The sequence below is a fragment of the Callospermophilus lateralis genome, chromosome 14 (assembly GCF_048772815.1).
Source record: "Callospermophilus lateralis isolate mCalLat2 chromosome 14, mCalLat2.hap1, whole genome shotgun sequence".
In the NCBI taxonomy this organism is placed as follows: domain Eukaryota; kingdom Metazoa; phylum Chordata; class Mammalia; order Rodentia; family Sciuridae; genus Callospermophilus; species Callospermophilus lateralis.
In genome coordinates this window covers 61,891,562-62,134,724 of record NC_135318.1, presented here as the reverse complement: position 1 = coordinate 62,134,724, position 243,163 = coordinate 61,891,562, and the positions used below count along the sequence as shown (strand labels likewise).

Sequence of the window (243,163 nt, the reverse complement as noted above, 5' to 3'; positions counted from 1 at the left end):
GAAGTAGTTGAACACAATACTTTGTTTATTTTTATGTGGTGCTGAGGATCGAACCCAGGGCCTCGCATGTGTTAGACGAGTGCTCTACTGCTGAGCCACAACCCCAGCCCATGACCTGTCCTTTAGATTCAGTGGGTCCTCCCTTTCATGCTGCTGAACAGCATTTGAATTTTTCCTGCATTCCACCTCCATCCAAGGCCTGGTAGCTTCACATCCCAAACTCAGCACATCTGTTAAAGGTTGTTCCAGTCATAAACATATATATATATATATATATATATATATATATGTGTGTGTGTGTGTGTGTGTGTGTGTGTGTGTGTATCCATATATATATATATACACATACATATACATGCTGAGATATAAATATATATCCCCATATAAATCAAGGCATGCTAATCTCAATGTAGTAATAGGATGACCTTTAAACCTCCAAGACATATTATCCAGATTGTTCAGTAGGGATAAAAGCAAGGTTCAGTACAGTGTTCACAGGGAGCTGTTATTTGCATTTAAAATGCATAAGTTTCCAAAGTCTTACTCTGGGACAACACACACAACAACAACAACAACAACATCCAAGCATTAATAGTTGCTTTGAGAAGGAATTTGGGGAATGGGGTGAGTGGGATATGTATGTTTGTTTTTAAAATGTGCATATTTATAATAGCCAAAAGGTGGAAACAACCCAAATACCTCTAGAGGGAAAAATGGATAAAAAATTGGTATATTTATATGTTGGAATATTAATCCATCCTTAAAAAGGAATGAGATTCTGACACATGTTACAATAGGGATTAGCTTTGATGACATTTGCTAAGTGAAATATACCAGGCATCAAAGAAAAAATATTGTATGATTCTACTACTTATATGAGGTGCTTAGAATAATCAAATTCATCAAGACAAAGAATGATAATTATTGGAGGTTGGGAAAGGGAAGAATGGGGAGTTAGTGTTTGTTTGGTACATTATTTATTTATTTTAATTTTGACACAGAGTCTCGCTAAGTTGCTTAGGGTCTTGCTAAATTGCCAAGACTGGCTTTGAACTTGCCTCTTCCTCCTGAGCCTCTGGGATTACAGGGGTACACCACTGTGTCTGGCCTTATTTGGTACAGTTTTAGTGTGGAAAGATGAAAATGTTCTGCAGAAGAATGGAAGTGATAATTGTACAAAAATGTTAATGCTACTGAACTGTATACTTTATAAAATAGTTAAATTAGCAAAGTGTATGTATATTTTACCAAAATAACAAATATGTATATGTAGTGGTCTCCCCTTTTAAAACTTATTTATTTATTTTGGTATTGGAGATTGAACCCAGGAGCACTTAACCACTGAGCTATATCTCTAGCCCTTTTACATTTTTTGAGACAGGGTCTGGTCAATTTGCTGAGCCTGGTCTTTTTTTTTTTTTTTTTAAAGAGAGAGTGAGAGAGAGAGAGAATATCTTTAATATTTATTTTTTTAGTTCTCGGCGGACACAACATCCTTGTTTGTATGTGGTGCTGAGGATGGAACCCGGGCCGCACACATGCCAGGCAAGCACGCTACCGCTTGAGCCACATCCCCAGCCCCTGCTGAGCCTGGTCTTAAGCTTGCAATCCTTCTGCCTCAGACTCCAGATTGCTGCATTTTACAAGCATGCATCACTACACCTGGTTGTAGTGCCTTTAAAAATTTTTTCAATTTATATTTTATACTATTTCTTTCTCTCCTTTCCCTTGCCTCCCCGACCCCAGACCCCCAGGGGAGCTTCACCACTGATCTACATTCCCTGTCCCAGTATTTTTTTTTTTTTTTTTTTTTTTTTTTTTTTTTTTTGAGACAGGGTCTCAATAAATTGCTGAGGTTGGCTTCTAACTTCTAATTTGCAATCCTGGGTCTCCATCTCCAGAGTCACTGGGATTACAGGGATGTACCTCTGGGCACTGAGTTTATATCACTTCTCTTTCATTGAAGGAGATGGAGGCCATTTCTTCTAAAATTATAAATGCATTTATTATTTGACCAAGATGTATCTTACAGGTAAGCTTGCTTACACATGCAATGTGTATGGACACAGAGTTTCATTACAACTTTGTTTATAACAGCAAAAGACTAGAAACAAAGTATCCAACTAGAGGAAGCTGGTTAATAAATTAAGTATGTCCATACAATAGAGCTGGGAAAATGAATGAGGAGGACCTCTAATGTACTGATTTAGCTTCAGGATATATTGTTAAGTGAAGAAAACAAAGTACAAGTAAACATAGTGTATTACCTTTTGCACACACAAAAAAGAAGGAAGCCTGGTGGGGTTGGAGCATGTCTGTAATCTTGGCAACTGGGGAGGCTGAGGCAGGAGGATTGCAAATTTGAAGCCAGCCTCATCAACTTAGTGAAACCCTTTCTCAAAATTAAAACAACAAGGTTTGGGGATAGAGGATATAGCTCTGTGGTAAAGTACCCCTGGGATCAATCCCCAGAACCAAGAAAAAAAAAGGAAGAAAGGAGGAGACAATATATTTGTGCTCATATTTAAATAAACTACTGAGGATATGAATAAGACACTACCAATAAGAGTTACCTACCAAGAATGATGGAGCAGGTTTGAAGAAAGGTTGAAGGTTGTTTTCTAAGTACATACTTTTGAATCTTACTATTTTTAATATTATTTTTTAATTTTTTAATTCTAATTTGTTATATATGACAGCAGAATGCATTACAGTTCATATTACACATATAGAGCACGCTTTTCATATCTCTGGTTGTATACAAAGTATATTCACACCATTTGTGTCTTCATACATGTACTTAGGGAAATTATGTCTATCTCATTCCACCATCTTTTTTACACCCCTTGCCCCCTCCCTTCCCTTTGCCCTATCTAGGGTTCATCTAATCTTCACATGCTTCCCCTCCCAACCCCAATATAAATCAGATAAAATATCCAGCATTTGTTTTTTTTGGGATTGGCTAACTCCACTTAGCATTATATTCTCCAACTCCATCCATTTACCTGCAAATGCTATGATTTTATTCTCTTTTAATGCTGAAAAAATGTTCCATTGTGTATTGAATTTTATTTTGATGATGATAGGATGATGATGATTTTTTGGTACCAGGGATTGAATCCAGACCCACATTCCCAGACCTTTTAATGTTTTATTTTGAGTCAAGGTCTCTCTGAGTTGCTTAAGGCCTCTCTAAATTGCTGAGGCTCGTTTTGAATTTGGAATCTTCCTGCCTCAGCCTCCCAAGTAACTGGGATTACAGGCATAGGCCACCAGGCCCATTTACTTTGATTTTTGAACCATATGAAAATACTATTCATTCAGAATAATTTTAAAAATGTAGAAAGTGAAATGGGGGGGGGGGAAGGATGAGTAGTAGAGGGGTGAACAATTCATCCCTTCTATCATTACCTCTCACTCCCACCCACCATCAATTTATGTATATTTTGGGTTGTTTTGAACCTGAGATTACTGAGACAAACATATCTTTGTAATAGTTATATTTCAAACTCAGATTCACTCCATTTTCCTAACAATCAGGTGAAATAGATACTATCATCACATCCTCAAACGAGGATCATTAACATCCTCCTTTACAAATTGAGGAAACAGAGGCACGGAGAAGTTAGGTAATTGGCCCAAGATCTCACCTAGCTAGTAAATTGCAGTTAGAATTCGAGCCCATGTCCGTGAAATCCTGGCTCTCCCAACATCTTTATACAAACATTTTTGCAAACTTATTTGGTTATTTATTTAGGTTACATTATTAGAAACGGGCACACTGAGTCAAGAAGTTTAATTTTTTAGAACATAAAAGTTCCAAATGCCATTATGAAAATTTTAATTATTTTACATTACCATCAAAAAGGCATGAGAATGTTTCCATCCACACATGATGGCTGACACTGAGTAGCAGCAAAATTTATGTTTTTCTCCAACCTAGCCAACAAAATATGGTTTATTGCTACTGTTTTATCTGGCAGTTTAGCACTCAAAAGCTTGTAAAAGGTTCTCCAAATCTTCTACACAGTCTTCCCTTCGCCGACGGAGGGCGCTGGTCACCACGCACCTCTCAACGAAGGTCCTTATCAGCTTCCCAGGCTCACTGCGCATGCGCTCATCACGCCCTAGTTGTCTAGCTGTGTGCCTGATCGATGTTTTCTCCGCCGAGCTTGGCGACCACTTCTAAGCCAGGCGGGTACTGCGGAAAAGAGTAGTGTTTTCTGTAAATTCAGAGCGCCCCTGGGTTTCTGGGACGAGGGGTTCTGAAGTGAGTCTGGAGGGTCGGGCGGCGCGTCGGGCAGCCCACGAGGGCGGGGCGGCGGGGCGGGGCTCGCCGGGTCTTGGGCGTCGGTCGCCGGTGGGGCCCGAAGAGGGCGCGGAGCCCCTGACAGGACAGGTACGAAGGCGGTAATTCTGCCTGCTGTCTGCTGTCGGCCCTCCACATGTTCGTGAGGTTCTCGCATTGGGCTGTGGGTTCGGCGCTGGCCTAGGGCGCTGCACAGAGCCGGGTGTGTGACGGGGGCAGGCAGGGTTGGGCCGCGGCAGGGGTGGGTGCCCGCTGTGGTCTGGATGTTTGAACCCAGGCTCGACCTACCCCCCTGAGCTCTTCAGTCTGGTGTTCGACCTGGGTCAAAGTGCCTGTGCCTCAGAGTTCCTCCAGAACTGCAAGAGTCCTCCTCTTTTCTCGGGAGCGTCTGAGGCATCCCTGAACCTATACCAAGCCACAGGTTTCCTGTGGGCACATGGTTGAGAAATTTGTCTCAAACGGGGGCGGGGGGGGGGAATTAGAGGACTCAAGCATCAGGGTCTACATATGGGTTTGGTGTGTGTGTACCCCCTCTACGGGGGTCCGCCTTATCTGTTGGCGTGATGACTCTTGAAAAGTCATCTTGCACATCTCTCGATTTCAGGCAGAACCACAGGTAAATCACACAGACAGGAACTGCTGTTTTTAAAGACACAGAGATTTAGAAACTTACCCCCATTTATTGCAGTGAAGACAGCATCAAGCCTTTACTGACCGTTTGCTACTCTGGTATACTTAAAGTACTGAGAGTCCAAGAGCTATGAGGTAGAGGTTGACATTCTTTGCCTGGTATATTGCCAGAGCCTGAGCTGCGGGATGTTAAAAGAGAAAATAACTTCATTACTACTATTATTTTTTAAACCCATTTTTGCTCAAATGTGTTAAAAAAAATTCCTGGTTAAAGTTTTCTCTACTTCAAACTATTTCAGAACCTTCAGTATGCTTTACTGTGAATTTCCATCTGGGGGTATGTATGGAGAGTTTCCCAGAGTTTACTGGGAAATACTATTTTTCTTGGGTTTTACCTCTGTTTAACGTTTGGTACAGTTTGGGAAATGCAGTTTCTGAATTAGAAATTCACTGGAAGGGGCAGTGCAGGCCAGTGCTTTTCTAACTTTTATGATACAGACATTTAATGGGGTCTTGTTAAAATACAGATTCCTATGGGTTCTGCATTTATAAAAAGTTTCCAGGTAATGCTAATGCTACTATTTTGTGGACCACACTCTGAGAAGCAAGGGTGTAAATTACTGGATTAAAAGTTAGAGATCATTTTCTGCTTCCTGTCCTTAAGAACAAACTGCTGCCTTGGGTGAGTCGCTTCATCAGTCCAGGTCTTAAAATAGGAGTCTGAACCGGGAGATCTCTAGGGCTCCTCTCAGATCTAACATGCTATTACTCCAGTTCTACTTGTGATAGTGAATTCCGTATAAAGTATTGTCAGTTTACCAAATTTTGTAATTTGGCTTAAACATTTCTAATAGGAATTAACTAGATAGAAACCTTCCAATTTTATTATTGGGATAGCACAATAAAAATGTTCTTCAGGTTACTAAAACACATCTCTGCAACTTCCATCCTATTGATTTTAGGTTATCTCTTAGAATAATAAAAAAAAAAAGTAATCCTCTAAAAAGCTGACTCAAAAAATATCAGTGACAGCTATTTCTATCTCTTTTTCTTGGGAAGGAGTTACAGGGGATTGAATTCAGGGGCACCTGGCCACTGAGCCATATCCCTAGCCTTATTTTGTATTTTATTTAGAGACAGGGTCTCACTGAATTGCTTAGTGCCTCGCTTTTGCTGAGGCTGGCTTTGAACTCGGGATCCTCCTGCCTCAGCCTCCTGAGCTGCTGCAATTACAGGCGGCGCCCTGTGCCCAGCAATTTCTACCTTTTTTTTTTAATTCAAAATGAACTGTCTTTAATTTTTCCATCATGTTTAAGAACTTTCTTTTGTATTTCTCCTTATTCTGCATGTATTGGGGCTTTAGCCTGACTTTGAAGGATGGGTGTGGCTTGCAAGACCAGAGGAATCATTCTAAACTGACAGTGGTGCAGAGATGAGACTGCATACGTCAAATTCAGGATTGTTTGATTAATGGGAAAGAAATGCGATGGCAGGATATATTTGTCTTACTGTTGTATATAAAGTAGTTGGAAATGAGAAAGGAAAGAAGAGGAGTCAGGCTTCACATTATCAATAATAGGGGACTTAGATTGATGATTACAATGATGCCTTTTTATGTATAACAGATTACAGAATTTTTTATGGGCATGATCTCATTTGATTGAATAATCCTTTGAATTAGGCAGAGCAACAGATGAGGCACCAAAAAGAATAAATTATTTGCCTTAATTTTCAAAACTACTAAATAGAGGACCAAAGTTATCACAGTAATAATGAAGGAGAAAGGAAGGATGCAGGAGGTAATACTAAGGAAGAATTGATAAGTTAGGCTTGACTGGATGTAGGGTACAAAGAAGTTCCTAGGGAGGAATCAAAATAGTTGGGAGAATCATAATAACATTGATGGCTGCCACTTTAGGTTTTTCTCTGCCAGCTCTGTCATTGCTAGTGGCTTTCTGGAGTTACAAGTTGGGTGAGATTATAGTAGATAATTCCAGGTTGCTTGCCCTATCTGTAGTTACTAGGTGTTTCTGGGGGTAACTTGGGATATTTGTCCCATATAAAGGAAAATGGAAACTGGGTCCTCATTGTCCCTGAAGAGGTAAGACTGAGAGATTGCCTGATTCAAATGTATCTTCATGTCTTTGCCATCTTAGAGATTCTTAGAGATTCTGACTTAATATCATTTTCCTTTCAAAGTTTAGGCTGGTACTGGTTGAGCGTGGATGGTGGACAGTTTAGGTGTACAGTGTGACCTCCCCAAGCTCCTTTATATCTTCTAGGGACTTCATTGCAGAAGAGCAAAGGCCCTTGCTGCCCTTAGAGCCTAATTTCCCAGAATCTGTACATCACCTAGATCCCTCTTTATGGTTCTTTTACCTTGGAAGCATATAAGATTGAGATTTAGTGTCATGATCAAATTCCATAGGACCTGGGGCTATCAGTGCAGTTTTAGCTTATTAGGCTCCTATCTGGAGAGAAAGAGCTGTACCTACTGTGGTGGTGGTGATGGTGTGTGTATATGTGTATGTTAGAGACAGAGACACAGATATCTCCCCTTCCCTCCATGGTTGTCTTTTAGGGTAGTGTTACTCTCTGGGAAAACTAGAGCCAATTTATTTATCTAGAGCCTGGTGTTGGTATGAGCTTCTATTCTACAGTGAGTGTCTTCTCTGTGCAAAGCACTGTGTTCAGTGCTTAGATCCTGGGATGGGTAAAATTCTGTGTCTTGAAGGAATTCATAATAGGATAAAGCATATAATATTTTAAATAAAATTTGGTATAGTCCAAAGTGCTACGTAAGGTATGTCCAAGGTGCTGTTGTGAGTGCAGAGGAGGAAATGACTAACTACATGGAGAAGGTAGGAGAGTCTTCAGGAATGAGATGATTACCAAGTTGAGTCTTGAAGGATAAGGAGGGAGAATGGTTCTGGTAATATTTTTAATTTTGCAGAGGTGTAAGGGAAAAGTTAAGTAGATTCAAGTGACTGGAACTTAAGAGCATTTGGGGTTCAAAGGAGAGGTGATTGGTTTGACTGGATTCATGATGAAGCCAGATTTTTATTAGTCTATAGTGCTGTGCTAAGAAGATTCAATTTTGTGGGCAGGGAAGCCACTGAAGGTTTTTAGACAGGGAGTGACATGTTTGCATTTTGGGAAGCCATCTGTGGAAATCGAATGAAGGGTGGAAATCAGGATCAGGGATATTGGGAGGCTCTTGTAATAACATGGATGTGATATAGGACTAAACTCAGGATTAAGTCAGTGGAACTGGAGAGAACGGGGACAAATCTGAGGGAAACAGTAGAGACATAATTAACTGAGTTAACTGAGTAATGAATGACTAATTGGTTGTTGAGAACAAGAAAGAGTTGTTGAGGATGACGCAGTTTTCTATTTTTGGTGGATAGTGGTGCCAGTAGCGAAGAGGGAATATAGAAGAGGAACCTTCTTTGAGGTGGAAGATATCAAGCCTGTTTTGGGTCATGTTGAACTTGAATGGTGTTTGGTATTTAGCTGACAGGTAGTGATATGGGTCTGAGGTTCAGCAGAAAATTTCTGCCTCGGAGTGGTGGTGGGTGTAGGTGGAAGTTGAAGTTGTGGGGATGGGTGAACTCTCCCAGCCACATTTATGGAAGGATGGAAAGGACAAAGATGAGAGGGATTGGTATTCAAGATAAGAAAGAATATTGCCCAGGAAGCTAGGAAAGGAGAAAATTCCAGAGAAGTGATTAGCAGTTTTGGCTGCTTCAGAGAGGTCAAGTAGGATTTGCTTAGGAAATTAACTTTGAGTTTAAGTAGTTAGGAGATTGTAGTCACTAGAACTCTTTTAAGTGTGAACAACATCAATAGAGTGGTAGGGTTGGAGCCAGATTGCAGTGGATTGCGGTGTAGATGAGAACTGAGAATAGGGAGTACATACATACTCATTTTCAGTAGTCCTTCAGGCAGGGAAGGGAAGAATAGAGATGGTGGTGGTTTGCATAGGAGGTGACAAGGATTAGATTCAGTTTTTCCTAGAATAGTATTGCCTAAACTAGAAGAACATGGTCTTCTGATGATGTGATAGAGCTAGCAGAAGGAGTGTTACTGAAGGCACTAGAGGAGATGATTGTTAAATCATGTCCTTAGAGTAGAGGGGTTGGCTGGAAAAGAGAGGTACATGATTTCCATTGAAGAGAAATGATGGAAGAAAAGATAGACTTTACATTGAAAGAGGCAATGATGAATGCAGATATGTCTAATTTGCAAAGGAATTCTTACCTAGTAGGCTCAGTTTTCTTTCTCAACAAATTTATTTGCTAAGGGATAAGGGCACTTGTATGAGGTCCATCAGGAATAGGGACTTGAAAGTGGAAGAAGTAGCTTGAAAGAACTGTTCAGAGGAAAGAGAAAGAAAATAGAATTGAGATAAGCTCCAATAGTGCAGAATACCCTTTGGACTGAAATTCCACATTTATAGGCCTCTCCTCCTCTTTCCTCATAATAAAGGCTATCATATATTGAGTGTATTATATATCAGGCACTTTTTTAAGTGCTTCTCAGGCACTCTCATTTGCTTTTTACAATGATACCCTAGAAAAAGGTATTGTTTGTTATAACCCTATATTACAGAAGGGAAATTGAGGCATGGAAGATTACTTAGACTTGGCAGTACTTATGATTGTCAGACCTTTCTCTGCAGAAATGAAATTTCTTCTTTGAGGCATCCAAGGCAGAAATTTAATTCCAATTCCTGATTTCTGGACCTTAAGGTTGCTAAGAGCCAGTCTCTGAGCATGATAGAGGCATGAATGGGCAGGGCATTGGGGTCAGTGTTGCTGCCAGCTTTCTGTAAGTATGTAGAGGAACTCTGAAATCCCCGAGTTATTTCAACAGCATTCCGATTAGAAAGACAAGTGACTGACAGTGATTTGTCAAGTATTGCAGACTGATACTGACACCTGAGACAGCAAATAAGAGGAGAGAACTTATTCCCATCCCGTCACCCAGAAAAAAATTTTTTTCCTACCATTCAGTTATGGAACTAGGCAGACCTATAACATTATATAATAACATAATGATTATTAACTCACCTTATGTGTTTTCCTAGTTAGTGTGATAGATAGGATTTGCAAGTAACATACACACCTAACTTGAGTGAAAGGGGAGAATGGTGGACTAGCATGGATAGAACAGAAATGGACTTACCTTTTTCTGCTGCAGCCACTGGAGCATCATCTCTGTGTCCTTCCTCTGGAGGTTGCCATGGATACGCCTTTGCATGGTGATTTGAGATTGATTTCTATTACGATCAGATGATGACGTGGGTTTAAAAAGGGAAAGACTGAGTGATCTGCTTCTGGGGAGTGGCCGAAGAGCTGCTCAAACAGTAGAGCCCAGCACATCCAGTAGAGCCCAGCACAGCTGAGGTGGCTGTGGCTTTGTTGGCTGCTTTGGCTTTTGCTGAAGTTGTGAAATGGTGCATCTCTCTCTTTAGAGCGCAGGCTCAGGGTTCCCTGTCTGCAGGGTCCTAGTGCCAGGAAACTGCTACTTGATTCAGGGGGAGGAACCATCAGGAACTTCAAAACTGGCTAAGTTCTGCTCTCACTGGGTGTGGGGGGGTGTTACTGTTTTTGAGCATAGGGCTGAAAATCTCTTGCTTTTCTGCAGAGCTTCTATATTGAAGTTTAATGAGGTGTACTGTGTAGCTTTCCTTCCTGACTCTTGGAGGTAAGCCTGAAAATCCTTGGGCCTTTCCCAGGGAAAGGAATACTTTGGGAATGGGATAGCTACATTCAGATTAGGAGTGGGCTTCAGGCATTTCCGGGGATAATAAAGAACTGAAAAGGCAGGGAAGTCCATTTAGGGAAGTCCTCTATTGTATGAGATCTATAAGGTAGATAAAGGAGTGGGACTGAGTAACAAAAGGCTCTGAAAGCTTATTGTCCTGGGTTCTTGTGGGTTTCTAGAATCCAGTTTTAGTCCCCCACCCTCTATTCTCCTCACAGTAAGCAGACCCTTTCCCATCCTGACTTCTGAGGGGCTAACATCCACACTTATTTTTTTTTGTTACTAGTGCTTTTAGATATATACAGTTTTGCCCTGCTATCAGACTGCCTGGGTTTCAAGCCAGCTCCTCCAGGATTGGGATCAAAGAAAGTAGATAGTGAATTAGTCCAGGATCAAGTGAGACAAGAGTAGATCAAGGTAACAAGGGATGCTGGGGTGCCAGTAAAAGCAAGGTAGAAATTATTCAGGCCAGTTAGAAATGGGCAAGTTGTTCACTTCAGAGCTTCAGTTCTATCACCTATAGAGTGGAGATAATGGAGTCTGTTTGGGCTTTTGGTTTGATTGTTTTGAGATAATGAATACATTGACATGTAGTTGTAAGAAACTACAGAGAGATTGCACATACCCTTGTTAGTTTCTCCTGATGGTTAACATCTTGCAAAACTGTAGTATAGCATCACAGCCAGGCCATTGACATTAACACCAAATTCTGAAGTGTCATCATTACAAGGGTCCCTCAGGCTACCTTTTTATAATCTCACCCTACCCTGCATTCTACTAACCTTAGTCTGTAACTACTAGTAATCTCACAGTTCATATTTGAAGGAGGTAGTGAAATATAAGTATGTTAGTGTACTTATATCCTGCATAAGCCATTTAAATTTGCCTAGAGAAAGCCTGAGAACAAGACTTATTTTCTCTCATCTAATATACTCAGTTTCCTTTCCCATTTCCCCAGTTCTGTTAATATTGTGGTCTTAATTGCTACGTTTTTACGCAAGCTTGAAAACTCCCAATTTCTTTATTCATTTACTAGTTTTTACATTCATCCATCTATCCATTTTTTCCTTGCAACATCTGAGTTTCTATCATTTGTAAGTCATCATTATTGCAACACATACAGTTGCAATAATGAAGATAATATCTACAATTTATTGAACACATGTTTTGTGCTAAATTCTTTAATTAAGTCTTATTCCATACAACATTGCTATGAGGTAGCATTATTTCCTCCTTTTTGCAAGTCAGATAACTGGGACTCAGAAAATTAAATAGCTTGCCCAGGTAAGGAAATAGGGGAATCAAAGCTGTATCCAGGTCTGTCTCCAGAGCTCAGGCCTGTTTCTCTTTCCTTGTGTCTGATCCATCACAGAGCCTTTTCAGGGTTCTTTTGGTACTATATTTCAATTGGCCCCTTCTCTCTCTTATGATATTTATTCAGATCCCACCAACAAGGTTCATTATTGCAACAGCCTCCTTACTGTAATCCTCTCTTTGCCAAGTTGCTCCTGCCTCCACTATATCCTGCATAAGCCATCAGTTTGATTTTTCCTTAAATAGTTTCACTATGCCACTCTACTGCTCAGGAGTAAGACCAGCTTCCTGTTGTTATTGGATCCAATCCATCCATTTCTGCCTGATGTTAAACTCCGGGCCTATCTATACTTACCTCCTGATACATCTGTGTTTATGTATTCAATAAAAATTTGACTCTAGGAGCTAAGGATGATCGAATCATAAAAAAGAGAAGTTGTAGGATCTGCTTCAGAAGGCTTATTGTTTGATAGACTCATCTAGAATTCTTCAGCTAAGCTAGTCTTCTTTTAATATTTCAAGCAGAATTATTTCAGTCTCTACTCATGCTTTGTTCACAGCTTACAGTGCTTTGTAGGCCTTTCCTTTCCACATAGCCAGCCCCTTTTCCACACATACACACACACACACACACACACACACACATACACACACACAGTACTCCATACCTCTTTTCTTTCTAGTTCACTTTTATCTGCAGTTTCTTATAATATTTATTATTTGTGCATTTAATTTTAAGGTTTATATACCATCTAGTATCCTGCCAGGTAATAATTCTTCATACTTCTACAGTTTTGGTACTTTTTACAAAATACTTTTGTGTACTTAATCTTTTTTTTTAATATTTATTTTTTACTTATAGGTGGACAAAGTGTCTTTATTTTACTTTATGTGGTGCTAAGAACCGAACCCAATGCCTCACACATGCTAGACGAGTGCTCCACCTCTAAGCCACAACCCCAACCCATGGCACTTAATTTCAAACCATATAACACTAATGTAGGTATGGCAGATATTTCCATTTTATAATAGAATAAAAGCTCCCAATAAGTTAGTGACTATATATAGATGTGTTATGAGGCTGTTCTTAGATCTGGGTGCTTCCAACTTTAAAAAAAAATATATTTTATTTAGTTGTCAGTGGACCTTTATTTATTTATATGTGATGCTGAGAATTGAACCCAGTTCCTCACACATGCTAGGCAAGCAGTCTACCACTGAGCTACAACTCCAGCCCCTGCTTCCAACTTTTTGAAGGCAGCATGGTCTGAAGAATGTACATGGACTTGGAAGCCTAGATATGTATATGGGAAGAGTGAAAGGCAGTAGAAAGCACAGAGGGCTCTGGGTCAGATTTTGGTTCCACTCCTGATCTTCTGTTTAACTTCAGGGAATTTGCTTAATTCTCTAAATCTGTTTCCTTATCAGTATCATCCCTGGTCTACCTATCTGTGGGGTCATTGCCATGTCCAACTATGATGATGATAATGTTCTTAACTAACTTTATTATTATTTTTGGGGGGGGTACCAGGGATTGAACTCGGGGCACTGGACCACTGAACCACATCCCAACCCTATTTTGTATTTTATTAGAGATAGGGTCTCACTAAGTTGCTTAGCATCTCAGTTTTGCTGAGGCTGGTTTTGAACTGGTGATCCTCCTGCCTCAGCTTTCCGAGCTGCTGGGATTTCAGGTGTGAGCCACTGCCCCCAGCCCTTAACTAACTTTTATTGACCACTTATTAAATACCAGCCACTGTCCTAAAAATTTTATGTGGATTTTCTCAGCTAATCCTCACAATACCTCTCTGAAATATATTCTTTGATTGTTTCCACTTGACAGATGCAGAAATCGAGGCACAAAGATGCTAAATAACTAGACCAAACTTGTATGGTGCATACCTGTAATCCCAGTAACTTTGGAGCTCGAGGCAGGACAATTCTGGAGGCCAGCCTGGGTAACTGTCTCAAAATAAAAAGAAAAGGGCTGTGGATGTAACTCAGTGGTAGAGTGCTCCTGGGTTCAATCCCCAGTACTATTAAAAAAAATTAAAGTAACTACACCAAGTTTATGATATAACCAGGAAAGCAACCTGAGTCCAGTATACTTAATCATGTATCTATAAAATGTTTGAAGGTGCTCTGTAGACATAAGTACTGTAAACATGTGTGGTCCACGCTGTTGGGGCCTGCCTGGCTTTCCCCACCTGTGTAATAGTGACTGAAGGAAGGTGGTAACATGGAGATTTTTCAAGGAAGGAGAGAGATGGTTTCCTAGGGGTTTGGTCAGGATTGAAGATATGGAGAGGTGTTTGAGGGACCTGTTTCTTTCTCTTAGCTATCATTCTGTTGTTGAGCTATCTGGTCTATCTTTGAGAGTGGCGTAGGGGAAGTTACTGTTCTGCCAGTGAAGGAAGATAAGTACCCCTAAGCCCAGGGTATCTAGGTCCATATTGCAGCCAGGGAAGCCATAGATTAGATGAGAGACTCTTATTTTGTCTGTGTGGAGGCTTTAGGTAGCTGACCATTTTAAAATGTTACTTGATGCTTGTGAGCCTGCTAAGGTCTCATAGCCCAGGGACAGGAGGGAAAGTGACAGTGAGGGGATACAGGCTAGGAGGAATTGTCAAGACTGCTTCCAACTCTAAGACAGTATATTCTAGAGGTGAATGCTGAGAGTCTGTGGGTGACCCTGTCTTTGGTTCCTTGCCCCTCTTGTCTGGCCTAGGTGAAGCAGGGGAGCACTAGGACCCAGAGGCTTGCACTGTTCCTGACAAGTCTAGAGCAGCACTAGCGCAGAGTGAGACTCATCAGCTGGCAAGCAGGATTCGGTATCTCTGGGTTCAGGAATCCTCAGGCAGCAGAGGGGACTTGTTCCTCAGCCCCCATCACTGCCCCCACCCCTACCCCGGTAGGTGGTAGGCAGCTGAGTGAGGCCCATGGACTGGGGAGAGCTGTGCTTGACGGTTCCTGTGTCGGTCCATGAGGGCCCAGCGCCCTGACCCTCCTGCCTAGGTTTCTGCTTTTTTTCTCTGTCTTTGGCCAGCTGGGGGAGGGAGTAGAGGCCTGTGAGCAGCATGGCCCAGAGCAAGAGGCACGTGTATAACCGGGTAAGTGGCCCTAATCTGGGATGGGCCCGGGAGGGCTGCTGGAAAAGGCCTGGGTGTCTGTGGACATCATTGCTGTGGGGGCTGGGAGATAGGCTGGAACTCAGCTGGAGGCACCCACAGACTGTTTCTAAGGAGCCCTTGAAGCCTGATGGTGGCAGACTGCACAGGCTTACCTAGAGTGGGGCCCTAATGGTTACTGGCAAGGCCTAACCTCTGACTCTACCTGGTACCCAGGTTAGGGGTTCCTGAGGGGGACCAGACTATCTTGGAGACTCAGAATGTGGTTGATGGGTCAGAAAGGCCTTAAAGTGAGGCCCTTCTTTAGAACTGCTTTGTTGTTTGTCACTTGCTTTCTCTTTCTTCTGTCTCAGATTGAATCTGTACTCACTGTTGTGTCCTCCTGGTTCTGAGAGGCTTGTTGGGAGGTGCGGGGAGTCTCTGAGTTTGAGTCTGCCTTGATGTCACTGACAGTTTCCTTTGTTATGAGATACACCTTGTTGTCCTAGGTGTAAGTTGGGGTCCTGAATCCCTTGGGAGCTCTGTCCCTGTCTTCCTGGATAAGCTCTCTGGGGAAGGGAGTTAGAGAGTGACAGGCTGGGAAGTATCCTGATTCTTCTTGGATTCTGGCAGGGCTGTGTTCTGAAGCCAAGTGGTGGGTATCAGAAGAGAGCCCCGTGGAATCTTCAGGACTATGGTGTAATTTCTTGCCTCATGATATCTTTTGTTACAAGGCACCTGGTTCATGGAGCTGCTGTTGCTAAAAATGGCTTAGGTGTGATTTTCTTCTAAATCATAGGCCAATTTGGGACCTAATTTAATGTTGTGTCTTGTCATCACGGGTATGTCAGAAGCTGAGAGCTTCCCAAGGACAGTATCTTAGTCTATTTCTTTGCTTTGCCCATCTGTGCCCATAAATCCATTTGAACCACTAGGCAGAATCTGAACACAGAATGAGGGACAAATTTGAGGTACGTTATTTACTTGGCCTATATTTTTCTTTTCATAACAAGATAGCATGGGGAAAGGATCTCCAGAACTTGGGGTAGAGAGTAGACAACAGAATGCAGGCCATGAAGAAGGAAGTTGGATGGTTGAATGGGTTGCAGGTGAGGCATCAGAAGTTTCCTAGTGGGTATGTGGATGGGAGTGAGAGGAATCAGATCAGGAAGAAGTGGTGATGACCTGGGGTCCTGAAAAGAGACACAGTTATGTGCCTCTGATGGGGAGAGACCTGAGAGAGCCATTTGAATTCCAGAAGTGATGGAAGTGGAGAGGGAAGCAGGCTTCTATAGGGTCACCCACTCAACTTGGGCTCCTGAGTCAGGGCATTGGTTATAGGGAGCCTGGTCTAAACTGAGTGATTTGCTTGAGCTTAATTCCTCTGTGCAGGGGCAGTGCTCTTGAGAAGGTAATCATGTGGTGACATTCACAGATCTATCAATGAATTCTGATTTTATAAATTTTAAATATAAACTAAAAATTCTAGCAGATTCCAGAAGAATTTGGCTAACTCTTAGACATATCACTCACATTTTCAGAAGGGAAGTTTGGGGGCTAATCTCACCCCGAGAATGGAGCTCAAGAAAAAATTGTTTGTTGTTGTTTTTGTTTGTTTGTTTTTAGTCCAGGATCTTGGCTGGGGCATTTCTTATGCATTAGGATGCCACCTTGGTCTGAGGCCTCTAACTCTGTGTGTGCCTTTTTTTTCAGACGCCCAGTGGCAGCAGGATGAGTGCAGAGGCAAGTGCCCGGCCTCTGCGGGTAGGATCCCGTGTGGAGGTGATTGGAAAAGGCCACCGAGGCACTGTGGCCTATGTTGGAGCCACACTCTTTGCCACTGGCAAATGGGTAGGCGTTATCCTGGATGAAGCAAAGGGCAAAAATGATGGAACTGTCCAAGGAAGGAAGTATTTCACTTGTGATGAAGGACATGGCATTTTTGTGCGGCAATCCCAGGTACTCCATCTTTGTGTGTGTGTGTGTGTGTGTGTGTGTGTGTGTGCACGCGCATGCACACATGCACATATATCTGTTGCATGTGCACTTGGTGTGGGCATAAGCCTCTGTTGGGAGGGAGGGAAGATTGGTGATCCGTCTTTAGGAAACTTGCCCTATACTGTGGCTTGTTTGGGGACTGGAGAGGGGCCCATATTACAGTCATTCTTGGTCTGACTGTATTGAGTCTTCTGTGGTTTCAGATCCAGGTATTTGAAGATGGAGCAGATACTACTTCCCCAGAGACTCCTGATTCTTCTGCATCAAAAGTCCTCAAAAGAGGTAACAACAACCCCCTTAAGTTGCCTCCTCATATCCAGAAGTCCCAGCTCTTTTCCTCTTTAACAAGGGGCCATAGTTAATACTGAAATTTTTCCATCACTACCATATTTCCTTGTTATATCTCCCCCTACCCCACCTTGATATTCTCTGACCTAGCTCTATATACAAACACATGCTTTGTTTCTGTTTGCTTTCTACAGAGGGAGCTGAGACAGCTGCAAAGACTAGCAAACTGGTGAGTGGTTTGGGGGTGTGAGTAGAGAGTAGTATAGAGAAAGAGGGAGGGAGGGAGACCCAATCCTAGGCAGGTAGAAGCAATAGGTGAATTAGAACTGCAGCTTTCTAGTCTCTTCAACCTCCCTGGGAAGGAAGCTTTGTGGGTATGGGTTGCTACATTTGAGCTAGAGTAAAAGTGATAGCAGGGGAAAACTATTAGGTTCCAGAAGTACAGAGTCAAATGGAATTGAGCTAGTGGTGATAGAAAGGACAGATCTGACCTGTAGCGTAGCTAATTTCCTACCTTTTGGTACACAGAGATGCAAGATCTAAAGCATTTAAGAGTAGGATAAGGTAGAAGATAGAGGGAAAAGGAGTTGTCCTATTTATAAGAGGTAGTAAAGTGCCAGGTCCTCTGCCATTTACTTTCAGCTATGGACAGAAGGGTCCTTCCTAGCTCCCCTCTGCCATTCTGCAGAGTGTTGTGGGTCCACCCACCTCTCTATGGAGTGGAACTCTAGCTTCTCTAGGACAGGGTGTGCATATCCTGGAAGCTGATCCTTGAGGGAACCCCTCTTCTCACCTAAGGCTTGATGTTGATCTGAGTCCACCTACCCCTTGCCTGTGTGTGCCTGATTGGTATTAATGCCTATACCCAGAATGTCTGGCCAGCTAGCACAATGTGATGTCTATTCTCTAACTTTGCCCTTTCCTACTCCTCATGCAGCGGGGACTGAAGCCTAAGAAGGTGGTGTGTTTACTGTTTGTGCCTGAGTGGGTGGGGGCCATGAGCCCACTCTCCTGCTGTCCTGCATGTCCTTGGGCTGCTGCATGCATGTGTGTGTAACCTTGAGGCTGTGATGGCCAGAGGAAATGGCAGCCTTGGCTTCCAGAGTTCCTTTGAGGGGTGCAAGGACATCAGGCTCAGTATCTGGGCCCAAGCAAACATTCATTAGGGATGATTTCTCACTGCCCCAGAGTCCTAGTTAGAAATTCTGAGCATTTGACTTTAAATAATAGCAGCATGAAATAGTTTATTGGCTTACAGTAGGTTCTTAGCCAAATTCAGGGGTAGTAGGAGGATAGATTGGAAGCATAGGGCTGGGAAAAGTACCAGATAAATAGTTGTGCAAGGGAATGGGATTGTAGAGAATAGAGCACAGGAAGAGCAGTTGGAAAGCCTAGTCTTTATGGACCTTCCCTCTGATGTGTTGTGCCATGAATACCGACCCCAATCTGCCCCATCAATCTTTCTCTGTCTCTTCCTTCCTCTGGGGTGTGCCTAAAGCCCCACCCCTTGCAGGAGCTGAACTGTGTAACTTCTTTCCCCTCCACCAATTTTTAAACACTTAAATTGATGCCATGACCTCTTCCTCACACCAGCTCCTGCCTTGGGCCTTTGCCCAAGCTATGACCTGCACGTGCCTGAGCTGTATATACTGTGCTGGATATAAAATGCTGTGATTTCCTTGTCACCTAACTGCCTCAGGCCTTTCTGATATTGCATGGAGCACTACTGGATCAAGGCAGTGGGAAAGGAAAGGAAAACATCTCCTTTCTGACTCCTGGTGGGTGATGGGTCTTCGCTTTGGAGTCTTGCTATGGTGGAGACCACATACTGATACTTGTTTTGGGTCCTGGGTCCTGACTTCAGGTGGAAATGGGGATATAAGGAAAATAATGTTTTAAAGGATGCTGGACCCATACTAGGATCAGAGAGACTTGGCTTTGTCCCTTGGTTATTGTCTCCTGATTGGGGGACCATTTTACCTCAGACCCCTAAATAGAGAAGGGCATGAAACTGAAATCTAAGGAAGATTCTGGCTGTAACCTAACATGACCCTGGCAAGGGGCTAAGCATTGGCAAATCCTGGGAAGATGTGGCAAAGCCTTACCTAGACAGCCTGTACTAGGCTATAGTACCTTCTTTCCTCATAGTGGAAGGTATCAATCAAATAGTTGTGTGCCTCTTCTGTCTCCCACCCTACTCCCAGTCATTAGCCTCAGTGGTTCTCTCAAGGCAGGTTACTTAGTCAGGGTCCTTGCTTTCACTGCATGTGAAAGAACTAGAGATAGAACAAAAAAGTGCTTTAAGTGGGAGGAGAGAGGAGAACACAAGATGCTTTCACAAAATAACTAACCTTTCTTGAAAGCCCTTCAGAGAAAGGCTTTAACCTGACTACAACCAAGGGACCATTGGAAAGGAGCCCAACACTGTCATTAGAGCTGCTGCTGCCCACATGGAATGTCACCTAGAGTTCTTTAATCATTCTATGTGCTCCTCAGAGCTTAAGACCAGTTCTGGAGGAGTGCTCTAGGTGTGTGTTCCTGGGAAACAAGGGTGTTGCCAGTGTGTATAAGAGAAGTAGACTCAATGGAGTAGTCAGGGGAGCAGAGTGCAATTTTGAGAGACTCATGGAGAAGGGAGGCCCTCTGTCCCTGCCCACTGATGCCCTGGCTCCATAAAGTGCCATTTCTGGTATGGCCTCTGGGTTAGCGTTTTGGAGTAAGCCCTCTGGGGTGGAAGAGGGAGGGAAGGGCGGAGCCAGAACCTGTTTTTTGGGAGAAGCAGCAAGGCAGGCTCTGCGCAGGACTGTGTCCAGTCATGAGGAGAAGGCGGAGCCTGCAGGGCCCGGGTGGTTGCTAGGTGACGGTGAAAAAGTGGCTCCACCCCCATGGAGCAGAGGAGGGTGGGTGCATGACGTCAGGTGGAGCTGGTGCTGCGGCCACTGAGGCTGCCATCAGCCTAAGCTGGCGAACTGGGCCAGGCGCTGCTCTGGTGCCTGCTGGAGCCTGGTTGTCCTACTGCGCACCTTCAGGGGCCTCTGTGTCTCAGCAGCAGCCATTTGGAAGCTAGGAAGCTGCCGCCTGGGGAAGCTAAGGCTGCATTGTTGGGATTTGATGCACTAATCTCCTGTCTCCGCCGCCTTTCCCTCTGTTCGGTCTCTTTCCCTCCCTCCCTCCCTCCCTTCGTCTGTCCTTCCTCCCTGTGTTTGTCTATCCTCCTCTGTCCCTCCTTCTCTTTCCTCTCCTTGCTTTCTTTGGTTTTCTGCAATGATGAGACAGGCACCGACAGCCCGAAAGGTACTCTTGCTTGCTCTGGTCCTGCTACCGGGTTGCCAGGGTGATGATGGCAGCAGGCAGCTGGGGTGGGGGTGGCGGCTGATTGACTTCATCTGTCTACCTGGTTGGGGGAGGAGGGTGAAGAAGAGGGAGGCAGAGGTGAGGTGTGTGTCACAACCGGGCCCCACCCCTGGGCATTTGCTTCTTACCCTGCCTGCTTTTGGCACTGACAGTCTGTGTTCCAGGCCTTGTACCCAGTGGCCTCACAGGCTTGGGCTTCATGTAGCCTCTACTACAAACAAGCTTTGGGAGAGTTTCCTGTGGTAGAAGCTAGAGAAGCAGAGCCAGGTGTCTTGGTGCCTACTTACGTTCTTAGCCTTTGCTAGAATGACTCTTGGTTATTCTCCCAGTATCTCCTCTCCCGCGGGGTTTGTTTCAGGGGGCTTTAACAGGGCACAATGGGGGCCTAGAATAGTTTTTGACCCACAGCTTTGGAAGCTTAGTCCAGGGTAAGAGGGGTAGGGATAGGCTCCTTGGGCTCAGAGTCTCTTGGAAACAGGGCCCAAGCCAAATATTACCTTCTTTGCCACAGCAATGAGACGCTGAGCAGCAAGAATACCCATTGGTGTTAATCACCCATTTACAACTTTGCAATAGCCCAAAGGGTTTCTGGATTTGGTTTAGGACAGTAGTTTTCCTGTGCTGCTGCCTACCCCCACCTTTCGTGCAGCTGGGTGGGGTTACTTTGCTGAGCTCTGGGCTTCGGCTAATGCAGTATTCATAGTCCTGACACCTGAGCCCTCTGCCTTAGAGACATGGACTGCTGCAGGGTCTGGTCCTAGGGAGAGGGGGAGGGAAGACAGCAATGTTGTTCTGCCTTAGAGATCTGATCTCTTACTTTTGAGCTTATATCACTCTTGTCATAGTGTGTGTATGGCGGGAGGGTGGCAGGGTTGGGTTCCTAGGGAGTCCTCTATAGAGTCTAGCAGTTGAAGAAAGAGCCTGACCTGGGAAAGTCCTTGCAGTGATATTTGGGCGGGGCTTCTGACTCTGGGCTGGAGTGGGAGAAATTGTGCACAGAAGGACTAGTCTCTGGAGACCTTCTCACCAGCTACTGCCTTTGGTCTCCTGTGGCTCAGCCTAGGACACAGGGACCTCTGGGATTTCCAGGGTGTCTGAAGGGGTGAGGCCTGCAAGGGTTGGGCAAAACTGGGAGCAGGAACCAAGAGGAATAGGAATTTTGGGTTTCTGGAATTTCTATGATTCACTGGAGGGAGAAGGGGATGGGATGGGGGTGGTGGCTAACTGTAGCCCCATTCCTGTTACTTTTCTGCTCTCATTGCTGTCACTTTGCTGTCTGTCTTTCTGCCATTATCCTTTCTTTCCTGACCACTTCTCTGGCTCCTGTTGCCTGTCCAGACCACAACTCGGCGGCCCAAGGTGAGAACAAATAGGCCTCCATGCAAGCCAATGCTGAGGGTGCACAAATGTTTCAGGCATGTGCATGTTTGTGGGCATGTGTACTAGCAAGTGAATTTTGATCACAATGTATCATGGGTTCTCTTTGAGGGGGCAAAAGGGCCTGGGGTTGGTGACAGGTCTCCCCTGGGAAAATGACTTCCAGCTCTTAGAAGGTCCTCTGAGCCAGAAAATTGAGTACAAAGGAGAAGTGAAGGGGTTGTGGTTAATCAGGACAGGCTTTCTTTAATAAGGTAACTTTGGCCAGTTTTGAGGGGAGGGATCCGAAGAGAAGTGAAGAACTTGACAGTATAAAATGTCGGAGAAGGAGATGTGTCTCTGAAAGCCTTTGATCGGGAGTGTTCGTGGTAGCATGTGGTTTCTGAGTGTCATCCCACTAAGGGAAGTTTGGGGAGAGTACTGGGAAGGCTTGTCTGTTGCTGGGCTTGGGGCTTCAGGATGGCTCCTGAGTTTTCTGCCCTTACAGGGACCTGGGTAATGTTACCTGATCAGAACCCATTTGTCTTAGGGGATTACAGAGGGTTAGCTTATGTACTTTGTTTCATGGAGGAATCTAGGGCTATAATTTTCACCTTGGTTCTTTTACTTGTAGGCTATCCTGGCATAGACCAAGGGAGTACAATTTAGCTTGACTTCTAAAGAGTTGGGAGGTCCTAAGAAGGGTAGAGAGCCTGAAACCCCCACTTTTAGCCCAGCCCTCTCTGGGAACATGAATATCAGAACAAATTCTAATCTGTTCTTTCTCTCTGGGAATGACATTGAGGCACCCCCACCTTGGGGAAATTGGGCACAGACCCAGAGCAAGAATGGGACTGGGAGTATTCAGAAATTGCTAGAACGATCCCAAGCGGGTCACAGAGGAGAGTTCTAGGGAGTAAGAGCTACTGCTATAAAGGATAGTGCCAGAGCTGGGAGGAATGTGGGGTTAGTGCCAAAGGAGGAACCTTATAATCTCATGTTTTCCCCCATCCTTTCTCCCTCCTTCCTCCCTCTGTCCATTGTCAATGTTGCTTTCTGACTGTGTCGTTTTCCCTCTCCCCTTCACTGTGTCTCTGTTCTCATTGTGCTTTCATACTCTGTCTTTTCCCTTCTTTGTCTCCAAACCTTGCCATATTCTCACATGCTGTCTCTCTCCCTTTCACTGCCCCCATCCTCTGTTCTCTTTCTGGCCTGCCACTGCTCTTTCTGAATAGCCCACTCGCCCAGCCAGTACTGGGGTGGCTGGGGCCAGTAGCTCTTTGGGCCCCTCTGGCTCAGCATCAGCAGGTGAGCTGAGCAGCAGTGAGCCCAGCACCCCGGCTCAGACTCCACTGGCAGCACCCATCATCCCCACACCAGCCCTCACCTCTCCTGGAGCAGCTCCCCCACTTCCTTCCCCATCCAAGGTAAGGACTAGCATTGAGGTAAAGGAGAATCAAGATACCAAGGGGTCTGTGATTCCTGGCTGGGTCTTAGAAATTTCCTGGGGTTGGGGAAGACCTAGCTTGGATCAGAAAGAGTGGGAACATAGTGTATGAGGTATCTTATTATTGCCAAGAAGCTTTTCCTTTCTTTTCGATTTTCTTTCTTTCCTTTTTTTTTTGGGGTGGGGGGAGGCAGGAATTGAAATTGAACACAGGTCCTTGTACATATAAGGCAAGCACTCTATCACAGAAGTATATCCCATCCTCCTGCCCTTTCTTCACACTTTTCTGGTATGTATAGTACCATGGTTTTCTCTCCAATGCTTGTATGCCACTTGCTTTTGACTCTGGGATTAGGGTTATGTTTGCACACATTTTCATCTTCTCTGTTCCAGCTCAGTCTCAGGGGAGGCAGGGTGGGCTGTGTATAGATAGCAGTACCTTTTCTTGGCAGGAGGAAGAGGGATTGAGGGCCCAGGTACGGGACCTGGAGGAGAAACTGGAGACCCTGCGGCTAAAGCGGGCAGAAGACAAGGCAAAGCTGAAAGAACTGGAGAAACATAAGATCCAGCTGGAGCAGGTGCAGGAATGGAAGAGCAAAATGCAGGAGCAGCAGGCAGACTTGCAGCGGCGCCTCAAGGAGGCACGGAAGGTGGGAATCAGGATGGAGGGGATGGCTGGGGAGGCTGAGGGACCCAAGGAGGTGAATTAGAAACAGGACTGGAACTACAACCTGGAGTACCTTGTGAGAAAGAACAACATAGGGCATTTGTTTCCTCCTGCCCCCACCTCCCTTTCCCCCTCCTTAGGAAGCCAAGGAGGCACTAGAGGCAAAGGAACGCTATATGGAGGAAATGGCCGACACTGCTGATGCCATTGAGATGGCCACTCTGGACAAAGAAATGGCTGAAGAACGGGCTGAGTCCCTGCAGCAGGAGGTTGAAGCGCTGAAGGAGCGTGTGGATGAGCTCACCACGGACTTGGAGATACTAAAGGCTGAGATTGAAGAAAAGGGTAAGGAGATACTAAAGGCTGAGATTGAAGAAATAGGGTAAGGTGCCAGGAGCTGCGGGGCCCAAGTAGTGGGGTGAGACCAGGCCTGAACATATTAATGATCTTCCCCAGGCTCAGATGGGGCTGCATCCAGTTACCAGCTCAAACAGCTTGAGGAACAAAATGCCCGCCTAAAGGATGCCCTGGTGAGGTAGGCTTCTCAATTCTTGGCTCTGGCCTTCACTCACCTGCCTCTGACTGTGTTAAAGCACCTCTTGCAGGTCACTCTGACACATGTTCTCCTCTCTCTTTCCTACAGGATGCGGGATCTTTCTTCCTCAGAGAAGCAGGAACATGTGAAGCTCCAGAAGCTCATGGAAAAGAAAAACCAAGAGCTGGAGATTGTGCGGCAACAGCGAGAGCGCCTACAGGAGGAGCTGAGCCAGGCAGAGAGCACCATTGATGAGCTCAAGGAGCAGGTCTGTGAAACCCAGCCCTTGCCCAGAATCCCTTTACCTTATTCTTCTGTTGCCACTTCCCCTTTCTAGTCACCTTAAAATAGTGATTTTCCCGGCCCCTTCCCCATAACACAGGTGGATGCTGCTCTGGGTGCTGAGGAGATGGTGGAGATGCTGACTGATCGGAACCTGAATCTGGAAGAGAAAGTGCGGGAGTTGAGGGAGACTGTAGGGGACTTGGTAAGAGAAGAGCAGATTCCTGACTCTGATGGAGGGTATTTGTAAGGGACTTGCTGAGAGAGAGATTGACACATGACCCCTGACCTTTGAACAGGGTGTGTGGTAAGATGACCTGTCCTGGACCTTCTACTCTAACCCTGTTTTTGCTTTCCCCCAACTACTTATTGTATTCCAGGAAGCAATGAATGAGATGAATGATGAGCTCCAGGAGAATGCACGAGAGACAGAACTAGAGCTGCGGGAGCAGCTGGACATGGCAGGTGCCCGGGTTCGTGAGGCCCAGAAGCGTGTAGAGGCAGCCCAGGAAACAGTTGCAGACTATCAACAAACCATCAAAAAATATCGCCAACTGACTGCTCACCTACAGGTGCCTGCCTAAGTCTTGTTCTCCTACCATCACTCTAGGTTACCTTGACCCCACTGTCCCTCACTCTTTCTGCTCCTAGGATGTGAATCGGGAACTGACAAACCAGCAGGAAGCATCTGTAGAGAGACAGCAGCAGCCACCTCCTGAGACTTTTGACTTCAAAATCAAGTTTGCTGAGACCAAAGCCCATGCCAAGGTCAGGGAAGTGGGTGGCTTGAAAGCCAGGTGTTAGGGAGCCCAGCCTAGGCATGACTGTGGGCTAGCCTGGTTTGGGCTTTGTGCTTCAGAATCCTGGGGGAGCTGGGTTTCTTGTGTGGTTGTTTAGAAGACTACTGGCTTGGGCTTAACTTAAAAGCAAGGGACCTGGTAAAGCAAGGTTTAATGATTTTTAGACTCTAGCTGAGAGTCCAACTCCCTGTCTATTTCACAGGCAATTGAAATGGAGTTGCGACAGATGGAGGTCGCCCAGGCCAATCGGCACATGTCTCTGCTGACAGCCTTCATGCCTGACAGCTTCCTTCGGCCAGGTGGGGACCATGACTGCGTTCTGGTGCTGCTGCTCATGCCTCGTCTCATTTGTAAGGTATGGCCAGTTAGTCATATGTACAATAAAAATCTTTTGGACTTGCTAAGAGCCAAGCATTGAGGATGCCAAGTTCAGATAGCAAAAATGTAGTAGAGGAACACAGACAACAAAGTTACAGGTGAACATATACAGTTGATCTCCTTATCTTTAGATTCCACATCTGTGAACTCAAACAACTGCAGATAAAAAAATATTTGGGAAAGAAATTGCATCTGTACTGTACATGTACAAACTTTTTTTTCTTCTCATTATTCCCTGAAAAATACAATATAAAAACTATTTACATAGAATTGACATTGCATTAGGTATTGTAAATAATCTAGAGATGATTTGAAGTATAGAGGAGGATGCACATAGATTAGATGCAAATACTGTCCCATTTAATGAGAGAGATTTAAGCATCTGTGGATTATTGTATTTGTGGGAAGTTTTAAAGCCAATCCCCTATAGATACAAAGGATGGATATATTAAAGATTCTGTGTTTTGAAGGAGAGGTAGGGTATTTGAGAAAGCACAGTTGAGGATCTGATTTAGATGAGGCAGGTTGTGACTGAGGGAATAACATTTAAGCTGAGAGCCAGAGGTGGCTAGGAGCTAAAGAGGGGGATAATTGGCAGGATAGCATTTTAGGTGGAAAGAGATCAGGAGCAGCAGCTTTAAGTCAGCTTGGTCCCACTGCCCTTTAATTCTTATATCCTAAAATCCTCACAAGCACCAATATTCACATCATTACCCTCTTCCCAGTGAGACTTCCAGCCTATTTAAGAACTAGTTCTGTTTTCCTATGTGTGTCCATGCTCCCCACATAGTTCTTAAGCTGTATCCTGTATTCCTGAGTGTGTGTTCTCCATCCCCTGCTCTGAGTTCCAGGTCCCTGGTCTTCTTCCCATAGGCAGAGCTGATCCGGAAGCAGGCCCAGGAGAAGTTTGAACTAAGTGAGAATTGTTCAGAGCGGCCTGGGCTTCGAGGAGCTGCAGGTGAACAGCTCAGCTTTGCTGCTGGACTGGTATATTCGCTGAGTCTGCTGCAGGCTACACTACACCGATATGAACAGTAAGTGGCTCCTGATTCCTGCTCCAGGACCATGGGTCCAGGAATGACAGGAACTGAGATGGCTTGGAAGACTTTGGCCTCACAGAGCCCTTCTCTGGTCTCTAGTGCCCTCTCTCAGTGCAATGTGGATGTGTATAAGAAGGTGGGCAGCCTCTATCCTGAGATGAGTGCCCATGAGCGCTCCTTAGATTTCCTCATTGAACTGCTGCACAAGGATCAGCTGGATGAGACTGTCAATGTGGAGCCTCTCACAAAGGCCATCAAGTACTACCAGGTCTGTAGAAAATATGCAGGCTTGGGGCAGGAGGGAGGGAAGCTTTCTCCGGATGGGAACCCTTGCCAGTGTATTCAGGGTTATATGTCCCAGGCTGGCTGCTTAGGACTCAATTTGCTCTTAGTTGAACTTGTTTTATGATGCAGCTGCCTGAGGGTTTTGAATTCTCCTACCTCTTGAGACTTCTATAATGACCAGGGCTCAAATAATAGTTTGGGAAGAACTTCCCCCACTTTCACTTGTTAAAGGCTATCTCTGTCATCTTTCCCTAGCACCTGTACAGCATCCATCTTGCCGAACAGCCCGAGGAAAGTACCATGCAGCTGGCCGACCACATTAAGGTGAAATGTGTGGGTCAGTGGTTGAGCCTCCTATAGAGCTCAGAAGTGGAGGATCAGATCAAGAGATCAGGCCCCAGTGGGTGTCAAATAAGATTGGGGTAAGGTCACCAAAGCCAGATCAGGGAAGACAGAGGATTCACTTATGTATGGGGGTCATTAGAGGATGGGGGCTTCCTAGAGATGATGATGGGGCAAAGAACTCCTGTTAAAGCTGATAACCACCTGTTTCTCTCCTCACAGTTTACGCAGAGTGCCCTGGACTGCATGAGCGTGGAGGTGGGGAGGCTGCGTGCCTTCTTGCAGGTGAGGACACATCTAGATCTGTGTGAGCTCTTGTTAGTCCCTACTGCTTCACCTCTAGTTCTAAGGCTTACCTGGTTTTCCATCCGTTTCCTATTTACCATGTAGGGTGGACAGGAGGCTACAGATATTGCCCTTTTGCTCCGGGACCTGGAAACATCATGCAGTGATATCCGCCAATTCTGCAAGAAGATCCGAAGGCGTATGCCAGGGACGGATGCTCCTGGGATCCCCGCAGCACTGGCCTTTGGACCACAGGTTTAGGGCTGCAAGTGGGGAAGGGAAAGAAACTGAATAAAATCAGGAGGGTACAAACATGTTAAGATTGACCTGGTCAGGGCACAGAACTGAGGTAGCTAGAAACTGATGCTGGACTTAGGATGGGCTCTTGACTCTAGCTTTTCACACAGGTATCTGACACACTCCTAGACTGCAGAAAACACTTGACATGGGTGGTGGCAGTACTGCAGGAGGTGGCAGCTGCTGCCGCCCAGCTCATTGCCCCACTGGCAGAAAATGAGGGGCTGCCCGTGGCTGCACTGGAGGAGTTGGCTTTCAAAGCAAGCGAGCAGGTTGGCCTGGATGGCGGGGCAGAAGGGGATGGGGAGTTAGTGGCCAGTGTGGGGCTTTCACTCCTGCCCTTGGCTCCTGCAGATCTATGGGAGCCCCTCCAGCAGCCCCTATGAGTGTCTGCGCCAGTCGTGTAACATCCTCATCAGCACCATGAACAAGCTGGCCACAGCCATGCAGGAGGGGGAGTATGATGCAGAGCGGCCCCCTAGCAAGGTGAGTGGAGGTTTCTTTGGAGGAGCTGCAGTGCAGAGGAGCACAGCTTGCAGAGCTGCCGCTGGTTGTGGGAGGGCAGGGAGGTAGGAGAAAGGCATCTGAAGAACAATATCCTGCCTAGAAGGCAAGAAGATTTCCCCTGTGACTGGATCACTCTGAAAGAAGCATACTGGTGGCCTCCTCTCAGTGCTCTACCCTCTGACCCACCCAATCCTTTAGCCTCCTCCAGTTGAACTGCGGGCTGCAGCTCTTCGTGCTGAGATCACAGATGCTGAAGGCCTGGGTTTGAAGCTTGAAGATCGAGAGACAGTTATCAAGGAATTGAAGAAATCACTCAAGATTAAGGTGAGGGTAGAGTATGCTCAGAGTTTTGGGGCTAGAAAGTATAATGGCACTCAAGGCAACTGCAAATATTGAGACTGAGATCAGACTGAGAAGGCTTAGAGGTTATGGGGGAGAAATGGGGGCTTGCGGTCAGGTAGCCATCAGGGAGCTTTCTGTCTCATGGTCTAATCTGGGTGCCAGGGCCTGGGGAGGATGTTAGGGAACTTGAACGTCTCTGATTTTCCAGGGAGAGGAGCTGAGTGAAGCCAATGTGCGGCTGAGCCTCCTGGAGAAGAAGCTGGACAGTGCTGCCAAGGATGCAGACGAGCGCATTGAAAAAGTTCAGACTCGGCTGGAGGAGACTCAGGCACTCCTGCGGAAGAAGGAGAAGTCAGGCACCTTCCCTGGGGTCCTGTTTCCTCCAACCTTTCCTTCTGTTTAGACTCTGTCCCTAACCCTTTCCCCTTTCCCTCCTAATGAGACTTTACCCATTTCCCTTCTCCATTCCATCTCCATCATATCACTCCAACCTAAACCTGTGCTTGCCTGTGCTTCCTTTTCCCTGGCTCCTCACTAGCAGGGCTACCCCAAGGACTTTTCAGGACTGAAAAATCATGTGGGGACATGGGGAAGGGACACTACCCAAACCCAGATTCTCTTTCACAGAGAGTTTGAGGAAACGATGGATGCACTCCAGGCTGACATCGACCAGCTGGAGGCAGAGAAGGCAGAGCTAAAGCAACGGCTGAATAGCCAGTCTAAGCGCACAATTGAGGGGCTCCGGGGGCCCCCTCCCTCAGGCATTGCTACCCTGGTCTCTGGCATTGCTGGCGGTAAGTACAGTGGGATAGGCAGAAATCACACAGAGGAAACTGACTATCCTTTCTCTTATCTTTGGCCTCCATATGACACCTGTCCCCTTTCTCCTGAATGTTCATCCAGGAATGTGCTTGCCTAGTTAGAAACTAAGTTTTTTTTCTTTTCTTAAAGATACCTGCAAGGTGTCTGTGATCAAAGTAGGACATTAGCAAGTGACATTCAGAATAATAAAAATAGTTGGACTCTAGTATCTGTCCCTTTTGGATATACTGTTTGGTATTTCTGTCCCAGCCCTATATTCCAGAAGCTGCACTCTTCCCTCCTAGGGCGTCTGCCCTTCCCTGATGCTTGCTTTTTATTCTCTCTGTTTGGGTGCTGTTTCCCCACTGAGATCATATGGTTTCATTTTATGTTGGTTATCTCTTCCATTGTGTATTTCTCCAAAGTTTGCTTGTACTTTTGTTCTGACTTTTGTCTACCCACTCAGTAATGTCAGGGGTCCCTACCTGGAGGTTTTTCTGGCTTCTAGGCCTAGTCTTCTCAGTTTCCTAGGTAGGGAAGTGACTGCTGCCATCTTGGTTCTCACCTAACCTATTGTTATTTTCATTCCCCCTTCAGTTTCTTTCTTTTCTTTTCTTTTTTTTTAATTTTCTGTTTTATTTATTTATTTATAGTGCTGGCAGTCTAACCCAGGTCCTCATGCATGCTAGGCAACGGCAATTTAGGAATAATTTTAACAAAGGAGTATAAAGCATTGTTAAAAGATATTAGAGAAGATATAAATAACAACCCAAGTTCGTGGATCAAAAGACTTAATATTGTTAAGGTGGAAATGCCCTCCAAATTGGTTAATAGACTGAATATAATCTATATCAAAAATATAGGTGTATTGACAAAATTATCTTGAAATTTAAATGGAACATGTATTCATATGACAATACACAGGGCCTTTATAATATTTTATTTCTTCAACTGGATAGCAGGTATATAGGTGTTTGTATTTGCAGTTTCTTACTTACCTTTTCACCTAGAGAGGGCAATCTTCTTGTTTTGGAATTAAACCATCAGGTGTTCTAAACTTTTCCTGTTCTCCTATCTTGTCAGCTGACCTCACCTAGGGTCTTGATCTTATCAAAGTCCTTGTCACTGATGCCTCATGATTTTGGGAGATGACCAAGTACTTTTGTGACATTAGACTCCTGTGATACAGATAGTTCCATGTTCTTTGTGGGGAGTCTTCAGAATTACCACCTTGTATTATTTTGGCATAGGCTCTTTAAGCAAACACTAGTTCAGAATTAGTGAAATTTACCAACAAAAAAATGAAATTTTTGCCTCAGAGCAATAGGGAAACCTGAGGTGCAAGAGAATGTACTCACAATCTTAATCTAAGCTTTGCGGCTGGAGATCACTAAGGATGCAGAGCTTTGGGGTCTCTGGAGCATTTCCCATGCTGTTTTTGGAGATGGATTATGGAGCAGGGAGGCAAGAACAGTTTCATGCCCCATGTGTTTCCTCCTGGACATTCACTTTTCCATTCTTCTCACACATTGCACCCTCACTGATGGCCTCCTGCCCCTGAGCTTTCTTTTACACATATCTACTCTTACTCCAAGAAGAGGGGCAGGGTCTTATATGGAAAGTAAGGTCATCAGGAAAAGGGTTTTCCTGAAGGTCATGTCCAGGATTCCTCTGGTATGTCCTCTAAGCCCCCAAATTACCTAATTCTTCTCTCCTCTTTTCCTGCTCTCCCATGGGCTATCCTGAACACAGAAGAACAGCAGCGAGGTAGAAACCTACTGTGGCTGGGGCTTATCAGGGCTGGTGGGAATTGGGGCTGGTGGGAACTGGGGCTGGTGGAGCAGGGTAAGGCTTCCCCTTGTAGACAGCCAGGACTGGAGGTGGGAAGGAATGAGGAAAGGGGAAGAGCAGGGATGGGGCCCAGTTTTTAGCCCTTTCTACTTGGGGCTGAGAACATTTGTTATGGTATCCACAGGGGTCGTTCCTGGACAGGCTCCAGGGTCCTTGCCAGGCCCGGGGCTGGTGAAGGACTCACCCCTACTACTTCAGCAGATCTCTGCCATGAGGCTGCACATCTCTCAGCTCCAGCATGAGAACAGTATCCTCAAGGTGAGAAACACAGGGAGGACTATGGTAGAGAGTGGACCATATCCTCCCATTGTTGATGGATGGCAGAGGCTTTTCTGGCACCTCTCAACACTGCCACTGTTTTTGTCCCCACAGGGAGCCCAGATGAAGGCATCCTTGGCAGCCTTACCCCCTCTGCATGTTGCAAAGCTTTCCCTTCCACCCCATGAGGGCCCTGGCGGTGAGATAGCAGCTGGTGCATTGTACCGTAAGACCAGCCAGCTGCTGGAGACCTTAAATCAGCTGAGCACGCGCACTCATGTAGTAGATATCACTCGCACCAGCCCTGGTATGTACTACTGACCCCTCAGATGAATAACATGCCTGTCTCCTTATCCCTAGGGATTTAGCCCTAGCCGAGGCAGTCCCTGAACAGTAGAGGCTCTTCCATCTGTGACCTTTGGCTTTAGTGTTCAGTTTTCCTGATTCACCCATTTTAAGTGCCTGTTCCATGAAAGGGTCCAGTACCTACACTCCTGACCCTTAATCCAGACCACTTGCCTGTCTGGTTCTAGGTGGGCTTAACTAGCTTTCCCTTCCTATAGCTGCCAAGAGCCCATCAGCCCAGCTTATGGAACAAGTGGCTCAGCTCAAGTCCTTGAGTGACACCATTGAAAAACTCAAGGTCAGTTCATACCCTGCCCTTCTCTACCCTATGGCACTCATTCAGAGCTTTCTTTGGTGGAGCCAGGTGCTTCTGGAGTTCCTCTTGGCCCAGCCTTGCATTAGATGTCACATTGGGAAGAACGTAGAAGGGAATACAGTTTCTTGCCTTGGAAACTGTCAGAAGATAAATATTTTTTTCTTTTCTTTTCTTTTCTTTCTTTCTTTCTTTCTTTCTTTCTTTCTTTCTTTCTTCCTTTCTTCCTTTCTTCCTTTCTTCCTTTCTTCCTTTCTTCCTTTCTTTTTTTTTGTGGTGCTGGAGATTGAACCCAGGGCCTTGTGTATGCAAGGCAAGCACTGTACCAACTGAGCTATATCCCCAGCCCCAGAAGATTTATCAACAGAATGCACGAGTTAGGATCATTTTTAGGGTGTGTGACTCTGTCTGCAGTTTCAGTCAGAACTGAGATCGTTGTAGGGTAGATTGGTTGGGCATGGCTTCTCAGAGGCAGTGGGAACTGAATTGGGTCTTAAAAGATGAGGATCTATAAAGGAAGGAGAGATGCTGGAGTGGGGATGGGGTTGGAGGTGAAAGCCAAAGTATTGTGATAGAGAGGACTGGACTTCTGCTCCCCTGGTATTGGTGTCTCAGAAATCAGGAAGTCTTAAGTAAGCCTGTGGAGGGTCCCCTAAATAAACCCTTGTTTTCCCTCCCCCAGGATGAGGTCCTCAAGGAAACAGTATCTCAGCGTCCTGGAGCCACAGTCCCCACTGACTTTGCCACCTTCCCTTCAACAGCTTTCCTCAGGGTAAGCGGGGAGCATGGGATGGAGGGTGGCATAGTGTGGAGGGCTCAAGAATCTGAAGAGACCTAGAGTCTCAGGTCCAACACCTTGTTTTATCTGACAAGTCCAAATCTTACTTGTAAGAGACAAAAATGCTTGCAGTACTTCCAAAAATTCTAATGTTTTAGCATGCAGATATCACCTCCCTTGATTTTTTTGTGGAGGGGAATTGGGTATTGATCCCAGGGGCACTCAACAACTGAGCCACATCCCCAGCCCTATTTTGTATTATATTTAGAGACAGGGTCTCGCTAAATTGCTGAGACTGGCTTTGAATTTGTGATCCTCCTGCCTCAGCCTCTTGAGCCACTGGGATTATATAGGCATGCACCACCAGCCTTCCCTTGACTTTTTTTTTTTAAAATCTTTTTTATAGTAGTAGATGGATAGCATGCTTTTATTTAATTTTAATTTTTTTAAATGTGGTGCTGAGGATCGAATCCAGTGCCTCACACATGCTAGGCAAGTGCTCTGCCACTGAGCTACAGCCCCAGCCCTCTCCCTTCACTTTTGATAACAGTAGGAACTCAAAACACCCTTGTCAGACTATGTACCCCCATTCTAATTTGAAAAATTTGGTCACCATGGCCTAAAAGCTCAAGGCTTCAGTCTCCCAAGGGTTGTATTCGTGTCAATACTCAGGGACCCCTTCAGGGACCCACAGTTGAAGTGAACCCCTGACCTTGGGTCCTATTCCTCTCACCAAGGCCAAGGAAGAACAGCAAGATGACACAGTCTACATGGGCAAAGTGACCTTCTCGTGTGCAGCTGGCCTCGGACAGCGACACCGGCTGGTGCTGACCCAGGAGCAGCTGCACCAGCTTCACAGTCGCCTCATCTCCTAAGCACTTCTTCCCCTGCCCCCCTCAATCTTCAACCCTCCTGGTGCCGCTCTGCCCAATGCACAGCCACCTCAGCCAACCCCCAGGTAGAACCATGTGGGTTAAGCTCTTCCTGCCCCCTTCAGCTTTGCTCCCATCCTGTCAGCGCCCTGCTCTTGCTCCTTAACCTGGGTTTCCCCATTCCCATCCCTGGTCTTTTCCATAATTTGCTGTTCAGCTGCTCCCTCTTTCCTGAGGGGCCTCAGGGCATGTGGGGGGTAGGCTAAGACCCCACCACCAAAGGTTGAGTGAGGTCCCCCTGATTGAGGACTTCACCCCTTGATTAAAGCAACTTGTGCTTCATTGCTTTCTGTGTGGTGTTGAGAGTGGGACTTGGGCTATTTGGCTCAAAGTAGGAATGAAGGAGAGGAATGCTGAAGAAGCTTCAACTGTGTCACATTTGAGGGCCTCTTTCTGTGGTGATCAGTAGAATGCTGTGTCCCTCAAATGCATGTGCAGTAAATTATTTTGAGCAAGATGAAAGAGTTAAATTTAGGGCTAGGCACTTAAGTTCATTTAGAGTTTTTTAAATTGTGGGTATGTAACTCTGCTAGCTCTGCTCTGTTTCTTAGAGCGTCTGCTGCTATTCAGTCCAATTTCTGGACTGGAATATGATGTGATCACCACCCTAGCCAACTTTCTCATAGGGAACATTTATATACTAAATAAGGGGCAACTAAAGCAACAGACCAGTAAGAAAGGATGGACATTCAAAAGGTACTGCCAAACCCTATTACAAATTAGTATCAGTTAGGAAGCTGCTTTAAAATTTTTACCAGATTTTTGGGTCTTGACTCAGACTTGCTAAAATACCTCAACGGTTGGGACCCATTGGGCCTGTGAGTAGCACTCTAGTGTTTTAGAGCTTAATCTCAGTGTAGTTTAGCTGGCTGATTGCTTGATACTCTTTTTTTTTTTTTAATATTTATTTTTAGTTGTCAATACCTTTATTTTATTTATTTATTTATTTTTATGTGGTGCTGAGGATCAAACCCAGGGCCTTGCACGTGCTAGGTGAGTGCTCTACTGCTGAGCCACAACCCCAGCCCTGCTTGATACTCTTTTGATTGCCCATGTAGAAAAAAGGAATCTAACCCAAGCACCCAAAGGAAGATGGAGAAAGAGACCTTTGTTTCATTGGAGCAGTCCAGCTGGGCCAGGCTCTCCACTGTGCTGCTCCTCTTGAGGGCACCAGGCATACTGGAGGAGGGGCCCTTCATGGTGAGAGCCCAGGAGCTCATTCTCAAATACAGCATATGGGAAAGTCAGTGGTTGTGGCATTTGAATACCTGCTCTGTGCCTCTAGCCTTTCCAAATTGGGGTTCTGAGAGAAAATTATTTTCGTAATTATTTTCCTCAGTACTCAAGTATGATTCATCATTAGTGCCATTCTAGATGCATAAGATTTAATGTGGTGCATACAAGGGATGCCTTAAAATGTTGGGGCTTAATTCCCACATAACTGGTTGACAAGGGTTGCTGTGTCTTGGTACCAGATAGTCTCCACTCGTGTTTCCAAATTTGGCTTCTCTGGTGCTAAGGAAATTGCAGATCACACTGTCTTTTTCCTGAGATTGGATTGTATTCCTGTCCTTTCTACCCAAAGTGGTGGCCTGGCTTCTGGTTGGTGGTTAAGACACCAAGGGCCAAAGGACAACTTCTGGTGGCACCTTCAGAACAGGACTTTTTTCTTCATCCTTTTCCGTTGGTGGTAGTTTCTCACCATCATACTACTTTCCTGAGGCCAAAACTCATGTTCTGAGTTGTCTGAATGCTGGCTACCTCCCTTGGAGCAACCCACAAGTATCTGTCTCAAAGGCAACATGCCCAAACTGAAATCCTCTGTGTCCTGGATGTGGCAAGCCACAAACCTATTTGTTTACTTTCTTCAGTTAATTTCATTATCAGCCCTGTTCAGTTTTTCCTTCATTACTGTCTCTCAAGTCTGTCTACCTTTTCCCATTGCTTCTAACTCTGTATATAATATATTGCTTTGGGTAACCTAATTTCCATTGCCTCTTTTGAGCCAGTGCCAGTAGGGTCTTTCCAAAATGCAAACTGGTTTGTGTGATTCCCTGTTTTAAATCTTGAAATGAACCCTCCAACTACATTTTAAAGCTTATATAAAATCCTGATATTCTTTCTCTAAGCATCTATAACTTAAAATTTAACTTAACTATAATGGCACACAAGGCTATCAGGGATTTGGGTCCTGCCCACCTCTCGAGCCTTTCATGGGGCTACTTCTCCAAATATGCCTGATGGTTCAGTTTTAGTGAACCCCTACAGTTTCCATGCCAGTCTATGCCCTCTCAGGCCTATTCTTATGAAATGAGAGGAGAATGCCACATACTTCCCTCCTCTCCTCTGTACCTCTACCTTCCAGGCCCCATTCTTCAGCTGAAGACTCATTCATTTTTTGAGATAGCTCTAGTGTGGCAACCTCAGGAAATCTCCAATCCCTGTGGCTTGTTAGGTATCCTCTTCTAAGGTAGTAAATAAACTAAACCTTTATTCCAGTATGCTTGGGCTCAGTTGCTTTATGACCTGGTAGGGTTTCTAATCTAATCCCACAGAGTTGTTGTGATGGCTAAATGAGTAATACATGCAAACCTCAAGCACTGTGCCTGGCACACAGTAGGATTGCTTCCCTTCAGTACCTACTCCTGTAAGCATCTTTTTCTATTGTTATTGTTAGGTAACTCCTCTAAATCCCTCTTCAGACTGCTTGAAAATTGCAATAGAGTGTCTTCCTTCTTTGCATCCCCCCAAATACAAGAGAAGGTCACATGTTTGAGGAGTAGGTGAGTTTTATTTTGGTCGTGAGTTTGAGGTGCCTGTAAGAATGTTCAAGTGGAGATATCCATTTGGCAGTTGAATCCAATTAGACTACTCAGCTGAGAAGTCCAAATTGGAGATAAAGATTGGAGAGCCAGTTGGGAGCATGTCAGTGGTTGAAGGAATAGTTTGGAAGTGGTCACTGCTATAATTCAGGTTACTTAGAAAACTGAACTGGAGTCAGGCATGATGGCACATGCCTGTAATCCCAGCAGCTTGGGAGGCTGAGGCAAGAGGATTGCAAGTTGAAAGCCAGCCTCAGCAACTTAGCAAGGCCCTATCTCAAAATAAAGAGGACTGGGGATGTGACTCAAGAGAGTAAGCACCCCTGGTTTCAAACCTGGTATTAGAAAAAGAAAAAGAAAACTGAACCAGAGGTAAAGTTTAAATGCCAGTACTTTATTGGAAGGTGCAATCAAAGAGTGAGAGTGAAAGGAAAGGAGGAGGAAAAAAAATCAGTTTGTAGTGAGTTGACCGCTGCTTCACAAAGACACAGCTGGCCACTTGCCCATGTGAGATGTCTCTGTGTAGACCATATACAAATCCTGTGCTTGGGGTTGATGGAGGATAGAGAAGTTGCCTGCTCTCCTTGCCCGTCCTTCAGTACTTAAAGATTGCCCTGAGGGGTGTCAGCTCCTTCTCACTTCCCAGGATTGTGTGCAACATGGCATTTCACCCAAGACCTGAATGGCTGAGGGGAACAGAATGTGAGCAGGAGCCTGCAGGAGTTAATGAGGGCAGAGCACACAGCTGGAGCCTGGGATTCAGATAAGTCTGAGAGAAGCCAAAGTGACAGATCAGCTGAGGAAAGTGAAAAGAGGAAGGTGGAATCCTTGGCAACCTTGAGAAGTAAGGAGCCCACAGCACAGCCTGAAGGAGGACCCCTGGAGAAAATGCGAGAAGGCCAAAGGGGATGAGAGATTTAGGAGCTCAGAGAGCAAATGAGCCCTGGGAAGTGGCCACTGTCATTCACAGATGTCTGGTAAACTGACAGAGCAGTCTCCCTGAGATAGAGGGAGCAGAAGCGGTGATGATGATGAGAAAGGGAAGAGGAGCTTACCTGTACTGCTGTGTCCCAGGTGGCATTGAGTAAGTGGGAGTTGGTAACTAGAATGTGATGGAGGAGAGGACTGGCAAAGAGCTCTTTGTACCAAGGATGGAACATAGCATGGTAGTAGCCACTTTTGATCTATCCAAACCCAGAACTGCTTTGTCACAGAACCAAAGATTGACTGGAAGTTGGCAGGATGAGGTATGGTTATTCTCAACTCTATCCTGGGAGCCCCTCTCTTTTGGGGGATCTATGGCCTATTGCCAGGGCCAACATCACCTACACCAACTTGGAGGCAGCTTTGTGAAGTAAGAATAGGGCTAATATCCCAACTCTTCATTTGGGGAAGTTGCTTACTCTCAGACTCAGTTTCTCTATCTGTAATACAAGATCAGTAGAACCTTCCTTAGTTGTTATTAACTTCTCAGGTAATCTTTAGGGGGAAGATTAAATCAGAGTATGCTTGATACAGGTGCTCAATAAAAAAAGGATACCTGGGAGATATTAAATTAGAGGAAAGAAATACAAGCAGCCACAATCCCAAGATGTACATGTGACATAGATAAATCATATTTTGAACCTGAAAGCATAGGTAGTCCTGTTACCCCAACTTTCAGATGTTTCTATCGGTGGTTACTATTTTATTTTCTACCATGTTGGCACTGTTTTATCTTACTCTAAGAAAGTCAAGGCCCTATCTCAAGAAATGAAACTTGGAAATACTCCCCTTACCCTCCCACAATTTGAATTCACCTGCTCGGTTTACATTTTTTTGTGCTGTCCTACAATGGGGAGCAAGGTAGGGGCAATACAGAGATCCAAATCTGGCTAATTCTAGGAAAGGTGAAGGGATCTTGAGCTTAAGATACCTCCCTGACCTTAAGCTGAATCTGAAGGTGTGTTCTACAGCTCAGATGCCAAACTGGGCAAGTATCATAGTACTGATAACCTTGGCCCCTGAGAAGTGGGCCCAACACACCTGAAGAACACAGGGTCTGAGGGTGATTGGCATCTCTGCTTCTCTGTGGGTATTATATTCCATGTAACTGGCTCCTCCTACATGAATATAGAGAAGTGTGTCCATTCATCCAGCCTTCCTTCATCTGTATTATGTATGCCAACCAAAACAGGCATTATTGCTTCCAGGGACAGACCTCAGCCCTGCTGAGATCCTCAGAGCAGCAGCCTGGGACATTCCTCTTCAGAAGCTGGGGATTTGGGGGTGTGGGAACTACTCTTGCTCAAATAACCAGTATCAGAGTGAATATTTGTCTTTCACCTGTGTTTTATTACTTTTTATTGTGGGAAAATTTAAATACAAACAAGGATAATAGAGTGTTATGAATCTCTGTGTACTGTATTTATCATTTCATGGCAGTTTCTTATTTCATCTGTATCCCCTCTCTGTTCTTTCCCTACAGATTATTTTGAAGCAAATTCCAGACATTTTATCATTTAATTATTTTATTTGAATTTATTCTAGTATTTCTAAAAGATAGAAAGGTAAAATACCATTATCACACCTGAAATAATTCATCAAATGTCCAATATTCAAATTTCCCTGGTGCCATTCAGAGTTTACATATTAAATAGCTGCAGTATAGCCTATAATGGCACACAGGCACCCAATGCAAATACTATTTCATTTAGATGGTCAAAAGTCAGAAGGAATTGCATGATCTGCAAGGTTCTTTTAACTTATATGTAGTCATTAAAACTTAAATAATTCAAGTATGGTAATATAAAGGCAGGCAGTTAAAGTCTCAAATATCATTCTAAAATTTTAAACACAAAAACTGTTTTTCCACTCATCATTTGCATGGTTAGATATCAGAACCTTATTGTAGAAAACATTCAGCTACTATATATGGTTACCCAAGAAGATAACCTTCAGAAGTCACAAAAGGTGTCCAGATCCTGATCAGCTTCATGCTTTCCGAGTTCATTTCACTACTGTATTCATAATAACCAAGTCTAGCAAACCTCATTGGGTCTTTTCAAGTCAAGATGATATCTTCAACTTGTATGCAATCTTTTTATCCTATTGGCATTGGAAATTCAACATTTTGTTAATGAACTTCACGGCAAGGTTTTTGAGAATATCCACTGGCTCAGAGAATATCCACTGGCTCTCATCATCCCCTAAACCTATATATCATATACCATAATTCTATAGAAAAAAGTCTTGACTAACATACAAACAAATGTATTTAATACACTTTGTAGTGGTAGAGCTTGATTGTAGTGTTTCTTGTACTCAACTTTATGGTCTGTCCTTGAAGTCCAGATGCAAATTGGGATGAGTGTCAATTTCTGAGATCTTTGGAACATCTCAGATGCCTCTCATCTCACTTGCCTTATCCACTTGAAATTATTTTGTAAGGAGATGCTAAAAGACATCATTCTGATCTATGAAGCCAATGTAGGCACTATGAAAAGCAGAATGAAAGCACTATGCCTGCCCACTGTCATCCTGGAACCACATTACAAAGTAGAAGTTGAAATATCTGTTTCCTCAGCAATGCCAGGATATTATTCTACTGGTGCTCAAGGAAGTTTTATACCCAAAATACGGACTTTGAAAAATAGTTCTTTCAACAAATAAATTAAATCTTGATCAGGATTTGGACACCTTTTGTGATTTCTGAAGGTTATCTTCTTGGGTAACCATATATAGTAGCTGAATGTTTTCTACAATAAGGTTCTGATATCTAACCATGCAAATGATGATGTTTTATACCCAAATTGGCTTAGGTAATTTTCCCTTTTGAAATAATTTTAAGGTGACCAATCTAAGTATCTGGTCCTGATTTCAACATGTAGCACTTACTGGGGCAGAATCTGGTAGCTCTAGTTCATGTACAGGACAGATTTGTTTTCTGACTGGGTCACCATCTTGGCTCTTTCCTCTGTGCCTATTAAGTCTCCTTTAGTGTCTAGCTTCTTTCTTGCATGCTTATATTTTCCTTTATTTTATTTGTTGAAAGAACTATTTTTTCAAAGATTGGATTTAAAAAATCTGCATCTTTATGATATCAGTTTCCTCTGTCTTATGCATTTCTTAATTGTTAAATTGTTAGTTGGATTTAGAGCAATGATTCTCAAAGTGTAGTTGGCCAACAGCATCAGTATCACCTGGGGATCCTACCTATGTCAGAGAGGCTGGCCATACAGGTCAGCTTCTTGATGAAGTCTAGCATCCCATTTCTGTGAAGTTACTCATGGAAACAGAAAGATCAAAACAGGATGAGGAGGGATGATATATTGGGTGAGGTCTGAGTAATTGGTCTCTTGATCAGGTAGCATGCTCATTATTGCTAAGTTTTTATTTTCTTTCTTTTTTTTTTTATTGGTTGTTCAAAATATTACAAAGCTCTTGACATCTCATATTACATATATTAGATTCAAGTGGATTATGAACTCCCATTTTTACCCCAAATACAGATTGCAGAATCACATCGGTTACACATCCACATTTTTACATAATATTTTATTTTCTATCAATGAAAAATTTGGATTTCTTTCTGCATAACCTCAGAACAAATGGAGAGTTGAACATATTATGGTTAAATACTTAGCTGATACACTTTGAAAACTATATCATTACTCATGATTCAGTGTTTCCTGCCCTTCACCAAGTGAGGGGATAAGGGTTTTCACTACCCCAAAGGTTAGGCCATCAAATCTTGACACTTTCTGGAAGATAAGATAGCTCAGATAGGCAGACCCTTCTCTCTGAGATTGGAGTTTTAGGCCCTCTACATACTCCACAGACAAAAGTACCTGGTTTAGAAAGGTCCTTGGCTTGGGCCCTGTAGCTCTAGGGAGACTATAAGCCAGGCTTGTTTTTCCTTTTCAGAAGGGAACTTTCTGATCCTGGTAAAAAGGGTCAGTCCAGGACCGGCCATCCACAGATAATCAGAGCCTACTCAAGCAATTGAGCAAGAACCAACAGGTGAAACTGAACTTTTGTGAACTTGAGAGTAAACACAACTTGCCTACCATGTTGTGAAATCAAATTGTTTTCCAAAGTCTCAGTGAACAAATCTGAGGTAAACCACTTTTAATCCGACTTGGTACTCTTTTGTAAAAAATAAAAAGTAAAGGATAGGCTCTATGTATTTTTAAATACTCACAGAACTGAAAACTAAAGAATGGATTTTATTGTATATAAATTTTAAGAAGTGAAATTTATACTTTTTATTTTTTAATACTGGGTACTGGGGATTGAACCCATGGGTGGTTTACCACTGAGCTATATTCCCTGTTCCAGTCCTTTATTTATTTATTTTTCTTAAAATTTGAGACTGGGTCTTGCTAAGTTGCTGAGGGCTTCACTAAATTGTTGAGGCTGGCTTCAAACTTGCTACCCTCCTACCTTAACCTCCTGAGTCTCTGGGATTATAGGCATGCACCACCATACTTAAGGAGTGAGTTTTTAAAAAGGAGCACTTAAATTTACAATAAGACATGAGAACACTTTCTTAAAGTTTTTATACATTTTAATGGTGATATTGGAAATTCATTTTTCACTGTGGGAAAAAAAATCCTAAAATATATTTTAGAAGTAGGTAGTTAGGCTCCTGTTTTAAATGAAGATATGTTGTCTGAAAAAGTAACATGCAGAGTGAAAAGCGGTAAAGAGACTGCAATTTATCCATTCTGTTTTTTGGTTTTTTTTTTTTTTAACAGGGATTGAACCTGGGGGCACTTTACCACTGAGTCACATTCCCAGCCCTTTTTATATTTTATTTAGAGACAGGACTTGCCCAGTTGCTTAGGGCCTCGTTAAATTGTGGAGGCTGGCTTTGAACTTACAATGCTCCTATGCCTTAGCCTTCCAAGCCTCTCAGATTAAAGTCATGTGCCCACACCCAGGGCCATTCTACTTTTTTGTGGGGGAGGGTGTAAACTGGGAATTGAACTCAGGGGCACTCCACCACTAAGCCACATTCCCAGCCCCTATTTTTTTTTTTTTAATTTTATTTTATTTAGAGACGGGGTCTCACTGAGTTGCTTAGCACCTTACTTTTGCTAAGGCTGGCTTTGAACTCAAGATCCTCCTGCCTTAGCCTCCTGAGCAGCTGGGATTACAGGCGTGTGCCATTTGCTCCTGGCCTCATTGTACTCTTTTTTTTTTTGGTACTGGGGATTGAATTCAGGGGCACTTAACCACTCAGCCACATCCCCAGTCCTGTTTTGTATTTTATTTAGAGACAGGAGCTCACTGAGTTGCTAAGTGCTTTGCTGTTGCTACAGCTGGTCTTGAACTTGTGATCCTCCTGCCTCAGCCTCTTAAGCAGCTGGGATTATAGGCATGTGCCACTGTGCCTGGCTTCATTTTACTCTTGATGGACCTTTGGCTTGCTTCCAAGTTTGAATAGCTACAAACCATGCTATATAAACATCCTTCCTTGTTAATGTGCCTTGGTACACATGCAAAAGTTTCTCTAAGGAGTGAAATTAGTCATTTGGTATGTGTATTTTCACATTTATTAAATATTGCCACGTTGCTTTTGCAGAGTGGCTGTTCCGGTTTACACTTTCACCAGTAGAATGGATCCCCTTGGCTGGATTCGAGTCTGTCCCTTTGGGGGAGGGGTGGGGTGGGAAGATAAACCTGGGAAGGAATGAGGAAGCCAGGCAAGGGAGGCCCTCAGTGCCAATTCAAGGAGTTCCAACTGAATTTGACTGCACTGGCAAGCCACTGGTGATTTTGGAACAGGGAACAAAGTACAAAAATGGGTTTTTAGAAAGGTGAGTCTTTAAAACTCTCTTTTGGTTTGGGTTGGGAGAAGGGTGGTAATGATGGTAGGATTTGGCTTAGGCCAGTGGCAGGACTCAGGCTCACAGGAGAGGAGATTTGTGGAGAGAGGGCACAAAGGGGAAACTAAGCAAATGCCTGGGTGCAGAGAACTGGAGCATCTCAGATCTACCAACTGGTTGTCCTTACATAATCTAGTTAGGTTCTCCCATACTGTTTGTGGGAGTGTAAGCTGTTACAACCACTCTGAAAAACAGTGTGGCATTATTTAGCAAAGATAAAGATGCATATACCCAAATGGCCGAGAAGTCCCAAAATATATCAAAGCAAAATAAATAAACAAACAAAAACACCCCTAACAAAAGAAGGAAAGAATCGTCAACAATGTGAGATATAATAGAAGAGTCTATGAAGAAAAGACCTGAAAAGCGTCCACTGACTTTGGTAGTTAGGAGTCCGATGATATACTTTACCACAGAAATGCTTGTGATTCTGTAGGGAGTGTGGTGTCGGAGAGGGGAGGGGGTAGGAAAGGGAATCAGTACAGGGCCTACTGTCAGGTTGGTTGGCTTAGAGCAGACTCGAAAATATGGAAACATTTAGTTTGTGATCAAGGTAGCATTTCAAACCAGTGGGCACAGGATATATAATTTGACAATTGGTGATAAAACACCTGGGAAAAACAAAGTTAAATCCTTGCCTGACACCATATACCAAGTCCAGATGGATTGAATATTTAAATATAATAAAACACAACAACTAAACTAGGAAAAAATATAGATGTATGTAAGCTTAGAGATGGCTAAAGCTTTTCTCAAACTGACAAAACTAGAAATCTTAAAGCTTTAAAAATATGGATAAATTTTCTTCATTAAACTTCACACACACACACACACACACACACACACACATAAAGAAGAAAAACAAATGACCATAAAATTGAATGAAAAATGACAAACAGAAAAATATTTACAAGACAATCAGTCCCCTGTGTGTGTTTTATTTCCACGGAATCAACCAAATTCACACAATATATTCAGGGAAAAAAGCTGCATCTATACAGAACATGAATAGACTTTTTTCCATGTCATTATTCCCCAAACAATAGAACATAACTATTTATATAGCATTTACATTGTATTAGGTATGACTAATATAAAGATGATTTAAAGTACATGGATGTGTGCTTAGGTTCTGTGCAAATACTACACCATCTTATATAAGGACTTGAGCATCTTAGGATTTTTGTATGAGATGGGGAGGGTGGAATCAATTTCCCATGGATACCAAGGGACAAAAGGAATTCATAAACAAATAGGAAAAAAAACACATCAATGTCAATATGAATATGAATATGCCCCAGGTCACAATTGCTCAGTACCAAATGAAAAAAAACAAAGAAATTGGAAACTCTTAGTCAAGATGATGAGTTGAATTCTTGTATTCTCTTTCTTTCCTAAATCCAACTGGAGCTGTATTTTATAAAAAAGGAAAGAAAGAAAAGGGGAAAAAATTCCCAAAGCAGTGCTGGAAAACAGAAAGGTTTACAGTAGATATCTATCTCTCCCTTCTGCAGAAAAGTCCTATGTCCCTGCTTCTGTCATGGGTTCCATATGGGATTGCCATGTTCTTACATAGAGTTGGCATCCCAGGCATGGGCACTGTTAGGGGTAGGGATGCCTCTCCCCACTTTAGGTTCTGTTTCACAGAACAAACATGAGAGTCAATCAGAAAGCCAAATATATTTTTACTAAGTTGGTAAAGAGAAACCCTGTGATAAATTCTTGGATTGGCTCTTAACTTCTTTTTCATCCTCCTAATTGAAGAGATTAGAAAGCTGAAACTTTTATTTCCCAGAACCTCTTACTACTAGAGTTTTGGATGTGAATTAGATACAACTATATCACATTTGCTGAGAAACTTGCCTCCTGGTAGAGGAAAGAGGAAGTCACCTAAATGAGTAGAATGGGAAATTCAGGCTCAGAGACAGTAGAACCAGGGAGCCGCTTCAGGGCATTGTGGCAGTTGTGGGGGCTTTAGGTTGTGTTCCTCACCCCTCCACTTTGCCTCTCTCTTTGCTCACACAGAAAAGTCAAGTGACTGTCCTTGTGTAACAAGACAGAAAGACACTGTAAGTAAGTAAATATGGAACATGTTTTGGTTAACAGCTAACGAGGCATTAGGGCTGAGCATTAGGGAAACAGGCGGTGTACCAGCCAACTCCCTGGACACTGGACACAAAAACAATGTTTCCAGGGTAATTCCTTCCATATTTCCTCTCTCAGGAAGAATCCTCAGCCTGTTCTCTTTTTGTATCCTGGAAGGAAATCTCTCCACTTTATATCTTTCTTTCCCTTCACTTTCCCAAGTGAAGCTCACCCTCAAATCCTTGTATCATGAGGAAAAAAGAAAAAACAACTAAAATATTTGAAATAATTGTCCAAATGATTTGAACAAAATCTGAGTAGGTAGAAATCAAAGGGTTTCACTTGAATGCTTTGGAGTAATGTCCCAACTGGTCTTTCCACCTATGTTACAATCCATTCTTAAGGCAATGTTTCTGTTGTTGTACAAAGTCCCATTCCACATTTCTCAGAATTCAGACACTTTTGGATGTTTAGGTTTCTCCATAGAATGGCCCAGCCTGTCATTACAGGCTTCAGTCTTTATCTCCCCAACCTGCCCTGTGCCCAGGGAAGATGTTCCCCAGTTCACAGGTATTTAGACTGTGTTCTTCTACCTATCAGATCTTTTTTTTTTTTTAATTTTTTTTTAGTTGTAGATGGACAAATGTAGATGTATATTTCTAAGGCCATTTCCTCCGTAGAGTATTTCTTTGTTACAGAGAGTCCAGGCTAGGTTTAGGTCTTTAGGAGGTAACCAGTGAACATTCGTGGAATGAATTAACACACACACACACACACACACACACACACACAAATGATTTGAACAAAATCATTTGAACAAAATCGTGTGTGTGTGTGTGTGTGTGTGTGTGTGCGTGTGTGTGTATGTGTATGTGTTTTTTCTTGCTGCACCTCTCTCTCTGCTGCTTTTTGGGGATTCATATTCTGCTTGTGAATTTGTCTAATTCCCAACTAGCTGGAAACTCCCTAACAACTGAGACCATGCTTTGACCTGATCTGCCTTGGACTAAAGGGGTTTCCTGGGTCACAGACCTTTAATTCTTAAACCAGGAAAGTCTCAGTCACCCCACAATGTGTTGAACTCCCTAATCTTGCTTTTCTTTGTTTCCATGGATTATTAAGAGAAACTAGGATGTAGGGTTTATGTGTTGGCTCAGCCTTGGCCTCCAAAATGTGCCTTTCTATGTGCCTGTTGCAGGCAGACCATAGAAGTGAAAACCATGTGATGTAGGAATAAAGAGGTCTTTAAATTGGAAGGTAAATTTCCTACATGAAAGAGAAATATGAAAAAGAAATATAAAGACTGAAGACACTTAGGCCACAAAAGGGACTGTAGAAGAAGAGGGGCAGAGTTCATTTTTTATTAGGGCTTTCAACTCTGCTTTTCCTCCTGTCTATGAGTCCATGGGCAAGTATTATTTTCTGAGCATGTTTTCAAATCCATAAGGTTAGGGATGAGGATATTCTCCTTGCAGGACTGGGGAGAAACCTCCACAGAGGAACATGTATGTATGTTCAAGCACAGCACCTGATCCCTAGAGAGGCTGTGACTTCCTGGCATGTCCTCTCCCTGTCCCTAACACTGTGTCTCTATCCTCTCTACTTGACCTTCTGTCATTTTCCCTCATGTCCACTCACTGACTTTCTCTTCTTCCTTCCCACTTTCTATCCCCTACTTATTTCTCTCTTATATCTTTCCTACTTACAGAAAAAAAGAATCAATTTTTTTTTTAAAAAAGAAGCCCCCAAATCAGTATAAAACCTAGAAAACCCACAAAGCATACAACATTTTTCTTACAGACGTGGCATGTTCAAATGCCTTCTTGTTTTCCTTGTCCACATCCTCTGAAGTCAAGATTTAGGATTTGCTGAGTAAGGGTTATAAGTGGGATATAGAATGTTCTTGATGTCAGAGCCATGAAGAAAAAAACGTGAAAGTTCTAACATCTTTTCTGAGGATTTTCTATTCAAAAGGATCTGACTCTCTTCTGGGAAATGCCTTGGTTTTGTTGTGCTTGGACAAGCTGAACAGGCAAGTAACGAATCTACCTAGGACACACTGATTAGATAAGCAATGAGAACCATTGAAGACACAGACATGAGATTAAAAAACATAAATGTTACTTTTATAGTGTCTAAATAGACAAAGACTTTTTGATTCAAAAATAGTTGGTTGGTGAGGCAATAGAGGAGGTGTTATGTTAATAGCAGAGGTGGTTGGGTTCCATCTGAAAGGCCCACCCTTAAGGGATTGAATTCAAGGGCCCAGGACTCACGGGCCACTACATTGGGGGTGAGTAGAGTGGATTTTAAATATATGGAGTTATAGTTTAATTGTAGATTCTGGTTTGGGAATGTGAGTGAAAAGAAACTGGGCAGTACAGGCAGTAATCCCCAGCCCACTGAAGGTCCGGTGAGAATTTTATTGCTTTTTGTTAAAGGGTGGTGCAAGACCTAGAAAGCAAAAACATGGGACAATCTGATTGTTTAAATTAATCTGTAACTATTCCTACATAGTAAAGTGCGAAAACAGAATGTTGGTGTTGTTCTGTAGTGTTGGGCTCCCCTGCTTCCCTCGGTTTCTCTCCTTTAGAAAGGGGATCATGTATTTGTATGCACATCTGTGCAGTGTCAGATGTCTACACTAAGGGGCTGAGACCTATATCTAGTTATATTTTCTGCACAAATGTCTAACTACCCCTTTTGAATCCCATGCTCTTGAGCCATAGAAGGCACAGTGTTTTGTAGTGTGCCTACTTCACACTTCCAATTCAATAAGGGTTATTTACAGCATCTTCTCTGAGTATACTTGGACTACAGAAAAGATAGACTTATATAAAAATCCCTACTTCAGCTAAGCTTTCTGGCCTGCAGAAGGCATCCTTCTTATCAAGGATTTGCTTCTTGAAGTTTTTAGAGAATGAGTTAGAGGGAATACAGATAGAGTGTCCAGGGAGCTTATTCCCATCTCCTTAGAAGGGAGGGGCATATCATTCTTGGGCAGCAGAACTACTGGAGATGGGCTGGCTTTCCAGAGAAAGAGTCACTCAGCCATTGATGCAATTCTGACTTAGAGACTCAGTGCCCTTAGCTTTGTGGGCTTCTGTCCTGAGAGAGCATCTTACCCTTTATCCAAGCAGTCATCCTGGGATTTGGAATTCATCTGTGAGCTGATGAGTATGTGATGTTCCTAGGAGTACCCTGGAGACAACCCAGCCATGTTATTACCTACCCCTCACTCACTTATTTTGGGTGGACCAGTCTAAAGAGAGTTCTCTTTCCCTATCCACTGACTGTACCCAGTAGGTAGCTCTTCACCCTATCACCAGTCAAGTTTATCTTCTCAGAGATTCACTAACCAAACAATTAGTAATGAAGACACTCAACATCTCTTCCCTCCACTGCCCTATGAGCAGGGATGGTGGCCATGTCAACAACAGAGGCATTCAAGCACCAATGATAGCATCATGAGAAATGGATGGTAGGGTATATTTTACAGTGTTCTCATTCCCCAAACCAGAATCAGTTGGTTTCAAATTTCCTTTTCTCAGCCTCATCTATAGAAGAGTTTCTTTCTTGAGTGACTTAAGATCTACTTCCTTATCTTAAGAGTTGGGCTCTGTGCAGTTTCTGTTAATTTGTTCTCTCAAAAGTGTATAATTTGGATTTTGAGAACTGGGCCCTCTAAGATTCTCTTACTCAAAAGAATGGGTTCAGCTCTGTTTGAGGCCTACCAGGTAACTGTAGTATCCACTTCTGGTACCACAGGGTTTAAGCTGGGTTGGGCTGAGACCTTCTCTAATGTTTAAGCCTTCTTATTACAGAATAGGAGCAGCCTTAACAGAAACAGAAAGTTTCCACATCATCTTTGTTTCTGCCATCTTACCCTGTCTGGGACACCTGCAACACCATTATCAGACTTACTAGAAAACTGGCTCACTTTTTAGGAAGAGTCAATTCAATTTAACCAGGATTTATATCCATCTGTACTGTGCTAGGCACCATGTAAGCTTTGCAATGTCATGGTGCTGCCTAAGGTAGAGTAATCCCTCTTGATCAGCAGTTTAGTCCACAGCCTATCAGTGTCTCCTGGGTTTGTGCAAGGCACTTTTCTAGGCTTTGGGAGACTAGCAAAAGATATGGGGATAAAGAGCATATGGGCTGGGCTGGGGTTGTGGCTCAGTGGCAGAGCGCTTGCCTAGTACACGTGAGGCAGTGGGTTTGATCCTTAGTACCACATAAAAATAAATAAGTAATTAAAGGTATTGTGTCTATCTACAACTAAAACAATTTTAAAAAAATGCACATGGGTTGTCATGTATAACTAATTAGAACAAATTTTAGAAAATAATTTTAAAAAGAGCACATGGGCCTCTTTGGAGAGCTTATAGTCCAGTGGGAAAGACAAGTTATAAGCATATTAATCAACAATCAAGATAATATTATGCATCTATTCCATTGGATGATCATGATTCATGGGGTAAGATTAGAAAGCAACTTGATTTTTGCCTCTCACTACTCTTTTAAATTTATTCTGAGACTCCTGATCTTGCTCTGTCCCTGAATGATTATTCTGATCACATGATTGTTCTGGTCATCCTTAATCTTAGTTTCATTTCAAGAATTATAATGTCTACTCCTTTCAAGTTTCCATCCTGATGAGGCCTCTTCTGCCCATCCTTAGGTGCTGCAAAAGGGAAGCCTGAGGGCGATGGTGGGTGAGGAGTCCCTGGTTTCCACTCTTCTTCACTCATTTAGCTATAGGGTTCTCCAACTCCTTCAGGGTTGTTGCCTGGAGATGCAAAGAGGTGAAAGATACAGGAAAAATTTCTCTACATATTTTTAGTCTTAAACCTCACCAGGGTCCTTGGTGAAATGTGGTGATTATTTTATGAGTTCCTTCTCTTACTCCTCTGTTTTTCCCCTCAAAAACCAAACTTAGAATTCCCCATCTGCTTATCTCCCTCCTCAAGGAGAAAGCCTATGTGGCCAGGTGGAAATTTCTCTATTTCTACCTGCAACAGTCATCTTTTCCTTTCCTTTCTTTCCCCTGACTTGGGCAAGCTGCTATCCTTCCCTGGTTTAATATCACAGATCCCCAAAAGTCATCCAGCAGAGTCAAGCAGATCTGTTTGGCATAGAAAATGAGACCAACATTCCTTTTGTGTATAGGACCATTCTTCACCAGGACTCATAATACATCTTGTAATTTATCTCTACATTTAACATAACCCAATCAAAGTAATAAAGGTATGTTTTATTGTTCTTTTTGTAGTAAAATAAACACAACACAAAACATACCAGTCTAATCATTTTTAAGTGTGTAATTCATTGGCATTAAGTACATTCACAAACAACCATTGTCACCATCCACTTCCAAAACTTTCTCTTCATCCCCAACTGAAACTCTGCACCCACTAAACATTAACTCCTACTCCCTGCTTCTCTAGCCCCTACTTTCTGTCTCTGTGAATCTGACTAGCTACCTCTTATAAGTAAATTATACAATATTTGTCCTTTTGCTTACTTCATGTAGCATAATGTCCTCAAGGTTCATCAACATTTCATTACTTTTTAAAACTGAATAACATTCCATTATACATACATATCACATTTTGCTTATCCATTCTGATGAACATTTGGATTGTTTCTACCTTTTTGCTATTTTAGCTATTGTGCAGAACACTGTTGTGCATATTACCATATGAGTAACTCTTTGAGTTTTGGCTTTTTAGTTCTCTTGCTAGATATGACTAGAAGTGAATTTACTTAGTTGTTTTTGATTAGGAAATACACATATAGTAGAAAATGTAAAAGGCACAAGAGATCATACAGTGAATGACCTGTGAGGCCCTGCCTCCCAGTTCCTCTCCCAGGAAGCATCACTGGAACCAGTTTCTATGACTTCTTCCCTGGAGAGACTATGTACTCCTAAGCAACCCACATACAAATGGTGACCATAAACACTCTTGTACACCTTGATTCTTCCACTTTCAGTATTTAAAATTTTCTTTTTCTCTTTTATTTCCTTCCCTCTCTTCCTTTCTCCATGGAAAATGAACCCAGGGACTCACATATCCTAAGCAAGTGCTCCACTGCTAAGCTAAACCCCTGGCCTTTTTTTTTTTTTTTGAAACAGGGTCTCACTAAGTTGCCCAGGTTGACCTCAACCCTGTGATCCCCTTGCCTCAGCCTCCTGAGTAATTGAGAACTGAGATTACAGGTGTGTACCACCATGCCCTACCACTTACCAATATTTCCTTCTTCTTTCTCCTCGTTCTCTTCCTCTTCCTCCCTCCTCTTCCTCATTCTACTATTCTTCTTCATTTTTTTAAAAAAGAAATTCTAACCTTATTTTTTTTCAATACTGGGAATTGAACCTAGTGTCTTGTGCATGCTAGGCAAGCCCTCTACCACTGAGCTACAGCCTAGCTCTTTTTATAAATATTTCTTTTTTTTTACTAATAAAAATTGTATTTAATTAGAATCATTCAGAATGTCAGCAAAACACTGCAACTTTTTTTTTTTTTTGCAATTACAGAGTGGTATTCAGTTAACAGAACAACAATTATTTTGTATATGCTGTATCAGAGACAACTGAAGATGAAAAACTACCATCCCTATATATAAATAATTTGTGCTGTGCACCAACAAGAACCTGCTTTAAATTTCCATGCCAACTTATAACCCCCACACTGCACCAGGCAAGGTTAGTGGCTATTGAAAATACCATCAGGACAAGGCTATCGAAAGACATATTTGGTAGTGTGTTAACTATACCAAAAAAAGACACTGTATAGTTGAAAAACAAATCTTAGCCTTACATTCCAATTTTTTTTCTTAAAGGGAGTGAGTTTTTAAAAGGGGGGGGGGGCTAAATACTTCATAGTAAAGAAAAAAACTGTGCTAGAACCAACTTATTTAAACATCATCATTTTCTTCATCATCTTCTTCATCCTCTTCATCTTTGTTATCTCCTTTCTCTTCCTTCTTTTTGTTGCTTTTTTCATTCTTGACAACTCCCTTTTCTTAAAATATTTTATTAGTTGTTGTTGGAGCTTTATTTTTATGTGGTGCTGAGAATCAAACCCAGTGCCTCACGCTGGGCACACACTCTCTCTCTCTCTCTCTCTCTCTTTTTTTAAGAGAGAGAGAGAGAGAAGAGAGAATTTTAATATTTATTTTTTAGTTTTCAGCAGACACAACATCTTTGTATGTGGTGCTGAGGATCGAACCCAGGCCCACACATGCCAGGCGAGCGCACTACTGCTTGAGCCTCATCCCCAGCCCATTTTTTTTTTAAATGAATCAAATAAGTGCCTTTTATTTTTATTTATTTATTTTTAGAGAGAGAGAGAGAGAGAGAGAGAAGGAGAGAGAGAGAGAGAGAGAGAGAGAGAGAGAAGGAGAGAGAGAGAATTATTTATTTATTTTAGTTTTCAGTGGACACAACATCTTTGTTTGTATATGGTGCTGAGGATCGAACTCCGGGCCTCAGGCATGCCAGGCGAGCGCACTACCGCTTGAGCCACATCCCCAGCCCCGCTGGGCACACTCTCTACCACTGAGCCACAACCCCAGCCCGACAACTCTCTTTTTTGCTGTATCAGGTTTGCCTTTAGCTCAGTAGGCAGCAGTATCCTTTCATATTTTTCCTTCAGCTTAGCAGCTTTCTTTTCATAAGGCTGCTTGTCATCCGCAGCAGTGTTACTCCACATCTCTTCCAATATCACCAATGGATAGTCCAGGATGTTCTCCTTTGATTTTGGGGCAATAATCAGAACAGAACAAGAAGAAGGCCGTTGGAGGCCTCTTCGGTGCATTGGGATCCTTGAACTTATTTTTTGTTTCCTTTTTCTTTGGAAGGAATATAGGTTTTCATTTCTTTTTCATAACGGACCTTGTCCACCTTTGCCGTGTCTTCATATTTTCCTATCTCTTTAGCAAACATGGTCTTCCACCTCTCTGAGCACTTCTTAGAAAACTCTGAGAAGTTGACTAAGAATCTGGATGCTTCTTCTTGTGCTCCTCCCGGCAAGTTTGCACCAAGAACATTTTGCCTCTCGGCTTCTTAGGATCTCCTTTGCCCATGTTTAGTTGCTTTTCCTCAGTGGGCACAGTCACCCAGTGCCCATCTGGCTCTCACTTGCCCCAGCGCTGTCTCCATGGAGCTCAATATACTACAATGGCTGTGAAAGCAGGAGCCGCTGCCACCTCCTCACTCTCTCTGCTCCGTACATTACTCTCTAGCCAGTGCGACTCCTATTGGCTCTCTTACCAATATTTCTAAAAGACCATGTCATAGCACTATCCTCATTCTATCTAAATGCTTCATGGTTTTCCAAAGTACAGAAAAAAATTTTTTTAGATCAATTCTCTATTGATGGATATTCAAGTTTTTTCCAATGTTTTGTTGTCACCAACCATGCTGTAATAATAATAGTCAGAATTTACTCCATGCCAATAATGTCCTAGACCTGAGTTAAAATCCTTTCCATGTACTTATCATGTGATTTCCATGACAACCCACAAACACGTACACAGAGAGGTAAGTAATTGCACCAAACCATTTATCTGTCTTTGTCCACAGATGGGAGTGTGTCTGTAAGATAACTTTCTAGATGAAGAATTGAGGTTACCAAAAAGTATGTGCATTTTGAAGTTCTGTAAATACTGCCTAAGTGGTCATGTTGAGGCTGTGCCTATTTACAGTCTCCCTGGCAAGTGTGTATATGAGAGCCCATTGCCCTCTACACTTGCTGTTGTGAAACTTCTTGATTTGCTAATTTGAAAGATGAATAGTGGTATTTTATCATGGTTCTAATTTGCTCTTTTTTTTCTTTTCAAATATTTAAGGGCTGTTTGATTTACAATTACTGTTTTTTTTTAATTCATAAAGTGTTTCCATATTTGATCTAGAGGAATCTATGGGCAAAGTGGCCTGGTTTCCTCTAAATTTTAGTTTTGTTTATAAATTTTCTTTTTGTGGCACAGGGGCAGAAGCCCAGGGCCTCCTGCATTCTAGGCAAGCACTCTATCACCACTGAGCCATATCGGTAGCTACATCCCCAGTCCTTTTTGTTTCATTTTGATACAAAGTCTCACTAAGTTGCCCAGGCTGGCCTTGAACTTGATGTTCCTCTTGCCTCTACCTTCTAAATAGCAGGGAATAAAGGTTAGTACCACCATGCCCAGCTTATTTATAGGTTGATGTTTGTTTGGGTTTTTAAAATAAACAATAAAGGCACAAGATAGAAAATTCAAAAGGAGCGAGGGTAGAGATAAGGGCCCTTCTGTGTCTTTTCTCAATTCTTGTTTAAGACAGGAATCAGGCCTCCTCTTCTCCAGTGTGTTCTAATGGTTGTAAACTGGGCTGTGCTGTTACCCTGAGTTGCTCTATTTCTGAAATGTTAAATTCTAACATCCCACTCTGACCCTACCACTGTCCTCTTAACTCCACCCAGCACCTGACCTTCAACTTCAATGTGACTCCTCTTGGGTCCTTTAGAGAATGAAAGGAGCACACTAATAATGAAACCAAAACAACAGGGGCAGATTGTGACTGCCCAAGGCAAATAAGGATGTAGTTGTCTTAAGGAGCAGTCACATTTAATGTCAGGGTAGAGATAAGTAACCTGAGCTGAACTCAACCAGGGGGTAGTTTCTTGCATCCACAGCCTAAGCATCTCTTCTAGCTTGATTTTTAAAAATAGTTCATTTCTCCAATACTATCCTTAAAATATCCTTTAGAATACCAGTTTCAGATTCCCTAAACTCAAGTGTATAGAAACATGTTTATTTGTAAAACTTTTTGTAAAATTTTGAGTCCTCATTTTTAAAATGTCACTGACATTTAATCCCAGTTGGTTCTGAGTTTCCTTTGTAATTTCCATTTTGAAGCCAGTTAGAATGGAGTGGAGGATTCTAGACCCTTAGGGGCCTTTGTCCTTATCTTATTTGGTCTTGGTTATTGGTACCTGCAGGCCATGGTAGGAATTAGTCTTTCTCCCTCTTCATGCTGCCTACTGAATTTGCCTGGGTTCCTCTTGGCTCAGATACAACCAGCAGCCTTTCTCTTTATACCTCGGAAGCAAGACACAGTTTTTCTCTGCTCTCAAACCTACAGAGCTATAAGGTATGCTACCTTCATTTTGGGGCTCAGCCCAGGAAGAGGGATCAAAACCTTGGTCTTCAGGACCCACCAGCATCAGTGTCTCTCAGTGTCTCTTGTCTTTGTCCTAGGGAACCCTTCTTGGATGAGAAACTGGGGATGGTCTTGAACTTTCTTGTGATCATTTTCTCCCATACTTTACTTTAGGTCTAGGCCAGGAGTCTCTCCTATTCCTAAGTGAAGAGGCTCTTTTACCTATTTTTATTTTCACACATCCTCTCTGAGGCACTGAGCTTGGAATGGCCAAGCTATTAGAATGGGGGAAAGGAGGGAGGTAAAGGAAATATCAGGCTGGAAGAGGCAATTGATAATATTGCAGAATGTAATTTTGCAAGGCATAAATAAATGTCTTATTCTAAGATGTGCTTCTTATATTAACTATTGTGATTTTATTATTTTGTAGATCTTGTTATCCTTCCTACCCTCTTCCTCCAGGACAGTTTAGCTGTTCGCCAGCCGTGTGAATTTGGGCAAATTACGTTATCCTCTTTAAGTTTTAGTTTCACATCTATAAATGAGAAAAATAATAGTTCCTATCAATTAAGTACTTATACTTGCCAAGCACTATTCTAAATAATTTGTTTATTGGTTCATTTAATCCTGGCCATAAACCTCTGTGATAGCTACTATTATTTCCATTTTATGGGTAAGAAATCACCTCTCACAATTGTAAGCAACTTGGTAAAAGTCATGCGATCTAGCCAGGCGTGGTGGTGCCTGCCTGTAATCCCATTAGCTTGGAAGGCTGAGGCAGGAGGATCTCCAGTTCAAAGTCAGCCTCAGCAATGGCAAGGGACTAAGCAACTCAGTGAGACCCTGTCTCTAAATAAAATATGAAAGCGATCTGGGGATGTGCCTCAGTGGTTGAGTGCCCCTGAGTTCAATCTTTGATACTTAAAAAAAAAAGTCCTGTCATCTATGTTTGACCTCTGTTTCAACCTGTCCTTCAAGAATATTAATAATGACTTCACAGGGTTACTATGAGAGTTAACCAAGGTAAATTATGTAAAGCTCAGTCCAGCATCTGGCAGAGTTCTGAACTAAAACTTTAGTGATGCTTTTTTATTTTTGTTTTATTTTATTTTATTTGGTCATTCTCATTTAAAATGCCACTGGAATTGTATTTGACATGTATATAAATTTCTGAATATTTAACACATTTGCCCTATTCAGGTTTCCCATCCAGGAATATGATGCCTCATACATGTTCCTTAGCAAAGTTTTTTTTTTTTTTTTTTGTATTTGAAACATGCATTTCTAGACAAGTATACTTCTAGATGTTTTTACGGTTCTGTCACTATTAAAAATGACCCTACCTCCCAAAAAAAGTCATTTCCTTCATGGTATCTTTTAATCAGACAGTGTTGGTATCCCCAGTTTCTTTTAAATTGATCATACCTCCCCACAAATGCCTCCAGAGAGGTGGTTTAAATAATTTGAGCCCTCTCATTTTGAACTGATGACAAAAAAATCTCTTTTCCCATAAGGCAACATGCTGTGACATGATGTGAGGCACAGGGTGAGAAGCAGCTTTCCAGGGTGGCTCAAATTGGCCAAGGTGACCAGAGCCTGTCCCCTAGCTGAGGAAGTACAGTCTGGGGGACAGGGGGAAGTGGCCAGCCCTTCTTGCTGCCTGCCTGCTCTGGGTTCATATGGGGGACATGTCTGAGAGGGGTTCCCAGGTACCTGCAGTAACTCTGTGGTCTTAATGTATTCCATTTGTGTTTGCCAAATGATGGCTTCAGTGGCAGCTTTGCCAAGGACCGAGCTTGCCACCTTGAGGATCTGTTTACTTAATAGAGGGATGTCAACCAGCAAGCTTCAGTTTTCTCTGTGGAAAATAGGTAGTCTTCCGTGTCTCTGAACACAGTTGACTGCCTCTGTTTCAGACCTCAAGTGGGCAGCAGAGAACAGGCAAGAGGAGAGAACAGGACCTTGGTTCAGGGTTTGTTGGGGATATTGGTCCTCAGAGAAGCAAAAAGTCTGCTCTTCTCCTACAAACTGCCAAAATAGCACTCATGCCCACACCCCACCTCCTAAGATATTGCCAGCTTCCTCAGGGTATGATCATTGTAATAATGTTACCAGTTAATAGTAATTATTCCCTGTGGGCGGGATACAAAGATTTCACATACATTGATTTACTCAGATAGCGGTAGATGTGATTATTCATCTTAGTTTTTTCAGTTGAGGAAATTGAAAAAAAAAACAAACAAAAACCTTAAAATGACTTGCCTGAGGTCCAACAGATTGTAGAGCTGGAGTTTGAATCCAACAAATTGAGCCAGGCTTTATTCTAGGTGTCAGAGATACATCTGTGAACAAAATAATTCCTTGCCATATTAGAGGGAAGAGGCAAAAAATAAATAAAAAAATTAAACAAAGCCAGGTGGTTCACACCTGTAATCCCAATAATTCAGGAGATTAAAGCAGGAGGATCTCAAGTTTGAGGCCAGCCTCAGCAACTTAACAAGACCTGTCTCAAAAGTAAAATGGGCTATGGATATAGCTCAGTGGTAGAGCACCCTGGGTTCAGTCCTCAGAACCACAAAAACCAACCAACCAAACAAAACACCCAAACAAGTTAAGATAAAACAAAATAAACAAACACAGATGTGGTTTTGGATAGAAGTGATATATGTGCAAATAAAGTAGAGTTAAGGACAGAGAGGGGCATTTTAGATATGCTGTCAGGAAAGGTATTCTTGGTAGATGGCATTTGACCAGATAGTTGAATACATGAGGGAACAAGTCATGCTGAAAGTTGGAGAAGCAGTAAGTGCAAAAGTCCTGAGGTGAGAATGAGTTTGGGGTGATGGAGGAGCAGGAAGGCATACATAGTGGTTGATGCAGTGTGAGCTGAAGCTGTAGTTCACAGCAGCAGTCTGAGAGGAGGGGAGAGCACCATCCACAGCATAACCTGGGCGCGGCCTCTAAAATTTTCCCAGCTTCTCTTTAAAATATCTCTCACCTTTTTTTGCCTTCCGGTGGTGTTCTGATACCATCACAGTATGTCCCCTGCTCAACCCTGGATACTGTTCAAAAGCAGCTAAAGCCGACAAAAATCTGGGGCAGCCAGTTATTGTATCACCTGCCAAAGCTTGGCACTAACAATCTGGAAGCCAAAGAACGTACACACTGGAGTGAGTCTTGCCCAGATTAGGGGGAACTTCTTGTAGTTAAAGTTCTAGGAAAGTCTACCAGGGCCTCCGAAATGACTCCTTAGTCACACTAACAAGGATAGAAAGCTTCTTCTATCTTTGTGGAAATTTGCCCCATGTTAGAGTTCTTACCAAACCTGCCCAAACCCTGTTGAATGTTAAACCCAGGTAGGATACAGATGGATGTGGCCAGGAGATGGAAAGGAATCTGTCCCTATGAACAAGTTAACCCCCTCTACTAAGGAAATGGAGGTAACAGAGGTCAAACACTACAAATTACTAAGAATCTTTGGCTCCCCCTTCTGGTAGAGTCCTGAAGAGTGAAGTGGCCCCATATTGAATTTTCCATTGCCTGGGTTAGAGCCTAGAACTAAAGGAGCCGGAATGGTCTAATCCAGAATTTTTTTTGACCACTGGGGCTAACTCTCTTTTGTGGAGGCTGGCCTGTATATTATAGGATGTTAGCAGCAATCTTGGCCTATCTGCACTGTGGGCCAGTAGTACCCTCCCTTTGGTAGGGATCTTCTCTCCAGTGTCTTCAGATGTAGCCAACTGTCTCTAGGAGAGGAAAACACCTCTGGTGGAGAACCACTGGGGCCAACAATCTTCCCCTTTCCCCAACCAACGCACAAGTCTCAGTTATTACCATTTTGTTGGTGAGAAGGATTGAAAACACCCCCAAACATTTACTGTACTACAAATACCAACTGGTAAACTAGCCTTCTTGGCAGAAGGCCAGAGGACAGGGAGAGGAGAGAAAAGGGGTGGTTGGATCTTCTCTCAATATTTTTTTTCTCACAAAACTAAACCATGGGGAGGAGCAGGGATGGAGTTGGGCATACACATCATGGAACTAGATCTCTCTCGTACCACCTCACCCTTTCTCCAACACACACACACACACACACACACACACACACACACTTCTGCCACTGTGTATTGGCTGTGTTGCTGTGTTCTCTCACACTAAAGGCTGGGTTTCTCCAGAAATGAAAGAGAGCTTAGCACAGGAAGAGAAGGTTAATGGATGGGCTGATTTAGACCAAGAGTTGGCAAGGCAGGAATAAGAGGCTAAGATTATCATTGAGGGAGTCCAGAAAGGGATCTGTCATGAAGTCCAGGTCTAAAGGCAAGTATATGAAGTCATGAGGAGCTGGCATAGAGGGAGAAGAGGAAGATGTTTGAAGATTAGAATATTTTTTGAAGGGGGGTTGAAAAGCAAGAAAGAAGGGAGTCAGAGATTAAAAAGTTGTTCTTCTGGGTCTCAACATCTGACCTATCTCCATGAATATATGGTTGTTCTGCTCCAAAGACAAATCCACTTAGACTTATAGAATCATAGGATATTAGAGCTTGAAGAACGTAGAGATCACTGAGTCCAGTCTACTCCATGAAGGCTCTTTCACTAATTCCACAATATGGGACTTGTCTATGTCCTCTCTGTGCTTATGAACAAATGAGAAATAAGACACAGAAGCCAAGCAGCTAAAACTTGAAACAGATTTATGAGAGAGCTGATTGGAGAAGGTTGTTTAGATGTACAATCAGGCCTCCTAATTCTTTTTTTTTTCTTTTTAAAAATATTTTTAGTTGTAGATGCACACAATACCTTTATTTTGTTTTTGTTTTTTTTTTTTCATGTATGCTGGGATCGAACCCAGTTCCTCATGCATGAGGCAAGTGCTCTACCACTGAGCCACAACCCCAGCCCAGGCCTTTTAATTCTTTCTCACAGAATTAAACTTATCTACCCAGAACTGGAAGACTTCTCTGTCCCTCGAGGTAAGAACTCTGGGAAGTTTAATGTGAAAAGAAGAGGAGAGGAAGAAAGTACAAGCCTTCTCTGGGGCATGCAGTTCCCAGGAGAAGGAAACCCAGAGGAATCTGGGTCATGGCCCCGGCCTGCTGTATTTTACCAATCTCCCCAAGCACATGAGCTACTCATCCCCAACTAGAGGGGGATGAGTGAGTCTAGATTTTCTTAAGACTTCAGAAAAGACAGAAGCTCCTAGCTTACAGGGCAAGGTAAAAAGGCTTGGAGGGAGAGTGATAGGTTGCCCTCTAAAAACCACCAATTAATAAGTGCAATGTCTGAGATAAGGACATTGAGGCCCAGAGAGGTGAAGCGATTTCACAAAGATCACACAGTTGGAGGACAAAATCAAGTTCTCCAGACAATGGCAAAGTTTGATCATTTCATTTGTGTAATTGCAGAAGGTCTTTTCTCCAGGGTAATCAGCATAATAATAAGAGTTTCCTATCATTTAGAAGGATTTCTAACTCTTCCTCCATCACCGTACTGTTCCCACTTCCTCCATCTACATCTCCACCTCTGTCTATACCACACACCTCCATTCTACCACTTATTACCTCCATCTACACCTCCACTACCATTCCGTTACTTCCATCATTGACATCACCTCTGTCATGTCCTGCATCATTGCTCCCACCTCCCCATTTGTCAGTAAGCAGCTAGCAGCCACCCTCTGTGGGTAGAGAGGCAGGTGTGAACTAAAAAGCTACTTACATGGTTCAATCTAGAGAAATCTCCAGTGCCTTACTGACCAAAGGTATCTCCAGTTTTTGGTGTCATTTGATTCCGCCAAAAAGATCATCTTACAGAACTTTATGAAGATTGAGATAGTAATACCTAAATGTAAGTATATGTGTTTATACAAACTCATAGTATTGAGCGCCTAAATCCTAAGTCATGCCCTAAGCTGACATCTACATCTATAGGTACCTACAGTGTGATAGGATCCAGCACGAGCATTTCAGCTATCTTAAAGCTCTAACCACCTAAAACTTGAAGATGTTCAAATGAGCTGTAACTTTGAATCCACTGGGGTCATCCCAATATGCAGCAACAGGCTCAGTCCTCTGTAGGATCCTAGAAATGCTGTCGTGCCTCTCTGGGCCTCAGTTTTCCCCAGTATAAAATGGGCAACTTGGAGTAGGGCTAGATCATCTCTAAGTTTTCTTGTAGCTTTAACATCCCTCTAAGTCAGAATCCAAAAAAGACCTGGGATAAAAACCATGGAGATCGATAAACTGGCATTTGAAAAATAAGGCTGGAATATACCACAGCCATAAAAAGATCTTCAAGTTAAAATCCAAGAAGAAATTTGGAGCAAAGTCATCAACCTATGACTCTATTCAGACCCTGCCCTACCCTGGTCAGTCAGCCAACCAGGCATTTGTCCCTGACCCTGCAGGAGTGTCCCTTCCCCCACTCTGGTCACATGGCATGCCGCCACTGAGCCCCAGAAGTCAATCTCCAATGCCCCAAATACAATTCAGCCTGGAAACCACAGAGAGCCCTTCGTGCTACCCAACAGGAACAGAGCAAGTGGCTCTGGCCTCCCTGGGACTTGGATCCTGGTTTCCAGCACTAAGAACAGGAAGGTAAGTTTGGAGCTTGAAGCTTCAGAGAGTAGATGAAGTCATTCAGGTGAGGCAAATGTGCTTCCTAGTATGAACAGAGCATTTAAAAGTGAGTTTCCCACACACTGAGAAGGAGAAATACCAGGAAAGCTGGGTAAATCCTTCAATGAGCATTGGATGCTTGCCTTTTCTTTAAAACTTATACTGTATTTGTTACTGTATTTGTTCACAGTTTTGGATGCAATTTTCATTTCAAATTAACAGAAAAGTCTGGAGACTCATACTCTCTGAGAGCCTGGTGGATTAGTTCTATATTGTTCTCATCTGATAGAACTGAGAATCTTTCTCTTCTGGGCATATAAATTTCTGTTATGTTTGCCAGATGTGTGAGATTGGTTGAAATATTTTCAAAGTAGGTGAAAAGCCTGAGACTCTCTTCTTTCCCAGAGAAGTCTGGGGAAATAGATTACAACTGTTAAAATAAATAAAGTAAATAGATAACACCTCTGAATAGAAACAGAATAGGGACTAGCCTTATTTCATTAGACATTTTAGTTTCTGGGTTTTGAATATGGTACCTGGTGTTATTATTGCTAGGTTGCTTATGGATATTTGCTTGTTTTGTCCTTCCTCTCCAGGGGCATGCGTGGGTGTTTGCTCTGCAGGCCCTGAGGCAATGGACAAGCCACAGTTGGAAGGTGGTGTTTACCTGGCTTCTAACTTAGCTTCCTAAAGCCCAGCAAGATTCTGTGTCATTCTTGTTGATTCAGTTCACAAAAATAATTTCAGGTCGACCCTTGGGGGAGTCCTTTTCTGAAATACTCTGGGCCATCAAAAGGGCTCACCAGATGTCATGTGGACTGGTCTACTTCTTAGATTTTAAGGTCAAATGCCTTTAAAATACAGGGTGGAAGGAAAAAGCTCTCAAAGGGCTGATTAATGAGTGTAGTGCAAACATTTTTTTCTAGTTATTTTTCTTCCAGAGACATGGATGTCTAATCTTGCAGATTTATTACCATACTTTACCTTTCCTCCCTATAATTAAGCTGTTTTGTTCTGTTTGTTTCCAGCATCTAGAACAAATATCTGGAATAAAATTGGATACTCAATAAGGATTTGTTGAATTGAACTGATGTATCCTTGTGGATAGGGAGGGAGTGGGTACTTAACTGGCAGATAATTCCATCACCATGGTTTTGATGACTAAAACATGCTGGGCATCTTTGGGATGGTTGTTATCATTACCCTTTTTCTGTGCTGCATGTGACAGCTATTTGGGGAGGGTACCTTGAGCTTCATTTTCAAGGGTAGCATTCTGGTTCTTAGCCTTCTAGACTTAGAGTATTGATTTTGTCAGTAGCATTTTAGATTCTTAGGTATTGAATATGGTATCCCAGATGTAATTCCGGGATAGTGGTAGGGGAAGTGAAATGGAAAGGAGCCTCTGAATGACCAGGAAAGTAAAAGATTTAGTCTGATCTCATTGTAGAGTCATGCTTAAGACCAAGGTAATTTATAATATGAAGATAGATGGGAGAATAATGGTGACCGTGGCAGTGGAGGGCCTGGTGGTAGGAAAAGCTGCCTTTACAAATTCTTCCACTTGCTTATGAGTTCTTCCACATGCTGGGACCATCGACACAATTCCTGTGGCAACATATTATAGTGGATGGTTTTACTGGTTAGAATTTTTGGGCAAAAGTAACTCAAATCAACTAAAGCTAGCTGAAAAGAAAAGAGGGTCTTATTATGAGGCCATTGTGGGGAGTGTTTTGTGTACAGGAATTTAGGCAGACTTCAGTATAAGCCTGGGACTCAGAAGTGGAAGGCTTTCAGAAACCTATACCAGACACCCTCTACCTCTCACATCTTCACTTCTCTTTCCCCTCTTCCCTTCTTTTCTTTTCTTTCCCTTCCCATCCCTCCCTCCATTTCTCCCTTACTTCCTTGGGTTTGTGAATCAGAAAGAATCTATTTGAATCCTGGCTCCACCATGACTGGCTCTATGACCAAGAACAAATTACTTACTTCTTTTTGTTTAATTTCCTCATCTGTAAATGGAGTTGAAAATTATGTGTTTCACTGAATTATAGTGAAGATCAAATGAGATTATAAAAGCAAAATATCCAATATTTGATTAATATACATTATATGAAATGTTAGAGATAGAAATTGTTTCATAAGTTAGGACAGGGCTTTTTTGGTGGGCAGTGCAGCTGCTGATCAGAGCAGTAACTAACCCAAACACTTCCCACATGGCCAACACTCAGTTTAAGATGAATGGCTTCCTTTGATTATCAGGGGTAGCCTGGGTTTTCCTGATTCTGCACATTTCTGGAAGGGAACTTTTTTCAAGCTGTGAGAAAGTAGGAACCAGCATAGAGGAGGTGATGGGTCAATGGTGTCATCTGGTCCAGAACTGGGAGGTATGCATCTACCTGAACATTAGCTACATCATATCTCCTTATGTTATGGTTTGGCTATAAGGTGTTAATGCAGGAATATTCAGAGTTGCAATGATTAGATTATGAGAGCTGTAACCTACCCAGTTCACTCTAGTTTGAATGGATTAACCGGGTGGTAACTATAAGCATGTGGGGTATGGCTGGAGGAGATGCATCACTGGGGGTATGCCCTGGAAAGGCTCATCTTTCCCGCAGCACCTTTGTATTCTCTCTGCTTCCTGGCTGCCAGGAGTGGAGCAGTGCTTTTCCACCACGCCTTTCTGCCATATATTCTGCCTCACTTTGGACCAGAGCAATAGAATCAGCCTATCATGCACTGAACTTCTGAAACTTTATGACAAAGAAAACTTTTCCTGCTCTGAGTTGTTCTTGTCAGGTATTTTGGTTATAGAGATGAGAAGCTAACTGACACAGCACACGTCTAGTTTTATGGAGTTCTCATCTCTATTTGTGTCTGTATCATCATTTTGTATTTAATTTTCTCCCAATCTGAGAGCCCACAGTACTTCAAATATGAAACAACACATTTTTCAGGGGATGGGGTTGTGGCTCAATGGTAGAGTGCTTCCTAGCAGATGTGAGGCATTGGGTGTGATCCCTGGCACCACATAAAAATAAACAAGTAAACTAAAGGTATTGTGTCCATCTACAACATATATATATATATATATATATATATATATATATATATATATATATATAATTTTTAAAGCATGCTGAAAAACTATTTCATTTGTGTTAATCAGGAACTCTCAGTTTAAAACATCAGAAACCCAATTCAAAGATGAGAAAAAAATAATGTAAATTTAACAGCTCAACACAACTGAGGAGGTCAGTTCAGGATTAACAAACTCTGGGAATCATCAAGTGAGCACTTCTCTGATTTTCTTCTCTTGAATACCTCCCTCTATATGACAGGCACAATAGTAGCCCCCAGGTTTATCAGTTTAGCAGTGCCAGAGTGAGCAGTGTTTGGGGATGGATCAAGCAGAAATGTCCTGGAAATTCTGATGGGCCCACAATCTCTGTGGCTGGGAATAGGGAGTGTTTGATTGGCCAGGCTGATACATGTGGCTTTTCCTGATTGGGGTTGGAGAAAGGTGGAATTAGCCCCCACTAAACCACTTATAAGAGCTTTTATGTGGAAAAAGAGAGTCTGTTACTCAGCTTTTCTGTACTCTTCACATTATGGTGGATACCTTGACCAATTTTTTAAAAAATGGGCCCAATTTAATGGAAAATACAAATTAGACTCTGAAGGTCAAGGGTAGTTGGTATGTTTTCTTTCATGTGGAAGCTAGAAAGGACAAAGGAAAAGAAAAGAAAGGTGGTGAGGAGAAGATCTCATGAAAATCAAAGGGACATCAATAGAGTAGAGGAAAGGGAACGGGGGTGGGGCAGGAAGAAGGGTAGAGAAAGAAGAAATAATGGGAATAATGCTGACCAAATTATATTGTTGTGTATATGTGTAAATATGTAATAATAAGTCCTATCATTATGTACAACTATAATGCACCAATAAAAATATGGAAAAAAATTACACATAAGGAGTTATTGCCCTTAAAATGGTGATTTTAAAAGTGCCCCTAGATCAGCAGTTGTAGCTATAGCTGCTTGTTGAAAATGCAAATTCCCAGTCTCTATCCCAGATCTACTGAATTCAAAATTCTGCGGTGGGATTGACATGCTGCATTTTAACAAGCCCTAAAGTGACTCTGAGGCACCCTTGAGTTTGAGAACTACTGCTTCAAATTGCTGGTCTGGGGAAGTAGCTCAGGGGTAGAGCATTTAGTGCAAGACGGTGGGTTCAGGGGGCTGGAGGTGTTGCTCAGTGGTAGAGCTCTTGCCTAGCATGTGTGAAGCACTGGATTCGATCCTCAACATCACATCAAATAAAACAAAATAAACTTATTGTGTCCATTTACAACTAAAAATATTTAAGAAAAATAAAAAGGCCCTGTGTTCAATCCCCAGGGCAACACAAAACAACAACAAAAATATAATTCATGGCCTGGGATTGTGGCTCAGTGGCAGAGTGCTTGCCTCTCAAGTATGAGGCACTGGGTTCGATCCTCAGCACCACATGGAAATAAATAAATAAAATAAAGACATTGTGTTCATATACAACTAAAAAAATTTTTAAATACAATTTACTATGATATATCAAAGTGCATAAATATATTCTACAATCATCTATGACTGATTAAAATTAAAAAAAAGTTTAAAAAAGAAACATGATTCACTTTGAACAAGTAGATTTAATCATGAATTTTCAAGGATATAATTATCACATAAAGTGGGAACACATGTATCATATTAAACTATTTGCCTTAAATTTTAAGATAAAAATAATATAAAGCCATAATTTAAAAACCAATTAAAACATGTAAGAGCTTATGATAAAAAGCAATGGAACTCCATCCTGGCTTTTCTCATACTCCAAAGTGACACTTCCAAAATCCAACCAAAAAGGCTTCTTTTTAGCTTTTCTATTGATTATATATAGAACAACAACAATAATAATTTATTTATGTAAAACATGGAAGATATAAGTAAAATAACACCATTAAATCTTACCTCTCCTGGAGGTAAACTGAAACTAGTGTGTGTTGCTTCTCTGCATGATTTCATACTTATAAATATAACAATAAGCAAGATTGGTGGTATTTTACATGCTTTAAAATTTTATATAAATAGTACTTTGTAACTTTTTATAACTTGCTTTTTAAAATCATTTTTTTTTTGAGATTTATGCTTGTTATGGAATTCATGCCTAGGGTTGGGGAAAGTGACTATTGGCAATCAAGGGCCTGTGTCACTACCTGAACAAAATGAAGTTCTATAAACAGGGAAGAAGAGAAGGGAATGAATGTTGGACAGTGTAGGAGACACTTCTAGATGATCACCCCCAATGCCATTTCTCCTTTCTTTCCTTACTAAAAGAATGCCCTAATATAGCATATTATTTGCCTACTTAAAACTTGATTACCCAAGTCCTTTGTGACATTGTTCCAGAGCTAAAGCCTTTTGAGAAACTGAGGCAGTTTGAAGATCTCCCTATTTAAACCCCAATTCTTGCAACCAAGTCAGAAAGATTTCAGACATATTGCTTGGAGTAATAAGCATGCTTTGTTGAAGGGCTAGGAAAAGGGAAAAGGAAATTCTCAAGGGGGAAAGTGTGTCCTCTCAGAGAGGAGAGAAATGATGTGTCTCTCCTATATTCGAGTTTTATGAAGATCCTAGAGAATCTTCCAGAGAGTCCTGCCCAGGTCCACCTCTTGACTTTTGACTGTCAGCAAGGTGACATCAGACTTTCAAGTCCCCAATGTCATGGCAACTCTAGGTCCCCTTTGCCCATGTGGAACCATCTAATTGGCTTCTTAATCATACATTCTTATAGATTTTATGGTTAGGAGGAACTATCCTTATCTTCCAGAATCTGGTCTGTGCAAAGGGTCACAAAAGTCTCTCCATTCAACTAACTTCCTCTTATCAATGTTATTTCATGTCCGCATTTCCTTGCAGATAACAGGTAGTTTGCTGAGGAATATGACATATCCTGTCCACTTAGGCCAGGCAGGGTTGCAGGCAAATTGCTTTTTGGCAAAGAAAGCATGTGGGGGTCAGCACAGTGGGTCCATTTTATAGAATTTTTCTCTTAACCTAGTGTTCCCACCATCCTCATCTTTCTGTCCCCTAACAATATGACTCATATGTGGTTGAATGACAAAAGATAGTTAGTAGTTTAAACAGGTAAAAGGTTTCATTGTTCTCCATAACAAGATGTTGAAGTACAGGATATCCAGCACTGGTAGTATGAAGACATTAAGAACCTGACTTCTTCCTCCCTGTGAATTTGTAGTTAGCTTATGACCTTCATTCTCTACACTCCAGGAATAGTTTGCCAGATAAAACAGTTTGCCTAGTTATAATTAAATTTCAGCTGTCAATGAATTTTTTTTTAGTACAAATAGAGCCTAAAAATTGCATGGGATATAACTTACATGAAAAATTGTCATTTATCTGAAATTCAAATTCAACTGGGCGAACTATTTTGATTTGCTGAATCTATAAATGCTATCTGGAAAGAAAGAAGGAAAAGCAAAGGGACTTTCTTTTGTAGAGACTTTATCTAGGAAGGGACTCTTCCCAGATCTTTCTGATATTTCTGTAGCCAGAAACAGCTAAAGGGCATCTTGGGGAAGTGATTATTTTTAGTTGGCCACAGGGCTGCCTTGAATCCAATCAGAGCAGAAAGTGAGATGGATATCAGGCAGGTAGTTTATAGCATCCACCACAGATGTCCTATGCCATCTTTCATTTCTCTATCCTCTGGTGGTGATATTCAAAGTATTTAACAATCAATATGACATTGACACTGACCAATTAGAGTGTAGCTGACCATGAAGAATAAGTACCTGCCAAGATCAGCAGCCAATGATAGTCATATTGGTGGGTACCTGCTAATATCACAGTTTTTGGTAAAATTAATATTTACTTTTATTTACTAGGACTGTAAAAATATTGATAACAGTTGAGTAGAGGGTGCCATCTTTACTTTCCATTTTTCTAACTCTTTATTCTTGACAGATTTTTGATATCCTCTCAAATATGTCCGTCAAATATATCAAGATAATTTTTTCTTGAATACATCATGTCCAGAGCCTGCTCTAAGACATCCTCATTGTTTTCTGAGCCTCTGTGTAGCTCCTCTGCTAGAACTTCACTTTGCCAGTCTCTCTCTCTCTCTCTCTCTCTCTCTCTCTCTCTCTCTCTCTCTCTCTTGGTACCAGGAATTGAACCCAGAATGCTTAATCACTGAGCCACATCCCTAGCATTTTAATGTTTTATTTTGACACAGGGACTCACTAAGTTGCTTAGGGTCTTGCAAAGTTGCTGAGGATCTTGCTAGGTTGCTGAGGCTGGCTTTGAACATGTAATCCTCCTGCCTCAGCCCCCAAGGTTGCTGGGATTACAGGTTTGCTCCACTGCACCCAGCTGCCTTGCCAGTCTTATTTTTTTTTTATTTTTTAATTTTTTTTTTTGGTGCTAGGGATTGAACCCAGGACCTTGTGCATGTGAGGCAAGTATTCTACCAACTGAGCTATAGCCCCAGTCCCTTGCCAGTCTTTTGTGGTAAATTTCATTTCAAATCCTGGCTGTATTCCTTTCTTAATACTCCTTCATCTTGCTGAAGTTCTTCCTTCAATCATTTCCTGAGGGAAAAAAATCATAATAAGTAAATTTTTGAGGCATTTTTATGTCTTAAAGTGCCCTTAATCTACTTTTACATTTGATCGATAGCTTGATTGGGACTAGAGTTCTAGATTGGTAATATTTTTTTTTCCTCACATTTGGAGGTACTCTCTTGTAGCTTCCACTGTAGTGATCGAGATAATGACAATTCTCATGTCTTATTTTTTGTAGGTGACTTATTTTCTTCTGGAAGCTTCTAAGATTTTTTTAAAATTTTTGTTTTTTAGGGGTATATTTTTTGGTAAGTACTCTTAACCCATGATGTTCTAACACTTCATGATGATGTGACTTGCAGTCTTACCTGAATATAAATATGTGTGTGCGTGTGTGTGTGTATGTATGTATGTGTGTGTGTGAGTATGTATATGTATATATCTTTGTATTTGTGTTCTGTTACCTGACATATTGACATATTCCTTCAGCTTTATGTTATCTTTTATTAAAAGTTTTTCTTCTAGAATTTTAATTGCCAAGTATTCTTTCCTATTTGAAAGTTCCAGGTTTATAGCATTCTACTTTTATTTTTGTTATAGATACAATGCTTTTTCTTGTCTTCTTAGAAATGTTAATTATGTAGGTTGTTTTTAATGTTTTCCTTCTCTGCTTTCTATGGTTCCTTGGCTCCTTTCTCCTAGGACTTCCCCTTCTTGTCGATTTTGGTCTCTGTCATTCTGGTGATTCCTGTCTGCCTGCTCATATTTGGAGTGGAGCTGTCAAGTCTGTGTGGACAGGCTGAACTTATTGAATGATGGGCTCACAGTGGGCAGTTGGATGGAACCTTCACCATTTTGTTAGAGGTCCCCAAAATATAGAATCTGTAAGTCTTCCAGTCTCTTACCTGGAGGATCTAAGCTTCATTTATTTTCTAGGGACCAGATAAGCAGAGAACTGTGGAGTAACAGTCTTTATTTCACTCCCTTTCCTTCTTAGCTATCTAGGGGCCTTCAGATTTAGCCTCTCCTTCTTCCAGGAGTTTGAAGCCTAGAAGAAATCTGAGGTTTTTTTCCCCTCTGTAACACTAGTGATTGAACACAGGGGCGTTTTACCACTCAGCTACATCTCCAGCTCCCCCGCCTCTCTCTCTAAATATATATATATATATATATATATATATATATATATATATATATATATATATATATATTTTTTTTTTTTTTTAATTTTAATTTTAATTTTTTTTTGCTAAATTGCTAAGGCTGGCCTAAAACTTGGGATCCTCCTGCCTCAGCCTCCTGAGTTTTTGGGATTTTAGGTGGGCTCACCACACTTGGCTGAGATCTGAAGATTTAACTGACTTTTTAGGAAGATTCTCAAAGAAATTCCCCTGTCTTCAGCACCACTGTACATCCTGGTCTTCAGTTGTAACTACTGCCTCTGATTTCCTCTTTTTCTATTTTTAAGAAACATTTTGCATAAGTAGAAGCTATCTAATCCCTGAAAGTTCAGATAAAGCTTTTTTTTTTTTTAAATGTGTTCCTGGTATTTATTTATTTTTCTACAAAAGTAGAAAAACCAATGATGACCCTTTTGAATCTATTATTAATAGTTATTGTTGATTCAGGTTTTCTAATTCTTTTTAAGTAAATTTTGAAATTTTGGTTATTTTTATAGTAAAGTATCTTTTATTAACCTTATGACTAAAAGATAGAGTTCCAGAAATAGACTATATGGGTTTGAACCTATTTCTCTATCTGGACATTAATTTAAGCTCTGTTTTCCTCAGTTTGCTCATCAATAAAATAGAAATAATCAGAATAGGGTTGTAATTCAATGGTAGAGTACTTGCTTAGCGTGTGTGAGGCCCCAGATTTGATTTCTAAGACCATAAAAAGAGAGCAAAGTGGTAATAATAATGTTTCTTATCTCTTAGATGTTGTTGAGAAAATTCAGTTAAGTAGTACACACAAAGCATTTAAAATAGAGCCTGGCACAGTAATGGCAGCTATTTTATCTAAGTTTTAAAGTCCATTTGCATGAATTTTTTTCATGGAATTCTCTTATAATCCTTGAATTCTCTACTCTATTTTTAGTTATGTCCTTTTTTTTATTCCTTATGTTGTTACCTTGTGAATATTCTCTTTTATTCTGGAGTCATCTTGTGTAGCGTGCCTTGTAAATAATCTTTCCAAATAATTGCCCTTGGATTTGTTAATCATCTTTATACTTGTTTTCTATTTTCTGCTTTTATCTTTTATATTTACATTCTTCTACTTTTTTTCTTTGGGTTTTAGTTCTTGTTCTTTTGGCTTCTTTAGTTGAATGCTTATCACATTTATTTACTTCCCTTCTTTCCTTCTCCCTCCCTCCCCCTTTTCTCCTTCTCTCTAATTCCTTCTAAGTGTGCTGCATCCCATACATTTAAATATATAGTAGTTGAAAATGTTGAGTTCCAAATATTTAATAGTTTCCATTGTTATATTCTATCAAATCATGACTAGAAATTATTTTTAGTAACACACAATAGAAATACTGAGGCTTTTTGTGGCCTGCTATGTGTGCTCTCTTTGTAAATGCTCCATTTTTACTTGAAAAAAAGATAGGTTCTATTTGTTGGAAATGCACACATATATACATATATATGTATATTTATACACATACCTATATATGTAAATTTGAGAATCTTCTTTTGCTTTAGTTTTTTTCACATGCATTAAGGTCTCCCACTCTGAGTACAGGATTTGACAACTTGTCCTTGACCTTGAAATCCTGGCCTTTTTTGTTGCATACATTTTTGAGGCTTTGTTCATCTTTTACTTTATAGTCATGAAGGTGGAAGAAGAGAAGGCTGGGGCAGGAAAACTGGACCCCATGTACTACAGGAGATGTCCGGATCAAGGTAAAGATACTTTGAAAACATGATGCAAATCCTAGGAAGCTCTGAGAATTTCTTCGTGTCAGGCTCGGGATAGAGCTCAGAGATAGAGTGTGGGCTTAACATATGCCAGTAATTCTCCTGAGAATTCCTGGTCATAACAGCATTTCCAGTTAGACACTCTGGAGAGCTGGTCTTTTTCCTTGACTCACCAGTGTCTCCTTGAAGCAGGTAGGACCAACCTTCACCATGTGTTAAAGTGACCATGTGATTGGGCAGGAGATAGGAAACTGGCACTCTGCCTGCATGAATTAGGTCACAGCTTCATCAGCATAAATTTACCTAATTTTACCAGATATACAAACTATGATTAGTGTTAAATAGCAACATTTAGTAGATTCTGAAAATGGCAGCTTAATTAAAAGCATTGCAAGAGGTATTAAAGGGTGTTTTTGTTGTTGCAGAATTGCCAACTCAGTGGCCCTAAGCCTTCAGAACAGTCAGATGGTTGCTGATTTAACAACATTCTGATGTGATTTTTTTTTTATTTTACTATTGTGCAAAAGCAGATACATTCAGTAGAAACTGTGCTTTAAATTTTAAATTTTGATCTTTTCCTTGGGCTAGTAATATGCTGAACAATATTCTCTCATGTTGCTGGGCAGTGGCAGTGAGCTGCACTGCCAGTCAACTAGGAGATCTTGATGGGAAACCATTGATACTTCCTCACTCAGCTAGGATGCTAAATGCTCAGAAGGTTCAATGTATTAAGTGCATTTTCAGCTTATGATATTTTCACTTTATAATGGGTTTATCTAGATGTAACTCACTGTAAGTTGAGGAGCACCTGTATTCTATAAAGTACAGATCTTAGGAAGGGGCAACCTGGTAGACCTGGTGCTCCTACTATTATCCCAGCCCTACTTGGAAGGAGGCATTAACCTTGCTTTCAGCTGGACGCTTGCTGAGCTGCAGAATATGTAGGACCTCTCTGGGGCTGTTGATGGATCAAGAGGAATGCAGTGTAGAGTTCCTAGGAAAGCTTGGCATGCAAGATATTCACCATGGGAAAAGAGGTCCTGCAGAGCCAGGAAGTAGAATTTGGGGTTAAGGGAGGAGTAGCCTCTCCACACAGTTCACCAACTAAACAGTCATGCTCTGATGATTATGACAGGAGTCAGGAAAAAGTGGGACAAGTTAGATGTGGGGCAGAGAGTAAAACATTCCCTCAATAGCCATGTCCTCTGTGTTCTTTAGTATGCATATTCTTCATGTGTATAGTCCCATGATTACAATTTTCATAAGCATGTTCCCATTCATGATCCCATCCTATCCTCTCAAATACCTTGCCAAACCAGTAGAGAAAAGATTTTCATTTCCATATTACAGATGAGGACAGTAAGTCCAGAGAGGTGGGAGGCCTATGGCCACAGAGTAGATAAAAACAAGCCAGAGATTACCAAGGGTAGCAGACTCTTGGGTAGAGGCTTTTCTGATGCACATATTGCTTCTCATTTCTGTTCCTGGCCTCAGTGGTAGAGAACAGGAACTTGAAACTCCCAAGCATACTAAGCTATTAGACTGGAACTATTTACCTCAAAATACTGGTGTTCTAGAATTACAGCTTCCTTAAGAAAATGTAGTGCAGCTTAAGAAAATGTAGTGTAGGGTATAGACCAGTGGTTTAGCACCTGCTTATCAGGCACAGGACCCTGGGTTCAATCCCTGGCGATATACACATATGAAGTCACACTGTACTGGGGAGGTAAGAGGATGGAAGAGAGTTTGTCATTTTTATACTATTGTAGAATTAAGCAACCAATCTATGACAAATAAAAAAAGCTTTAGGTCTATCCTGAAGCTAAACTATGAGAAATTTCTAAAATATAGTAGTAACAAACAAAAATGACCACAGAGATTTCCAGTTTTCACTTTGACATGTAAAGAGCTTCAAAGTTGTCACTCCCACTCACACAAAATAGCTGAACAAGCTGAACAATCAATCATTTTTCTTTGATGCAAAAAAGAACTGAGGCCACAGGAGCAAAATACCATCCCAGTAATTGGAAAGCAAATATAGAGAATACAGGTCAGCTTATCTAAATCCAAACCTGATGAAGCGAGTAACTGGTACCAACACTGAAATGATAATTTCAACAAATCAATGAGGGCTGAATGTGGACTAATTTGAGAGTTAGAGATTCCCAGGGCCTAGTCTAAGAAGCCCTCACAATTTCATGACTCTTACCTCCACAAGTCCTACCACCATCTTTCAGTGAAGATCAGCAAAAAATTCTCTCATGTTTGTTCAGGAGGGGAAATGTTTTGAAATATGCCCAGAGTATTATCCACAATAAAGATCTACCCATAGAGGTGTGTGTGGGGGAAGACTTTGCCAGAGCCTAATCCAACTTTGTGGAAGAGAAAGTACCCAACTCAGTTTCCTGCCTTAACAGGAAAGTTGGGAAAAAACACACTTGAAAGACACAGCACATGGATACTGGCTTGCTAAAAGGGTGGGACCTAATCATAGGATTATACAATTCTTTGCTTCCTCCCATAAGTCGCCACCACTTCAGCAGGGCTTCTGTATAATAGCAGTGGCTCCTAACTGAAAGAATTGCAAAGCCCAGACCCTAAGAAGGAGTTTCTAGGGAAACCTAAAAACAACAGAGGTACAATAACAAGGACACAAGAGGAAACGGAAAATCTCTGACACTACTATAGCAAATAGTAAACATTGCCTAATCACTTACTAGAGAAACATAAAACCTCACACCAAAGGCTTACTTACCTCATAGTAATTCATATTGGGACAAACAATATCTTTGACTTTTAATTTTTTGGTATTAAGGTTCTAACTTGAATCACTTTCATTCTGAATACTGATACTACTTTCTTCTTTTGGACCTTACACTTCATTTGTTTTCCTTTATTCTTCTCCCTCCTCCTCCTCCCCTCTTCATATTCCTCCTCCTCCTCTTCTTCTTCAATTATCAGAACTTTACACTTTGTTTTGTTTTCTTTTTTTTTGAATTATCAGACCAGAAATTTAAAAATAACTGATGAATATGCTTGAAGTTCTAATGGGAACAGTGGAAAATATGCAAAAGCAGGTGTATAATCTAAGCCGATAACACTCTAAGAAAGAATACAAAATAAGTGCTCAAAAATACTATAACAGAAATGACTGATGCCTTCAATAGATTTATTAGCAGACTTGGTATGGCCAAGAAAAGAATCAGTGATCTTGAAGCTATGTCCATAGAAATTTCCCAAACCCAAAAAGAAAGAGGGAAAAGATGGGGAAAAAAATGAAACAAAATATACAAAGACTGTATAGAACAACTACAAAGGCAAAACATACACATAATGGGAATATCAGAGGGAGAAGAAAAAGAGAAAGGAACAGAAGAAATATTTGAAGTAATACTGGCTTAAGATTTTCCAAAATTAGGACTGAGGCTATAACTCAGTGTCAGAGTGCTTGCCTAGCACACATGAGGCACTGGGTTTGATGCTTAGTACTTCATAAAAATAAATAAATAAATAAATAAGGGCATGCTGTCCATCTATAACTACAAAAAATTTTTAAAAGATTTTCCAAAATTAAAGAAAGAAACTAAGCCGCAAATCTCTAAGGAAGATCAGAGAACATCATGCAGGATAAATATCAACAAGCTAGGCATATCATATTCAAGTAGAAAAAAAAACAAGAAGAAAGAGAAAGACTGTAAAAGTTAGAGGGGAAAAACTCTGCCTCTATGGAGGAACCATGTGAGCAAAAAGATAGTGGAATAAAATATTTACAGAATTAAAAGGGGGAAAATACCACTACCTAGATTTTTTTTTTTTTTTTATCCAGTGAAATTGTCCTTCTAAAGCAAAGGAGAGAAAATGACTTTCTAAAAAAGAAAAAAAAAAACTGAATTTGTTGTCAGTAGACCTCCTTTGCAAGAAATATTAAAAGAGCTTCTTCAAAGAGAAGGAAAATTATATAGACCAGATACTCAACTTTATACAAATAAAGAAATAGTATCATAGAAGGAATAACAGAAAAACATTTGTTCAAAATAATAATAGTAACAACATATTAGAGATTATAGCACATGGAGAAATAGGTAATCTGAATAGGTTATTCCTATTAAAGAAACAATAATAATAACAACAACAATAATAATAAACAACTTTCTAAAAATAAAGCACCAGGCCCAAATGGTGTTAGTAGTGAATTCTACCAAACTTTAAAGGAAGAAATGATACAACCTTCTATAACCTCCTTCAGAAAATATAAGCAGAGAGAATATTTCCTGACTTATTCTGTGAAGACAGTGTTACCCCAATTCTAAAACCAAATAATGACACTATAAAGATTTCATGTTCCAGGGATAAGAAGATTCAATATTGTTAAGGTGTCAGTTTTCCTAACATGATTCAATAAAGGTCCCAGCATGTTACTATTTGGGATACTGGTAAATTTGATTCTAAAGTTTATAGGGTAAGACAAAAAGCCCAGAATATCCAACACAATATTGCAGAAGAATAAAATGACACTATCCAACTTTAAGACCTTCTATAAAGCTCTGATGGTCAAGACAGTGTAGTACTGGCAAAAGAATGGACAACTTGGTCAATGGAACAGAAGAGACAGCCCAGAAATGGACCCAGAAAAATATAGTCAATTGATCTTTGACAAAGAAGCAAAGAGAATTTATGGAGAAAGGATAGTCTTTTCAACAAATGTGCTGGAATTAGACCTCCATATTTTAAAAAATGAATCTAGACATAGTCCTTACACCTAAATTAATTTGCCAAATTAATTCATAGTGGATCTTAAACCTGAAATTCAAAACCATAAAACTTATAGAATGATAGCATAGGAAAAAAATCTAGGCGACTTTACAATTGGCAATCAGTTTTTAAGATACAATACCAATGTACAATGTGTGAAAGAAAAAAATGAAAAGGTAGACTTTATTAAAATTAAATTTTCTTCTTTGTGAAAGACATTGTTAAGAAAATGAAAGGAAAAAATCATAGATGAGGAAAATATATTTGCAAAATACATTTCTGGTAAAAGACTTGAATCCCAAAATATACAGAGAACTCTTAAAACTGAACAATAAGCAAACAAAAAACCCTTTGTGTGTGTGTATATGTGTATGTGTGTGTGTGTGTGTGTGTGTGTGTGTGTGTGTGGTGTTAGAGATCAAATCCAGGGCCTTGTGCCTTCAAGGCAAGCACTCTACCAACTGAGCTATAGCCCCAGCCCAAAGAACCCAATTTTTAAATGGGCAAAACAAACAGACATCTCACCAAAGAAGATACCCAGATGGCAACTAAATGTACAAAAAGAAGCTCAAGGTTGTATGTCATTAGGGAATTGAAAATTAAAGCAAAAACACTACGCTCTTGTTAGAATGGCTAAAATCCAAAACAAATAACCTTGACAATGTCAAATGCTGATGAGGCTGCAGAGCAACAAGAATGTTCTTCCATTGCTGGTGGAAATGCAAACGATACAATCACTTTGGAAGATAGTATGGCAATTGTTACAAAGCTAAACATAGTCTTATTGTATAAACTAGCACTCGTGGTCGAGATATTTACTCAATTTTATTAGAACAAGCAGAAATCCCATCTCCTCATTCTTGCTTGTCTATAACATTGATGACCAGATATGGCTTTGACAGGTAATCCAGGAGCAAGTTTCTCAGTCCAAAATGCCAACTACCCTCTTTGGTTGTTACTGGAAATCATGCATTCCACTGAGTGCCATTTTTTCTTTTTTAACTAACAACCAAGAACTACACAGACTACTTACCTAAAAACGTTTTACCAGAAAAGGGTGTATTTAGGTTTCTCAAAGTCAACAAGAACCTTAAGTCAGAATTCCACCAAGAAGCCCTATTGCCATGTAACCCTGGATAATACACATTGCCCCCAGTAAGTCTGTGAACAGAGGCAGCTGGAATTCCTCAGTTCTCAGAAAGCATATTCTGTTACTAGTTTAACATCAGAGTTGTCTTGAATTAGTCAACAAATTTAAAAATAATTAATAAAGTTAGTACAGTTTTAGATTTACAGAGTAATGAATTCCTCCTACTCCCACCTTTACCCGAGCTCTACTCCCACATGGTTTCCCCTATTGTTAACATCTTGCATTAGTGTGGTACATTTGTTACAATTAATAAATAAATATTGATACATTATTATCAACTATAGTCCAAAGTTCACGCTTCCTGTTGTACATAGATACTTCTGTGGCTTTTGACAAATGCATAATGACATGCACTTATAAACCATTACTGAATCATATGGAATAGCTTCACTACCATAAAAAATCCCATTTCATCTACTAATTCTGCTCCTCCCTTCCCCTAAGTCTCTTTTCTACTATCTCTATTATTTTGCCTTTTTGAAAATGTCAAATAATTGGAGTCATACATCATGTGGCCTTTCATACTGGCTCTTTCAGTTAGCAATATACATTTAAATTTCATGCATGTGTTTTCATGGTTTGGTAGCTCATTTATGTTTATCTCTGAATAATATCCTATTGTAAGGAAGTATCATTCTTTTTTATTAATTTAATTTTATTTTTTTACACAAATGGAGTACAACTTTTCATTTCTCTGATTGTACCTGACGTAGAGTCACACCATTCGTGCAATCATACCCATACATAGGGGTAATAAAGTCTATCTCATTCCACCATCTTCCCCCTTCACATACCCCCTCCCCTCCCCACCCCTGCTCAATCCAAAGTTCCTCCATTCTTCCCTTGCCCTGCCCTCCACCGTTATGGATCAGCATCCACTAATTAGAGAAAACATTTAGCCTTTGTTTTTTTGGGATTGGCTTACTCTGCTTAGCATGATATCCTCCAATTCTGTCCATTTTTTACCTGTAAATGCCATGATTTCATTTTTCCTTAAAGCTGAGTAATATTCCATCGTGTAAAAATGTATCACGGTTTCTTTATCCATTCATCTATTGAAGGGCATCGAGGCTGTTTCCACAGTTTAGCTATTGAGAATTGAGCTGCTACAAACATTGAGGTGGCTGCATTGCTGTGGTGTGCTGATTTTAAGTCCTTTGATTATAGACAGGAGTGGGATAACTGGGTCAAATAGTGGTTCCATTCCAAGTTGTCTAAGGAATCTCCATACCGCTTTCCAAAGTGGTTTTACCATTTTGCAATCCCATCAGTAATGAATCAATATACTTTTTCCCCCACACCCTCGCCAGCACTCACTGTTGCTTAAATTCTTGATAATTGCCATTCTGACTGGAGTGAGATGATATCTTAGATTGGTTTTGATTTGCATTTCTCTAATGCAATTTTTTAATAAATTTGTTGATCAATTGTATTTCTTCTTTTGTGAAGTGTCTGCTCATTTCATTAGCCCATTTATTGATTGGGTTATTTGTTTTTTGGTGTTAAGTTTTTTGAGTTTTTTATATACCCTAGAGATTAGTGTTCTGTCTGATGTGTGTGTGGTAAAAATTTGCTTCCATTCTGTAGGCTCTCTATTCACTCACTGATTGTTTCTTTTGCTGAAGTAGCTTTTTAGTTTGAATCCAATGATATAATGCCAATGTATAGTGTGTGAAAGAAAAAAAGACTTGTTACATACTAGTGTACAAGGTACTCCTTCTAGCAACTACTAAGGTGGTTCAGAAATGGAATTCTGTCAAACCTAAGTCTTGGGACTTTGGCCCCCATCCAGGCACCCCTTTGGCTTTCATTTTGCTTTTGTGACCCCATCTCTTTGTAACTAGTGGATATTATGGAGAAATGCCAATGTTTAGTAATTCTGCATCCCCTTCTCTTTTGTGCTGTGTTCATAGACTGCCCTTCCATCCACATTGGGCTTCCAGTCCCACGTTACTCTCAAAGAAAAAGTGATCAGAAGGGACATCTTTCAGGCCTACAAAAAGTTCGTTGGGGACTGCGGCCAGACAAGCCACAGCAGGAACAACTGAACAACCCAGGGAGAGGAACAAGCAGTCAGCACGGCAGCGTGGATTTTATCGGCAGGACTCGTGAGTTCTTTGACAGCACTTATTTATATTATGGGGATTCATCCTGCTAGTGGGTCCAGAGGGGCACAGCAGGGCAGAGGAGATTCTCTGGAGAATGTGGGTAATGCCTTTGTGACTCAACTTTGCTGTCAGGGCCCTACTGCTCTGCTTCCCTTCCTGATCAGCCTCCATGCCCATGAATGCTTACAATCAGCCTGAAGCCCTATGTCTCCCTATGTGGATTTTGAAACCGCCACATAGGTGTGTATGTGTATGTCAAGGTTTAATTTTTGGAATTATTTCTCTCTAAATTTCTAAATACTACATGGTTGTCTTAAGAACCAATAACAAACATGAGAATTTTGCCTGGGATGTTGCACTCAATCAACTTAACTCCTTGATATATACCTTGAACGTAAAGGGTTGGGACAGAATTGTCCAGTCATCTTGCATCATAGGGACCCTCAGAAGCATTCTTCCAGGCCCCTCAGTCCTTTCTCTATTCCTGTAGAAATCAGTTATGGGCTAATTAAAAGTCAGTATCTTGCTCCTTCCTGTGGAAAGAAAATTGTTAATCTTTAAAGGAGTAAAAAAGGATTGGAATCCTAGAGAACAGCTGTGACATTTGATTCTTTCTAGGCTTTAAAATGTTTCTGGGTACATGATTTCATCCTCAGCATATCTTAAATCTACCTAACAATGGTATTTAATTGGTTTCTACTATATACTTGTACCATCTTAAGCATGGCAAAATGAGATTATTTTATCATCTACACTTTCAAAAGAGTGTCAGATCAGTGACTGTGTCTTAGTGTCCCGGTAGGAAACCTATGCACCTCCTAAAGGTCACTGGAGCCACACTATCATGCAGATTCCTATACCAAATAAGACTCCTCATTGGCACCAAATCTACCAGGGGCCTGTGGCTTTTCCAGAGTAAATATGTCTGTGTTAAAGATGAAGCAGTGAGGAGTCCTTTGAAAGAGACCAGAATAAGAGATGTACTCTGATTAAAATATACATGCACACATAAAAACGCACATGCATAAGTACACACACACGCACACACACATACTCAAGAGTAGGAACATTAGAGGCTAAGAAGAAACCAAACCTGGTGGGCAGACCTCCGGCTCCCCATGTGAGTTCTGGATGCCAAAAGCATACTGATATGGTCTCATCCCCCAGACCCCCCCCCCAACCTACATTCAGGGGTGAGGTTGCCCTTTGAAAATTGAATTTGCTGAGTCCCTTCTGAATTAGAGAAGAGGAAAGAAGTTTAGAATTGATGTTCTGTGCTCAAAGGGTTTGGAGGAGGTAACACACCATATCACAAAAGTGGCTATGAACAGTGGGATTTTGGTTGCTTTGGTGGTTTCTGATCCAGTTAAGGGAACATTGGTTTAAACTGGAAACCAAAGGAGAGAGAACCAAAGGAATCCTTTGGTATATTTGTTCATTAGATACATTTCCTTTGTGGCCAATATACATACTGTGTGCATTATTGACTTGTCTCTGGCATGACTATGGAACAGGGGAGAGAATGGGAAAGCCTAGTAGGTCAGGACACTTCAGGTCATTTCTCCCAAGCTGGAATAAAGTAAGGATCCCTTTTGAAGAGAAAATAACTTCTTATGATTTCATGAAAATGCATTTGTATTTATTCTTCATCCCTTTTGTCATTTGACGCCTTAAACCTGAATCTCTAGTAATCACCACTGTAAACAGCATTCCCTCCTCAAGCTCAAGAGTTATTCTCCTAAAAGCAAAACAAAAAACTCTATTAGAAGAAAACTCTGAGTTAGTAACCCCTTAAGGAGAACTCATGTGGAGCACCCTAGTTTGCAAATGAACAAATGAAAACCCTGATAAGTATAAAGTTTTAATAATCTTACTCTTTGAGAGTTACCTAAAATGGACTCCAGCCTCCTCACCCACATCCTGGGGAGGTCTATGCCTTTGCTTAAATGTCTATGGGTTTCCAGAGGCTTCTAGTCTCAGTATCACCCTGGTTCTGAGTTCATGCCTGTGTATCTGCTATGTTTTCCTCCTGTATCTGCTCACTGCTTTCACTTCAGCGACAGTTCAGTTGTGGAGTTTTGTTCTTTGGTTTCCATTAAATTGGTGATTTAAGGCCTATGTGTGAGCAGCAGGTTTTGTGGAAGTTTTGGATTCGTGAACCTTGCAGAGATGGACAATCTTGAAAATGAGACACTAGGTATCCCTATTGTTAAAAATTCTCTGTCCACCAAAAATTTGTTCTTGGACACCATGCTCTGTAGTATCTCAGTCTTCTACCATATTTTTGGTGCTTCCTAGCCCACCATCACCACCCTTTTGGGTTTTCTCACAGTACCGTGTTGCTTGGTTTCAGAGTTCCCTTTTGGCTTAGAAAGGAGAAGAAGCAACTGTGTTAGGTTTTAAATGATAATATCTTTACTTTATTGCATTCATATTCACAAAAACAAAATAATAAAAACAACATGCAAGTGGAAGACTGAGACATTTTATACTTCCTAAATTATGAATTATGTGGAACATTCAACTGCCTTCTACCATTTTGGTTCTCTCAGAGTGGGTGAACGCCAGCAAGATGGGTGTCATTTTTCTCTTTTCCCCGTGGGGTCTCCTACAAATGCTCAGGGTCTTTCTAATTTCACACTGAAGTTGATACCCTTTCTAAAACTGGAGGAGCACAGTGACCTGGGGGACTCAGAAGAAAAAGGCTGAGAGATCCTTTGTTTAAATTTCTCAGCGAGCTTTGGCAGAGGTCCCCCTGCTCTGATACACTTGAGATCTTTCTGATCGTACATGAGCATTTTTGGGGAACTAGCCATGCACAAGCCAGCGTTTCCCAGTCCCCCTGACCCAGCTGAGCTTTCTTCCTTCCTCAGAGCCAGGGCCAAGGTGACTTTCCTTGAGCTTAATCTGCCTCTGCTTTGCTCAACTTTCTTTGACCGATTCCCCACACCTTCTTGTTCTATTTCATCACAGTGACTCAGTATTCCTTTATAACTCTTAGACTTACAATTTTCAAGAAGGTTCTCCATACCCTAGAATTTTACATGTGGAGACTCATGATTAAGAAGGTAATTTTATCACAGTATCAGAAACCTAATTGAGCTGGATTGGGCAAGGAAGAAGAGACAGAAAGAGAGAGGGGAGGGAGGAGAGAGAAATCACTTATATTGTAAAAGCAAAGGAGTTTCTTACAGTCTCAAGACAGATGGAACAGTCAGGCTCCAGTCGGAGGATATGACATCTTCTCAGTCCCCTCTCTGGGGCTGCATGGTCTCCTCTGCTTCAGCTCCAGGTCTGCTTCACTCCTGTTTCCCTGCAGCTCAGCCCTTTCTGCCTGTCTGTGCCCTAGGCTAACTACAGTTTATATGTTCTCTCTCCTAGAAACCATTAGGAAAGGCCCAGCTAACTCAGAGACCTGGGTTCAAAATTTCCAGACTTAGGTCAGGTGTCCAATTAATTAACTGCTCCTGATCCAATTAATTGTGGCCAAGGGCATAGGTCATGTGTTACCCAACAACTGCTCCCAGCAACTCATCCTTATGAAGCTGGAAGACACGGGCTGGACAGATAGACCCATATGCACAAGTGGGAGGAATCTCTCCTCTTTCTCTCTCAGAAAGTATATTTGAAGTTTATGTACAGTTTCAGAGAAAAGAATTTGCCCATGAAACTAGTACTGGGAGCCTCCAAGTTCCCTCTCAAAGGCTTTCATGCCAGGTGTAGTGGTGCTTAACATGCTTGTAATCCTAGCTACTCGGGAGGCTGAGGCAAGAGGATGGCAAATTCGAGGCCAACCTGGGACAACCTAGTGAGACCCAGTCTCAAAGTAAAACATAAAAAGGGCTGGGATGTAGGTCAGTGGTAAAGTGCCCCTGGATCCAATCCTCAGTCCTAGGGCATGGGGAGAGGCCTGCTTAATACAATGGGCAAGAATGACTTTAGCACTCTCAGGTTTTGTCTCCCACTCCCCAATACTCAGTGGCCTCAAGCCACTCAAAGCAACTCCTGCTACCCCCCTGCTCAACCCCCAGCTCCATTTCCTTGTTCTTGGCTCCTTTCTTGCTGCAGCTAATCCCAGCTGATGTGCTCATGAGTGTTAATCAGTCAAATTCACTCACCCAGCAAATATTTATTGAGTGCCCTTGCTGTGTGAGCCTCGTGTCAGGGGCCAGCAGCGAGATGTGAATAAGACAAACCCTGACCTCCAGAGCTGAGTGTCATTTAATGTGGAGCCTAAGAGAGATGGAATCTCTGAAATCCTGATGCTGACTTCCTGGAGGTCAAAAATACCTCCTGAGTCTTTACTAGGAGTTGAAGTCTCCACTCTGCTTCCTGAAACTCATCTCCACTGAGCTTGTGTTTCTCCCAGTAACTGCTTGTTGAATTCATTCCTCCATTTGTGCCCATGCGATGTGACTCTTAGAGTTGGCTAGGTGGCATTTCTCATTATGCAGATGAACTTGTAAGTTACTGTTTGCATGTGGGACCTGGAGTGCATTAGAGAAACCCTGATGAGGTAGGCCAGCTTGTGGTGAGCTAAACTTTCTGTGGGTAGGAGGGAGGGGCATCAAGGCAGGGGAAGGACAGGGGTGTTTAGAAACTGGAAAAGATTGAGCCCTTGGAATGCTCAGAGAGGACAGGCTGGTGACTGGTAATAAGGGAGGAAGGGTCACACCTCCTGGATACAGCAATAATAGCAACATCATGTATTGAGTGTTGTATTCCAAGCACTATGCTAGCTACATTATATATATATAATCTCCTTTACTCTCCAACAATCCAGGATAGTAGGCATAATTATTCCCATTTTATGAATGGGAAAACTAAGGCTCAGAGAGTTGAGTGCCTTACCAAGATCCTACCACTAGTAATTAGTGTAAAGTGTTGAACCCAGGTCTTGGCTGACGTTAACAGAGAGGATCATTCTGGCATCCTTGGTAATCTCATTTTTCAGGTTTTGAGACCACCTGATTTGATGTGACCTGCAGTGGCTGCTCTGCAGCACTTAGGAGGGACTGGGCCAACCTCAGCCACAGTGCAGTGCAAGCTGTGGGGCCCAGGACCCTCAAGGGAGCCCAGCCACTCACTTCCCACGAGGGCAGAAACTCCTGGGAGGCTTGCTACAGAGGTCTATGTGATGGACGCTTTGCTTGGAGCCCAGCATTCAACACATGGCCCTCACTCTCTGCCTTTGTTTTTTCACCTTTATAATGGGCATGTCAGATTTTCAAGACTTAGGTATGAACATGTAGTCAATAGTACCAGTCAATGGGGCAATGTGGAGTGGAAGATGTCAGAAAGTGTGGGCTCCCTCTCCCCCAGACCCTGCACTGAAGCCTGGGGGGCCTTCTGTGGTGTAAAGTGAGTGTCAGTTTTCTAATCTGTGAAATGAAGTGTTTGGACACAGCCATCCTTCAGCTCCCTCTCAGCTCTAAGACTTAGTGAAATTCAATGTTTGTAGCTTCTTGGAGCTGCCACCACTCAGTGACCTCTAATCAACCTTGGCTTATTCTAAGTACTCAGTAAGCACTTGCTGAACTAAACCCAGGAGATTAGGAGTTTCTCAGAGGAGCAAAATAATTCCCCAGTGGGGTTCACCATACACCCTGAAGTGACCCGTTCCCACCAACCATGGGCTTTCAGAAAACACCCACATAATAAGAACTTTTGGAATTTTGTCTCACATGGTCAAACAGGAAGAAGACCCAGAGTTTGCATTTAAAGTTGGGAAAGGAGAGAAAGCAGTTATATGAAATGCTATTGAAGAAACATTGCTTGCTGTGAAAGGTTGAGCCCCCATAGCAAACACCTTCTTCCAGCACCCTACCTCCACCCCAAGGCCCTGCCATGTCACTTAAGACAACTTACCCTAGGCAGGGGCTCTTAAGGAGGCCCCAGGAATCTCAAGGCAAATCCTACCAGGGCCTTTATAAAGGAGTCTGTCTGAGGAGAGGGGCCTGGGCTGTCCTGGAGCTTCCAGGAAAGGAGGAAGGGCACGCTGGGAGAGGGAGGGGCAGCTCTGCCAGTCCTCTCCCAGGTCCTTAGCCGCCGCCCAACCCTGCTACTGTAGGGAACAGCTTCTTGCTAGTTTCCACTGCAGCCACTCAGCCCTTTTTTCTGGTGCACCTGATTTCTCCCTCTCTCTTCTTCTCTTCTCTCTCTCACATACTGTATCTTTAATTCACTTTCAATGTAGTGTTTCTCTCTCACATAATTTCTCATAATCTCTTTCACACTTACCACATCTCTGTTCTCTCTACATATAGCCCTCTCTCTCCATCACCCCAGTCTTCTTTCAACATTCTTTCTCCTCCTTTGCTGTCTCCTCCTCCTCCTCCTCCTCCTCCTCCTCCTCCTCCTCCTCCTCCTCCTCCTCCTCCTCCTCCTCTTCCTTCTCCACCTCCCACTACATCTCTCCAGCTGCTTAACTGGAAACAAAAGTGAGTTTGTTGTGTGAAGAACAGGACCTGTGGAGGCAGTGGCCAGAGTGACAGCAGGAAAAACAGGCTGGGGTCAGAGGCAGCACCAACAGCCGGAGACTCCAGCACTCAGCTATTCCAGGGAGCAGGTAATGCCCCATTCAGGGTTGGCTCAGGCCTCCTGCCCTCTGCCCCACCTCATCTCTCCATGGTCATTCCATTTATTTGCTTTCTTCATGGCTTTGAAGGGGGAAGGGGACTCCAGAGTTACGGAGTAGTAGGCACAGAGTCTCAAGGGGTGGCTTGCCCTCCTCTTCATAGAACCATGTGTGCTGTGGTGTGGCTGGGATCAGCAAGAGCTGGGGTCAGGGCAGCTGGTATCCAGGGTTGCTGGGATCCAGAATGGCTTGGTAAGAACCTAGAAAGACAGACAGGTCAGGGCCAGATCACAAGAAATGTTTTGAGTCTTATCACGAAACTTAGGCTTTAGGCAGTGGAGAGCTGGTGAAAGTTTTTCCCCTGGATGGTAACATAATCAAATCTACATTTTAAGAGTAATTATTGAGGGCTGGGGATGTGGCTCAGTGATAGAGTGTTAGTGTGAGGCTCTGGATTCCAACCCCAGCATTGCCAAAAAAAGAGTAATTACTAAACTCTGATCCCATGGAGAATTGGTGTGTGGTCCCTAGAAGCAAACAGTTATAGTCTTCTCCCAATTTGAAGAAAAAATAGAGTTTTCTCAATTGTTGGTTTTCTTCTATAAAATTTCCTTAATCTTGTGACTGCCAGCAAGTGTCAGCAATCAATAAGCCAATGAAAAGGAAATAAATTAAAAACAATAATAGAAACTTTTAGAAATAAAATCAACATAAATAAATGAGGTACTTTGATCTACATACAGATAAATAGTATTTTCTGCTAGTAAAATTATTTTGAACTCATGCATGATATTCTAAGGTACTACCCAAAGAGCACTGTGACTCCCAGGAATCCACTACATGAACATGTTTGAAATGTGTTAAAAACAAACTCTGTTGCTACTTGGGCCATGGTGACACCTTGCAACCAGAGGCAGTGGGACAGAGGGTGGCTACTGTAGTAATAGGAGCAGGAGATGATGGAAGGCAGAGAGAGTCAGATTAGTCAAGAGGAAGGATTCCTTTTGTTCAAAGATGGATGGCAGTAGGAGTGAGGACACAGAAGAACTAAAGAGAAGACTCTTGATGGATTTCATGCCTGATAGCCTTTATTTTCTTGGTGAAGTGGGGTAGAAGGTGAATCAAGAAGCTTAAAGAGAGGAGCAAAGGTTAGGAATGGCATCGAGGGTAAGAAGGGTACAGGGAGGGGAACTGATGGGGATGAGTGGGAGGTGGCTGCACTTGAGACCTGCTAAGGGTAGACCTCTCCATTTGCACTGTTGAGTGGTTTCTACAGCAGGGCTCATGTACCTGAGGTTTGGAGTTGGCAGTGAGGGGAGGTAAGCACCTGTGAAAGTGGCTCACTTTCATCTTTTTCATCTTAAGCCCTGTGTCAGGTATTTTATTCTCCTTAAATGATTTCCTCCTCCCCACAACCCTGTTCACTTAGACTGAATTTACCCATAAATAAGTGACAACTCTGAGATTCGTGCCCAGGTCTCCATAGATTAGAAGTCCATTGTGCACTTTGCCTCCCCCTGGAAACCTCAGACACCTTTGTAGAGAAGAACAGGTCAATGAATTCTTGTTTGGGCCTTGACTGGCTGGTTTTATCAGCAAGTCAAGAGGGAATCAAGTGAAAGATATGATGAGAGAATAATTGAAATTACTGACCATGGGGGGCCTGCTGAGAAATGAGTGAGGGCAGAATGAAATGCTAGACTGAGGGTATGAAAGACTGGAAGGAAGGAGAGGGTGATGAGGTTGGGAGACAGTTGATGGGAGATTGGATCAGGACAGGTCAAGGGGGCTGAGGAGGAGTGGATGTATCTTGAAAATTCTAATGTGGAAGTAGAGATAAGGGAAAGACAGGTGAGATGATGAGAACCCTAGGGTATCTAGCCTGTGCATTGGAGGGGACAGAGATGCCTTTAGCCAAGGCATTGCTCACCACTTCCACATCATGCTATTCTTCTCTCCCACTTGCTCACCGTGTTCCAACCACACAGACTGGCACATTCCTATATCTCAGGTTGTCTGGAACATCCAGAATGCTCTTCTTCCAGATGTGTGGAAGTGGCTCACTTTCATCTTTTAAATCACAATTCAAATGCCTTTCATGATCTTTCTATCTCCTGTAGCTTCCCTGGTCATGTTTTGTTTTTCAGAACACATATTATTATCTGAAAAGGTCATTTATGGGTTTGTTTACTTATTTATTATCTGTTTCTGCCACTAGAACAGAAGCATAAGAGAGCAAGGACAGTTGGGTCTTTTCACAGCAATATAGTCCAATATCTAGAACAATGCCTAGCACATAATAGGCTTCCTAAATATAGGAAGGAAGGAAGAAAGGAAGGAAGGAAGGAAGGAGGAAGGAAGGAAGGAAGGAAGGAAGGAAGGAAGGAATGTTTGGGAAGGGTGCATGTTCAGTATAGGGTCACTGAGATTTGAGGAGACACTCAGATGGCAATTTCTAGTGATCCATTGGGGATCAGGCTGGGCACTCAAGAAACCCGCCCACCTTGCCAATGAAGAAAGTGGCCCACGTGGCACACTGGTGCAAACATGTTCTTTTGCATAGCTAACTACCTCTTAATGATCAGCTTCCAGGAGGTAGTCAGCTCCTGAAAGAGTTAGTCAAACCAGTCAGTTTGGGAAAAAAAAGGACCCTCCTAGGTTTGTTAGGATCAAGTTGGGTTACAGCATATTTCACTTTTCTATTCTGTTCTTGGTTCTTGCTGCTGTCCTGACTTTGGCTATTTTCCATCCTTCTCCACTGTTCAACCATCAGACTCTTCAGTCTAAATACAGACCAAATCCTTATCTCACCCACATCCAACCAAAGTAATGTGAATTCAGCTTCATCCAGAAGCTAGACTTAGTTTTACTAAATCAGGACATACTTTTCCTTTTCCTTTGACTCCTGCCCCATTTCTTTTTTTTTTATCATTTTTTTAGTTGTAGATGAATATAATATCTTTATTTTATTTGTTAGTTTTTATGTGGTGCTGAGGATTGAACCCAGTGCCTCACACATGTTAGGCAAGTGTCTACCGCTGAGCCTTGACCCAGCCCTCTTGCCCCATTTCTGTTCGTCTTGTAGCCCTCCTGCCTTCCACAGGGTACTCAGCACACCCTCCCATGCTTCCTTTTCAGGGTCTCCAGCTGCTGAGCAGCTCCAGGACATCCTGGGGGAGGAAGATGAGGCTCCCAACCCCACTCTCTTCACAGAGATGGACACTCTGCAACATGACGGGGACCAGATGGAGTGGAAGGAGTCAGCCAGGTGAGGTGGAGCCCCAGGAGGGAAATAGAGGGTGGCTTCCCACTGCAGTATTCCCCAGGGACCCAGTTGGGCTGACCCTCCCAGTGGGAGTGACACCTTGCATCTTGAGTCTGCCAGGGAACTTTCTGGACCACACATACTCTCTTGCCTTTCATCCTTTGGGCCCACAATTGTATTGGATATTAAAGAGCAAACAGAAACTTGTTTTTATCCTTAAAGAAATAAAAAGCGGGAAGATAGGACAGTCACCCATGAGACCTTGAAAGAATAATAAAAGAACATATATTCTTTAATGGTAATATCAAATGGCTGAAAGTATATGCTGCAGAAGGGAAACTACCAAGAAGCTGTGGTGGGGGTGGGGCGGGGGCTTCCTGGAGGAAGGAGAATGTGTGATATGCACAGAATGATTGTAAAATTCATTTTGTAAAAGTAGGAGCTGGGGATGTGGTGGGTACTGGCTGCAAAAATTCTGACCTTTCTTTCCCCCAGCAATAAACTGTTTCTATAGGCCAGAGCCTCTAGAGATTCTTGTGGGAATGGGACCCATACTGGAGTAGGGGCACCAAGGTACCCAAAACCTCACAGGTACTGTGAAGAGTTCATTTATTGGGATGATGGAATCGCTGTGAGTGGCAGGGAAAATCCAGATGGAAAGGTCTAGTGGGCTGCTGGGGAAAATAAAAAAAAGATGTGGTATAGCATTTTGGGCTGAACAAGTAGAATGAGCTACAGAGGTGGAGCCATGAGGAAAGAGGGGTTGCAAAAAGAGCTTTAGATACAGGGGAAGGAGAGAGAATAAGAGACCTGGAAGGCTGGAGGGGAAGTGCTTGGTGGAGTCACAGGAGCCAAGGGAGAGTCAGAGTAAGGAGTGGTTAGTGCTGCCCATGTCTCCGGTGCCTGCCACTGAGTGGCCCCTGAATTGAACTGGCCTGGTCAACAGTGTCACATACTCCAAAAAGCCCAAGAAAAAGGAAGGAAATGATAAGAGCAGCAGGAGGGACAATGGGAGGAATGTGAAGAGGGTCTGAAAGATAGTCTGTCTTGATGTTTTTCAATCGTGTGTTGTGTGTGTGTGTGTGTGTGTGTGTGTGTGTGTGTGTGTCTGAATATGCCCCTCCTCCTCCAGGAGGGAAAATAATTTTAATTAACTTTATGAATTAAACTTTAGTTTATTCTAATGAGAGACATTAAATATTAAGGAATAATGTTGGTCATATTTGAGCTCTGGAGTACTGCAAATCACTAATGGTTAGTGTCAGCTACCATTTTTTTTTTTTTTTCAAAAAACCGGTTTTTCCCTCCTGGAAGGCAATAGTGCCCTGTTGAGAATGCATGAACTAGCTCCCAGCTGTGCCCAGGACTGGCTTTGTATGGCGGCCACCGTGATACCCAGGGCCTGACAGCTCTCTCCAACTGTAGCCTGGGCTCCTCCCTCACCCACCTTCCTCAGTGGCCTAGGCAGTTGCTGTGCAGTGAGAAGCAGCAGATTTCAACATCCTTGGGATTCCCTGCTCAACTTCTTCTGCAGGGGCAATTGGAAAAAGGCCACACTGGACTAGCAAGTCCCCACAGGCCTCGGGAGGAATGAATCCCTGCTCCACAGCTGGGCCCAGCCCTGTGTGCAGTACCAGGAGCCTATTCATTGAACTCTTACCTGCTGAATGATTCACAGTCTCATCTCATTCAAGCTACACAGTGACCTGGATGAAATGGAAACTATTTCCTGTTTTATTGATAGGATGGGGGGGGGGTGGTGAAGGAGGACAAGCAGCTTGCCAAGGGTCAGAGCACACAGGTGACTGAGTCTGGATTCTAGCTCAGGCCTGTCTGACACCCTGGCTTGAGGGCTTAGACACTTTGTTGGGTTTTCCTTATTTTCTCAGCCACTTTCCTGCCCCTCTCCAACTTCTAGGGATTCTATTTTGACTTCAGATGAGGACTAAAGGCAGGTCTAAAGGCAATTTAATATTAGAGTTAGAGATAAATGGGAACAGCTGCTGAGCCCAGCAACTCTAGAACTCCATCTATCCAGAGTTGACAAGAGGGGGCAGGATATTTCAAATGACCAGTGCTCAACCTAGATTATTGTGGCTTTGAGGACCTGGGGCCAAAGCCTGAAGCCCTGTGCATGTGTCTCTTCTGCTCAAAGTGTGTACAGAGTGAGAAAAGTGTCTTTCAGAGGTCTAGAAAATAGAGGGTGCATTCTCCCCACCCTGGGCAAGCTCTGCACTCAGAACATCCCCCACCCCCGGAATAATTGCCCGAAAGGATCACACCCACTATGTGGGACTATCACATACCCATGAGCCCTTGCTGAGAAGGCTTCAGGGCCCTCAGAGACCCTATTGTTGCCTGTTTCTATTCTTCCTGTTTGGATGCATAGTGCCCCCAGCACCACAGACCAAGCATTGAAACTTATATAAACTGTAGAAGAAAATGTTCTAAGAGGCTCCTCTTAAACTATAAAGTGTTCTGGCAGGTACCATCTGCAAGGTGGTGGGTTTTTCTGCAAGGCAAGCTTTCTGAGGACAGCATCTGAGGAGACCCTGGAAGGGCCTCAATATAGCTGGCTCAAACCCATGCTGAAAAGAGAGTGGTGACCAGAAGTACAAATGGCTGAAAATAATTCCAGGCAGATCCCAGAGGGGACTGGCTGAGGGCCAACTTGGAGGCAGTGGAGGAGAACATCTGAGGGCCTCCCAACCTGACTCCCTTTCTCTACTTCTGCCCCATCCTCCTGTAATCATTCTCTACTTCTGCCCCATCCTCCTGTAATCATTTCAATGTATGACCAGCAAACCCCCAGTGAAGTCAGAAGGGTTTGACCATTGGCTAAAAGGCCCACTGTGGTCTGGACCATTTGTCTGGGTCCTCCTCCCGAAAAACTGTGAGAGAAGAGGGGCTTGAGTCAGACCTATTTGGAGCCTATCACACTATCAAAAGAATGGGAAGCATTTCCCTGAGCTAGCAGACTCTGGGACCCACCTCTGGGAAACCAGAGTTCTCAGAAGTTTGCAGAATCCAAGAATTAGAAAATTCTAGTCAATTCTGGGCCTCCTTGGAGTAACAGAGGACAATGATGGAGAGTGGGAGACATCCCCCCACGAAGACTATCAGGGTCCTACAATATCCACATCAAAGAGAGTGGGGGAGGGAACCCTTTAATAAAAGTATTTAATTTGTTGCAGGGAGTGTTTGCTTTATTGAGTTAGGAGATTAAAAGAGTGAAAATCTCAAATCCGCAAGGAATTTTCCCTGGCGGTGCTTTGTCGGGGTTATTAGTTTGGGGGATGTTTCAGGCCCTTGAAGGAGTCACTCCTGCATGGGTTTAAGTGGCTTTTTGAGCTCGGCTGAGCCTTGCCCCGTGCACATAATGGGGACTGTGTGTGCCGCGTCATTTCTAATGTGATCAATGCTGGTAGGTCAGGCTGTTAATAAGATAGATTTTTATTAACTCTCTCTTTAGCATTCCCATGAGAGAAATGCAGCTTGCCTTTTGCTGATAATGACCTTGCCTAAAGGGAGGGCTGGATCAGGTGGGGTGGGGGTGAAGTCCTCACCCTGAGTAAACAATTTGCCCAGATTTCCTTCCTCTATCAAGCCCACCACTGCCTGATTGTAAGGGGAGGGATGGGGAGGGGTTGGAACCCACCCAAGTATGGAGGGCCCTTTGGGGTTACTCAGAAATAACCAGAGCTTAACGCCTTCTAAGAGCTCTGAAAGTAAATTCCAAATCCAAGCTGTTCTGGCCTTAGCTCTGAGCAGACCAAGAGCGTGAACTTGCCAGAAGGCTCTCATGAGATACATAAGTACTGAGAACATTCTACAATGACAACAAAAGAGCAGAAAGAAGTGCATGAGAAGTGGGTCAGCTTAGTTGGGCCAAACCAGAGCAGTACATTTTCAAAAGCCTTGTATGGTTCTCCACACGTAGGCAGAGATGCTTTTTCACTCCATGCAGGATAGAGGAGAAAGCCTGTACTTCCTCTCTCAACTCTGAATTTGTTCCCATTCAAGATCTTGTGTAATGTCCTCTTAGGATCATTTTTGCCTCTCAGTGTGGGGCAGAATGCATCTCCTGCCTTCCAGTGTCTCACCCCACCACCTGCTCCATAATCAACCTTATAGGGCCCTACATTAAAGCAGAGCAGACAGCTGAGAGTTCCCAGTGCAGAAGTCAACAAACTTTGTTCATTCATTTGGGTAATGTTTACTAAGTGCTTACTAACTGCAAGCCCTGGGCCAGATGCTAGAGAAAGAAAAATGGCCAGGGCAATGCCAGCCTTGCTCTTTTGGACTCTTTTGGATACCCAGGGAAATAAGTAGGTTCTGGTAAGTAGGGGGTGATGTGAATGCACAGCATAGGTACATCTAACTCAAGCAGGAAGGGCTGAGGAAGGCTTCTGGGAGGAAGAGGTGTTCCCACTGAGAACTTAAGGATGGATCAGAGTTAGGTAAGAGAGGTCAGCAAAGGGGGAAGAGGCTCCTAGGCCAGGATAAGCAGACACATAGAGGAACAGACAGAAGTTCCCTGTGGCTGGACTAGAAAACAAGGGGCAGAGACTGATCATGCAAGTCCTATGCACACCATGCTGTGGAGTTTGAACTTGAAGCTGAGAGACTTAGAGGGCCACTGATGGGTTTTAGTTAGGAAAGGGGCAGAATTGCGTATGTATGTGAGAGAGATTATCTGACTTTAGTGTGGAGAATGGTAAAAGGAAGCAAGACTTGGCCAGGAGGCTGATCCAGGGAAGAGATAATGAAACCCTGGACCCTATGTTGGAAATGGGGATAGAGAGAAGGGATGTACTTGAGATAGAACTTGAAACATAGTGTTGGAAGGACTTGGTGACATGTGGCATATGAGGGAGAAGGATAGTCAAGGGAAATGCCCAGATTTTCAGTCTGAGCAAATGGATACCTCCTGGTAGTAGTTTAGGAAACATAAAGAGTAGTAAGGTTTTAATGTATTGGGCAGTTTTGTTTGTTTGGGGACCTGGTTGATGATGAGTTCTATCTTGTAAAAGTTATGTTTGAGGAAACTCTAAATGGAGTTGTCTAGCAGGTCATCATATGGACATCGAGGTCTGGAGTTCAGTACAGAGGCAGAGAACTGGGAAGCATCAGATCTAGATGGAAATCAAATCATAGAAAAGTCTAGGGCTACCCCCAGGGTCTGTGAAGTGACAAGAGAACCCAGGACAGAGCCCCAGACTTTAAGGATGGGTAGAGAAAGAGAATGAAGCCTGAGAGGGAGAAAACTGAGAGCTAGAATGGGAAAGAGTAGGGGCTTTCTCTTAAAAACCAAGGGCAGTGAGATATTCAAAATGGAAACAGGGGCCCACAAGGAGGGGAGGAACTGTAGAGTATACAGAGGGTAGAGCATGGAGAGCAGTCTCAGGTGGCAAAAGCCAGACAGCAGTGAGTTGAGAAGAGAGACAGAAGGAGAAGGTGGTTCAGCTAGACAGTTCTGCCAAGATGGCTGTCTGTGAAGGGCAGGAACAAAAGAAGTCTCTGGAGACATAAGCATGAGCTCAAGAGAGGTTTGTTTGTTTGTTTGTTTGTTTGTTTAGAGGATGCTAGATTTGAACATACTTAATGCTGATGGGAAGAGACCAGAAGAGAGTTGTTTAAAAGGGCTACTGGATGGAGTCAGGTCCTGGGAGCAGGTGGAGGGGCTCCTTGCAGTGAGTTGAGAGAACTGTGGGTTAGACACTTTGCTTTGAGGAGAGAGAAGTAGAAGAGCAGATGGATTGCTGGTATACCTGAGCCAGGGAAGCAGGTCCAGCCCCATGGCCATGCTGTCCGGTTTCATTGTAATGGAGTCACGCATGAAGATTTGCAGTCAGATGAAAGCCTTTTGAAGGCTACTTGATTTCCATCTTCGGCTGACCTACTGGTCTGAATTACTATGCTATTTGCCATAACCAAGCTGCTTTTATATCCAATATCTAACTTGGTTCCTTCCCTCTTTCTTCACTAAACACTAACACCTGAGGCTTATGCTAGGCTAGCAGGGATTTTTAAAAATAAATCTGAGCCGAGCACAGTGGTGCATGCCTGTTAATCCCAGCGGCTCATGAGGCTGAGGCAGGAGGATTGAAAGTTAAAAGCAAGTCACAGCAATTTAGTGAGGCCCTGTCTCAAAATAAAAAATAAAAAAGGGCTAGGATGTGGCTCAGTGGTTAAGTGCCCCTGGGTTCAATCCCTGGTGAGAAAGAAAAGAGGATGAAGGGAAGAAGAAAAAAAAAATCTGAACTTGGATCAAATCCTAGGTAAAAGAATGCCTGTGGCCTGAGAGGCCCTGGGTTCCAGCCAGGGCCCTCACCTGCTAGCTGTGTGCACACAGAATTGCGGTTATCAAGGCACTCTTGTTCCTCCAGGGACTTAGTGATCACATACAGTTAGCAGAGCTTAAGACAGGGCCACACAAGAGGAATCCAAAGTCCTGCAGACAGGCTGGGGAAGCACCAGTCTATGCCTAAGGTCACAGCCAAGCAGTGACACAGGCCACACATGGTTGCTCAGTATGGTAAGATTGAATTAGTTGGCAAGTAAGTGTTATAGGAAGTCTAATTAAGTGAAGAGAGACTAGACCATTCACATTTTCATCCTAGATGAAGTGTGACTGACTGGCAGCTCCTCAGAAACCCTGGAGGGTGGCTAGCAGGAGGATGACACAACCAGAGGCATACTTGGACAGTTCCTTCAGTGGCAGTTGTCATGAGGGGAGGAACCTTACCATCAGACCACTTGCATGCCAAAACCTCCATTTAATTTTCCTGCCTATTTTTTTTAATCTATCTATCTATCTATCTATCATCTATCTATCTATCCATCCATCCATCCATCCAAAGCCATATCTACATATCTCTTTTTATGGAATATCTCAAACACAAAAAGTAGAGAGAATAATATAATAAATCCTCATGTATTTATCACTCAGCTTTATCAGTGATTAATATTTATTCATCTCCACTACCTTTTTTGTTTGCTCTTAGGAATTTAGTTTTGTTGCTTTATTTTGTAGAGCATTTTAAAGATAATCCCAGGTGTTGTGAACATTTCAGTATGTATCTCTACAAAAATCAGACTTCTGATATAAATATAACCACAATGCCATTATCTCTCCTAACAAAATTGAGAATAATTCCTTAATGTGTGTGGATATCTAGACCAGAACCAAATTTCTCTTGCTGTCTCAAAAATATCTTTGTGCTGTTGGTTCGTACAACTTAGGATCAAAACAACGCTACACACTGATTTGGGTGCCTGTGTCTCCCACCTTATCAGAGTTAGAATTGTCACATAGCAGAGGCCAGAGAAAGAGTCCCCTGAAAATCCTTCAGCAACAGTATTTTATACTCAAGTCAAATGTTCCTGTCTTGATGCCCATGACTTAGTTCCTGTAGTTAAACTGAAGTGATCTCAGAGAAACCGTGAGTGATACTCAAGGAGGAAAGCAATGTCACTGTCATTGTTAGGACATTTTAGGCTGCAAGTAACTGACTCCCACACAGCTAACTTATGCTGGAGTAACCTCATGGCACACAGGGTCAGTGATCTCTCCAGTGCCTGCCCTCTTTCTCTACTTCTCTCAGGACTTTTTGTTTATCCTCTGCAGCTGGTTTCTTCTGTCTTTGGCCAACCTCAGCCTCCATGTTTACATCTACTCAAGGGATCCTCCCACAGTGGATGCCTGTTCCTTATTCCCAATTCCAAATTCTTCAGAGATTGATCTGCCCAACTTTGACTGTCCCATCACTGTGGCCCAGATTAAAATTATGGGAGATTATGGGGAGGACTATCTATGTCCTGGGAAAAACATCTCCATGGATGATTGGCAGAGAAGATACCTCAAATAGACCTTTAAAACTTAGTAGTAAAGATATGCACTTAATATGACCAATTTTTTGGCCACAGTGAATGCATCGAATGTCAACCAGGACTTTCAGGATGCTTCAAGTTGCTCTTGAGAGTTCAGGTGGTGGAATTTTGCAAATTCATCCAGCTCTTGGAGGAATCACACCCTGTATTTGTCTATGGAGGTCTGATGTTGTAGCAGTACTCCATTAATCCCAGAGCAGTGGAAAGGTAGAAGCTCTACCTGTGGGTCTGGTAGAACTTTGGAAAGTTTGTCTTATCTATACTGCTCTTCTTTCATTTTGAAAACAAATGAGGGAATGTTGTATTAGGTCCTATAGAAGAATTAAAATCAGTAAGGTAGGAATTTGTTCTCAAAGTGTTCCTGGCATCCCTGGCCAGAGGCCCTACTAGGGTTCCTTCCCATGAACTGATTTGTCCACATCAGAATAAAAAATTACATAAGAAGGAGAAAATGAATTTCATCACAGTTTGGTTCAAACTGGGAAGGCAGTTAATCTGCCTTCACCATCCTGTGGGAATGTTACAATTTATAGGATTAAAAGTCAGGAAATATGTATGTATAGATTTATCCAGGCAATGCTAGCCAGAGGGATGGCATAATTTCAGTTTTTCAACCCTTGCTGGCACCTGCCCAGACATTGGGGCCAGTTGCTCAGTTTCCACTCTCAGCATGAGGAAATTCAGTTGCAGAAAATAACTTATCAGAAAATCAGGGACATTGGGGCTTTTAATTGTTTTTAATTGTTTTCTTTTTTTATTTGTTCTGTATATATATATATATATATATATATATATATATATATATATATATATATAAACAGTAGAATATATTTTGACATATACATGGAGTATAACTTCCCATTTTTGTGGTTGTACACGATGTAGAGTTACACTGGTTGTGTATTATATATGAACATAGGAAAGTTGTTTCTGATTCATTCTACTATCTTTCCTATTTCCATTCCCTTTTCCTTCCCTTCATTCCCCTTTGTCTAATCCAATGAACTTCTACCTTCCCTCCCCTCCCTCTTATTGTGTGTTAGCATCCATATATCAGAGAGAACATTTGGTCTTTGTTTTTTGGGGATTGGCTTATTTCACTTGGCATGATAGTCTCCAGTTCCATCCATTTATTGGCAAATGTCATAATTTCATGATTCATTATGGCTGATTAATAGTCCATTGTGTATATATATCACATTTGCTTTATTCATTCTTCTGTTGAAGGGCACCTAGGTTAGTTCCATAGTCTAGCTGTTGTGACTTGAACTGCTATAAACATTGATGTGCTGTGTCACTGTAGTATGCTGATTTTAAGTCTTTTGGGTATAAACTGAGTCAAATGGTGGTTCCATTCCAAGTTTTCTGAGCAATCTCTATACTTTCCAGAGTGGTTGTACCAATTTGCAGTCCCACCATCAATGTGTGAGTATACCTTTTAAAGGGACTCTGTTTAAAAAGTACTAATGATTTAGTACAGATATTTTTTTATTGAGGGCCAGGTAGATTTTTTTTTTTTTTTTTTTTTTTTTTGCTCACAAATGATCTCCTCCTGTACCTCTTCTCCCTTCCATTTTCCTCTTTTTAACAACCAGTAAGTATGTCAAAGAGTTCCCTAGCCATCTAGACATACAAAAACAGGCTGTGGGTGCTTGTAGTCAAGTAGGCATGGTTTCCAACCCCTGAGATATTTTAAAAGGCAGGTGTGTACTCAGATGCAGTAAAACTTGGGCCAATACTGGCTCAAAGGCCTTTGAGAACACAGGCTCAAAGGTCTTGCCCTCAAACCCTGTCTCTCATAAATTTCATAACCTTAGGCAGGCTTCTCATCTCTTAGAGTCTCAGTCTCCTCATCTGTACAATGAGAACATGGGATAGATTTGAGGATTTCCTGAAATAATACATGTAAAGCACTTAGCATACACCTAGAACCTAGAAAGTGCTCAGTAAGTTTTAGCCATTAGTCTAAAATAGAGAGCCCACCCTCTGTCATTTTCATTATTAGTAATGCTATGTGATAAATGACACATAGAGCAATGGCAGACAGAGGAAGAAGCAAGCTCTGAAACCTGGGCCCCTGGGGAGGCCTCATCATGAAAGAAGTAGCCTTGGACTAGGACCTAAATAGCAGAGGTGGAAGAGAGAAGACCTAGTGGAAGAGCAGGCCTTTCCTGACAGCAGTGAAGAGAAGGTTCCAGCAGACACTGAGGGAGACTGATGAGCCTGTGAACACTGTTTCCATGGGGTAACTAGAGCTACCTCCTAGACACAGACAAGGGGCCCTTAGAGAGGTTTGGTTCCAGAAGACTTTCCCTGAAGGAGCCAGTTCAGGATTTGCCAGGAGCTTTGTCTGATGGCACTCATTTAGCTGTGGGATCCCCTCCCCTCTGAATGAAGGCATCATGGACTTTTCACCTGATGGTGGGCTTTGGAGCAGAGGCCAACCCTCTCCACTCACCACAGTTCCTGGAATGTATACCTCTGCCCCACGTTGCCAGATGCATGGTGGCAGTTACTCCCTCTCTGGGATGGGGTGGTTCTCCAGGAAGTCCTGAACTCCCTGCTTCACCAAGGCCCTTAGCCAAAGCTCTTGGGCAGCAAAAGGAGAGGATTTCAATCACAGGGAGTTGTTCAGCCATGGGAGAGAGTGGGTTCTTTCCAGAACAGTCAAAGATAGAGGGCCCCATCTTTCTGGTCCAGGTCTCAGATATATCTCATCTTCAGAGATGGAGGCTTCCAGACATCTTATTCTAAGTCTTACACATTTGACTCACTTAGTTAATGTGCCTCATTCTGATACTAAGGGACTTACTGATGATAATTTAGCTTTCCCTGTGCATCCGAGAATGCAAGGGCTAGAGGAGTAGCTGGCCTCTAAAATTGTTATAAATCTCATTTTAAATAAAATAAGTTGGCCTTTAGGTTTATCTAGCAGGCCTCGTGAATTTGGTTATCATTAGTCATCCTGTCTGGACCTCATCATCTCTGGGAAACTAAAAAGACAAATTTCTTTCTTTCTTTTTTTGGCAGGGAAGTGGGGGTACCAGGATTGAACTCAGGCGTACTCAATCACTGAGCCACATCCCCAGCCCTATTTTGTATTTTATTTAGAGACAGGGTCTCACTGAGTTGCTTAGCGCCTCACTGTTGCTGAGGCTGGCTTTGAACTCATGATCCTCCTGTCTCAGCCTTCCAAGCCTCTGGGATTAAGGCGTGTGCCACTGCACCTGGCTAAAAAGACAAATTTCTGAGTCTAGACTGGGGTGAATACCTCAGTAGGCCTGTGAGGTCTTGCTGGTGCTCATCAGCCCCTTCTTGGTATTTTCTAAATTTCTTATGTGTGTTGACCACCAGATCTATGGATACCTGGTCTTTTAAATGTTATAATTTTCAGATTCACTACTAAGTTTGGCTCGTGAATATATACACCATATTTGTAGCTTAACACTTAACACTTGTAGAAACAACTTGTTACATTATCTCACATGCATATTTTCACGCATGTGATTTTATCCAGTATGGATTTACCAAGTAAATTGTAAAAATGGGCCAAAAGGTGTTCCTCTTTTGAATATAAAAATTTCTTCCATAGATCATTTCTTGGTAACTATTTCAAAGACAGACACTAGAGAGTACCTGATGTTTCCTCAGACATCCCTAGAAAAAAATTTAATTGGATCATAAGTGAATTAACATGAGTTTTCATTTTCTGCTTAGTAATTCAGAGTCCTGATATGACTTACTTGTGAAGTAAAATAGCTTTGCTGGATAATGGAGAAAAACTCACATTCATATTACTTATAAAAATGGATCTGTTAACGTCACAACGTTTTTACAACAGGCCTTAGGCAGAAAGCAAAAACATGTCTTGATGGTTTGTAACCACACATGGGAGTCAGGCTTTTGGGTGATGGTGATGGGTGATGGGATGGAGTGGGAGAGCTACAGAATGGTCTGTACAGAATCAAGTCTAAGGCCACATTGGTAATGGCTACAGTGTGGGTGTGCACTTTGCAAATTTGGGGTGAATAAACTTAACTTCATGAAAGAAACAAAGTCACACAAATATAATTCTTCAAACAAATGTTTGAGACAACACGGCCTTAACATTAAAAGTTGCATTTTTGTTTATTTTGACAAACTAACCAGGACACAATTTAATAATATATAAAAATAGGTACAGAAAGAAAGTACCTTATCTCTGATCACAATATGTATCTATTGTCTGCAGATTTACTCAAATCCACCTAATGCCAGATCGTTTTATTTCCTTCTCAAAGAACCACTGATGTCTGATTCTCTGCTCCCTGAGATTCTAATGTAATTAGACTGAGTTTCAGTCTGGATTTGGAAATCTGTAAAAAGCTGTCAGATGCTCCTAATATAACCAAGGTTGAGAACCGCTGATACTTACTCTAGCCAGGCAGGTCTCCACCTGAGGTGGTGGGTGGGGGGGACTAGAATTCAGGTCGCCTGGTGTTTAGCCCTTTTCATATCTTCCTTGAAGCAGATAGCCTCCTGTTCTCACAGTCTGTGTTTTGAGTGTTGGAAGCTCTGGCTGTCCTGGGTGGCTCACCCCATGATGTTTTCTTCTGCTCTTTTTATTAACAGAACAGCAGTGACCTCTAATTGTCTCTATGACCAAGTTACTAGGTATAGAAAAGGCCTCAGTTCTGGACCCCCTCTGTGTGACAGAGAACAGCCTTCTGTGACATGTGACTTTTCAAGGTCTGTTCGGCTCCATCTAAGACGAGAAAGGGGCACCTGGTGCCGCCCCTGGCAAATGCACAGGCGGAGTCTACCCGGCTGCCCAGGCCTGAGTGAAGTCCCTAAATGTCTTTTTCCAACCCAGAGACTTTTCTTTCCACTTGACCTGCTTTTCTAACTCTAATTCCCCACATATTGAAGCCAACTATGGTATAAAGGTCACTTTGCAATCCCAATTGTTTGGGATTACATTAACCATTTTATCAGCCTTCCGTGAGTTTCTAAGCCTGTCTTTGATCAGAGACTTTTTAAAGAACCCATTTCTTTATTCAGTTTAGAATGGTTTAAACATTTTATTATGGAAAATTCAAATTTCTACAAAAGCAAAATGCAGTAGAAAGTTCATCACCCAGCTTCAACAGTTACCAGCTGACTCAGGGTGAATCTTATCCCTCTATTCCCTCCCCAACTAGTTTTCAGACACCATATCAATCTATGTGTAGTTACTTCAGTGTGTGTCTCTAAAAGATAAGGCCTATTTCTTTTTATTTTTTTTAATATTTATTTTTAGGTGTAGATGGATACAACACAATGCCTTTATTTTTATGTGGTGCTGAGGATCGAACCCAGGTCCCGCCCGTGCTAGGCGAGCGCTCTACCACTGAGCCACAATCCCAGCCTCCTATTTCTTTTTATAATAACACTGCCATATATAAAAAGAAATGATAGGAATTCTTAATTTCACCAAATTCATATTTCCTAGATCATTTCATATTTTTTCATAAACGCAATCAGTCTACCCACTGCATTGGGGGATATATCTCTTAAATCATTTTCAGTCCACAGTTTCCCCTTCCTTTTTTCTCCACTTGCACTTGTTATTAAAGGAACTGCATCATTTGTCCGGTCTGGTTTTCCACATTTTGTTCATTGCATACCTGTGAGGTTGTTTAACATGCTCCTCTGCCCCCTGTGTTTCCTATAAATTCATGGTTGGGTCCAAGCTTGTCTGACCAGTCTGACTTGATTTTTCTTTTGGTACTGGGGATTGAACCAGTACTAAATTGAATAAAGAAATAGGATGAGCACGTTACCACTGAGCTATATCCCTACCCCTTTTTATTTTGAGACAGGGTTAGACTAAGTTGATAAGGTTCTCATTAAGTTGCCCAAACTGGCCGCAAACTTGCAATCCTCCTGCCTCAGGCTCCCTGGTTGCTAGGATTAGAGGCATGCACCACCACACAACACACCCAGCCAGCCTGGCTTTTCTACAAGACCATTTCATAGATGGAGGTGTACACGTCCACCAGAAGACCGCTCATGTCCCACTCATCTTTGTGCATACGTGCTTGATGTTGCTAGCTATGATGATTCTTGCTTATGCCATTCTGAGTATTTTAGGACTTTTTTTGCAATGCTGGGGATCCAACCAAGAGCCTCATGCATATTAGGCAAGCATTCTACCACTGAGTACATCCCTAACCCAACCATTCTGAGTATTTTAAAGTATACTAAACAGACTGAGTTTCAAGCGGTTTTGTTTTTCCCAGTCATTTTGTCATGGCCAAACTTTACCCAAAGTGATCACAGAGATCTCACTACCCTTAGGCAGTATGGGGAAGTATTTAAGGAGAAATGATTTGGGGACACCAGAGAGGAAAAGAGTGGCCCCTGTCCTCAAGAGGCTTCATATCTATTTGGTATTTGTTAAATACCAAAACAGAAAGCAGTATTGACTACAATTAATTGTTATTTTAGGGTCTGAGATGTTGTCCTGGTGAAGTTCTCTAGTATCCTGGAATTTTTAAAAATCCAGTTTTTAGGATTCTGGTAGTAGGATTCTGGTGATACCTTACCTTGACCATGGAGACAGGAAACTTTGTTTTTCAGCAGATTGTGCTCAGGTGGGTTGGTGCCCTTGTCTCTGTGTGCATAGAGTTAATGTATGGTAACAATACAAATAGTTGAAATTCTGGGAAACAGAGAAGATACCTCATCTTTGCTATCTGGAGTTAATAGAAGGGGTCTCAAAGAGATGGTGTGCTCTTACCCACTCCTTACAGGTGAAGTTGAGTTTGCACAGGCAGAAAGTCGAGGCATGGGATGTTAGGGGAGAGATGCTGAGGATGTCCAGCATAGGAAATTTGTGAGACAGTGTAGACAGCAACAAATCCAAGTTGCCCCACTGAGCCACATAACACCCTGGAGCTGGTAGATGGAGTAAGGTTGTGGAGTAGTAGCAGAAGCATCTTTAGCAACAAGCTGACAGTAAAATTTGTCTTGTGTATTATTATTATTATTATTATTTTTTGTACCAGGGATCAAACCAAGGGACCCTTAACCACTGAGCCAAGTCTCCAGCCTTTTTTAATATTTTATTTAGAAGCAGAGTCTCACTGAGTTGCTAAGTTCCTTGCTAATCTGCTGAGGCTGGCTTTGAACTCACAATCCTTCTGTGCCTCAGCCTCCAAGTTGCTGGGGTTACAGCCGTGCCCCACCACACCGCTATCTTGTATATTTTTTAACAGCACAAAGAACATACAAAATTTATTACATACCTAAGGCCTAGGAGTATTATCAAATGTTTGTGTATTTTTGAGCAAATTTGGGGGCAATCTGAATAGGAAAAAGGTTGAGCATCCCCTCAACTGAAACATTTGGATTTGTCCACTGATCTCTTCCTTGAAAACTCTAAACACAAAATAAAACTTTTTGATGTTATACAAACTTGGATCTAACATAATTTAAGTGATGTTCTCCAAAATGGATTTTCCAATGAAAAAACTCAGCTGCAAATTGGAAGTCTCCAAGGAACTCTGTCTCCAGTCCCTGTTTTAGATATTAACATTTCAGGCCTCCCCTATCAAATCTTACCATCTTGTGTCTGTCTAATTCTCCCAAGGCTTGCCAGCTTCCTGGCTCACTTGTCTCAAATAATTTGTATTCAATTAAGAATTAAATACTGGGGCTGGGGATGTGGCTCAAGCGGTAGCGCGCTGGTCTGGCATGCGTGCGGCCCGAATTCGATTCTCAGCACCACATACAAAGAAAGATGTTGTGTCGGCCAAAAACTGAAAAATAAATATCAAAAATTCTCTCTCTCTCTCTCTCTCTCTCTCTCTCTCTCTCTCACACACACACACACACACACACACACACACCTCTCTCTTAAAAAAAGAATTAAATACTGATAATGCGGGCTGGGGATGTGGCTCAAACGGTAGCGCGCTCGCCTGGCATGTGTGCGGCCTGGGTTCGATCCTCAGCACCACATACAAACAAAGATGTTGTGTCTGCCAATAACTAAAAAATAAATATTAAACTTCTCTCTCTCTCTCTCTCTCTCTCTCTCTCTCTCCCCCTCTCTCCCCCCCCACACTCTCTTTAAAAATAAATAAATAAATAAATAAATACTGATAATGCAAAGGATTCATACAATTATGTGAAGAGGAAATCTAAGGAAAAGATGTTCAACTGTAAATGCCCCCTCAAAGGCCTATTCCCTTGCTCAAAAGTAACTATGGATAATAGATCCTTCAAAAACTTTTGCTAGGCATTTTCAGACGTGTGTGTGTGTGTGTGTGTGTGTGTGTGTGTGTATGCATACACACACATGTGTATGTTTTTCTTTTTCATAAAATGGGGTGGATATGTCCCATCTATCAGTATGTATAATTCACCCTCATGATTTTTATTTACCTCTGGAGGGCATTCTGCAGTATGGAAGTGTGGAATTGATGGAACCATGCTTCTGCTGAAAAACTGGTGTGTGTGTGTGTGTGTGTGTGTAACTAATGTTTGGTATATGCCTAACACAATGCAAATAGTTGAAGTTCTGGGGGGGCAGAGAGATTTTTTTCTTCCTAACAGATAAAGTTACAGTGAACACTTTGTATGCATATTACTGGATATAGATGTGCAATTGATGTCCTGTGATAATCTCCTGGAAACAGAACTGATGAGTCAAAAGGCATGCACACAAAGTGGAAAGAAGCTTCCCACATCAAGACCGTGCCAGGGGCTGGGGATGTTCCCCGGTTAGTGTGAGGTGCTGAACACGATCCCCAGCACAACAAAATAAAATAAAAAGGCTGTGCCATTACCCCTGCAGCACATGAGTGGCCCTGTCCTCATATGTTCACCAACATAAGAAGTTGTCCATGTTTTACTTCTTAGGAGAAATGAAAGAATGTTACTTCATTTGTAATAATTTAGAAGCTCTTGATTAATAGTGAAGTTGAGCATCTTTTCATTTGTTTCTTGGTCACCTTCTTTTTATTGGATAATTTGTGTTTTTCTTATTAATTTGTTTCTATTATAGATATTGTCTTTTTTTTTTTTTTTTTTTTTTGATACTGGGGATTGAACTCAGGGGCGCTCAACCACTGAGCCACATCCCAGGCCTATTTTGTATTTTTATGAGAGACAGGGTTGCTTAGTATGCCTCACAGTTGCTGAGGCTTGGCTTTGAACTCACAAGTCTTCTGTCTCAGCCTCCTGAGCCGCTGGGATTATAGGCATGTGCCACCATGCCCTACTAGATATTGTCTTTTTTTAAATATTTATTTTTTAGTTTTAAGTGGACATTATATCTTTATTTTATTTTTATGTGGTGCTGAGGATCGAATCCAGTGCCTTAGGCATGCTAGGCAAGTGCGCTACCACTGAGCCACAACCCCAGCCCCTAGATGTGTAATTTTGATGTTCTGTTTGACGCAAATGTTTTCCCCAGTGCATTACTTTTCTTCAAACTTGGTTATTTTTTTATACTGAAGTTTGGTTGTATTTATTTTATTTTTATGTAATCAAATCTTTCAATATTTTTCCTTTTTGGTTTTATATCTTGTTTAGAATGTCTTTTCCACGATATCTACCAAGAATATAATGCTCTCCTAACACTCTCTTCTTGTACATCTACATTTTTGTTTATACATTTATTTCTATATTTTATTATTTTTAAAAATATTTAATTTTTTTTAGTTGGACACAATACTTTTATTTTATTTATTTATTTCTATGTGGTGCTGAGGATCGAACCCAGGGCCTCACTTGTGCTAGGGGAGTGCTCTATCGCTGAACCACAACCCCAGCCCTGATTTTATTATTTTTTAAATATTTATTTAGTTGTAGATGAACACACAGTATCTTTATTTATTTTTATGTGGTGCTGAGGATTGAACCCAGTGCCTCACACATGAGAGGCAAGCACTTTACCCAGCCTCAGCTCCTTATTTCTATATTTTTTTAAACATATTTATTTTTTAGTTGTAGTTGGACACAATATCTTTATTTATTTTTATGTGGTGCTGAGGATTGAACCAGGTCTCGCACGTGCTAGGCAAGCGCTCTACCACTGAGCCACAACCCCAGCCCCTATTTCTATATTTTAATTTTAATCAATGAAGAACTCGATATTGTTCCATGAAAAGGAGGGATTTATTATTTTTTTTATAATAAATAGGCTGGTCAACTTTTAAACAACTCCTTCATCTAAACCCAAGTTCTGTTTCTAGACTATTCCATTCATCCCTTTTTCTATATTTGACCTGGGATCACATTGTTTAGTTTCTTATGCTTTTCACCAGCAAGTTTTTATGTCTGATAAGGTATGTCCCATCCCCATTTCTTGTCTTTTTAAAACTTTCCCCAACTTTCTCCAGGCATTTATTTTTTCTGAGTAACTTTAGAACTAGATAGTTATAGTCCAAAAATACTCCTTTGAGATTTCAGTTGGGACAAATAGGAGCTTCCTGCTAATTTGAGGTTGACATCTTTCCTAGGTGGGCTAGGAGTCTGTAGCCTGGACACTTGGATCCCTTGGCAGTTCTCTAGGCTGTCCAGAGCTGCCCTCTGATGGGGAAGGACAGCAGGTGCTGCCTCTACCTGCTGTCCAGGGCTTTCCCACTCCACCATCTCCATGCAGCCTGTGATTTCCAGTCTTCATGGAAGCACGCTTTCCTGATTAAAGTTTTTTCCTTCTCCAAATAATATTTGGACTTTAATCTGAACTTTCAGAGCCAAAATTCAGAATGAAAAAGTCTGAAAACCTCAGACCCTGCAACAGAACCCAGAAAGAAATACTTTTGTCATGGAACAATTTCCTTCTCCCAGAACCACACTGACCTGCCTAGGGTAAAACAGGTTCCAGTTGAGACTTAAAAAACAAGCAAAATGAACAATATTGTTGTAGAATAACCTAAATGTATCAAATTTTACATGTATAGGTAAATAAGTTTTAGTAAATGTAGAGCTGTGCAGTCATCACCATATTCCAATTTTTAAAACATTTTCATTACCCCAAAATATCCCTCAAGTTTATTCAAGGTCATTCTCTGGGTGCAACCTTGTCCTTAGCATGATAGCATCAGGAGGTGTGAGGACAGTGAAGGGATCCCCAAGAGAGCCTCCGTTCATGAGTTTACAGCCAGTGCTCCCATAGGCTCACAGACCTACATACTCCTGGGGATACCCAGGTGGGGCCTCCTCCTTGGGGACTGACCATGCTGAGCCCCATCCTTACCCCTTCCAGGTGGATAAAGTTTGAAGAAAAGGTCGAGGAAGGAGGTGAACGCTGGAGCAAGCCCCATGTGTCCACGCTGTCCCTGCACAGCCTCTTTGAGCTCCGTACCTGCCTGCAGACGGGGACAGTGCTGCTGGATCTGGACAGCGGCTCCTTACCACAGATCATAGGTGAGGTGGCGGCCACCACAACATCTCTCCTGGGGTCCCTACAAACCAGGGCAGCTCTCCCTGCCTTGTTCCCATCTGCAAGTCTTGTGACTGGCTCATCCCTGACACCTGCCTGATTCTGCAGAGACCAGCTTTGGTTGTGATGTTCCCCAATCAGCATCCCAGTCCTCCAAGTTTCAGCTCCATGTATAGCTCTCTCAGGGAGGAAAAGACCATCCTCTGAAATGCTATCCAGCGATGCAGCAATAAGAGAGAGTATTTGGACCATGGTCACACTTGTATGGCCATGACAACCTGTTTCTTTTCAGGGTAAAATGGATCATTGTTCATCTGTAGGAAATTAGCTGCCACTTAGCGGAGTGTCAGAAGGAAGAAGTGGCTTGCCTTATCCTAAATGTCTATGTGTTTTGCTCTAGCACATTTGATTTTTCCAGAAGTATTTTGCCCAAAATGCTTTTCTTAAAAAATTCATTTTAGGACTGAAAATATTTAATAACAGTACTTTATGTTTCCTGGGACACTTCCATATGTCCTATTTCATGGTATTTTCATAACACTGACAGAAAGACAGACGCTTCTATATACACATGCACAAACACAGAGATAGGCACACGCTCTTGTACAAGAAGAGACTGTTTGTGATGTGCCCAGGTTTCCACAGTTAGTGGCAAGGCTGGGACAATTTCTACATCCCCTGTCACCTTTAGCTCACTTTCAGTCCCACTAATAACAGGTGAAATTGAAGAGCCCCACCTTGGGTCCATTCTGTCCCATATGGACCAGGCATGTTCGTTTCCCACTCAGATGATGTCATTGAGAAGCAGATTGAGGATGGGCTCCTGCGACCAGAGCTTCGGGAAAGGGTCAGTTATGTCCTCCTGAGGAAGCATCGTCACCAAACCAAGAAGCCCATCCACCGTTCCTTAGTGGACATTGGAAAGTCAGTCTCCTCCACCTCAAGTAAGTTGGGCTCTCTGCTGCTAGCAATTGGGTATATGAGGACAGTATCAGGCCCCAATGCCCAGGTGAGCCCACCTTGGTGACTGGGAATATCTGCCTTCATGATCTGGAGAAATTCTGCTGTTGGGGATCCCTCATCTTCCTTCTCTGGTAAGCTTCTGAGGACTCCAGTTGCACCCTAATGTGTCTTTATCACCAGAGCAGAGCAATTCCTAGGAAGAGAGTTGGTTCTCGGCCTATTTTGCATATTACAATCACTTGAGATGTTGGATCTTGTCCTAATGCCTGGTCCCTGGCCTGGAGAGTGGGATTCAGTTGGTCTGGAGCATGGCCTAGGAGAGAGAAGAATGTTAGAAAAGTTCCCAGGAGATCCTCCCATGTACACAGTACTGAGGAATGCTGGTAGGATGGCTTGTTTAGGAAAGGACCTGAGAGTTTCCCACTGAGCTCCCAAGAGGAGCTAAGAGCCTTAGCAGAAATGTCACACATGGGGGTTTGTTAGAAGTGGCTGGGTTTGCCTCAAAAGTTCCAGGATTTATATGCCTGGCAGCTGGTATCATTCTGATTAGCAGAGCCTCAGGCCTAGGAAAGAGGATTGTCTATCTCCAGCCCTCTGTTCAGTATCTCAGTAGAGATGCCCAGAGACACTGACCCTGCTGAACCTGTCAGATAAATGCAGGAACCAGAACAAAGTTGATAAAGTTGCTAATAAAAACCCTTCAGGACTGGGTGATGTGGTGCACACCTGTAATCCCAGCAACTCAGGAGACTGAAGCAGGAGGACTGCAACTTTGAGGCCAGCCTCAACAATTTGCTGAGACCCTCAGCAATCTAGCAAGACCCTGTCCCAAAATAAATGAGAGCAGGGGAAGTGGCTCAATGATAAAAGACTCCTGGGTTCGACTCCCAGCACCAAAAAAAAAAAAAAAAAAGGAAAAGAAAATGACAGCAAATCCTTAAAGAATCTCTTAAATGAATTATGTAAAATCAGGAAAGTGTTTAGCGTATCAGTATAACAGCAGCTACATACTCAACACTTTCCATGTTCCAGGCAGTGTTGGGAGTGCTTCCTCCTCTGTGAACTCATTCCATTCTCACCATGACCTGTAGCATAGGTGCTGTTCTCATCCCCAGATGAACTGCCTGAGGCAGAGAGTTTAGATAACTTGCCATAGGTCACACAGCCAGTAAGCGATGAACTCAGGCATGAGTCCAGGTAGTCTACTATACCTGGCACCAGTTTAATCAAGTGTCTATCACTTTCAACAGTGCAAATATTTCCTCTGTAATCTTGTTCAGACCATTAACTGACTTCTGGAAAGGAAAAGGACACACTTGTGCAGCAAGCTTTATTTAGTTGAAGTAACTGTACAGGAATAGCCTGCTAATCGGAAAGACTGCACTGTGCAAGCCTTCCAGAACCAAGTGTCTTCTTCTTGCCCCAGATCGCAGTCCTGCCCGGAGCCCTGCAGCTGGCTCAAGTCTACACCGCTCCACTGAGGACCTGAGGATGAGGCAGAGCGCAAATTATGGACATCTGCGTGAGTGTGTCCTCTACCACTCAGTGACAGCTTCGTTCTGATCATGACAGCTATGGAATGTCCATGTTTTCATAGATGGAGGAGGTGGAGGACAGGATCTATCTAGAATTCTCAGAACATGTACCAGGAGAAATTGAACTTTTACTCTAATTTGGGTTGTTCTGATGGTCTGATTGACTCCTATACTATTCCAAATAATTCCTCTGAACAATGGAGCTCAAAGTCAATCCCTGGCATAATTGATAACCCTGTGTTCTAGGCATATTTTTCTTAGTCTAAACCTTGTTTTCATCAAAACAATGACTTGCCCTGTTTTCTGGTGAAAAGTCTTCCTAGAAATGGAATTAAAAACAGGTGAGATCCTTTCCCCGCAGGTCAATTAGACAGCATTTCCATCCCTGATGACAATCTTTCCAACAGGAAAAAGAAATGTGGGCAGAGTTGTTGCCTTTTATTTGCTAGGAATGGATTAGGGGGCTTGTGAGGTGAAAGGTCACTGACAGGTGATGATCAGTTGAGCTATGAGGAAAAAGAGAACTTAGAAAATGAAGAGAAAAACAAAAAGCAATGTGGAATATTTTTCTTCAACTACTTTTACTAAAATTCTAACATTTGAACAGGTGCAGCCCAAGACTGTGCCACTGACCAGGTTAGAGGAATGACTTGGGGACCATATGCCTCTGCCCATGGCCTCTGCTACTGAAAGCTCATTTTTTCTTTGTACCAATGCCTGAGTCCCAAGTCTCTCACCCTGTTATTCCACATAGGGCTGCTAGGGGACAGTGGGTCAGTACACAGAATGGGGATTTGGCAGACCTTCCCTTCATTATCATGGGAATGCCATGCCTCCCTGCTTCCTGGTGGGAACTCCAACAAGAGGCATGAGTAAGTGACTACAGGTTTGTGTGAACTGTGTCATAGTCAAGGTGTGCACCCCACCCCATGATCACCCACTGAATGGGCCACAATGGAGAAACCTCAGTGAGGAGGGAACACACAGCTGAGTCTTGGAGATAAGCAGGTTTCCAGAAACAAGGGGGAGGAAGAGGCTGTTCTAAAACAAAGACACAAACAGCAGGCAAAGGGAAGGAGCTATCAAGGGAAAGAACACTGGTTCAGTTCACCAGGTGCATAAGGGTTAGGGGAAGAGAGTGTCAAATCAAACAGGGCCTTGTATGCCCAGAAAAAGTACCCAGACATCATTCTGAGGGTAATGGGGACCACTACAAAGCTCAAAGCAGGAGTAGGCCATAATCAGATTTTTATCTGAGAAGAATAAACAAGAAATGGGCAAGACTGAAAGCAAGAGACTGAGTCGGCATTCAGGAATACAGAGGAACGGACCAAGGTGGCATATAACCACCTGTGGGAATCGGCGAGAAAGAAGAGGGAATAGCCACAGCTGGCTCCTAGGTTCCTCTCTGAGTGACTGGTAGGCGAGAGGGAGGAGGCATTGAGTGGAATTGAGCCTGTGGGGAGAATAGTTTGGTGGGAGATAATGAGTTGAGTTTGAGGTGCCAGATGAGGCTGTTCTAGTGAGTCTGGAGTTCAGAAAAGAAATGGGACTGGAGATCCATCCTCAGTGTCATCAGGCCAGATTTGCAGTAGGAACACCAGCAGTGAATATGATTGGCCAGGGAGGGAGAGGTGAGGCCTCTGAGGGCCTCTTGACAAGACAAGACCCCTAGGCAAGTCAAGAAGGAGAGGATCCTGAGATGGAAACAAGAGAACAATGTTCTGGAAGCAGGAAATGATCATAGGCCAAAATCAAGAAATTCTAGATCTGAGAGGGTCCACTGGATTGGCTGCTTGTGGGAAATGAAAACTGATTCCCAGAGGAAGGAACTCTTGGCAGTTCAGATGATACTTTGACTGTTGGAAGCCCATCTCCCTTCCCTCTTTCAGCCCCTCTCCAAACACTGTCATGGGTCATGGAGGATGGAGGTGAAACGAGTCTCTCTGGCTGACATATTTTAAGCTTAGTGACATCTGGCTCCTCACCTAAAACTGCATCTCTGTACCTTCTCACATCTGGAACAGACATCTTAGTTAAGTCCAAGAAGTTGAAGCCAAGAGGTGGAGACCAGAGTGAAGTAGATTCAGAAGTGAGAAGGAAGAAGAGGAACCAGGAGTCTAGTTATTCTTTCAAGAAAGTCACCATTGAAGGGAAATAGAGTGAGAGGATGTTAGCTTAAGGGGGCTTCAGGATTAAGGGGAGGAGTTCTTATTTCTCTTATGAACATGGGAAAGGAAGGAGTAAGATCCAAGGGAAAAGGACCTGCAAGATCCTAGCTTCCTCTAATGACTTTCTTTTCCTTTTCTCCTAGGTCACGCCCAGAGCAGAAGTATGAATGACATCTCTCACACCCCAAACACAGACCAGGTAGAAAAGACCCTCAGCTTGGCTGCAGTGGAGGGCTGGGCAGGCAGAGCCTTTGGGTTTCTTTCAGGGGCAGAGAGCTCCTAGGGGAACAACAAAGGAGTGGCAGTCCCCAGGAAGTAACCTTGAGGAGGACTCTGGGCTGCCTTGGTGACTGCCTAGCCCATGAGTCAGGTACTGACTGAATTTGCAGTGCTGGCTCTGTTCTAGGCCGGGTGGCCAGGAGTGGGGGACAGATGAGGTACCAGCTGTCCCTGAACTCAGGATTTGCTGGAGAGAGAGGACACAGCAAGAACATATAGCTTTACCTTCACCTCATGTCCCAATTGTACCTTTAAAGATGGGATAGGAATTGAGAATGGCAGAGAGGAGGAAGAGGGGGCCTCCCCATGGAGGAAATGATGATAGCTAATTAATTGGACTGTCCAGTGGTGCATCTTCTTTCTTAGCGAGGGCAGGAGAACATTGACCTAGTCTCCCACAAGCTGGGCTGCTTGATGAGATCAGAATACCACAGAAGGTTGAGTCTAAGTCCTAAGGCCCACAGCCAGGAACTCAGGGGCCTTACCACCTGGGGAAACTCACAGGAGGACCCCTCAATCCTGACCTCCGTGTATCTCAAGGGCAGGATATCCTGTGCCCCAGAATAAGTAAGGAAGGTGACAAAGAAACCTGAAACAAACTCCCTGAGGAAGGGGATTCTGGACTGCCTTGGTGACTCTGCCTACTCCATAGCCAGGTACTGACTGAGTTTGGCTAGGGTGCTGCCCCTTCAAGGTACCCCCAAGTCTGGTGGAAATCAAAACAAAAGCAGTCATCATATCCAAAATACTAAAATAATAACAATAACATGAACCAACATTGAGGGTCCATATACAGCATGTATTACACTGAGCCCAGCATTTTCTGTGCATCATGAAGGCAACACCATCATCCCCATTTGACCTATGAGAGAACATTGAAGCTGGACATGATTAAATAACATGTCCAGGGCCATATTGCCAAGAGGTGGCAGAACCATGACCTGACCCAGGCAGTCTGACTTTAGAGTGCTTACTTAGGAACAATTTAGCAAGCAGTCAGTCTCCTGAATTATTTGAAGAGGAACACCACTTAATTATAGTCATGCACACTGACAATGGAGTCAGGATAAGAAAGCATTACCTAGAAAAATCTTTCATAACTTATTTTAGTAAAAGTCTCAGTGGAATTAATAATACTGGCTGTCACTTTACCAGGCAATGCTTTGATTTAAGGATTGGAACTTAGCACCTGGTACCAGCATGTTTCTCCTGACTGGCACCTGATGCTGCTTCTTAATATTTGTGACGTCAGTGCTTGGTACCCCTTTATCTACTCTTTAGGTGTGAACCCAGAGGCATTGGCCCTGCACTCTTTCTCCATCATTGGTTTTGCAGGGTTAAGCTCCACGCTCACCTCTAGCTGGTGGGTTCCCAGTGAACAGAGTGGATTCACACAGCTCCCCCTGCTGCCGACCTTGTACTGTAGGACTAGGCCAGAGCCTTCTGGTTCAGGAAGTAGGGTCCCATGGATCCCTGGTTGGACAAGCTTGTACCAGGCTATAGCCAAGTCAGTGTGACCAGAAAACCAGTATGACTCCATTTCTGTGTTGCCACTACCCCGATTTCCTGATCAAATGTGTCACAACCTGCAAGAAAAGACCAAGGCCCTATTTTCAATTCCTCTTCTTTTCTGGATTACAAGTGGGTGTGTTGGGCCACTCTGTTGTGGTGTTGCTCTCAAAGCCTCATTCTCCAGGGTGCTCCTACCCACCCCAACTCTTCTTTTCTCCCCTGGACTCCTTCTCCTCCCCCACCTCCCTCTCTTCTACCAGTCTGATGCTTGGGGGTGTGGGTGCTGGCATGGGGACAATGGCTTTCCTGGCACACCCAGCCCTCCATCCTAAAGAGCACTACTTATTAATCAGCTGACTGTGCCTGAGACAAAGAGACTTTTTGAGTATTAGGGACTCTGGCCTTCCCATCAACTCCTGCCCTTGCTTATTCTCACCATGTTAGGATCCTCAGGACTGTTGCTGATTGCCTGGGAGGTTGTAGATGTTTGTTTTCTTTCCCATTGAACTTAAAAGATTATAAGGGTGCAGGCCTTGTTCACATGTTCTTCATTGTGCTGGTGGACCACCCTATCCAGTGTGTATCATACCCTCCAAGAAGTAAATCAGGAAACAATTGGCACAGAGGGAAAGGACTTGTTGGCCATGTCCATGCCCACCACTGACCCCTCTACTGGTACAAAAAGAGACACAGGGGACCTGTGTCTTCACTGAATCTACCAGAAACAGATATTACTGTGCCCACTGGAGATATTCCAGCAGAGAGTAGACTGGAGGGCAATCATGATGTCCACAGAAGCTCCCTTCAACCCTGGCCTCCACCTGAAGGTGCTGGCCTCCACTCTGTGTCTGCCACTGTAGACTGAAACCAGCCTTGCCCTCCCTCTCCTTCCTCCTACAATATCACCTCTGCCTCTTATCCATCCCCTTACTGCCCAATGAGTAGGCAATCTGAAAAAGTAATTTATTTTAGGATAAGGACTAAGAAGAGCTTTATGTGACCGTCCCTGGGGCATTTTTATCATAAAAGGACTCAGGGGAAATAAAGTCATAAACAGAGAGAGTGGGAACAATACCTGGCATATCCGACCCTATCACTCTATTTTATCTTCTTGCTCTGGACAGACACTGGTCAGAGAGACTCCCCAGTCCCAGGCCACCTTGAGAATCTCACCTGGAAAGTTGCAGAAGTTATGAGTTTCCTAGGAGGTCCTGTGGTGGTCAACCTGGGACAACTGCAGACTTAGAGAATGGTTACCAGTCTTCCTGTGACCAGGAAGCATGTGATGAGGGGAAAATTAAGCCATTCCATGCTGGCCATCAAAACGGGCCTCACCCACCCTCTGCCACCAAAGGTGAAGCAGAGAGGAGAGGTCTGATCAGCTGGACTGTAAATGCTGAGATTCCCATCTGCTTGGACAAAGGAGGCTGTCCAACAGATCTCGGAGCTCTCTTCTCAATCCCTTGACCCACACTGCAGTTAATCAGTCTTCTCCCATCAAAGAATACTTCAAGGGTCAAGTCACTATCTGTATTTTTCCATCTGCAAAGACTTAATTGGTCTCTGGGGTTAACCACCATTCAGTCCCTCATCTGCAGAATCAAGGAAAGTGTTTGATTATTTCTTTTAGTCTTTTGAGAAGTACTGGGAAATTTTTTTAAGTTAGGCCCCCCAGTGAGGGAGGAAGAGCATGTGGAATATTCTTGGGTATCTCATTTCCCCCTCCCTGAGCAGCGGAAAAACAAATTCATGAAGAAGATTCCCAAGGACTCAGAAGCCTCCAATGTACTTGTGGGTGAGGTGGACTTCCTGGATCAGCCATTCATTGCATTTGTGCGTCTCATCCAGTCTGCCATGCTAGGTGGAGTGACTGAGGTGCCCGTCCCTACCAGGTGAGAGAGAGCCTCAGGGAAACCTGCCACCATGCCAGTCCTGAGAGTGCCAGCTGTCTGTGTGTTCAGCAATCTGTGCTCATAGGGACACCCCTTAATGTAGATATTTGCTGGACAAGAATTTGATAGTTTATTCAAAAGAATCATAGAAGAGAAGGCGGCAAGAGCAGAGGGAGAAGCATTTGGGTGGGCTCGGGCAGCAAGACAAAGGTGAGGATGCTCCAGGGGGAGCTTAGTGCAAGCGAAAGAGGAATGTTTCTCCAACAAAAAGATTCAAAGGAGGGAAGCTAGGGGCTGGGGTGTAGCTCAGCAGCAGAGCACTAGCACAGCCTAGCATGCATGAGGCCCTGAGTTCAATCCCCAGTACTGCAACATACACAAAAAAGGAGAGAATTTAAAAATTTAGCAATGGATACTATTGAGGACCAAAAAATCCTTCTCTTCAACTTGATCCTTTTTTTCTTTCTCATTTTTTTTCCTCCTTCTTATACTTCATCTTCTTTGCAGATTTCTGTTCATACTGCTGGGACCTTCTGGGAGAGCAAAATCCTACAATGAAATTGGTCGTGCCATTGCAACCCTGATGGTAGATGATGTAAGTGGTGACTCCTGAATGTCATAGCTCCTGCACCAGCACTGTTCCTTCATTCACTGAGTCATCTAACAGGCACATTTGAGTACCTACTGTATACCAGACCCTGTGCAGGGTACTGAAGATTATGAGATTCGGGGAATAGTCAATGGGTCCTTTAGAAGCACCTATCAAGTGGGAAGGACACAGCTATAATAATAAAATTAACCATGTGCTAGCTGCCTAGGCAGTCAAGGAGGGCTTCACAGATGAAGAAGCTGTACAACTCAGATGAGCAGGAAGTAGGTGGGCCCAGTACCAGTCTAGGAGACAAACCCTCCCAACGAAAGGAACAGGGATCAAGGCTCAAAGAAGCTGGATGGAAGTGATCCAATACAGACTCAGTGTAAGAACTTTGAGGACAGGAAGTGATACCAGAGAGGTGAGTCAGAGATTATGCAGAAATTGTGAGCAGATTCTAGAGTTCATGAACTCTGTCCCCAGAGTGATAGGATGCCCAGAGGACTTTCCACATTGGCATAATCTGTAAGTCAGACAGCATGCTCTGGCGACAGCAGGCAACCTGACCCTCTAAGAGTGAAGGGCTAGAAAGTAATACATGCATTTGAAATATGAGCATCTTGGACTGGACTCTAGGTTTTCTAATGTGCTCCTCTGTGGAAAACTGAAACCAGAAGTGTTCAGCAATTCAACCAAAGCCCTATAGAAGGAATATGGAAACCTGGGCTTCGGATAGCAAATAGGCTGTCTTGCCTTGGTGCTGGCTCTAATTGAGTCCTATTTTCCCCTGGTACTGTGTTCTCACCCACCACAAACTAAGTAAGTTGGCAGTGGGAGCAACAATTGAAAGTGATTCCATTGCAGCTAGCTGTGATGTGCTCAAGAAGGTGGATAAGAAGGGAATGTCAAAAAGAGAGCTGACCCCTTTTTTGTCCCTTGATCCTTGCCAGCTCTTCAGTGATGTGGCCTATAAAGCCCGCAATCGTGAGGATCTGATTGCAGGAATTGATGAGTTTTTGGATGAGGTCATTGTTCTTCCCCCTGGAGAATGGGACCCAAATATCCGAATTGAGCCACCCAAGAAAGTGACCTCTGCTGACAAAAGGTGTGTATATGAGTGGAAGGGATGGGGATGGGGAGATGAGGGAAAGCAATTTTGTTGGTATCATTTTGTTTCTCTTTGTAAAAAATCAGAAATAAATATGGCTAAATATGAACATTTGTAAAATTGGGGTGACCTCTGTGTGGGTATTGTTAGAGCACTTTCTGCATTTTCCCATCTTTTGAGATATTTATTGAAGACGTGAAGATGTTCCAGGGACAGTCCTGAAGGGCTGGGACTCTCCTAGCATTGGAAACCCCACTCGTTCCCATCCCTCTTCTCTTCCAGGAAATCTGTGTTTTCCCTGGCTGACGTAGGTCAAATGAATGGCTCCGTGGGAGGAGGTGGCGGCTCAGCTGGAGGAGGAGGTGCTGGTGGCGGTGCTGGTGGCGGTGGCAGTGGCGCAGCAGGCGGCGGGGATGATGGAGAGATGCCAGCTGTGCACGAAATTGGGGAGGAGCTTATCTGGACAGGAAGGTGCCCACCCCAGGCCTGAGAGAAACCCTGCTGTGCTTTCAACTTCTCTCCTTCCCACCACTTTTCCTTTTCCACCACTGGGTACAGCACCAACATGGAGTCTTAGAACAGACCAGTCTTTTTTCTTTTTCTTTTTCTTAGTCTTTTTCTTTCTGAGCCCTCCAAGCCCCTCTTGGATCCTGAGGAGGGTTGCCAGAGCGGGGAATAGGCAATCTGACCCAGGAGTGGAGGAACCCAAACTTTTCACTAGATATCCTTTGGTACCTGTATTTATTTCCTAGAGCTGCCAAAACAGTGCAACACAAACTAGGTGATACAAAACAACAGGTTATTTGCCCATAGTTCTGGAGGTCAGAGGTTCAAAATCAAGATGTAGGCAGGGCCATGTTCCATTTGAGACTCTGGGTAGAATCCTTCCTTGCCTGCTCCTAGTTTCTAGTGGTAGCCTACAGTCTTCATCATTCCTTAGCCTGCAGCTGTGTCTCTCCAGATTTTGTCTGTGTCATCATGGGCCTTCTTCTCTGGGTAGGTCTGTCTTCATGTAGCAATGCTCCTTTCTTTTTTATAAGGACACCCATTTTATTGGATCATAGCACACCCTAATGACTTCATTATAAACTTGATCAAATCTGCAAAGACCCTGTGTCCAAATAAAGTCATGTTCATAAGCCCTGGGGGTCAGGGCTTTAATATATCTTTTTAAATATATTTTTGGTATATTTTTTTACAAATTCTCCTACCCTGGGTTCTTTGCCAGCTCTTAGTGTCTCTCAGGTTAATCTAGGCTTAAGAAAGGACTTTGAGAACAAAGTCATGCTTTATATACCCTTGGCTCTATACCAGTGATTTTCAACTGAAAACAACTTTTCCCTTCTTTAATCTTCACCCCACCCTCACTGGCTCCTGCTACTCTGTCTACCTTTTGGCTCAGGGAATTTGGCTGCAGACCAAATGTCTTTTCATTTGTCATAACTGGAGAGGAAACGCTACTGGCATCTAATGTGTAGAGGCCAGGGATACTGTTAAATACCCTACAACACAAAGAAGAGAATCATTCCAATAAAGGATTATTCAGTCCAAAATGTTAATAGTACTGAGGCTGAGAAACCCTGCTATAATAAGTGCTGGTTTAGGAGCTCTGTGGAATAGCATGCTCAATAAAAACTGTCTCCAAACCTAAATTTCCCACTCAATTGTTCCAGGGAGCAAAGAAACCAATTATCAAGGTTTGAATGTACCCTCAATGAGTTCACGTTATAACCTGGGATATCTCCATCTTCTATAGTTGGCCATACCTATATTTACCATGCACAGGGGCCCTGTAGATGTAAGGAGGACCACCATCTGAGGATCCCAGAATGTTCATTCCTATGGGTTAGTCTCATCAGAACCTTTCTCCATAAAACAAATTATGTCCACCCTTCCCAGGGTGAATGATGCTGACTACAAGTTTGGGATCCTGCAAGAATTCTTCTCTGGTTTCAAATGTGCTGGTGAAAAGATTCTTATCCCTAGCCATCCACTGTCAAATTTCCTTCCTCACCCCAGATTCTGCAGGACCCTAAAAATAGCCCTGCCCCTGCACTGGTGTTTGTGGTAAGAAAGCTACCCCTGGGCCTGTCTCAAACAGGTTCTTTGGTGGACTATGTCTGGATATCAAGAGGAAGTTGCCTTGGTTCCCAAGTGACTTCTATGATGGCTTCCACATTCAGTCCATCTCTGCCATCCTATTCATCTACCTCGGCTGTATCACCAACGCAATCACCTTTGGTGGGCTTCTGGGAGACGCCACCGACAACTATCAGGTGAGTGTGAACAGGGGACATGAGAGAAATTGTAAGTAAAATCCACTGCCACATGGTGGCAGGTTTCAGTCACTGTCTAGGTTTATGCCATTCTTTTTTATAACCCTTTACCCTTTCAAAAGAAGGAAGGAAGGAAGGAAGGAAGGAAGGAAGGAAGGAAGGAAGGGAGGGAGGGAGGGAGGGAGGGAGGCGGGAGGGAGGGAAGGGAAGGAAAGGGAAGGGAAGGGAATGAAATGAAATTAATAATTACTAAAGATCAAATTTAAGGATGATATAAATATGCCAACATTTAAAGGGGAATTATTTACTTTGTTATTTGGCACTTTACCCCCTGATAATTGAACAAACTTAATCAATACAATTAGTTGAGTTGTTAATTGTGAACTTCTCCCCACTTTTTTTTACACCAACTTTGGTTTCTTAGCTTGGAGTTAAGACATTTACAGAAAGATGGTAAGTTGTTACCATGACAATAAGGCAGATCTCCCTGGGGAAAATACTCAGCAGAGACACCCTCCTTCCTCTCCAGTGGACACCTTATGGGGATAGAGTCATTGGAAAGCTTAGGGTTCCAAGGAAAGGACTTATTTCCCCGAGTAGGTCAGATGAATGCCTATTGCCAGCCCTTATCTCTCCCCTGAGTTTCAAGTTGAGTATCCAGCTACCTCCCAAGCATATTCCTATGACTGCCCCTTGAGATCCCCCAACTTACACAGATGGCATTGTGTCCATTATCTTCTCTCCTAACCTGCTATGCATAAGCCTTTCCCAGTATAACAAGTGACACCATAACGCATCCAGTTGTGCACGCTAGAAACTAGGCATCACCCTTAACTCCTAAATCCTGGCTTCCCCTGGTAGCCCTTATGGCATGGCTCTACTTGCCTCTTAAGCCCTCATCTCCTGCCATTCTTTCTCAGAATTCCTGACCTACTCATCCATTGTATAATCTGTTTTCTATCAATCCTGATCATCTTTAAGTTCTTCAAAGACATGCTTCCTTTCAGCTCCAGCCTTTGAATACACTATTCCCTCTTTGGGGACACTCATTCTCTTTACTCCAGTTAACCCTGTTCTCTTGAACAATCCCTGTTCGTGTTTTCGGTCTTGGATTCCGCGTATCTACATTTAGGGTGGCCTTTCTGACTACCTTTTCTCTCCTACTATATATTCCTATGACACCCAGAACCCATCCCACCTTATTGCACTCCTTGACAGAAGTTCTCAATGGGGACAGTTTTGACCCAGGAGACATTTGGAAATATTCAGAGATAGATTTGATTATGACAACTGGGAGGAATGGCTACTGGCTTTTAGTGGGTAGAGGCCAGGGAGGCTGCTAGACATCCTATAATACACAGGACAGATCCCACAACAGAGAATTAGCCTGGAATACCAATAGTGTTGAGGTTGAAAACTCCTGATATATGGAAATTGGTTCCTTATCTATATCTCACTAGACTGAACATGAGTTATCTTATTCACTGATGGGTCTCCAAACCTAGCACAATGCCTGGTACCTAGTAGGCACTTAATGGATTTTGAAAGAATGAATGATCTTAATTCTAAAGATATCAAATAGATGTTTAAATGAATGAATATTTAGATGGATGAATAGGCTGTCCTCTGTGAGTAGGATGGACACAAAACAAGCATATCCATGGTTTTCTAGAACCTGGAGTGCCAAAAGCAGGTCACAAAGGACCTTCATCCAAATTGAATTAGGGTAACACTGGACATGGTAGCAAACTGTGGGAGATGGGAAGCAAAATTTGGGGAGAAGAGAGGCCAGAACAAAAGATGAACAAAAGCTCTTGGAGAGATAGCTGGGTTGCAACCTGAATGCGGAAGCCTCTTCTGCTACCTCTGCTAAGTCTCACACTTCTCATGCCCCCAGGGAGTGATGGAGAGCTTCCTGGGCACTGCCATGGCTGGCTCCTTGTTCTGCCTCTTCTCGGGACAGCCTCTCATCATCCTCAGCAGCACAGGGCCCATCCTCATCTTTGAGAAGCTCCTCTTCGACTTTAGCAAGTAGGTATCCTTTTGGTGATGCCCCCTGCCATCTCTTGCACTTAGGGCTGTTAGCCAAAGCCAAGACACAGTAATAGGCAGGGCCTAGGAAGTGCCAAAGCCACCTTTAATAAGGGAGAGATTGTCAGGTGGATCCTCCTGGCTTCTGCCAACTACCTGCCTTTAAGATGACTGTTTTAGTGTGTATTAGCACAGCCCACAGGGAGCAATCCAGGCAAGACAAGGGAAGAAGACTCATACCATGCTGTTCAATTGAAAGTCAGTGTAGTGTTTGAAAGTCTTGGGCTGGAGGTCAGAAGGCTGCACCCAGACCCAGGTAACTCCCACCACTCCAGGCTCTGCTGCCTCATCTACACCCAAGGGTTTGACTCAATTATGCCTAAGGCCTGCTCCAGCCCTATTCATCTGAAATTTCCTGTTTTTCATTCACGCTGGGTGTCTGTGACCAACTATGTGAGCACTGAGTCCCTCAGCACCTTCCTGCATACCTCCATGAGATCTTTTCCTAGACTTCTCAAAGATCAGGCAACCCCACCCAGGAATTGTCCCTGTCCCCAGTCCTTTGACTGTCCCTAGGAGGGAACCTGTGCCACCAGAGGGGGAAATGAGCTGCTAAGGGTGGGTCTGGGAAGCCAAGCACAGGAATCCTGGACTGGAGGACCCCCCCCCCACTTTCCCTCTGCCTTCCAGAGGCAATGGCCTAGACTACATGGAGTTCCGCCTCTGGATTGGCCTACACTCAGCCATCCAGTGCCTTGTCCTGGTGGCCACAGATGCCAGCTTTATCATCAAATATATCACCCGCTTCACGGAGGAGGGCTTCTCCACCCTCATCAGCTTCATCTTCATCTATGATGCCATCAAGAAAATGATCGGTGCCTTCAAGTACTACCCCATCAACAGGGACTTCAAGCCCGACTCCATCACCACCTACAAATGCGAGTGTGTCGCCCCTGACACAGGTGACCGGTAACACCAGACATGCCCTGCCCACCCCCCCCACATACTCTCCCCTAGAACCACAGCTCTGTCAAATGCAGGAGAGCCTGTTTGAGAGGGGATGTTCAGCCCAGCATTCCAAGGGAGCCACACAGGGTATTGAACCCAGTTTTTGGAAGGAAACCAAGAGAACAGTAGCCTTAATATGAACTCCCAGGGCTATGATCAGAAGGGTATGGGGGGTATCACAGTTTGCCTCAGAGCAGGGTGATGTGGAAGCTACACCTGTCAGCATGCTACCCAAGCCAGAGGTAGATCTTTTGGTGCCTAATGTTCCTCCTCATATATTATATTTTTTCTATCATTGCATGACACCTTATTCCCAAAACATTGCTGCCAATGTGGTCTCATACTTTATAAGGCGAGAGCACATCAGATGGATGAACGTCTCTAAAAACAGGAACACAACCAGTGTGGAGGGCTTGCCAATCATGCCAATAGAAAAACAGTTGGATAACCTGGGGTTATTTAGCTTCTTAGGGATAAGAGAGGTATAAGAGAAGAACTGTCATGCCACAAGGGACACAGGATGTAGAACAAATTGAGGAGCCGAAGTTTCAGGGAACCAGATGCTAGTGGAATCTGGGAAAACTGCAATGGTGGGAGTCGCTATCATGGGAAATATCTGCCTCTTGGTTGATAGCCAGTTACTTGGACTCTCTGGAAGTCTGTGTGCCAAGAGATCCCCATACTAGGTGGGAGGTTTAATCGACCCACTGGTCAACCTGATAATAAGTATTCAGTGGAGTTACTTTATGGACCAAAACCTGTCATCTGGAAACTTAGAATTTCTCATAGAGTCTGATCTCCTGACCTCCCTTGCAGCCATAAGCATGGCCCTGAGAGCATTCAGTGGGGTGTACCCAAGGTACTGCAGAGCAGGAACAGTATATCCACCCCACTTCTCCAAGCAGCACCAGGCTGGACTCACAGAGAGCAAACTGAGGCCCAGAGGCCACCCAAGGTCACAACAAACCTCAGTTTCCCTAGATTTAAAAGGGGATTGTCAATGTTGGCTCTACCAGTTTTGTGGGGCTCTTATGAGGTTTTCAAATCTATGTGTAGGTTTTATTAAAGGAAATAAGTAAACATTTGGGGTTTTCAGTCCCTTAATACATTACTATGAGCCAGACAGAGTGATCTCAGCCTCACCTGTGATCGTAGCTACTCAGGAGGCTGAGGCAGGAGGATCACAAATTTGAGGCCAGCCTGGGAAACTTAATGAGACTATTTCAAAATAAAAGTTTAAAAAGGACTGGGGGTGCAGTTCAATAGTAAAGTTCTTGCCTAACTTGATTAAGGCTCTGGGTTCAATCCCCAGTGCTGTCAAAAAAAAAATAAATAAATAAATAAGCAAAGAATTCAAAAGCGTTACTATGTATAAAAAAAAAAAAAAGATGATCACAAGTCAGTCAAAAATATTGGTGGCACAATTTTTTAAGGTCTTTGGAACTTTATGGAAGATAAAATGCCTTGTCTTCAAGTAATGTGGTTTTGATTACACCCCTGCTCCCTGTCACTGCACTGATTTTGTAAGGAAGTCAAGATTTAATTTTTTCTTATATTTTTTCTATCATTAATGTTGGGTTATTCTATTAAAATCCAGTGATAGTTAAAGCTACCCTTGGTCCTGAGTCAGGGCACATTGCTTGTCTAGAACATTGAGGAGATCCTACCCACTGGCCCTTTTTATTCTGCCCTGGGGCAAACTCTGCCTCTGGGCCAGGTTCCATTTGGGTGCTCTTGTTTACAGCCTGTACATTCCTGACTCCAGATTCATTACACTGAGCACAAATTTCCCACAAACATGACTTTTAGAATCATATTCCTTGACCTCTTTCTATAAACATTCGAAATTCTGGAGTCATATGAAGACCTTTGGCTATTCTGAAAATCATCTATCCACGGGAGAAACCAAACCTAAAAATGCCCTAGAAACAGAGGATGAAGGAACATACAAAGTAGCATTCAAGGAGCATAATGAAGCCACTTCATTTCCAAATAGCTTCCTCTCTGGTCTTGCCCAGAGGCTTGATGTCACTTCATTCTTTGGGTCATGCTGTTGTCATGTTTCTCAAAGTGTGGTCCCCAGACCCACAGCTTTAACACCATCTGAGAACTTGTCAGAAATGTAAATTCTTGGGCTCTACCCCAGACCTGCTGAATCAGAAACTGGGGCAGGGTCCAACCATCTATGGATTAACAAACCTTTCAGGTAATTCTGATGCCCTCTCAAGTTTGAGAGCTTCTGCTCTCTTGAACTATTAATTAATACGCTGAACCATTATTAACTACTAACTCCAATAAGATTAGGTATTCTGGGCTGGGCTGTAGTTCAGTGGTAGAGTACTTGCCTCTAATGTCTGAGACATTGGGTTCAACTCTCAGCAATATATATCTACAATTAAAATAATTTTAAAAAAGATTGGATCTTCAGTTTCTTCACTGAGAATAAAGGAATTGGAACCAGAACAAGTTAGTTCTGGTTAGGAGAATATAGAAAGGAAAGTTCTAGATATGTAGGAAATTAGGGAGTGGGGAACTAACTGTGGTTTCTTTCCAGTTCATGAGTCATCTAATTACTAATTGTTCCATATTCTTAGGTTTACTGAAAAGAAAAAAAAAACCAGCTTAACTTTAGCATATCTCTCATTCTTTGTCACTCTTCCTAATAAGCGCTTTTTCGGGGGCACTTTCTTTTTATATTTAACTTTGTTTCCATTGTAACTGATTTGTATTCTGTTTATGGATGCTGCAAACACTGATTTGGCTGCTTTCAATCCCAAGTGAGTACCACTTTTTGCACACTAAAATTTTACAATATTTTTGGACCCCTTCTGGAATTTTCCATGTTATATTTCTTCCATCTTCATCTTGAGTAGCTTTCAGATAAACTCTATAAAGTTCTTGATATGAAATAATTGATAAGCCTAAGGAAGACATCAGGAGGATGTCTGGCCTGAAAACACTGGATGGTGGAAAATGTTTGACCTCCCCAGGTTTAAGCACTAACAGGGAATTCTCTAGCATGTCAGTGGATTGCCTAGAGGCAGCTTCTTGGCCAGCTTCTCTGTCCCTAATATTAATTGTGCATCATGTTCTTTTGGTCAACAATGTCAGGAAAGGCAACAGATGTCCTTGATTTCTAATAAGTAACACTTTTGTCAGAACAATCTGAACAAACTACTGGGTTTATAGAACTCCTAGTAATGTTCTACAAACTGAGCAAGACTGAGTTTGTCAGCAACCCAGTCCAGCTGCCCCAGAAATGAGCACCTTAGCAGGGCCCTGTAGTCTATCCAACCCTGTGGACAGCTTGTTAGTGGTTGGGAGAAATTTCAAGATTAAGTTCTTCTCTCTGAGTTCCTAACCAAATGTGGATAGTCAGCAGGGGCCAAATGGGGCTTGCAGAGCCTCTCAGGCTTATTGCCAGCAAACTGGCTGGGGTTCCTTGATCTCCCCACACCTGCCACAGGGGAACTGCTTAGTCTGCCTTTGCTTGGAGGAGGAGAGTGAGGCAGGCCTGGCCTTCACTTCCACCCCTGCAGTTCAGGAGGAAGAGAGAGGGCAAGCAGTGGTCCTCCGAAGCCTGCCTCTGTCATGAGTAGCCACCAACCCTGGGGAGCCCCCATGTGGGTGATGAGCTCTCCCCACAGGAAGGAGCAAGGGAGGCCCAACAGAGAGAAGGGAGAGTGGAAAAGTCCACATGGAAATGAGAGGAGGCAGATTATGTTTCCTCCAGCTTTCCTCAGGAACTGAAGGGACCCATAGGTGCTCCACTTAAAGGGACACTGAGGCCAGGGAAGGGAAGTGCCCGGCAAGAGACACAGTGGGAACAAATAAGAACAGAACCTTTGGGTTCCTGATTCTTCTTCAGGTCCTACACCCAGGTTATATTTTCCTTGTCTTCTATTAAAGGGGCAGATTAGAGAAGAGACTATCAAAGCCAATAAGTTCGAATAGGCCTAGCTGACCTTAAAAAAAAAAAGCACATCTGGAAAGGGGCAGGAGAGAAGGGAAGTGTTGGTGGGGGGCGGGGGTGGCAAAGCTTGCTGTACCGAACTGGGAGGTTTATATGCTCTGGGCCAGCCTGCCTGGGATGGGATCATGGCTCCAAGATGAGTTCTGTGACCTTGGGCAATAGGCAGGTTAACCTCTCTGGGCCTCAGTTACCTCATCTGTAAAATGGGGATACTTTATGGAGATTTGGGAACTTAAATGAGTATATATATATGGGTTTGGCATAGTGCAAAGCATGTAGTTAATCCTTTAAAAATGTTAAGTCTAACAGCACACAAATGGGTCCAGTGGCCAGTAGAGGTTCACAAGGCACATTACTCACCAACTTGTCTTAGCGTCAGATTCTTTATTTCAGTTTTTCAAAACCAGCTGTTTATCGTCAGGCAGGAGATGTCCTACAACAGCTGGCCCAGCCTTATGTCTGAGTTCTGGCCCAGACTCCCTCCCACCAACCCATCCCTAAAGACAGGGGCAAGAGAGGCAAAACAAGGAAGGTGAAGAGGGGCCAGAAATGATGAGCTGTCCTCATGATGGGAACCAATTTGGCTCTAAGGAACTGGAGTAAGAGGAGAAAGGGTGGGAGCTTCGTGGGGGTTGCAGATTCCCCATCCCAAAGCCTCTGACCTTCCCCATGTCCTTGCTCATCTACAGTGAATACAACTGTGTTCAATGCCTCAGCCTCGCCAGCACCAAACCTCAATGCTTCTCTGGTAAGTCCCCTCCTCTTTGGTCAGACGGTCAGGTGCTGTTTTGTGGGTGGGGGTAGTGAGAAGAGACTTGGGAAATTGAGACCAATTCATGGCAACTCAGACTCACAGAGGCCAACCCCAGGGGCACCTGCAGAGCTTTGTAAATGTGTACTTTTATTTTAAGATGTTTACGTACTGTAAGCATCCCATCTTAAAACATGCCTCTTCTATTGCATGCATTGCAAAAATATGATATATACCTACAAATGAAGGGGAGGTAGCAGTGAGGATGGTAATAGGGCTGCACACACAACTGGAAACAAAGTTTCTCTTTCATCTTTCTTGGTTTTCCTTCCCTTTCTACCTTGGACCACTAGTTCCCACCCAACAATTCTCTAGTCCCAGAAAATTTAGTAGTGCTCCCCGTCCCTAATGAATCTGACCTGTCCTTTGACCTCCTTAGTCCCTGGGATTTCTAGGTCTGGCCTACCTTTCCCAATAATGAGGGGTGGTGGCCTTCAGGAGCCAATGTCCCAGCCTAAATGGGTCTAATGGTGGGAAGCTCAAATCCAGGTGAAGGGTAGCCTTCATAGGCCTTGGGAGAGAAGTGGATGCTTTTAGGTTGCTTCTTAAGTTACCCTGCACAGGCAGTTGGTGACTCTGCTCAGACAATTCCAGTTGACAATTTAACCTAAGGTTTTCCAAATCCCAGGTCTTGAGAGAGAAAGAAAAGAATCAGTCAGTGCCTATTTCTCAATTCCTATTGTGTGCAAGATGCTACGTGCACTAAGAAATCAATGTGGGGCTGGGGGTGGAGTTCAGTGGTAGAGCACTTGCCTGGCACATGAGAGGCCCTGGCTTCAATTGCCAGCATTGCAAAAAAAAAAAAGAAAAAAAAAAAAAGAGTGAATAAAGAAGACATAGATAAAGTTGGTCCCTGCCTTCCAACTTCCTTTTGATGTGCTTGTGAAGATGCACGTGAATAGTTATGGGAGGTAGGGGCCGGGATTGTGGCTCAGCGGAGGAGCGCTTGCCTAGCACAGGCTGGATTCGAGTTCGATCCTCAGCACCACATAAAAAATAAAGGCATTGTGTTGTGTCCATCTACACCTAAAAAAATAAATATTTTAAAAAAAAGAGCTATGGGAGGCATGAGCAGGGAATGTCATGCATCAAATCTAGGCCATATATGTTCTTCCAACCCTGGTGGCAGGAAAGAAAACTAGCTGGAGAGACCAGAGAAAGCCTCATAGAGAAAGTGGAATGTGCTATAAATATATTTATAGTCCATGGAAACATCCATATCCCTGTATCTGCAAAAAATTTTAGAAATTAATAAGCCCATATGATTTTTAAAAAAAGACAAAGTGGAGTGTTTAAGGTTGGAAGAAGGTTGATTCAATAGAGAGAACATTCCAGGCAAATGGAACATCAAAGACAGAGGGCCAAAGAAGAAAAGCACAAAACCTGTGCAGGAGACGAGTGGACTAGTTCAGCTGATATGAGAATGGAAGATTGGGGAAATCCCAAGAGGCAAACTGGAAAAGAAAAGTAGGACAGACCTGTGGGGCAGTAGAGGAACAATATCTGCAGGGAGCATTTTAAATTATATGTGGTGATTGAGGGATATGGCTGACATTCAGTGGATGGGGTCCCAAAATGCAAGACAGCAAGGGACAGTCTCACACCAGACCTCCTCACTTATGTGTCATTAGCAAATCTTGAGGCTGAGCGGGAGGATCGTAAGTTTGAGGCCAGTCTGGGAAATGTAGTGAGATCCTGTCTCAAAAAAAAAATAAAAAAGGCCAAGGGTATGGCTCACACATAACACACACACACACACACACACACACACACACACACACACACACTGGATTAAAGCAATAGAAGCAGCAATTATAATTCTCATAATTCTGTGGGATGACTGGCTAGTTCACTGATTTCACCTGAACTCAGTTTTGTGGCCTTTCAAGCTGGCAAGCCTGGTAGGGATTTGTCACAGGTGGAACAGAATGGCTCTACCTGTCTCTCCATGTGGTTTTCTCAGTCTTGAGTTTGTCACAGCATTGTGTTATCAGGTTTCCAAGAGTGTGAAGGCAGAACCTGCAGGCTCCTTTCATTGCCTCCAAGTCACTTCCTCCCTCACTCTGTTGGTCTAAGCAGGTCAAAGACCAGCCCATATTCAAAGGAGTGGGAAAACAGACTTCCCCTTTGATAGGAGGACCATCAATGCCACACCGTACATGAGTGTGGATGAAGGAAGGCATGATTCATTAGGGACCTTATTGTAATGCTCTATTACACTTGTCTTAATACAAACATCCCTTATAGCTAGAAGTAAGCATCTGTTTACTTCATTATGTAACGTTTCTAAATATTTACACATTAACTTTTTAGTTTTTTTTTTTTTTTAGGTTTTGTTTTGTTTTGTTTGTGGTGCTGGGGATTGAACTCAGGGCCTTGTACATGCAAGGTAAGCACTCTACCAACTGAGCTGTATCCCCAGCCCTTACACATTAACTTTTAAAAATATGTATTAAATTGGGGCTGTGGCTGTGGCTGTGGCTCAGCGGTAGCGCATTTGCCTGGCATGTGTGAGGTACTGGGTCCTATCTTCAGCACCACATATAAACAAATAAATAAAATAAAGATCTAACAACAATTTTAAAAATGTATTAAATTGTATTATATTTATATAATACATTTTCTTTCTTCTTTTACTACTCTTAGGAATACATAAATACAGATATTCTTCAGTATTCACAGAGGTTTAACTCCAGGATTACCCAAAGATATCAAAATCTATAGATGCTGGGCTGGGGTTGTGGCTCAGTGGTAGAGTGCTTGCCTAGCATGTGTGAGGCGCTGGGTTCAATCCTCAGCACCACATATAAATAAATAAAATAAAGTCCATTGACAACTAAGAAAATATTTTTTAAAATCCATAGATGCTCAAATGCTTTATATAAAATGGTATAATATTTATATGCCCCATCTCCTGGATATTTTAAATCATCTTTAGATAACTTATAATACCTAATACAATGTAAATGCTATGAAAATGGTTGTTATATTGTATCATTTAGGTGGTAATAGTAGTCTGTACATGTTTAGTACAGATGTAATTTTTTAAAAATATTTTTGATTCACAGTTGGTTGAATTCAAAGAAGAAAAACCCGTGGATACAAAGTATATAAAATTTATATTTATATATAAAATTGCGTTGTTTTGCATGCCCTGAATTTTAGGATCTGGGACACAAACGAGGGAAATAGCTGAAATGACCTAAGAATGGACTGGCAAAGGAGTGACAGAAGGGAAGGAGAGGAGAGAATAGTGTGAGATGTCAATAGACCCATGGTTGGTAGACAGGGACAGATGTCCAGCCTACTGAAGGGGAGGGCATTCCCGCCACTGCTGCGTAGTTTCTCATTGCTAGCAAAGATATAGGATGCACCCCAGAACACAATGAAAAAGCAAGTGTCAGCTTCCAATCCCCCCAGGGAGCTGCCTGCTTATGACTCCTTGAATAATCCTGCCCCTGGAACACCATTCTGTTACTGAAGGCATCATGGTGGTGGGTGTGTGGGCTGCCTGGGATAGCAAGGGGAAGGACAAGGCCAACCTGCCAGGAAGGTTCTGACCCTTTCTCTCTTATGTTTGGTCTCCAAGTACGATCCCCTTAACCTCACAGCACTGGACTGGTCCCTGCTGAGCAAGAAGGAGTGTCTGAGCTATGGTGGGCGCCTACTTGGGAACTCCTGCCAGTTCATTCCAGACCTGGCACTCATGTCCTTCATTCTTTTCTTTGGGACTTACTCCATGACCTTGACTTTGAAGAAATTCAAATTCAGCCGCTATTTTCCTACCAAGGTAAGTGCACCATGCAGTTAGGAAGAACCTATAGTCAAACAACTATTGAGAAAAATGTCATCAACTGGGCTGGTGATGCCTACCTGTAATCTCAGTGGCTCAGGAAGCTGAGGCAGGAGCATCCCAAGTTCAAAGCCAGCCTCAGCAAAAGCAAGACACTAAGCAACTTAGTGAGACCCTGTCTCTAAATGAAATACAAAATAGGGCTGGGGATGTGGCTCCGTGGTTAAGTGCCTCTGAGTTCAATCCTTGGTACCCTTTGAAAAAAGGGCCACCATGTGGGCACTGGCTCATGTGGGTTTTTCAAGTTAAAACACATACTTTGGAGTTAGGGAGAATTGGAATCTCTTGTTGATAAGCCCTTTGGCAACAAATATTTCATATTTTCAAACTTTTACCTTTAGTCTTCCTGTGCAATAATACCTCATGTGTTTTTAAAATTTTTCAGTGCACCGACAACTAATGAAATTGAAAATCTTGTCATGTGTTTATTGACCATAAGGCCATTTGACTTTCTTCTTGGAAGTCTCTGTTTAAATCCTCTTGTACAGTTTTTATTGGGTTGTTCTTTACTTTCTGATGTGAAAAAGTTCTTTATATATTCTGAATACAAATACTTTCATGTTGTGATATCTTTTCCCACTCTGTGACTGACCTTTTTACTTTTTTTAAATACATTTTTTAAGTTGTAGATGGATACCCTACCTTTATTTTATTTGTTTATGTGGCGCTGAGGATCGAACCCAGGGCCTCATACATGCTAGATAAGTACTCTACCACTGAGCTACAACCTTAGACCCCTTTTTACTTTCTTTTTCTTTTCTTTTTTTTTTTTTTTTTTTTTGAGAATTTTAATATTTATTTTTTAGTTATCGGCGGACACAACATCTTTGTTTGTATGTGGTGCTGAGGATTGAACCCAGGCCGCACACATGCCAGGCGAGCGCGCTACCGCTTGAGCCACATCCCCAGCCCTACTTTCTTTCTTTCTTCTTCTTTCTTTTCTTTTCTTTCTTTTTTTTTTTTTTTTTTTTTTTTTTGGTTGGTGCTAGGGATCAAACCCAGGGCCTTGTGCATGCAAGGCAAGCACTCTACCAACTGAGCTATATCCCCAACCTAATTTTTAATGTTATTATAAATACTCACTGCTATTTTTAAATTTCAGTTTCTGTTTGTGTCTGGAATAAAATATGTATTAATCAAAACTGCACTTGCAGGCTGGGGTTGTAGCTGAGTGATAGGGCTCTTGACTGGCACTGGGTTCAATCCTCAGCACCACGTAAAAATGTAAATAAACAAAATAAAGGTGTTGTGTCCATCTACAACTAAAAAAAAAATTAACCACATATGTGAGGAATGGCTGTGCCATGGGAAGGGATGCTTGGAAGAATTTTAGCAACTCACTCATACCATAAATCCCATGCATGCTCTCCTAAAGCCATTTTAAATAAATAGTATGACTAAGGGCAAATGAATATTATGAATAATAAACTCATTTAATAATAAATGAATATTATAACTATCATATGAATAGTTGAATTTTCCCCAATATTTTCTAAAGACTAAATAAAAGGTTCATTAGGAAGCTTTGCAAAAGAACAACTAAGTAAAAACTCATGGTACTGCAATACAAATGAATCCTAAAAACAAGCTTCCTCACATGCTCCCCACTCCCACCTACATCATCTCCCTAATCTCTTCTTATGTGAAAATGCTAGAGCAGTGGCTGATTCAGAGAATGTCTGTTATTTGCAGGATGAAAAATAATTTGCATAATATTTCTAGGGCCACCAATATTTTTCCCTTAAAATACTTAAAAACTGTTTTCTTGTCTCCTGGAATTTTGTGTTGCAGAGAAAAATGAGGTTACACTATTTTACACTCATCAGGTTGGTTAGCACTCCAAGCCTTGGAATATCAGGTATTGGAGATTGAAAGTGATAGATGAGAGTGTCAAGAGGTATGTTCAATTTGGAGGGCAATGGGCATTCTATGATAAAGCTGGAGATGACAGGACCTTCAAACCAGTACATCCACTCCCAGGTATATACCCAAGAGAAATTCTTAGGTGTGTACAAGAACAGTCACAGGAACATTGATTCCAAGAGAAAAACTGAAAATGATCTAAATTTAACTATTTACATGAAAATAAAGAAACAAATGGAAAATAATCATGCAAAGATTGAGCTGCAAATAATATAGACTACAGCTACATTTATCCACAAGGAAAAATATCATAAACATAATGTTGAACAAATAAAGCAAATTGCAGAAGATTACAAATAACATGTTACCCTTTATGTAAAATTTAAAAACAAGCAAAGCAATGCCATGTTTTGTTGAGGGATATGTACACACTTAATCTAAGTAGAGACTTCATGGGAAAAGTAAACTCTGAATTCAAACTAGTGGTTCTCTTTAGAGAGCTAGTACAGGGATGTCACTGGGTGACAGGAGAGATTGTCCACTGGATGGGTAAATTTTTATTAAGGAGCAGGGGAGTTCACAGCTGTTTATTTTGTCTATCTTCATATGGGATTGGACCATATGAAATGTCCTATATTTGACTGTTTTGTCCTACAAAAAAAATGGCAGATTCACATAGTTAACTTGATAACATTTTTATTTCAGTGCTAGGAAAATTGTGGAAAAGAAATATAAATGTAGCATACTACTTGGTTCTGCTGTGACCAACGCTGATACGATCCTAACAACATAAAGATGTTATTGATTTTCACCTTTCGGAATCCACTTACAGTTAAAACACAAAAGATGTGTCTACACAACAGTGTATGATCTCCTCAGCTTTGACATGTAAAGATCAAAGTGAAGGCATCATAGGTGGAAGGGGGACAAGTAAGAGAGGTGGTGACAAGCTCAAGTACAGTGATCCTCACCTCACGTGACAGAGAATGAGAGATATTGGCAAGAGTTATGAGATATTTAATTACATAACACAAAAGTACAAAGGAAGCCCATAGAAAGAGTTTTAAAATGAATAACAGAAATTAGGAATGGGGAAAGGGAAGGAGGGGTAATATAAGTAAGTCTAAACTTTATAGTAATGCCTTTAATTAGTAAATCAAAATATGAAACTATAAACATATTAACTGACATGGAATAAACCTCCAGAAACAACTAAAACCAAGACATATGTCAGGAAGGTGGGACCAGAATTAGAAAAGCTAAAGTAGGGACTTTGCTCTCCACTGTCTTTTTTACACTAAGTGAATTTTCAATCAGTCACATGTTATATTAATACAATTTGAATGGGAAGTAGGATGTGTCCTCACCTGCCTCTGCCCCTTCAAATTGCTTTCTCTGAAGAGATATAAAAAAAGGTAGCAGATAGACATTGGGGGACCCTGTGCCCTGAGACTTCCCAATATAGAATAAGGGGAGGGATGGGGTCAGAGGATACTTTCAGAAAGGGCAGGGAAGTCAGATCCAGAACTAGCCTGGAATAGGTCTCCCAGAAATAAGAATAATGGGCTGGACACTCTTGGTGGACAGAAGGTTTGAGAGTAGCTAGAGGTCCCCTATGTAATTGGGGCAGGGGTGAGAGTTTCCCCTCCCAGCCCAGGGGTGTGACAACTTGTCATGTTTTTGAGAGCTAGGGTTTCCTTCCAAGTTTAACACTTGCCCTCACCACCCAGCAGCTGGCCCTGTCCAGTGTGTCATATCAGAACACATCTTCAGCAAGGGTTTCCAGGGCCACCCAACATCCTAACAACTCCCACTTTGACCACCGGTATCCCAAGCACTCTAAATGTGCCACAGCTCCCTTGCACCTGAAGGTAGGTACTATCTTTATCTTCTTTTCATAATGGAAGAAACAGGCTCTATGGCATGCTTCCCCAAGGTCACACAGCCAGCAAGGAGAAGAACCAGGATTTGAGCATAGGCCTGCTGACTTCAGGGTCCTGCCTTTAAGGGGTCTCCTCTTTGCCACCTGCAGATTGGGTCAGCCTGGAGCAGGGTGGATGTTTCACTCACTAGCTTCTCTTTTTTCTGTAGGTCCGTGCCCTGGTGGCTGACTTTTCCATTATTTTCTCCATCCTGATGTTCTGTGGAATCGATGCCTGTTTTGGCCTGGAAACCCCCAAGCTGCACGTGCCCAATGTCATCAAGGTTTGCCCCTTGCCCCTGATCCAGGAAATTGCCCTGCCTGCCCATGAGCTATAGTCCTTATCTCCTCTACACTCAACATTCTTCTCTCAACCAAGTCACCCTGTAGGTTCTCAGTGTACACTCTACCATTTTCTGCACAGCCTCCCAGGGGCAGTCCTTTGAGAGTTGGATGGGGACATATTTAGAATGAAATCTTGCTGTGTACCCTAAGGAGTAGGGAAGGTGCTAGAATCCACACTCCAGTCCAGCTGAAGCCTTTTGACTTCTATATATGGGTTTCCAATTTCCTCACCTATGACAGTCTACAAACTTGGCCAACTGGAATATACTGAAAATGACCCCTTGTAACAGTGATTCTCAAAGTGTGGTCCCTGGACTAGTGTCACATTGTCACCTGGGAACTTGTTCTTGGTGAGTCTTTACTCCCAGTACTCCCAAGGTGGGAGGACTGCTTGAGGTCAGGAATTCCAGACTAGGTTGGGCTAGTGAGTCCCTTCCTAGATAAATGAAGGAAGGAAGGGAGGGAAGGAGGGAGGAAGGAAGGAAGGAAGAAAAAAAGGAAGATAGGGAAAGGAGGGAAGAAGGAAAGAAATGCAAATTCTCATATTCTTATTCCCATCTCAGAAGTATGGAATCTGAAAGTCTTGTGGGTAGAACCCAGCAATTTGTGTTTAAACTGGCACTTTAGGTGATTCTGAACATGTTCAAAATTCAAAACCACTGTCAGAAATTACCCATTAGTCCATAGTTGGTGCCATTTGTTTGTGGCTAAGCTCAAGCCCTGTTCCCTCACAAATGCACTTGCCATCTAAGCAAGATAGGAAGTCCAGGTTCTAGAATGTTCCTCTGCCTTTGAGGCCTTGATCTTCATAATATTTTTTCAGGGTTTTACTGAGTAGCTTAAATACATCTCATACAACTCATGCTGGCTCTTCAAAATAAAAGTGTCCCTTTCTTTTAAATATAAAATATTATAAACGTCAGCTTCTGCAATAGCTAACCCCTTTGTCCCGTTTGCCAGTCTGAGTTGATATTCGGTGTTTTGTTTTGAAGTACTGGGAATGGAACCCAGGGCCTCAATGTACGCTAGGCAAGTATTCCACCACTGAGCTACATCTCCAGCCCACGGTGTTTGTTGTTTTACAGACAATTCTATAATGCACTGAATCCTTTATTCTTGTCTCTTGGACCTCATTTCTGCTTTTTGTTCTTTTGCAATTAGTGACTGCATATTCAGCTGTCTTCTGATCTTTATTTCTGTTTCCCAACCAATCCTAGGGCAATCACAGCAAATTATCCCATTAATTCTGTAGCCCCCACCTGTATTCATGCCACTTCCCATAGCTATGTGCCTCTGTGATCTATTTAAAGTTGCAGGTGCCTATTGTCCTTGAGGGAAAAATATTGTTCTTAAAAAGTTCTCCCAGTTGGGGAAAAAGTGAGGTGGTAGGAAAGGGGCCAGCAGGCAAGCACCTGGCAAGAGAGAGAGGAAAGGGCCCTCTTCATTTGCTCTGCTCAGCCCACACGGCCTGACCGAGGCTGGTTCGTGGCCCCCTTTGGGAAGAACCCGTGGTGGGTGTACCTGGCGAGCATCCTGCCCGCCCTACTGGTGACCATCCTGATCTTCATGGACCAGCAGATCACAGCTGTCATTGTTAACCGGAAGGAGAACAAGCTGAAGGTAAGGCTATCCTTTGCCAGGAGCAAAGTTAGAAGGATTAAAGGAGGGAGAGGCTTCTTTCAATACTTTGAGCAGAAGACAAGTTCCCACTTGATGTGTTGTGAGAGTGGGTGGGGGGTGGGGTGACTTCCAGCAGGGCCAGATGATTTTGAGGACCAGGACCAAGCCCAAGCCCAGGCTGGGCCCCTGCATACAGAACCCTTGCCTCTTCCAAAGTGACCCTCCAACTCTGTACCTCCTGAGAGTGAATTTAGGAGTCTAAGCAGATGCTGACAGGAGGACAAGCCTGAAGTCATAAGGCAGAGGAACTTCCTTAGCCTCCTTGGTCCCTGAAACTCCTCTCTCTCCATGCCTCTGGGTCCAAGAAGACTTGGGCTACTCTCTCCTTGACCCCAATATAGACCAATCGAGGGTCCCAGCTGGGGCATCTCATTCAGGAACTGCAGATACTGTGGCCACTGGGTGGAAACCTTTCTCCCCGGGGACCCAAACCTAGGACTTTTCCAAGCCGGAACATCCCTCTCCTTCATTACCTATGTCCCTTACTTGGTTCACCCTTTCAGACAAGGTGGCAACTAAAGCCACCTTTGAGGGAGGTGAGACCTGAACACCTCTAAAGTTCTTACAGAGAGCACCTCTGTAAGAGGTAAGAGTGGTAGCCCCTCAGAGTGCACTCTGGAAGGCAGGGGAGCCTTTGACTGTGTTCCACAAAATGGCTGCTCTGAGGAGAAACAGGCTCCCAGAAGCTTCTCCCATCCTACCACCTGTGCAGAAGGCTGCTGGCTACCATCTGGACCTCTTCTGGGTGGGCATCCTCATGGCCCTGTGCTCCTTCACGGGGCTCCCCTGGTATGTGGCTGCCACAGTCATCTCCATTGCCCACATCGACAGCCTCAAGATGGAGACGGAGACCAGCGCCCCTGGGGAGCAGCCCCAGTTCCTGGGAGTCAGGTAGGAGGAGGTCAGGGCCTGGATCACCTAAACAGGAGTGACCCATCTAGGGAAGGGGAAGGCAGCTATTCTTACCATTAAGGAATCTAGGGACAAAGGGTCCCTGCTCTGACAGCCCAGGAACTAGGGACAGGAGTGATATTGGAAGGGAGGGAAGAAGGGAGATGAAAATTTATTTCTAAGTGGTACTTTTTAAGAAAAAAGTTAAGACTATTAAGAAATAGTCTCCAAGTAGCACATGCACATGCACGCACACATGCACACATACATATACAAATATGCCTATACACACATGAACTCCAAAGATTCATCTCATAGACCATGATAGAACCTCTTCCTGTCCTTCCCTTTTCTCTTCTTCAAGACCCTCCAGTCCCCTGGGTCTCCTATTTTCCAATGCTTTATATTCTTCCAAAAAGCCTTCCTGGGACCACCACTATCCTCTACACATGGTCCTGACATGTTCTTTCCCTTGCTCCTCATATCATGCCCCACGCCAGGTCTCCAAGCTGTTTTGGGCTGGGAATCACATCTGCCCTATAGAGCCTCTGAGGCTTACACCAAATCCTGGCATTCTCCTAATGGAAGTTTCTCCCTACTGCTTTGGGATATGTAGGCTACCTGATCTGCTCTGTGAGAGGCTTCTCTGCCTCATGTAGGGCTCAGGACTAGATAGGACACTGTCCCCTTCCTGTCTCCTGAGCTCCTGGTCTAAGCCATCTTCCCCAGAGCCCAGGGCTCCAACCTGGGCTATGTTAGTGCCTGGGCACTCAGGAAAACTTACCTGCCTCAACCTCTGACATCTCCTCCACTGGAAGCCAGGCCCCCTTCCCCAGCATCAGTCATGCCCTGCCAAAGTGGGATCTTACTTCCAAAAAGCAAGGTAATCAGCACTTTTTATTACAACAATCTCCCAATGTAGATGTCATTATCTCTATTCTACTGGCTCAAGGTATCATGGTCTTGTCTGATATCCCACAATGAGTAAATGGCAGAGCCAAGATTCAATGGAAGTCCATCAGGATCAAGCACCCAGCTATTAGGCACTGTACTGAACAAGTTCCTTCATGCCCCTGAAAAATGCCCTGGCCTCCTTCAGGGGCGCCCCTATCTTCCCTGTGTAGGGCAGCTGGGCCTTAGGCTAAAAGGCAGAGCCTGATGCACAAGCCATGGCCTTGGACACAAGTTTGAGGGCCCACAGAGAGGCAGGAGGCTGGGAATGGTCACTGAGTATCTCTGGATCTCCCCTGACTGTGCTCTTCTCCACCAGGGAACAAAGAGTGACTGGGATCATCGTCTTCATCCTGACAGGGACCTCTGTTTTCCTGGCTCCTGTCCTGAAGGTGAGGCTTTGCATCCCACCCAGGGCCCCGTCACACCTGAAAAGACACAGAGCAGAAGACTCAGGCATGGGGAGTGTCCCTACACAACCCAGATATCACTGGCCAACAGGTCCCTAAAAAGGCAGGATTTTCAGTAGGCTAAAGTGATATTTCAGAGCCATTGCCACTGTTCTCTGTAAAGTGGTATCATCTGTGATCATCACCCATCCTCTCTGCTCTCTCACAGCCGCCCACACTCTCACCTTCCCAGAGGACACTGTCCCCTGGGAAAGTTCTGCCAAGTTCTGTCCCTGCTTAGATCAGGAATCACCCAAGCTCACTGGAGGCCTTCTTGCTCACCCATTTTCTGAAGTTTAAACCTCTGGGAGGAGAACTCTTAAGCTGTGTTCCAGGCCTATTCTCTGCTCCTCTGATTTGAATTTGTCGAGCTCCTAAGTGACTTTTTCCCATACAATTGGAAGATTCTCTTGCTCATGTCCCACTGGACCTGCTAGAAGAGACTAACTACAACAGGGGGACATTGAGCCAGAATGGTCACTTTCCAGTCAGAACTAGGGTGTTCCCACCAGTTGTCTCAACTGCAGCCAGTCGCCTATCAATGGCCCTTTCCCTCAATCAGTGCACACATAAGACTTTCATTGCTGAATTAAGGTTACCTGTAATTGCTCCAATCTTTGCGGTTCTTTTCCCTCTCTGAATGTCTTAAAACAGCTCATTTGGGGGTTGACCTTATTAAAAGACAAAGACTAGAGAACCATGATACTGATTGATTCATTTAGTATAAAAAAAATTTCTGGCTTGAGAATCAGTGCTGGGCACACCTGAGCAATTGTTTTAAGGTTGGGGAGTTTTAAAGAAATGTTTTCATTGTGTAGGAGACAGGTTACACACAGATGGTTTCGTTTATTTAAGAGTGTATTTTAAATGGCCAGAGAATGCTGACTTTTGTGGAAAGGGCTCAAAAGAACCATCATGCGTATCATTCCTGATACCGCCTGACAAGCATTTGTGTAAAAAAATAATTTGAACCTAAAAACAGCATACTTTAGTGGCCAAAAGTTCCTAGAAACACTTTGCACATAGCACCCCTGGCTATCTTTGCAGACTCAGACTTCAGGCAGTCCCAGGCAGGCCGCCCAGCTGCTGAGCATGTTCATTAATTCAGTCTTTGCACACGAGCTTTTGATGCATAGCTGAATAGAAACAAAGCAGTTAAAAAATTCCACTATGGTTTCCTTCCTTTTGTTCCTTTTACAACATGATGGATTCTTTCATGAACACATTTCTCATATTCTGTGTATACATTTTCTAGGCCTTTACACTCACACTTTTGACCTCTGATTTTAGTAAATTATTGTTTTTGTTCTAATGTTGTGTATCTTCTTAATGTAGGTCACATGCTGACTGCAGTATAATTAAAATAATTGAAATGAGGGCTGTGGGGTATAACTCAGTGGTAGAGCACTTACCTACCACTTCCTGCTAGCATGCAGGAAGTCCTGGGCTTGATCCTCCGCCCTATAGGAAAAAAAGAAAAGAACAAAAAAAAAAAAAAAAAAAAAAGAAGGAAAATAGTCCTGTGCATAAAATTTGCATTGCTAAAGCCTTTGGTGTGGTCATCCTTTAAATGATGTACAGTCACATTGCTCCCTCTTGGGTGACATTTTGAGCAATAATAGAAATTCCCTTTTGCTACAATTCTTGGGCCAAATGTTGTAAAATACATTGTTTAAAGAGAGTAAGTCAGATATGGGGAAATGTTATTGTTCTGACAGTCAAGGAAAAGTTTGCAAGGTTCCATATGGCTCCAAGTGCTTTGATAGTATCTTTGCATTCAATCAAAGCACAAAAGGATTTGAATATCTGCCCACCAGTATTCTTCCAGAATAATACCAAAAAAAAAAAAAAAAAAAAAAAAAAAAGATCAATACACTTGATTTATCCAACGTTTAATCTATTTGACAAATTTTGTAGCAGAACTGACCTGTCTAGGGTTTTAAATTATAAGATTTAGGATTTCTGATTGAATTTTATTAAGGTACGTACTTTTTTATAAAGCTAGGCTTTCAAAACTGTTAGCTAACTAATTAAAGTATAATTAGTAACTGACATCAGTACTAAATACTGGATTCATTTTATATTTAAGAAAAGAAATTTGGTGTAGCTGTTCAAGAAAAATATAATTAATCAAGACATGAGATCCTAGACTCTATCTAGGAGCCTCTCTGCCCCTTCCCCCTCTCGTTCTGTATCAATGAATGGTTGTGTTGATATTAGACAATAATGTTTATTGTTAGAGGATCAGTGATATTCTTTAGGCCTTCCATCACTGATTTGTAAATATTTCATTATCTTGTCAAACGAAGCTTCAGTAGGAGGAAGTGAGCATGTATTTGATGGGTGATATAAATTACTTAACATATTGAGCAAATTTCCCAGTCCACCCCAAGGCTGTGAAGTTTTGTTTTGTTCACACCTTCCCATGGCTTTTTGAGACCGAGGATTTCTGCATTCTGCCTCAGAGGAACTCCTATGATGCCTTAAAACTCCCTTATGAACCCCATGTTATTCTCCTGGTCCCTGTCTAAAATTACAGAGGAAAGTTCTGACATCCTTATGATTGTAGTACTGTGATGATTGTTGACCTAAAGCTGACACTAGAGGTAACTTTCTGCCACTTTTTAGTTTCATTAATGTTTGAAAAGGGCCTTTTCCTGGAGAGACAAGGAAGATTTGTGCTGATGAATCCAGAATTCTAGATCACAGCCCTATCACTGGTAGGATTACAATGTTATAGGCATTTGGGATTTTCTGGGAAAGTTGCAAATTACAAGACAATTTCCTTGACTTGAAAATGAGGTAACTTTTTATCAGTCACTAATGACTACAAATCATTTAAGACTTAATCCAGTTTGTTTTCACACTTAGTAGAGTAAAAAGGGAAATTGTAAGTGAACTTGAGTTTGCGTTGCTACAGATGATAGCTAAGTTTTTTAATTTAAGTGTTTATTTCTCTCTCAATTACCTCCACACTTTGAGGGTGATTAGGACAGTGATTCCTTAAAATTTTTACCTTATCTCATAATTTGGCAAAAATCTCATAAACTATGTGCTAATGAAAAAAGGAAACATATTTCCTTTTATTGGGGGGGGGGGTACTGGGGATTGAACCCAGGGCACTTTACCACCAGGCTACCTTACCAGGTCTTGCTAAATTGCTTAGGGCCTTGCTAAATTGCTGAGGCTGGTCTCAAACTTACAATCTTCCTGCTTCAGCCTCCTGAGTCACTGAGATTATGGCTGTGTGCCACTGGCATATATTTCCTTTTTTAACCTTTAGTTCAAATGTCTTGGATTGTTTATAGCATGTAGGTCCAAAGTGTGCTTTGTATGCAAACAAATATAACTTATCCTAAAATAGAAGTTATTTACTTGTCTGGATTCATTAACATTCTTAAATGGCATCTACAAGTTGAGCAGCCCTTGTTAGCATCATACTTTGTGATCACCAAAGAGTTCTACCACAACCCAGAGCAAGGCAGGACAGCCTTTGTTCACAGTGGCAAGAATTGGGTACAGCTAAAGGAGAGGATAAAATAGCAGAAATACAGCTTGGACAGAGGTGAAGAAATGCCTCAAAAAGTTTTTAAAAGCCAGGTATGGTGGTGCACATCTATAATCTCAGTGACTTGGGAGGCTGAAGCAGGAGGATCACAAGTTTGAGGCCAACCTAAGCAACTTAGCAAGGCCCTGTTGCAAAATAAAAAATAAAAAAGCTGGGGATGCAGCTCAGTGGTAGAGTGCCTCTGGGTTCAATCCCTAGTACTCAAAAAAAAAAGTTTTAAAGATTTGAAATGCTGGGGACAGGATTGTGGCTCAGTGGTAGAACACTTGCCTAGCATGCATGAGGCACTGGGTTTGATCCCCGATACCACATAAAATAATAATAATAATAATAAAATATTTTCTAGTTGTGTCCATCTACAACTAGAAAATATTTTTTTAAAAAGATTTGAAATGATGATGGTAGTGCAGTATGAATTACATGCATCTACTTTTGAAAAAGAAAACAACTGCTGATGTGTGTGCACATCAAACTCCTAGTGTTAGTTGATGATTAGTGGTTTTTATGTTACTAACACATTTGTTGGTCCCCCTGGAATATAGAACTTAAAGGGGTCCTTTTTCCATTCAATGTCACAAAGCAAGTAACTAGACTGACTTGAGCATCCATGGCCCGAGCCTTTATTCAGTGACTGAAGAATGGAGAAGTAGGTTCCCAGCTCACATTTGACTTAACTTACTTAGAGTTGATAAGTTGGGTATAGAGCAACAGAAATGAGGGGAGGGAATAGGTTAATGAAGGGAAGGAATATTCATGTAATTTCCTGCAACAGGTAGAGACTTCTACAAATTCAGATGCACTCTCCTTTTTGATCTATAGTTTCTGGACACTGTGTGGCCAGTGAGCGTGTCTTTAGCATGGAGACTAGATTTTAATGAAGCTGAAGATCAGCTGTTACTCTGGCAAACATTTTAGATCCAACGGGTTTTGGCTAGCCTACCTGAAGAGGAACTTGTGGTGTTCAGACATCCTGTCATCAAAGGATGAGGTAGAGATTTAGTAGGCAGTACCCTGGGCAACAGTTTACATACTTCTGTTTTGCTTCTTTTTTGTGATTGTGTATGATATGTGATTTTTGTTAAGTGGCCTTGGTACTTCCTATGATTTAGGTCAACTCACCAAAGGTCCCTGGCCCCCTGCAGGCCCAGCAACTTTAGGGGCCTCAGCTAAGGCTGAAAGTGGAAGGGGCAGGAATAAGCAGTTTGTGGAACTTTCCCACTTTCTTTTTTTTTTTTTTTTTTTAAAGAGAGAGAAAGAGAATTTTAATATTTATTTTTTAGTTATCGGCGGGCACAACATCTTCGTTTGTATGTGGTGCTGAGGATCGAACCCGGGCCGCACGCATGTCAGGCGAGCGCGCTACCGCTTGAGCCACATCCCCAGCCCGACTTTCCCACTTTCTAGAAATGTCTTCAGCCAGACCACAGGGCTCCCGTGGGGCTGGGAGATGGGCCAGACTGGAAGAACAGCAGCATGCTGTGCATCCCCACCTGCACCCACACTCTGATTCCAGATCTTCTCTCAGACACCCTCAGTTCCTCCAAATATACACCTCCTTGGATGCCTCTATGGTTGGCAGACACATTTGTCCAGAACAAGGAGACCAAGGACTCATCCCAGGCAGAAGTTCAATCCAAAATTCTGCTCTCATTTCAGTACATCCCCATGCCTGTGCTGTATGGAGTCTTCCTCTACATGGGCGTGGCCTCCCTGAATGGCATCCAGGTAAGGCCCTCCCCTCCCCACCTGAAGTCAGCACTCCCTGGTGTCACCAAGACCCCAAATTCTTACTCTCCTGGTTCAGTGAAAGAATAATAGCAATATTCTATGTGAAGCAAAATAATTATATGAGGCACTTTACAGGTGTCATTTAATCTATATAATTAGGTCCTTTGATCCCAATCTCCCAGGTGGGGAGACTGCGACTCATAACTCAAAACCTGGGTCAAGCCAACTCCAAAGAGCACTTCACTGTACCTCTCTCTTCTCTTCCCTAAGACAACTCCACAGAAGAAAGTTTTTTGCTTTGTTTTGTTCTATATTAACCACAAAATCCCAAGATGACTTGGATAGTTTGTGGGTCCATTAAACTGCATTTTCCTTGAACAGACCATGTTCATTTTGCAGCCACCTCCAGGTCCATTCCCCTCACCCAGGCCTCAGGATCCTCCCTCCCTCCAATATTGCATCCTGCCTAGACACCTCCAGAGTGTCTTACTTAATGCCTGAACAAGAGTCCCCTCTTGAGACCCTACCAAGTCACCCCTTCCCTTAACCCCATACCCCAGCGGACCTGCGGAGGGATGCCGGGGCGGGGAATATTTCTGGCAACCTTGCTGAGCCCTCACTATCCTTGTTAGTTCTGGGAACGATGCAAGCTCTTCCTGATGCCGGCGAAGCACCAACCAGACCACGCCTTCCTTCGCCATGTACCCCTGCGCAGGATCCACCTTTTCACCCTGGTGCAGATCGTCTGCCTGGCTGTGCTCTGGATCCTCAAGTCCACTGTGGCAGCCATCATCTTCCCTGTCATGGTAAGGTGGGCGCAGGCTTCTCCGCTGCTGGGCAGGTTGGTCTAGGCAGGCTTCGCCTAGGAGGTCCAGCAGTGCCGCAAGTGCGTCACCTCGCAGCACCCTTAGCTTTCTCCCCAGTGGCTTCGTTTGGTTCCTTTGGGTGACAGAAGTCAGTCCAGAACAAATTTAGAGTTGTGAGGCCAGACCAGGAGGAGGATAGAGAGAAGCGCGGAGGAAAGAATGTCAGTGTGGCAGGTGGATCTTGCAGTGACAACCCGCATGCTGAGGTCCCCACCCAACTTTCCTGCTGGGGAAAGGCCCGTAATGTGGAATTGGAGAAGCTGGACACATTCAACTTCAGACCCGAGTTCTCTACTGCCAAACCTCAAGCCAATCTCGAAAGCCGATGCATACTAAATATAAATCTTCTCCCCGTGCAAAATTAACGAATTTGAAATGGTAAATAGTATGTTAGTGGTGCAGGGAGGGAACAGAATCAGAGATCAGGAATTTCAAAAACCCAATGACAATATAAAGTTTGAGCTGGGCATTCTTTGACTATTCTTTTATATTTTATGGAAATTCGAAGTTATTCCAGAATAAAGTTAAGAACAGCCACGCCTGTAATCCTAGTGACTGGGGACGCTGAGGCAGGAGGATTGCAAGTTCAAAGCCAGCCTCCGCAATTTAGAGAGGCCCTAAGCAACTCAGCAAGACCCTGACTCAAAATAAAATATAAAAAATGCTGGAGATGTTGGGCTAGGGTTGTGGCTTATAGGTGGAGGGCTTGCCTAGCATGCATGAGGCACTGGGTTTGATTCTCAGCACCCCATAAAAATAAAGGTATTGTATCCATGTACAACAAAATATATATATATATTTTTAAAGAGAGAGTGAGAGAGGGGGAGAGAGAGAGAGAATTTTAATATTTATTTTTTAGTTATCAGCGGACACAACATCTTTGTTTGTATGTGGTGCTGAGGATCGAACCCGGGCTGCATGCATGCCAGGCGAGCGCAATACCGCTTGAGCCACATCCCCAGCCCCAACAAAAAATATTTTCAAAACAATGCTGAGGGTGGGGATGTGACTCTGTAGTTAAGCATCCTGGGTTCAAACCCAGGCACTAAAAATAAATAAATAAATAAATAAGGGCTGGGATGTTGCTCAGTGGTTAAGCCCCCTGGGTTCAATCCCTGATACAAAACAAACAAACAAACAAACAAATAAATAAAAATAAAAACAAACAAAAACCTGTTGCATCTGGCCCTCTAGATAACCCGACCAGAAGGAAGCTGCCCAGCCCTTGCTGGGGGACTGAAGCTTGGGGGCTAATGCTCCCAGAAAGCCTGCAGGCCTAGATTAGGAACCAAATCAAGGACACTTGTGGAAATGTGCACTCCTAGGAGATCTCTAGTAAGTGATTCTTGACTCTGGCTGTTCTTTAAAAACTATGAAATCAACTAAATCAGAATATCTTCAGGAATCCCAGGCTTTGGTATTTTAAGTAAGTCTACAGGGAGCATAAATATGCAGCCAGGGTTGAGAACCACCACTCCAGGGAAAGGGACACGGATCCTCCCCAACAGTGTCTTCCTGGGCCTCAGAGATTAGGAAGGGAAGGATAGTGATAGTCATGATTGCCAGTACTGAGTGCTGTTCCACTCAGCCCACACCAGCCCCTGAAGCACTACTACTTACCCATAGTTTACAATCAGAAAGATGAGGCTCAGAAAGCACAGGGAGTGACAAACTCAGGGCAGGACAGAGCAAGATCTGCACCCCTCCTGGCCTTTTTTTTTTTTTTTTTTTTGGTACCCAGGATTGAACTCAGGGGCACTTGACCACTGAGCCACATCCCCAGCCCTACTTTGTATTTTATTTAAAGACAGAGTCTCACTGGGTTGCTTAGTGTCTTGATTTTACTGAAGCTAGCTTTGAACTCTCTATCCTCCTGCCTCAGCCTCCCAAGCTGCTGGGATTACAGGTGTGCACCACTGTGCCCAGTGCTCCTGATTATTTTTAAATACAGTAGAATTCACTCTGTTCTGTAGTTTTGGCAAATGTAAAGAATGGTGATTCTACCACTGTAGTTGATACAGAACAGCTCCATCACCCCCAAGTTCTCTCTTGTTGCCCTATATGTAGACAACCCTTTGCCACCCCTGTCCCTAGCAACCATTGATTTGCTCAGAGTCAGGAGTTTATTGTTGTTGTGGTGTTTTGATTTTTTTTTTTTTTTTTTTGGTGGTACTGGAGATTGAACCTAGGAATGCTCTGCCACTGAGTTACATCCCCAACCCTTTCTTAGTTTTTTATTTGGGACTGGGTCTCTCTAGGTTGCCAAGGCTGGCCTTAAGCTTGCAGTTCTCCTGCCTCAGCCTTACAATTAGGTGTGTACCACATGCCCTGCCAGATCCAGGAGTTTTTTAACTCAGGTTTATCTGATGCCTGAGCTCTTCATGCTCAAAAAATTATATCAGTGAGGAACCAGTATTAAATCCAGCTAGAAGGGTTTGCTTCCTTGCCTCATTTAATGGCCAGTTTTCAGTGGTAAAAAAAGACAATATGTATAACAGACCATTCTGGGTCCACTGAGTTTGTTAAAATATCACTTATTTCTCCCTTTAATTTGTTCATTCTGAACAGAACCAAACTTTCTTTAGAAATTCCATATAGCTTACTATATTTTATTTGGCTTTTGTTAATGGAGAGTTTGACAGGTCTTAAAAATGGGAACAGAGCAATTCACAATGGCTAGGCTATGGAACCAACCTAGGTGCCCTCCAATAGATGAATGGATAAAGAAAATATGGTATATATACATGATGAAACATTACTCAGCCATAAAGAAGAATGAAATAATGGCATTTGCCAGTAAATGGATAGAACTAGAGTCTATCATGTCAAGTGAAATAAGCCAATCCCCAAAACACCAAAGGCTGAATGTTCTCTCTGATATGTGGATGCTAATACACAGCAAAGGAGGATGAGGAAGGGAAGGATAGAAGTTCATTGGATTAGACAAAGGGGAATGAAGGGACAGGAGGAGGGATGGGAATTGGAAAGACAGTAGAATGAATCAGATATAACTTTCCTACATTCATATATGAATACATGACCAATGTAACTCCATATTATGTTCGACCACAAGAATGGGATCCTAATTAGAATAAGTCATATTCCATGTCTGAATAACATGTCAAAATGCACTATACTATATCTAAAAAGAACTAATTTTAAAAAGAAAAGAAATAGGAGTAGAGAGGCAGTGGGTCTCAAAGTGTGATCCCTGGGCCAGCAGCACTAACATCACCTGAGAAACTTATAGAGATACAGATTCTCAGGCTCTACCCCAGACCTGATGAATCAGAAACTTTGGGGTGGTACCCAGTAATGTTGTATTAACAAGCCCACCAGGTGATCCTAAAGTACACTCGCGTGTGAGAACCACTTAAAGAAAGACCAGCCATGGTCTCTGTGCTGGCTCCCCACTTCAGCTGACACAGGCTCTGTCCCATGCAGTCACTGGTAGTCATAGTCACTCACCTGAGAAGCCAAAGGAGAGGAACCAGGGGAACAGGGGAGGTGAACATGGTTTGTGAGGACTTTGGAATGGCTCCAAAGACGGATCACAAGAGCTGCCTGAACTCAGCTGACTGAGGAAGAAGGAATTATTTAGCCCATCATTTTCTCTGAACTCTCACAAAACTTCAGCCTCTCTGTCTGTCTTCCTACCACAGATCCTGGGCCTCATCATTGTCCGAAGGCTTCTGGACTTCATCTTCTCCCAGCATGACCTGGCCTGGATTGACAACATCCTGCCAGAGAAGGAGAAAAAGGAGACAGACAAGAAGAAGAAGAGAAAGAAAGGGGCCCACGAGGATAGCGATGAGGAGGTGGGGAAGACATGAGGCCTGGGCAGAGTCGGGGGACCAATAGATCCTTCTGCTTCCACCAGGGCCAGGGAGAGGGTGGATTTTCACGCAACTGTAAAAGTGCCTGCACCCAGTCCAGGATAAGCTAGGGCTTCTACTTGCCTTGGTCTGGGGTGCTGAGAGCTCATCTGTTCTTGTAAATGTCCTCAGGTTGGGCCAGAGCCAGTGAGCCTCCCTGCCCAGGAGCAGTTGACTAGGAAAGCTCACTCCCATTTCTGGTTTTCAGGACTATTGTCAATAGTGGCACAGATTCCTGAGAGAATGGACCAGGAGATGGTTCCAAAATTGAAGGCCTTTATAAGGAGTAACCTCCAAAGAATGTAGCAGGCCTGTGGGGAGAGGTCTGATAGGGACTTTTAAGTAGACTGGACTCTGGGATAGGCAGGAGGAACTAGAGATAAGCTTTGCTTGGGCCTACCCCGAAAGTATTGGGAACAAAAATTGGGGGAGAGGTATGTGTCCCCACTGAAAAGAGAATGGTTCCTCTTCCATGCCTGGGACTACCTGATTGCCCCATCTATCCCTCTCCTCTCCCATGCTTCCTCCACATCCTACCCCCAAACACTCAGTCAATAGACAAGGAGCCAGCCCAGAAGTTATAGCAAATCTCAGAACATTAGGCAGAAAGAGTATTTGGTTCAAATGTTCATTACAAATGGCGACACTGTCCCTCCAAAGGGAAGTGTTTTACCCAACATAGACAGACAGCTAAATGTCTAAGAGGGAATTAGGAAATCATTCTTTAACTCATGCTTTCCATATACTGAACTGCCATGTCATTTCCTGAGACCATGCCTGACTCCCAGTCTCCCAGTCTCCCAATTGTACCTGAATCACAATCCTTTATCCACCTTATCCTGTTTTCCTGGGATCTCACCTTTTTGCAAATTAAAGCTGTTCACAGGCAAATCCTTGCTCACTGGTTGGTGATTAAACCATCCTTTGATGGTTGTAATTGGCCAAAACTTCCCCTATCTTGCAGGAAGGGGAAGGTCTCAATTTTTTTGTTTATTTTTTTATGTGGTGCTGAGGATTGGAACCCAGTGCCTCACATGTGCTAGGCAAGCGCTGTACCCCTGAGCCACAACCCCAGCCCCCTTATAATTTATTCACATGTTTTTTGTAGATAATTTTCAAAAGTAGATTCTAAAAGAAAGAAACAGAGTCCAGGTGTCTTTTAAAGACAAATGCTTATTTTTTTTCATTGGTTCATTCAGTAAATATTGGAGTGGATCTCACATGTCAGGAACCATTCCATGGTTGAGGGTAAAGCATCTCAGGATTATATGATACATTTAATGGAAAAAAATGGGATTCAATGTTCACAAATTCATTTTATACATGTCTTTATAGCAACATAGATATGGTGAGGTTCAGTCCCAAATGACTGGTTGCATGATAATGAAACTGTTCTGAGTGATATTCCTGGATGAGTTCCTTTCCTGTCTACTGGGTATCTAAAATGGTGGGCCAATTGTGTCCATTTTTCCTTAGTGGGTCCAAGAGCATTTGCAGCACCCCCTGTTTAGTCTGGATGTGGAGGAATGGTGGTTTGCACATTGTGGATGTATGCATTTTCCATTTGGCAAGAAAGACAAAGTGGTTGTGTTGGTGTTTATCAGCTTTTCCCACTGTTTTTCTCCAGCCCAAGTTCCTCCCTCCCTCAGTTATAAAGATTCCCATGGAAAGTGTCCAATCAGATCCCCAAAACGGTATCCACTGCATTGCCAGTAAGTAAAACACATGGTGTCTCTCCCTTCTTACTCACTACTAATCTTCCACCTATTTTCCTAAGGAGCTTCCATCTGTAACTCAGGGGATCTAATCATTTTAGATGCCAGAGTGATGAACCCAGCCTAATTCCATCTTAAGATTGGGAGCCATCTCATCACAAAGTCATGAATAGTTAATTTCTGTTTTACAATAAATTACTGTGATTTCTAAACTTGCTTGGAATGCCAGCCCATACCTTGAACTCACCCATGCCTGGTTTTCCCTGACCAGATAACAACCTTCTCTGAAACCTTAGTGGCGCCTCATAAACTCTGGTGTTGGGATCTGAATTTACTCCCTAACTTGAAATGTTGTATTATCCTTGTCAAAATCTTATTATCTGTTAGTTCTCAAGACACCCCCCTTTTGTAACTTTTTGTGCTATAAAACCATGTTCCTAGAGAGCTGGGGTACTGTTCTCTAACCCAAGGATTTCGGGAGAGACAGTACCGGCTGGAATTATAAGCCTGCTTTAATTTGATTTAAAATTGGAGTCGGTGGTCTTTTCTTTGCGTCGTGGTTAAACAAGAGGACTCCTGTGATAGGCAGAGGTTAAAGTGAACTGGGCCATGAGAGTTGGGATTCCAACCAGATGAAAGTTTCAGAGCACACCCTGAAGTCTCCTCTTTCACTTTAGGCAAAACTCCCCCATTTCTGCCTTTCCTCTGGCGCCTGCAGCACCATCCTGCCCTTTCCTGCCTTGTTTCAGACCACATCAGTCCAAACCTGGCCCATGGAGCTGCCCATATCTTCCAGTCATTGTTGAAATGATTGCAAGCTCAAATCAGAGCTGAGTGTTCCCCTTTAGAGAAATAGGTAGGCATCTGGGCAGCAAGTCAGAACTGAAGGTCCTGGGGTTGGGCTGTGATTCTGTATGAAGCACAAGCATCCTCCATGTGCTGAAAGAGAAGGCTTCCAATCAGGCATTGCTTACAAAGACCCTGCAAGATTCTCAAACTGCTTCTAATCCTTCCCAACTGGTGGACAGTGCTGTCGTTAAGACCACACAAATATCCTGATCCAAGTCCTGACCTGGTGCTCCTAAGATAGTGCTTACTTACCACTGTCCTTAAAGAAAGAAACTGGGGGAGGTCACCAGGACTCCTGCCAGGACCCTCCAGAGCCCCAGAGGCTTCCCCTCACCTCTCTCCATCACATTGCCTTAAGGTGTTTTTTGTACTCCTCACTCTCCCTCCACCTGCCTCGTGCCTCAACCTCCCAAGCTGCTGAGATTACAGGCATGTACCATGTACCACTGGCTCCCCATTCCCTTTTGTTGATTTCCATCATCCTTCCTCTCTCCTCCCTGGGCCTCCCCATGCCTCACTTCTTCCTATCCTGGCTCAGATCCCTCTCTGTGAAGGATTAATTGACGCAGAGCCACCCATCTCTGTGAGGCCCCAGTATTCCTCTGGTATACTGTTGGCCATGGATCACAAAATAGAAAAGAGGAGGAATGGTGGGGAGGCATGGAGAAATAGGATGCTCTCTGGCATGACTCTCAAACCTGCTTCATATCTGACTTTTTCTTCCAGGAAAAAGATCTTCCAGTTGGAGTTATTCACTCTGATTCTTCTTTCAGTGGCTCAGAACTCGATCGAAGGTAAGGGCTATTAGGTAGATTCCTTGGGTATTAGCTAAGAGACTAAGTAATGGTCAGGTTGGGGGACTAGGATTTCCCAGTCCAGCTGACATCTTAGTAGAAGAAGACAAAGGCTGACCAACCTGATTATTGGGGGTCAAGTAACAAATGTGTCTTCTTACTGACATCAATCACACAGTGACAAGCATCTTTCATGTGCTGATAGAGTACACAACTTTAGAAAAGGAAATTTAAAATATTATGTAGAATACTGAAAGTAAGTATTGAAAAAAAGGAAACAACATAGAAGAAAGTTAGACATAGCTTAAGTACATGTTAATAAAAGCCCAGATACTAAGGATCAAAACACTAGGTTCGCAGGGTGCAATGGCGTACACCTCTAATCCAGGCAGCTCAGAAAGCTGAGGCAGGAGAATCACAAATTTAAAGCTAGCCTCAGCAAAATTAAGTGCTAAGCAACTCAGTGAGACCCTGTCTCTAAATAATATACAAAATAGGACTGGGGATATGGCTCAGTGGTCGAGTGCCCCTGAATTCAATCCCTGGTACCAAAAACAAAAACAAAAGCAAACCCACTAGGTATTCTAATACTCTATGGGGTCACATAATAGCAGAGCCAATTATCACTGGTCATAAGGAAAGCTAATTAAAAATCAAATATTAAATGAAGATAGAAACAGTAAAAAAAAAAAAAAAAAAAAGGATTTAAGACCCAGATGCCAGGAGTCTCCATGCCAACAATGTGATTCCATGGTGTTCTTGATGGTTAACTATCCATGAAAAAAGCAGAACTGCTTGATGATTATATAGAGGGCCCAAAAATGAAAAAGAATTCAGGGGCAAGGAAGTCTCTGCCTATTATTACTAGGGAAGGTGGCAGGGACTGTGCTAACCCTAATGTATTCCCTAAATTGGACAAGGAGTCACTCTGTATAAGATCCAATTCGTAAGTGTAGAGGCAGGTAATTTTCCATCCTTAGATGGTACTCAAGAGTTTTTCAGGAAGCATATAGGATCTCCTTTTTGGGGGCAAAGCTGCTTCACAGTGCCAAAATGGAGATACTTTTCACCAGTTCAAACCTCTGAGCTGCAGGCTCAAGGACACTATATCTCAGAAGTGTCACATCTCAAAATATGTTCCTTCATATCCCATAACTCCAATCTGGGCTCCTAACCCCTTACTGACACTGATCTTTATCTATGGATAGTCACAGAATAACAATTTGTCTATTCTGATTTATCTTCATTTAAAAAATGGTCTACACCAAATCAAATCTCTTAATTGCCCCAATTTTAGGCAATGGAGAATTTGGACCAGGAAAGGGCATTTCCAAATGCCTGATAAATTATACAGAGCTATGGGAAGGGATCAGAAATGGAAAAAAAAAAAGTCATAACTGTGGATGATATTTCCCAGTCACACTGGTGCCTTACCAAGTCTATGGAATTAGATGGAAGCAAAGATTACTCAATAGCAGGATTTTGCTTTGGTAAAGAAAAAATGCTGGGGCTGGGGATGTGGCTCAAGTGGTAGCGCGCTCGCCTGGCGTGCGTGCGGCCCGAGTTCGATCCTTAGCACCACATACAAACAAAGATATTGTGTCCGCCGAAAACTAAAAAATAAACATTAAAAAATTCTCTCTCTCTCCCTCTCTCTCTCTTAAAAAAAAAAAAAAAAAAGAAAGAAAGAAAAAATGCTTAGCAACATGACTCAGTTAAATAAAGATTGAGCATCAAAGATCTACCAGGCATGATAGTTGGTCCCTGGGGTTGTAGAGGGACATGTAAACAGACGGGGAGTACCATGCACAAGAACAAGAATGGGTACACAGGAGAGAAGGTCAGTGATCTAAGGAAGGTTATTAGCCTTATCAGGAGAATCTACCACAGATAAATAGGACCTGACAGAAGTACAGTGTGGGACAGAGCATCTTAGGCAGTGGTAACATGTCTGAAGCACCATTTGAAAACATACAACACAAAGAGGGGACAGAGTGGCACTCAAACTAGGAAAGTAGGCAGGAGTTCAAGCATAGGTGGCCCTGTCTTGCTAAGGAGTTTGGATTTTATTCTTTAAATAATAGGGAACCAATCAAATTTGTGATTTAGAAAGTTCGACTTGGTAGCAATTTGAAGAATGGGTTGAAAAGGCATGAGATCAGTTCAACGGCTGTGGCTAAAAGCCCAGCAGACAGGATGCTTTGTTCCCTTGGTGTGTTGAGAATTTATAAGCAAAGACAGAACTGTTTGCATTAGAGCCCTGCTCTGGAGAATAAGGTTCAAAACACCCCAAATTAGCTAATCATTCTTCCATCCTCCTCTTTCTTGTTCAGCATCACCTTGCACTTCAAAATCTCCTGTCCAACTTCACCTGCTTTCAGCTACCCCAGGAGCCCAGTCTTCATGGTGCCACAGGTGAAGATAGAGATGGAGTCTGACTATGACTTCACAGACATAGAAGAATATGGAAGAGAGGCCCACGGTGAGACCACCCTTTAGGATGATGCAGCTTCTCCCCGCCTGGGCAAGGGCCTGGTTTAGTTTTAATTGAGTCTTAACTTCTCTGTACCTGTCTCGTTATGTACCAGAGTGGGTCCTTCTGCCCTAAAGAAAACTGGCCATCCTTCAGTGGAAAGTCTTACTTAGATGCAAAGCTCTCTTCATCCCTTTGTAGTTATTAAAATATCTAAATATAAACATTATACCTTATTTTAAAATGCAGTTCAGCATAGAAATCATAACATTTCTTTTGAAATGAAAAAAAAAATGCTTGCCTCTTAAAACCATAAGATAAATGGGCAATAGTCAATTTTATATTTAAGACAAGTATTAATTAAAAATTTTAAAGGTTAGATTGAAATCTAGGTGGTTTTAAAGAACTCTTAACATACTCTTACATCAATAGGCCAAGGCTGGAATATTGTTTTGCAAAATTGCATATTTTTATGCAATTTTGGTTGGCTTTAACAGGTTGACATTTTATTACTTCTCCATGCAGAGTGATACTGAAAAGGTGCTACCTTTTCTCTGAATCTCATTCAGCTAAGTTTGAATCTGCATTGTGGGCCTTGGTCTAGAAGTGTGACTGGGGCTTTCCTAGATTGAAAAGCCAGTTCCAAAAGTCTGTTAATGAAGGAACCAATGCATCAGAGTGGATAAAGTTTTTTAAAATGAAATAGTCACTGTTAAAGTGAACCTCAAATCACATGAGATCCACAAAGTGATCCTTTAAATTTATTCACTGTTTTTTTTTTGTTTTTTTTTTTTCCACACCTGGATTCCAATTTCTTTATTTGGAAAAGGTCCTTCCTACAAGTTTTCAATGACTGATCCCCAAAGTCAGATTTCTATTTACATGAACATTACATGTTCGGCAGCTAACACTTTGGAAAATTATAACTTGGCAATGTTAGTCAAACTAGTCCTTTAAAAGAATGATTGGAAGCAATTTGGGTAGATTGACACCAATTATTAATGAAACAGACCCTTTCCCCATTAAACTTAAAAAGATTAGACATTTTAGGTTCAACACACATTGAATGAGTGAGCACCAACTGTTTATATAATACCTGCTATTGCCAGATAACCACATGCATCTGACATTTTCTTCTCCAAAACAACTATGGATTTGAATCTTCCTTAAATTTAACCTCAGAGCTCCCTTCCAAGGAATACTGCCAAGAGGTAAAGCTCTAAACTTCTACCTGATAGCAAAATTATTTAGCTGTTCACTAATCCAGAACCATCCTATTTAAGTACAAAGTCTTTATCTTCATTTATACCAATCCTGGGAGAGCTAACAATCTACCCTTAACATTTAAGTTTTAAAGCCTGGCTGATTTGAAATAGTACTGTCCCCATTAAATTGTAGAAATGTTATGGATTCAGAAGTAAATGTGCTTGATTAATAAAACAAACTGGAAAAGTATGATGTTAGTTTTTTGTTGTAAATTGATCCATGTAATTTTTACCTTATATATCCTTTATATTTTGTATATACATGAACATTTCAAGTCTTTAACACGTTGACATGTTATTACTTCTCCATGCAATAATTTTTTCCACTTTTAATGTAACTAAAATTCAATAAAAATCAATCCTGTCTGCTCATCTGACTCCATGTTTAATAATTTAAGTAAATCAGCAGGCAAGACATATAGACATAAACCATACCTCACTTACAAAAATATCGCCATCAAACTAGCAAAAGAATAAAGCAAGCTAGAAGAGCACAAGGAAGGAGCAGATCAACTCCCCAGAGTACTCTCCCTTTTGGCTTCAAACTGCCTAGAGCAGGAGCTACTTGCATGAAAGTGCAGATACATAGCTGTGATTCATAATACGCAGGAGCCTATCTCAAGTGTCAGGATGTGCACCACACCGTCCCTAATCAAACTGATACTTTAAACACATGCACACGCATGCACGTGCACACACACACATACACACACACACATGCACAGACACACACAGGGTGGGCAGAGGTGGTGATGGGGAAATAAATTTACTTTTACTATGTATATGTGTGTTGAGAACACAGAAAGGAGAAAATCCATTGTAGTGATATGTAAATTGAATGCCTGGTTTAGAAAACACTCAGAACCATTTCAATGAAATTTACAGATTTAAGTTCCTAGTTTGACATTATCTGCTGGGATTAAGGACTAGGCTGGTTTCTTCACAGTTCTTTAAACCAATTTGTTTAAGGTTAGAGGTTGGGTGTTACCAAATATAGAAATAACTAGATTATATCCAATGAGAAAAGTTCACTCTGGTTAGGTTACAACTAAGACAATAGTAGGAGACAGTATTTCAGAAACTCATTCCACACCAGACAAATGTGTTTTATTTTTAAAAAAAAAACAAAAACAAACAAAAAAAACCCCACCTTTCTTCAAAAACCAAAAACACATCAAAAAACTTTCATCAGAAAGTCTAAATTCAATATTAACTCAAGCTCTTTAAAATCTTTCAGGAAAGCTGACAGAAAAGCAGGCAGCTGTGACAGTTCTTTGGTGGAAAAGTTGCATATTTATACCAGCTGCCCAGTGATTATCAAGCCCAAGTGTTGTTTTTCAAAAATAAGTTTCAAGTCATAACAAAGAACCATACAGATACCCACTAAAATACAAAAACTGAATAATAAAGTTTAAGGATATAGCAAAATGGATTTAGCAAAAAGGATATAGCCAAATATGGCAATACACATGAATAATTTATAAAACAAGCCTAGAAAACTACAATGGGGAGAACTCACTGAAGGCCAAGGTACACAAAGCAATAGCAAATGGAACAACCCAAGACATTTCCTAACAACGAAGCCAAAACATAAAAAAAAGACAGCTAGTAATGTAGTTTTTCTTTTTTCCAGCCAATTCAGTTCTCTTTGGATAAATTTGGTTATTGATCAATATGTATAAAAATTATGGTGATTTTTTTTCCCTCCACTCTATTACCATTTCTTCCTTTCCCCTAATTTTCTCTAACATTTTTTTTTTTCCTTTGGTTTGACCAGTTGAACTCAAAAGGCTTGGAACCTAAAATGAGTATCAACTCTTATTGGAAAAGCACTTGGGAAATGCAATCCTAGAAAAGGCAAAGTTTTAACCGGAGCGGCTTAACAAAGTTAAGCATCCATTCTTGATGTGACAAGTCTCTTATGTTAATCACTAGATTAATGGCTTCTCTTGGCTAGATCATATGATCCAGCATGACACTGGAGTGTTCCCTGGTGAGGTACTGCAGAGCCATGTGTGCACAAAACCCACCCATTTTAAGCTTTCAATAAATACAAAGCATCATTTTAAACCATTTCAGTAAAATAAATTAAAAGTATTGCATTTCTAATGACCTGCTTGATCACCTTGTGGATTGGCTTGAAGTGCTATTCATGGCAGAGTAGACACAACAGTTAATTGGTGGCTACTCCAAGTTCTTTAGACTTCAGCACTTCCCGCTCCTCAGGCCTCAGCACTTTTTTTGCAGCAATAATGGTATTCTTCATAAGCATTGCCACCGTCATGGGACCAACACCCCCAGGGACAGGAGTGATATAACCGGCTTTCTTCCTGACTCCTACATGGAAACAAGACAGGTGTTTCAGTTACGGCAAAAAACATATTATGAAAGGTGCATACAAAGAAAAAGCAATAATAAACATAAGCACCTTCATTAGCCTCAAAACTCATTAAAAGAAAATTATACCTACATCACTGAAGAGTAAATGATTTTGAACACACTAGTGAAATAACATGCACATAACATGGAGTTGTTCAATGAATATCTAATAACCTATAGTTTTCTGGTCATACTTTTCTTCCATATTAAATAAATTTAAAAAGAAACATCTTGGTAGGTTAACTACCAAGGTAGGGAAGGTAAGGAAGGGTATAACTGACAATAAGCATTACCTCATCATCCGCCTACAACATTTTTTAAATCTTGAGTATAATTTGCCCAAAGTACCAAAGGAATTTTGTACATCTAATAACCTGTAGTTTTCCAGCCATACGCCATGTTTTTTTTTTTGTTTGTTTGTTTTTTTATTTGGTTACCAAGGATTGAACTCAGGGGCATTCAATCACTCAACCACACATCCTCACCCCTTTTTCATATTTACAGACAGGGTCTCACTGAGTTTCTTAGGGCCTCACTAAGATACTGAGGCTGGCTTTGAACTTTTTTTTTTTTTTAAGTATTCATAATTTTTTAGTTTTAGGTGGACAAAAATAAAATCTTTATATTTATGTGGTGCTGAGGATCGAACCCGGTGCCTCATGCATGCTAGGCGAGCGCTCTACCACCGAGTCACAACCCCAGCCCCAGGCTTTAAACTCTTGATCTTCCTGCCTCAGCCCTTCGAGCTGCTGGGATTACAGGTATGCACCACCATGCCCAGCTAATTTGTTGTTTTTATATATTTTTAAAATTACATCATTTACCTTCAAAGTCTACATCTCCAACCAACTTGGGTTTAGCAGTTATAGGATCCTGAATTCTGTTAATTCCCACATCAATGACTGCTGCTCCTTCCTTGATCATATCTGCTGTGATCAGATTTGGAATGCCTGGCCAATGGAGATAGGAATGATCAACTTAGTACTAAAAAGAAGATTCCACCTGTCAGATTCTTGCCTTTCAATTTCTAGAGACTTAAAAGAGCTAATTAACACATTTTATAATAATGTTAAAAAAAAAATCAAGGGACCATTTAAATTCATATAGTAAATGGAACTATTTTTAGGTATAAGGAAAAACTTTGACCTATCCAGTCTATAACGGAGTGCCAAAAACCAGTATCCTAACCATAACTCCACCCTCATCTTTGAAGGAGCTCAAAAAATCATTACGAAGGGAAGAATGAATGGCAATGAGGCAGGTGGATCCTAAGAGACGAGGTACAACTTCACTCTTCTGAAGAGAAGTCCTTCTAGCCCTCTCCCTTGGGTTCTTACCTGCAGCAGATATGACAATATCTGCAAGAATTGTGTGCTTCTTCAATTGTTCTTTGGGAGTGTATCGATGAGATATTGTAACAGTGGCATCACCTATGGGAAAAAAAAATAGATGTCTTGATTACTGAATCGAAGCTAATTAGATCTCAACTAATCAAGTCATTGTAGAAACTAATCTCTGAAAAATAACTGACTTAATGCTTGTGCCCTATTTTCTGAACATCTAATTGTCATTTGCTTTTTAAAATTAATACTCAATGTAGCTTTTACCCATTGGTCTTGGCTCTACCCTTTGGAATCATACATAATTAACTTTATTCCTTATTGTACTTCACAGCTTTCCAAGAATTTTATCTTGTCTAAGATATAATTGTCACGAGGTCACAAGTGTTATTTATTTATTACCAGGGATTGAACTCAGGGGCACTTAAACACTGAGCTACATCCCTCTTTTTATTTTGAGACAGGAGTTCATTTTTTTTTTTTTAACGATTTTTTTTTTATTGGTTGTTCAAAACATTACAAAGCTCATGATATATCATCTTTCATACATTTGACTCAATTGGGTTATGAATACAACAGTCACTAATATGCCATTATGTAAAAACGTGAGTGTGTAACCGATGTGATTCTGCAATTTATATTTGGGGTAAAAATGGGAGTTCATAACCCAATTGAGACAGGAGTTCATTAAGTTGCCCAGGACCTCGATAAATTGCAGAGGCTGGCTTTGAACTCGTGGTCCTCCTGCCTCAGTCTCCTGAGTCACTGTGATTACAGGAATATACCACCATATCCAGCTGTTTTTTTATTTTTATAAGTTAATGAAAAAAGATAGCTGGAAATATAGTTTTGCTACTATTTCTGATATAAACATGTAAGGTTGTTATTGCAACAATTACATGTGATAAATGATTTATGAGGCTTTTCTTAGATAAAATAACACAACTTGACATGACACATGGCAGTCATATCAAATCAACCCTTTGAAGTTGTCTGAGATATTTTTCTACCAAATGACACAGAACACTACATTAACTTAAAATAAGAAGTACTTCTTAGCTCCAACCATCAAAGCCACACCTGAAAATTTCTAATTGCCTACAAAATGCTTTACTCAAAACTCAAATTGATTTCTGAGGTTAATTCCATAATAAATGAATTGAAACTCCATGATGATACTGAGTAGTTTCTATACTAAAGTTACTCACTGAGTAAATGTTAACAGAATTACAACAAATATACTTCTGTTGTCTCTGAAGGTTCTCCAAAAAGGGAGAAGAGAACACTGCTCTGAAAGCAATTTCCTTACCTCCAGGTCTTTCATGAGCCCCATCTGTGTGTAGTAACATTGCAATGGGCATTCCAACATTTTTTGATCTTCCAGCCACAACCACATTCTTCCCTAGGGTTGGAATACCTACGAAAAAAAAATATATTTTTGCATTAAAAGGAGTGTCAATCCATCTAAAATGTGCAAAAAAGAGAGATGACCTGGGACACTAATCCAATTTTAATAGTAAAGGAAATCACTAAGTTTATTGCCTCATCAGTCAGTCAGAGTTAATACTTGCTACACATAGAAAGGGCTAAAAGAAAACAGGATAGCCAGGTGCAATGGCACACGCTGGTAATCCAGTGACTTGAGAGGCTGAGGCAGGATTGCAAGTTTGAGGCCACCTCAGCAACTCAGTAAGACACTGTCTCAAAATAAAAAACTATAAGGGTTGGGGATGTGACTCAGTGGTAAAGTGCTTCTGGGTTCAATTACCAGTACCAAAGAGAAGAAAAAAGGAAACAGGAGAATATGCCTATAAATTAGAAAATGTTATAAGAATGTACACTATCACCACTATTAAATCTTAAGTTCCTTTCCTGAGGTTTCTGAATTAAAGTCCCCAAATAGTCACAGACAAGTGTCAAAAGAGGTAAGCTCAGCAGAGTAGGAATAAAAGATGTGGACTAGGGCTCCACTCATTGGAACTGTAGGAATTTTTGCCATTTGTAAGATTCCTTATCTGAAATACTTGGGACCATAAGTGTTTCAGATGTCAGAGATTTTCAGATTTTGGAATATTTGTATAGAAAGTCCATCTTTATAATTTTATCATATTTATATGTGTGTGTGTGTGTGTGTGTGTGTATATATTTTTTTTTAAATAAGTTTATTACTTGAGCACCCCTAATCCAAACATTGATAATGCTTTACCCATACTTCCTTGATAATTCTAACAAGATAAGATTCTGGGATATACCTACCAGTTCGCTTAATTATTTCCCACACCCCCCATGGGGTAGCAGGTAACATGGAATCCTGGTCCAAACACATTCGCCCTACATTAATTACATGAAAGCCATCAACATCCTTGTCTGGAGAAACAGCATTGCAGATCTTTCTCTCATCGATGTGTTCTGTAAAGAAACCAAAGCCCAGCCTTAAATCACTATTCTGTAGTTGGGGGTGCTTGACTCCATCTTATCTGACTTGTTATGCAAATCCATCCCCTTTCTGACTTGCCTCCCTGATGCACTTCATCTTCACAGACGTCAAATGCCAGTATGGAAGCCAACACCCTTTTTTTCCATTATTATAGGAATATACCACCACATTGGTATATTGTTCAACCACATCACTAAGGTGCCTTAATGTCCTATTGCTCAACTATTCAACCACATCACTAAGGTGCCTTAATGTCCTATTGCTCAACTATTCCATTGCTTTCCTCCACTGTGGTTTGTATAAAGATTTCAATATGGAGACAAGCAGTATTCTAAGTAGGTCTGTCCCATTTCTAATAAAATAATCTTTTTACCTTGCCTTTAAGTCAAATTCACATGAAGGGCCAGTTGTACAAGGTAGCCAAGCCTCTCCACGGCTCAGACACCATTAACTGGAATGTAAAACTCACCTGGGAGAGGGAGCTGAACAAGCAGACCATCTACATTTTCATCATTATTTAGTTTATTGATTAAATTCAACAGCTCTTCCTCTGAAATTGAAGCTGGTTTCACAATTGTCTCACTGTTGATTCCTATTGTAAGAAAATGATGAGGTTAAAAAAATATTGGTTTACTTAGTGAGCACTGCTATGTTGCCAGCCACACTTGGCTACCACAGGGGTTTTTAATCATTGCATCCACCCGGGCAGCTGAACCAGCTCACAAGAAACCTAAGTTTAACTTTGCACATATATAGGCTACAGAAGACTAACTTGACACTTTCATACATTATTCTGTGCAGTTTTCATTACTCTCATTTTAGAGACAAGGAGACTAAAGCAGACAGATTAAAAAGCTAGTTTAGTGCCAGGAGTGGTGGTGCATGCCTGTAATCCCAGCAGCTTGAGAGGTTGAGGCAGGAGGATTGCAAGTTCAAAGCCAGCCTCAGCAACTTATGAGGCCCTAAGCAACTTTAGTGAGACCCTGTCTCTAAAAAAAAAAAAGTGATGGGGGGGTTGTGGGGGGAGCTTGGGATATAACTCAGGTTTTCAGCTAAAATGGCAGGAGGTCTCAATTTTCAGTGATCACAGAGTATACCAAGGGTTCAGAGGCTAGTAACTCCATCCAGCCACACTGGAAGGCCAGAGGAAAGGGCACCTTTTGCTCAGACCACTGACCCACAAGTGAGTGGCACAGGTGTATCTGAACCCACCACCTCTTGCCCGAAGTCACGCAGTAATCTGTGGTACTCCAAGCCTACAAACCTCCTACCACCTGGACCCAAATCACTTCTAATTGCATGATTAGTTTTGCAATCAATTAGTGAAGAAGTCAAAAGCTATTTCTCAGAAGTTGGAGTCATTTCCTTCAAATCGGTGACTGTTCAACCATATCACTAAGATGACTTAATGTCCTATTGCTCAATCTTTCCCCGTTACCCTACTGCTACACCCAAGTCAGAGACTCTCATTATTCCTCAAGAAAAGCAAATATAAATATCAAGATCACCTGTAGAATGTTAATGCCAAGAATTTAGCTCATATTCCAGAAGACACCAAGAATGCCAATCAAGTTCCTCCTGTCCCAGTCAATAAGCTTCCCCAGTAAATTGGATCTAATTTCTTCACAACATTTTGGATACAATTCAGTCATATTAGCCTCCTCTACCTGAGTTTTCTAATCAGAAAAAGGAATCATAAATTATAATGGCGTCTGCCTCAGATAAACTTCAACTGAACGGTAGAAAGGTCTGATAGTGATACGTACCCACATCTGCAGCTGCCCTGGTTTTGTTGAGGACATAAGAATGACTTGCAGGATTCTCACCAACCAAAATCACACTCAGATGTGGCCGCTTGTTGCCAGAGGCTACCCACTCTTCCACCTCCTGCCGCACTTCCTGCTTGATCTGCTGGGCCAGTTTCCTTCCAGAAATGACAACAGCTTCATTTCTGCAGAAGGCAACAGAGTCACAAAACCAAATAGCTTAGATTTCTGTAAAAGTAAGTTGTTATTAAACTCCACACTTTTAAAGCTTAGATTAAAATGCCTGGTGCTTAGTATGAGGTGGTGAACATGTGTCCAGCTACATGTTTAGGGGGGATACAGTTGACTGAAACAGTTAATCTGAAGCTCTGGGAGTTTAAGAGACTGATCAAGTTCATATTTTGCTGCTGTTGCTAATAACCAGTCATGTTTCATATTGTTTCCCAATTACTCTATTGCCCTTTAATTTTTTACTGTGTTTTTAAATTTTAAATACAGCTGTCCCTTGGTATCTGTAAGGCATCGATTCTAGGATCCCTTTCCTACCCATGGACTCAAGTCCCTTATACAAACTATGCACATCTGTCCCTATACTTTTTTAGTGGGGGGGGGTGGGGGTGGGAGAAGGACTGGAGATGGGGCGGGGGCACCTTACCACTAAGCTACATTCCCAGCCTTTTTAATTTTTTGAGACAGGGTCTCTCTAAGTTGCCCAGGCTGGACTTTAACTTGCAATCTTCCTGCCTTGGCTTCCCAAATCACTGAGATTACAGGTGTGTGCCACTATAGTTTAAATCACCTCTAGATCATTTATAATATCTAATACAATGCAAATATATATAAATAGTTGTTACACAGTATTTTTAGGGAATAATGATAAGGAAAAAAAGTCTGTACATGCATTTTTTTTTCCCAAATACTTCCCATCTGCAGTTGGTTGAACCCAGATACAGAAGGCTGACTATATATAAATTAAATAATGTAGTTAGACCAATAAATGCATTGCTGGCTAGGTCAAACCTTAAAATGCCTACCACTGCCCACTCTATACTTTCCCAGTAAGAGGGGGAGGTTCCTTCTCATAGGTGGCAATATACTCTACCCCAGAACCCCACAGCTCATCCACAGTTTGCAAACCAGCAGTGAGCATCTGACACCAAGGGCGACAATTCCTAGGTTGGCGAGCAGTCCAATTAGTGCAATAGCTTAGCTCAACAGGAGCAGTAGCAGTTAACTGGACCAGCAAGAGCTCCTCCCCCAGAGACTTCAAACTAGAACCAAAGAGGACCTGCTGAGGACAGAAACAGCAGAAGATAGACAAAGAAGCAGAGATGAGAGAACAGCAGTCACATCAATGAGAGTCAATTGGGTCAAAGGATCAGAAAACTGCTGGAGCTGGGCATGGTGGCAACTCAGGAGACTCAGGCAGGAGGATTAAAAGTTCAAGGCCAGCCTTAGCAACTTAGAAAGACCTTGTCTCAAAAAAGAAAAAGGGCTGGGGATGCAGTTCGGTGGTAATTGAATCCACACCTGGATTCAATTCCTAGTACCAAAAATAAACTAATTAAAAAAAAAAAAACAACAAAACTCTACTAGCAGTGGGGCAAGTTGAAAACTCAGGATCTAGAAGAACCTCCAATTTCTAAAACTATGTTCAGGCTTCTTAACAAGACTGTCTCTTTCCAACAAGAATGAGTTATGCAGCTCTTCCTGATCTCTATGAAGCCCAAATGCATTATTTCCACATGTCCTTACAATAAAGTGCCATTACTTACAGAAAAGAATCTTGTCCTTAAGCAAAAAGATCCCACAAAAACAAGTCTTCTCTTTAGGCTTCTTCCCTCAGTGTCATGTGAGCACTGCTCCAACCTTAAGACCAATGAAACATCAATTCCCCTTATAATACAGGTTTAATTCTCAGAGACACAGCATCTTGCATGGTCAGACAGGGTTAATTCTCAAGGTCACTGGTACTTAAGACAGAATTTCAAATCTTTAACATCTTTGAATCTTTTTAATGCCTACTTTTTATTTGCATTGTGAACATATTTTTAATGCCAGCTTTTTATTTGCATTGTGAATAAATACCTACTCTAAACCAAATCTCAATGTCTTATAGTAATACAGAAAATTTGTAGCTAAAATTAAGTTAATCTGTACTCTTATCTTGTGAGGTATTAAGATCTCATATATGACAACAAGAACAAAAAAAAGGTACCAAGATTTCATAATATTTAGCAAACCAGGTACTTTTACCCAGATTTAATGTAATGATACTAGTATGGTACAAAATATATAATAGCATTTAATTTATACCCATAGTTTATTAAGGAATTGAAAACATTCTTAATATTCACAAATCATTTAGAGTTGAATAGAACTTCAGTAAGAGCTTTGCTGATATAAATACCCCTGGCAACATTCCTGATATAGATCAGGAATGATTAGTATCTGGAATACCTTTCCTTGACCAGAAATACATCCCCAACCCTGGAATGCTACAGTGTCAAATACTACTTAAAAAGAACCTAAGATAGGGGCTGGAGTTATGGCTCAGTGGTAGAGCACTTGCCTGGCTTGTATGAGGCCCTAAAAGATCCATTTACAACTAGAAAATATTAAAAAGAAAGAAAGAAAATAGCTTAAGATAATCATGTGTATTGAATGAAGTAATGTATATAAAATGTTAGGTATGTATGTTCAATAACATTAATTTCTTACACTCTTCTCTTGGTTGTATATACACATATATCCTTAATATACAGTGAATATATTTTCACATAGTCATAAGGAATTATTCACATGGACAAATGCACACACATATATTCAGTGAGAAACACTTAGCTTGCCCTTCATAAAAAATTTCTTTGAAAAGCAGTAACTTAGAAAAATGGTAGCAGCTCACTTGGACTAAAACAGATATACTAAAGTTAAGGACACAGGGTTCTGGGAGAAGCCAGTGTTCCAAGCCCCAATCTTTGCTTCCAAAAGCAGGTTCTGGGTGTTATGCCAATTTGCTTTAAAAAAAAAAAAAAAAAAAAAAAAAAGTCAGAAGAGCAACATGAACTAAAAATAAAGCCACAATGTAATGAAGATCTTTCATAATATAACTGCATTTTAGCCCTTCTCTGCTTCTCACAACTCTTGCAAAATGTGAAACACATTAACTAACTTCCTATCATCTCTTTTGCCCAGAGGCAGATAAGTCTTTGCTATCCTCAATAAACAGGGAAATGGGAAGAATCAGCCCAGTCCCATAAGGAATTCAAACATTATAATGCTTTTAGCTAACACAAATTTAGGAATTAAGTGCTTTTGCAAATGTGTTTAGAATTTTTTTCCATTCAAACAATGAATCAACAGAATAGAAGAAGTCAAGAAGTCTGTTCCAGTAAATTTGAAATTAAAATTCAAGTCAGCACCATCTTCACTTTCTCTTTAACCCAATGGCTTAGTCGTTTTCCATCAAACATCAACCATCAGGGGTATTTTACAGCTCAAAATCAACTTATTTTGGGGAGAGGTCTATTTCTTCTTACTAATAGTACCAGTAATGAGTGAAGAAAGATACAAAAGGGAATGGAACTAACATTTATTTAATAGTAGGTACTTTGCTTAAAACTTTTACATACATCATTCTCAGTTACCCTGGGTTTTTATAATAACCCTCTTGCACAGAAGAGGACACTGAAGATAGAAGAAACAAGACTCAAATGCAGACTTCTGCCTCAGAGTTCATTTACCCCTCTCCCCCACTATCTCCTAGGCTACAGTACTCATCTAACCACAGGGTTTGTGTTCCTGAAACTCTCAAACAGCAAAACATGGGCTCTGTTAATAAAAAATGTGCAGTACAGAGCACATGCATTGCCCTCAAACATGTGGAGCCCACTAGTACATTCAGAAAGGCAAGCAGTAAAATCAGAACATTTGTCATCAGTGTTTAAGCAAACTGGTCTAGTTCTAAGATCTTAATAAATATCTTTTCAATCAGAAAAGCCTATGAAGGCTGTGTCCTACAAGCACATGTGGTCAGCACTTAGGAAGAGGGAAAAGAACAGACAGTAATGAAAGAGGAGACCAAAAGGCTGATCAGAACCAGACCAAAAAGTCTTGATTGTCCCTTTCCACATTGTCCTTCAAAAACTCACTCATACTGCACAGATTCTCATGAGCCGTAACCAGCAGTGCCTTGGAAATACCGTGTGTGTGTGTGTTTTAAGTTGTAGTTGGACACAATACCTTTATTTTTATTTTTATGTGGTGCTGAGGATAGAACCCAGTGCCTCGCAAGTGCTAGGCAAGCGCTCTACCGCTAAGCCACAACCCCAGCCCCCTTGGAAAGATCTTTGACAGCATTTTTACACTAAGTGGAGATTACACACCTATCCTACTCCTTGATAGTTCCACTAATGAAAGAACAGTGTTTTATCCCCGCTAAATCTGCACAGCTTAGCAGAGTGTCTGGAACAGTGAATATATATGCTGGGGAAAAAAATAAAAGTTACTTTTAAAGATACGGGACTCTAGCTGCAAAAGATCTAAAGATTGACAGGAAAGAGGGTGCAGAAATGTGGGAAGAGAAATCATAGTCCCCTAAAAGACTCTTCAAACTAGGTTTAGGAATGGAACTTTGAGGTTTAAAAAGATCAAGAAAAACCAATTACCTACCTCCCTAAGGAAATTCAACCAGAGCTTTCCCTGTCTTCCTCCTGGTATTTTTTTCCTCCAATTTTTTTTTATTTTGGTAAAATACACATATAAACGTTGCCTTATTGATCACTTTTAAGTTTACAGTTCAGCTAGTATTAAATACATTCATATTTAATAGAAGTGCAACCATCACCGCTTTTCATCTTCAGAACTAATCTTGTAAAACTGAAACTATCCATGCATCAATAACTCCCCACTCCTCCTTCCCCAGTCCCTGGAAACCTCCGGGTATTTATCACCTCAAGTTACCCAAGTTGGCACGGGTCACTTCATGGAGTGGATTGCAGTCAAAGCCCTGAAGACCTCAGTACATTCATTCACCGCCGCGAAGCCGCACTAGGAGCGCAGAGCGAGCCACACCCACCCCCCGGAGGAGGAGCGAAGCGTGGGTACCCCTCTAGCAAGCGGGCTCCGGGATTTCATCAGACTGCACCAACCCCATTCACCGCTAGGGTCTCGGGAAAGGACCGCTAACAGAAGGCGGCTCTTTCGGAACCCTTCCCGGCGCTCGCCCAAGGTTTCCCAAGACGACTCTCAGCATCACAGCCAGCGTAGGCAGGTTCTGGCCGATAACCTCATGTTCCCATGTAAAAAGGGGCACCCCAGAGTCCCCCGACCTTCGCTCCGCACTGTCGGCTGCGGCATCACCCGGTGCCACGTCGCCCCGCCACACCCCTCAAGGCGGCCACCACCGCCGGGGCGATGCTCAGAAAGACGTACCTCAGCACCCCACCGGAAGCCGGGCGGCCCCTGTTCTCCGTTTTCCCCGGCTTTCCGTGCTGTCCCGCTTCCAGATTCACTTACCGAACTGCGGCCAGGTGGAAGGGATGATGGAGGAGGTGGCAGCTTTGCGCGGGCCGGAGCAGCCGGGTGGCCAACGCAGATAACAGCGAAGTTGCAGCCATCGCCAGGGCTGGTGCCCGTGCCGGGAGAGAAACGCGCGCGCGGGCCTTGCGGTTATACCTCCATCCCGTGGTAGGCCCCGCCTTCCACCGACACCCATTGGTCTTTGCTCCACTCTGCCGGCTGTCCTGGAGCCGAGAGAGCCAATCGGTTGTCTCCATTAAACGTAAGCGGTGCAGGATAGAGCCCGGCTTATGATTGGAGCAAGAAGAGCCGGCAACCTGGCTCTAGAAGGCTAATAATTCTGAGTAGAATGGCCTGATTGGCTGAGGAAGTCAAGCCCCTGCCTGACGCAGCTATCGTCACCCACGCCTGGCCGACAGGAATTAGAGTTCATTCATTCATTCATTGAACAAATGTCTGAGGGCCTACTGTGTGCCGGGTCACTCGTGGAGTGGATTGCAGTAAAGTGTGGATAAAAAGGCAGATGATCAACAAAGAAATAAAAATGGAGTTGGAAAATCAATATTTGGTAAAGGCATAGTAAAAACTGATTCGGAATCCTCAATGAATGTCGAAGCAACTGGATGAAAAGTTGGATGTGGAATGAGATACATATAGGTTCGCCAGATGTAGCAAATAAAAATACTAGACGTGCAATTTTTTTAAGAGAGAATTTTTTAATATTTATTTTTCACTTCTCGACGGACACAACATCTTTGTTTGTTTGTGGTGCTGAGGATGGAACCCGGGCCGCACGCATGCCAGGCGAGCGCACTACCGCTTGAGCCACATCCCCAGCCCCTAGACGTGCAATTAATTTAGAATTTTAGATAAATAATTTGAGGAGGCCAAATTTCTATTTTAAAAAGCACTTATTATTTTTCTGGAATTAAAATTCAACTGGTTTTCTTGTATTTTATCTGGCAGCATTTTTGCACAGTCTCAAATTCTCTCTCCAGCAAAATACTTATTAATTAATAACAAAAACCAAGTGATCAAATTTAACATCGCCACATGAAACAAACATATTATGAGTTTCTCAATATGATGCACTGAGGACACATCACTTCATAGCTTTAAACAAGTCTGAAAATTAAATGCAGTGATTTAGGAAAACTATAAGTCTCCTATAAAGTGTTACAGATTTCTCATTTTTACATTGAGAAGAAAGATCACAGACCTGCAATGTAAAAACTGTTCAAGAACAAAAACATAGTCCTAGCCAGGCAAGGTGGTGCACACCTGTAAGTCCAGCAGTTCCAGAGGCTGAGGCAGGAGGATAGCAAGTTCAAAGCCAGCCTCAGCAACTTAGGGAGGCCCTAAGCAACTTAGCAAGATCCTGTGTCAAATATAAAAAATAAAAAGGGTTGGGGATGTAGCTCAGTGGTTAAGCAACCCTGGGTTCAATCTTTGGTACCAAAACAAAAACAAAAATAAAACATATTCCTAAATGTGGGGGAAAAAACACATTCCTGAAATTGGTAATATGCTATAAGGTTTTAATCTAATCATGAGGAAATATCAGACAAGTCCAAATTGAGACACTCTACAGATAAAACATTTGTACTCTTCAAAAATGCCAAGACCATGAAAAACAAAGAATGAGAAAATGTTCTAGATTAAAAGAGTTTAGTTATGACAACTAAATGCGATATGTGAGTCTGGAATGGGTTCTGGACCCTCTAATATTTTTGTTCTCTTCTTTTTTCTCTTTTGCTATAAATGGCATTATAGGACAATTGTCAAAATGTGAATAAAGTCTATAATTAGTTACTAGCATTGTTAACAATGTTAATTTCCTGATTTAGCTAATCATATTGTGACATGTAGGAGAATGCACACTACTTGCCTTTAGAGATAAAAGGACAACTTACTTTCAAATGGTCCAGAAAAATAAGGATATGTAATTAAAATAAGGGTATGTATATAAATATGTTTGTTAGGGTGCTCCTTTTTCTATCTTTCTCCCTCCCCCTTTCCCTCTCCATACTTTTGTGTGTGTATATTTAAATATATATATACCAGTTGCAGTGGTACACACCTGTAATCCTGGGTGCTCAGGAGGCTGAAGCAGGAGGACTACAAGTTCAAGGCCAGCCTCCTAAGCAACTTAGTGAGATCTTGTCTCAGAATAAAAAATAAAAAGAGCTAGATATGTGGCTCAGAGGTAAAGTACCTCTGAGTTCAATTCCCAGTACCCCAAAATAATTAAATAAATAAATATGCATATATGTGTGTGTATGTGTGTATAATATATATATATGTGTGTGTGTATATATATATTTTTAAATATCCTCTTCTTATAAGGACACTTATAGTCAGATTGTATTAGACACTTATAGTCAGATTGTATTAGAGCCCAACCTAATGCCCTCATTTTAATTTAATTATTGTTTAAGGCTCTATCTCTGAATATAGTCACACTCTAAGGATAAGGTTTTGGAGCTGGGGATATAGCTCAGTTCATAGAATGCTTGCCTTGTATGTACAAGGACCTGGGTTCAATGGCCAGCACTGCCCCCCGACACACACACACACGATAAAGTTTCAACACTGAATTTTAGTGGGGACACAATTCAGTACATAGTAATGTGTATACATAAAGAGAAACTGATCAAACAAATGGCAAATGTAAGATAGTAACAGTTGGGGAATCTGAAGGAAGAGTATGCCAATATGCCTTTGAACTTTTCCTGACACCTTTCTATGTCTGAAATTATTTCAAACTTTTAAAAAAGTGATGTTTCTGACCTCCTGGGGCTTAGCATAGGCAGACATACAGTGAACAAGAAAAAAGACTAAGAAAAAGAATATGGTGCTGAGAAGACAAGATAATGGATGTGGGAGGTCATATAGTCTGGAGCATGGTCTACAGGTTATATGACTAGGTACAATGATTCCCAGAAACTGTCCCCAGAAAACTCCATATGGAAGTACCTTATGGTTGGCTACCTGGGCTTATAACTGTAAAGAAGGAAAGGAAATAGGCATGCCCAGTTTCAAAAAGCCCAGCCCTCTTAAAATTTTGAGAATTTTCTTTGCCAAAACTGTGAACTCTCAAGAGTGAAATTATATGTGAACATCATTGTAGGTGTTTAACATGCTTAAAAAAAAGGACTTGTTTCTATGTTCCCACAGTATTATATTGAAATACGATTTGTGAAATAAAAAAAAAGACTTTATACAATTTTTAGATCAAGTTCTGTGGGATGAGGTGCTCAGGCTCTTCTATACCCAATCCCAATCAGTCTTCCTGCCTGCTTTCTTCCCTCAGATCCAACAGAGCACATCATGTCCTTTTATAAACCTCCCTGGTTCCTAGAAGCACTGTTACTCATCCCCTCAAGGCTGCACCCCCAGACTATCTGACCTAAAAGTTTGACCTCTAGACCGCCACATCTAGTTCTTCACTGGGACTTGTATAATTTCTCTCCAAAATATCTCTCAATTTCATCTACAGCTCTCCCCACTGACCTATTCCTGGTCAACTACATCTCCACTCAGACAAATACGATAACCTCTTATCTGTTTTGGCTTTTAAAGGAGTATACAGCATTGTCCTTCTGAACACCTTTCAAGGGTGACCACCTGGCTTCAAACAGGCTAAGATTCTTGGTGACTGCTTTCATTTCACTTCATGTTCCCCCTTGACAGTCACATTCTCATCGCACTGGCTTCTTTCAGTTCCTTGATCACAGCAAACTCCTGACTGCTTCAAAGCCTTTGCATACTCTGTTGATTCTGAACAGAATCCCACTTCTTCTTTTGATCAGCTAACTCATCCTCTGGAGACTTAGTGTAAATGGCTTTCAAACTCCCCAGTCTCTCTTTGGTCCTTCCTGTCACATTATTTTAATGCTCTTAATGCATTCAATGCTTTTCAGTTTCTACAACTGTAATTACATATCATCTACTGGTAAAATCATTTGATTACTATCTGTATTCTCCAACTGAATATAACAGGAAGACAGAGGCCAAACATTTTGTTTAGCAATGAATATGGCTAACACCACAGTCTGACTTCAGGCTTAACCATTTTCAGAATGGAAATCTTCATGTGGCTTTTTTGCTCGAGTGAGTTTTTGGTGTCTGATAAATTGGATTTCTCTTTCATAGTCTACAACCTGAGTCCCAACATAATGGGCAGGGACATCTTAGCAGTTTTATTGTCCTTTTATACTTACCTGTGACTGAGGCTAAAACATGAACTCTGAAAGCACCAACTGGCTAGGAGAAGCAGGAACCCTCTGTGACCAAAGTGGATTTAGTTGATAGTGTAAAGCTGGAGGTTTGCAAATGATGAGACAGCACACTTACATAGAATGAAAATGCAAGGTTGCAAATCCTGTCCAAGGAAGCTGGAAAGGGGATGAATGGGGGGTGGGTGAGAGGTTCAAGAGAGGAGAGACTGGTGTCTTTATAATTTGCCATTTAGCTTTTGTTTTCAGCATCTGCTATAAGCAGATGGTGTGCAGTGATCTCTCTGTTCAGCTGAGATAAGGAGGGAATTAAAAAAAAAAAAAAAACAACAACAAAAAAAACTTCTCCAGTCTTTGGATAGCCCCTGTCTAGTGGAAAACAAATTGCCCTGAAGCAATTAGCAATCAGCAATTTCTCTTTCTCCACTTGCTTCTCTCACCAGGAAATCTTATTTTTTTATTCCTAAGGGGACTCTACTGATATCAGTCAAATATTGACCTGGGATTTTCACCTAATCCTGAAGATTATCTCTTCCTCCATAAATCTAACAATATTAAAAGCTTTATCTAATAAATTGCTGATCTTTCATTGATTTAATAATTCTTTGGCTTAAAAAACAATCCCATTAAAAGGTGAAAAAACATTCTTGAATCCTTTATTCTCATGATGTTTTTACGATAATTGTATTACTTTGGGAATATAAGTTATGAAAAAAGTATGAGTCTGCATCCTTAGGTATATAGCTTCTATTTAGGTATATCAAATCATGTTTTAAATTATAAACTTCAAAATTCAACACAATAAAAAAATTAATTCAACATAACAGGTGATATTTGAATGAAATAAAATCAACATGAAAATCATGGTAACAGGTACAGGGGACAATCTTATTTACACCAGACTTCCTGCACAACCATTTACTGAGGTATTTCTCTAGTCTCCCTTTTCCTTGTGTTCTTCATTCCACTATGGTGTGTGTTAGTGGTCACTTGGTGTTATTGAATCCTTCACCCACATTAAAAACCTGTACCTGGATGTTCACAGCATTAATCATAATGATCGAAAAATGAAAACAACCCAAATTTGTCCATCAATAGATGAATGGATAAACAAAATGTGCTGTGTTCCACAATGGAATTTTATTCATTTTGTAAAAGAAATGAAGTCCTCAAATATGCTAGAGGCGTGAATCTTAAAATATAATGCTGAAGCCAGTCACAAAAGATTACTTACTGAATGATTCTATTTATATGAAATGTCCAGAATAAGAAAATTCATAGAAATAGAAAGTAGAGGGGCTGGGGTTGTAGCTCAGCGGTAGAGCGCTCGCCTAGCATGCGCGAGGCGCTGGGTTTGATACTCAGCACCACATAAAAAGTAAATAAATAAAACAAGGGTAGTGTGTCCAACTACAACTAAAAATAAACAAATAAATAAATTAAATAAAGTTTAAAAAAAAGTAGACTATTGGTTGCCAGGAGTTGGGAGCGACAGGGAGTGGTATGGGATGAAAACGCTCTTAGAACTAGATAAAGAGATGACGGTTGCACAAATCTGAATACTTACACCCAAAATAAAAAAATAAAAAAACCGCAATGAGATGTACATTTTGAAGGGGAGAATTTTATTCTATGTAAATATATCTCTATTAAAAATTAGTTTAAATTTTTTAAACAATTGCAGGGGTGTATATTGCTCATAACAGCGCCTCGGCTACCTGGGTAATGAGGATGAAACACAACAACACCAAGCTCCAGCAAGTGCAAAGCCAGCCCCTCTTCCGAACCACCTCGTTCCCTCGCCACGCCTCCAGGAGAGGGAAGTCCCGACATCCAGAACGCTGATTGGCTTATCTGTAAGAGCGGGGCGGGATGAAAGGGATGTCAAGTCCCTTTCTGAGGGGCGGGGCGAAGGCTTGGCTCGCGAGATTTTGCTGGTTCCGCATTTCGGATCTGTGAGGTGGGGGTGGCGGGGGAGCCAGACGCCGCGGTTCACTCAGGCCTGCAGCCTCTAAAACCCGAGCTCGGAGACCCTGCTGCCCTCCTTCCGCTGTCCGCGATCAGAGGACCGTTCTCTTCCTCTCGGTTCCCGCGCCAGTTCCGAATCCTGACGGGGCGGGGGCCAGCGGCCCCTCCCCTGCTCTCCTAGGACCGAAGATGAGCTTCCTCTTGTAAGTAGGGCCCGGCGGAGGGCGCCAGGCTGAGGGCGGAGGTCGGGGATGGCCAACAGGGTCCCGAGATGGTGATCCGGCCCAGGTTCAGGGTCGGGTGGCTGGCGTCCACTCTGCCCCTTCTCGAGTCCACGGGGGTGGCCGACAGTAGGGAGGGCCTGACGGAGATGAAGGTCGAGGCAAAGGAAACTGAGCTTGAGGTTGGGGCGCTGAAAGGCCCCGAGGCCGGCAGAGCCTCAAACTTTTCCGCCCGAGCACCCCCAGAGGGCGGGGAGGCGTTCTGGAGGCCTGGCCTTGCCCGGGGTTCCCAGTTTCTCTCCAGTCTCGAACTCTAGTGACGATTCTTGCTGACTTAGCTTTTTACTCTATCATATGTCTGGTTTCGTTATTGTCAGTATTAAATTACCCACTTGGAAAAATGCTGCCCCAGGAAAATGTGTAATATCATAGTTGGAGAGAGCTGGAAGTAAGATGTGGGCCTTGCAGCCTCCTGTCCACTTTCGATTCTGCCCACTTACTGATTTTATGACTTTTTAGCTACTCTTGGCCTCAGTAGAATCTCATTTTAGAAAGAAAGCTTGGGCCCAAACGAGGCTTAAATGGACAATTTTTAAATTCTCTGATTTTTATGCACATTGAGATTTGAGAAGCCTTGCTCTATAGCATCTTATTCTTAGGTGGTTCTCTCTCATACAGTATTGCTCAGCTGTATGCTTAAATAATCATTTTAGTGATGAACATGATCCACTTGTTTGGCATTTTAAATTTTATTGAAATACAGTGTTTCATAACCAGAGTTTACCCCTTCTTTAATGTGAGAAATTTTAGATTCTTTCTAGTATTTTGCTTGTTGATGGACACTTGAGTTATTTACACATTTTGGCTATTCATGAATGCTGCTATGAACATGTTTTTGTGTGGCTACCCCGTCTTGAGTATATACCTAGGAATGGAATTGCTGGTTTATATGTTACTTCTGGGTTTACTTTCTTGAGGAACTGCCAAATATACAGCATTTTACATTCCCACCAGCACTGTGAGAAGGTTTCAATTTCCCCACACCCTCTCTAGCACTTGTTAGTTGTCATTTTGATTATAGCCATCTGAGTATAAAGTGGGATCTCCTGATTTTATTTGCATTCCTCTAATGACTAATAATATTGAGCATCTTTTTTTTTGTGTAAAGTCTATTCATACCCTTTAACCGATTGTCGTTTTTAAGGTGTAAGAGTTCTTTATAAATTTTGGATAAAAACTTCTTACCCCTTCTGTGATTTGCAAGTATTTTCTTCTATCCTGTGGATCATTTTCACTGTCTTGGTGGTGTAATTTGAAGTGCAACAGTCTTGAGTTAGACGAAGATTATATTGAATCTTGAGAAATTATTTCATGTTAGTTTTCTAGATTTAGTCATTAACAGCTTATTTCTGTGTGTAAAGGGCTGGTCCTTCTAATTTAATACTCTCTCTTAATGTAGTTCTTTATCATATTAATAAAAACTTTATCTATATTTGATTTTTACTGTTTTCACAATTCTTTTTTCCTTCTTTTTCTTTTTGGTGGTGGTGGTATGAGGTATTGAACATAGGATTTTGCACATGCTAGACAAATGCTCTACCACTGAGCTACATCCCCAGCCCTTTTTATTTTATTTTGAGACAAGGTCTCACTAAGTTGCCAGGCTAACCTGGGTTTATGTGCCCCCATGCCTGGCTTTTTTACTTCTTACACTCTTGTTTAAAATTCAGAATCTTCAGGTAAAGTGAATGTCCACTGTTTATTTCCTTACCCTTCCTAGAAATAATTACTAGTTTTAACATGTATTGCTTTGATACTCTATGCATTAACAGATTGGGCTTCTGCTATACATTTGGTTCTGTAATGTGTTAGCCATGTTTTGAATCTTTCATGTGAACATATGTATGACATATGTATTCTGTCTTCTTCTTTACTACAGTACAGTATTCCATGATGTGGATGTACTATAGTTAGTTTATTCATTTACTGGTAAACTTTAGGATCGTTTTCAGGTTTTTCACTTTTTTTTTGGACACTAGGGATTGAACCAGGTGTGTACCCCTAAATCCCCTCCACGTTTTTCACTATTAAAAATAATCTTGGAGCTGGGCACAGTGGTGCACACCTGTAATCCCAGGGGCTTGGGAGGCTGAGGCAGGAGGATTGTGAGTTCAAAGCCAGCTGCAACAATTTAGCAAGGCCCTAAGCCACTAGCAAGACCCTATCTCACAATAAAATATAAAAAGGGCTGGGTATGTGGTTCAGAGGTTAAGCGTCCCTGGGTTCAATTCCCAGTACCAAAATAATCATTATCATCATCATCGTCATCTTGGAAATCCTTATCTACAAATCCTTATCCACATCTAGCAGAGTTACCTAAAAGTGGAATGGATTGATTGGGGAGCTTTTCAAAAAGTGTTAGAAGGTACTGCCATATAACCCTACTAAAATGTTATTCACTTTGCACTTCCAGTGATAGAATGTTAAGATACTCATTTCTCCATACTTATTAATATAATCATTTGAACTTTTGACACTCAGACTAGGAAAAAATGTATCTTACTTAAATTGAACAATTTTTCTTCACATGTTTATTGATCATTGTACTTCTAAATTGCCTTTTTTATCTCCTTAGCCCATTTTTCTAAAGGGTTCCTTAACAAATTCTAGAAGTCCTTTATTCAGTTAATCTTGGGTAAATATGTTGCAAGTACTTTTTTATTGTTGCCTTTTTGCTCTTTTATGGAAGTTTTAATTGTTCTGATTTAAAATCGGTCAATTTTTTTCTTTAAGATTTCTAGGTTTTGTTTCATTTTAGGAGGACCTTGTGGATGGTATAAAATAGGAGTAAAAACTTCCCCCATAACAAGTTACATCTGTCTCATTTATTTTCCCTGCTACAACTTCAGATTGTTTGTTTCTTTTTCTGTGGTTTCCTTTGATAGCATCTCAAATATTTCAATGTAGAAAACTGGATTCTGAAATGGAGAACTTCAGAGCTAACTCCCTCTCTTCACTATTTTCTGCAGGTGGAAATTAGGTCAAAAGGTTAGGATTCTCAGGTAGTCACAGAGCTAATGGCAGATCAAGGACTAGAATCCAAGTATTTTCTTTGGTTAAAGTATCCTTTATAGTAGGTTTTCATTCCAACAAAATTGCCTTATTTGTAAAATTGTGCTATTAATTCTGTTTTCATGAGTGAAAAAATATAAACCTTTTTTTTTTTTTTTTTTTTTTGAGGAGGTGCTAGTGATTAAAATCAGGGCCTTGTGCATGTTAGGCAGGCAGTCTACCATTAAGCTACATCCCATCCCTAAAACATTCTTTTTATTGTGGTCATCAAACCCCTCCATCCTGTCCTTTTCCAAGGAATTTTTTCTTTTTTGGTACTGGGAATTGAACCCAGGGTGCTTAACCACTGAGCCACATGTCTAGTCCTTCTTTATATTTCTTTTAGAGACAGGGTCTCACCGAGTTGCTTAGGGCCTTGCTAAGTTGCTGAGGCTGACCTAAATCTTGCGATACTCTTACCTTAGCCTCCTGAGTGGCTAGGGTTATAGCATTGCCATCATACTTGCCTTAGGAATTTTTTTTTCCTCATTTTACACAATGATTTATATGCCTAAAATTGTGCCGTTCTGCTTTTAGTACTAAAAATTCATACATTTTTATTTTTGATCCAACAGCAGTAGCCGTTCTTCTAAAACATTCAAGCCAAAGAAGAATATTCCTGAAGGCTCTCACCAGTATGAACTCTTAAAACACGCAGAAGCAACTCTAGGAAGTGGGAATCTGAGACAGGCTGTTATGTTGCCAGAGGGAGAAGACCTCAATGAGTGGATTGCTGTTAATAGTAAGTTTTTAACAATACTTAACTTCATTGGTTTTTGGAAAGATCTTGCTAAAATCTTGTTAATGAGTTTTCTTTTATAGGCATACCTTTTATAATATAGTATCTGTAAGGAAACATAAGCACGAATACATCCAAAGCTGTGTTCTTCAGAATACGTAATTGTGGCTTGTGTGATTGAGTAGAGAAACGTGAGTTAAAAAAAATGAAATGCTTTGAGGTAATTCCTAAGGAGGATACCATGAAGAGCTGAGTAAGGTCAAGTAAAAGATTAATACATGCATGAATTCTATCATGGACCATGAGTTTCTAAGGAATCCATCGGGGCCGTTTTGCCTGTACTCCTAGTAGTACTCATTTGCCTATTCATACAGAAAAATTGATTGCAGTTTCTATGGGCAATCAATTGATTTATGACTTAGGAATAGTCAAAGGAAATTGAGAGAGAAAATTGACGGATCCATGTGCCAAAGGGTCACTCTGAGTTTAAGAGAATGATGTCATGGCATGGACTGATGTGCTGAGGTTAGAGTGCCTCTTGAGATGAGATAGTTCTGAGAACTTTTTAATAGAAAATTTCAAACATAGAAAAGAAAAGAAACTAGTGAATTCCCAGGTATACATTATCCAGCTTCAGCATATATCAATTTGTGGCCAATTTGTGCTTCTATATCTCCTGTATTTTGAAAAAAATCCCAAACATATTATTTCATCTATAAATACTTCAGATGTATCTCTAAAGACAAGAACTCCTTTTAAAAATGATAGTACTGTCATTCTTTAATGTTTTAATTGTCAGTGTTCACATTTCACTGACAATCCTATGTATAATTTTTTTTTTTTTTGGTATTGGGGATTGAACCCAGGGCACTTAACCACTGAGCCACATCCCCAGCCCTTTTAATATTTTATTTAGAGACAGGATCTTGCCAAGTTGCTGAGGCTGGCTTTGAACTTGTGATCATCCTGCGTAGCCTTCCGAGCTGCTGGGATTACAGGTGTGTGCCACCTCACCCAGCAATTTTTTTTTTTTTTTTTTAATTTAAGCTTGGTTTAAATTAGGATCCAGGAAAAACCTCTGTGTTTCTTGAATCTCTTAATCCAGGTTTCTCCTCATTGCAGTCCCTTTCCCCTGCTTTCTTCATTGTTGAAGAAACCACATTGTTTATGTTCCAAAGTATTAATTCTGCTAATTGGATCCCCAGAGTGTCTATTGTGCTGTCCCTCCTTTTATCTCCCATATTTCTTGTTAGATCTGAAGCAGCTCTGTCCAATAGAACTTTTTGTAAAGATGAGAGCGTTCTATACCTTGAAATGTAGCTAGTGTGACTAAGGAACTGAAATTTTAATTTAATTTAAGTAAATTTTTTTTTTTTTTAGAGAGAGTGAGAGAGGGAGGGAAGGAGAGAGAGAGAGAGAGAAGTTTTTTTTTAATATTTATTTTTTAGTTCTCGGCGGACACAACATCTTTGTTTGTATGTGGTGCTGAGGATCGAACCCGGGCCGCACGCATGCCAGGCGAGCGCGCTACCGCTTGAGCCACATCCCCAGCCCCTAATTTAAATAAATTTTAATATAAGTAGCCATGTATAGCTAACAGTTACCATGTTATTGCAGATTTGGAATCTTGATCAAATCCAGATTTGATTTTGTTATTATTTGTTTGTATGGTAGACTACTTGATAGGTAGTGATATATCCATAGAATCTGGTCCTTTTTTTAATCATCCAACTTCCTAGTTTATTTTGTTGATGGTGGTGGTGGTACTGGGGATTGAACTCATGGGTACTTGACCACTGAGCCACATTCCCAGCCCTATTTTGTATTTTATTTAGAGTCAGGGTCTCACTGAGTTGCTTAGAGCCTTGCCATTGCTGAGGCTGACTTTGAACTTGGGATTCTCCTCTCCTGTCTCACCTTCTAGAGCTGCTGGGATTACAGGCGAGTACCACCATGCCTGGCTCCAACTTCCTAGTTTATAGTAGAGTTTTACAGGTTTGGATAAATTTATAATGATATATAACATAGTGTCATCACAAAGTGGTTTCACTGCCTTAAAAATTTTCTATGCTTTGCCTATTAATCTCTCCTTCCACAAATCTTCTGGCAGTCACTGATCTTTTTTTTTTCTGTCTCCTTATCATTTTTACTGTCTTCACAGTTTAACCTTTTCCAGAATGTCATATAGTTAGAATTCTACAGTGTGAAGCCTCTTCAGAATGGCTTCTTGTACTTAGTAATATTTATTTAAGTTTCTTCATGTCTTTTGGTTTTTAGCCCTAATATTTTTAGCTCTGAATCTTCCATTTTCTAGATTTATCAGTCACCTACTGAAGAATATACCAGTTACTTCCACGTTTAGGTAGTTATGAATAATTCTGCTGTAAAAAATACCTGTGCAAGTTTCTCTGTAGATAAAAGTTTTCTTTCTATTTATTTATTTATTTTTTAATTAGTTCCTTTTAGATAGACTTTTTTTTTCCCAGTAATACTTGGACTTACTCTTGAACTTCAGGTCTTACCTTTTTGTATTGTTCATTTCTTTTAATTTTGTCCCTTCTGTTAGATGGAGACCCCAGGGCAAGGGATTTTTATGTTTTCAATATGCTGGAGGCTTTAAATATTTATGCTGGATTAGATATTTAAGTGTTTGTTGATATAGCTAATATATCTACTCTCAGTATATTTCATAGCACCTCTTTTTTTTTTTTTTAAGAAAGAGTGAGTGAGAGAGAGAGAGAGAGAGAGAGAGATTTTTAATATTTATCTTTTAGTTTTTGGTGGACACAACATCTTTGTTTGTATGTGGTGCTGAGGATCGAACCCAGGCTGCACGCATGCCAGGCGAGCGCGCTACCGCTTGAGCCACATCCCCAGCCCATAGCACCTTTTTTTCCCCTCTTTCCTAACAAATCATACTGTCTTGGTCCGATTAATAAGCTATGGATTTTTCATTCCCTTGGATATAACCAAATTATCTATTCTAATGATGTGTAATATTAACAATTAAGTTAAAGTTTTATCTCTAGTATTTTGCTTTTCTAAATGCTGGTTAGAAATTTAGTATATTAAAAGTTAACTTAGAGTCAGATATGGTGGCAGGTGCTTATAGTCCTAGTTATTCAGGAGGTTGAGGCAGGAGGATCATTTGAGCCAGTGAGTTTGGCACCAGTATGAGCAATACAGAGACCCCCCCATCTCAAAAAAAAAAAAAAAAAAAATCATCCACTTGTCCCTCAACTGATAGGTCTGACATTTATACAGATATTTTATACAGATATTTAACACAGTTATGCCATTCTCTCCGCAGCTGTGGATTTCTTCAATCAGATTAACATGTTGTATGGAACTATTACAGAATTCTGCACTGAAGCAAGCTGTCCAGTCATGTCTGCAGGTCCCAGGTGCATATACAGCCTATTATATAGGTGTTTGGATTATCTTGCTTTCTCACAAATTGATATATAAGTTAAATAATAAAGACTTTTTGTTTATCCTTGTTTGCTTATGTAAAGGTAATTCAGTTTTATTAGTTCTTGAGTACTCACCTACTATAGCTACGGTTGCTTTGTTTTTGTGATGCTGGGGATTGCACTGGTGCTTTACCAGTTGTAATTGTTAATATTAAATATTTTATGGGGCTGGGGATGTGGCTCAGGCGGTGGTGCGCTCGCCTGGCATGCGTGCGGCCCGGGTTCGATCCTCAGCACCACATACAAACAAAGATGTTGTGTCCGCCAAAAAACTAGAAAATAAATATTAAAGTTCTCTGTCTCTTTCTCTCTCTCTCTCTCTCTCTCTCTCTCTCTCTCTCAAAAAAAAAAAAAATTTTGATATGTGATTTCTCAGTGTTTGATTTATATAATCATAGTGAGTCTGAATAAAAGTATAGAAATTTGACATAAGTTTATCTTGCATCACAAAAATACAAAGGTTCTGTTTTGTTTTTTCAGTTTGATTAACAGATTAACATTTACCATTCCTCTTGCTAGTTTTTAAATAAATTTCTTAAGAGTTTTTAGTTGACTTTTTAAAAAATATTTTTAGGACCTTTATATGGGCTTTTATTTTACTCATTTATTTATATGTAGTGCTGAGATTTGAACCCAGTGTCTCACGCATGCTAGGCAAGCGCTGTATCACCGAGCCATAACCCCAGCCCTTTAGTTGACTTTTTAACATTTGATTTTTTTATTTTGCTTATTTAGTATTAACAAAATGAATACAATTTAATAAAAAAGATGCTAGGTTGAAAACTATTTTGACTGTAATAATTTTCAAGAAATATTTTAGAGTAGAACCCTTTCTTACTTACATTGTAAGTATGATGAGATTAATATTTTTGTTGTATTTCCTTAGTGTTTTCCAGTCCTATTTTTATTGCTGTATTTTGGGAGGGATATTGTTATTTTATAAGTTTTATTCCTTAAACTTTAAAAGAAGTTAAAATAGAGCTAACGTGGTGGCACACATCTGTAATCCCGGCAACTCTGGAGGTTGAGTTAGGAGGATTGTGAGTTTAAAGCCAGGTTCAGCAACTTAGGGAAGCCCTAAGCAACTTAGCAAGACCCTGTCTCAAAAAATAAAAAGGCCTGGAGAAGTGACTCAATGGTTAAGTGTTCCTGAGTTCAGTCCCTGGTACCAAATACAAAATAGGAATTTTAAACTTCTCTGTAGCTTAAATACTTTATACAGTTTTGCATAAATCTTGTTAATTGTTCTAGCTTAGCAAAGGTGAAGGGAGAAAATATACATGCCCAAAAGGTATTTCTCTAACATTCTCCAAGAAACAGGATTTTATAATCTTGGTTCCATTGGTGATAATAATTTATAGCCAAGGATCTTAGAATGTAGTGTATCCACCACCTCCTTGCTCAGTCCTTAGCACTGTTCTCCTTAGATAGGAATGCAGTTCCCAAAGCTGTCCTATAAAATATCCATCAGCTGCCACATTGTCTCCCTTTTTTCTTCCAGTTACAGTTGTCACATTTTAGAATATTCTATAGGGAACTTACAATAATCTTCTATAGAACTTTAGGTAATTTGTTAAAGTTACATATAGTGTATTGATAAAATGTGGACCTGCTTTGATTGTAAGTTACACATTTGTTAATGGTTTTGAAAACTATGGGTAAAACACTTTTCTTTCCAGATATGAATATCATTGGGCAGATGGTACTAATATTAAAAAGCCAATCAAATGTTCTGCACCAAAATATATTGACTATCTGATGACTTGGGTTCAGGATCAGCTTGATGATGAGACTCTTTTTCCTTCTAAGATTGGTGAGTTAATATTGTAAAACTTATTTTTCTTTCTGAATGATAGATGTAATCTTTTTAACACTTTTTTACCTTAAAATAATTTAATGGAGACTACTATCTTTTTCTCCAAAAAGTTTTTCTCACTGTATCATTGTACCTCCATTATGTTTGTGTCTGTTTCTTCATCACACTGTTTATTTACCCATTTTAAAATCTTTACCAAATTTTTTTTTAATTTGTCTTAATGTGCATTTTAAAACTATTGATGAGATTGAGCATTGTTTTATTTATTGATCACCTATATTTATTTTGACCTATTAATCATTTCCTTTATGATTTGGATTTCAGTAGTGATGAAAAAGCTTTCCTTACTTCCAGGTTATAAAAAATACTTATGTTGGGGCTGGGGATATGGCTCAAGTAGTATGTACTCGCCTGGCATGAGTGAGGCACTGGGTTCGATCCTCAGCACCACATAAAAATAAAATAAGGATATTGTGTCCACCTAAAGCTAAAAAATAAATATTTTTTTAAAAACTACTTATTATATTTTTAGGTGTAGATGGGCACAACACAATGCCTTTATTTTTATGTGGTGCTGAGGATCGAACCCGGGTCCTGCCCGTGCTAGGCGAGTGCTCTACTACTGAGCCACAATCCCAGCCCTAAAAGATAAATATTTTTAAAAAAAATTGCCATTGATATTCCTTAACAAATTCTTTAAAAAAAGAAAAAAAATACTTATGTTTTCATCTCGTATTTTTGTTTTTCCATGTAAGTCTTAGGTCAGGATTTTTTTCTTCTGAATGCTGCCTTCATTTTTTTCCAAACACAATAGCTAGCTACTTTGTCCCAATATCACTTTTTGAATATACAGCATGTCTTTTCTCTCCTGATTATCTCATGTGCACAACAAACTGCCATATTTTTTAGGGTCTTTTTATCTCTTTATCTGTTGCTATGGAAATTCCACTGTTTTAATTCACCTTGTCATGTATCTTTTAGCGTCTTCTAGGACTAGTGTCCCTTCCCTTCTCTTTTTTTTTCCCAGAATATTCCCAGCTATTCTGCGATATTTGTTCTTCCAAAGAACTTAGAATCATTTTCTTAAGGTAAAAAACTGTCTTAGATTTTACTTATGATTACATCCAATTTTTACAGAAAATACAAGGATTCTTGTTCTCTTTACAATACTGAGTCTTAGCCAAGAACAACAAGATAACATTCTTTATTCACTTTTGTCTTTTATCTGCTTATAAAGATCTATAGTTTATTTAATCCTTCAAGTTTCTTAAGTTTATTCCTAGGCATTTTATACTTTTTATTGATATCTGGTTTCTGATTATTATTTGATATGTAAGAAAGCTGTTGATTTTTCTATAAATTTTATAACATCAAACTTTGTATCCATTAGTTTTTGGTCAGTTCTCTTGAGTTTTTTAAGTATATAGCCTCATATGAAGATGATGTTAATTTGGCCTCTTCTGCTATGTATTCTTCTTGTTTTATGCTTATCTAATTGCACTGACTTCCAGAAAAATGCTGAATTATAGTGACAATGGCAGAGCATCCTTATTTTTTTTCCTTATACTTATTGAAATACCTGTAGAATTTCCTCAGTAAACAGGAATTTCTTGTTAAAGGGGTATGGATTTTTTAAAAAATCATATTAATGAAATATTGATTCAATTCTATTATAAAAATGTTTTAAAATCTGGAATGGTTGTAAGTTTTTTTTTTTAATCAGAAATTTCTCTTGTATCTACTATTGATGACTATAAGACTTTCTCCATTCTTATTTATTTATTTATTTATTTATGCTAACCTTTTGCATGCTAAAGCACACTGCCACTGAGCTATACCTGCAACCCCTTCTTTTCTTTTTTTCTGCTAGAAGAGTTTTTCTTACTTGTTAGTATTTTGATGAAGATTTTGGCATCATTATTCAAGGAGGAGATTAGTCCTTGTCATTTTCAATTTGAGTATCTGTGAGCAACATATTGTTGAATTCCTTTTTGCAATCTAAGTAGAGGCTTTTTCAGGGAAAAATTTATATCAAGTTGTTACACTTGGTCTGTTTGCTGTGGTCACTTTTTCCATTCTGTTACTTCCTTTCTCACAGATTCTTTATTGTATACTGCCTTTGCTCAAATATGTTAAATTCCGCTTGGAAAGTACTTAGATCAAAACAAATTACTTTTTTACTCACCAAGGTTTCCCTCTTATAGACAGAAAACATTTTTTACTTTATTCTTTTTTCTGAGATTCCCATTCTTTGATAATTAATTCATTCTGATGGTCTAGAATCCCCCCTTATGTTATGACTTACTTTTATTCATTATTTATTCTTATTAGAACTGTTTATTGTTAATATTTAGTAATATATTCAAGTTATTAATATTAAAATTCCCATTTGTACATTTTGAATGAATGGGTACTTGATTTTTTTATTATTTTTTTTATATTTTATTTTTTAGTTGTAGTTGGACACAATACCTTTGTTTATTTTATGTGGTGCTGAGAATCGAACCCAGAGCCTCGCACATGCTAGGCGAGCATTCTACCACTGAGCCACAATCCCAGCCCTGGTATTTGATTTTTAAAATCTGCCTTTTTAATACCTGAATACAAGATCCTGCCCACAGAAACATTTTCATAAGCTCTGGTGTAATATTTGAAAAGTCAAGTTTGACAAGACTTGGGAGGGAGCGGAATAACCACAAAAATCTGCAAAATATACTTGATTTCAAGCAGTTAAGGAGTAAGAATAAAAGAATGCAGGGAAAGAGTGTTTAAATAAGCCTTTGCTTTCTAAAGGGTTGAAAAAAGTAGGTATTTTAAGAATAGTGTTGTGGAACTGGCATTTAAGGCTAACTCATCTTGGTTGTTTTGGAAACAGATGCCTTCTTAGTGTTTATTCTCTGTAGCCAGTGTCAATTGTATTCTTTCTTACAAATTTGTCAACCAAAATTTGTAGGAATGAGCTAGACACTGTGATGCACACCTGTAATCCCAGTGGCCCGAGAGGCTGGGACAAGAGGATCACAAGTTCAAAGCCAGTCTAAGAAATGTAGCAAGGCCCTAAGCAACTTAGTAAGACCCTGTCTGCTGTTAAATATAAAAAGGACTGGGAATGTGGCTCAGTGGTTAAGCACCCCTGGGCTCAATGCCAGTACCAAAAAAAAAAAAAGAATTGTTAGAAATGTAACCAGTTGCAACCCTATCTCCACTGTTGAGAGAGAGAGAGACACCCCCCACACACACACAGCCACCTCTTTAAATTGGTATTTATTTTCCTTGAAAAATAGGGAGGTTCTCTTTCCATTTTTCAGGGTTCATACCCACCTTTTAGGCTACAGGAAAATGAAAACTGGCTTTTCCAAAGTAATTCAGAAGATAAAATGCCTTTTTGGGGGGTGGGGGTACAGCGGATTGAACTCAGGGTCTCACTGAGTTGTTTAGCGCCGCCTTTTTGCTGAGGCTGGTTTTGAAATTATGTTTCTCCTGTCTCAGTCTCACAAGCTGCTGGGATTACAGGTGTGTGCCACTGTACCTGGCTATAAAATACTTTTTACATGTGAATGTTAATGACTCAAAATGTACCTGTACTTCTCTTTGGGTAGGAAAGTTTCCAGGCCCAGTTGAGAGAGAAAAAGTATACATGTACTTTTTCTTAAGAGTTATAAATCACAAAACAATACTCTATTTATAATTAAAATACTGTTTGATTTAATCTTAGGAAGAAACTTTGATATTAAACTCTAATAGTAAAATTGCTTATTTGAGCTGGGCATGGTGATGCACACCTATAATCCCAGTAGCTTGGGAGGTTGAGACAGGAGGATCGTGAGTTCAAAGCCAGCTTCTCAGCAAATACTGAGGCACTAAGCAACTCAGTGAGACCCTGTCTCTAAATAAAATACAAAAAATAGGGCTGGGGATATAGGCTCAGTGGTCAAGTGCCCCTGAGTTCAATCCCTGGTACCACAACCCCCCCCAAAAAAATTATTTATTTGAATTTTGATTCAGTAACGTCTTGTATAATTTGATGGTTGCCTGTGCCTGCTGTTCTGAGCCAATCAGAAAAGAGTGTTTGCGAGGAATATACTTAGATTTGGGAGTTTTTCACTTTGTCTTTTCAATATATAGAAATAAGCTTGTGTGTGCTTGTAAGTGTATATGTATGTTGCAGGTGCTTATGGCACTGTCAAAACTTGCTGCTATTCAATTAGATAAAAAACTGATATATGTGTATTTTGGGTTATAGGTGTCCCATTTCCCAAAAACTTTATGTCTGTGGCAAAGACCATTCTAAAGCGTCTGTTCAGGGTTTATGCCCATATTTATCATCAGCACTTTGATTCTGTGATGCAGCTGCAAGAGGAGGCCCACCTCAACACCTCCTTTAAGCACTTTATTTTCTTTGTTCAGGTAAGTGAACCATATTGATTTCTGGGTCATGCAACTTGGACTTGTTTGGATTGGTAACCTTAATAGACTAGTGTGTCTTATTTATAGATTGTAGAGCAGCTAATTACAAGCAGGTTTTCTCTTCTGTTTTATTTTTTCCCCCACTTTGTTTTTATTAATCTATACAACAGCATTAAAAGGTATTACTTCCATTGGGCCTTCTGCCTCTGGCTTCCCCAGGTCTGTGGTTAGGATGAATCATTGAGGGACATGGCCTGTTGTCTTTAGAGCACTTAATTAGAATGATTACTTTTAAAAATCAAAAAAGGGGCTCGGGTTGTAGCTCAGTGGTAGAGCACTTGCCTTGCACATGTGAGGCACTGGGTTCTAGCCTTAGCACCACATAAAAAATAAATTAATAAAAATTTTAAAAAATAAAAATAATTCACATTGTTTGAAAAAAGATCAAAGAATTGGACTCCTTCTAGCCTAACTTAGAGCTGTATATTTTGTATGTAAAATATAAATATGTCTGTCTAGATATCATTTTATGGAAGGAAAGCCTAATAGCATTTCAGTAGATATTGTGTACTCTGGTTCTCTGTGTAACACAAAGGAAACATACCATAGTCTTTCTTTTCTTCCAAGATTGTTACATGTGAATGTTTGGGTGTAAAAGTAAAAAGTCTTCTACCCCAGAGGTGGCCACTATCAAAAGTTCAGTTTGTAGTTTTCAGGTAATTTCTATGTAAATTCAAATATGTATTTTATATTTTTATATATATATATATATATATATATATATATATATATATATATATACACACACACACACACACACACACACACACATATACATACAAACACATATGTATATAAATATCGTTTATACACAAACACATTTAACATAGGGAGGATCATACCTATGATCGCTATAATCAGTTATTTAATAAGTCCTCTAGCAAAGAATATGGGGGGGGATAACTCCTACTTTACTCTCACAACAGATCTAATGTATGGGTTTTCCCCCATATACACTAAGCAGGCAGTCCATTTTACAGAAGACACCAGTTAGGTGTCCTCTAATCCTGACACTAACTATCTGGAGATAGTGTGAGATCCCACAAACTTCAGACATCAGTCAAAAGTAGTGGGTTGTCCCCCCACCCCCCCAAAAAAAGTAATGGGTATCATTTCTGATAGAGCAGCTATAAATCAGGGTTCCCAGGACACCCTCCTTAAGTTTGATAAAATTTGTAAGAGTTGTTCACAGAACTCAGGGAAACACCTTTACCATTTTATTATGAAGGATATTTTGAGGGATACAGATGAATAGCCAGAGAGAAGAGATGCAAAATGTGAGTCCTGGGAGAAGGGATATGGAGCTTCAATATCATACCCTTTCCAGGCATAGCATCCTCCAGAAACCTCCATGTGTTCATCTATTATCTAGAAGCTCTCTGAATTTTGTCTCTTTGGGTTTTCATGGGGAGTGCATTACTTGGCTGGAATTAATTACATCATCATCCGTTAGTGATTAACTCATCCTTCAGCAGCTCTTTTCTCTCCATGGTTGGGTGGGATGAAAGTCCCAAAACACAGTAATCATGCCTTGATCTTTCTGGTGAGCAGCCTCATCATGGTACTCTTCAAGGGCTCCCAGCTACCAGTCATCTCATTAGTGCCCAGAACAGACACTCTTACCACTCTGAAGACTTCAAGGATGTTAGGAGCTGTATGTCAGGAAAACAGCCATGAGGAAGACCAGTATATATCACAATATCACATTTGTGGGGCTTTTAGGGTTTTTTCAAGAATCACTAGTATTTTTAAAAAGAATAATTGCTTTAAAATGTTTACAGAGCTCATTAGATAATTCTTTTGAATATCAGAAAACTAGGGTTGTGAATCCTTTCTCTAAAAATAAGAAATTAAAAGAGTTTTAATTTAGGACCATTAAATTTTATTTTTCCTCTCTTTTTAGGAGTTTAATCTGATTGATAGGCGTGAGTTGGCACCTCTTCAGGAATTAATTGAGAAGCTTGGCTCGAAAGACAGATAAATGTTTCTTCAAAACAAAGTTACCCTCTTGCTTCATCTACTGCTAGAGATATTTCATTGTTATCTGTTATAGACTAGTGATACAAACTTAAAGAAAACAAGATAAAAAGATACCTGTTTTCTGTGTCTACAGGTAAAATTGTCCCAAAGGTAGGTGGGCCTGATAGTTTCAGAATGAGACTTTAAGGACACAGCAAAATCAGAGGGACTGTGGGACCATTCCCATTATTGTCAGAGTCATACTTGGTTGTAACATGTAATTACTAGCCTGTAGTTTTCTTTTTTTGATCAGCAAAATGATTGAATCTGTTTTAGTTGACAATATAACACATAGTAAGAGTTTTTACCAATAATTTATTAATTAGTTTCCAGAACAAATTTCCTAATAACACAATCAGATCAGTTTTATATTCTGCTTTTATTTTACAAAAAGGAAAGTTATTTTTAAGTTTCCTTAACATTTAGAACTTTTGTGTCACTTTGGATAATCTTTAGTTTCAAGTTTGAATGCTAGTGTTTTTTATAGATAAGAATATATATTTTTTCAAAATCCACAATCACAGTTTAAATCTCTTATGGCATATGTGGAATGGGGAGTAACCAAAGTTATTTTTAAAGTGACTTTATTTTGTAATCTTTATTTGGGATTATATTCACATCTATCTAAATTATTAGGAATGTGTGTGTATCAGAGATAATTTTTTTTTACATTCTAATGATGGTCTTGTAGGTTTTTATTTTGAAATGCTTCTTTCAAATCAATTAATATATAGCTTTTGATTAAGAAAAAGTTTCCCAAAAAATTTGGCAAACTTAGGTCTCAAAGCCACTGTTCATTTATGTTGTTTTTCAGAGGCCTTGCAGTTCTGGGTCAGAGAGTGGTAGAAAGTACTCAGAGTATTTTATTATTTTATTTCTTAAAAATGTTACTTCTGTATTTTTAAGAGTAGTATAGAAATGCACAAACTTTATCCCAATAAGGACAAAATTTAAAACCACAATAAAAAAAAAACAAAACATGAAGGTGCATACATTTTATAACACAGCTAAAGGTTTGGTCTGCTACCTATACTTGACACAGAGTGTGTGTATAAAGTCAACATAATGGGAAAATAGGTTTAAAAAAAAACAAAAAACAACTTTATATCATTCAGTTAATTACTCAAAGGTGGATTGAGTGCCCATAGGGGTTTTATCCTGTTTGTATCAAAACTTGAAATTCTTCTCTTTCTACTGGGATAAAAGAATCTTCACATTTAGTGAAGAAAATGCCTGTTTTTTATTTGATTCTTTGAAGATTGTCAAAGCTTTCATTCATCATCATTTTGTGTTGCAGAGCTTTGGATTTTGCAGAGTATTAACCAGACTCCTTGATGTCTTTAATTTGATGAGGTTTTTTAATAGCTCAATTTTAATAAATTCTTAAACAATACACAGGATTTTAAAGGACATTATTTCATTTAATTTAGGCTGAAACCATCATTGTTTAAGGAATTCAAGAGTAGTGTAGTCACGAAAAAAAGAGAAAAGCCTTCTGTAAAACATTCTATAGTTCATATTTTAAATGTATTGAGAGGTCCAAATGTCAGTCATTCTGCACATTTTCTCTAATTATTGGAAATGACAGTGGGTTCCTTGGCTGGGTGTGGTGGCACACACCTCTAATCCCAGCAGCTCAGGAGGCTGAGGCAGGAGGATCACAAATTCAGAGCCAGCCTCAGCAATTTAGTGAGGCACTAAGCAACTCAGTGAGACCCTGCCTCTAATAAAATACAAAATAAGGATAGGAATGTGGCTCAGTGATTGAGTGCCCCTGAGTTCAATCCCTGGAACACCCTTACCTCACTCCTCCCCCTCAAAAAGAGTAGGTTCCTGAATGACACCTAGAATGTAATTACCTCTCAACCTCCAACCCTGTGGACTTTTCATTTTATTTCTTGTATTACCAAGGATTGAATCCAGGGCCTTGCACATGCTAGGCAAGCGCTATACAACTGAGCTACATCCCAAGCCCTTTTTTAAAGTTTATTTCAAGACGGGGTCTCACAAGTTGCCAACTCTGGCCTGGGACTTCCAATTCTTCAACCTGGGTCTCTCAAGTAATGGGATTACAGGCAAGCACAATGGTGTCCAGTGGCTTTAATTTTTTTAAGTCTACAAGGAATGAAATTGTTTCTCAATTAGGTTATACTTTCATCATAATTTCTAATATTTCAAATATTCTCAAAAGGTTTTTCACTTCTCTCCACTATTTTTAGTGACAGAAATTCTGTTTTCATGAGTAAGCCCCAAAACAAACCAAAGATGGTCACATGGTAGGACAGTAGTAAAGGCAGCTTATTAATGGGTTGTAAATTTTAAAATTGTTGGTAATTTGAGATTTAGAATGTAGTTTTTTATTTTGTTTTCTTTTACTTTTTAATGAAAACATTACTAGATTCCCAGACCAGTTTGGCTCAACCAACAGTGCCATCTAAACATTACATTCTTTGTCGACTTCTTACAGCAGGAGAATTGGAGGAAGGGGAAAGGATGGGAAGTGAATGGTGCCTTCCTGACATGGCTGAAGAGCCACTCTTTGAAAAGTGTTTAAAGAAATCATTGTGTCTTGGTCTCACTTTTGATTTACCTATTCATATTCAGGTTTTCCCTGTTCTTCAGTACTCTCTTCTCTTCCCTTCCTAAGAGGAAGTCATCTCCTCAGAATCACATCTCTGCTTCTCATAACATTACAGTCATGGGGTGGAGAATGCTTGCTAAATTATGCAGCTAATCCTGTGGTGCTTTAATTTTCAGGCCTTTAAAAAAAAACTTGGACAATGATGTATAGATTTTTGTTTAAATATTCAAACTGCCTTGTACTATAGTTTTTATATTGAAAGCCAGTTGTATCCTTTATTCTTCAGATTTGCATGAATAAAGTGTCTTTATGGGCTGCCAGCTAACAGGTATTTCTTTCATCTTAGACTTGCAGAGCTCTAGCTTATGTGGCTGCTTACTGGAAAATGCAGATATGTATTCACCATGACTTTAATAACAAAGACAAAGTTTTTCTAGTAGTGCAGAAGCAAGGGGAACAATCCTCATGGTGATAATAACTTGCAAAGTGACAGTAACTCTTGAAAACCTTGTGGAGGTTCCATGATTATACTGTTAGCTTCTGTCTGAGCAGAAAGACACACCATAAGTAGAGCTTCTGAAATGTGATGTCCTTACCTCAGAAGTACAAACAGATCAGGCCCGAAGAGTGTAAGTCCTAGAAATGTGTTTCTAAGCAGACCCAGTTAGGCTGGAGCTTCTTCTGCCTCATGACAGGAAGCTATCTTTGTCAGTATGGAACTCTGGCCAGAAAAATGTTGATCTGGACACCAGACCTAGCACCTTCAACAGACACAGTATTTCCCTCCAGAGATTAGTTCACTAAGTGGACTTGGTTTCTACTATTGTAGAATTCTGGCAAAGAGGGAAAATAGTCTTTTGGTCTTCCTATTTTTGCATTCAATTTTGACATTTCAGGCTGTAAGAGGGGGTGATATTACACGTGGTAGCAGTTATTTTATTGAAGTATCTGCACTGAAATTCACTTGGGTTTTCTTTTCATTATTAGACTCTGTTCCAAACAAGTGTTCTGTAAATCCAGATGGATTACCAGTGTGCTATAGACTTATTATAGAGCAATATTCTGTGTTTGTTCTACATTGAAAGTAGTTTGCATAAGTTAGTCTTGGTTACCATCTAAAATATTTTAAAATGTTCTTTACATAAAAATTTATGTTGTATTTTTAAACCTTTAGGGGCTTTATCTATTTTTCTAAGTCAGTTAACTGTACTTTTAAAAAAAGTATTTTGTATCTACTTTTGTAACTTCATCAGAATAAAATATATTGAAAGCAAGAAATGACTGATATAAATATGTCTCAACACACTGGCTTCTATTTAAATATGAAAATTTGATTTTTGAAGGTTCTGTGGATATTGAGTATATCTTAAATTTTGAAAGTGACTACCATTGCATATCATTTAATAGCTAAAATATTTCCTTAGCACTTACAGAAGAGTTCCTAAATAAAACTAAGTATCTTATTTACCAGGACCAACCCTAACCCCAAGAAACAGAATGCTAGTGCATATAGTGACTGAAATCCACACCAGACAAAAAGTAGTCTCCTCCCTACCAACCTAATCAAGCTCTGCACCTCTTTTGTATATTCCTGGGTATAAGATTGGAAAGTGTGACTGGAATCACTGATTTTCTTACCTTGAAAATGAGTATTCAGTGTATATCTTTAAAACACTCTCCACTCCAAACAGCCATTTTTTATTATTGTTGGAGAAATATGGTATGTGAGGTCTACAGCAGTGCTAGAATTGTTTTTATCCTTTTTTTGAGTAGAGTTAAAAAGTGACTGATGTGGCTACATGGGGGTTAATAATAATTTTTTATAAGATAATGGGTAATCAGTTTGGGATTTTTTTTCTAACATTTCAGTAGGCTTATAAGCAAACACAAAATGATGTTCATAAGGGTTTCTAATGGCTAAGTGTTTCAAAGCTATTTCATACTTTATAAAAAGAGTGAAATCCAAATAATCTTGGGGCATGCCAGAGTCAGAATTCAAAACTTCACATACAGAAACCATGTCCAAACCATGCCTTGGATCTTCTCAGTAAATAATGTCCCCTCTACCTAGGGACAGTACAGCCTGTGCCATTATCACTGGCCACTAGATGTCAGTGTCCCCTGCCACAGATGTCTGATAGTCCTCTAAACTGAGGGTATGGGAAGGAAGCAGGGTCGGGCAGAGCCAATTATTCAAAAGTCATAGAATAATATGGGTAATTGTTGAAAGTTGGAGTCACACTTCCAATAAAGGAGGAATTCTGCAAATACAAATTTGTGAGTTTGATTTAGTCGGAGTCGCTTGGTTACAAGTGACAGATTCAGTACTTATTTCCAGCAATGCTGGCTCCCAGTTGCACAAGCACAGACATCTGTCTCCTCTTAGCTCTGCTTTCTTCTGTGTCTGCTTTATTTGTAAAATAGTTCTGCCCAGATGGTTGCCGGCAAGCAGCTCCAGGCTTTCTATCAGCTTAGCTAACCCAGTTGAAAAGAGCATTTCTTTAGTTCTATGTAAGGTCACCTCACATTGGTCTGGTTCAGGTCATGTGATCAACCCTAAGCCAATCCCCATCTAGTTATCCTGAATTGGATCCTGTGTTCACTCCTAGAGCTAGAATTGGGTGGGCCTCATCTGAACATGTGGTTTGAATAACAGTGGTTCACCACTACATTGCTTGAAAAAGTTGTTTTGACAGTTTTAAAGTATCATTGACATCAATGAAGAAAATTGAAAAATTAACAAATTATCCCCGATCATACTAACCATAACTTTTTAGGAACCAAGCAGAAAGTGTGTCCATTAACAGTAGCCCAAAGGAGAAATGATGAGGGCGGGTACATAGGAGTCACTCAATATCAGAATGAATGAGTATATTTATAAAGAGCAAATATTGGTCCAATCCATACAAGTACAACACTAGAGATATTGATTACATAGGCCAGAGTGCAGTGGTAAAAAGTTGATGAATCCTTCAGGGCAGCACTAAATCACATGCTGCAATTACATCTCCCGAAAGGACTTGGTTGTATTTTGGCTTTGACTTGTCCGACAGTGCTCCATATCCAGGCAGGCTTGCTGACCCATTGCCTCAGCTTACAGGACTCCTGTGGTGTGTGGGTCCAACCTGTGCCTCTGCTGGGGAGTGTCTAGCAGCATTTTAAACCCAGACCTTTCCTATCTCATCCGCAATATCCAGTCAGACTATTTATTCCACTCACCTCCCAAATGTCTCAGTTCACTCCACCCATCTCTCTTGCCACTTAATTAGTGGCAGGCCCCTCATTTCTCACCTGGACACTGCATTAGCCTGGGACCTTCTGTCCTTGTCTCCAATTTCAGCCCCTTACATTCCACCCTTCCTCACAGAAGCCAAGGTGATCTTTCTAAAATGCAAATCAGAAAATGCGTCCCTTGTTTACATCCTTCCACGAGAGAGACCCTGGAGAGAAACCCGAGCTCCTCAGGTCAGAAGCCTGCCCGGCTGCAGCGATGGGGAGCGGGATAGGAGAAGTTCCACCAGGGCACCACGGTGAGGAAAGGACGTACCGCGCTCCCAAAGCTGGTGTTGCTGGTTGCGGAGGAAGGGGATTTTGACCTGGCCAAGCCTCTGTCTTGAACCAGGACAGCAGAGGCTGGAGGAGCGCGGTGCTGGCGAGACCGAGTCAGGCTCAAGCTGGGCGGGCGCCGAAGTTCTGGGCACCGACTCCCCGCGGCTGGGGCGGGGCCGGGCAGGCTCGCGGCCTCCGGGCGGCAGGGGGCGGCCTCTCCCACAGCGACAGGTTTCGGCCCTGGCTCTGCATCTCTCGGGAGGAACGGCGATCGGGCCGCGGCGGCCCGGCATGGCGGCGTGGAGCCCCGCCGCGGCAGCGCCTCTGCTCCGCGGGAGCCGCGGGGTGAGCGGGCCGGGTCGGGGCTGTTCTCCCCGGGCGGAGTTTCGGGGGGACATGGCCGGCCGCCGTCGGGGCTCTAAGAAGGGCTCCTGGGGGCGCGGGCAGTGCCGGAGGCCGCGCTCTCTTTCTCTCATTTTGTTCGTTCATCCGTTCACTCCATGGCCATGGGCGCGCGGAGGAGTGTGAGGCCCTGCCTGGCGCGATCTGCTGCAGCTTCGGCCCTGGGTGGAGGTCGGGGTTCAGGAGGACAGACACATAAACAGTTGTGTACACCCGGATGAGAAATGTTGATTCGCGAAGCGGAGGGCAGTTGCCTCGTCCGGGGTCCAGGCGTGGGTGCCAGGCGCTGGGAAGAAGGGTGGTCTGGGCCCTGGGAACTTAGGCCGAGCCTTTGACCTTGACCCTCCAAACTCCGCAGCCCCGGGCAGAAAGCCCTGTAGAGGGCACTCCACTCGTGCCCTTCCAATCCTTTCTGCCCCTTCTTGACTATCTACTTCTCTTCCCTTTGGGATTGATCCTGCCTCCCTGGTGCATGCGGAGGTGTTCTCCCAGCCGGCTACTGTCAGCTTGGGTAGTGGTCCACTGGGGACTTCGTCAGTCCTTTTAAGGCACTGCCCACAGGTGTGCTAAGGTGATAGATGGCTTCTTCCCAAGGATTCTACAGCGCTAACCACCCTCTTCCACTTACTGGTTGCCCATTCTGCTTGCCATCTGGTTACCCTCTGCCTTTCCCTCCAACAATGTTTTGTCTCCCAAAGCACCTCCACCCCTGCCCCTGCAATCTCACCCAACCTCAAACATCCACTTTTTGCTTTTCTCTACATAGCACACAGACCTAATTCCAGATTCTTCTCCCGACCTGCATTTCAATGGCCTGCCAGACTTTCTTTGCCTGTGCCCAGTGGGCATGCCCCTAATCTGCTCAAAATTCATCCATCAGGGCTTCTGAGAACCAGCACCGGGCTTCACTGCAGGCTGCTATTTCAGGACAGTTGCTTTCTTGGCCTTTAAGAGCAATTGATGAGAGAGTCCCATTTGCACAGCTGAGATTCTATGACAGGACCCTACTCTGGGCCATCAGGAAAGACGCATGAAGAAGTGGCACCTTCAGCACCAGCACTTGCTAATAATCCTGGGGTTTTGCCTGCCTTCCTCAGCCAATCAGGGACCAGCCCAGTGATTCTCCTTCCTGGTGTCTCCCTAGACTAGCTGTACAAGTCAGTTTTCTGCTGCTTACTTTGGTACCAAGAGCCTAGGTCACACCTGGGGTTATATAGCCTAAGAAGACCAAAATCTCTAGCCTGGCACTCAGCCTGCCATGGTCTGTTTTCAGCCTCTGCTCAGCATGTGTGGGGTCCAGCCCCAATAGCTGCCAACCTGTTTTTCTGCTGCTTCCCTCCTAAGGTTTGAGACATGTTCCTTCTCAAGCACTGGCTTCCTTCCTCTGGTAACCATCTGTGAAGTGGAGGTGGGGGATTGTTTTCAATGGTGAATAACCCAAAATTATTCCTTCTTCAGGACATTTAATATAACATCTGTCTCTTCTCTCTAATGAGAGATAGTACGTGGTATAAAGGGGAGCTGGCAGTAGGTTGTGAAGTTACCTTTCCTTGGGGAGGGTGCAGCCTGTTAATCAGACCTCAAAAGTGAATGGGATTTGGCCCCACTCTGCAGGGCAGTAGATGGGCAATGCCACAGTAACCTGGCAGGGTAGGTCTGAGGCAGGTTCCCTGACCTTTTCCTTGACTCTGAATTTTTTTATTTTTTTGTACCAGGGATTGAACTCAGGGCCACTAAACCACTGGGCCACATCCCAGCCTTTATATATATATATATATATATATATATATATATATATATATATATATATATATATATATATATATATTATTAGAGACAGGGTCTCACTGAGTTACTTAGGACCTCACTAAGTTTCTGAGGCTGGCTTTGAACTCACAGTCCTCCTGCGTCAGCCTCCTGAGCCACTGGGATTACAGCCTGGCTCTGAATCTTACTAACAGAGCCAGCCTTGAGCACATTACTTAGCGTCTCAGTGTCCTTGACTATAAAACTCTTAACAGTACTGTCAAAAGGTAAATGTCTTTTGGATTGGGTCTCAGGCCTTGTCAGAGTAAATTATTTATGATTTATCTTTGCTCCCACCCCAAAAGTTCTGTTCTGTGTCCTCGGAAGCTAAATGGCCACTTGATAGCACATATTCCCTCTGACATAACTCATGGCTGTGCAGTGAGGATCAGGGGCCTGTCTTGTAGGGGAATGGCAATAGCCCTGGGGGCAGTACTGTCTTGCTCTGCCATGAGCCTTTTCTCTTCTATGGCAGTTTCCTTTGCACTGTGTCCACCGGATGTTTGCATCCCAGACTGAAGGGGAGCTCAAAGTGACTCAGATTCTCAAAGAAAAGTTTCCTCGAGCTACAGCTATCAAAGTCACTGACATTTCAGGTAAGGCTTTCTTGTCATTCCCACAGCATGAGATTTGATGAGATTTTAGCCTGTGGAGAGGCAGACAACAAGGGGCTAGGGAGGGAACTTGGTGCCATACCAGTGGCCTCTCAGTATGTGTTGCTTTGGGACAGAAGGAATTGGCTTTTCCTACCTGATGTTTTTACATTTCTTACAGAAATGTAAGAGGGGAAACTGTGAGGGGAGGGCCTTGCTGGGAGGACTCAAAATTGCAAGCCTGGCCTATCATGAATGAGATCCTTCTCAGTCACTCCAGAGCTTGGGTCCAGAGTTTCTCATTTCACTAGAGGTAGGCCCTACTCTGATTCCCCCACATTCTCCTGTCACCCTGGAATGTCAAAGCTCCGACTGCCTTACTTTCCTCAGGATACAGACTCAGAAAGGCCAAAGGATCTTTCCAGGCCCTTGAAGAGAGGAGGCAGTAGAACCAAGGCAAAACCAGGACTCTCTGCTAAGCTCAGTTACTAGCCCAGCCAGGCCCACCCTTTCTCAGGCAGCCTCTGATACTCAGAAGTTCAGGCTGACTGTATGTTAGGAGCATGCTGGGGACACAGCTTCTGCACCCACAAGATGGGGAAGACAGGCCCTTTATCCAGACACACACATGGGCAGCCAGATAGGCTTGTATCTCCACACCCAGACTTAACCACCACGTTGCCACAAGAGCTCACCAACAACATTTACATGGATTCTGAAAAAGTTCTAGGAAGCTAAAGATCTGTCAGAATGATATGTCAGGGGACAGCTCTGCAGGGTCGCCAGGCAGTGCTGAGACCTTGATGTCACCAGGCCTTTACCTGTCCCAGGCCCAGGGCAGAGCTGAAACTTTTCCCTCAGTTTGGCACTGCCCAGCCCTGGATGGAGTTCTAAAAGGATGTTGTGATATTATGGGGTACATGTTTTGGTTTTTGACCACAATTCCTGGCTTATAGCCCCTTTCCCCAAAGCAGGCCAGAGATATTAGAATTTCTCTTTCCCAAGACATTTCATAGAAACCAGTTTTCTCCCACCTTTTTTCCTTGGAGCTGGCCATAAGGACTTCTCTGGTGATTATACCCCTTTTTCAGAAGGAGTCCTGCCCTGTGTTCACAAGGAAGAAATGCTGCACAGAGAGGCCAGGAGGAGTCTGAATAGATAGCTTGCTGCGTTTCCCCACCCAGTATATTAGCAGTTGTGCCTTTGCAATGAAGTCTCCAGAAAAATCCCAAAGGACAGGATTCAGAGCTTCTGGGTAGCCAAACACATGGAGGTTCCTGGAGGTTAGAGCTCTGGACAGGCTATGGGAGCTCTGTGCCCCTTCTCCCATACCTCACCCTTGCATCTCTTCCTCTGTATTCTTTGTATTATCCTTTATAATAAAACCAGTAAACCTAATGTTCCCCTGGGCTCTGTAAGCTGTTTACACAAACTGTACCCTAGAAGAGGGTTGTGGGAACCCTGATTTACAGTGGGTCAGTCTGAAGCACCTGTGAAACAACCTGGGGCTTGTGACTGGCATTTGCATCCAGGTAAGTGGGATCACACTGAGTTGGATTAGAGATATTCAGCTGATGTGTGCTGCTGTAGGATGGCTTGCTTGCCCGTGGAGAGAAATCCCCCCACCTGTGAGGTCACGGCAAGTCTGTTGTGAGTGTGTAATGGGAGAAACCGAGTTTGAGTGGGTTTTTCATTCTCAGTCATTGAGTCCAGGAGCCTGAGTGTAACCAAAATGTGGATTCCTCAAGCACATGACATGAAAAGCAAAACAAAACCTGTTGAGTAGATTGTACTTCTCAGATGGTGGCCTGGTGTTCCCAGTGCAGGGGACGTTCTCCTGTGCTTTGCTTTGTTTTAGTGCACTTGGCCAGAGCTGGCAGGGCCCACCTGTCTTAGGGCTTCACTGTAGCTCCAGGTCCAGGTCCAGCATATTCACTGTGCCCCTGGTTCTCTCCTGCTTCTTTGCTCCTTTCTTTTCTTTTGGATGGGATCACAAGTACAGCCTTTAAACCAAATTTAGTGTATTTTTTGCATTTTTAAAAATACAGATTGCAGATCCTTTGGAATGAGGAATACTGAAATTTAGTCTTTCCCACTCTCTGCCGTGGCATTTGTTGTCCTACTAAAAGAAAATACTCTATATTCCTTAAGTTTAACGTGCTTTGTGCCTTATCTTTCCTGCCCACAAGTGGGTAGCACAGTGGCCTTCCAAAAGAAAGAACACGTTTGGGTTGAGGCAACCTGGAAGAAGCCTGCCAGGAGGTGTATGTGGTCAGATCAGAAGCCGTGATCTTTTTTCTACCTGTCTTAGCAACATTCCTAGATGCCAAATAATAATACTTAGACCTTCTTTGGGTTGTACTGTACTTCTAGGACACATGAGACCCTGGCTGTCACACTTAATAATCAAAACACTTTTGACTTGTGTTTATTTTAGGAGGCTGCGGGGCAATGTATGAAATTAAAATCGAATCAGAAGAATTTAAGGAGAAGAGAACTGTCCAGCAGCACCAGATGGTTAATCAGGTCAGTGGAGGTACCAATGTTCCTTTGCCACTGGCCTTCAGCACCTGGGGGATGTGGGCAGAGCACTGTGGTTTTCACTGGCAGTCCTAGGAAAGAATAATTCAAATTCCACAATTGCACAAACAGGACTGGAGACCTGAGAAAAATGAGATTGTGGGCAAATATGGATTTTTATTCAAAATTGGAAACAAGCCACCCAATTGTTATTTTGTAGATGCTTGTCTAGTGAATAGTGTTTGTAAACAGGCACAGTGCTAAAGGATAAGTGTTTTTGTAGATTTGGGCTATTTTTTTTTTTTTTTTTGGCCTCCCTTTAGGCCTACTTTACATGTGGATGAATTCATGTACAGCATGACTGAAAATGACTCCAGCTGCCCCAACCCAGTGACAGAACATTTGGGCCCTGAAACTTCATGTTCAAACAAACTAGGGTCCATTTATGCTTGGTTTAATTTGAACTTATACCAGCTTTGGCCCTAGGGCCTGTGTCTGTAATTCACCCCCTTCAGCAGGTGGTTTTTGTTTTGTTTTGTTTTGACATCATTCTGGAAGGTCTTGCACATTGTGAACTAGTTTAATTTTTGAAAAGCACAGCTATGGTCCCAAGAGTCTGCAGTGGCCCCTCGTACATTGCATTGCGTTCAGGTGTTCTGCACTGCCATTTGAAGACACCCTGCTTCCCTGCACACACCATCCAGCAGCCTGCTGCTTACTCATCTATTCTTTCTGTATCTGTATATTTGCCCAGATCAGACCTCCTGCCTAGACTGCCCTTCCCCTCTTGCACTTGGCTCAAATGCTCTCCTCGTCCCTCCCTGGCAGGCCATGAAAGCCCCTCCACCCTTCGACTCCCTCTGTCAGCTGCCAATGTTTTCTGCCTTGTGTCCTGGATATTTATGCCCCTGCCGTTTATCCCTTGGAACCTGGGAACCCTTTGTGGGCTGGTTCCATCTTTTAATTTCTCACAGCACATAGCCCTACAGTCCTAAGGAATGCTGGTGGCTGGGCTGTTGCTGACAGCAACATTCTTCCATGGGTCAGAGTCCAGATAGAATACAGGGGAGGGAAGATGGGGTGGCTCAGCTCATCCTGATCTGGTGGAATTTGGGTTTTATTCTCAAAATGATGTGGTTGCCTGATGTAACCTACTCCCCAAGTGCCACAAATGCCACAGCACATGGTCAGGGCCCTGATGAAGGTATCTAACTATACCAGGTGGGCAGTGTCTAGATGATTAAGTTTGAGGATATTAGCTTTGATAGAGTCACATGGGAGGGACAAAATGAAACCTCTTTAAAGAGCAGGTCAGTTGACCTTGTAGGGGTCTGAGCTGGGGCCTGGAGTTGCCCTGCTTCAAGCAGGTATTAACACCCATCTAGGAGGAGATGAACCTGGGAATGACCAGTCTCTTCTGCCCAAGGTCAAGCTTCCTAAGCACATTGTTTTGTCTTCAAAAGTGGAGTGAGAGTGGGGTAGGAGCCTCATCCAGCACACAGGATGTCAGAGTGGAGCCCTGGCAGGCCTGGGTCAGGGTAAAGCTTTCCTTCTGGATCTTTTCTGGCCATCCTCACACCTAGTGATGTTCATCTTGGTGACACAGGATCCAATTCTTGGTCCAGAAGTCCCTTGCTGTGGTAAATAGCTGTTGCCCCCTCCCTCCTGTGGCCTCTTTCCTGTCTGCTGCCTGATGGCCCTCCCCTGAGGGCACCTCTGCTCCTGTTTCCCCTTTTGCTCAGTGTTCTTCCTAACCTGGGATTTCCCACCCTCAGGGGATCTGCCTCAGTCTTTTCCCCGGTCCCTGCTCTTGCCTGTTCTACTCCAGGCTGTCCAGCTCTAGGGCTGCCTCCTACTGGGGCCCCTTCTCACCCACTTGAAAACCAGTGTGCAGGAGCACCCCTCTAAGGACACCTGTAATGGGGCTGCCAGGCTTGAGGCCTTCCAGGGCCATTGCTGCCGGCCTGGAATCTGATTTTGTTGCTTTCTGTTTTGTGAACTTTTATCTTTATTGTTCTTCCACACGTTCTCCTCTGAGTCCCCAGCTCCCAGAAAAATGTGGTAGACATAGCAGAGCTCGGAAATGCTTATCCAAGGGCTGGGGCTGGGGCTCAGTGGTAGAGCGCTTGCCTGGCATGTATGAGGCACTGAGTTCAATCCTCAGCACCACATTAAAAAAAAAAAAATGAAATAAAGATATTGTGTCTACCTTAAGAAAAAAGAATATGTTTCTCCAAGCTATGTCTTCTCACCATGCACTTTGGCCAGGTTACCTCTCCCCCTAGGGCCTCAGCTTCCTTCCTCTCCTGTAAAGTGACCCAGGTGATCTCAAAAGCCCTCTAGCTGTGGCATGTGATATGTGTGATACTGTGGGGGTATTGGGAGCCTTCAAGGAGCCGCACAGAATGCAGGGAGAAGGTGTTAGGAGAGAGAAGTGTGGAGACCTGAGGTGGCAAAGCCCAGAAGTTTCCTCAATCCAGAACCATCAGCTGAGCCGTGATTGGGCCCTCATCCAGCCAGTGAGGCCCAGGAGTGTCTTTAGCTTGCAGAGGGCAAGTGGTCCCATGTGCTGTACACTCTTCACCCAGCTGCCATATGAGGCTGTAAAAATGGGGAATTTGTGGCATTTGTGTGGTTTTAAAGAATAGCTGCTCAAGGTTTGAAACAGCAAACATAGAAACAGCTCTAAAGTTCATTAGGGGACAAGTTGAAAAGTTATAATACTTCTGTATCATGGAACATGATGCCAAGGCAAAGAATGACACTTTATGCTTACTATGGAAAGGTCTTCAAGGTAGATGGTTAGGGAAAAGCAAAGTATAGAACAGTGTGTTTGAAATGTTAGCCATTTGCGGTTTTGAAAGGCAGTGGTGTGGAATATACATTCATGTTTTTATGCATTTTACCCCTGCAAATATAAATATTGTGAAATAAACTGCTATTTACAATAGCAGTTTCCTGTTTGGGATGGGAGATGAAGGACAGGTATGGAAGGAAGGCCTTACCGTACACCTTCTGGTTTTTCCAGCTATGCTATTTTTTGTTTTGTTTTGTTTTGTTTTCAGATTGAGTCTCACTATGTTGCCTAGGCTGATCTGGGATTCCTGAGCACAAATGATCCTCGTGCCTCAATCTCCCAAATGCTGGGACACTAGGCCCATGTCACTATGCTCAACTTAGATATGATTGATTAAAAAAATTATAAAGGAAAAATTTATTAGACAAAATGTGCAAAGTCTATTTCAAATATATAAAGATATTCTTAATTGATGGCAAGTACATAAAATGATGATGCTCTTTTACTTACTCAGGCACTAAAAGAAGAAATCAAAAGCATGCACGGACTGCGGATCTTTACCTCTGTCCCCAAGCACTGACCACACCCTGACCGCACAGATGCTGCTGCCTGAAGCCCTGGGTGAATTTCACGGATGGCATTCTTCCCAAGGCATTTGCCAAAAAGTTTATCTATTTTTGGTCATAGACATTTCTATATTATAATTATAGAAGAGATGTTATCTATTTAGATGTTAATTAAAGACCACAGATACCTGACACTTTGGGAGGGTTGTGACTAATGCTTAAAGTTCATTTATTTCAGGAGGATGTTCCCTTTGTCCAGAGTGGTCATCTTTGGACAGTTCTGTCCTGCCACTAAAGACAGAATGAGCGCCATCTTTTTGTCTTGTGAAGAGGTTTTCTTAGAGCTGGGGGTGTGGGCTCAGTGATAGAGCGTTTCCCTAGCATGCATGAGGCCTTAGGTTCCAACCTCAGCACTGTGAAAAAACAAAAAATTCTGGTTTCTTTCCCTTTATGAAACTGCTCAGTTCCCTTAATCATATCAAAAGGAAGAAAAGGTCCTTTGCTTTAGCTCTTCCTTCATCACTCTTGCCTTTCCCTCCAAACTTCTTCCAAGAATTACCTTGGACCCTTTTTATACTCTGGAGCAGACCTAAGGATTTAGGGTTGCTGAATCTGCATCCTCTCCTGTGTTTAAAGATCCCCCATAGTCTGCCTTTCGAGGGAGGACTAGCCCGCCTCCTCTGATAGGAGCAGGGGGTGGGGCTGGGCCTTATCAGACTCCTTAGCAACTCAGCCATAGGCCATCTTGACTCAACCCTGGGCAGACAGACTTGCCCTGGATTTCTCAGCAAAAGACACTAAGAAGCAGGGATATGGGACATGAATTCCAGCTGCTGTGGCTGCAACATCTGGTGTTCTGGGTAGTGGCTGCATAGTCAGTGTTATAGGCTGCTGTCTCTGAGCCCACAACAGTAGCTTCATTATCTGGGTCTGTAGCATAGTTTGGGCTTCAACTGCACAGACTGCATTATTCCTACCTGTTTTCAAAAGCTGGCTTTCCAGTGTTCTCAGAAATCCTGTGACTTTTCCTGTATCCTTGCACTAGATTCTTCCCTGATCACAGAAGTCAGTCATTGGCTGATGCTGGTAGCCGAGAGCCCTGGTGAAGTCAAAGGCAGTTTTGCCCTAGCAGGATATCAATTCCTCCCAACCCCACGGTGTAGACAAGAGAATATTTTTAAACCACAATATGGGGAGACAGTATGTGAACAGTGTTTGTGCTGTCCAAAAAACCTGGGGACCTAAGGTTGCTCTACCTACATCCCCTTGTTTCTTAGGGAGGCACCTGCAGAACAGACAATGACCACTGACTTCTCTGGTGGTGGGACCTATGAAATACAAAAAGGAGTTTGAGGAAGGAATAGATGTCAACTTTCCACCAGCATGGTGACCAGGGAGCTGAGGACTGAGAGAGGCAGTAGATGTGGTCACCTCTGAGGAAGGTGAACAGTAGAAAGGTAGGGATGGGAGGGCAGGAGCCCACATCGCTCAATTCTATCAGTGCTGAGAAGATGGGGCAAAACTAAGAAAACTGTGTCCGAGGGCCCAAGCCACCTCTGAAAGGGTTAGATAACAGGAAACATCTAAGACCATAGTCCCAGAGGCTAGCCAGATGGTAGTGATCAGCGAGGATGGAGAAGCCACAAAATTAGACCTGTCAGTTACTTGTATGGAACCTAATTGTCCTCCTTTTAAGGGTGGGCTCCACATACTGATCTGCTCCTAAAGAGTAGAATACAGGGTAAGTGACGTGCAATTTTACAGACAAAGTCCTAGAAGGCACTATGACTTTCCTCGTCACCCCTCTAAGCACCCTGTTGTGAGGACACATGAGAAACCTATGAAGAGGACCATGTGGTGAGAAACTGAGGCCTCTCACCAAGAGCCAACCTAACAAACTTACAAACAGCCAGCCAGGAACAGGCCTTTACCAAGACAAGAGCCATCTTGGAAGTGGATCCTTTGGCCACTGTCAGAAGACCGCAGCAGGAGCCAGAATCACCCAACTGAGCCATGCCCCACTTCCTAACCAAACTGTGAGATATAAATGTATGTTTTTAAACACTGTGTTTTGCAGCAATAAAGAATGTATTTGCACATTAATGAAGCATCTCGTTGATGGAAGGGTTGAAGGGCCAAACTGCCTTTTAGATGGGGGCACATCTAAATATCAGAAGCAAAAATGCCACCGACTCTCCTCTTTATCATTTATTTCAAGATCTGCAGTTTTTTTTTTTTTTTTGGTACTGGAGATTGAACCCAGGGGTGCTTAACCACTGAGCCACATCCCCAGCCCTTTTTTATATTTTATTTAGAGTTACTGGGATCACAGGTGTGTGCCACCAAGCCCAGTCTGCAAATCAGCTTTATTGTCTCTCATTCTAGATTGGTGTCCACTATATCACTTAACCACCAGGAACTCTTAATTTTAACATCTTAATGTCCAGGACATGAAAAGGGCATATTCTCCTTTTAAGTTACAGGGAAAGCTTCTCTGATTGGTGCTCCTGAATCCAGAGCCACCTGGACTGATGAGCTGAGGGCCAGGAGTCTTGTAAAACTGCAACCTCTGACGACTCTGGTTTGGGGTGAAGGGAGGAGATCCCAAAAGAAGCTGTGGGTGTCAGGGCAGGGGTGTTCCCCAAAGAAGGGGTTGGGGATGGAAAACCAGGTGTTCTCAGGGTGAGGAAAAGGTCAGTATGGCTTAGCAGGCCTGCCCTCCTAGGAGTGTCCAGATGCCAGAGACAGACGCCTCCCCAGTGTCTCCCCCTGGGACTTGAGGCTAGTGAACTGTGTCCATCCTACCACTTTTCAGGCCTCTGCTCCTGATTCTGTCAATAAAAATGCTTTAAAGTAGCCTCTCTACCCCCGTTGTGCTTCCTCCAAGATTAAGAGGAAAGACCAGAGAGGAATCACAAGTTTTCATTTAATTGATTAAAAAAGAAGAAATTGTTTCATCTCCACAGCTAGAGTAGTACATTGCAGACTGATACAGCAATTCCTAGTTTTTTGATTAGATGCTACTTGTAGAAACTGCTGAAATTATATAATACATTTCTGAGCTGAGTACCCTTTTAATTTTCTTTTTTTTCATAGGCGATTGAACCCAGGGATGCTCTATCACTGAGCTATATCTCCAGTCCTTGGGACTTTTTGTTTTTAGACAGGGTCTTGCTGAGTTGGTGAGTCTGGCTTCAGACTTATGATCCTCCTGCTTCAGCCTCCCTAGTCACTGAGACTACAGGAGTGTGCCACAAAATCAGCCTGAGTGTTCTTTTAAAGGACAGTGGGAAATGCAGTTGTGTGTGTGTGTGTGTGTGTGGTACTGGGGATTGAACCCAGGGTCTTGTGCTTTCCAGGCAAGCACTGGGAAATGCAGTTTTGAGGAGGATGGCTTGCTGATTGAAACTAGGGGAAGCTCCCCAGTCCACAGTCCTCACCCTAATTCCTCTTGTGCCCCCTCAGCCTTGGGTGTCTAACACCCAACTAGCAGTGTATGAGACCAACTGGCCCGCAACCTGGGAGAGGACCTGATGCCAGACACAGACAATGTTGAGGAGCCAATAGTCCCCAACTTCCTTTCTAGGGAACTCAAACTGGGAAGGGAGAGTAAATGACCCAAAGACAGCCAATCCATAGACAAGCTAGTGGCTGATGGGAAGTTCAGGGCAAACAAACCAAGGAATCCAAATTGGGAAATACGGAGAGAAGCTGAAGTTGAAAAAATGGATGGAGAAATAATCATCCATGAAGGGCCATAGCAAGTAGGATGAGGGAGATGATAGTGATTCCAAATCTGGCTACAAATTAGAACCACCTGGGGTATTAAAAAATGCCCACATCTGAGTCCCTGCCAGGTCGGAGGCTGGTTAATGAGGGTTGGAGAGGGTGGCGGCTCAGAGACTAGGTAAGCCATGTGAAAGTTAGAACCCCTGGAGGGAACCACTTCAGACTCTAGAGCCTCATGAAACAGACTCCTGACTCCTCCCTGACTTCTTCCCATTCCCTTTTCCCTCCACAGAGCTCCTGGTCACCATTGATTTACCGGCTCATCTCCATCTCCTACCTGTTTGGGGAAATTAAACTCCTACATTCCTTATGAGGAAGGCAGAGGGCAGGAGAACTCAAGGCAACTAGAGCTGTGGCAGGTCCCAGCCAAGCTTGGCACAGGACAGGCCTGTCCTAGGAAGTGGTTGTAGCCACAAGTGGCCAGTTTATCCTCTGCTTGGAAAGCAGCCCAATGAGCCTGTAACCCCATAGGCCGGTTTCTAATCACAGGGTGCCGAGGCACAGAGAGGAGGTGTGGGTGGAAGCACAAGATCAAACCCCAGCTCCAGTTGTTGTGCACTCCTACTCTGTACTTCCTTGTCGTGACTGTCAGAAACGACATCTTGCTGGGCACAGTGGTGCACACCTGCAATCCCAGTGGCTCAGGCGGCTGAGGATTGTAAGTTCAAAGCCAGCCTCGGCAACTTAGCTAGGCCCTGAGCAACTTAGCAAGACCCTGTCTCATGATAAGAAGACATAAATAAAAGGGCTGGGGATATGGCTCAGTGGTTAAGCACGCAGGGATTCAATCCCTGGTATGGGGGAGGGGGGGATAATAGAAAGAAAAGAAATGCACTAACCCTAACCCTAACCTAATAACCCTAACTCATAGCATAAGTCAGCAAAAAGTGGCTTGCTAGCTAAAGTTGGCCCACCTAAAAATCCTGAATCCACATTACATGCTTCCTTACAGCTCTCCTCTATTGCACCAGATTGGAGCATGTCTCAACTCTTCTGCCCAATGATCTCAACCTTTCTATTTCATCAGGTCTTGTTAAATAACACTCTGTAGGAGGTCATGGATTTGGATTGGCATCTGCACAGGGCCCAGTAGACCAAATATAGTTTAATCACAACAGAAGCTGTGGGCTGGCTGCAGAAGGCCCTAGAGTCTGTTAACTGATTAGGCTGTAAATAACTAGTTAGGCTGTAACCCATTGACAAGGCTGTGGTCAATTAAGTTGTTGTTGACGCCTCACACCTGTTTTCCTTAAGTGCCAGTCTGATTGCCACGTTGACACAAGTTCTGACACAGAAACTGTGTTGGTTCTGGGAACTCCCTTCTTCATGCAAAGGGTTTTGTTTTGTTCATATAGAGTCCTCTAAATTCAATTGGTCTAAAAAAATTCTCTTTTTACAATATTGACATAGCAGGATCCAAAACAGAGCTCCAGAGACCCCCAGGAGCACTTGGGTAAGAAGGGGTTACCAGTTGGGCCCATCCTGAGCACTGAGATCTTGCTGTATCTGGAATGGTAGGTAAGTTTTCTCTCAAATCCAAAAGTTCCCAAGTTTGTGTTTTGAGTTATCTGAATCTGCATGAACAAAATTTTGATCTGGACTAAGTTTGGATATTGTGACAGAAACTGGACTGGGCCCTCTAGGGAAGTCTCAGGTTTCCAACTGGGTCAGACAGAAATTGAACTGGGTTCAGTAGAACAAACCAGACTGTCCTCTAGAGAGGCCTCAGATACATGACCAGATGAGAGGAAAAAACAAAAGAAGCAAAAACTGATGGGGTTGGGGATTAGCTCAGGGGTAAAGCTTGCCTAGCATGTTGCCATTTATTTAATAACAAACATAGTACTAGTCTCAGTTTGATGTTTGAATAAATTTGAGTACTGAGACATCTTGTTTTAAATGTAGTGTAGGGAAGGTCAGTGTGTTTGGTCTGTTTGTAGACAGGAAAAGCATTGACTATGAAGAAACATGTTGGCAAAGATTTAGAAATGGTGCCCATCTACAAAATGGTGCTAATTACAACTAGAATCAACTTCTTATGCAAGGAAGGTAAGATGTATTTGGCAGGTAAAGCAATACTGTATGAAAGATGTGTTTTGCATGAGGGGAAAGTATTAGATCTAAAATAGAATGCTTATCTCAAAACAAGAGAGGGAAAATATATGACAAGTAATTGAAGGAATGTAAGAAGGTTGTGAAAAGCTGGAGAAAGATGAATCTTGTGAAAGGAACTTTGTTTCAAGTTCACTAAAATTAAAAAAGAATTACTGAAACTTGCTAAAAACCAAACTTCCTTTTTTTTTTTTTTTTTTTTTTGTGGTGCTGGGGATTGAAGTTGGGGCCTTGTGCATATAAGGCAAGCACTTTATCAATTGAGTATATCCCCAGCCCCAAAACTAAACATTAACATCAAATATAACTATGTGTGCAGTGGTGCACATCTGTAATCTCAGCCACTTGGGAGGCTGAAATAGGAAGAGCACAAGTTCAAGACCAGCCTTAGCAACTTGGCAACAAAAAACTGGAAAATTAGAATATGGTTCCTTATGTTAATACAAAATTTTGAGAATTGGTCTGTTCTTACTAAGAAATAGGGCTTCATTAGGTCTCTTGATTACTTAGGAAAACCAAGTCCTTTTTATTGAACAGCTTGGATATTTTCCCTATGACTCTGCGACTTTGTGTTTGCTTTTGAAGTTTCTTGACCATCACTGTGGTTAGATGAATGACTTGAAGTGACCCATGATCTTATTTTGATCAAGAGTTTTGAAACTTAAATATCTTTTTTTTTTTTTTTGGTACTATGGATTGAACCAAAAATGGTTGAGTGCTTTTGCACCAAGATGCATCCCAGCCCTTTTTACTTTTTTATTTTGAAACAGGGTTTCACTAAGTAACTAACGGTTTTGTAAGTTGCTGAGGCTGGCCTTGAATTTGCGATTCTCCTTCTTCAGTCCCCCAAATCACTAGGATTACAGGTGTGCACCAATAGTCCTGGTGAACCTTCAATACCTTTGAGAGATCTTCCAAAATCACATTCTAAGTTATTTTATTTGTTTGTTTGTTTTTTACCTGAAACTAACCTTGGGATGTTCCAGAAAGGCCCCTGGACCATCTGAAAGGAGATGTGAAATGAGCATATCCAGTAGGCCTAAGTAAATTGTATGGAAAGCACTGTCAAATAAGTTAGGTTGGATCTTCTTTGAGTTGTATTTATATGAAGATGTTGATAATGTATTTCAAAAATCATACAAAATTCTTCACAAAGTCCTGATGTAAAGCTGTCTGTCATAATTCTGGTTATTAAGAAGTTGTCTGTAACAAAATAACTGAATTTCCTTGTGAGTTGTGGTGGTGTTACTATAATAAACCCTCATTTCACAGAAGGTTAATTTACTCTGGTCCATAGTCTTTCTTCAAAGAGGCTCTGGAAAGGACTCCGTCAAGTGGAGGTTTTTGATCTCTGTGAGATTATATAATTGGACTTGGTAAGGCTTCTGGAATTCTAATGGAGAGATGGATTGGTCATAATCCTGTTAATCCAGCATCAGTCAGAACAGGAATTGACTGAATACCAGGGAAATAAATGCCTTGGGAAATTTTCATGCTAGGTCAGTCAGTACTGGAACTGCTGCGATGCGGTTCTGGGAAAACCTGGTCCCAGTGTATGAGAGCCAGCCACCAGGTGCTGTAAGACCCAAGAAAGAGACAGAAAGATCCAGGATGGTAGAGTCCACTTTAGTGGAGACAGTGATAGAAACGTGGTCCCAGGTGCAGCAAGGCCAGGGATTCCCATGATTTGGGTCAGAAGGAAGGGGCTTATACAACAGTTAGGACAAAATGACTTCATCTGTGCTGAATCATGGTTTGGTTTTGCTCAAGTAGATGCTACTAAACTTAATTGGTCTCAGGAATCTTCCTTTCAACACCCTAATTAAGAGAAGGGTCAGTTCTATCATTAGGCACCTAATTTCAGGGAGCTGATCTCATTTCTCAGCTTGTGGTAAAACACCCCATCACTGAATTCAGACAAATTTTTTTAAAAACATGCTTATTAGGCCAATGGGAAGGTACAACTAAAAGATGCTGGACAGTCTTTTCTTCTACCATAGAACTAGAAAAAAGCAATTTTTTTTTTTTTTTTTTTTTTGTGGTACTGGAGATCCAACCCAGGGCCTCATGCATACTAGTCAAGCACTCTATCACTGAGCTGCATCTTCAGCCCAGAAAGAAACAATCCTATTGACCACATTAAAACAACCTCAGTGAGAACCCAGTTGTCTGTAGAAGTCCAGTGCTGAGCAGCTGGCAGGGAACTTGACTGTGAGTAGAGCTGCCTTACCACCGCCCGCAGTTACAAAAACAAAGTTCATCAGGGAGCAGAAAAAAATAAACACAAAGAGTAAAATGTTAAAATAACTGAGGGTCAAGTAATGCTTTTAGTATTTTCTATCAAAATAGTCTTTATTGTGTTAGAACAGTCTTAGACTTACAGGAGAATTTTGGAAATGGTACAGAGTTCCCATACACCCTATCCAGTTTTCCTGAAATTAACATCTTACATTAACATAGTATATTCATTCCAATTAATGAACCAATACTGATGGACTATGAAAGCACTTCACTTATTCATATTTTTTCAGTTTTCCCCAAATGTTGTTATACAACATTACATTTAGTTGTCATGGCTCCTTAGCTCCTTTTGGCTGTGATGGTTTCTCAGACCTTCCTTATTTTTGGTGACCCTTCAGTGTTTTCATAGCACTGCATTCAAATATATTGTATGGGGGAACTGTGGATCACTTAGAGCAATTTAAAATACAAAACCATAAAAGAAGAAAGTCACAATCGGTTGACCAATTGGAAGTTACTCTGTTCTGAACAATCTAGCAAACATTAAATAATCACATTTTCAGTCACCACACTAAAAAAGTGCACTGATATTTAAATAAATAAAAATAAAACAACTGCCAAGTGGTGGATATTGTGAAGAAGCAGTTGCACTTTAAAGAGGGTGGGTTTAAGAAGGGCAGTGTTTGAGGCCAGGCTTGGCAGGCTAATAAACAGGGTTAGTGAGAAAAGTCTTCTATGTTCATATTATTGATATATAAGTGTATCTTAAAGATGTAGGAAGAAAACCACATATAAAGAAGATTTTTCCCCTTATTTAACAGACCTGTTAGAAGAAGACAAAGAATAGTTTAGGTGGAAATGGAAATTCATGTGTCTCGAGAATATAGGAAGAAAACTACATATAAAGAAGCTGAGGTTTTCCCCCCCTTATTTAACAGACCTGTTGGAAGAAGACAAAGAATAGTTTAGGTGGAAATGGAATTCCTGATGTGCTGGGAATTGTTTCAATGCTTTTCTGAGTACTTCAGGCAGGAACTGAGACTAGAAAATACCCTAACCTGTTTAGCCAGTGTCACACGTCATTTAACTTAAAACACTCATCATACATTTATGTAGTAACCCCCTATCCCCCTTGCTCCATGCAAACTAAGCTATTTTCTGAATCAAATTCGTACGAATTTTAAAAACTTCACAGAATAACACATTTTACAAGGCAGGCATTTTAGAAGCTAATGTTGATTTGCCCTATTTTGGACTTTTCCAGTGTTTAGTCTACCTTCAGTTCATCATCTGATATTAAAAAGTCTGATTTTTTTTTTTTTTTGAGATTCTGGGGATTGAACCTAGGACCTTGCACATGCTAGGCAAGTACTCTACCACTGAGCTACATCCCCAACAAAAATGGTCTGATTTTAATATCTTCAGTATACCATTTTCTTGGTTAAATACCTAAAGCTGGCAATTTACAAATACTAAAGAAAGTAGAAGAAGAATTTATGGCTCATTAGAACAAATCCCTGTTTCTCTCTGTCATAAAACTTCCTTAAAAGAGAACCAGGGGATCGAGATGATTTGTACTCTTTTTATTGAAGGTTCTCTGTGTAGTATCAAAACGCTGGATCTAGGTGGATGTAGTGGTGAATGCCTGTAATCTCAGTGACTCAGGAGGCTAAAACAGGAGAATCACAAGTTCAAGCCCAGCCCTAGAAATTGAGCAAGATGTTGTCTCAAAAATAAATAATAAAATGGAGTGGGATGTAGCTCAATGGTAGAACCCCACTGGATTCAATCCCCAGTACCAAAAACAAATAAAATTGAACCTACTATGTTAATCTGGTGGGGGAAGATAAATTGGTGTCATATGAAAATCAATAGGTTAATCAAACATCTTCAAATTTCAATTGGATCTTTAGGATCAAACGTATATTATAGGACAATCATGACGAAAAAGATGATCTTAACCATGCTTTAGGAATAATACAAGTAGAGCAAGTATTTATTCTTTACTCAAAAGGTGAGATTTTTGTTTGTTTGTGATTTGCTCTAAGTGATTAATGGTAAAATTTAACAAAAGAGCATAACAAAAGAACATAGTTCAATTCATGAAGATATACATAATGACATCCCAGTGTATTTCAATTTATGGCTGACACTCTGTAGGAGAACTGAAGTCTTTGGTTCCCCGGTGATGCTATACCATACCTTTCAATTCACAATTACAAGAAGCTAGACCTGATTTTTATTTATAGATGCTACCAAAAGAAATACTCATCAGCTTTCAAATGGCACTGTCATAAACTGGCAGTTGACAGCGTTTCCATGTAAAATACCATCTCAGCCAGAGAAACTTGATTAGAGTCAAAACTGGCCAAGGAAACCTCAGGTGTGAGGATGCCTAAGAGGCCACTATGTGGCTTTTTGAAGACTTGTGACTCTCAATCCAACCAGCTTTTGAAGAACTATCTATAACAGGCACAACTGGGGGAAGAGACAACTCCAGCAATTTTAAAAGTCTGTGATATTTAACATACATCTTAACACCTTTGGTAAGACCTCTCTGGGGTCCTGGGTTTGCGTGGGTTGTCAGTCTTGTCACATGGTAGTGAGGGCCTCCCCTCCACCTCAGCTGTCTTGACTTCAAATGGCTGGCCTTTAGTTAAGGTCTTTTAAAATTTTTGTCTGAATTTTGTTAATTTGTGATCCAAGCTAGCCAGGTTTTCCCATTTGAAGATTATTTAGGTAGCTGTTCAATTTTTAAATGCCCTTCTCTGAACCATCTGCATTTGGATTTATATAATTCATTCCTTTGTAGCTTTTCCCATCTTTGCTGAGGTAGGTTTCTGAAAACCTCCACACTTTAGACTTTTAAAAAATATATAATTTTATTTATATATTTATTTTAATGTGGTGCTGAGGATCGAACCCAGGACCTTTCATGTGGTAGACGAGTGCTCTACTACTGAGCCACAATCCCACACTTTAGACTTTTGAAGCTGTGAATTTGGGGGTCTCAAGATTATGAGCTCATTGCAGCAATGTCTTCCTTCTTGTTGATTGGAATACTTATTTATCTATCTATCTATCTATCTATCTATCTATCTATCTATCTATCTACCTACCTACCTACCTATCTATCTTTGGTGTGGGTACCAGGGATTGAACTCAGGAGTAGTCAGCCACTGAGCCACATCCCCAGCCTTATTTTTTTATTTTTATTTAGAGACAGGGTCTCACTGAGTTGCTTAGCACCTTGCCATTGCTGACGCTGGCTTTGAACTTGTTATGCCCCTATCTCAGCCTCCTGAGCCTGCTGGGACTTATTTATTTTTATGAACAGCTGTAACATGCCTATGGATTTGTTCCCAAATTTGATTTCTGATTTGTCGTCTGCTCTGGAGTTTGAGTACACTGCACTGGCATGCTCACATCTCCAGGAAGCTCAAACTCTGACTTAACAGTTGCTTTTAGCAGCTTAGGATGTTGAGCATTGATTTAGCTGCCATCACAGTTTCCCTCCCAGCAGTTCTCATTGACTGCTGTTGCCTGTTGATCAGCCTTGGCCGGTGTCTTCATTGTTTCTCCTCTTGCAATTTTCCTTTCCTCCATTGCTTGTATTTTCTGAGAGACTGGAAATAATAGGGTGGTAATATTCATGCAGCTCATGGTCAAACTTCTTGAATTGATAATAATCTGCTTTGCTATCTTCTGCCACTGGTGACTTTTTTCGGTGGGGGGGGGCTGCTTGCTAAGTTGCTTAGTTGTTTAGGGCCTCACTGAGTTGCTGAGGCTGGCCTTGAACTTTTGATACTCTTGCCTCAGTCTCCCAAGTTGCTGAGAGTACAGGCGTGAGCTTACTGGTATGAATTTTCTTCTACTTTTAAAAACATGTATGTAAGCATCAATTTCTCAACATACGGCTGTGCTCTCTCTCTCTCTTGTTTTCAATCAGGTTCAAATTGCCTTTTATGATGATTCGGGTTGCTTCCAGCAGGTCTCTGTTGGAGTTTGTGCTTTCCCTGCACCATGAAGGTACAATTTTCTCTCCCACTTCAGGTCTTGAACCTCACCAGCTGAATCAACAGATCTGGAAGGTCAAGTTCTCTAACTTGTATGGCATGATGGTCCATTTCATTGGCAGGGTGAGATGGAAAGCTTTGCATGAGGGACACCTGTAATCCCTTCCTCCTCCCAGTCCTGTGTAGGTTGATATTTCTTCAAAAGATTCCTGAATTGAAGGCAAACACCTGTAATTCCAGTGACTCTGAAGGCTGAGGCAGGAGGATGGCAAGTTGTAGACCAGCCTGGGCAACTTAGTGAGCTCCTGTCGGAAAATACAAAAGGACTGGACACGTGTCTCAGTGGTGAAGCATCCCTAGGTTCAATCCCCATACCAATAAATAAATAAATAAATAAATAAATACTGAGCTGTTTTGCATAATTGGGTTCAATCTATCTTTTTCTTGACAAATATAATGAATTTTCCAAGAACATCAATTCTTCCTCTGTGTGTTTTTTTAGGTGGTCAATAAGAATTCAAAGCTCAATGCAGCGGGGCAGAAAGGGACAGTGTTCACCCGTAGCAGGGCTCTTACAGGTCCCCCCACCTCCAGCTCTTCCCAAGCCCACAGAGTACACACACGTGTTTCTTGCCTCATCCTCCTAAGTTGCTGAGATTTCAGGCATGCACCACCACACCTGGCAGAACAGATTTTTTTTTCTTTTTTTTAAGGAGAGAGGCTAGTTTTTTATTTCACTCCTCCTGCTCCTCCTCCTCCTCCTCCTCCTCTTCTAGTTGTAGGTGGACACAGTACCTTTATTTTATTTATTTATTTTTTATATGGTGCTGAGGATTGAACCCAGTGCTTCACATGTGCAAGGCAAGCGCTATACCACTGAGCCACAGCCCCAGCCCCTCGCTCATTTTTTTTAATGTGGTGCTGAGGATTGAACCCAGGGCCTTGCATGTGCTAGGCGAGCGTTCTACTGCTGAGCCACAACCCCAGCCCAGAATAGAAATTTTTAAAAAAATATGTGCAGCTACAAAATCCTTTGTACATTTTACGCAGATAAATTTTAAAAACATCAATGAATAATCAGAAGAAAATATATTTTGCCAAAACTGAATCCAGTAAATAGAGAAAGCATTACCAATCTCTATAAAATAATAGAGAAATCAAATATACCTACATGTAGAAGAATTCTACCAAGCCTTTAAATATTCAATAATCTTTATACTACACAAATTTTTCCAGAGACTAGAAAATAAATGAGAATTGTCAAACAAAAATAACTATAAATCAAACTCACATAAGAATTAAAATAGTTTACTCCTAACTCAATATGCTATTAAGGAAATGAATCCCTATGACCCAGTGGGTTGTGTGAAAAAAGAAAAATGAGATCATACCTGGAAATCCATTAATATAATGTATCATACTTTTTCCATATATCCTGTAAAGAACTTTTAAAAAGATGTAACACCAATTTCTAATATTTACGAAAACTAATATGAGTAATTGGGTTTTTAAAAACATGATAATACATATACCTGCAAAAGTCAACATCTTACTAATGGGTAACAAAGCAAGATACTCAATATCTTTATCTTTTTTTTATAGTATGAGTTGAACCCAGCCACATCCCCAGCCCTTTTAATTTTTTTTTATTTTGAAACATGGTCTCGCTAAATTGCTGAGACTGGCCTTGAACTTGTGATCCTTCTTCCTTAGCCTCCTGACTTGCTGAGATTACAGGTGTGTGCCACCATATCTGACTCTCCATTACTATTTAACATTAAAGTGGAATTATTGGCTAAAGCAATTACATGAGAAAATAACTGAACATAAGAATTGGAGAGCTGGGGATACAGCCCAGTTGGTAGAGTGCTTGCCTTGCATGCACAAGGCCCTGGGTTCCCAGCACCACAAAAATAAAAGAAAGAAAGAACCACTGCAGTTATTAAAAATATAATTGGAAAAGAAAAGGTAAAACCGTCTCTATACAAAAATGATATAATATAGCTGGAAATCCCCCCAAAAGATCTATATTAAAGCTAACTCAAAAGAATTCAACAAAATAGTAATATATAAAATTAATGCAAAAATTAAAAGCCTTCAAATGTAATAACAAAAAACAGGATTAAAGAGTACCCAATTTATAATATAAAATTAAAAGATAAATATTTTGGCATAAACTTAATCAGAAATGTGTAAATCCCATATGCAGAAAACTTCAACACATCCTAAGAAGATACAGAAGCAGACTTGAGCAAATGGAAAATGTAAACTTATTCTTGGATAGAATGACTCAACAGTATAAAAGTAATTCCACCTACTTTGATTTATAAAGTTATTGTGATTCAAATCAAAATGTCAAGTTTTTTTTCTGGCACAAAACAGTTCATTTTAAAGTTCAGATAGAAAAAAAAAAAAAACATGCAAGAATAGCTAGCAACTCTTAAAAAAAAAAAAGAGAGCAATAAGGAAACACCAGCCCCACTAGAAGTCAAAATATACTTTAAATGCATTTAATTAGTATGGAAAGCTAATATTAAAATATACCATAAAGGGACTGGGGTTGTGCTCAGCAGTAGAGTGCTTGCCTAGCACATGTGAGGCCCTGGGTTCGATCCTTAGCACCACATAAAAATAAAAAAAATAAAATAAATGTATTGTGACCAACTACAACTAAAAAATAAATGTTTAAATATATACAGCATAAAAACACAAAACATTGAGATATATAAATGGACTGACCAGAGGAACAGGACAGTGTATGAAACTTTAGAATGCTAAGGTAGCATCTTAAATCAGTAGGTTAAAGGCAGTTTTGATTAATGCTACTGGGATAATTAGCTACTTGGGAAAGTATAAAATTGGATCTGTTTCTAGACTGTGCATGAGAAAATGGATCAGAGATTTAAATGTTAAATTAAATCTCTGATTTAAATTTAGGGGCTGTAGCTCAGTGGTAAAGCACTTGCCTCGAATGTGTGAGGCACTGGGTTCGATCCTCAGCACCACATAAAAATAAATAAAGATACTGTGTGTTCATCCACAACTAAAAAAAAAATTTTAAAAAATGCAACTACAGTCAACGGCTGTATGTTTTCTCCTATATGTGGAAACTAGAGAAAGAAAAGGAATAAAAAAAAGGGGGAATCTTAAGTAAATAAAAGAGGAAAGGATAGAGACCTTGGTGAGGATGGAGGGAAGGCACTGGGGAATGAAATTGACCAAATTATGTTATAGACATGTATGAATATATAACAACAAATACCACTGTTATGGTAATGTTAAGACCCCTATTTAAAAATTGCAACTACATAGCTGGGCTCAGTGGAAAAGCCATTATCTAACATGCCTGAGGCCTTCAGTTTGATCCCCAGCATTGCAAAGTAAATAAATAAGATAGTATTTATTATTAGAAGAAAGTATGGGCCAATTCCTTTGTAAGTTAGGTGATATTTCCTAAGTATGAGAAAATCTAAATGGAACAAAAGAAAGATAATTTAGACAACATAAAAATATGGGAAAAAAGTCATGAGCAAAGACAAATTAAAAATGAGGATAAAATATTTGCAACATAGACCACAGATAAAGTTTAACATGCCAGTTATCTAAAGAAATCCTAAAAATTGAGGAGGTAGGCAATTGAAGGAAAGACAAAAAACAAAAAAACAAAAAAATTAAAACGATGGATAAAATACACGCATATATGGGCTGGGGTTGTGGCTCAGCAGTAGAGAACTTGCTTAGCACATTTGAAGCCCTGTGTTTGATCCTTAGCACCACATAATAATAAATGAAAAATAAAGGTATTGTATCCAACTAAAAAATAAATATTTTTTAAAAATACACACATATACAGATCACTAAAATATATATGTACAAATATCTAATAAAGATATGAAAAATGCTCAACTTAAGAGAAATTAAAACTATGTTGAAATGCTTTTTCTTATTGCTAAATGTTCAAAAATTGGATGACATGATAGCTGAGGCTGTGGAGAAACAGATGCACTCATACGTTGTTGATGACAGAGCCAAATGTCAGGGGATCTGGGAATACTTAGGTTAAACAATCCTATTTCTAGGAGTTTATCCTGAATATAGCACACAATGTGAAAATAAGTATGCAACTGTTTATTCACTATGGCATTATTGATAATAAGTATAACCAAATGTGCAGACATGAGAGACTGGTCAAAGGAACTATAGTTTAGCCACACAATCAAGTACTATGAAGGTGTAAAAAAAAACAATGGGAAAGTCATATTTTAAAAATCATAAAGAATGTACTTACACACAAAAAACTATCAAAACTGATACATGAGCTGAGTGCAGGTTGCATGCCTGCAATCCCAATAGCTCAGGAGGCTGAGGCAGGAAGATCACAAATTCAAGGCCACCCTCAGCAACTTAGCAAGACCCTATCTCAAAATAATCAATAAAAAGGAAAAAAGGGTTAGGGATATAACCCAGTGGTTAAAGCACCCCTGGATTCAATCCCTGGTATTAAAAACAAAAAACAAAAAACAAACAAACAAAAAAAAACAGGGCTGGGCTTGTGGCTCAGAGGCAGAGTACTTGCCTCACAAGTATGAGGCACTAGGTTCGATCCTTAGCACCACATGAAAATAAATAAATAAAATAAAAGTATTTAAAAAAACCTAATACATGAGGTAACAAGGTTGCAGGATATAAGGTTAATATACAAAACCAATTGTATTTCTGCACCCTATCAATAAATAATATGAAGAGAAAACAATTCCTTGTATAATATTATAACAAGAATAAAATACTTAGGAATAAGTTTAATCAGAGGGACTGGGGTTGTGGCTCAGAGGTAGAGCGCTTGCCTAGCACGTGTGAAGCCCTGGGTTCGATCCTTAGCACCACATAAAAATAAATAAATAAAACAAAGGTATTGTGTCCAACTACAACTGAAAAATAAATATCTTTTAAAAAAGTTTAATCAGAGATGTAAAACTTATGCACAAAAACTATATAATAGGGGCCAGGGTTGTGGCTCAGTGGTAGAGTGCTTGCTGAGCATGTGTGAGGCACTGGGTTCGATTCCAGCACCACATAAAAATAAACAAAATAAAGGTATTGTATATATCTACAACTAAAAAAATATTTTAAAAATTATATAATATCATTGAAAGAGACTGAAGAAGACCTAACTAGAAAGACTTTGCATTGTTCAGGAATTAAAATATTATTATAATAGCAATACTCTTGGGCTGGTGTTGTTTGTAGCTCAATGGTAGAACACTTGCCTAGCACCTGTGAGGCACTGGGTTCAATTCTCAGAACCACATATAAATAAAATGAAAGTTCACTGACAACTAAAAAAAAAATTTAAATGGCAACACTCTCCAAATTGGTCTAAAGATGCAATGAATTAATTTTAATGCAACACAGTACTCCTCAAGTTGATCTAATAATGCAAGATATTCCTATCAGATTTCCCTCTGTTCTTTTTGCAGAAATTGACGAGCTGGTTCTGAAATTCATATGGAGATGGATCCAGTCTAGCCAAAATATCTTGAAAATGCATTTGGAGTATTCTCACTTCTTAATTAAAAAAAAAAATCTACAGTAATCAAGAGAGTGTGGTATTAAATTAGAATAAAAATATAGATCAAAGGAATACACTTGAAAGCCCCAATAAACCCTAACACTTATGGTCAACTAGTTTGCAACAAGGGTGCCAAGGTAATTCCATAAGGAAAGAACAGTTTTTTCAACAAATGGTGCTAGGACATGTGGACAGCCACTGCTATAGTCTGGATGTAGAATGTCCCCAAAGGTCCATGTGTTAAAGGTTTGGTCCTCAGCTTGGTGCTATTGGATGGTGATAAAGCCTTTAAGAGGTGTGGCCCAGTGGGTGGTCTTCAGATCATTGGGGGCATGCCCTCAGAGGGGAATGTGGATCCCAGCCTCCTCTTCTGGCTCTCTTTCATGTCCCAGCCATGAGGTGAACAGCTTTGATCTTCCATAAGTTCCCCGCCATGTCATACTGCCTTGCCACTGGCCCCAAAGCACCAGAGCCAAGCAATCATGGACTAAAAGCTCCAAAACTATGGGCCAAAGTAAGCCTTTTCACCAGGTGCAGTGATGCACACCTGTCATCCCAGCAACTTGAGAGGCTAAAGCAGGAAGGTCCTAAGTTTGAGGCCAACTGGGCAACTTAGCAAGACCCTGTCTCAAAATAATAAAAAGGACGAAGGATGTGGCTTGGAGGTAAAGCACCCCTGTGTTCAATCTCCAGTACCAAACAAATAAAACTTTTAAAAAATAGTTTTTTAGTTGTTGGACATATGCCTTTATTTTTACTTATTTTTATGTGGTGCTGAGGATCGAACCCAGTGCCTTGCACATGCTAGGCAAGCACTCTACTGCTGAGCCACAACCCCAGCCCCAAATAAAACTTTTTTATACATAGATTATTTCAGGCATTTATTACAGTAACAAAGTTGACTTATATAGTCATATTGAAAAAGGTTGAACCATTTCTTCACCCTATACACAAAAATTAAACTATATCACAGATCTGAATGTAAGAGCTGAAATTATAAAACTCTTAATAAATTTGTGTGACCTTGGCTTAGATAAAGTCTTTTCAGATATAAGGTCAAAATCACACATGACAAAATAAGCAATAAATTGGATTTCACCAAAATTCAAAACTTGTGCTTCAAAGGACACCTCTAAGAAAATGATAAGACAACCTAGAAATGTGGAGCCAACTTTTGCCTATCAAATATCTGATAAGGAATTGGTCTATTTCTCACATCCTATGCAAGAAAAATATGGAAATAGATCAAAGAACTAGAGGAAATCATATACAAAGAATTCATGCAGCTCAACAGTGAAAAGATAACCCAATTTAAAAACAGGCAAAAGATTTGAACAGATATTTATCAAAGATACACAAATGACCAAAAAGTGAATGAAAAAAAATTCTGAACTAGAGTAGCTATTGGGAAAATGAATATGGTACCCCATATAGTACATATGCATCTACTCTTGTTGCAAAGAATTGATCATTTTGTTCAAACCTGGGTGTTTTCCTGGTGGTCTCTGGCAGAAAGGAATTTACAATACAAATATGGAATGAGAGGAGAATCCCCGGGTGTTAGATTGGAACAAGAGCTATCAATTTGAACTCATAATTAAAAAAAAAATGTATCTCCTAAATCCGTCCACTAAAAGGCCAGTAGCATCAAACATGTCTGTCTCCCAGATTTTTTCTAAATATTCTCCCTTTGAAAAATATCACAGCTTCTTAGAGAAATGGCTGGTCCCAGGACAGGGTTGGGGAAAGCATGAAGTAATACTGTAATATCCTGCTGTGACATAAAACAGGGAAGAACTCAGAGTGATGAGTGGAAAAGCCACAGGATCTAACTCGACAGGGCTGCCATGGTAAAATTAGGTGCAATTTGAGTATCAAAATGAACAACAATAGGTATTTATTTTAAAATATTCAATCAAAAACAAGAATTTGACTTCCTGTTACTATTAATACTATTGCTAATAACATAAAAGGAGAAGGGAAAAATGCTTTTTTATCACAGAGAAATGGCCACAAATGAGTATAGGAATTATAAGATTGAATTTTTTTTTTTTTTTTTTTTTTTTTTTTTTTGCCACAACCAAGCCATTGATGCAGGGAAGAATCATTGATGGAAACCAAAACCACTGGGCAAGAGATTTTTGGGGAACAGATTACTCAATCATCCCCTGATCACTTATTAATTACAAAAGGGAAAAATCTTAAGGCACCTCTGCAATAGAGAAATTTGTTAAAAGCTACCAAGTAATTTAGCATTAATAACAGGACAGAGCAGCCCCGTGTATCGCTGCAGGTGATGAACTGAGAACATAAGTCTGGGTGGTAGTTTCATCAAATAGTTTTAATTTGAATTTAATAACAAGGAAACAATTAGACAAACCAAAACTGAAGAACATTCTGCAAAGCAATTGCCCAAGCCTCCTGGAGGATGGCAGCATCATGAACGAAAATAATAGTATGGCCGTAGGCTGCAGATGAGAGCTAGTGCAGCTGAATGTACCACGTGGTTTGGGATTGGATCCTGGCTTAGGAGAAAACACATTCACAAAAGACATTATTGCAATAATGAATAAATTTGAATATGAAATCTCTATTTGATAATATATCAATTTCCTGGGTGGAATAATTATTTTGTGGTTGTGAAAGAGAGTGACTGGCCCACTTGTCCTATGAACAGTATTTACAGAGTATGTATCTTGATATCTGCCACCAACTCCCAGATTGTTCTCTCATATGCTCTTGTGTGTGTGTATGTGTACCATAATGTATATGCATACATATAAATTCTGCATGTCAAAACATCACCAGTATGCCTTTTCCACCCCAAAACTTTTAAAGAAAACTCCATAATTGCATACAAATATGCCCATCCTAAGTGAACTTCAACCCAGACATAATAATGAATAGGATGAAAAAAAAACTATTAGAAAACACTAGGTACTCACTTTCTTCTCATTGCCTTCCAAAAAGTAGCCTTTAAAGAATAAAAAGGTTTTGTATTAGATTCTATAAAAGCTGAATTCTTTTAGATTTCTTAAGTGTCAAATTTATAGAAAAGTATGTAAAGGGACAATGATCACTCATAACCCTTCTCTTAGATTCAGCAATTTTTATCATTTTGTTATATTTGCCTGCTGCCTTTTTTTTCTTTCCTTTTTTTTTGGGGGGGTGGGTCACATCTGAGTCACATCCCCAACCCTTTTTATATTTTATTTAGAGCACATCCCCAGCCCTTTTTAATATTTTATTTGGAGACAGGGTCTCACTGAGTTGCTTAGGGCCTCTTTAAATTGCCAAAGCTGCCTTTGAACTCTCAATGCTCCTGTCTCAGTCTCCAGAGCTGCTTGGATTACAGGCATGCACCACCACACCTGGCTATTTGCTTCTCTTTCTCTGTGTGTGTGTGTGTGTGTGCATTTCATTTGCCTCTGCCTCTGCATTCCTCCCAGGATCTCCCCTGCCCCATTTCCTCCTAGCTCCGTTCACCCCCTCTACTAGCAGCTGGGGCTCCCCAACTGGGCCAGGGCTACCTTTTTCCCCGAACATACACTGAAATCCCTCTTTCCCTTCTTTTCTCCCAAATATATCAGAATACAATTTAAAAGTATTGATCCTGGCAATAAGAAGAAATGACTATGAAGTCACAAAAAACATACAGGAACTTAAAAGGCATGCTGAGAAGAGAAAGAAGCCAATCTGAAGAGATGATGCCAAATATATGATATTGTGGAAAATGCAAAATGATGGAGACAGAAAAAAAAAATAGATCAGTGACAGGGGGTGGAGGAGGGTGACTAGGTAGAGCACAGGAGATTTTAGGGCAGCAGAACTGTTCTGGTGATACCGTAATGGTGGATACATGAGTGAACCCTAATGGAGTTTAGTTACAAATATATCGGTATGGACTCATCAGTTCTAACAAACATACTAAACTTATGTAAAATGTTAAGAAGGTTGGTGGGAGTTATGATATGCTCTTTCTGCTTAGTTTTTCTATAAACTCAAAATTGTCTTTTCTGCTTAGTTTTTCTATAAACTCAAAAGTGTCCTAAAAATTAAAGTGTCTTAATTTTAAAACCAAAAAAAAAAGTGTTAATTTATCCCCTCCCCCCAGTTCCCTGCCATGCTTCTGGGGACCAATGTTCTTCCACTGAGCTACATCTCTAGCCCTTTTAATTTCTTCTTTTGGGATAGGGTCTCAGTTGCTCACTTAGGCTGGCCTTAAACTTGCAATACTCTTGCCTCAGCCTCCTGAGTAGCTGGGATTGCAGGCATGCACCATTACACCTGGCCACTTATTCCTTTGTTGTACTATGATATTTATTTTATTTCACAAGAATGTTAGAATTTCTAGCCACATGGGGTGATAATAAACAGCCAGACTTTTAATCTCCAGCATGGGCCTCTGCTTTGAATGGTGTGGACATCTGACCCAATCTCACATAGCCCCTGCAGCAAGCTCCTCCTCTCCCATGCTGCTTTTCTGTCATTTGTTCATAACTGTGTTAATGGCAATTTTTTTCTTCCATTTATCAGACCAAAATATGGGAGCCATCCTCATCTCCTCCCTTCCCCTCCGCCAACCCACATTCAACCCCCAAACAAATCTTGATTTATATACCTTCAAAACACATGCTCAAGATGACCACTAATCACCTCTGCTTCTCTAGCTGCAGGGTCCTTGCTGGGTATATTTCCCATTCCCCCTTCCTAGGCTCTTGGCTGCTCTCTCCCCGTGTGAGTTGGTCCTCCCAGTCTGGTTACCCATCTCTCTCCTCTTCCTGGCTGGCTGCACAGTGTCCAATCTCCTGAGGACCCAGATGCCTCCCTGGGGCATCTCAAACACAACCTGGACTTTGATCACCATGGACTGCTGATAGCTTCCACAGTGGCACCCAGTCCCCATCCCTGTCCCAGAGACCATACCAAAATTGGTCTCTTGCAAGGTTGTTGATTAGACATCTAACAGGTCCCTCAAATCCTTTATACTCCAAACGGAGGTGAGCATCTTTCTTTAGTTGCCTAGGTTCTTCCTCTCCTCCCCTATACTAAGGGAATGGTGTCACTCTGGTGCCCAACTCAGAAACCTGGGAGTCATCCTAATGCCTCCCTCAGCCCCCTCCATACACAATCACCAAATCCTCCTCTTTCCCCTTCCATTTCTCTCTCTAGGTGCTTTCCCTTCCCTTTGTCACCTTGGTCGAGACCACAGTCTTGTGGCCTCCAGCCTGGTCCCACCAGTCCACCTTTCTCACTGCTGAAGCTGACCTGCCTGTCCTTGCTCACCCGCCCCCCATGGGTGATAGTTTCCACATATGAGAGAATACATGATCCTTGACCTTCTGAGTTTGACTCATTTCACTTAACATAATGGTCTCTAGTTCCATTCATTTTCCTGCAAATGACATAATTTCATTTTTCTTTATAGCTGAATAAAACTCCATTGTGGGGCTGGGGATGTGGCTCAAGCGGTAGGGCGCTCACTTGGCATGTGTGTGGCCCGGGTTTGATCCTCAGCACCACATACAAAACAAAGATGTTGTGTCCGCCGATAACAAAAAATAAATAAATATTAAAAAATTCTCTCTCTCTCTCTCTCTTTCTCCTCTCTCACTCTCTTTAAAAAAAATTTTAAAAAACTTCATTGTGTATATACACTACATTTTCTTTAGCTGTTCATTCATCTAGTATGGTTCTATAATTTGCCTACTGTGAATTGTGCTTCTATGGGTTCCCACTGCTCTATGGGAAGGTCCACCTTCTCAGCATGGTTGACAAGTTCCTTCTCTAGCCCTGCTCACCTTTCCATCTCTTCCTGCCTGGCCTCCTCCTTTCTAGCATGGAATGACTTACATTTTCTTGAATGGTCTAGATTCTCTTCTCTGGGCCCTTGCCCATGCTGTGCGCTCTGCCTGGAATGACTTCCTCTCATTCCCACTGGCTGTTCCCCACTCATCTTTGGTCACCAACGGTAACTAACCACAACAGGAATATTATTAAATGTTCTATTGAGCCCTTTAACATGCCAGGCACTGTACCAGGTGCTTTATAAACATTAGCTTATTGGATTTTTACAACAATCCTAAAAGAAAGAATGACTTCCATTTTACAAATGGGGAAACTGAGGCTCAGAGAAGGCAGGTGAGCTACATTACTGAGGTCATGGAGCATGTGGGCCAGAGCTGGAAACTGACTCCAGATATGTCCAACTCTCTCCCCTGAACCACATGGCCTTGGCCTCAGTTTACCTCATCTATGGAATCTTTTCTGAGCCTCTTGCCTGGATCTGACCTGCTCCCAAGTGTTCCCAGCACCCTCCATGTGGACCCAGCTCTTGTGCTTTATCTACTTCCTACTCTCTATCCCCAGAGCAAGGTGTGTGGTGCAATTGTGAACTGGAGGCCTGTGGACTACAGCTTTTGTTCAGGTTCCAAATGAAACCATGACTGAAGAGCCAAGATGTGTGTTGCAGAAATACTTCCTCTGCTGATTAGGAGGAAGAAGTTTCTAGGACTCTCACTTCTTGTTGGAATGAGCCACTTTCGACCAGGCTGTGAGGCTTCTGTTCTTATTTGGCCCTATTCTGGACACTTTTTCTTCCTGCAAAGCTTTGTTTACTGATTTTGAAGCATTTACTCTGTGTATTTTATGGGGAATTCCCTGTATTCACAAGAGGCATATCCAGTCAGGGTTCTTTGTGGGTTTTTAAAAAATGACTACTGTATCTCATTATATATTCCTTTTTATTCCAACTTTTTATTATAAAATGTTCAGATGTATGGAAAAATCTTAAAGAATAGTTCAATGAATACCCAAACCCACCAATTATTTCAATTTTTAATTTTTTTCCACATTTTTATTGGTATACTATTTTTATTGGTATAATTATACATAATAGTGGGATTTCCCATTACACATTCTTACATGCACATGGTATAGAAATATCATTTCCCTGATAATGGAAATGATATTTCTTCTCCCCACTCCATATGGCCTTTTGCTATACTGGTCTCCTTTCTATTTCATGAGGTTCCCCCCATACCTTTCTTTTCCTTTTTAAAAAATATTTTATTTTTAGTTGTAGTTGGACACAATACCTTTATTTATTTATTTATTTATTTTTATGTGTTTAGGATTGAATCCAGTGCCTCGCACATACTAGGCGAGCACTCTACCACTAAGCCATAACCCAGCCCTTATAACTTTTTTTAATTAATTTATTATTTTATGTGGTGCTGAGGATCAAGTGCCTCACACGTGCTAGGCAAGCACTCTGCCACTGAGCCACAACCCCAGCCCCTCTTTTCCTTTTTCCTCTCTAGCTTCCACAAATGAGAGAAAAATATGACCCTTGACTTTCTGAGTTTGGCTTATTACTCTTATCATAGTGCTCTCAAGTTCTATCTATTTTCCTGCAAATGACATAATTTCATTCTTTTTTTAATATCTAAAAAAATTTTCCCACATTTTTAATTGGTATATTATAGTTGTAAATATTGATGGGATTTGTTACATAATCATACATGCACACAATACACAATATAAAAATATAAACTTGGCCAATGGCACTCCCTAGCACTTCCCCATCCCTCCCGACTTCTTACTCTTTGGTCTCTTTACTGATCTCCCTTTGGTTTTCATGAAATTCCCCTCCACCTTTCTTTTTCTTTTCCTCTCTAGCTTCCACATATGAGAGAAAACATATGACCCTTGACCTTCTGAGTTTGACTTATTTCACTTAACATAATGGTCTCTAGTTCCATTCATTTTCCTGCAAATGACATAATTTCATTTTTCTTTATAGCTGAATGAAACTCCATTGTGTATATACACTACATTTTCTTTAGCTGTTCATTCACCTAGTATGGTTCTATAATTTGTCTATCATGAATTGTGCTTCCATAAACATGTACATGCACATATCATTATAGTATGATCACTTTAATTCATTAGGATAAATATGGATGGGTGGTATAGCTGGGTCATATGAAAGTTCCATTCCTAGTCTTTTGAGGAAATTTCAAACTGATTTCCATAATAGTTATACTAATTTACTTTCCCACCAACACTGTGAAGGTGGTCCTTTTCACCTTATCCTCTCTAGCTTTTATTATTTGTATTTTTGATGTCTGTCATTCTCACTTGGGTGACATAAAATCTCAGTGTAATTTTGATTTGCATTTCCCCAATTGCTAAAGATGTTGAACATTGTTCATATTTGTTAGCCACTTGTATTTTTCTTTTGAGAAGCATCTGTTTAGTTCATTTGCTCATTTATTAATTGGGCTGTTTTTTGGTGATGAGTTTTTTGAGTTCTTTATACATTCTGGATATTAATCATGTGAGAAGAATAACTAGCAAAGGCTTTCTCTTCACATTCTTGTTTTCTTTGTTTTGTAGGAGTGTTTTAATTTGATGCCATCCCATTTATTAACCTTTGGCATTATTTCCTGAGTTTTAAGAGTCCTATTAAAGAAGTCATTGCCTGCCCCTCTGTATTGGAGTGTTGACCCTATGTTTTCTTCTAGGAGTTGCAGTTTCTGGCCTAATTTCTAGGACTTTGATCCATTTTGAGTTGAATTTTGTGAAGGGCAAGAGATAGAGGGATCTGGTCTCATTCTTCTACACACAGATCACCCATTATCCCAGCACCATTGGTTGAAAAAGGCTATCTTTTCTCCTACATATATATTTTTTGCAGTTTTGTCAAAAATCAGATGACTATAGATGTGTGGTTTGTCTCGTGTCTTCTCTTTGTCTATGTGTCTGTTTTATGCCAGTACCATTCAGTTTTTGTTAATATATCTCTTCGGTATTATTTGAAGTCAGGTATTGTGATGCCTCCAGCATTGCTTTTTTGCCTTAGAATTTCTTTGCCTAGCTGCTCATGATGATGCATGCCTGTAATCCCAGTGGCTCAGGAGGTAGAGACAGGAGGATTGCAGGTTTTAAGCCAGCCTCACAACTTAGCGAAGCTGTAAGCAACCTAGTGAGAACTTGTCACAAAGTAAAATGGGCTGGGGATGTGACTCAGTGGTTAAGTGCCCTTGGGTTCAATTCCTGGTTACCCTCCCCCACCAAAAAAAAAAAAAAAAAAAGAATGGCTTTGACTATTCTGGGTCTTTGGTTCTTCCAAATGAATTTTAAGATTATTCTTTCTAGTTTTGTGAAAAAGAATGTCATTGGTATTTTTATAGGAATTGTATTGGAACTATGATGTTTTGGTATGAACACCATTTTAACAATATGAATTCTGCCTATCCATGAACATGGAAGGTCTTTCCGTCTTCTTGTGTGTTCTTTGATTTCTTTCTTCAATATTCTATAGTTTTCATCATAGAGGCCCTTTACCTCCTTGATTAAATTCATTCCTAGTTTGTTGTCACTGTTGTTTTGAGGTAATTGTGAATGAGTTATTTTCCTGATTTCTTTCTCAGCAGGTTCATTATTGGTATATAGGAAAGCTGTTGATTTTTATATGTTGATTTTGTAACTGCTACTTTGCTGAACTTATTAGCTCTAGCAGTCTTCCGGTGGAGCTTTTTGGACTTTCCAAGTATAGGATCATATCATCTGAAAACAGTGATACTTTGACTTCTTCCTTTCCTATCTTATTGCTTTTATTTTCTCCTCTTGCCTAATCATTATGTATATATTTTAAATTGTTATAGTTTGGATTTGAGGTATCCCCCAAAAGCTCATGTGTAGTCAATACAAGAAAATTCAAAGGTGATAGGATTGGGTTAGGAGAGCCATAACCTAATCAGTACACTGGGTGTACTGATTAACTGGGTGGTAACTGTAGGCAGGTAGGGTGTGGCTAGAGGAGGTGGGTCACTAAGGGTGTGCCTTTGGGGTTTATATTTAATCAGTGGTGAGGGGAGCTCTCTCTATCTCTCTCTATCTCTATCTCTCCTTCCTGGTGCCATGCTGATAGCTGGTTTCCTCTGCCATACTCATCTGCCATGATGCTCTGCCTTACTTGGGGCCCTGTGCAGTGGAATTGGCTATCTATGAAACCATGAGTCCCCAGATAAACTTTCCTTTTTGTAATTGTTTTTATCAGGTTTTTTGGTCACAGCAGAGAAAAAACTAAGACATAAACTTTTTATGTGTATGTGGTGCTGGGGACAGAGCCCAGGGCCTCACCCATGCTAGGCAAGCACTCTACCACTGAACCACACCCCAGGCCTTTCCTGTGTATTCTTTCCTGTTCTATAGCTGTTTCCTGGTCTGATATCTAGTGGTCTTGCTTTAGTTGAATAGGTAAGATGTCCTTTTTAATCTTTTTCAAGTATATAGCAGTTACTGGATACCCTTTCATATTTCTTGCAAAGGACTCATTGCTAGTTTTTGAATTCTTTTTTTTTTTTAATTTAGTTTTTAGTTGTTGGTGGACACAATGTCTTTATTTCATTTTTATGTGGTGCTGAGGATCGAACCCGGGGCCTCAAGTGTGCTAGGTGAGTATTCTACTACTGAGCCACAACCCCAGTCCCAGTCTTTGAATTCTTAATGTTTGTTGTTCTTTGTGCCATAAAACTTTTAATTTGGCTTTAGATTCATTTTGTTTCCTGTTTATTCATGGTTTCTTGAGCAGAATCTTGCTAATCTTTTTTGTTCTTATTGACACTCTTCTTTATTTGGAGTACTTTCAGAGTTTAAGTCAATCTTTTAATGGAATTTAAAAGGAGTGAGTTTTTGGTGGTCCTTCAGGAATGATATTCAGCCTGGAAACCCTTCATACTGAGAGGCCACTTGAAGGCACCAAGGAGATCATTAGACAAAGACACCAAGAGGCCTCTGCAGTCCTGGAGATGCAAACTGGGCCAGGTCCTGTGAGACTCTTGGACAAAGTTAAGATGGGCACCTTATCCTGAGAACTGCACCACATGGGGAATATTGAGCAGTATTTCAGGGAAATGGTATTGTTCAATTTGTTTTTCAGGAAGACTGTGTAAAGAGATTGGCTTTGGTAAGCTGGGCAGGCAAATCAAACAGGGACTGGAATCCAATCCTTTCAAATATCAATATCTGTTGAGAATGCTCTAAAGACACCAGTTTCTTCCTGTGGAGCCACCTTGTTACAATCTGTGCCTCTCTTGCCCATAAACCTCCATCCCCTAAACTCTGCTTATGGGTAGAGGCCCAACAGCAAGGACAATGTGTGTCTCTTGGGCATACGGGTCTTAGGGTGCAGAAAAAAATGAGCAAGAGATTCTACTTGTGGTAGAATCCAGATTTGATGGGTGTCAGAATATGACAAGGAGAAAAATGGGAAAGTTGACAGAATTGAGATGTCAGTTTTAGTTAGGCTGCATTTAGAATTTTGACACTGCCAAAGAGCCACCTAGAGCTACTCAGTAGCCTAAACCTTCAAGGGAGACCAGGGCTGGACATGGTTTTGAAAAGCATTGGCATTGGCGTCATAGTTGAGACCTGGTAGCTGAACAAGGTCCCTGAACAAGGTCCCTGAGGGAAAGCCTGTAGCTGTGGAGACTGAATCAATTATCTTGTGGACATTAGTATTTACAGGACATGAAGGCACAAAGGGGCCCATGAAGAGGGGTAGAAGACTTTGGGGTCCTGTTGTTACCAGCCATGGAGCCTCGGAGCAGAATGTTTCTTGATGGACAAGGGACCAAGAGTCAAGACTTCAGAGATCAATGAGGACAAGGCTTCTGGGCCTGGAAGATGGCTCTTTATGCAGGAACAGGGATGGGTGAGTGGGTAATATTAAAGTGGAAACCTGGAGGTTGTCTTCACCTGCAGATTGGGTAGTGGTAGGATGACCCAGGAAAGTGTGAGCCTGAAGAATAGCAGCATCCTGCCTGGGCAGCCCTGAGAGTCTGGGATGGGGAGAAAAGGGGTAACTGCAAAGCATGTTCCCAAGGAGCAGCAAAAGTAGAGATTTAGAGTAAGTCAGTGGAGGGGGCACCAAGGAGTAGGGGTTGGAGTGTGTAGAAAAGATGGTGAGGATACAAGAGGGTGGCTTGAGGAGGAGGACAGGAAGTTGGGCAGTCCTCCAGGCCAGTGGGGCTTCTCAGTAGGGGAGGGAAGGAGGCGTTGCCAAGACTTCTGGGGGTGGGAAAGAGGATGGGCTTGGAGGGATCCAGAGTGTGACAAAGCTTTGTCTGTCTTCTGTGATGTCCTTGCAGCTCTGACAGGACTGTGCCCTGGACTATGTGGGTTGAACATATTTCCAGGGCCTTTTTCCTCCTCCAGGATGGGGAAAGCCTATTATTTACAGAGTACAGTGGGAGGGATAATGATGACTAATAGCTCTTCAGGATTAAGAAGGCTGTAAGAGCATCAGTGGGAGAACTTTTGATAAGGTTGTTGCCGATGCTGTGTATCTGGGCAGGGACAATGAACACTCTGACAAAGTGAAGACTCAAAATAGGGAGGATGGGTGAGAGTCCATTTGAGATGGCTAAGCTTCAAGTGCTGTGTGAAGCATTCGAGAAACTAATCTTGGTCAGTGAATGAAAGCTTTTTATACGTCAAGAGTGACTCTGGCTGTGATCAATTAGTTGTAAATACCACTGATCTCAAACCAGCAAACCTGGGAATGGAACCACCATTTGACCCAGCTATCCCTCTCCTCGGTCTGTACCCAAAAGACTGTAGTATGCTTACTACAGGGACACAGCCACATTGTGTGAATAGCAGCACAATTCACAAAAGCTAAACTGTGGAGGCAACTTAGATGCCCTTCAGTGGATGAATAGATTTTTAAAAAATGTGGCATATATACACAATGAAATTTTACTCAGCAATAAAAGAGAATAAAATCATGGCATTTGCAGGTAAATTGGAGAAGACAATGCTAAGTGAAGTTAGCCAATCCCCCCAAAAAACAAATGCCGAATGTTTTCTCTGATATAAGGAGTCTGATTCATAGTGGGGTAGGGAGGGGGAGCATGGGAGGAATGCACGAACTCTAGATAGGACAGAAGGGTGAGAGGGGAGGGGAAGGGAGGGGACGGGGGTTAGCAAGGATGGTGGAATGTGATAGACATCTTTATCCAACGTACATGTATAGGACATGAATTGGTGTCAACATACTTTATATACAACCAGAGATATGAAAAATTGTGTTGTATATGTGTAATAAGAATTGAATGCATTCTGCTGTCATTTATTTTTTAAAAAATCAATTAAAAAAAAAAAGAGTGACACTGGCTTTTATTACCTTCCATGCCCCTAATGCCTAGCAGTTTTACTTCTGTAGTTTTGTTTGGTCCTCATTTCAATTTTATGCCGTATCATCAGCCTGTTTTTTAGACAAAGTGAACGGCATAGGGAGACAGAAGTGCTCAGCTTATATAATGCAATTGGGAAATGAGGGAGCCATCTTCTCTCCAGAGCCTGGATGGTTTAGCTGATTAAAAAATTAATAAGCCTTGGTTTGTATTTATAAAGATGCCATAAGCAAATCATGGGGCTCCGTGGTGTGTCTGCTTGGCTTAGATCAGCAGGAGACCAACTGGATGAAGATGTTTAAATCTGGAGGTCCCAATATGAAGAAAGATGCTCTAGGTGACAAGATGGGGGCATGGTGGATAGGATCTGGGACTGTTCCAAGGAGGGTTGGAGAATGAAGGATGCAGTCGTGCAGTGGAGGGGGACTTACTGTGGTGCTGCTACGGTAGAAAGAAATTCAGTGGGTGGGCTTGGAAGCAGGTTTGGTTTAGTATAATTGATACTTGCAGCAGGTGGGATATTAAAGAGCTTGAAAACTTGGGGATGATTAAGTGCTTCTGTATCAATACAATGAAACACTAGGTGACTGTTTTGTGTTAGTCATCTCAGTGTTACTGTGACCAAAATATGTAAAGAAAGTTAAATTCATTTTGGCTCACAGTTTCAGAGATCCAGTCCATGGTTGGCTGACTTCAGCCCTCTGGGCTTTAAAGGTGAGGCAGAACTTCATGGCAGAGGGAAGCTGCTCAGGACAAGGCAGCCAGGAAGCAGAGAAGGGAAGGTTCCCATAGGAAGATGCACCCTCTGGGGTAGGCCCCAGTGACCCACTTCCTCCAGCAATGCCTCACCTGCCTACAGTCACTACCCAGCAAGTCCATTCAAACCAGGAGAGACTGATTAGGTCATAGTTCCTATAATCATTTTTTCCCTCTGACTTTCTGCATGGACACAGGAGCTTTGGCAGGGTGGGGGGGGCACACCTCATATCCAAACCATATTTGAAAAGGTGTAGCTCCATATAATTTTTGAATATATATTAAGTGAAAAAAATGATATCGTATTACTGTATTCTACTTTAAAAAATATATATACACACACATGATCATATTTACGTACTTAGAAAATGTTTGCAACCAATGTGGTATTCTTGAGTGGAATTTCAAATAATTTAAAAAATTTGTCTTCTAATTCTATATTTAACATGGACTTTGTATAAGAAGAAATAAGCATATTTATAGCTACCCAGTGTGAAATCAACCCCTGCTGAAGAAGGACTTGCCCGCCCTCCCCTTGGGCTCTGAAAGACATGTTCACCATGATAGGGACCTGGGAAGGGTCCCTCTCAACTTGCAGGAAAGCAGGTTACAAAACACAGTGTGTTCCTGCTTTTGTGAGAATACAAAGACATATGAGGATTACTGGGTATACTGAGTGAGGGGGCTTTTCTAGAAGGTTCTACCTAGTCACTAGTTAGAGTTAATGGAGTTTTTAGTCAGATGCCCTCAGAGATGTGCTTTCCTGTTGCGGGAAGTTTTGTGGATGGCTGGGTGCTTGTCTCAGACACTGGATTGATTACAGTGCTGTTTCACGCAGGAGGAAGGAGAAGCTAGAGGGAGGTTTTCCTGACCATTTATCCTTCCCTCTCCTCCTTCCCCAGTACAGGCTTCCCCCTTTATAAGAACAGCCACCATCAGAACCAGCAATGTGAAATAAGGAGAGTAGCTCCAGGCATGGGCCTTTAGGGGAACCTCCTCCCACCGGGGACAGCAGAATCTTGGGTCTCACTTTTGCCCCTCCCTATTAAACTCACACCCAAGTCAGATTCCATGATCCTTAGCAAATGT

At 41.7% G+C, this 243,163-nt stretch overlaps 5 protein-coding genes across 14 annotated transcripts; 4 read left to right on the top strand and 1 right to left on the bottom strand.

The window, feature by feature from the left end:
* Positions 1 to 4,193: 4,193 nt before the first annotated feature.
* Positions 4,194 to 34,895, top strand: Dctn1 (dynactin subunit 1). 10 transcript variants are annotated; one of them, XM_076833935.1, is made up of 32 exons: positions 4,339 to 4,399; positions 13,869 to 13,983; positions 16,846 to 17,091; positions 17,334 to 17,412; positions 17,613 to 17,647; positions 20,695 to 20,712; positions 22,111 to 22,131; positions 23,364 to 23,555; positions 24,028 to 24,225; positions 24,383 to 24,587; positions 24,699 to 24,777; positions 24,886 to 25,045; positions 25,160 to 25,264; positions 25,440 to 25,631; positions 25,711 to 25,827; positions 26,062 to 26,214; positions 27,111 to 27,271; positions 27,377 to 27,545; positions 27,818 to 27,886; positions 28,127 to 28,189; positions 28,295 to 28,444; positions 28,597 to 28,758; positions 28,841 to 28,972; positions 29,192 to 29,317; positions 29,544 to 29,686; positions 29,963 to 30,129; positions 31,889 to 31,903; positions 32,112 to 32,245; positions 32,360 to 32,552; positions 32,809 to 32,888; positions 33,586 to 33,675; positions 34,419 to 34,895. In XM_076833935.1, the coding sequence occupies exons 3-32, from the start codon at positions 16,864 to 16,866 to the stop codon at positions 34,554 to 34,556; spliced, it is 3,774 nt and encodes a 1,257-aa protein (XP_076690050.1). In that variant the 5' UTR covers positions 4,339 to 4,399; positions 13,869 to 13,983; positions 16,846 to 16,863; the 3' UTR covers positions 34,557 to 34,895. The 10 variants fall into 10 exon arrangements, with proteins under 10 accessions (XP_076690051.1, XP_076690048.1, XP_076690053.1 ...); XM_076833936.1 differs by lacking the exons at positions 4,339 to 4,399; positions 13,869 to 13,983 and adding an exon at positions 4,194 to 4,270; XM_076833933.1 differs by lacking the exon at positions 13,869 to 13,983 and having other exon boundaries at positions 4,323 to 4,399.
* An 18,125-nt stretch (positions 34,896 to 53,020) lies between these two features.
* Positions 53,021 to 159,250, top strand: Slc4a5 (solute carrier family 4 member 5). The gene is made up of 27 exons (XM_076833608.1): positions 53,021 to 53,101; positions 73,591 to 73,665; positions 81,496 to 81,690; positions 91,406 to 91,535; positions 110,665 to 110,825; positions 111,630 to 111,785; positions 113,231 to 113,332; positions 115,654 to 115,709; positions 119,036 to 119,193; positions 119,701 to 119,788; positions 120,736 to 120,890; positions 121,176 to 121,364; positions 122,995 to 123,169; positions 125,067 to 125,200; positions 125,891 to 126,162; positions 130,871 to 130,929; positions 134,582 to 134,782; positions 138,800 to 138,913; positions 140,433 to 140,594; positions 141,367 to 141,545; positions 142,816 to 142,888; positions 148,170 to 148,238; positions 148,874 to 149,047; positions 152,770 to 152,925; positions 154,610 to 154,694; positions 156,273 to 156,340; positions 158,674 to 159,250. Exons 2-26 carry the CDS (start codon positions 73,593 to 73,595, stop codon positions 156,305 to 156,307), a joined length of 3,351 nt encoding a protein of 1,116 aa, XP_076689723.1. The 5' UTR covers positions 53,021 to 53,101; positions 73,591 to 73,592; the 3' UTR covers positions 156,308 to 156,340; positions 158,674 to 159,250.
* Positions 159,251 to 161,229: 1,979 nt separating this feature from the next.
* Positions 161,230 to 173,630, bottom strand: Mthfd2 (methylenetetrahydrofolate dehydrogenase (NADP+ dependent) 2, methenyltetrahydrofolate cyclohydrolase). The gene is made up of 8 exons (XM_076833182.1): positions 173,518 to 173,630; positions 168,001 to 168,185; positions 166,704 to 166,826; positions 166,054 to 166,206; positions 165,107 to 165,214; positions 163,795 to 163,887; positions 163,282 to 163,407; positions 161,230 to 162,415 (listed from the first exon to the last, which is right to left on the bottom strand). Exons 1-8 carry the CDS (start codon positions 173,616 to 173,618, stop codon positions 162,252 to 162,254), a joined length of 1,053 nt encoding a protein of 350 aa, XP_076689297.1. The 5' UTR covers positions 173,619 to 173,630; the 3' UTR covers positions 161,230 to 162,251.
* A 6,063-nt stretch (positions 173,631 to 179,693) lies between these two features.
* On the top strand, positions 179,694 to 199,431 carry Mob1a (MOB kinase activator 1A). The gene is made up of 6 exons (XM_076833107.2): positions 179,694 to 179,929; positions 183,634 to 183,800; positions 187,108 to 187,201; positions 188,950 to 189,083; positions 193,330 to 193,493; positions 195,457 to 199,431. Exons 1-6 carry the CDS (start codon positions 179,916 to 179,918, stop codon positions 195,532 to 195,534), a joined length of 651 nt encoding a protein of 216 aa, XP_076689222.1. The 5' UTR covers positions 179,694 to 179,915; the 3' UTR covers positions 195,535 to 199,431.
* A 2,500-nt stretch (positions 199,432 to 201,931) lies between these two features.
* Bola3 (bolA family member 3) lies at positions 201,932 to 212,489 on the top strand. The gene is made up of 4 exons (XM_076833429.2): positions 201,932 to 202,047; positions 204,386 to 204,506; positions 206,941 to 207,029; positions 210,335 to 212,489. Exons 1-4 carry the CDS (start codon positions 201,994 to 201,996, stop codon positions 210,398 to 210,400), a joined length of 330 nt encoding a protein of 109 aa, XP_076689544.1. The 5' UTR covers positions 201,932 to 201,993; the 3' UTR covers positions 210,401 to 212,489.
* The last annotated feature ends 30,674 nt before the right edge of the window (positions 212,490 to 243,163 follow it).

Excerpts from the sequence above, each read along its gene's own strand:
- Dctn1 (XM_076833936.1), top strand. The coding sequence starts at position 16,864 with ATGAGTGCAGAGGCAAGTGCCCGGCCTCTGCGGGTAGGATCCCGTGTG. Across the intron at positions 26,215-27,110 it reads TGCCTCGTCTCATTTGTAAG|GCAGAGCTGATCCGGAAGCA; the intron begins GTATGGCCAGTT and ends TTCTTCCCATAG. Across the intron at positions 28,759-28,840 it reads CTTTCAAAGCAAGCGAGCAG|ATCTATGGGAGCCCCTCCAG; the intron begins GTTGGCCTGGAT and ends TGGCTCCTGCAG.
- Slc4a5 (XM_076833608.1), top strand. The coding sequence starts at position 73,593 with ATGAAGGTGGAAGAAGAGAAGGCTGGGGCAGGAAAACTGGACCCCATG. Across the intron at positions 73,666-81,495 it reads CAGGAGATGTCCGGATCAAG|ACTGCCCTTCCATCCACATT; the intron begins GTAAAGATACTT and ends CTGTGTTCATAG. Across the intron at positions 81,691-91,405 it reads GGATTTTATCGGCAGGACTC|GGTCTCCAGCTGCTGAGCAG; the intron begins GTGAGTTCTTTG and ends CTTCCTTTTCAG.
- Bola3 (XM_076833429.2), top strand. The coding sequence starts at position 201,994 with ATGGCGGCGTGGAGCCCCGCCGCGGCAGCGCCTCTGCTCCGCGGGAGC. Across the intron at positions 202,048-204,385 it reads TGCTCCGCGGGAGCCGCGGG|TTTCCTTTGCACTGTGTCCA; the intron begins GTGAGCGGGCCG and ends CTTCTATGGCAG. Across the intron at positions 204,507-206,940 it reads CAAAGTCACTGACATTTCAG|GAGGCTGCGGGGCAATGTAT; the intron begins GTAAGGCTTTCT and ends TGTTTATTTTAG.
- Mob1a (XM_076833107.2), top strand. Across the intron at positions 189,084-193,329 it reads TCTTTTTCCTTCTAAGATTG|GTGTCCCATTTCCCAAAAAC; the intron begins GTGAGTTAATAT and ends TTTGGGTTATAG. Across the intron at positions 193,494-195,456 it reads ACTTTATTTTCTTTGTTCAG|GAGTTTAATCTGATTGATAG; the intron begins GTAAGTGAACCA and ends CTCTCTTTTTAG.
- Mthfd2 (XM_076833182.1), bottom strand. The coding sequence starts at position 173,618 with ATGGCTGCAACTTCGCTGTTATCTGCGTTGGCCACCCGGCTGCTCCGG. Across the intron at positions 166,827-168,000 it reads CAGGGCAGCTGCAGATGTGG|GAATCAACAGTGAGACAATT; the intron begins GTACGTATCACT and ends TTCTTACAATAG. Across the intron at positions 166,207-166,703 it reads TGTTCAGCTCCCTCTCCCAG|AACACATCGATGAGAGAAAG; the intron begins GTGAGTTTTACA and ends GTTTCTTTACAG.